At 59.6% G+C, this 243,793-nt stretch overlaps 17 protein-coding genes across 40 annotated transcripts in view; 8 read left to right on the top strand and 9 right to left on the bottom strand.

The window, feature by feature from the left end:
* Nucleotides 1-717: 717 nt before the first annotated feature.
* SPIB (Spi-B transcription factor) lies at nt 718-3,527 on the bottom strand. 2 transcript variants are annotated; one of them, XM_004596952.2, is made up of 6 exons: nt 3,424-3,527; nt 2,787-2,814; nt 1,953-2,025; nt 1,472-1,701; nt 1,193-1,343; nt 718-1,088 (listed from the first exon to the last, which is right to left on the bottom strand). In XM_004596952.2, the coding sequence occupies exons 1-6, from the start codon at nt 3,444-3,446 to the stop codon at nt 790-792; spliced, it is 804 nt and encodes a 267-aa protein (XP_004597009.2). In that variant the 5' UTR covers nt 3,447-3,527; the 3' UTR covers nt 718-789. The 2 variants fall into 2 exon arrangements, with proteins under 2 accessions (XP_004597009.2, XP_058530955.1); XM_058674972.1 differs by lacking the exon at nt 3,424-3,527 and having other exon boundaries at nt 2,787-2,934.
* A 709-nt stretch (nt 3,528-4,236) lies between these two features.
* On the bottom strand, nt 4,237-20,014 carry POLD1 (DNA polymerase delta 1, catalytic subunit). The gene is made up of 27 exons (XM_036492518.2): nt 19,914-20,014; nt 14,687-14,886; nt 14,424-14,537; nt 13,760-13,906; nt 13,531-13,656; nt 13,286-13,454; nt 13,119-13,200; nt 12,916-13,045; nt 12,576-12,742; nt 12,338-12,442; nt 11,577-11,717; nt 11,380-11,490; nt 10,443-10,634; nt 10,267-10,355; nt 10,071-10,187; nt 9,857-9,970; nt 9,586-9,733; nt 7,917-8,012; nt 7,704-7,841; nt 7,129-7,304; nt 6,005-6,157; nt 5,820-5,922; nt 5,287-5,419; nt 5,093-5,206; nt 4,895-4,947; nt 4,714-4,811; nt 4,237-4,395 (listed from the first exon to the last, which is right to left on the bottom strand). The coding sequence occupies exons 2-27, from the start codon at nt 14,883-14,885 to the stop codon at nt 4,290-4,292; spliced, it is 3,321 nt and encodes a 1,106-aa protein (XP_036348411.2). The 5' UTR covers nt 14,886; nt 19,914-20,014; the 3' UTR covers nt 4,237-4,289.
* Nucleotides 20,015-20,649: 635 nt separating this feature from the next.
* On the bottom strand, nt 20,650-41,255 carry NR1H2 (nuclear receptor subfamily 1 group H member 2). Of its 3 annotated transcripts, none has more exons than XM_012930347.2 (10): nt 41,115-41,255; nt 24,915-25,054; nt 24,300-24,361; nt 24,081-24,206; nt 23,521-23,811; nt 23,191-23,450; nt 22,854-23,033; nt 22,002-22,101; nt 21,263-21,471; nt 20,650-21,138 (listed from the first exon to the last, which is right to left on the bottom strand). In XM_012930347.2, the coding sequence occupies exons 3-10, from the start codon at nt 24,340-24,342 to the stop codon at nt 20,992-20,994; spliced, it is 1,356 nt and encodes a 451-aa protein (XP_012785801.2). In that variant the 5' UTR covers nt 24,343-24,361; nt 24,915-25,054; nt 41,115-41,255; the 3' UTR covers nt 20,650-20,991. The 3 variants fall into 3 exon arrangements, with proteins under 3 accessions (XP_012785801.2, XP_058530953.1, XP_058530952.1); XM_058674970.1 differs by lacking the exon at nt 41,115-41,255 and adding an exon at nt 25,208-25,338; XM_058674969.1 differs by lacking the exon at nt 41,115-41,255 and adding an exon at nt 25,160-25,306.
* On the top strand, nt 32,011-38,203 carry NAPSA (napsin A aspartic peptidase). The gene is made up of 9 exons (XM_058674982.1): nt 32,011-32,104; nt 35,462-35,597; nt 35,671-35,794; nt 35,956-36,074; nt 36,310-36,509; nt 37,132-37,254; nt 37,333-37,480; nt 37,740-37,838; nt 37,941-38,203. The coding sequence occupies exons 1-9, from the start codon at nt 32,028-32,030 to the stop codon at nt 38,148-38,150; spliced, it is 1,236 nt and encodes a 411-aa protein (XP_058530965.1). The 5' UTR covers nt 32,011-32,027; the 3' UTR covers nt 38,151-38,203.
* Nucleotides 41,256-41,753: 498 nt separating the features above from the next.
* KCNC3 (potassium voltage-gated channel subfamily C member 3) lies at nt 41,754-52,112 on the top strand. Of its 3 annotated transcripts, XR_009246804.1 has the most exons (6): nt 41,754-42,635; nt 45,665-46,775; nt 47,652-47,843; nt 48,062-48,188; nt 50,172-50,231; nt 50,988-52,112. XR_009246804.1 is itself a non-coding variant. In XM_058674307.1 (5 exons), exons 1-4 carry the CDS (start codon nt 41,754-41,756, stop codon nt 50,186-50,188), a joined length of 2,202 nt encoding a protein of 733 aa, XP_058530290.1. In that variant the 3' UTR covers nt 50,189-50,231; nt 50,988-52,112. The 3 variants fall into 3 exon arrangements, 2 of the variants coding, with proteins under 2 accessions (XP_058530290.1, XP_058530289.1); XM_058674307.1 differs by lacking the exon at nt 48,062-48,188; XM_058674306.1 differs by lacking the exon at nt 50,988-52,112 and having other exon boundaries at nt 50,172-50,369.
* Nucleotides 52,113-54,253: 2,141 nt separating this feature from the next.
* Nucleotides 54,254-120,334, bottom strand: MYH14 (myosin heavy chain 14). Of its 7 annotated transcripts, none has more exons than XM_058674301.1 (42): nt 120,199-120,334; nt 108,789-109,199; nt 104,462-104,618; nt 103,047-103,074; nt 102,825-102,927; nt 102,257-102,280; nt 100,674-100,766; nt 100,183-100,246; nt 98,490-98,588; nt 97,615-97,755; nt 93,112-93,207; nt 92,369-92,487; nt 91,631-91,783; nt 91,232-91,405; nt 90,864-91,037; nt 90,506-90,620; nt 87,632-87,819; nt 86,747-86,868; nt 84,014-84,083; nt 83,587-83,747; nt 83,010-83,118; nt 81,623-81,754; nt 80,937-81,143; nt 79,575-79,712; nt 77,660-77,783; nt 77,222-77,393; nt 75,485-75,697; nt 74,707-74,851; nt 73,586-73,792; nt 71,734-71,838; nt 71,487-71,639; nt 70,190-70,438; nt 66,467-66,679; nt 64,703-64,915; nt 64,022-64,183; nt 62,992-63,120; nt 62,406-62,494; nt 62,186-62,309; nt 57,238-57,446; nt 56,550-56,658; nt 55,110-55,282; nt 54,254-54,788 (listed from the first exon to the last, which is right to left on the bottom strand). In XM_058674301.1, the coding sequence occupies exons 1-42, from the start codon at nt 120,268-120,270 to the stop codon at nt 54,635-54,637; spliced, it is 6,093 nt and encodes a 2,030-aa protein (XP_058530284.1). In that variant the 5' UTR covers nt 120,271-120,334; the 3' UTR covers nt 54,254-54,634. The 7 variants fall into 7 exon arrangements, with proteins under 7 accessions (XP_058530284.1, XP_058530283.1, XP_004597014.2 ...); XM_058674300.1 differs by having other exon boundaries at nt 108,789-109,202; nt 120,199-120,330; XM_004596957.2 differs by lacking the exon at nt 120,199-120,334 and adding an exon at nt 113,312-113,362.
* Nucleotides 120,335-127,617: 7,283 nt separating this feature from the next.
* On the top strand, nt 127,618-132,455 carry IZUMO2 (IZUMO family member 2). Its single transcript, XM_004596959.3, has 7 exons — nt 127,618-127,933; nt 128,042-128,116; nt 129,340-129,426; nt 129,590-129,610; nt 130,336-130,416; nt 131,848-131,974; nt 132,346-132,455. The coding sequence occupies exons 1-7, from the start codon at nt 127,678-127,680 to the stop codon at nt 132,386-132,388; spliced, it is 690 nt and encodes a 229-aa protein (XP_004597016.2). The 5' UTR covers nt 127,618-127,677; the 3' UTR covers nt 132,389-132,455.
* Nucleotides 132,456-135,816: 3,361 nt separating this feature from the next.
* Nucleotides 135,817-138,448, bottom strand: ZNF473 (zinc finger protein 473). Its single transcript, XM_036492596.2, has one exon. It carries the CDS (start codon nt 138,412-138,414, stop codon nt 135,886-135,888), a length of 2,529 nt encoding a protein of 842 aa, XP_036348489.2. The 5' UTR covers nt 138,415-138,448; the 3' UTR covers nt 135,817-135,885.
* An 11,866-nt stretch (nt 138,449-150,314) lies between these two features.
* Nucleotides 150,315-178,752, top strand: VRK3 (VRK serine/threonine kinase 3). Of its 4 annotated transcripts, none has more exons than XM_058674312.1 (13): nt 150,315-150,454; nt 155,258-155,397; nt 157,268-157,417; nt 158,030-158,224; nt 159,920-159,975; nt 161,995-162,061; nt 163,175-163,259; nt 163,529-163,634; nt 164,648-164,740; nt 168,677-168,809; nt 170,382-170,502; nt 174,318-174,376; nt 178,586-178,752. In XM_058674312.1, the coding sequence occupies exons 2-13, from the start codon at nt 155,259-155,261 to the stop codon at nt 178,750-178,752; spliced, it is 1,371 nt and encodes a 456-aa protein (XP_058530295.1). In that variant the 5' UTR covers nt 150,315-150,454; nt 155,258. The 4 variants fall into 4 exon arrangements, with proteins under 4 accessions (XP_058530295.1, XP_058530293.1, XP_058530296.1 ...); XM_058674310.1 differs by having other exon boundaries at nt 174,318-174,430; XM_058674311.1 differs by having other exon boundaries at nt 150,396-150,537; nt 174,318-174,430.
* Nucleotides 178,753-182,274: 3,522 nt separating this feature from the next.
* On the bottom strand, nt 182,275-185,267 carry ATF5 (activating transcription factor 5). The gene is made up of 3 exons (XM_004596960.2): nt 185,163-185,267; nt 183,830-184,135; nt 182,275-183,006 (listed from the first exon to the last, which is right to left on the bottom strand). Exons 2-3 carry the CDS (start codon nt 184,005-184,007, stop codon nt 182,327-182,329), a joined length of 858 nt encoding a protein of 285 aa, XP_004597017.2. The 5' UTR covers nt 184,008-184,135; nt 185,163-185,267; the 3' UTR covers nt 182,275-182,326.
* On the top strand, nt 185,103-209,004 carry IL4I1 (interleukin 4 induced 1). Its single transcript, XM_004597161.4, has 9 exons — nt 185,103-185,241; nt 199,437-199,522; nt 202,174-202,243; nt 204,802-205,040; nt 205,392-205,504; nt 206,071-206,272; nt 206,948-207,016; nt 207,169-207,305; nt 207,616-209,004. The coding sequence occupies exons 3-9, from the start codon at nt 202,207-202,209 to the stop codon at nt 208,985-208,987; spliced, it is 2,169 nt and encodes a 722-aa protein (XP_004597218.2). The 5' UTR covers nt 185,103-185,241; nt 199,437-199,522; nt 202,174-202,206; the 3' UTR covers nt 208,988-209,004.
* NUP62 (nucleoporin 62) lies at nt 185,109-198,403 on the top strand. Of its 2 annotated transcripts, XM_058674309.1 has the most exons (3): nt 185,109-185,241; nt 196,033-197,604; nt 198,162-198,403. In XM_058674309.1, exons 2-3 carry the CDS (start codon nt 196,093-196,095, stop codon nt 198,177-198,179), a joined length of 1,530 nt encoding a protein of 509 aa, XP_058530292.1. In that variant the 5' UTR covers nt 185,109-185,241; nt 196,033-196,092; the 3' UTR covers nt 198,180-198,403. The 2 variants fall into 2 exon arrangements, with proteins under 2 accessions (XP_058530292.1, XP_004597018.2); XM_004596961.2 differs by lacking the exon at nt 198,162-198,403 and having other exon boundaries at nt 196,033-197,780.
* Nucleotides 209,005-209,198: 194 nt separating the features above from the next.
* TBC1D17 (TBC1 domain family member 17) lies at nt 209,199-214,355 on the bottom strand. Of its 3 annotated transcripts, XR_009246805.1 has the most exons (17): nt 214,149-214,353; nt 213,810-213,908; nt 213,667-213,741; nt 213,263-213,386; nt 212,796-213,003; nt 212,428-212,539; nt 212,178-212,339; nt 211,953-212,081; nt 211,755-211,858; nt 211,543-211,637; nt 211,263-211,379; nt 211,060-211,160; nt 210,876-210,975; nt 210,394-210,491; nt 210,183-210,299; nt 209,421-210,050; nt 209,199-209,338 (listed from the first exon to the last, which is right to left on the bottom strand). XR_009246805.1 is itself a non-coding variant. In XM_058674308.1 (16 exons), exons 1-16 carry the CDS (start codon nt 214,167-214,169, stop codon nt 209,745-209,747), a joined length of 1,956 nt encoding a protein of 651 aa, XP_058530291.1. In that variant the 5' UTR covers nt 214,170-214,355; the 3' UTR covers nt 209,378-209,744. The 3 variants fall into 3 exon arrangements, 2 of the variants coding, with proteins under 2 accessions (XP_058530291.1, XP_004597019.2); XM_058674308.1 differs by lacking the exon at nt 209,199-209,338 and having other exon boundaries at nt 209,378-210,050; nt 212,190-212,339; nt 214,149-214,355; XM_004596962.2 differs by lacking the exon at nt 209,199-209,338 and having other exon boundaries at nt 209,378-210,050.
* On the top strand, nt 214,096-218,341 carry AKT1S1 (AKT1 substrate 1). 5 transcript variants are annotated; one of them, XM_058674315.1, is made up of 5 exons: nt 214,096-214,211; nt 216,635-217,014; nt 217,155-217,232; nt 217,311-217,480; nt 217,912-218,341. In XM_058674315.1, exons 2-5 carry the CDS (start codon nt 216,642-216,644, stop codon nt 218,053-218,055), a joined length of 765 nt encoding a protein of 254 aa, XP_058530298.1. In that variant the 5' UTR covers nt 214,096-214,211; nt 216,635-216,641; the 3' UTR covers nt 218,056-218,341. The 5 variants fall into 5 exon arrangements, with proteins under 5 accessions (XP_058530298.1, XP_058530300.1, XP_004597022.2 ...); XM_004596965.2 differs by lacking the exon at nt 214,096-214,211 and adding an exon at nt 214,477-214,627; XM_058674316.1 differs by lacking the exon at nt 214,096-214,211 and adding an exon at nt 215,145-215,212.
* Nucleotides 218,342-218,563: 222 nt separating this feature from the next.
* On the top strand, nt 218,564-221,714 carry PNKP (polynucleotide kinase 3'-phosphatase). The gene is given in 18 exon segments (XM_004596966.2): nt 218,564-218,716; nt 218,793-218,839; nt 219,053-219,346; nt 219,643-219,694; nt 219,697-219,721; nt 219,803-219,860; nt 219,940-220,047; nt 220,134-220,205; nt 220,339-220,387; nt 220,463-220,530; nt 220,602-220,623; nt 220,626-220,693; nt 220,766-220,862; nt 220,936-220,997; nt 221,074-221,183; nt 221,250-221,337; nt 221,421-221,482; nt 221,556-221,714. Coding segments are annotated over 18 exon segments (1,542 nt in total). The 5' UTR covers nt 218,564-218,574; the 3' UTR covers nt 221,674-221,714.
* A 244-nt stretch (nt 221,715-221,958) lies between these two features.
* PTOV1 (PTOV1 extended AT-hook containing adaptor protein) lies at nt 221,959-226,288 on the bottom strand. Its single transcript, XM_058674088.1, is given in 15 exon segments — nt 221,959-222,076; nt 222,183-222,253; nt 222,333-222,527; nt 222,774-222,878; nt 222,989-223,043; nt 223,108-223,184; nt 223,280-223,311; nt 223,314-223,365; nt 223,567-223,722; nt 224,284-224,391; nt 224,479-224,536; nt 224,607-224,689; nt 224,764-224,813; nt 224,816-224,900; nt 226,081-226,288. Coding segments are annotated over 14 exon segments (1,239 nt in total). The 5' UTR covers nt 226,252-226,288; the 3' UTR covers nt 221,959-222,076; nt 222,183-222,241.
* Nucleotides 226,289-231,531: 5,243 nt separating this feature from the next.
* Nucleotides 231,532-243,793, bottom strand: part of MED25 (mediator complex subunit 25) — a 12,346-nt gene continuing 84 nt past the window's right edge. Inside the window, exons 1-18 of one of the 3 annotated variants that reach the window (XM_036492524.2) lie at nt 243,640-243,793; nt 243,460-243,505; nt 243,215-243,339; nt 238,293-238,391; nt 237,985-238,105; nt 237,697-237,859; nt 237,446-237,576; nt 237,234-237,321; nt 236,949-237,142; nt 236,562-236,690; nt 236,260-236,345; nt 236,111-236,168; nt 235,751-235,858; nt 234,629-234,817; nt 234,387-234,458; nt 234,054-234,278; nt 233,716-233,896; nt 231,532-232,087 (exon numbers count right to left, since the gene is read on the bottom strand). The exon at nt 243,640-243,793 is cut by the window's right edge and continues 84 nt beyond it. In XM_036492524.2, the coding sequence (XP_036348417.2) occupies nt 231,843-232,087; nt 233,716-233,896; nt 234,054-234,278; nt 234,387-234,458; nt 234,629-234,817; nt 235,751-235,858; nt 236,111-236,168; nt 236,260-236,345; nt 236,562-236,690; nt 236,949-237,142; nt 237,234-237,321; nt 237,446-237,576; nt 237,697-237,859; nt 237,985-238,105; nt 238,293-238,391; nt 243,215-243,339; nt 243,460-243,505; nt 243,640-243,773 (2,394 nt within the window). In that variant the 5' untranslated portion in view covers nt 243,774-243,793 and the 3' untranslated portion in view covers nt 231,532-231,842. Of the gene's footprint in view, nt 232,088-233,143; nt 233,274-233,715; nt 233,897-234,053; nt 234,279-234,386; nt 234,459-234,628; nt 234,818-235,750; nt 235,859-236,110; nt 236,169-236,259; nt 236,346-236,561; nt 236,691-236,948; nt 237,143-237,233; nt 237,322-237,445; nt 237,577-237,696; nt 237,860-237,984; nt 238,106-238,292; nt 238,392-243,214; nt 243,340-243,459; nt 243,506-243,639 lie in introns of those variants that run through there. The other 2 variants (XM_058674187.1, XM_004596967.2) reach the window with 2 other exon arrangements.

Here is a 243,793-nt window from a genome sequence, read left to right as displayed (position 1 = left end):
CCTGGACTCCACAATTGGATGCCCCGCCTCCCCTCAGGCTGTGTAGGGGTGAGGTTTGTAACTGCTGCCCCTGCAGCCTGTCCCCTGTCCCAGCGCTGACAGGGGAACCAGCAAGGTCTCCCCGCGGGGTGTGGAGGTGTCAGGCCCCTGCCCCTCCCCCCAGGGCCTGCCCGGTCTCCGGGTGGGGGTGGGCTGTAGGGAGGGCACCCCAAGAAGGTTATGATCCCCAGGAGACCTCAGCGCTGCTGAGGGGGGCCCGATGGGGCCTCATTGTTTGGGGTGCTAGGGTGCCTTCCATGTGGCTGTGGGATGCGAGAGAGTACCCCCAAAAGCGCCAATGCAAGTCCCTTCCACTCCCTCCCAGGGCTCAGCCCTGCGACTTCAGACACAAGGAAGGATCTCAGAGGGGCCCTGGGTGTGAGGAGGCTGGGAGACACGGACAAGGGCTGCTGAGCGCGTCCGGAGGAGTGGGGGGCTCTCTGACGTGACCAGGGGGTGTTAGCGGACATGAGCGAGGAGAGCGCCCTCCATAAACCCCGAGAGCCACAGCTCACAGACAGGACTGAGGCCAGGGCGCCCCTGCCGCAGGGCCCCCTCATGGTGCGACCCCATGGAGTCCCCCAACCCCAGAGGAGACTGAGGGGTGCTCCCTGTCTAGCAGCGGGCGGGGGTCTCCGGCCTCACGGGGAAGGGGGTGGTCCTCGAGTTCTTCCACAGGGACCCTGAGCAGGGCGGCGGTCCCCCGCCCCCAATGTGGGGGTGCCAGGGCGCAGCCTTGGGGGGCCGGGCTCAGGCGCGGCGGGCGGCGGGGAGCAGCGCGCTATCGAACTGGTAGGTGAGCTTGCGCTTGACCTTGCGGATCTCGCCGGTCTTGGCGTAGTTGCGCAGCGCGCGCGCCAGCTTCTGGTAGGTCATGCGCTTGCGGTTGCCCTTCTGCTGGCCCCAGCGGCGCGCCAGCAGCTCCTTGTACTTGGACGAGAACTGGAAGACTCCCGCGCCCGGCTCCACCCACCACACACACTCGCGCATGTCCCCGCGCGTCAGCAGCCCCAGCAGGAACTGGTACAGGCGCAGCTTCTTGCGGGCCCCTAAGGTGCAGGAGTGGGGCGTCAGGCCCGTGGAAGGGGGACCCTCGGCAGCCACCCCTGCGCAGCCGGCGGCCCCTCCTGTGCCCCCTCCGCCTCTCTCCTACCTGCCTCGGAGCCCCTCCCCTCCTGGCCAGCCAGCAGGGCCTCGTCCGCCTCGCTGTCCGAGACTTCGAGGGCGGGGCTGTCCAGCAGCAGATCCTCCTCCTCCGACAGCACCGGGCTGGGGTACGGGGCAAACGCCGGGGGGCCCAGAGTCTGGGGAAGGTCAGGGGCGCCTGTCTGAGTGTCCTATGTCAGCTCCCCCTCCACTTCCTCCTCTCCACCCAGCCCCCTGCCACGGGTAGGAATGAGGGGGAGTAAGGAGCCCAGGGCTAGCCCCTCACCGGCCCAGGGAAGTCTTCTGAGGTGGGATAGGCGGGGAGGCCGGGCCCCTCGAGGCTGGGGGTGGGCTCGAGGCTCCCTGCAGGGCTGTAGCTGGCAGGGGAGGGCGCATAGCACAGCTGCACGGCCTGGGGATGGCTGAAGGTGGCGGCTGCCGCTGCCGCTGGGTCGAAGGCTTCGTAGGGCACGGCGGACACAGGCTGCGGGGCCTCAGCCCAGCCCCACAGGGAGTCTAGGGAAGGGGTGGGGGCCCTGGGTCAGACGCCCGCTCTCACCGCAGCCCCCAGCACACAGGGCCATTGTGAGCCGTGCAAATCTCTGACCCCGCGATTTGCATGGGGCAGCAGGCAGGCAAGGAGGCTGGGGGGTTGGGCTGCCCTTTTCCTGCTGTTAGGGGAGCAGCCCCCCCTTGCAGACTGTTTCAGCCTTCCCCACCCCCCAGACTCTGAAGTGGACCCAAGGTCAGGAGCGGGAGCCACTCACCAGGAGCCCCATCTGGGTCGGGGCAGCCGGAATGCTTACAACTGTCCAGGTCATAGAAGACGCCTTCGGGGTACTGTGGGGGGAGGGGAAGGTGTCACTGCTGCCCTACAACCCTTGGGGAGACTCAGTATGGGATGGACAAGCACAGACACACACCACTCAGGAGCAACACACAGTCCCTGCCTCCAAGAGCTTCAGAGAGCTCACCCCAACCTTGTCCACCTGCTAGGCGGGGGTGGGGACACGGGAGGGGACAGGCAGGGCAAGCTCCACTACCCCTCCCCACCAGGGGAACTCTCCTAGCACGGTCCCATGGGAAGAGCACCTCCACAAACACGCCTGGCAGAGAAGCACCCAGGCACCCAACAATAGGAACATGGGGCCCCCAGGGTGGGGCAGCAGTGTGGGCTGGGAAGACACTGGACTGCTCCTGGGCTCAGGTGGAAGCCTAACGGGAAAACTGGGAAAACTTGGAGCGCCACGGTGCAGCCTGAAGTGACTCACGGGTTAAACTTCAATGAAGCGCGTGCGCGCGCGCACACACATGCAGGCGAGGGTTCCTTTCAACCACATCAAAAAGGGTTCCTCTCTCAGGCTGGCTTGTGGGTTCCAGGGGTGGTAGAGAAGTGGGCTGGAGTGGACGCAGACACACACGCACATACACACAGCCCCACAGCTTCAGGCATGAGCAGGTGGGCAGCCAGGGGATGGCTGGGGGAAGACTAGAGTCCAGAAAGACACAGCGTCAGGAAGGGGAAACTGAGGCAGGCAGGAGTAGCTAGCTCCTAGCTCCCTTCACTCCCCCCGGGCCTGCCCACCCTCCTCCAGACTCACCAGACAGCTGAAGTGTGGCCCATCCAGCCTGGCGGGGGAGAGAGACAGCGGCATGTCAAAGCCGGGGAGGGGGACTGGGGGCAGCAAGCTGTGTGGTGCGACCCTGACTGCAAGTCAAGGCCTGCTATGTCCAATCCTCACCGCTCCCCCAATGGGACAGGAAGTGGGGGTCAGGCAAATGTTCCCCCTCCCTGGGATTTGCATAGACAGAGGTTGGGGGGCGGGGGCAGGGAAAGTGAGGGAGAGAAAGTCCCCAGAGAGATGTGGGTACCCAGTGGGGGCGGCGAGTCGGAGCACAGCCTCAGTGAGCCAATTGGTTAAATGGGTCCACTGGGGCGGGAAGAGACAGTGTCCAGGGCAGGGCAGGGAGGAGCTCTGAGGGTGGAGATGGAGGTGCAGGGGCTCTCAGACATGGAGAGACGGGGTGGGGGGGGAAGGAGTGAGAATCGGGGAGACAGAGGCAGAGCGAGGCCCAGCAGGGTGAAGGAGCAGCAGGTGTCGATCCTGGGAGGAAGCAGAGACCACAGCCAGGAGCTGCAGGTGTCCCAGCACTCAGACCCAGAGGGGCAGCCTGTGCAGACCCTCCCCTCCCGCCCACCTGCCTGTGGCTGAGGGGTGGTACGTGGGGGGCACTTACTGTGCAGCCTCCAGGGCGAGCATGGTGCAGGCTGGGCTGGGCTTGCTGCGGGCTGTGGCCGCCACCCCTATATATACCTTGGCCCAGCCCCCGGGGTGCAGAGCGCTGGGCCCTCCCCAAAAATCCCCTCAGGGAGGGGGCTGGATTGCACAACTCCTGGGTCACGTGGTAGGGAGGGCGGAGCCCCAGGGCAGTCTGGATTTGGGGATCCCCATAACTGGGGGGGCATTTGCAGATGGGAGGAGCTGATGTTTTGGGGGGCCCTGCAGAGTGAAGGGCAGGCCAGGGTCGCTGCAGCGGGAGGGGGTGCTGGGGTATGTGTGAGGTGAGGGAGGCCCTAGAGCTAGTGGGCAGGCCCAGGAGAGGCCTGCAGGGACAGCTGGGGGTTGCCGAGTGGCCGTGGGTCAGCAGCTGGTTACCAGGACCCCCTTGTGGAAACTTCTGTGGGTGTGGATGGTGGAGGGGGGGGTTCCCTGGCTATGCCAGGGGATGCCCCGGAGCAAGCAGGTTAGCACCTGGATGGGGGTGGCCACCAGGGACCCTGAGGGCAGGGGAGAGGGCTAGGGCAGGACACCTGGTGTGTGCACTAGCAGTAGTGGGCTGTGGATGAAAGCTATCCACTCAGGACCCCAGAGGGCCACAGGGAAAGCTGAGGTGGACTTGGCCTGTGGGGCCTGGGGGCCCGGGGAGGAGGAGGAGGCTCGCTCTATAGTCCAGCAGAGCCTCACCCACGGCCTGGGTCTGTCTGGGTCTGCGCTCGGTCTGGGCTTGTAACATTGGAACGTGGGCCCCTCCCCCAGGAAAGCACACGGCACAGGCAGCCAAGGGCAGACTTTATTGCTGTCCGGGGGTGGGGTGCAGCGGGGTCACCAGGCCTCGGGGCCTGGGGGGCCGAAGCGACGCAGCAGCTGCTCCTGGTCCTCCAGGTCCTTCCGCACCTTCTTGCGCATGTAGAAGATGGGGCAGTCCCGACTGCGGGGAGGCCAGGTCAGCAGCCTGCCCGGGAGGAGGGGGCCCGGGCTGGCGCTGCTCCCAGGACTTTGGCCCCGCCCGCCGCCCACCTGCCCCCTCCTGCGGCCACCCTGTTTACTCAGCGGGCTGGGGGGAGCCGATAACGGCAAGTGCCAGGCTAAGGCCCAGACCAGGGCCGTATATCACCTGTCACCTGGCGTGGGAACCAGCCCCGCCCACCTGTTCCCTGGGGAAAGCCCAGCCCCACCCTGGGGGAAGGGGGACAGGGTGTGTGTGTCTGTGGGGCCGCCCAGCCAGGAGGGTGGCCTGGGTGCCCACCTGGTGCAGATGACATCTTCATGCAGGCTGCCCTGGCAGCGCTGGCACTGTGTCCAGAGGCGGGAGAAGCGTTCCTCCAGAGCGTTCAGGTGCGACACCTGAAGAGGGAGTGGGGTTCAGCAGGGTGCCCCACCTCCCCACCTCCCCCCGCCAGCCCTGCTCCCGCCCCACGGGCCCTCACCTCCTTCTGATAGAGCTCCGACTCCCGGGACTGACAGAACTCGCACACGGCTCCTGTGCACACAGAGGCGGGAGGGGTCGACAGGGCCAGGCGGTCCTTCCCTGCCCCTCCCGCCTCTGAAAGTCCCCCGCGGACAGAGAACAAGGGAGCAGTGTGCGGGAGAGAACTCCCCGGGGAACTCCCGGGCGGGGGGCTCACCCTGGTGGCTGAGCACTGTGCGGCAGCCAATGCAGCAGCTGCGGCGCTTGGCGAAGGCCAGCAGGCCGCCCACCTTGCCGGTCAGCACCGTCTTGCAGCGTGTGTGGTCTCCCCCTGTGGGAGGGAGGGGGACGATGGGCCCTGCGCCCTGGCCCCGGCCAGCCCCCCGCCCGCCCCTGCCTGGGCCCTCGTACGCAGCAGGACGGCCTCGGCGCGGCCCTCGCCCAGGATGGGCTCGAAGATGCGCAGCAGGGGCTTGGCGAGCTGCTGCTCCAGGTAGTACTGCGTGTCGATGGGCAGGCTGTGCTCCAGCACAAACAGCGGGTCCTGTGGGGGCCACTGGTCACTGCCAGGGCCCACAGGCACCGGCAGTGAGAGGCCAGGGGTCACCAGGGCTCTGGGACCCACCCTGGGGGCAGTGGGTGGAAGCCCTCAGGTCAGGAAGGGCCAGAGTTCATGGGAAAAGCAAGGCTGAAACAGGTCATGGGGTCAGAGGTCACAGGGACCAAGAACTGGGGGGGACATTTGGGTGCAGCAGAGGGAATCATAAATCTAAGACACTTGGCTGTGGGGAGGAGCCAGGGGCCAGGGTCCCCAGGGTGTGCACCTAGGGACAATGTTGTCAGGGCCCCTGGGGCCGCCTGCCCGCCCCTGACCCGCCCACCACGGAAAGCAGAAGTGAGAGCTGCAGGGGCAGGGAGCCGCGGGCGGGCCAGGTGGGCCTGACCTCCGACTTCATGTAGGCGGCGACGCCCTTGGCGGCACCGATGATCACGTAAGGGACGCGGTCGCCCAGGCTGGGCGCACTCCCGGGGTCGCGCTTCCTCATCCTGCATGGACATGGAGGGTGGGTGGTGAGGCAGGTGCGGTGCGGGAGGTGGGGACTCCCTTGGGGCCCTGGCCCACCCGGACCTCTCGGCCAGCTCCACGTGGGCCTGCTTGCCAGCGTAGTCGGCTGCGGCACGGGTCAGCTCCTTGGTGATGACCAGCTGCGAGATGTCGACGCGGTTGCACAGCAGGTCGGAGATGACGTCCTTGGCGTGGGCCACGGCGCCCTCGGGGTCCCTGTGGGTTGGGGTGCACAGGCAGCTGTCAGTGGCAGCCAGCGGTTGGGGACCAGGGCGGGGTCTGTGGGATGAGGGTAACAGCGGGAGGGCTGGCTCAGCTTCAGCTGCAGAGTGATGGGGGCCGGGCGTGAACCCACAGCTCTCCCCCATCTTGCCTGCTTCTTTCCACTCTCTCACCATCCAGCAAGAGTGGGCCTGACACCTGTTCCCAAGGGAGAGGGCTGGGCTGGACCCCTGGGTGTGAGGGAGGAGGGTCTGGGCTGGACCCCTGGGTGTGAGGGAGGAGGGGCTGGGCTGGAGCCCTGGGTGTGAGGGAGGAGGGTCTGGGCTGGACCCCTGGGTGTGAGGGAGGAGGGTCTGGGCTGGACCCCTGGGTGTGAGGGAGGAGGGTCTGGGCTGGACCCCTGGGTATGAGGCAGGAGGGGCTGGGCTGGACCCCTGGGTGTGAGGGAGGAGGGGCTGGGCTGGACCCCTGGGTGTGAGGGAGGAGGGGCTGGGCTGGACCCCTGGGTATGAGGCAGGAGGGGCTGGGCTGGACCCCTGGGTGTGAGGGAGGAGGGGCTGGGCTGGACCCCTGGGTGTGAGGGAGGAGGGGCTGGGCTGGACCCCTGGGTGTGAGGGAGGAGGGGCTGGGCTGGACCCCTGGGTGTGAGGCAGGAGGGGCTGGGCTGGACCCCTGGGTGTGAGGGAGGAGGGGCTGGGCTGGACCCCTGGGTGTGAGGCAGGAGGGGCTGGGCTGGACCCCTGGGTGTGAGGGAGGAGGGGCTGGGCTGGACCCCTGGGTGTGAGGCAGGAGGGGCTGGGCTGGACCCCTGGGTGTGAGGGAGGAGGGGCTGGGCTGGACCCCTGGGTGTGAGGGAGGAGGGGCTGGGCTGGACCCCTGGGTGTGAGGGAGGAGGGGCTGGGCTGGACCCCTGGGTGTGAGGGAGGAGAGGCTGGACCCCTGGTCTGAGGGAGGGCCGCACACACCGGTCAATGAGCAGGCGGCGCAGCGAGGCAGTGATGAGGTTGGCCACCAGGGGGCAGTTGTCCCTGCGCACGGCCTCCAGCCCCTTGCAGTCCATGCGGTCATGGGTGTCCGGACTGCTGGAGAAGAGCAGGCCTGCGTAGCGCTTTTTGCTGATGAGCAGGTAGGGGAAGTACACCTGGGAGGGACCCGCGGCCTTAACCCTGAGCCCGTGGAGGGCAAGCCCTGCCCCACAGGCTGAGGGCGTGGTCCCTGGGACACCTGCAGACTGCTCAGAGCAAAGCCAAATGCCAGGGCAGCCCACAGGTGCATGGCGTGCGGGTTTGAGCCCTTGGGGCACCCTGGCGGACCTCCTGTGCCAAGATCCCCACCACTTGAATGAAGGCTGCCCCAGACCATCCAGTATGACTGAGGACAGTAAGCCTCTGGACATGGGTCTCCTAGATGGAAGCAGGGGACACCCAGGGCACCCTGAGGTGGGCACCCACGTCAGGAGAGGCTGAGCAGTGTCAGGGTCTGCCACATGAGCGCTTTTGGGGCTCTGCAGGCGCCCCAGCACCGGCAGGGCCTCACATACCTTCTCAAACTCCAGCCGGATGGGTGGTGGGAAGTGTCCTGAGACCCAGTCAGCAGCCTCCCGCCCCAGGGCCATTGCTTCGACCACAGAGGAGACACCGAAGCGACACATGACAGAGTCGGTGTCGCCATACACCACCTAGGGAGCAGAGGGGATGCGTGAGAGGGCGGGAGCGGGAGCCCCAGGACGCTATAGGATGGGGCCAGCCGCTACCTTGGCATTGTTGCTGTAGCCATTCTCCACCGTGTACTTGGACTCCACCAGCTGCTTGGTCTTCTCAATCATCTGGCGCCCAAATCCCGTGACGCTCTGTTGGTGGTGGGGAAGAGTCGGGCAGGAGCAGGGTCAGGCCTCTGTGTGGCTCAACTCTGTCCCCTCAACCCCTTCTGTGCCTCGGTCTTCATTTTGCAGAATGGGGCTTGCATCGAAGCCCTGCTGGGGAGTAGTGGGCTCCCTGGGCCAGAGCTCATGGCATGGGCAGGGGCTGCCGGGAAGGGCAAAGTCCCAGGCCCGGAGCTTCCCTGTGGCTGACACTTCAGGGCAGCTGGTACCCTGGCCTCTCCGTGCCAGCCTGCCCACCCCCTCCTGTGCAGCCAGGCGTGGCCTGGGCCACATATTAGCACTTGTGCAGGGACAAATGTGAGAAACCACAGCCCGCTGAGGGTGTTGGCTCACAGACGGGCAAGACAGCTGTGCAGTGGCCTCAGTGGGACAATGTACTTGCTCCACCAGGAAGGCCCTGCCTCTGTCCCCTTCACAGGCAGTGCCCGCCCTGTACTCTGCTCCTCGCCTTTGCTCTTTAACAACTTTATTACTATTCCATGAGCTTGAGGGAGAAGTGAGGCCGAGGCCGAGGGGGCAGGGTCGGCGAGATGCAGCCTGGAGAAAGGGGAGGTTGCATCTGTTGGCCAGCTCAGCTGAGGACTGGGTCCCATCCCCGAGGGAGGCTGAGCAGGCACCCAGGGCAGAAGGCCACAGCAGAGTAGAATGGGCTCAACCTGCGGTATGAGGGTGAGGGAGTCCCCTCGCCCCCTTGCTGGGGAGGGGCCCCTGGTGTCATCTGCTGACCTGAGGCCTTCGGTCATCCAGTTTATAGTGGGAGCTGTGGGCCAGGAGCCAGGGCAGGCTGAGGGCCGAGACTACTCTGTGCCTACGGGACCAATCCCCAATAAAAGGCCTCGGCCAAGATCGCTGGGCAATGCCCCTGGCTGGCAGGTTTACCACCCTTGGGGACTCAGGGGCAGGGCTGACCTGATGGCCGCTGCCCCGCCTGCCTGCGCCCTGCCGCCTGCAAGTCTCATCACATGGTGCAGCTGTCCTATATATTGTGGCTTCTCCACCCCATGGCCTCTCTCGGAGACCACCTTGGCCAACCATTGCCAGACGGTACCCTGTGCCCCCTCCTGTGGTGACCCGGGCCACGGGACCCACCGAGGACCCACAGCAAAGTGTCAGAGCATCGGAGCCTGGCTGTGCTGGTGTCCCCAGCCCCAGCTGGCCTGCCCAGCTCCCCTGCCCGTAGGGGAGGACTCCTGAGGAGGACACGGCCTTGAGCCCAGCCTGTCCGCTCTGTGTGTGTTGGGGGACAGGTGCTGACAGGTGACCTTCCACAAGGGAGTCAAGGAACACAGCCTCCCCCTTCTCAGGCTGCTCTGCACGCCTGTCACCCCCACCCGGTATCTGCAGAGTCCTCAGCGCCCCCCGCACCCCAAGCACATTTCCTGCCATCACTGTCCACACACCCCAGGCCTCAGCTGCCGCTCACCTCTGAATGCCCAGGACCCAGAGTGAGGCCTGACCCCCCCACCCCATGCACACTCAGCAGGCGTTTGAGGAGCAAAGGAAGGAGGCACCCCCCAAAGGCCAGGGGCTTGGGGCTCACCTGTGAGATCTCCAGGCAAGGCAGCTTGCCCACCTGGGCGCCCGTGAAGCCATACACGGAGTTCGCGCTCACCTTCAGCGCCAGCTGCCGCCCGTCCAGGACCTGCCGCCGCAGGGGATCTGTCTCCTGTGCCAACTCCGCCTTGGCCCTGCGCAGGGTCGCAACAAAGCTGCTCAAGCAGTGTCCGGGCTGAGCCCAGGTTGTGGGGTGGGGGAGGCCCCAAGCAGTGTCCCAGGCAGAGCTCGGGGTTGCGGGGTTGGGGGGCGCCTACCTCTTGCGGGCGCTGAGCAGGTTCTCCAGGATCTGTGGCAACAGCCCCTTCCGCACCGACGCCTTCACAAACTCGTCCCCGGTGGGCGTCTTGATGAACTGATCAGCAGCCAGGCTGGGGGGACAGGGCGGCAGCCCCAGGTGGAACGTGAGCCCACCTTCTCCCTTGGGCCCCTGACACTTTGTGGGCCTCGGGGATGTGTGGGAAGGCCTACCCCAGCTTCTGGGTGGCCCCGGGCCGCAGCAGGGTGGTGTAGCACAGGTTGTGGGCCATCATGATGGACGGGTACAGTGAGGAGAAGTCCAGGGTGGCGATGGGGACATCGTAGTACCTGGGGGCCGCGCAGCGGACAGTCAGGGCTAGGGACCCTGCCCGCCAGCCCGCCCGCCTGCCCTGAACCCGGGCCTCACCCTTTGAGGGGCTCAATGACCGTGGCCCCCGTGTAGTCCTCGCCTCCTTCGGTCTTCACCACGGGCATCAGCAGCCCCTGGCGCCTGGCCTGAGGAAGGGCGGCAGTGAGCTCATGGCCCGGAGTGGGAGTTGGGGCAGAGAGGGACCTGGGTCTGAGATGGGCCGGGTCACTGACCTGCCGCAGCAGCTGGGACACAACCTTGACCTGCTGGCCACGGCTGAGCAGGTAGCTGAGGGGCACGCCTGTGACGCGCGCCATTTCCATGCTGTTCACCAGCACCATGAGCCGCTCCAGCAACCGCAGGGGCAGCAGGGCGTCCTTGAGGCAGTAGACGGCCAGCCGGCGGCGCGTCTGGTCGTTGCCGTTCTGGGGACAGGCACCATCAGGGCAGAGATCAGGTGGAAGGGAGGCAGAGCCAAGGGAGGAAAGGGGCTCCAAGGGGGAGGGGTAAGGGTGGGGGTGGGAGGGGAGTTGAGGGAGGGAGCAGTCTGCGGGGCCATGTGGACCAGAGGCCAGGAAGAGGTGAGGGGTGAGAGGGGAGAGGTGAGTCGTGATGGGGTGAGAGGGGAAATGGGGGCTAGAGGGGAAAGGTGAGGAGTAACAGGTGGAGGGGAGAGGTGAGGCGTGATGGGGTGAGAGGGAGAGATGAGGTGTAACGGGTGAGAGGGAGAGGTAAAAGATGATGGAGGTGAGAGGTGAGAGGTGACAGGGTGAGAGGGAGAGGTGAGGCGTGACGGGTGAGATGAGAGGTGACAGGGTGAGGGAAGAGGTGAGGAGTGATGGGTGAGGGAGAGGTGAGGTGTGAGAGGTGACAGGTGACAGGGTGAGGGAAGAGGTGAGGCGTGACGGGTGAGGGAGAGGTGAGGTGTGACGGGTGAGAGGGAGAGGTAAAAGATGATGGAGGTGAGAGGTGAGAGGGTGAGAGGGAGAGGTGAGGCGTGACGGGTGAGATGAGAGGTGACAGGGTGAGGGAAGAGGTGAGGAGTGATGGGTGAGGGAGAGGTGAGGTGTGAGAGGTGACAGGTGACAGGGTGAGAGGGAAGAGGTGAGGTGTGACGGGGGGAGAGGTGAGGCGTGATGAGAGGGAGAGGTGAGGCGTGACGGGCGGCACCTGCAGGTCGGTGATGATGCTGTGTTGCACATCCTCCTTCTGCTCGCCCAGGAAGTGGAAGCTCACGGCATTGAGCGTGTATGAACGCAGCTTGTACTCCCGCAGCAGCACCTGGGGCAGCAGGCCAGGCCGGATGGGCACAGGTGCCAGGGGGCCTCCCAGGTCCCTAGGCACTGGCCAGGGCCCAGCCAGCCTACCTGCAGCATGTCCATCTGCACGCGGCCCACCATGCTGACCACCTTGCTGTCCCGCCGACCTGTCTGCTTGGACTGGAAGGACGAGTCCCGGATGTTGGAGCGGAGGTTGGCGACGCGGCCCAGGAAAGGGAAGGACGGCACCTGGGTGGGGTGACAGCCAGGTGGGCAGGTGAGGCTGTGCCAGGGCCAGCAGACAAGGGGAGAGGCCGGGGAGGAAGTCCCAAGGCCCGAGGAGGACTAACAGGGAGAGGAGCGGACGCTGGGCTGACCCAGGGTGGGCTCTGTTGTGTTCTTCCTGACCTAGCTGGCAGGCAGCGAGGACCATGGGCTCCACGGTGAGCCCTGGAGGACGTGGAGCTCCCAGCCTGACCGCATCCAGAAACATGCCTGCAGTTCGACAGCTGCGACGCCAGAGGTTGCCGTGCCGCTTACACGGGGGCTGCACAAGGTGCCCCGTGGGCCAGTGTCTGACCACCTGCCCAGTCGGCCACGTTCTTGTCTGCACCCCACAGGTGCCTCTGGGGAGTCCGTGTCCTGAGGGCAGCCAGCCGTCCGCTCAGGTACTCTGTGCCATCTTCACCCATGCCTTTATGTCGGCTCGTTAATCCTGTGCCCACCCCTCACCCCAAGCCAAGTCCGGTGCCTGCTGGACTTGACCAGGCCAGGGTCTGGTCCCCCAGCACCTCTGGGATGCCAGGTCTGCGACTGTGGGGACAAGAGAATAGCAAGGTGGCTACAGGAAGACCCTGCCTTGCCCTCACCTTCAGAGTCTGGGCCCGGGAGATGAGGTACGGGAGGTCAAAGTTCTGAATGTTGTAGCCGGTGATCACATCGGGGTCCATGTCGCGGATGAATGTGGACCAGGCCTGGTTCGGGGGCACAGGGTCACTCACCTGGGTGTTGTGGCTGTACCTGTTCCCGTGTGTGGAACATTCTAGAATGACCCCCATCCTGTCCCACCCGAAAATGCCACAGGATGCGGGGTGGGTGGGCTGGCACCTGGAGCAGCTCCTCCTCCTGCTCGTAGCTCTGCACCTGAGCACCCAGGATGGGGGCGCAGGGCCGCAGGGTGAGTGCCAGGCGCAGGAAGGGCTCCGGTTCGCCCCAGCGCAAGCCCAGTGAGCAGATCTGGATCACGGGGTCCCGCTCGGGCTCGGGGAAGATGCCTGCAAGGGAGTGAGGAGGAAGGCGTGCAGGTAGTGCTCTCTGGCCGCTCCCTCCGCCAACACCCAGGGCAGCATTCTCTGCACCCCGACCACTCATCTCCCTTCCTCCGGCAGCTGCCAGGCCTGTGGCCCCCGTCCGGGTCCAGGCTACAGGTGGCGTCCTGAGGACTGACCTTTGCGGCCGGCACACTCGATGTCGAAGCTGAGCACGCGCAGCGGTGCGATGCGCTGCCAAGGACCCTCTGGCGGGTGACTGACCACGTCCGACCACAGCACGTCTGCCTCCAGCTGGCACAGTGTGACCTGCGGAACTGGGCAGCTCAGTGGCTGCCACCAGGTCCGGGATCCCCTGCCCCGGCCCTGGGGAGCCCCACACCTTGCCCTCGGGCCTCAGGACATATTTCCCAGCTGGGAGCTCGAGCCAGTTGCAGCCAACGATGTCGGTGTCCACCATGAACCTGTGGGGTGGAGGGTCAGCGGGCAGAGGCTGGACCAAGGCGGGGGCAGGGGAGGGGCGCATGGAGGGTTGGAGTGGGGCTGTACCGGATCTCAAAGTCCACGTTGGTTTCATAGGGCGCGAAGCTGGGGGTACCCAGGCCTGCCACACGGATACCCTGTTCCAGCAGGCGGCGGGCTGGTGCCATGAGGCGGGGCAGTGCCAGCGTGATGCGTAGGAACGGGGAGGGGCCGTGCCCATGGTACCCGAACATGCCTGCAGACACAGAGGGCTGGGACCGGCCCTGGGATCCTCCATCCTGTCCACCTCCCTGCCACTCCATGATACTCACTCTCACGTGAGCACAGCTCCACGGCCAGCACAGCGGGTCCTGCCAGCTCCTTCCCCCCACGCTGGTCCCGGCTGATGGCCAAGTTCAGCTCCCGCTGGAAGTCGCTCAGGTGCTCGGGCCCAAATCCTGGGGAGACAGCTGGTCAGGGGTGCAGGGGCCGGGGGAAAGAGCGCAAAGGCAGGGCTCCCTGGGTTGGGTCATGATGGAGGGTGAAGGAGTCACCACTCACCGGAGGGTGCGGGGACATAGAAGTAGGGCGAGAAGCCATGGATGTGGCAGCAGACCGAGACTCCCTCGTCGGTGACCCCAAAGGCACGGAGCACAGGCACAGAGGTGCTGGCTGGAGGCGGCCCCCAAGGCAGGGGCTGCGCCGGGCCTGGGGTGGGGGTACAGAGGGAGGCAGAGGGAGGCCCCTCAGGCCCTGAGAAGGTGGTCTCCCCAGACCAAAGCCCTCACCCCCACTTCTCTACAACGCTAAGAAACGAACACTGACTGGGGCCGGTGCTGTGCCACAGCGCCATGGTCGCTAGTCTGAGTCTCAGTGGCTGCATTCCTGATCCAGCTCCCCGCTAATGTTCCTGGGAAAACAGTGGTGGATGGCCCAAGTGCCTGGACCCCTGCACCAACGTGGGAGACTCGAAGACCTGGCCCCACCCTGGCTGTTGTGGCCATCTGGGGAGTGAACCAGCTGACACAAGATCTCTCTGTCTCTCTCTAACTTTCAAATAAATAAATAGAGCCTTCAACTGTATCAGTCTTTCAACTCTGGCATACAGATCTGTGGTGCATGGCTGGACTCTGGTCACTCGCACCCCGGCCCCCACCCATCTGTCCTCTGTCACTGGGTCAGCTGCAGAGATGTCACCCAACCCTGACCCCTTCCCCCAACTTACCCACGTAGTGGTCGATCTCCAGCTGCTGGAAGATGAGGGCTTGGGTCTGGGGGTCCAGCGGGGATGGGGTGGGCCGCCGCCAGCGGGGGTCAATGGGCGACGCTGAGAACGGCCCTAGGGAGGAGGAGGGGCTCCGTGAGGGGGGTACTCTTCACTCCCCCTGCCCCATCCCAGGGGAAGGCCAGGAGAGCCAGGGGTGTGTGTGCCAGGCGGCAGACCAAAGGCTCTCAGGCTGAGGGCACAGGCGCCAGCTCAGGCCTCACCGTCAACAGGCCCCTCCACGGCGGCCCGCAGCTCCTCCTCCTGCTCCTGCAGCCTGCGCTCCAGCTCCAGCTCCTCCATCAAGGCCAGCTCGTCCTCTCCCGGGGAGGCTGGCTGCATCTCTTCATCAGCCCATGGGCCCCTGCGGGCCCGCTTCGGGGGCACCTCAGCCTCCGGGCCTGGCCGCCGCTTGCTGTCCATCCTACCGGGAGAGAGGGGGCTGGATGTGGGCTGTGACCAGGAACACCCCGTCCTCGCCTGCCCCACGCCGCCCATGCACCTGCTGTGACCGTGGGCCATGGGTCCTTGGCAGCAGCTGACAGGGCACAGGGCCGCCCCCCACCCCCCGCGGGCTGATGGAATGCCTGCGGCCAGCTGACACAAGCACACTCCCTCTCTGTACAGGTTTGAGCCCCAGGTCCTTTCCAGCCTGTCTGCCCCCACAGACCTCCCGCGCCCTGTGCCATCTGCCCTGCCCCCAGGGTCCTCATCCACTCCAAATGCAAGTCCCAGTTCCCCAGGTCTGATTGGGTCACCTTGCTGCTTGAAACACCCCAGAGGGCCCCCATCGTGGGAAGAAACCAAGGCCCTCTTCGTTTTGAAACAATGGGGCTGCTGCACACCTGTCCCCAGACAGACCCTCCACTGGCCACCAAACTGTGCCACTTGCCCTTGTCCCCACAGTGCCCACTGCTCTTGCCCTCCTAGACTGTCCCAGAGCGACACAGAGGGACAGCATGGGAAGGAGGAAGGAACGGAGACAGAGAGCTCATTTATCCACTGGTTCTCTCCAAATGGCCACAGTAGCAGGGGCCAGCCCAGGTGAAGCCAGGAGTGTCAGCTGGGTCTCCACGGGCGTTGGCAGGGGCCCTGGGCCGCAGTGCCAGCCTGGAGCCTGTGTCCTCCCTTCACGCTGACACAGCTCGGGTGGACAACGATGTCCCTTTACATAAGCTCAGCGCAGGCTCACAGCAGCATGGCTGACTGAGGAATAGAGGGGACGAGACGGCCTGGGTCCTGTGCCCCCGCCAGCCTGCCAGTGGACCCTCTGCACCAGATCCCGTGGGCAGTGCCCGCACCACCCCAATGCTCCCAGTCTCCCCAGAACCTTGAAATGACTACAAAAGCACAGGAAGCTGGAAGAACAAGCAGCCTGTCCTGAGGGGTCGGGCTGAGGGCAGCCCCAGACCCAGCCGGGCGGGCAGCTGAGCAAAACAAGGGAGCTCAGCTTGGGCCTGCGCCAGGCGCCCGCTGGCATGTCTGCAGTGCACCCACTGGCTGCACTGTGTGCCTGCACGTGGCACGTGCCATGCGCCTTGCCCGGAGCGCTTTCGTGCTCAACTTCCAGGACCATGCGATAAAAAAGCAGTAAATCACCTCTCTCCCACTCCTTATGGCGGAGGGTTGAGGGGGTGGAACACGGGTGCCCGGGGCCAAGGCTTTGGTGTGCAGGGAGGGTGCCACCCTGAGCTGGGCTCTTTGTCATGGCAGAACACAGCCCGGACAGTGCCAGCCGTGGCCAGGGGGAGGCGTCAGCAGGCGAGAGGTACATCTCAGAAGCATGTGGCGGCACAGCAGGAGTCCCACACAAGAAAGCCATGCTGGGGGCGGGGAGTACCTGCTCCGGGTGCAGGGCAGGTTCCTTTTTGGGGTATGAAGAAATTCTAGAACCGGACAGAGGCCTGGGCAGCTTCATACGGCGAATGTTCCGCCCTGGGTCACTAACCATTGCTCTGAGGCAGGCAGTGTAAGTCAAGAAGGCACCACCGTGGCTGAGCGTGGCTGAGCCAGGCGGGGACACCACGGCACTGCGCATGTCATGAAATGTCAGTCACGCCTTGATTAAAAACCCGACCAGTGGGCCTGGCACTTGTGTCCTGTGCAAACAGTGGAGGATGGCCCAAAGCCTTGGGACTCTGCACCCGCATGGGAGACCCAGAAGATGCTCCTGGCTTTGGATTGGCTCAGCTGTAGCCATTGTGACCATTTGGGGAGTAAATGAGCAGACGGAAGATCTTCTGCTCTGTAATTCTGCCTTTCCAATAAAAAATAAATCTTGAAAAAAAAAAAACAAAGACCCACAGCACGGCGGTTTAAGCTGCCAAGTAAGTGTGGTGTTGGCATTCCGTGTAAGTACAGGTTCGAGTCCCGGTTGGTCCACATCCGATCCAGCTCCCTGCTAACACACCTAGGAAAAGCAGCAGAGGATAGCCCAAGTGCTGGGGCTCCCTCTGACTGCCCAGGTGGGAGACCCAGATGGAACTCCAAGCTCCTGGCTTTGGCCCAGCCCAGCCCTGGCACTGTGGACATTTGAGCAGAGGAGGGAACCAGCTGACAGAAGATCTTCTCTCTCTGGAACTCTGTTTTCCAAACAAAAAGCCAAACCAAACCAACCCAGAGTGTAGAAGCCACAGGCCCACCTGCCGGGACGTAGGCACTGGCCTCAGAAAATGGGCATTTACGAGGTTATTTCCGGCAGCATTGTTTGACATCACAAAAGGCTGGAAACCACCTAAATGTCCTCCCTCGGGGGACTCTGTGAACAACTGAACGGTCGCTGGGCTCCTCGGAATACTATGCAGCTGTATACAGAAATGAGGAAGCGCAGCCCGGGCCACTTGGGTGGCTCTGAAAGGAGTATTGTTCCAGAGGTCGGGGGCAGGGCAGTGTGCCTGGGGCTCAGCCCTTCTGTGAGGGAACACCTGCACCCCACTCCAGGTGCCCACACACCAACACAGCACAGGGAATAGGGAGCTGACACTGTCGCCATCAGGAGAAAGGTTGTCATGGCGACCTGACACCAGGTGTGACCCCTGACCGTGCCTAGGATTTAGGGGCCTGAGAAGGGCTGTGCGCAGACAACGGGCCATCTCCCCTGAGTGCATGGACACTCATCCTTATTCTCCACGGAGCCCTGCTCGGGGATTCGGAGGAATCATGACCACAACTTAAAAAGAGAGAGAGAGAGAGAGAGATCTTCCACCTGCTGGCTTGCTCCCAAATGCCCACAGACAAGAGCTGGGAGTGGGTTGGGGGTCCAGGCGCCAGAACTCCATCAGGGTCTCCCATGTAGATGACGGGGGTCCAGGCACCTGAGCCACCACCTGTTGCCTCCTGGGATCCCTGTCAGCAGCGGGAGCTGGAGGTGGGGGGCCCAGGATGCAAGCCGTGTGCTCCCACATCGGACTCACGACTGTCCCATTGCGGCTCTCAATGTCCACAGCCTGCAGGCTGGGCCTCATCACACTGAAACTGGACAAGACACCTGCACAATCGGCACGCTTCCATGAGGTGTGAGGGGACTGTGCACAGGTCTAGGGTAGGAACCAGGCACATGGCAGATGTCCTTAGCCGCAAGGACACACAACCCACTCTCCAAAGGGGACCAGGCCACACTTGAAGGACACCCGGAGCCAGACAGTCTATGCAGCCTGCAGCTGGGATCTGAACAGGAACAGCCCTGCCCTTCTCAAGTCCTCACACCCTCATACACACACACACAGCCTGTCCTCACACACACACAGCCCCCTGCCCTCTCTCTCACACACACAGACCCCTGACCTCACACACTCACACACACACACAGAGGCCCCTGCCCTCATACACACACACACAGGACCCCCTGCCCTCATACACACACACACATCCCCCTGCCCTCTCTCTCACACACACAGGCCCCTGACCTCTCTCACACACACAGGCCCCTGACCTCTCTCACACACACACAGACCCCTGTCCTCACACACTCACAGGTCCCTGCCCTCATACACACACACACACACACTCACAGCCCCCTGACCCCCCCCAGAGGCCCACTCAGGGCTCACAGTCCTATGGATATCACACTTGGTTTTTGCACCTGTGAGCTCACGGCCTGTGTGTCCCCCTGCTGGCGACAAACACAGGCGCCTGCCCAGGTGTGACTATCTCTAGGCGGAGAACCATCCACGGGCCTCACTCTCCCAGCGAGCAGGACACTCAGCTTGGCCACCCCTGGCTTCCCACAGCACCTGAAAGCGGCAGTGCGGAGGGAGCCGGGCATGCACGCTGGGCGGCCATTGCGTGCTCACTCGGCTCAGGCCCCGGGCTCCTGCTGGCCATGTGGGTCCCAGAGCCCTCTGCTGCCAGGGTCAGCTCCTGCTCGCCCCCATCTGCTGCCTGTGCACCCCGGCCCCTACTTACAATAGACAGAGGTTCCCACAGCCACTGGAATCGCCTCACCTCATGCACACGCACTCCAGCTGCAAACCGCAGCAGGGCCACCGCCAGGCCTGCACCAGGGAACAGCAGAGGTATCCACCCCCTGCCTGGCCAAGGGGACACAGACGGCAAGCCCCACTTGCCTTGCTGGGTCGCCACTGTTTCTGCTCACACACCACGCCTGTGGAGCAACGGCTACAGAATAGCAAGTGTAACCTGTGTGGAAGCCCAGGACGGGTGGGCTGATCTCTCTCCTCCATCCCCGTTTCCCAATCTCCCAGACCAGCACCGCCTCCCCCGTGGCTGCTCTCCCGAGGAGCCCCCCGCATGGGCCTGCAGGACTTCTCTTACAACAGCTTCTCTTATGCAAAAGCCTGCAAGGAGGGACAAGGAGGGGTCCAGGGAGTGGACACCACCGGCTCCTCCTGGTGCACCCGCCTAACGCCGTCCACTCCCTTCCTGCCCTGCCTTCACAGTGGTACCGCAAACCTGCTCCTCTCCCACCCTGCAAAACCCAGAGTCCGCTCCCACAGCCAAGCCTGGCGGGCTCCACCTGCCACCCACCCCCAGGCCAGACCAGATGCACGTCGCCCTCCTGCACCCCAACACCTCAGCTCAGGGGCAGCGGCGCCGCACTGCCCCCAATGGCTCCCGGGCGCACCGTCCTAAAGCCCCCTATCCATCACACGCCGAGCGCCTTCCCGCCTCGAGCCCGTGGCAGCTCGGGGCGCTCTGCCACCCCGCCACTGCTGCCGTGAGCACGTCAGCCGCGGATTCCAGGTCACAGCCCGCAAGGGTCTCCACCGCAGTCGGCGGCCGCGTCCCTCTTCCCACCGCCTTCTCCGGGCTGCAGCTCGCGCTCCAGGACCGGGCCTTTCCCCGAGGGCCCCCCGAGCCCAGGGGCTCCCTCGCGCCCCACGTCCTGCGCAGCACCTCACAGCCTTGTCCTCCAGACGGCGCCCCCGGCTACTCAAGCGCCCCTTCCCGGTCGGCCCGACCACCCCCGCTTGCCCCTCTGCTTTGCCTCACCTGCTTCAAACACCGTTTCCCGCCACAGTCTACGCCGCCGCGACCCCTGACCCCGCCGCGCGCAAGCCCAGAGCCGGCGCGCTCGGCACTGGTCACGCCCCTTCCGCCCAGAGACGGGCATGACCACGCCCCAGAGGCACCAAGCCCCTCCCCATCAGGGCGGCAGCGTTACAGACCACGCCCCCAGCCCAGATGCTGGGGCCACGCCCCTTCACGGGCGGCTTTGCCCGCCTCTCGGTGTCTGCGCATGCGCCCGGCATGCTCCCTCCCGTCCTCTGGCGCTGCGCGCGCAGCCCCTCTGCGCCGCCCGGGCCACGTCGGGAGGGCTGGCTGCTTGACACCCGGCGCGGCGTCGGGACTGCGGGAGGCTCGCTCGGCCCCCGGCCCGTCTCGCGATTCAGCAGCACGCCCCTCTAAGCTGCGACCAGGCCCGACCCACCAGCTCCTGCAGCCCTGCAGGGCCGGCTCAGCCTCAACTCGGGCCCCTTCCCTCCGCAACGGCTGGCCGCCACTACCAAATGCCCCACTCCTCGCATTCCCGAAGCTCGGAGGGCGTCCCCAGAACCTCTGTGTTACTCAGACGTGAACAGGAGCCCCCAAACACAGCGCCCACAGAGCACCCCCCCCAGTACCAACTCGTGTTTCTCCTTGGACAACAAACCCTGCAAGAGGAAACCACGCCTACTGGCCACACTCCCTGCTGAGGGCTGGTTCCTGTTGGCATCTTACTGTCTGCTTTCTACTGTGTTTTCAGTTTTATTAAATAAAAGGCGCAGTGGGGGAGGGGGCCCTCCGGTGGGCTCTCCCCTCCCTCTCATTCAAGGTGCACGGCGTGGTGGTCTTGGGGGGGGGTAAGCTGGCAGGGAGGGCACCAGGGGAGGTCAGAGGTGCAGCCCCCAACCCCTGTATCCTCCTGGAAGACTCAGGGGGCAGGGAGCCTCCTGGACCCCCACGGGGCTGGAGCCAGTGCCCAGCCCAGGCCCCGTACCCCCGGGGAAGAGGAAGGACGAGGCGGCCGTCTGCTGGGGTGGCGGCTGGCGGTCAGGCAAGGCAGCAGGGCAGTCAGCGGGCCGGCCTTTCACTCATGCACGTCCCAGATCTCTGACAGCAGAGGCGGCAGCTTCTTGTCCTGGAGTCGCAGAGCGAAGACCTGCTCCGAGTGCACGGAGCTCAGCGTGCGCAGGCTCACCAGCTTCATCAGCATGCGCGGGAAGCGGAGCTGGTCCTGCAGGCAGAGGGCGGGCAGCGGAGATGAGCAGTGGGTGGTGGGCGGCAGGCAGTGGACCGCAGGTGGTTGGCAGCACCAGGCCCTGCCCTGTCAGGCTCATCAGCCCTTGGGGCCGCCGTACCTGTGGCCTCTTGATGCGCGTGTAGGACAGGAGCGCCTCTACATAGGGCTGCTGCAGCGCCTCCACGCGGCCAGGCTCCTGCACGTTGGGCCGGTCAGCTGAGAAGATGTTGATGGCAATGAGCAGGGCGTACTCGGCGTCATCCAGGCCCAGGCGCCGCATGGCCCGCGACAACTCGAAGATGGGGTTGATGAACTCCACCTGCAGGCCTGCGGGGTGGGAGGCCAGCCTGGTCAGCAGCTGGGCACAGCCGGTGCCACACGGGGTGTGGACTGAGGGACTGGGCAGGGGGTCCAGGACAGAGCAGACGAGCGAGTAGTGCTCTTTCCAAGCAAGGCAATGGCCAGCACAAGGGCCCGAGGCTAGGGCACGCCCAATCGACCAAAGGAAGGTGACAGTGAGAGGTTGTAGCCAAGGCCTGGAGGGCTTCGGGACCATACTGTGAGGAGGAAGCTCTGGAAAGTTCCAGACTGAGCAGAGAGGAGTGTCAACCTAGGTGTGCCTGCTGGGCAGGTACATTAGGAGGGGGTAGGCAGGGAGCCTGGTGAGGGGCTTCTAGAATGTTCCATGGAGAAACAAAGGATGCCCTGCAAAGCTGGACAGAGGGTCAGGGCTGCGCTACACAGTGGGTGTGTCCACTGCAGGCCCGCCTCTCTGTGAGCCCAGGCTGGGGGAGAGGGAAGAGGTTGCAGGACCACCCAGCAACAACCCCGCTGCCTGTGTGCAGCGCCGGCCCGACCTGCACGGTGGAAGTCATCCTTGCTGTAGGTGAAGTCCTTCAGGAAGGTGATGCACTCAGTCTCGTGGTTGTAGCGCCGCGCCGTCTCCAGCAGCATGATCTGGGGCGGCAGGACCCGTGACCCCTCTGCGGCTGCCCACCCCTCCTGCCCAGAACGGGGTCTGGCGGGGTCCCCCTCCGCCCTGGGCTCCGGCACCTGCCACACATCCTCCCCCAGGCGGAGACCAGGCAGGTGGGAGGCTGGCTTTGTCTGTGTCGTTCCGAGTCACGCATGAGCACTGGGGGTCCACCCTGCATACAGCAGGAGAACACTTCTTATCCCTGACTTAAGCCAGATGTCAAGGCCACTGAGAAACCTTCCATGCACACGGGAAGACTTCAAAAACTTCACGGGAAGCCCAGCACAATGGCTCAACTAGCTAATATTCCTCCTGGAGGCGCCTGGATCCCATTAGGTACCAGTTTGTGTCCCAGCTGCTCTACTTCCCCTCCAGCTCCCTGCCTGTGGCCTGGGAAGGCAGTGGAGGACGGCCCAAAGCCCTGGGACCCTGCATCTGCATGGGAGACCTGGAAGAAGCTCCTGACTCCTGGCTCTGGCCTGACCCAGTGCTGGCTGTTGTGGCTACGTGGGGGAGTGAGCCAGCAGATGGGGGACTCTAGGGTTCCGTTATTTCTTCTAAAGGTGACCCCACCAGCACCTGGGCTCGTGGGAGGCTCGCTGTTGGTTATGGCTAGACTGATCACCACAGAGGTGGTCGCCCTGTTCCTGGCATCCATTCACGCACTCTCCCCTGGGGCTCCTTGGGAGCAGAGGGGGAAGGGGTCACGCTGAGGGCGAGGCGGGGCCGTTACCTCGATGGTGGACGCCTTCAGCAGCGCGATCTGGTCCTCCCGGCCCAGCTGCAGGAAGCCGGGCACCTGCTTGGCGAAGTCCACGATCTCCTGGACCGAGATGATGGCCAGCTCCGTGAAGTGGGCAAAGCGCTGCTGCCGGGCGTCGCGGGACTGTGGGTCAGCACCTAGGGGCCAGGGCTGCGGCACAGGAGACCGCAGTCACTCCCAGGAACCCTCCCCTAACTCCACCCCTAGCCCGCAAGACCAAGGCCTCCAGGGCTTCTTGAGGCAGGACCCCCTTTCTAAGCCCTTCCCTCCAGCACCCGGGCCCAGCCCCTCCCCCACCACCTGGTACCGTGACTTTAGGCTGGTCTGAGAAGGAGCGCTTGTTGCACTGCAGCTGGGCCGCCACCAGCTGCTGGATCATGAGCTCCTGGGCCGCTGTGAGCTGGATGCCCTCAGCCTCTGCCAGGCCCTGGCCACCGGCCTCAGGACACCCAGGGGACGCGCCTGGTGCAGCGCCTAAGCTGCTTCCCAGCTCCGTGGGTGCCGGAGGCTGCTGTTGCTGCTGCTTCCGGATCTTCTTCTTGCGGATCTGCTCCTCTGAGAGGACGCCTGGTGGGGGGACGGAGCTCAGCAGCGGCTCGGCCTGCCCACCGCCCCTTCCCCTGCCCGGGCCACTCACACTGCTCCCGCATCCCGGCCTCCTTGCACTTGCGCAGCCGGCACAGCTGGCACTTGCGCCTCATGAAGGCATCCATCTGGCAGGTGCCGCCGCCCCGGCAGGCATAGCGCCCAGCCCCGCCATGGACCACACTGCGCCGGAAGAAGCCCTTGCAGCCCTCGCAGCTCAGCACGTTGTAGTGGAAGCCAGAGGCCTTGTCCCCGCACACGCGGCAAAGCTCGTGGCCCAGCATCTTGGGGGCTGGGCCCTTCTTGCGCTTGCGTTCCGGCTCCTCCTCTGGATCCAGGGTGACTGGGGGGCGACAGACAAGGGTTGTGAGCTGGCTGCAGGGGACACATGAGACAGCAGAGGGACGGCAGGGAGAGAGGTCACCTGCACCCACAAACATCGTGCACAACTTGGCAGCGGGAGGGAGGTGCTATACACACTGAATACATCACAGGAAGGACATCCCAGAGACGAGCAGCGGGTCCCCACCCACATCCTCAGTCCCATTTTCCCTTCCTGAGTGTCTCCTGGGGCCCTTCTCCATGCCTGGGCACCTGTCACCGGGTCCTTACCCACGACGCAGGCTGAGGCCGCCTCATCTGGGCCCGGGGCCCCGGGCTCCTGGCCCTCAGGACCCTCTTCCTTTACGGTGGGCGAAGAGGAGCAGGAGGAGGTGCTGGGCTGGGCAGGGCCATTTCCTGCCAGATGGATGCATGAAGGACAGAGGGAAAGAGGGTGGTCACTTTCTCCGGCCACTGTGCGGGGCGCCAGGGAGGCACAGGGTCACTCACCGGGCTGGGAGGTGTCCAGCGAACTCGTGGTGGGGGAAGACATGGTGGGGTCACGGAGCAGCCTGCAGAACACGGGCATGGACGGCCCGGGGTGGGGGGGAAGGGGAACCGGATCAGGCCAGCTGCAGGTCCTGATGGGAGGCGGGGGCGTCTTTCTTCCATCTCCCCTCCACTCTGGCGACTGCTTGGAGACCTCAGCCCCAGGCAACCCCCTTCCTACCCTTCTAACAGCCTGGCCTGCAAACACACCCCTTCCAGGCCCGGCCCACCTGCTTGCCCACGACTGTCTGGTTTTCCTCAGGCGGTGGTCCTACTCTCATTCTGACCATCTGCTTCAGTCACATCCCCATCTTTTCCTCCTAGGCCACGCCCCAGCCCGCCAGGCCCCGCCCCAGCCCATCAGGCCCCGCCCATGCAACGAGGCCCCGCCCCAGCCCACCCAGACACTGCACATCACCTCACTCCTGGTCCCGCCTTTCACCTGACCTCAGGCCACGCCCCGACCCCGCCCCATCACTCACTCCAGGCTCCGCCCACCCCTCCATCCTCTAGCTCATGGCCCCGCCCACCGCCTCGCCCAGGCCCCGCCCATCACCGGCAAGCCCCGCCCATCACCTCGCTCCAGGCCCCGCCCCTCTCCGACCGCCCGTGGGGGGCGGGGCTCATGGCTGCACGGGGGTCTCGCGTCCTCTCGCGGGGAGGGAGGGAGGGGTCTCCTCGCGTTGCCGTGGGAACAGCCGAGGGGGATGCACGAGCTACGGCGGCGGGAAGGAGGGCAGGAGAAGGGAAACGAGCGGAAGCGCTCGGGGACAGCAGGCCGGGCCCGGGGCTGCTCCGCCGCGCCCCGCTCTCGGGGGCACCTGCCGCCGCGCCCCTCCTCGGCTCCCCTTCCTCCTCTGCTTCCGTACTGCCTGACACGCCGCCGCCACTCGAGTCCCCCTCAAAAGTAACTTCGCCACTTCTTCCGGCAACCCCGCCGGGCGTCACGTCCGGAAAGGGTGGAGCGTGAAGGGCGACGGACTTCCGGTCCGCTGGGGAACCGGCCCCCGGGGTGGGGTGGAGCTGCCCCGAGCGGAAGTGTGGGGCTGCCAGCGGAAGTGTGCCCTGCGGCGGCCTCCGGGGAGCTGTGTCCGCCCGCAGCGGCTCGACCCGCGTCCGACCCGTCACTTGGGCGCATCCCACGCCGTTTGTGATACAGTCCCTGCACCTGCGTGGGAGACCCGGAAGAAGCTCCAGGCTCCTGGCTTCGGATCGCTCAGCTCCGGCCATTGTGGCCGCTTGGGGAATGAATCATCGGACAGAAGATCTATATCTGACTTTGAAATAAATCTTAAAAAAAAAAAAAAAGATAATCTTTGGGGCCTGGTGCAGTAGCCTAGTGGGTAAAATCCTTGCCTTTCTTGCTCCTGGATCCCATCTGGGCGCCGATTCAAATTCTCCTACACCTGCAGGACTCCCTGCTCCCGGCTTTTTTTTTTTTTTTTTTTTGGATCAAGTGAGGTGGTCACATCTGAACCAAGACAGCCCCGAGGGAGGAGCACCCCACGTCTGCTGTGTTTGTGGATGTGGGGTTGAGTCATTATAGTTGGCTCCAGCTGCCCTCACCTAGGCAGCGCGTCACCCGACGTAGAGGCGTGCAGTTGGTTCACGGAGAAGTGCCAACCATTGCTGTGACCACTGGCGAAACATTTTTTCCTCACCCAACAAAGAAACCCCACTCTCTCCACTGTGCCACAGCCGCTCCGAGCCTGGATGTTTGCCGGCCGGGCATTTCATGCACACAGCACGCACACACTGAGTGTCCCTTGGATATGGAAGAGATCAAAGTGCACTTGGGCGTCAGGACTCCAGACCCGTGTGTGGCTGCCTACCACCGCACCGTGCGTCCCTGCTCCTGGGCTCCGTCCTCGCGGACCTGGCAGCCTGCACTGCCTGTGCAGCATCCCACCAGCGCCGCCAGGTGGCGCCAGTCTGCACTTCCTGGCCAGCACTTACTACGTTCGTTTGTTAGCCATTCCCCGGGTGTGAACTGACGTTTCGTTGGGGTTTTAATTTTCCCCTTGGCTGTGATGGACAGTTGTATTATATTTTTATCACAAATAATTCCCACGGTGTAATCCTGTGCTTACTACACCTTTTTATTTTTTAAAAAAGCTTAATTGGGCCCGGCGCAGTGGCCTAGTGGCTAAAGTCCTCGCCTTGAACGCCCCGGGATCCCATATGGCCGTTGGTTCTAATCCCGGCAGCTCCACTTCCCATCCAGCTCCCTGCTTGTGGCCTGGGAAAGCAGTTGAGGACGGCCCAAAGCTTTGGGACCCTGCACCCGTGTGGGAGACCTGGAAGAGGTTCCAGGTTCCTGGCATCGGATCAGCGCGTATCGGCCGGTTGCGGCTCACTTGGGGAGTGAATCATCGGACGGAAGATCTTCCTCTCTGTCTCTCCTCCTCTCTCTGTATATCTGACTTTGTAATAAAAATAAATCTTTTAAAAAAAGCTTAATTTTTATTCATTTGCAAGTCATGAGTTGCAGACAGAAAAAACGAGAGAGAGAAAGTCTTCCAGGCACTGCCTCACTCTCCAAATGGCTGCAGTGACGGAAGCTGGGCCAGGCCAAATCCAGGAGCCACAGCCCGTCTCCCTGTGGGGACAGGGTCCCAAGCACTCGAGCCATGCGCTGCTGCTTTCACAGGGCGTTGGTAGGGAGCTGGGTCAGGAATGGAACAGCCAGAGCTCAGACCGGCACTTACACAGGATGTTTACCTGCTGTGCTATGCCACGACGCCCTGCAACTCTGCCTTTCAAATAAATACATTTTTTTTTGAAAAGAGTTATTTATTTTTATTGGAAAGGCAGACTTACAGAGGAAGAAGAGACAGAAAGATCTTCCATCTCCTGGTTTGCTCCCTAAATGGCCACAACAGTCAGAGTTAAGTTGATCTGAAGCCAGGAGCCTGGAGCTGCTTTCGGGTCTCCCATGCAGGTGCAGGGTCCCAAAGACCTGGGCCATCCTTGACTGTTTTCCCAGACCACAGCAGGGAGCTGGATGGGAAATGGAGCATCCAGGGCTTACCTAGAGCCTATGTGGGATGCTGGTGCTTGCAGGCACAGCAGTAGCTACTCCACATTTACTATTCTAAAATGGAATCAGAGGTGACATAACCTATGCCCACAGCAACAGATAAAGTGTGCCTTAACCAATTGTAATTCTTTATAAGTTGATTTTTGATGATGTTTCTGCAGTGCAGAAGGCTGCATGCCCATGTGGACCACCAGTCAGGATGCGGAGGGTTAAGGAGTGGGGGAAGTGGAGCAGACAACTGCCTCCGATCCACTTCTTTCCTCCTGTATCCGGGGAAAGCGGGGATAGAAGGTGAGGCCTGTTCACAGCAACCCAACTGCATCAGTCCCCAGGGATGGGCGACAGCCGCTGGATGTCATCCCAGGGTCCCCGAAGCGGAGCATGCTCCAAAGGTTCTGTTTAAATGGTTCTGATAGTTCGGAGATGCTGTTGACCTCACTGCTCCAAGGGTGAGGAAATCCTTCCACGGTCCACTGGCCGACATAGTCTACCTTAGAGTCTCCATCCATCCAGAGAGTTGCTGTCAATGCTTGGCCAAGAGAGTTGTCCAGTTTGTTCTGCCTTCCATCCTCTGCCATGGTACTGGATGTCCTCTGTAGGTCTCAGTGAGCTGTCATGTCCCCCGTGTGCATCTGGGCATGCTGTCCACTGGCCAGGCTTCAGGAACTGAGGAGACCCAATTCTGACACATGCACTCCACGTCAGACCCCAGAGCCTGTGAATTTCCCCGTGATTAGAATTTCGAGTCTAGCCGTCCAGTTTGGGCTCCCCAAAGAAACCTCACCAGAGGTGACCCCAGCCCTGGTTCCTGTATGTGCCAGCCAGCGCAGGGTCTGGATCCGTTGTCACCCACGTCAGCCCCCCCCACACACACACACTGGTAGTTGCAGTCACCCGGTCAGTTCTGTCCCCAGCCCCATCTCATACGCAAACCATTGGATGCTGCAGCCCAGTCCAACTCTGTCCAACACACACTCAGCCCTCACACACACCAGCGGGAACTGCCTCCCAGTCAGAGTGACCCCGGTAGCTCCCAGCAGGCCTGTCCCCAGCCCTGATTACTAAGCATATCTGTATGTGCAGCAGACTGGATCAATGGGTGCTGCAGCCTATCTCAGTCCAGCCAACCCCACCATCCAGCTCACATTTACCGCCTGTCCAGCCAGGCCTGCCCCCAGCCCTGGTCTCCTGCTCACCGGTGGGAGCTGCAGCCCATCAAAGTGGTGCCCATAGTTTTCCCTACAAGGTCCACTTTCTGCTCCAGATCTTGCATTTTCCAGGTGGTATTGTGGTCTAGCCTGACAGGACCTGCCCCCAGTCCTGGCACTCGCCAGCTGATATGGCGGTGAAGCCCAGCCAGTGGCCACTTAGCCTGGCTCTTGTGTGTGCCAACAGATGCAGTGACCTGACCTAGCCCAGCCCTCCCCGACACCAGCTTGCATGCAAGCCAACAGGCATTCTAGTCCTGCCCAGCCTGGTCCACCCCAAGTCCCAGCTCTTATACACAGCAGTGGGAGCAGTGGCCCAACAGGGGAGCTCCTGCTGCCCCTACCACGTTTACACTGCCCACCCACCTTGGGTCTCATGTATGCTGGTGGGTGCTGTGACCATGTCTGTCATGGCCTGCCTCACCTTGACATTCAGCGGCAGGAGCTGCAGCCTGGCCCAGCCCAATCTGCTAGGCATGGCTGCAGCATCCCTGGGCATGGGTGTGGACTGGGTCTGGGGTTTTACAGTCCCACAGGAATAAGCTCATGAATTCCCCACAGGATCTACCCCGAGAGCTGGTTCTTTTGTGTGCTGGTTAGCGTCATGGCCCAGCCTAACATGGCTCAGCCCCTGCCTTGACACTCACTGGTGAGTACCTGCCAGCAGGCCCCCAGTGGGCACTGATTCATGCCAGCTAGCCCAGCCTAGGTCTCCCACATGGGCAGGTGTCCTGGGCTGACCCAGACACAGTGTCTGGCTTCCCTTGCTGGTTCAACTGTGATCACATTGGCCTGGTCTGTGCAAGTCCCTCACAGGTCATTCCTCACCTGTAATGGGCTTCCTCGGTGGTCCTCCAACCCACACATCTCCAACTCTCCCTCCTAGGACAATTCACAGCCACTGTGTCTGTGGCCAAGGGCGCTGCGGGCCCGGGCTTCTGGCCTTACACTGCACACACTGCCCGGGATCTGCCCCGTCCATCCTGTTCCCAGAACATACAGAAATAACACTGTAACAAAGGGACCCATCCCTTCACCTGTGCACACAGAAGGCAGCAGCTGGCTCCTACTCGCAGTGCAGAGTCCCTGGACTGATGCTTTGCACTGAGAGGTGACCAGTCCTGCCCCACGTCCACACCGGATCAGCGCTGTCAATCACCTCGGCCAGCATGACATTTTTTTTTCTTCAAAATTGCAGCTTTTAATGAAGTTCATAGCAAAGACCAACTATATTGCTTCCCCCTGGGTACAGTTCAGAACATATCCAAATGTGGTCTGAAACTGGGCCTGGAGTGGTAGCCTAGCGGCCAAAGTCCTCGCCTTCCATGTGCCAGGATCCCATATGGGTACCAGTTCATGTCCCGGCTTCTCTACTTCCCATCCAGCTCCCTGCTTGTGGCCTGGGAAAGCAGTGGAGGACGGCCCAGGTCCTTGCTACCCTGCACCCGCGTGGGAGACCCAGAAGAAGCTCCTGGCTCCTGGCTTCAGAGCAGTTCAGTTCTGGCTGTTGCGGTCACTTGGGGAGTGAACCAGTGGATGGAAGATTTTTCTGTCTCTCCTCTCTGTAAATGAGTTCACGATAAAAATAAATCTTAAAAATAAGAGAGGGGCCCGGCGGCGTGGCCTAGCGGCTGGGGTCCTCGCCTTGAACGCCTCAGGATCCCATATGGGCACCGGTTTTAATCCCAGCAGCTCCACTTCCCGTTCAGCTCCCTGCTTGTGGCCTGGGAAAGCAGTCGAGGACGGCCCAAAGCCTTGGGACCCTGCACCTGCGTGGGAGACCTGGAAGAGGTTCCAGGTTCCCGGCTTCGGATCGGCCCGTTGCGGCTCACTTGGGGAGTGAATCATCGGACGGAAGATCTTCCTCTCTGTCTCCTCCTCTGTGTATATCTGGCTGTAATGGAGTGAATAAATCTTTAAAAATAAATAAATAAATAATAAAAGAGAGGCAGCAAGAGACTGAAGAAATGGAGGTTGGAATATCAGATCGTAGGTCGCGCCACCCTCCCGGAGGCCTCATCATGAGCTATACGAACAAAAGTCTGCAGCCCTGGACGCAGCTGGACTACACAGTGACCGGTCCAGGAGCGTGGGTGCGCACCGCCACCCTGTGGCCGTGTGGGGCATTGCCGACGAGAGAGCTGAAGCAGAGATGGGCGTGAGGGAGGCCCGACCTTGCACCTGCATGGGAGACCCGGAGGACGTGGGCTCCTGGTTTTGGATCGGCACAGCACCGGCCATTGTGGTCACTTAGGGAGTGAATCATCAGATGAAAGATCTTCTCTGTCTCTCCTCCTCTCTGTATATCTGATTTTGTAAGAAAAATTTAAAAATCATTAAAAAAAAATTAAAATTTTTAAAATTTATTTTCATTGGAAAGGCAGATTTACAGAGAGAGGGAGAAATGGATCCTCCATCTGCTAGTTCACTCCCCAAATGGCCTCAAACGACCAGAGCTGAGCCGATTCAAAGCCAGCAGCTATAAGGTCTTGCACGTGGGGGCTGGGTCTCAAGGCTTTGGGCCGTCCTGCGCTGCTTTCCCAGGCCACAGGCAGGGAGCTGGATGGGAAGTGGAGAAGCCAGGATACAAACTGGCGCTCATATGGGATTCCAATTCTTGGGCGTGGAGGATTAGCCAGTTGAGCCATTGTGCCAGCCCCAATAAACTATTTTTTTTTTAAGTTGCAAATCAGTCAATAAGCAATAGTCTGTTTTTATTTACCGGGTGGCGGGGGAATAAGTTGAAATAGATGGAGCTTCTCTGAGAACTGTTGAGCCCTGTGAGGTGTGGTGCAACGTGACGTTTTCCTGGCTTGTTCCAGACCTTCTGAGCCTGGGTGTCTGTGGGGTGGGGAGGGGTACCCAGGAATCTGCATTTGTTAAAGTCTAACAAGCATCCTGGGGGGGGGGGATGGCCCAGGGGCACAGCAGGTGGCTGTGAACCTCGCTGGGGCTCTGGGCAGTTTTGCTTGCATGAGGGTTTTTCCGTTGGTGGCCCTCCAAAGTCGGGGTCCTGAGCCCCAGCAGGCAGAGGAAGCATCTGGGGTCACACCCGGCCCCAACCTTCACAAACGCCCTCCTATCCTTCCTCCCTCTGTGGTTCCTGAGCCTCAGAAAAAGGGAAGTGAGAGATAAAAGTAAAAGCCAGAAACTGTGCAGTGAGAGCAAGGTGGTAGGGAGGAGGTGCCAGACAAGAAGACCCCACAACTGTCAGCCCCCAAAGGTGGGAGTCAGGAACAGCAGGGCTTCTGGCAAACCACGCCCCGCAAAAGTACCACATACACATCTTCCAAAACAGCCACGTGAGCCCTTCCCCGTGTCCTGCCAAGGGCCTCCACGTCCTGGTCACCCCTGTGATCCGAGGGGTGGGGCGTGGACCAGGGCGGAGCCTCAGAGTGGGGAACCAACCCCCGGGACGCCTGGGGCACACTGGAGCCCAGCATGCTGTCGCCACTGCTGCTGCTGCTGCTGCTGCCTGCCCTGCTGGACTTGAAGCCAGCGGGAGCCGCGCTGATCCGGTATGGACGTGGGGCAGGACTGGTCACCTCTCAGCCTATAGATCAAGGTCCCATGAAGCCCATGACCCCTGACTTCTCCTTCTTAGGCTCCCAGATCACCAAACCAGGTTTTACTCCTGGGCCCCAAAACTGGAAGGCTCTTGCCCATGTCACTCTGGGCTGGGATGCTTGGGGAGGGATGTCTGGGGTTTAATTCCGAGATCCACCCCCCAATCCTGGGACATTCAGAGTGAGACTGACTGCTTCCACCCACCCAGTTACACCCTGCCAGCCACTGAGTGCCAGGGAGCCGTCTGGGGGCCTCAGCTAAGGTGTGCAACAGCCCCCACCTCCTCTTGCCTGTCCCCTCTCCTCACTCTCTGTCTCCTGGAACTGTTGATTGGCAGGTGTATGTGTGTGTGTGGGGGAGGACTTTTCCAGGAAGGCACTCCCCACTTGACATTCCCCAGCCTCTCAAACCTATTCACCCGGTGGGGGGCCGTGAGGGGGCCCAGGCTTGTGGAGCTGAGAGCAAGGATGCCCACGGTGCGGACCCAGGGGTGTCGGCCAGGACACCCCCAGCCCCCAGCCCCCATGGGCTTCGTACCACACAGAAGGGGCCTGAACCGGAACTGGCTTTTCAGATGCATTGGGGGCTGCGGGACGGGAGGGGGTAAGAGGAGGTGAGGCTTCCAGGCCAAACCTCCAGAGAGGACTGATTTTGTCAGCAGCCATTTACAAGACATCACAGGGATTCAACGACAGCCTTTGGTCTTAGAGGAAGGTTGGCCTGCAGCCCTGGCTTTACGGTCAAGGCCAAGGACCACAGCACAGCCCAGCCTCATCCTGTGACTGGCGGTTTCACGTACGGAAGCCTGTGAAGTGTGTGGCACGGGCTCCCACTTCCCTGTTAAGACGCAGCCTCAAGAACACACCTGCTTGTGCTCATCCAGAGCTGGACCTGCTGGGCCAATTTCTGTGTCGGAGAGGCAGAGTGGGGGAGACACAGGGCCATCTTAAACCTGCTGGTTCAGGCCTGGTGCAGTAGCCTAGTAGCTAAAGTCCTCACCTTTCATCTGTCAAGACCCCATATGGGTGCCACCTTGTGTTTCAGCTACTCCGCTTCCCATCCAGCTCCCTCTCTGTGGCCTGGGAAAGCAGTCAAGGATGGCCCAAAGCCTTGGGACCCTGCACTCTCGTGGGAGACCCAGAGGAAGCGGTGGCTGGCTTCAGATCAGCTCAGCTCTGGCCATTGCAGCCACTTGGAGAGTGAACCAGCAGACAGAAGATCTCTCTCTGTATCTCCTCCTCTCTGTATATCTGCCTTTCATATATATAAATCTGCTGTTTCACTCTCCACAAATGGCTGTAAGAGCCAGGGTTGGGCCACGTTAAAGCCACGAGCCAGTAGCCTCCTCTGGGTCTCCCACGTGGTTGGGCCATTTTCTGCAGCGTTGTCTGAGTGCGCTATCAGGGGGCTGGGCCAGAAGTGGGGCTGGAACTCACAGCGTCGGCCATGCGGGAAGCCAAGAGCGCTGGTGTGGACCGCTCAAGGCTTTCCCAAAGCATCTCTGGTAAAGCGTGTACCGGTCTAGACCTCCTATGCCAGCTGCCAATATTGCAAAATAAGGTTTCTCAAGTCGCCATGGGTGTTCTGTTGAGGTTGTCTGTGGTCAAACATCTTTTCTTGTGGTTAGAAGCCGTTTGCATTTTTTTAAAGATATATTTATTTTTATTGGAAAGGCAGATATAGAGGAGAGACAGAGAGGAAGATCTTCCGTCCATTGATTCACTCCTCAAGTGACCGCAATGGCTGGAGCTGCTCCGATCTGAAGCCAGGAGCCAGGAGCCTCTTCCGGGTCTCCCACGCAGGTGCAGGATCCCAAGGCTTTGGGCTGTCCCCTGCTGTTTTCCCAGGCCACAAGCAGGGAGCTGCATGGGAAGCAGGGCTGCTGGGATTAGGACTGGTGCCCATGCGGGATCCTAGCTCATGTAAAGACTTTAGCCGCTAGGCTACTGCACCTGGCCCCATTTGTACTTTTTTTTTTTTAAATCCTAAGTATCTATTTATGTTCTTTGCTCATTTTGTTACTTAGTGTCAAGAACTGGAAAGTGAGTTTGCCACATTTTGTTTGTAAAGGTTTTCTCTGATTTATTTGACAGGCAGAGTGACGGAGGGAGAGAGTTGTTTCTTCACTGCTCTCCTCCGACCTTCCCAGGCGCAGCAGTGTGACTGGGCACTGGGATGCGGGGTGTCCATGTGGCAAGTGGTGGCTTCACCTGCTGCAACACGGGGTCCCCCCGCCACAATTCTGTGGCTGTGAGAGATGTAACACTCGGGGATCGGTCATCCAGGGCATCTTACCGCTCCCGCTCCCGGCACCCATAACAGCAGGAGGGGCACCAGGTGGGAGCACTTCTCTGACCGCATTTCCTCAGCCGGGAGACACGAGGGGCCAACACACAGGCAGCGAGTGTAGACACTTGGCCCCTCCTGCCCACATGGCAGAGACTCTTCCAACAATGAACTGTTCTATTGTTGTTTACCCATAAGGGCTGTTTGTGTATGAAGGACGTAAGCTCATTAGCATGCAGCTCACCCTTATTTCCTCTATGTTTTCTGCTGTGTGTGTGTGTGTGTGTGTGTGTGTGTATACAGTCATGCTGGAGTGTGTGCCCACGTGCAGTTTTTCAGCCACCCCTGCCACTGTTTCTCCCCCATGGCGTTTCCTCCCAGCCTCATGCTTGGGGAAGCTGCCCCCTTGCTTTGAGCACTCAGTGTCTGGCTTCCTCTGAGCCCTTTGCTCCGCGTGGGACAGTTATGGGGCAGAGCGCAAACAGGAGCTGCTGTGGATTCAGCCATGAACCAGAACCAGGTTCTGGCAGCGCCAGGGTTGGAGACAGGAGGGCACGTGCTCTCCCTCACCCGCAGGGGCGCAGGGGGCAACGGCAGTTAGGATGGCGGGGACGGAGAGGTGGCACGGGGCATTCACGGTGCAGGTGGACAGGAGGGAAGGCTGGCAGGCTCTGCGGCACAGCAGGCGACTGCGGCTCACAGCACCCCAAAGAAGCAGAAGGAGGATCCTGAGCGTTTGCAGTGCGGGGAAACAATGGATGCCTGAGCTGACAGATGGACAGAGGGGCACTCGCCCTCCTCAGCCCGCTCCGTGTGCAGGGACCAGAACGCCCCCACAGCACTCCCCCCATACGATTCCAGAAATATAACAGAATTAACCGCCCCTGGCAGCCTTGCCTCTGCCCTCTGCAGCGGCTGCTGCACTAGCTGGGATCTGGGCAGCCAAGGCGGGAGTCAGGGGCGTGGGGTCTGTTGCAGTGACCCGGGGGCTGCCTGACTGGTCCACCTGTGTCTCCTCCCAGCATTCCTCTGCAGCGTGTCCAGCCAGCACACAGACACCTGAGCCCTCTGGGAGCCTGGGGCGCGGGGTCCCCACAGCCGGGAGCCCCATCACCCAGGGACAAGCCCACCTTTGTGCCTCTCTCCAACTACATGAATGTGAGTCACAGCCCTCCCCCCCGCGCCCCCCTGCTGAGCTCCTCCTGGACGCTGTGTCCGCTCCTGTCCCCAGGCCCAGTACTTCGGGGAGATTGGGCTGGGGTCCCCACCCCAGAACTTCTCTGTGGTCTTCGACACCGGCTCCTCCAACCTCTGGGTGCCCTCCAGGAGATGCCACTTCTTCAGCTTGCCCTGCTGTGAGTGTCGGGGGGGCATGGGGTGGGGCGCGGGGTCAGCTTTCTCAACGAGTCCCAGTCATTATTCTCTTCCGACACCTTACAGGTGAGCAGGTCACAGGGGTGACGGGTACCCAGGAGACTGGACTGCTCCAGTGACCCCTCTCTGACCTTTGGCCCAGGGTTCCACCATCGCTTCAACTCCAAAGCCTCCAGCTCCTTCCGGCCCAACGGGACCAAGTTTGCCATTCAGTACGGAACTGGGCGGCTGGACGGAATCCTGAGTAAGGACAAGCTGACGGTGAGAGACCCACGGCCCTGGATGCCTGAGGTGGGAGAACACCAAGGCCTGAGAGACCAACTGCCCCCGAGGGGCTCCAGGCAGGACTTCCTGGGACAAGGGGTGGGGCTTGCTGGGTGGAAAGGGGGGATTTTATCTCCCAGATCTGGGATTCATGCCTTGCTTTGTGGGGTCTCCTGGAAATGGCGGTAACGCCCTCTAGGCAGTAACCAGACCTGTGCCGCTCCACCCCTAGCTTGGGGGGCTCCACGGTGCATCAGTGACCTTCGGGGAGGCACTGTGGGAGCCCAGCCTGGTCTTCACCATCGCCCACTTCGATGGGATCCTGGGCCTCGGTTTCCCCTCTCTGGCCGTGGAGGGAGTTCAGCCCCCTTTGGACGCCCTGGTGGAGCAGGGGCTGCTGGACAAGCCTGTCTTCTCCTTTTACCTCAACAGGTATGGGGGAGGGCTGCCCCCAGACAGCTGTTCTGTCCTCTGGGAAGCACCCCCACCCGAGGAGAGGAAACAAACCCTGGCCCTCAGAGGAAGCCACTGGCCCAAAGCAGGGTCCCCACCCTCCTCCCGGGGAGTCACCCAGCCCCCAACTACACAGGAACCCTGCTCAGAACACCCATTGCTTAAGCAAGGACGGAAGCTGCTGGAAGGAGCCTCAACGACGTCCATTCACAATGCTCCCCGCTTCCAAATCAAACACGAGATTCCACTCCCCACCTAATTAAACACTCCAAATCACTCGCTTCCAGCATACAACCCTTGGCGACCACTCACCAGGGGTCAAGAACTGCCTCTCCCCCTGGAAGTTCCACCCCAGCCCTATACAAGCCCAGAACTCAAAGGCGCCAACTTGGTGCCCAGCAACACTCAGGGGCTGTCCCCTCCTGCAGCAGCCAAACCCATAGTTGCACCTGCTCCACCGTGTCCCCAGACACCCCGGGGTTCTAACCTACACGCAGAAAGGCTCATGCACACACTACTACCTTGCCTAGAACCTGAGGCACACCCCCATGTCCATTCTCGGTGGACAGGGAGTGCCATTGACCACACTCTGTTGCTGCAGGGACCCCGAGGGATCGGAAGGAGGAGAGCTGGTCCTGGGAGGCTCCGACCCGGCCCACTACATCCCACCCCTCACCTTCCTGCCGGTCACTGCCCCTGCCTACTGGCAGGTCCACATGAAGCGGTGAGCGTCCTGGGGCTTAGGGCCTGGAGTCTAGAGCCGTGCCTACCCCTCGGATGACTGCCCCCTTTCCCCTTGCAGCATGGAGGTGGGCAGGGGGCTGACTCTCTGTGCCCAGGGCTGTGCGGCCATCCTGGACACGGGCACGTCCCTCATCACGGGACCCACGGAGGAGATCCGCGCCCTCCACACAGCCATCGGGGGACTGCCCCTGATGATGACGGGGGAGGTGAGGACCCACTCTGGTGCAGGTGTGGGCCTGAGTGGGCTGAAGGGAGTTTGCTGGCACACGCGTGGCAGGGGCTGAGGCAGCAGGGCAGGCCAGGCTGTCTTCCAGGATAGCAGGCTGCGGGGTGCAAGGCAGTCAGGAAGCTCCAGGTGACTGCTCCGAGGGAGGATGCAAGGTGGTGGGGACTGCAGGATGCCTGCGTGCCAGGAGCACAACGGGTGAGATCCCGCCACCCTCACCTGTTGCTTTTCTACCCTAGTATTTAATCCAGTGCTCGCAAATTCCAAAGCTGCCCCCGGTCTCCCTCCTCCTTGGAGGGGTCTGGTTTAACCTCACGGCCCAGGATTACGTCATCCAGGTAATAACGCCAGAGAAGGGGTGGGCAGGGTGGAGCCGGGAAAAGGGTTTCCCGGAGGTCCGGGACAAGCAGGGACCCCCAACCCCATGCTGTGGCTTGCAGATCTCCCGGGGTGGCGTCCGCCTCTGCCTGTCCGGCTTCCAGGCCTTGGACGTGCCTCCGCCGGCGGGGCCCCTCTGGATCCTCGGCGACGTGTTCCTTGGGCCCTACGTGGCCGTGTTCGACCGTGGGGACTCGGACACCGGCGCCCGCGTGGGCCTGGCCCGTGCTCGTCCCCGCAGACTGGGACCGCAGGTGCAGCGCTCTGGGTGACGCCCTGCCAGGCACCAGAGGCCTTCCCCCCGCCCCCCTACCCCGTCCTCCAGTGAAAAACTGTTGTTTCCATTTAACAAAATACTCGAGTCGCCTTGTTTGTGTTGAGTGGAAAGAAAAGTAGGTGTCCAGCCCTCAGGAGCGGAAGGCAAGGCCTTCATCATCATCATCACCACCCTTGCTCCTCAACTGACTGGCGGGGGCCTGGTACTACAATTCCCATGAGGCCCTCTCCCACGCTGCCTCCGGTCCCAGGAGCCTAGCGCCGCGGAGCATCACGGGCATTGTAGTCCACCTCATGCACATGCTCGGCCGGGGGCGGGCGCAGCCACAACAGGCGTAGGAGGCGACAGGTCGCGACGACAGCGACAGGTGGCAGTGGAGGGGGGTGCTGACTGAACTCGGTGAAAGGCTTTCTAACCCCGCGGCCCGGGGCCCCATCTCCTCTCCCTCCTCTCTGCCCCCCTTGGGATTCCAGGACCCCTGGGCCGCCATAAAGGCGGAGCCTGAAGCCCCCGGGGTTGGGGGGAGCCGTGCTGCCCCTCCTCCGGCGGTGATGTCACTCCCCCCCAGCAGCTTCTAGCTGCCCGGAGCTGCGGGACCTGGGTCACCCCTCCCCCCATCGCCAGCCCCCGGATCCCCCCATCCCCGCCTCGCCTTGGCTTGGGGTGAGTAGGCCCAGGGGCCGGGGGCGGTGAAACAGCCTGCATTCCGGATTTGGAGGTGGGGGACTGCAGACGCGGGGGGGGGGGCGGGTGGAGAACGCCTAGAGATTTTCCCTAGGATCCAAGGTCCTTGCAGGGCCTGGAGGGGAGCTTGGGGCTGGCGAGGAGTGTCCGGGAGCTCCCGGGCCTCTGGGGGTGACCGGCGGAGCAGGGAATTGCAAGCTTTCAGGAACTGTGTGCTGAGAAAGGGTAGGCGGGGAGCAGCAGGCACGGGGGACAGCCTGGAGGCGCCCACACACACCACTTTCTCCGTGGGGTCCTCATCATTGCCCTGAGCACAGCCCAGGCTCACAGCGCGCCCCCTCACCCTGCACCTTCATCCTCTGCTGGCACTACAGGGTGCCAGGCAGCAGTGACAAATCAGTATTGCCCAGGGCCAGAGGGCGTCTGGGCCATCCACTGCTGCACCCCACATCCTCCTCCCTTCAGCCCCCACTTTCCTCCAGTTTCTGACATCTGCAGAACAACAACAAAACAAAACAAAAAGGGCTGCTGCAGGAACTGTCCCGTGCCCGAGGTGTGAGGCTGGGCAGGTGGATGGTGACGGGTCCTGCCCTGCTCCCAGCCCCTATCGCAGACTGCCCCAAGTCTCCCTCCACGCCAGCACAGTCCCCTGCTACAGAGGGCTACACCAGAGGGGGAGGCAGGGTCCCCCCAGAGGCTGCCAGGAGGATCCGGACCCCGGGATGGGGGCAGGACAGAGTCCAGAGTCCTGGGAGTGAAGGGAAAACTACCTCCTGGTCTGCAAGGCAGCCCTGGCTCCTGCGCTCCCCGCAGTGACGCAGTCAGGATGGCTTCCAGAGGGGGAGGGGGACAGAGGGATGGAGGGAACACAGAGACCCAGAGGGAGAGGGGACAGAGACCCAGAGAGAGAGAGAGGGACAGAGACCCGGGGGGGGGGGGGGGACAGACCTACAGAAAGAGGAGACAGAGACCCAGAGAGAGAGGAAAAAGGGGGACAGAGACCCAGAGAGAGAGAGAGGGACAGAGACGCAGAGAGAGAGAGAGAGAGAGAGAGAGAGAGAGAGGACAGAGACCCAGAGTGAAGGGACAGAGACCCAGAGAGAGAGGACAGAGACCAAGAGAGAGAGAGAGAGGGGACAGGGACCCAGAGGTGGGGACAGAGAACCAGAGAGATAGAACAGAGAGGGGAGTCTCAGGAATAGTGGGCAGAGGCTTAGAAGGGGTGCACCCTTCCTAGAGTTGGAGGCCCAGGAACTAACAGGAAAGGACTGGGGTGGTTGGAGGCACAGAGGGGGGTGACAAAATCGAGGGGGAGCGTAGATGCGGAAAGCAGTGGGGACACAGATGGCAGGATAAACACGGAAGCGGCGGAGAGGGACAGCAAGAGACAGACACGGGGTCTGGGGTGGGGGGAGGCGATACGAACCAGCGCAACCCTGCAGTGGGAGGCGGCGGGCCAGGTCTGGGCAGCCCGAGCTGCAGCCCCTGACCCGCCCCCTTCGCTCCCACAGGCGCCTGCACCTGCCGCAGCCCCGCGCCTGCGCTCTGCGACCAGAGGGGCGGGGCTGGCGGTTCCGAGAGGCGGCCCGCTGACCGTGGCCCCGCCCCTGACCCCACCTCCCGTCGGCCACCTGACCACGCCCCGCCTGTGGCCCCGCCCCCAGATCTAGCCTTGTCCCGCCTCTGGCTCCACCTCCCGACAAGATGGCTCCGCCCCTAGCTTAGCCCCGCCTCCGGTTCCACCTCTCCGTGTTCAACTAATCCCGCCCCCTGGCTGTGGCTCCGCCTTAGCCCCACCCCCGGCGGCCACCTGGCTCCGCCCCTGACTGCCCCACCTCCCGGCGTCCGGCTGGCTCCGGCCCCGCCCCGTTGCCCTCCCCGGTCCGGTGCCTCCGGGTCCCGTGCCCTCCGCCCTCTCCCATCACGCAGTTCACGCCCCTTCCTCCCTGTCCATCTGCAGCCGGCCGGTGTCTAGGCTTCCTCCTTCGCACCGCTTGGAAGTTCCTGTCTGGCTCGTTTTAGGGCTTGCTGGCCGTTAGTCAGGGTCCTCTCCCCGGTTCTCCGACGTCCGAGAATCCCTATTCTCTCTGTCCCACGAGGGAGCTTCGTGCTGCTCAGCAAGTCCCTTTGCTCCTGGTGACCGTAGCCCGCCCCGCTGCGGCCGAGCCCCCTGGCTGCGCCTGGCCTTCCCACAGCCCACCCAAGACGCTGTCCACTCCCCCGAGTCCCACCCCGTCCGTCCGCACGCTCATCCTCCCTGCTCAGTCCCGTTTACCCGGCTGTAGCTGGCAGCCTCGCCGCCCTCGGGCTTCCCGGCCTCGCTGCCGTCCTACCGGGTCTCCATCTCCGCTCCCCTCAGTCGGCTCCTGAAGTCCAGGGGAACGTTCCCGCTCTCGCCTCAGCCCCGCCCCCTGCCCCGCAGCCCAATCAGGACGGCCGCTAGTCCCAGGCCCCGCCCCCTCCAAACCCTGATAGGCGCCCCTCCCCTTTTAGCCCCGCCCACTCATGGTGCAGGTCTGCGCGTGCAAGCGCTAGCTGGTTCGCCCCGCCTCCGTCCCTTCTCCTCCCAATCAGAGCAGCTCTTCCCAATGGGGCCCCGCCCCTCCCGGATAGTCCGGGCCTTTTAAATAACCGGTACCGGTGCCGCCCCCTGACTCTCCGCCCCTCCACCGTGCTGTCTCCAATCAGCGCGCCTGAACCCCCGCCCTCTTCCCCCAGCCAATCAGAGACGCTCCTCTCGCACTCCCTTCCCCAGCGAGGCTCCACCTCCTCTCCCTCCCCTCTGCTCCTCCCCGCCCACTCGTGTCTGACCCCGCCCTCGACGGGCACGCCCCCGCCTCCCACCCAATCCCGTCCGCGTCTGTCCTGCGCCACGCCCCTCGAGGCCCCGCCCCGCAGCCCCGCCCCCCGGCCAATGCTGAGCTCAGTCTGCGTCTCGTCGTTCCGCGGGCGCCAGGGGGCCAGCAAGCAGCAGCCGGCGCCGCAGCCGCCCGAGTCCCCGCCGCCGCTGCCCGCGCCGCCTCCGCCGCCCGCTCCGCCGCCGCCGCCGCAGCCTGCGCAGCCCGGCCCCGCCGCGTCCCCGGCGGGCCCCCCGCCACCCCGCGGGCCCGGGGGCCGGCGCGCCGAGCCATGCCCCGGGCTGCCGGCGGCGGCCATGGGGCGGCACGGCGGCGGCGGTGGCGACAGCGGCAAGATCGTGATCAACGTGGGCGGCGTGCGCCATGAGACGTACCGCTCGACGCTGCGCACCCTCCCGGGGACGCGGCTGGCCGGCCTCACGGAGCCCGAAGCGGCGGCGCGCTTCGATTACGACCCGGGAGCCGACGAGTTCTTCTTCGACCGGCACCCGGGCGTCTTCGCCTACGTGCTCAACTACTACCGCACCGGCAAGCTGCACTGCCCGGCCGACGTGTGCGGGCCGCTCTTCGAGGAGGAGCTGGGCTTCTGGGGCATCGACGAGACGGACGTGGAGGCTTGCTGCTGGATGACCTACCGGCAGCACCGCGACGCCGAGGAGGCGCTCGACTCCTTCGAGGCGCCCGACCCCTCGGGCGCCGCCGGTGCAGCCAACGCGGGCGGCGCCCACGACGCAGGCCTGGACGACGAGGCGGGCGCGGGCGGCGGCGGCCTGGACGGTGCGGGCGGCGAGCTCAAGCGCCTCTGCTTCCAGGATGCGGGCGGCGGCGCCGGGGGCCCGCCGGGGGGCGCGGGCGGCGCGGGCGGCACGTGGTGGCGCCGCTGGCAGCCGCGCGTGTGGGCGCTCTTCGAGGACCCCTACTCGTCGCGGGCTGCCAGGGTGAGCCCCCCACACGCTGACCCCACACTGATCTCACCCGCCCCCCCCCCGCCCCAGACACACAACCCCGAGTCTCCTGTCCTCCTCTGAACACGCCCCCACCATCCCCAACCCGCTTCGCTAGGCAGAAACTTCCTTCCTGGCATCTCAAATCTTTCCCAGACTCCACTCCCCCAACACACACACCCCAGAAAACCTTTCCTAGTCCCCAAAGTGCCCTGGGCCTCTGAACACTTGTGTCCTACTCCTGCAGCCCCCTCTTCTGTCCCCAGGTTCTCCCAGCACCTTTCTGGGCCTCCTCACTAAGTTTGGGGTCCCCTGGCAATTTTTGAGTCCCGTCCTCCTTCTGTTCACCCCCACTCTCCGGGATCCCCCAAGGGGAATGTCCAAACCGCTTACTTTAGCCAGGAATCCCACAGCACTGAGTTTCAGGGTGTCCCTCCACCGACCTCCATGTTCCCGCACCCCCCAGTGACTCCCATCGCAGAGTTCCCCAGAGGAGCTACTGTCTCACCAAGACCCAGTTCCAGCTAGTTTCTCGCTCCCACCCGCCCTTCCCGGGACCCTCCCTCAGCCCTCCAGCTCCTTTCCTGGTCTCTGAAGTGACTTCCGCTCTGGTGTCCACCCCCAGTCCAGCCTCAGGCCTTGGGCCCCCTCCTGTCCCAAGCCGTCTGTCCCAAAACTTTCTTCTGGAATTAGCTTCCAAGGCTTTCTACCCTTGGCTACTGCTGCACTGCCTCCCTCCCTCTCTTAGGCGCCCAGCACCCAGGACTGGGCCCCCTCACCCTCTCCTCCACCAAACCCAAGAGCTCCCACCCCAACCTTCTCTCCCCTCCACCCGCAGCTCCCTCCCAACCCCAGAGTTTCCCTGGCTTTCTCTCTGTCTCTCCCAGAAAACTTTTCCCTAAACATCTCTAACTTCCCCGTTAGAGATGTCCCTGGAGACCCCTGAGGGAGAAGGTGTCCTAAGGGGGTGGTGCAGTTCAGGACCCGCTGGAGGGGGAGGAGCCCTCCGAGGGCCCAGTCACCCCAGGAGCCCTGTGGGGCCCCCTCCCCCCCGTAGTGCGCGTCCTGGCCCCAGGAAGGACGCACGGAGCCGCAGTGCCGCATTCGCGTCGGGGGAGGGAGCGAGGGGGGGCCGGAGGCACCGCGTAAAGTTTGGTCCCTGAGAAGCGCTGACTTGGCTAGAATTGGGGTCGGGTGGGGGAAGGAGAGGTGCGCGAGCGACGTGGCCCTAGATGCCCCCCTCGGGCTTCTGAGCGCCTCCCTCCTCCACCCCCCCCCGTGGCCTGGGCGCCCTTCGCTCCGTGACCCCATTGAAGGGTGCTGAGGGAGGAGGAGGAGGGAGGGAGAGTCCTGGCTGTGCGGGCTAGGGGTCTGGGACATACACCGAGGTCACTCTACACTTGATTTTTGAGTCTGCAAGGCGCGCTCAGCACTTGCTAGCCTCCAGGCACAACCAAGAGTTGGGAGCTGGGAGAGTCCAGTCCTACCCGCCTCTTCCTTCTCTCTGCCTCCCTAACCCTTCCGCTCTTTGGCCACCTTGGGGTAAGGGACTGAGTTAGCCTGTGCAGCTGTGCACTGCGGTGGGTGCCCACCATCCCCGCCTTGTCCTGAGGGGCGAGGAGTTCACGTGAAACTCCTGGTGCGTGGCCTCCCGCCGGGTCCCAGCCCGGAAGGGGTTAAGGCGGCTGCCGGCCGCTGCGGCTGCGCACTGCGGCGGGGAGCTGTCCATGGTGCTGGCCGCTGTGCGCCCCGCCCCCCGGCCGGCCGGCCCGCCCCCACTGCGGTGCCGCAGCCTTGGAGGGGGCGGGGAAGCATGGGGCATGCGCTCTGCGGCGGCCTCTGGCCTCTGAAACCACTGCGGAGAATCCAAGGGAGGCGGGCAGTGGGCAGAGAGGACCAGCATCGACCCCCGACCCACTCCTGGGTCCCACTTGCGGCCTGAGCCAGGCTGCCCTCTGTTTTGTGCCTCAGGCTAAATCAAGCTCCCATGCGCACCCTCCCTTCACCCCAACGCCTGCCCCTGTAGCACACACCAATCCACCCGTGGCTGACAATCCAAGCTTCACCCATTGCTTTTTCTCCCCAAGACCTTGGCACACCCTCTCCTCTTCCAGGCTTCCATCAGCACCCCACACCACGAGGGCCAACCCTGGTACCCCACTTCCAGCTCCCTCACCCCTCTGGCCCTGGCCTCTGCCTTTCCCTGCCACTTCCCCTGCAGCAGCCTTCTGTTTAACGACCCTCTCCTGGGGTTCCACCCTGCCCTGTCCTCCCTAAGTGTGGCCTTTACCCAGCTCTACCCTTTCGCCCAGCTTGGACATTAGCACCAAACTCCTTAACCCCTGGGCAAACCCGAGGCCAACCTTGCCTCCCTGGCTAATGGGGGCCCGTGTACCCTCATAGTTCAGAGCTTCCTGTGTTCCAGACCCTGGGCCAAGCACTGCCTTGAGAGCCAAACTCCTTCTACACTCACCTACACCGAACCCTCCCGAGAACCCCCATGGGTATAAGAGGCTTGGAAAGCGTCATCTCCCAGCCTGCACTTGGCAGGGTAAAAACCAGCCAGACCCCAAAATGCGGGCGCTCTGACTCTCGAAGTCCTCTCCCACCTCCTCCCGTTCCCCTTCCCACAGCTCCAAGCTGCAACACTGGAGGTGGTGGGGGAAGGGGGTGTGAGAGCCTGCCCTCCTTTGCCAGTCCCTCTGCAGGGCCCGTGGACCTGCGGGAGACTCAGAACAGGAGGATGGGGGAGGTGATCTGGACAACAGAGCCAGGGGCCAGCAAGGCTGTTCCCACGAAAGGCTCTGCCCATCTGCTCTGCATGCAGGGCCAGCTCCCCTCCCACTGCTGTTCCTTCCTGTCCCCTGTTGTTAGTTTCAGAGGAGTCAGTTGGGCGCTGCAGGGAATGGAGCCACAGGCTCAGAAGGCTGGCTAGCTGGCTGGGGTGGGGGGAGCTGGCAGGGTCAGCCTGCTGCTGCTGCTGCCACCCAATCACCTCTCCCCTCCTGCCTCCCGCCCTGCAGTATGTGGCCTTCGCCTCACTCTTCTTCATCCTCATCTCCATCACCACCTTCTGCCTGGAGACCCACGAGGGCTTCCTCCACATCAGCAACAAGACGGTGACCCAGGCTTCGCCGATCCCGGGGGCCCCGCCGGAGAACATCACCAACGTGGAGGTGGAGACGGAGCCCTTCCTGACGTACGTGGAGGGCGTGTGCGTAGTGTGGTTCACCTTCGAGTTCCTCATGCGCATCACCTTCTGCCCAGACAAGGTGGAGTTCCTCAAGAGCAGCCTCAACATCATCGACTGTGTGGCCATCCTGCCCTTCTACCTGGAGGTCGGGCTCAGCGGCCTCTCATCCAAGGCTGCCAAGGACGTGCTGGGCTTCCTGCGCGTCGTGCGCTTTGTGCGCATTCTACGCATCTTCAAACTTACGCGCCACTTCGTGGGCCTGCGTGTGCTGGGCCACACGCTCCGGGCCAGCACCAACGAGTTCCTACTGCTCATCATCTTCCTGGCCCTGGGCGTGCTCATCTTCGCCACCATGATCTACTACGCCGAGCGCATCGGTGCAGACCCCGATGATATCCTGGGCTCCAACCACACCTACTTCAAGAACATCCCCATCGGCTTCTGGTGGGCTGTGGTCACCATGACCACCCTGGGCTACGGAGACATGTACCCCAAGACCTGGTCAGGGATGCTGGTCGGGGCACTGTGTGCCTTGGCTGGGGTGCTGACCATCGCCATGCCCGTGCCCGTCATCGTCAACAACTTTGGCATGTACTACTCACTGGCCATGGCCAAGCAGAAGCTGCCCAAGAAGAAGAACAAACACATCCCCCGGCCCCCGCAGCCCGGCTCGCCCAACTACTGCAAGCCCGAGCCGCCCCCACCACCCCCGCCCCACCCGCACCACGGCAGCAGCAGTGGCATCAGCCCGCCACCACCCATCACCCCACCCTCTGTGGGGATGACTGTGGCTGGGGCCTACCCACCAGGACCCCACACGCACCCTGGGCTGCTCAGGGGGGGAGCGGGTGGGCTGGGGATCATGGGGCTGCCTCCTCTGCCCGCCCCTGGCGAGCCCTGCCCACTGGCTCAGGAAGAAGTCATTGAGATCAACCGGGCAGGTGAGGTGGGGCTGAGGGCTGGTGGTGGGAGAGGTTTGGGCGAGGGTGAGCAGGTGGGGTGAGCAACAAGAGCAGGAGAGGCATGGTGGGGCTGTGGGCAAGGAGTCCCCATGGTCAGCAAGAGAGGGAAGAGAAAGGAAGAGCTAGAGCCAGGGCCAGAGAGCAGACAGCTGTGGTGACCATGGGCAGAAGGCTCTGTGTACCAGGGGAGAGGCGTGCAGGGAGAGGGACTACCCCCAGGAGACAGAGGCTGAGGCTGGAATACAAATAGTCCCCCAGAGCCAGGAAAACTTGGACAGAGTGGTGGTTCCGGCAGAGGAGGGGTTTTGGCAGCTGAGATCAAAGACACAGGGTTGGGGGCCCCATAGTGAGCTGGGGGTGCCTGGTGCTGGGAGGGAGCTGGCTGCACCCATGTAGGTGTCCGGGAGGAGGGAAAGGCTGGTGTGCACCCCACTTCCCTCCCCCCAGCAGGCCTTAAGTAGGTCAATAAAGGGAGCTGGGCCACCCGGCCCCCATCTTGTTCCCTCAGCCACCGACCCAGTTTCACACCCATTAAAAATAGCTCAAGTCAGAGCCTGGGGGACCCCCGCCTCCCCCACCCTCCTGTCACCTTCCCAGCCCTTCCCCACCTTGTCCTCCCCCCCCGCAGCTTCCAGGCCTGTCACATCTTCCCAAGTCAGTTCAGTGCAGGGCCCCAAAACACCAGGGTGGCACCACCAAAGCCCCTGTACCCATTGCTGACCACCCCTGACCTACCAGGTGCCCCCGTAGTGCCCACCCTGGGAAGGCCATCACCTGTGCCTACCTGCAGCTCTTGGGCTCCTCTGAGGCCATCCTCTCCTAGCCCTCCACTCTCCCCTTTTGTCTCTTGCACAGATCCCCGCCCCAATGGGGACCCAGCGGCAGCCGCGCTGGCCCACGAGGACTGCCCCGCTATCGACCAGCCCGCCATGTCTCCAGAGGACAAGAGCCCCATCACACCTGGAAGCCGGGGCCGCTACAGCCGCGACCGGGCCTGCTTCCTCCTCACTGACTACGCCCCGTCCCCTGATGGCTCCATCCGGAAAGGTGAGGTGACCCCCCATGGGGTCCCTGTGTCCTCCCCTTCTCCCAGGGGAGGGAGGAGTGGGTGATGGGGGTGGAATTGGGCTTCCCTCCCCACCTTCCTCCCAGCCTCCCACCCCTGCCTTAGTCCCTCACATAGACCCTCACCTGTCTCTGTTCCATGTCCATTTCCCCGCCTCCCGCCCTGCCCCCTGGACTCTGGCCTCTTCCCCTGCCCCCAGCCACTGGTGCTGCCCCAGTGCCCCCCCTAGACTGGCGTAAGCCAGGCCCCCCAAGCTTCTTGCCCGACCTCAACGCAAACGCCGCGGCCTGGATATCCCCCTAGTGGACGAACCCCTTTTCCCCGGGGTAAGTAGCCCCCCACCCATCCCCTGACTAACCCCTCCCTCCTGACTAACCCCTCTGAGACCATGCAGACCCCCACTGACAGACTTCCACCCCCACCTTGAACAGCTGCACCCTGTTTATCCCCAAGCCCTGACACTGACCCCCACCTGCCTGCCCACCCCAAGACTCAGCACACCCCTCACTTAACCCCCCAGAACTAATATCACCCCTCCCTGCACACTCAGCACCTGACCCCCCCACCTGCCCTCACAACTGAGCCCCATCCTCATCTCCATCAGCATTGCTTTCCCTGCCTCCATCCTGGACTTGTTAGTTCAATCAGGAAAAAGGGATACATGCCTAGGGTGGCCCCTGTTAGTTGCTGGGCTCAGGGAGACCCCGTGGGCTGGAGTTGGCAGACCCTGGAGATCTGTGCTGATGGGGGTGAGAGAAGTGTCCCCCTGCTCCCCCGCTTCCCCCAGCCCCTGGGACTCTGGCCCCAGCACAGAGGCTCTCTGTGCAGATGCTGATGGGGAGGCCTTGGACATAGACTGGAGGAGGAGGGCGGGGAGGAGGAACAGCAGATCAGGAGGCAGAGGGTCCAGGGGAAGAGGATGTGGCTTGAGCTGGGCCCAGAGAGGAAGGAACAAGGCAGAGAGCTGGGGGCCAAGGGGCAAAGGGGACAGGCAAGAAGGTGAGCTGGGGTGAGCCAGCAAGCAGAGGTCACCCAGCTCTTTTCCTGGCATTTGTTTGTTCAATGTTCTTGAGCACACTTGCACTGAAGAGAACTGGCAGCCAGCCAGGCAAGAAACCTACCTTGCTAATGGGCTAAAAGCTTTTGTCAATAAAGCTTTATTGGAACACAGCCACTGGCCAGACACTGACCAGCCAGCCGTTGATAGAGTTTGCTGACCCCTGATGGGAAGTAGAACATCAACAACTGGGAAAAAGACAAGAATGAGAGAACTGCTCTGGCCACTTCACAGCGGGGAGCTGTGGAGGCCTTTGTCGGGGAGGAAGGATGAGCCCAGGGCCCTGGGTGCTGCTGTGGGTTTGCTTCGTGCCGCTGACAGTCTGGGAGGAAAGTGTGGGGTTTTGTGGTCATGGTGAGGCTACATTCCATCTTAGCAATGATCTTGAACCATCACTTCCTCATTCAACAAACACCCAAAGGGCCTAGAGAATTCCTGCCACAGGGTGGAGGTGGGGGGCCCTTACAGAGCCCCCAGGACAGCCCCACAGCAGTTCCCATGTTTCCCCTAAGTTCAGACAGCCATCTAGGTACAGCCCCAGGTCACAGAGCAGACAGGACAAGCACTGGCTTCCAGGTCCAGAGGGGCCTGTCTGGCTCCTGGTCCCCTCCCCTCTCTTTTCTGCACCCGTTCCCCACCATCATCACCTTCCATTCTCATCTCATCACCCTCCCCCAATTCTCCTCCCAGCAACCCCTCCCTGCCTGCACCCCCCTTCCCACCCTCTTCCAGTTCCTGAGTCTGGAGGGACCCTCATGGGAGGGAGTGGGTGGATGATGGGGAGAGGTGGCAGGGGAGAATTGTGGGGTGTGGGAGCAGTGGGAGTGGGGGGCCACCAAGGAAGGTCCCTGCTTCTCTTGCCTCCAATGCCAAAACCCTTTCATTGAACTCAAATGATGGCTGGAGCCGATGGGGCTGGCTGCACCTGGGCTCCGGGTCCTGGACCCTGCCCTCCCCTCCCCTGTCCTTTTGCCCCCTCCCTTAACTACCCACCCTTCTCCCACTCCGTGCCCTCCCCAGTACCCTCCTGTCCTCAGCCCTGACCCTGACCCCGACCCCTGACCCCTCCAGCCACCCGGAAGCTCCTTCCATATTTGATGTCTCTGACCGCCCCCATTTCACTGCTCCCTTTCACCTTGGAGAACACCAGCGTGGAGATCAGCGTCTCTCCAGCCCCCCAACCAGGAGGCTGTGTTGGGGGTCCCCCTGGCCATCCTCCCCTCGCCTTGACTCTGTGTATTTCTGTCCCCAGCTCTTGTCACCGCCTGAGATCTCGGGAGACCCTCGGTCCCCCCCTGCCCCTTCCCCCCAGGTTAGCAATTGGGAATGGCTGGGAGGGGAGGGCTTTCCAGGACACGGGTTACAGCTCCCCTCTCTCAGGGTCAGGACCCTCTCCTCCACAGCACTCTGCGCTCCCCCAGGCACCGGCAGAGCCGACACCCCTGCCCTGTCCCCAGCCCTGGAGCCCCCAGCGTCCCACACACACACTTGCCAGCACCTGCCCACAGCCTGCCTTGCCCCTCCCACTTTCCACGGAGTCTCATCTGCCTGCCCAAGACCACTGCCGCCAGCTTCTGCTCCCTTCAGCCCCCACCCAGATCTCTGGCCGCTGCCAGGTTCGCCCCAGCCCTGCGCCCCACCCGCTCCACCGGCTGCTCCCCTACATGCATTGTGCAGGCCCTGCCGCCCACCATCCCGCCTCGCTGCCCACCTTCACCTTCTGAGAAGAGGACCAATGGGGTGGGGAGGGGGGAAGAGAGGTGGAGCGGGGAGGGGCCCCCAGGGGGCGGGGGGAGGCTCGGTGGGCGCCTCCTAACCCTGAGTCTCCCCTCCCTGTGTCTGGACCGTGCTGTGGTGTAGACTGACTGCCCTCTGTTCCCCTTCTCTCCGTCTCTGCCCTCGCCGTCCACCCGGCTCCATCTGCCTCCCTCCTGGTCTCTCGGGCTGTCTCTTGCCCCCTTCCCTCCCTCATCTCTGTCTCCCCTCCCATGTCTTGGGGTCTGTCCGCCTCGGCCCCATCCCCACCCGTCCTCCCTCCATGCTCCTCCCGTTCTCTGTCCCTCCCCAGGTTATGAGAAGTCCCGCAGTCTGAGCAGCATCGCGGGCCTCAGTGGGGTGTCCCTGCGCCTTGCGCCTCTGGCCACCCCCCCTGGCTCTCCCAGGGCTGCCCGCCGCGCTCCTCCAACCCTGCCCTCCATCCTTTAGTGCTCCCCTCCCCCCTGTGGGGGGACTCGGGGGTGACTGGGAAGAAGGTCCAAGGAGCTGGGGGTGGGGGTGGGGGAAAGGGTTTTTTTTTAGAAAAAAATCAAAAGTCATTAATAATGTGCAACGGAGATGAAGACGCCAGCAGACACCCCTGGGCCCCTCCCCCCCTTGGGCCCTTCCAGGATGAAAGGGGAGGAACCAAAGCCCATCCCCCAACTCCTCCTCCCTTCCAAAATAAGCCTTCTCAGGTCTCCACAGCCATATGATCCCTCCCATCCACTTGTGTAAATAAGGCCAAATTATGCCAATTACATCTTGAGAAACCTCCACTATTCTGCATGCCCTTCCCCTCCCCACCCGACCCCCTCCTCAGCTCCACCTCAGCAATAAGGCGCCGCCAGCGGCTGCATGCGCGAGTTAGAGGGAAGGGGGCTTGGAGCCAAGGTCTGCAAAACCACCGGAGGGGCTCCCGGCTTCCGGGGCTTCTGGGGAAGAGGGCGCCCTCACCTCGTGGAGTTGCAGGGGAGCTAGCCTGGCCCCAGTAAAGCTGCCTGCTCAGGGCTGAGCCTGAGGGAGGCAGCCACGTGGCTGTGACAGCTGCTCCCAGCCTCTGCCCCCACCCCCACCAGGGATCTGCTCCCCTCGGTTCCTGCTGCTGGGACCCAGTTGCGCCCCACACCCCCAGAGTTCCAGGATGATCTTGTCCCCAGCACACAATCTACCCCACCTTCCCACGGCCCCCATCCCATTCCCAGGACTGGAGAGCTGCACCCAGATCCTTTTACACTGATCCTGGCACTCCACATCCCTCAAATCTGCCTCCCACACACCAGCCTGGGACTTCCCCTCCGCTGCCCTGCCCGCCCCCATTTCCCTGGACTGCATCCCAGCACTTAAACCTCCAAGACTTGACCCAGCTCTGAGCTCAGTTCCAGCCTTTGGGATGCTCCAGCCTCCTTCCCAGCCCTGCCTCTTGCGGGGTCCCCTGACGCTCTGGGGAGCTGTCTACAACTCCAGGGAAACCAGCCTTCCCCGGCCTGGCTCTCCACCCCGCCCAGCCAAAGCCCCCCTTTCTTAGACGGTGCCCAAAAGGCAGCCCCTCTGCGGATAGCTGCTTCCCAGAGGGTAGTGTCCGAGCCACTCACCGCGGTGTGCGCCGAGTTCAGGCCATCCAGGGACACAACACATACTTCCTGTGTGTTTTGCACATCAGCCTGTGGGGCTGCGGGGTAGAGACACGCAGCCAGGACATGGTTCCTTTAAGCTCCACGTGGAGAGGCCCTGAGGCCGGGAGGCGCCACCCCCCACCCCCCTAGCGCGTGGGCCTGGATCCCTTCCTCACCTCCCATCCAGGCTCGAGGCTGCGCTACCTCCCCCAGGCCCAGAGACCACAGCGGTCCGCATCCTTAGCGGACCCTTCTCCCTCCTTTGAGATTTGCAGAGGGGGAGCCATGGAATGGACACCCTCCCCCTTTGCTCCCACGGTCTCAGGAACTCCTTCCCCCCAGGGTGGGCCGGGGCAGGGGGCGTCACTGGGCAGATTCTTGTTGCAACGATTCCTATGCAAGGGGCATTTTGAGTCCCTCCCCAACCTTCCCCCAGTCCCTAAACCCTGGTGAATCAGGGGTGAGGGGTGGGGCGAGTTCTGGCGGGGGCGGGCAAAGGGCTAGGGGCTCCAGATTCCAGGGTATGGGGGGAGGGGTACTGATTATTTTGCCAAAGGGTTCAACTTCTTTCAACGCCCCAGTTTCCCCTGGCCCTCAGGAAAGCCGGAGAGGCGGGGAAAGGGGTGAGGGTCTTTCCCAAAGGATACTGACCTCTTCCCAGTGTCTCCCCTCAACTGCTCGCCATCCCCCAGCTTTTTAGTTCAGCTTTTAAAAAGTAACTACAGTCATAAATGTCCACCACAACGTGAACCCCGACCCCTCCCACATCCTTAAGTCAACCACCAGTGTGGGCTGCGGGGAGGGGAAGAGCGAGCTAAGGGGCCTGCCCCCCGCAACCCGAGTCCCGCTCCCCCTCTTCGCCCCGGCCGCCAGGGTGCCTGCAACCACACGCATGCGCTGCATGCTGCGCCCCCACACGCATGCCGCGCGCCTCCTGCGCTCCGGGAACGCACGGACACGGGGCAGGGGGCGGGCCGGTCGGGGCGGGAGGAGCGGAGCGGTGTGGGGGGTCTTCCTGAGCTCGGCGGCTCCCCTCCCCAACCCACACAGCAATAAGTTTCTCTCACTCCAATGTGGGCGGGGCGGGCCTGACCTGTGGAGGGCGTGGGGGCGGGTGGGGGCGGGAAAGGGGTGCTCTCAGGGATGGGGGCGGGGCCTGGAGTCGGTGGGGAAGGGGAGGCCTGCAAATCGTCCACCTCTGGTGCTAACCGCGGGTCTTCTCGGCCCACCCGCAGGGCGGGGGGCACCCGGCCCTCCCCCAGCCTCCCCCACGCCCACCCTGGGTGCATGACCGCCCAATGCAAAAGCTGCCGCATGTCACCCCCACCTCCCCCCAAAGAACAAGTGTCATGTCCTTGTCCCACCCATCCAGTCAACCCTCTCCAAAATAAAAGTTTCCTTTTCATTTACTAGTGGCTGGTTCTTGACTGCTAAGAGGGTCTCTCCAAGGAGTGCAGGTGGGCTGGAGGTGGGGAGCAAGTGCCTCAGTTTCCCTGGTGGGAAAATCAACACCTGAGGAATATAGGTCTGGTGAGGGGAGGTGAGGCTCGGGAGCAGGGTGGCTCAGTGCCCTGGGGGACGGGAGATGTGGGGGGACCTAGGCCCCAGAGCAGACCCTGATCTAGCTGTGTGCCCTGGGGCTAGTGGCACAGCCTCTCTGAGCCTGTTTCCACACCTTCCATGGCAGCAGGGCAGTGCCTGACTCATCCCATTGGGCACAGGCAGGCGATAGGACCGGCCCACGGTGCAGCACCCAGGATTGCTGGGGCCAAGGCCAAGGCTCAGGAGGGGGCATGCCCGTTGCAGCACCCATGGGCTCGGAGGGCCACTGCTGTTTGGCTCCTCCATCTCCCCCTCTGTGTCCTGGGGAGGAGGGAATGCAGCCCCCCACCCCACCCCTGCACTGTTGTAGCTGGGATGAGAGACATCCGCCCAGGAACACACACACAGGGGGAGCCAAGGGTGGAGACCGGGCTGAGGTTTATTTCTGCCAGAGCCAGGAGGCCCCTCTACCAGCTGTCACATCACGAGCAGCAGCCAGGAAGTAGGGCAAGGGGAGAGGGAGGCTGAGGAAGGGGGAGCCCCAGGCCTGGAGGGCAGGGAGCACCTGACTGCCCTCATTAACACCTGAAGGCAGGGTGGGGTGCACATGGGACCCTCAATTTCCCCTCGAGAGAGTGAACCAGTCCTTGCCTCTTGGAGGCCCCTCTCCTCAGTTTTGGGGTCATTGAAGGCCTCAGGTTGAGTGGACAAATGCCAAAGTGCAGGGCCAGGGTGGGGTGGGAAGGGGCTCAGGAGAGGGGTCAGGCCTGTCCTTTAGTGCATCTGGGTGTATGCAGCTGGGTCACTGGGGCTGGGCTGGTAAGGGCCCCTCAGACTCTGGGCCCGGCTGCCCAGACCCCGGCTCAGCTTCCTCAGCCTCCTCATCAGATACCACACCTTCTTCCAGTCGAAAGACCTGGCGCACTGTGCGGGTGGTGAAGGTGAGGGGGCCACGCCTGTGGGGAGGAGAGACACAGAGATGATATGTTGGGAAGAGAGGTGGGGGGAGGCAAACATGACGTGATGTGTGGGGAAGGAAGACAGAGATGACATGAGCCAAGGAGCCAAGGAGCCAAGGAGAGACAGACATGACAAAGGGAGGTAGAGATGACCTGTGGGGGCAGAGAGCATAGTGGACAGAGTTAGGATGGAGAGCAGAGAGAGCCAGAAATAAGAGAGGAGAGAGAGAAGTCACCATGCCACCATGGGTCCCCTCCTGCTGCCCCTGGCATCCCCAGCATTTCAGATCAGGGCATGTGTGTGTGTGTGTGCCGTACCGCAGCCGGTTCCTCAGCGTGGTAACCTCACGGTTCATGGACTCAGCCGACTCTGTGACGTCCTCCAATTCCCGCTGCAGCCTCCGGCGGCCGGCATGGGCCCGGGATGCCTCCTCCTCAGCTTCCTCCAGCTGCCGTTTCAGCTGCTTCACTCGAAGGTTGCCTTTCTCCAGCTTGGCAGGAGGAAGAAGCAGGGGTGACTCCAGGTGCTGCCCTCAGGCTGGCCTTCCCCTGGCCCCACTCCTCCTGTCTCCTGCCAGTCTCTGTCCCATCCCCATTCTCCGTTGGGTATTCTCTCCCCACCTCGGGTTGGCCTCCACCCTGACCTGTCTTTCCCCTCCAGGCTGCGTCTCACACAGCTTTAGAGGGGTCTTTCTATGTTTATAGGTGATAATCTCTCATGACCCTGAGTCCCTCTTCCTGTCATTCCAAGCCCTGTAGGGTCTTATTCTTTCCACAAACACTGAGCAGACCAGCATCACCAAGATGCTCCCCAGTTCTTGCTGTCTCTCTAGTGGAAGGAAGCAAGGAAGCACATCTCCGGACCTCATGAGCAGTTACTCAGCTGGTTAGTCCATGCCCCTCTTGGCTCTGAACTCACCTTGATTACTGCTGTCCCCTCGACCTGGTCCTCCTCATCCTGCAGGTCTCAGTTCAAGATCCCCTCACAGATACCCTCTTCCTGTGTCTCCCTCTCTTTTAATGCTCCCCTCCACCCCCAGAACCTGGCCTGCAGCAGGTGTCGAGTGAGGGATGACGGTTAAGAAGCACAGCTGAGCTTTTAAGGGCACAGGGATGCTGACCTGGGATTTGATTCAGGTCTTATCATCTATGGACACTGACCTTCTTGTACATGATAGCCTTTCTTAAGGTTTCCTCTTCCTACTAGGAAATGTAAGCATTATTTTGACAGCAGCCATCGTCATGCTCAGGAGAGTCACCGCCCAAATCTTGGAGCTCACAGACACTGGGGCCAGGGTGCTGAGGTTGGAGAACCACTTCCTCCTTATTAGGGAACCCTGAGTAGGCGGCATCATGTGTTGTGCCTCAGTTTCCTCACCAGAATAAGAGGGAGATCATAATCCTCATCCCACAGTTGCTGATAAGAGCTAAACTATACCCCATGTTATAACTATAGTAGTGCCTCGCATACATAAATCACTGACATGACTGATGTTTTCATTCTGCTCTAGTTTATGGGTGTGGCTCAACTTCTATGCTCATCAGGGCTGCCTCAGCTCCCTTCAGACTCCATGGACAGCAGATTATGCCCTTTAGCTCTGTTCTGAGGCTCCAGGTCCCAAGAGGAACCTTTCCAAGGAGCTGTCCAGCAGCAGCTGCACATTACTCTTTAGAGAGGGCTTCCAGAGAGGGCCCATGCTGCACCCCAATCAGTGTCCATCCCCTTCTTCCCATTCCCCAGTGATGCCAATTGCTTACCTGGTCCCGGAGCTGGTCAGCCACCCTCCTCTCCTCCTCCACCTGCAGAACCACTTCCTTGAGCCGCTTCTCGGCCCGGCGCACCAGCTTCCCCGACAGGATGCGCTCCCTGCAGGCAGGGGTTGAGGGGAGGAGGTACTCAGGCGAGTCCAGCGGCTGTCCTGTGTTTGGCCTAGCCTCTCCCCTCTTTCCTATCTCCAGATCCAGACTGTGAAGAGCCTGTAACCCTCTCCTGTGCTCTGAGAACCTCGACCCCTGAGCTGGCCCAACCTGCCAGAGCATAAGTGGTCACTGGAGCAGACCAGCTGGCCTATTGGCCTTAGATCAAGCCAAACTCAGCCAGCACTAGCAAGTGACCCTCACAGCTGGGTGAAGATGATGTGCAAGTGAGCCCCCTTGAGGCCACAGTGGCAGAACCCACCCACTGGCCTAAAGACTCCTGAGTTGTTGTTGGCATCAAGTCCTAACTTCCAGTGTGGCTTGTTATTAGGTTATTGATGAATGCTACACGGTTGCCTTACTCTCCCCAGCACTAGAGTTCCTTGCATCCTAAAACATCCTAAATGATACAGGAAATCAACATTAATATAATGGTGCCTCTTGGATAATAGCAAGCCAGGTGCCTGTCACACAGCTGCCCTCTCTCGGGCCTCAGCTTCCCCACTCAGGCCTCAGCTTCCCCACTTACCTGCTCTCCTGTTCCAGCTGCTCTTCAGCCTGGGCCAGCTTGGATTCGAGGGCAGCGATTACCATCTTCTGGCGTGCCCGGGCCCCTGCGTCCTCTTCACCCAGCCGTCCCCGAAGCTCCTGGATTTGTCTCTCCAGCTGCTGCCGCCCACTCTCAGCCTTGGCCGAGAAGCTGCGTTCAGCTGACAACTCTGTGGTCAGCGTCTCCACCTGTGGTGCGTGGGCAAACAAGAATGACAGTGTGGAGCCTGAGAGGGGATGGGTGGGGAGTCCCAGGCACCCCACCTGCATCCAGAGGGCTGAAGGCTGTTCTGTGAAGAGCACTAAGTACTTACAAGCAAGGATGACAGTGGGAGCCCGAAAGGGGATGGGTGGGGAACCCCAGGCACCCCGCCTGCATCCAGAGGGCTGAAGGCTGTTCTGTGAAGAGAACTAAGTACTCAGCACACACTGTGCTTTCCGGCACTGACTTATCATGAAGCAGTTCTAAATGTTCCTCTTTCTGGACAGCTTTTTTTTTTTTTTTCTATTTTGATTATGTCCACCATGAGGGGCCAGTCAATATTCAACTGGCTAATCCTCCAAGCACCAGCATCCCATATGGGTGCCAGTTTGTGTCTTGACTGCTCCACTTCCCATCCAGCTCCCAGCTTGTGGCCTGGGAAAACAGTGAAGAATGGCTCAAAGTCTTGGGACCCTGCGCCCATGTGGGAGGACCAGAAGAAGGTCCTGGCTCCTGGCTTTGGATTGGCTCAGCTTAAACAGTAGTAGCCATGGAGTGAACCAGCAAATGGAAGATCTTTCTGTCTCTCCTTCTCTCCATAATGCTGCCTTCCCAATAAAAATAAAAATACCACTGTAAAGGCATGGGTTCAGGCAAGCCTGCTGAGATTAAATTAGTTAATATCATGCTGGAGCTCATAGCGCCCCCTTCAGGGCAGCAGAGGAACGCCCCACGTGCCCTTCCTGCTGTGATGAGATGGTCCTAGCTGCCTTTGTTCACCTCCTGCTTTGCATCTAGACACAGCCATTTCTTAACAAGTCGTGGCTGCCATTTCCAGGTCTTCTCTAGGCAGATGTGCCCGTGGTTATGGTTTCGAGATCCTCTTGGGTGGACAGAGGGCGAGCAGATCTGTGTAACACACCAGCATCCATGAGCAAAAGAACTTGGGCTGGGTTTGTGGAATAGTTGGTGAACACGGTGAACATTCACGTGGGTTTCACCTGCACTTCCACACACTGTAGCTTGCAGGTGTATCCATGCAGCATTTGTCACAGTGCCTGCTGTCTGATTATAGCCTGTCCCATGAGGCTGTTTGCACTTGTGGAGTTCCATTGGTGCTCAGAGTTTGGGGCCTTCGATAAGCGATGCTCAGCCTGTATTGTACGTGACACAAAGGGGCACAGAGCCATGAGGGAGCTCATGGTGGCTCACACTCCCAACATGTGACCACTGCCCCTCAGGGGCAGTATCCTGTAGGGTCACAAACCATAGTTCCAGCAGATCCCTCAGGGAGGGTCCAGAACTACCCACAGTGTCTGGGGTCTCCCTGCTAAGGACACGTCTGTGCCCCCATCGGTAAAGTCTTGCTGCAAACAAAATCCTTAGCTTGGGATGTGTGTGATGCTGGCATCCCATATGGGTGCTGGTTCCCTGCTGGGCCTTGGCCTTGGTCTTTTAAGGGAGTACACAAGCTGTCTTCTAGTGTCTTAGAAATATTCCTCCAGGCCCAGTGCAGTGGCCTAGCGGCTAAAGTCCTCGCCTTGAACACACCAGGATCCCATGTGGGCGCCGGTTTTAATCCCGGCAGCTCCACTTCCCATCCAGCTCCCTGCTTGTGGCCTGGGAAAGCAGTCGAGGACGGCCCAAAGCCTTGGGACCCTGCACCCGTGTGGGAGACCTGGAAGAGGTTCCTGCCTCCTGGCCTCGGATCAGCATAGCACCGACCATTGTGGTCACTTGGGGAGTGAATCATCGGACGGAAGAGCTTCCTCTCTGTCTCTCCTCCTCTCTGTATATCTTACTTTCCAATTAAAATAAATAAATATTAAAAAAAAATTCCTCCATTTTCTTCTTGTATCAGGTCTTCTGATGGTCTGCTTCCCTAGGGTGAGTGCCAGGCCCAGCAGTTAAGACACTGGTTGAGATACCCACATTCCCCTACCAGGTTGCTGGGGTTCGAGTCCCCACTCTGCCTCCTACCCCAGCTTCCCTCCTTTGCACTCACTGAGATTAGCAGGTGGCAGTTCAAGAAGCTGGATTCCTACCATCCTCATGGGAGACCTGGACTGAGTCCCTGCTTCCTGGTTTCCTCCCAGCCCTGCCCCAGCGGTTGAGGGCGTTTGGCAAGCAAGTTGAGGGATAGGATCTTGGCCTCTGTGATTCCTAAGACAGATCATTTAGAAGATGTTTTCCACTCCTTGCACCTCATTGCTCACTGGGCTGAAGGACCTATTTTCCCCTTGAAAACCTCACGCCTCAGGCTTACCTAAGATCTGTATTCATCCGGCAGGGGAATAAGGGGTGGTTCCCTTGCTGAACAGCTACTCCCACTGGAGAGTGTGAGCTGGGATGGGGGTAGACCAGACTAGGCAGGGCTACAGCACCTGTGCGTCTCATGTAGAACAGATCAGGAAAAAAACAGGCTGGGCTGATTATTCCTACTGATGCAATCTACAATTAGAGTGGGTGAGGGTTGTTGGGGCTTAGCCACAGCATCAGCTGGCAGAAGCTGGCATTGGGGGCTAGTTCTGTTAAATTAAGCCACAGAACCACCTGGAGAGTGCATAATCTGGGAGTGGGAGTGGTCTGGGAGGGAAATAGTGGGCTCCTCCCTCTTGGGTTACCACCCCCAAGGAAGGGCACGAAAACTAGGACAGGGGCTGGAGTGGTTAGACAGACACCCAACAACATCCGTGAAGGCTGGAGAGTTGAGCTGGTTAGATGGAACAAGGGTTTAATACCCATCGACATGTACGAGAGCAGAAGGGAATGTGGGGCAGACTGGACTAGTCTGCCACACATACTGGCAAACCAGGGTAGGGGCGGGACTGGTTGGGGTTATTGTGGGTCGCTCCGGCTGGGCTGCAGCTCCCACTGGTTTATGTGAGGGTCGAGTATGTGCTGGGCAGAACCAGGCTGGACTGCAAACACCCATTGGTTCCAGTGGAAGACAGGGATGGAAACAGAACCAACCCAGCAACTGCAACCACCAGCTGACCAGGGCGATGGACTGTGCTGGGCCCTGTTCTTGCTAGTACATAAAAGAATCTGATCTGGAAACACCTCAGACAAAGTTTCTTTGGGGATCTCCCCAGTCGAGCTTTCGAACTCAGAATGCTAACTATCAAATGACAGAGGACAGATTCTCCAACGACCGCATCATGCTTGGAGTGGTGAGACTGGCAGCAATTCAGAAGTGTTGAACTATCAAAACCACTTGAGCAAGACCCTCGGAGCATGCCCCACATCTGGGACCTGGGGTGGGTGGGAGACCGGGTCGGGCTTCTCCCTTAAAATCTCCTTTTACATCAGATATATTAAGGAAACAATAAAAAGCTTATATATAAAAAAGAATCTGTGTTCATGCTGGCATTTCTGGGTTGATATTGTCACAGACTCACTGTGCTGCCCCAACTTGTAGCTGCAGACTTCTTTCTCCCAGGGGCGGCTTTGCGAGCTGGTTTGGGGTACTGCTTCGTCCCCTTGCTTTGGTTTCTTCTTCAAGGACTCCTATTACCCATATGTTGGATCTGTTTTGCCCGTCTTCAATATTTGCTGTTTTCGCATGCATTCCTTTTAATATCTTTTTTTTTTTTGCACACACACAAAAAAGCAAACCTGCTCTTTGTCCCCCCAACAGCCAAGGACAGGTCAGGCTGGCTAGGTCCCTGCAGGTGTCAGCAGCATCATAGGTGCCCAGGCTGCCTGAGGGGCTGGGGATGCTGCTGTGAACGAGCTAAGACAAAGCACCTGTCTCCAGGGTGCTCACCCACTGAGGGCAGGCGGGAGATGGGCAAGGCAGTGCTCAGTGTAATGCCGTGGCAGTGGGAAGTGACAGGAAAGGTGTAAATACTGAGAGGAATGACAGGTGGGAAAGTGGCTGTGAGGGACATGGAGGCTCCTGGAGTAGGGGGGCTAGGGTGCAGGAGGAAGTGAGGGTGAGGCCTGAATGGCTGCGGACAGGACTGTGTGCAACAGTGTAGGTGGCTGAGGGCTGACTGTGAGCAGGATGGGTGCTGCAACATCCTGGAACTGATGCCTGAGCTATCCCCAGAGGCGGGGCCTCTCTCCTCTCTGGGTCTTCCACAGGGCCAGAGCATCACCCAGGCCTCAGGGTGTGACACAGTTCCTGTTCTGGGAGGCCCATCCCACTACTGCCTGTGTGGAGAAAGTCTCTCATGGCCTCACTGCTGCCAGGAAGCCTTTCTGGGGACCCCCACCTCCAGGTGAGCTTAGGAGCCTCCCCTAGGTCCCTCCACCTGTGTGTCTGTCCTGGGCTGCTCCGCCTGCTCCATCACACCGGGAAGGTCTCTGAGGGTGGAGACCTGGTCTGATCCATTTCCAGATCCCAGGCATGGCCTATAGCAGGTTCTAGGCTCCAGAAAGTTCAGGAAGTGTTTACAAGCCAACATACACACAGAAGCCTGTGCTTTCCTGCTACTCTGACTTATACTTCTAAAACCCTAGCCAACTGTCTCTCCAATGCACTCTGACCTCTCTCTCTCCAATGCACTTCATTATAGCCGGTGCCATGTGACACACAGCAGAACAGTCTTAGGATTCCCACACAAGACATGTTTGGGTGTAGCCTGTGTGAAGCCTTAAAAACTCAGGTGAGTTGGTGTGTCACGCCTCCCCATCAAGAACTTGTACACAACATTCAGCACCTGACGCGGACAGAACCTCTGGTGTTGCTCCAGAGGTCGGAGGCTGCCCCCGAGCTCACCTGCAGGACCAGCTTGCGGTAGCGGTCGTTGAGCAGCTCCGCACTGCTCTGCTCCTCCTCCAGCTCCTCCTCCAGCTGCCCTAGGCGCCCCTCCAGCTGGCGCTTCTCCTCCAGAATGGCTGCCCTGGGGACAGCAGGACAAGCCAGGGCTGAGTGAGCAGCACAGCCAGACGAGGGGGCCTCCCTCACCCTCCTGCCCTCCGCGCCACATGCTACTCACTTGCTCAGGTTGCCATTGGCTACCTCATCGGCCATCTCATCCCGGTCCTGCTGGGCCTGCCGCCGGGCTCTGTCGGAGGCGGCCAGCTCCTGCAACCACGGACAGGGTGCTCAGCAGGGTTGCGGAGGGAGCTATCTGGCCCTGGGTCCACCCAAGGCTGTTAGCCTTTTTCGCTCTTGCGTGTGAACAGCTCTCCCTGGGCAACCTTGAACTCCAGCCTCTTAAGCTCCTCCCATGTCCCTAGCTTTAGCCCATGTCCACCTCTGGCTGCTTGACCCCAGGCTCCTCATCCTATTCATTTCCATCAAGTTCAGACCTGTTCTTCCTCTGGCTTCTCCCCTCACCGGGACACTCCCAAAGGTGCTTTCTGGTCCCCTTCCCCTCTCTGCTCCCCCACACCTGGAACCCTCTAGGCTCCCAGGTGCCCCAGGACAAGAATTTGGAGACCTTCTGGTCAGTGCTGCCCAATGCCCTGCCCATTGCCCTGTCCTCGCCTCGCCCAGCACCTCCACCCAGCCCATTTTTGAGTCCCGCCCATTCTCAGGGCTCTGCCCAGCACCCCACCCCGCCCCGCCCCGCACCTCACCTCCTGCAGCCGCAGCACCTCCGCCTCCAGCCACTTGAGTCGCTTCTCACTCTCACGGCTCTGAACGAAGATCTCCTCCCTGGAGGTGCGGGTTTCCTCCACCTCGCGCCACAGCTCCTTCATCTGGGTCTGGGCGGGACGGAGCGGCGGACCGGCTCAGCTGTGCGGGGTTCCTCCAGGGGAGCCCACACCTCGCACCAGTCCAAAGACCTTTGGGGCTGCTGCCTGGGCGACCCTGGTCCAGTCCCTACACCTCTTGGGCTCTCAGTTCCCTGGTGTGTAAGGGAAGCAGTTGCCTGGAAGGCAGCTGGGGGCCCACAGGTGGGTCTGGTTTATCAGCTGGACTGGGTTTAGGTGTTACGAACACCAATTTAACCTGGTGTGTTACAACACCTGCCTCTGAACCTTACCTCATATTTAGCCCAAGTGTGCAAAAGGTTATGTTCATTTATCACTAACACAAAAACTTACTGAAATGTCCTATTATTTGGGGGCTGTTTCTGAGAGTCGGCATACAGGCTGGATGTCAGGCCTGCAATGCTGCAGTCTGATGGCTACCTGAGGCTGGTGCCTGCTGCACTGAGAAGGCTAGCCACTCCTCTCAGCAGGGCTTTCAAAACTGGATTGTCACGTCCTGACTGTACATATTCACGGGGCCCTGCATAGTGCTTGTAACATGTGCACACAGTACATAATTTTTTAAAGAAATAGGTCTGTTACCTTCAACACCTTTTTTTTTAAATCCTATAATTTTTTTTAACCAAAATAAAAACAAGGAAAGTGGACTAAAAGTGGACTTTTCGGGGCAGCTGTTTGGGCCTAGCAGTTCAGAGGCGCACATCCCATATTTTAGTGCCAGGGTTTGAGTCCCAGATCCCACGCCCGGCTCCAGCTTCCTGCTAACACAGACCCAGGGCAGATGGTGGCTGAAGGAGCTGGCCTCGGAGCCTGGGTGGAGTTCCCAGCGCCTGGCCTTGGCCAGGTCCTAGCAGTGTGTCCTCGTGCCCCTCCTGCCCTTCCCAACCCTCACCTGCATCTTCCGCAGCTGCTTCACGGCCTCCTCCTTGCCCTGCCCTGCGGACTCCGTCTGAGCCTTCAGCTCCTCCAGCTCAGCCTCTAGCTTCTTGCGGGCGGCCACCGCTAAGGCCCGCTGCTTGCGCTCCTCGTCCCTCTCCACCTCTGCGTCTCGCAGCTGGGGTTGGCGGGAGGCACAGGGTGAGAGGCTCCTATGTGCACTGGTGGTGGCCATGTCCCCCAGGGAGCATAGCCCCAGCTCAGGCTTCCTCCTCCCACACACACCCCTTCCTGACCTTCCATGTCTCCCTTCCCTCCCATCCCTGCGTAGTTCCAGAAAGTTCTCTGTGCTCCCAGAGCTGACCCTGCATGTAGTGCCCCCCCCCCCCCGTGGCTCCCCAGCCCCCTGGTGCATTCCTGGCACTCAGCGTGGCTTAGGACAGGGAACAATGTGGACTCCTCACCACCCCCTCCCACCCACAGGCCCCAGAGGGATCCTTGCAGCCCATGCACCGTGGCATGCAGCGCTTGTCCCCTAGTTGGGTGATGGATGACTGTGGCTGGGTGTTTGGGGTGTCAGCAGGAAGTATGTGGCTCATGGGTCACAGGGGGCTTTGGGGCAAGACCCTCGGGCCCCTCTGCAGCAGGGCACACTCCACTGCTGGCTCTGTAGCACTACCCCCTCAAACCCATGCACCTGCTTGGCTAGTTGTCTCCGTCTCTCCTCGCCAGCCTCATCACGGCCCTGCAGGTCCCGCTCGTGCTGCGCCTTCAGCGCCTGCACCGTCACCTCCAGGCGCAGCTTGGCGTCCTCAGCCGCCGTCAGCTCATCCTCCAGCTCCGTCACCTGAGTTCTTAGGTCGTTGGTTGCCTGTTCTGCCATGCGGCGGGCTCGCTCCAGCTCATGGACCTGTGGGAGGGATGGTGGGCCTGGGTGCCTGTGAAGGGAGGTGGGACCCTGGGGAGGGTGGGAGATGCGTGGATGGCGATAGGGAGTCTGTAGGACAAATTGTCACCCTGGCTCATTCATTCATTCACCTTCCTACAAACTTCTCCTGTATCACTGAGCCATCCTGAGGCTGATCTTAGAAGGAACCTGAGTGCTGATGCTGTTGTCTGAAGCCCAGGGGAGCACTGTGGCAGGACCTGCTGGGTGAACTGCCACTCACGGAAGCCATGTAATTCAGGGTTGGGAGCTCACTCCTGGGCCAGGTCTCTGGGACTCTTACATGAAAATGGGTCAAGGGCGTGCAGCTCCTGGGCCGCCAGCCAGACTCCCCAGGGGCTCAGCAACCCAGTATCTGCCTCTATTTTCTTCTCAGCTTGGGGGTTCCTCGAGCTTCTGGGAGGGCAGTGAAAATGAAAACCCAGGTGCTCTCTTTAATTCTGAGAGCTCCCTGGAGTCCCCTGCCCCCGCAGTGTTCTTGACCTTCCAGGCGTCCCTGCCACCCACCCCTCACGTCCACAACCCTCCCCCTCTTGGCCCTCATCACAACCATCACTTCACAGCAGCTGCCTGCGTTCTCCTTCAACACCTGCCTCTGCGGGTAGACGGGGTGCCACAGTGGGCAGGGCCCACATCCTGGTACCCACCATGTCAGTTAAATTCTGGTCAGTGACAGGGCCTGCCTGAGGTCTGGGAAGGGACCTCCCCTCCTGTCTGCCACCTAATAGTTAATTTTCTTTACAGGAAAGGGTAAGATTTCCTTGTGTCAACATCCCATTTCCCACAAAGGCCTCAGGAGTTACCTTAAGCCAGGGGGTGCATGAGGCGGGGGGAGGGGACATGATATGTATACAGGTGTGCAGGGCGGTCTCTGCAGCTCTGGCTGAACCTGCTGTGGCCAGAAGGCCAGAGGAGTGCGCTGCTTGGCAGTCAGGCAGTACCAGGGTGTCTGCCCTGGGACCCAGCATCACAGAATTCTGCCCGTGCCTCTTGTGGTCCAGGAGGGTGACTGCGACCCTGGGTCAGGCCACAGTGTATGCAGGGGATGGAAGGATGAAGGAGTGAAGGGTGTAGTGGACCTGCTTGGCTGTTCAGAAGCTTGGAAACCAGATGGGTGAACAGGCCTGGGGCACCCTCTACAGGCCTGAGAGAAACTAGGAGCCGGGCAGACAGCAGGAGTTGAGGAATCTGTAAGGGTGGGTTAGGAAGGGCTGGGAACGGTCATACTGTGGGCACGTGAGGTGCACGTGTGCAGGTGTCCATGTAAGTACGTGTGTGGTACATGTGTGCAGGTGTTTGTGTCTGTATGGGTGTGCCTATGTATGTGCACGGCATGTGTGTGCAGGTGCTGGTGTGTGTGGTGTGTGTGTGTGTGGTGCATGTGTGTGTGTGGGGTCACAGGTATTTGCCGGCAGGTTCCCCTCACCTCCTGCACACATGTGTGTTTTGCTCTGGGCCTGTGCAGGCCTGTGCGAGCCCTCGTGCCTGTCCCCCCTCGCAGCCGCGCCTGCTCACGCTCTGGCCGACGTCGTCCTTGCTGCTCAGCAGCGCCTCCAGCTCCGCCCGCAGGGCCCGGTTCTGGCGCTCCAGCTCCTCGCGGGCCTCCTGCTCCTCCTCCAGCGCCCGCGTCAGGGCCAGGGCCCGGGCCTCGCGCTCCCGGCCCTCCGCCTCCACCCTCTCTCGTTCCTCCGCCACGCGCAGCACAGCCGCCTTCTCCTCCGCCAGGAGCTGCAGGATGTGGGGAAGAGATGAGCTGGGAGAAGCAGCCATGCGGAGGGAGATCAGAGGGAAGCGGAAGATTCAGTCACAGCCACATCCCAAACTGGCTCAACTCCCAGGCGGCTCTCACTGGCTAGTCGTTAAAGAGTGGTGGCCCAAAACAAGACATACACGCATTTTACAGAGACTTCAACATTTGCCATTTTCTCAAAAAGATACAGTAACTGGCAAACAAACATAAGGTTTTCAGCAAAGGAGAAGAACAAGATTCATGAGAAGGAAAAAAAAAATAATCAACTGATACAAGACCCATGGACGATTTCCTCAGTGCCATGACCGCACAAGGGGCGGGCGCAGTCAGCACACTTGCAGATGAAGACGGAGATGATGGGGGTGTGGGGGAGGGTGGGGACATGGCTATTTCAAGGAGGGACCCGAGGCTGTCCAACAGAATCAGACAGAAATGCCAGCCCAGATAACTGTCCCATCTAAAATCTAGAAAATCAAGAGCAGATTGGCCATGTGAAAAACATCAATAAAATTGAACTCAGGCCCGTGGACGTTATCCAAGCACGGCCAACAAAGAAACAAGATTGTAAAAGCAACTGACATAGCCTTCATAACTGGTGGGAGAGTATCCAGCAGACAAACACAGGAGCCTCTGTATTCGGAGTCCCACAAGAAAGGTAAAGAACTTCCATCATATATAAACTATAATTGATTGTGTAAGAAAACTAGATAAAAAGTTGTAACAAAGCTACTAGCCACTAATAAGTGATTTTAGCCAAGCTGGCAGGACATGAATGACAGGAGGCAGAAACGGAAATAAAATATCACGGAGACAGCACCGAAACCATCAAACGGGCAGCATATCAAGTTGCTGCCTGCAACACTGGCATCCCACATGGGTACCGGTTTGAGTCCCGGCTACTCCACGTTCAGTCCAGCTCCCTGCTAACATACCTTGGAAGGCAGCAGACGATGGCCTGATTGCTGGAGCCCCCATATAGAAGACCCGAATGGGGGTCCAGGCTCTGGCATCAGTCTGGCTCAACAGTGGCTGTTGCAGACATTTAGGGAATCAATCAGTGGATGAGAGGCCTGTTTCCCCTTCTGTGTTAATTTAGCTTTCACATAAAATCACAAAAGGAAATTTTTTTCCTAAGAAAAACCTAGCCAGACGTTATGGCTCAATTGGCTAACCCCCTCTACCTCCAAGTGCCAGCTTTCCTATGGGCACTGGTTCATTCCCATCCAGCTCCCTGCTTGGGGCCTGGGAAAGCAGCAGAAGTTGAGAAGGGCCCAAAGCCTTGGGACCTGCACCTACATGGGAGATCTGGAGGAAGTTCCTGGCTTGAACTGGCTCTGCTACCACTGTTACAGCCATATGGGAGTGAATCAACAGATGGAAGATCTTTTCCTCTGTGCCTCTCCTTATCTCTGTAAATCTACCTTTCCAATAAAAATGAATAAGTCTTTAAAAAAAAAAGAGAGAGCAAAGAAAAACTATGGCTTCATTTTTAATAGCTCAAAACTGGAAGCAATTCAACTGTTGACAAATAGGATAGCAAACAACATTTTTTTTATATAAAAGAATACTAAAGGGCCACACCATGGCATAGCAGGCTGAGCTTCTGTCTGTGGTGTCAGCAACCCACGTAGTCATCAGTTTAAGCCCTGGCAGCTCCACTTCTTACTCATCTCCCTGGTAATGGCCTGAGAGGCAGCTGAGGTGAGCCCAAGTCCTTGGGTGCCTGGGAGACCTGGAAGAAGCTCCAGGCTCCTGGCTTCAGAACGTCTGAGCTCTGGCTATTATGGTTATTTGGGAAGGGAATCAGTGGATGGAAGATCTCTCACACACACTCTATCTTTTCTTTCTCTGTAAAGGGAAACTGTTTTTTTTTTTTTAAGATTTATTATTATTGGAAAGCCGGATATACAGAGAGGAGGAGAGACAGAGAAGAAGATCTTCCATCTGATGTTTCACTCCCCAAGTGAGCCGCAACGGCCCGGTATGCGCCGATCCAAAGCCGGGAACCTGGAACCTCTTCCAGGTCTCCCAAGTGGGTGCAGGGTCTCAAAGCACTGGGCTGTCCTCAACTGCTTTCCCAGGCCACAAGCAGGGAGCTGGATGGGAAGTGGAGCTGCCGGGATTAGAACCGGCGCCCATATAGGATCCCAGGGCGTTCAAGGCGAGGACTTTAGCCGCTAGGCTACACCGCCGGGCCCCTCTCTCCTCTCTGTTTATCTGACTTTTGCAATAAGAATAAATAAATCTTTTTTTAAAAAAAATAGCTTATATAAAATTTAAAACATTGGGGCCCGACACAGTGGCCTAGCAGCTAAAGTCCTTGTGCTGCAAGCCTGGGATCTAATCCCAGTGGCACTGGTTCTAATCCCAGTGGCCCTACTTCCCACCCAGCTCCCTGCTTGTGGCCTGGGAAAGCAGTCTAGGACGGCCCTAAGCCTTGGGAACCTGCACCCACATGGGAGATGCAGAATAAGCTCTGGGATCCTGGCTTCAGATCAATGCAGCTCCAGCCAGTTGTGGTGATGTGGGGAGTAAATCAGTGGATGGAAGATCTTCCTCTCTGTATATCTGACTTTCTAATTAAAATAAATAAATATTTTAAAAAGATTTAAAACATTAAGATAGCCTCAGTAGCCTGTGATATGGTTAAACAATTATTTACACATGCATTTGTGTATGTATCTCCTCTAAGGAGAGGGGGGACAGAAAAAAAATAATGCTTAAAAGCTCCGATTTTATTTTAAAAAATTGAGTTAGAGCTGCAGGAAGCTCAGTGAATCTGAAGGAGGATAAAGACAGCCAACTGAAACGACTTTAAAACAAGCTAGAAACCCCGTGACCTGAGCCCCTCTGAGAATATGGGCCGGCTGACTGCAGACTCTCAACTTGAGACAATGGAGCCCTGAGACGATGGTACAAGAGCAGCATTTGTCTCTAATTCTGCATCTAGACTGCCTCTCAAACACGAAAACAAACTCATCACACCCTCCTCTTGCATTTTCCAAGTGACCAGAACAAGGTACATGATGCCCCATTCGGCACCCACCCAATGCACAGCCAGGAAAAGCCCAGCCTGGGATGTGGCCTGATCTCAACTCTCTGGGGTTTTCACATTTCTGCCTCATTCTCAGACTGTTGGATGTTTGCTGTCATTCTCATTTTCTGGGTGGGCAGAGCAAGGCCGAGATGGTAAAAGCAGCTTGCTTGAAAAAAAAAAAGAGCCTAATAACTGAACAGCAGTGAGATGCGTTACTTCATTTACTCCCCAGGAGCAGCCCTTGGGGTACCCATAGGTCAACACCCAACCAGCACCCCTCTGAGATAAAACGTGCTGCTGTGGGTGATGGCAGAGAGTGATGCTGGGACAAGAGGCATAAACCAGGCCAGACAAGTGTCCCAGTTCACAGAGGCCCCAAGGGAGCCAACCCTGCCTCTCGCCACCCCTGGTCACAGCAGAGCTGCCCCCAGTGACTAACTGCCAGCCCCACCTGGTCGAATTTGCGTTGCTTCTTCTCCAGTGTGCTCACGAGCTGCCGCTGCTGCTCCAGATCCACAGTGGCATCGTCCAACTCCTGCTGCAGCCGGCGCCGCCCCCGCTCTAGGCGCTCCACAGCCTCTGTCTTCTCCGTCAGGCGCTGGGCCAGGGTCTCTGCCTCACGGGCTGCCTTGCGCCGAGCTTCCTCCCCTGCCTCCAGGGCAGATGCCTCCTCCTCCTGGCGCCGCCGCCAGTCTGAGAGCTGAGGGTACAGGGGAGAAGCCAGAGCCGTGGATGTGAGGGGCCAAGGCATGGGCAAACCAAGCCCCATTTCCCAAAGGAGGATATGGTTGCCTGAACAGGGAAAGGAGTCGCTCCATGGGGCTCTTCTGCCTCAGAGTGTAGTTGAGAGTATGAAGGCCATGGGCCCTATCTTCATTCTCTCACTTGGGAGCACCCAGTGAGGTCAGGGAGATGAACTGTTACAGCCAGGAGCCTATAGGTTAAGGCCTAAGAAGTAGATGTCCCACAGAAGTACATGAGAGGGGTTAGGATCTATTTAGAACATTCAGGATGCTTCCCAGAGGATGGGACATTTGAGACAGGTCTTGAGGCATGTGTAGGAGTTCAGCAACTAAACAGTCCTGGAGCCATCACCCACTCATCCAAAAGGCCCTTCTCATGGCCGACCATGCACAGGCTCTGTGTGGGGACCCAGGCCTAACTCACAAGTCTCCACTCAGAAGGGGCTCACTGTGGGGACACTCAGGGACAGAGACAGCTTCGGTCCTGGGTGACCAGAGTTAGGAGGGAGGAAAGCAAGTAGGCAGGTAAGAGAGACGGTCAGCAGCCGGGGAGGCTAGGGTAAGTCTAGAGGATGGACAGGGTTTTCTCAGCAGAACTGGGGAGCAGGGATGAAGGTGAACACTGAGCACACTGGGCTTTGTCTAGGGGGCACTGGGGAGCTGTGGGGGCACTGTGAGTGCTGCCAGGGCAGGGTTGAGCAGGACAGATCTGGTGTAGAAAGAACCCACAGGGGATGAACTGGATGGAGAAGAGAGGCTGGCCCAGGTGATAGAGGAAGAGGCCAGAGCCAGAGCTGGGCTTGGGGCCGGGTAGATGGACAGTGTAGGGCAGAGCAGAGCAAGGACAGCGGGGCCAGACTGGCACAGTGGCCAGTGAGAAAGGAAGAACATGGGGACAGCATGCAGGTGACAGCCCAGGACCAAATGGTCCTGCTGGGGTCATTGTTGAGCGAAGTACAGCCTAGGGATCTAACCTCCCTACATGGGCTGCTTGGGGTGACTTACCTGGACCTGGGCAGCCTGCAGCTCCCGGGCCACCCGCTCCCTGGCAGCCACCTCCTCCTCCAGCTGCTCCCGCAGCCCGGCTGCCTCGGCCTCCATGGCTCGAACCCGGGAGCCCAGGGCCAGCTTGGCTCTCGTCTCCTCCTGCATCAGCTCCTGTGGATAGAGGAGAGATGATGGAGGCTGGGGGTAGGCAGAAGAAGGACAAGCAGGGAGAGTCATGGTGAGGTCAAGGGCAGGCTGGAGTCACCTGGGCATCATGCAGCTGGGCTTCTGTGCTGCTCAGCTCCTTGCCCAGCCTGATGGCTTTGGATTCAGCCTCGCTCAGGGCGCCGGACATGGTCTCGAGTTCAGCCTGTGGAGAGAAGACAGCTAAGTGAGGCCCTTCATCTGCCACCTCTGCCTACCCTAGCCCAATGGCATCTCAAATCCCTACCCTGCGTGAATGTGAAAAGGCACATCTGTCTCAGAGCTCCCACTTGATCCAGCAGTTCTGCTCTCTGATATACACCCAGGGGAAACGAAAGCATTTGCCTTTGAGGAACATGTGTATGGGGCAGGGTGTTGGCACAGCAGTCAAGATGGTGCCTGGTCAATCCCAAATCCGGGTGCCTGAGTCTTAGCCCTGACTGTTGCCCTGGTTCCAGCTCCCTGCTATTGTGTGCCCTGTGAGTTGGAAGCTGTGGCTCAAGTCTCTCCCATGGTGAGTGCCTGGCTCCTGGCTTTGCCTTGGCCTAGGTCAGGCTCCCTGAATTCACACCGGCCCTAGCAGGTAGATATCCGTATCTTCCTCAGATTAAGCAGAGGGAAGCAGAGAGGTTAGGCGGTGGCCCTGAATCACACAGCTATAAGTAGGGAATTGCAACTGGGGTGGAAGGAAAATGGCTGTAGGGTTGCCGTGTTCAGTGCTGAGGCCACAAGCCACATACAACAACCTGGACCTCAAGTGATTAAAGCAACAGAAGTCACACTTGAGTTCCTCCACTGAAATCATCACCATGCATTTGTTAGGGCCAGATGTGGTGCATGGACAGTGTGAACACAGAGCATTGTGCGGGTAGTTCTGCTGAGAACTCAGGCTATTAACCACATTCAGTTTCACTCCTAACTTTTGTTACAGGTGAAGGGCCCAGTACAGTGGCCAAGAGGTAGCAAGACTCCTTCTGAGGTAGACCCCAGCTGTTCCCGCTCAACCAGTCTGCTCTTCTGGCTCCCCCTGTAACTGACTGCTAGAAACTACATCCCCCAGCCTCCCTTGCAGCTAACTGTGGTCATGTGATGAAGCTAAGCCAATGGAATGTAAGCAAACCAACAGACATCAATTCTGTCATGTATTTGCCTTTGCGAAGCTGCAGCCCAGATGTTTGCACAGTTTAGAGGATGTCCCTGGAGGGGGAACATCAAGTCCAAGGGTCTTGGGGCCTTGAAGGAGCACAGCATCCCATCTCTTGTTGGACAGGGAGAGGCACGGGTCTCATGTCAGCTGATGAATTCTGGTAGTGTCTCTGTCTTTGTCTCGCTCTCTCTCTCTTTTTGTGGGAGTCTCTTTCTTATAGCAGCTTTGCCTTTTCCCTAATATATAACTTATGCTGGAAACTAAAACCAGTGGTGTCTCCTGGTGAGCCAGTGAATTAAAATCTCTGTTCTTGCATTGACTCTCTTTGCTTGTCTGAATTCTCAGACATGAACAGAGGGTAGAGTACGTTCCTGAGTTGAATATGTAATATTCGCTTTTTAAAACCTATGTTTCTTTGACTGGTCACAGCAGCAGAGGGTTCTCTGTTCCAACCGAGGCGCCCTGACTGAAAGGCAGGACAGAAGGGGTGTACAGTGACAAGGCCGAGAGCCAAGGGGGCAGGCACACCTGGGTTTGAGTTCCAGCCTGAGGGACCTTGAGCAAGCTACCTGATTTCCCGGGGCCTCTGTGTCCTCGCATCCAAGATAGGAACAATACTCAGCTATTCCCTATGGATGCCTGCCCAGGCGGACACCAGCCACTCAGGTGTGACTATGTTGTTCACAGTAGATGTGGCTCGAACGGAAGCCTGGAGCTGGCAGGAGCTGGTGGGCACTGCCCCGGGGCTGCCACGGCCCTCGCTCACCTGCGTTCGCTGCAGCTTCTCGGCAGCCTCCAGGCGGGCCCGCTCTCCGTCGCCAGCCCGGCCCTGTGCCTCCTGCAGCTGGGACTCCAGGCGGCGGCGGCGCTGTTCTCCCTCCTGCCGTACATTCTGCAGGTTGCTCAGCTCTGTCCGCAGCTCCGACACCTCGGCCTCCAGGGCCAGCCGTGTCTTCTCCCAGGCCCCTTTGCCCTGGCAAGGAGGGCAACAAGCAGAGCGCTGAGTCCTCCCCTTCACCAGCCAGGCACACTCTTTGCCCATGGCCTCAGTCCCACGGCTTGCCCAGCCTGGTACATAACTCCCGATGCCAGACTGCTCAGCCCTCACCTCCCCCAGTTCTGCTTAGAGTCACCTTCTCCCAGAACCTCTCCAGGCCTGGTTAACATCACAGTGCCCTCCTCAGCACTTGGGTCCCCCTGTCCTGTTCCTCATCTTCCCATGGCACCTGCTACCCCATGCTAGGGTGTGGCCTGAGTGCAGGCATCCTCTCCTGGAGGGAGGGCAGGAGCCGGCTCTGTCCACAACTCCCGTCCTGAAGCATAGTACACACTCCATAACCATGGATGAGGGCACGCATAGGAGAGGAAAGAGCCCCAGGAAGATGTGCTGCCTGCAGTCACCCAGAAGCCCCAGTCCTGGTCCCGCCCCATGACCCCACCTCCTTCAGAGGCCCCCCAGATCCCCCTAAGTCCACCCCCTACAGAGCATCCTCCCTGGCCCCGCCTCCTGCATAGGCCCCACCCACAGACCCACCCCATTCAGAGGCCCCGCCTCCTGCAGAGGCCCACCCACAGCCCCACCCTCCAGAGGCCCCTCCTCCTGCATAGGCCCCACCCACAGCCCCACCCTCTAGAGGCCCTCCCTGGCCCCGCCTCCTGCAGAGGCCCACCCACAGCCCCACCCCCTCCAGAGGCCTCTCCTCCTGCATAGGCCCCACCCACAGTCCCACCCCATTCAGAGGCCCCTCCTCCTGCATAGGCCCTACCCACAGCCCCACCCTCCAGAGGCCCCACCCACAGCCCCACCCCCTCCAGAGGACCCACCCACAGCCTCACCCGCTTCAGAGGCCCTCCCTGGCCCCGCCCCACGGACATCCCCACACTCACTCTGCGGGCTTGCTCCAGCTGCTCTGTCAGCTCCCCCAGCGCCTGGCCATGCCGCTGCCTCAGCTCCTGCACCGCCACCTCGTGAACCCGCGTCTCCTCCTCCAGCGCCTTCTTGAGCTCTGTAACCTCCTGCTCCCTCTTGGTCCTTTTATGGAAGGAGGAAAGGAATTCCAGAGAGGGGAAGGTAGGGATTCAGGACTCTGGGGGTCCCCCCGCAGCTGGCTGTCCTCTGCGGACTGTCCCTCTCCCCTCCTCCAGGGACCTGGGCAGTGTTGGGGGAAGGGTGTGGCTTTCAGGGTGGGCCAGTGCTCAGCTCTTTATCTACGGGGCCCCTCCTCAGGGAAGTCCTTCCGGATCACCACCCACACTCCCTTCAGCTCTGGATTGGACCTGTGTGTCTCCCCTGAGACTAGAAGCTCCTGGCTGTAACGCCCAGGTCTGACTCTGTTCCCAGCATGGCCCACCTGGGGCCCAGAGCTGATGTTTAGCCTTGGTGAGCAAGCAGCCTCGCCCCGGCCTTATTCCCGGCTCCGCTCCATCCCTCTCCAGGTCTGCTCCACCCCTCTTACGGCAGCCCCACAGACCACTGCTTTTGCCTGTGCCCCGTATCTCCTAGGTCCTACCCAACTCTCTTCAGGCCCTACCCCTTCCCAGCCGTACCCCAACCAGCTCCAGGTCTCACCTCTGGCTCCGCCCCATTCTCCCCCAGGTCCCACCCATCCCCTGCCTGCACCCAGTCCTGGCGTTGGCCCTGTCCTGCCAGGGGCACCAGTCTCACCGGAGCTCCTGCTGTGCGTTGGTAGAGTCCAGCGTGTCCTCCAACTCCCCCCGCAGCGCCTCCAGCTCCTCGCCTAGGTCCCGGCGCTGCTTCTCTGCCTTGGCCCTGGCCGCCCGTTCAGCCTCCAGGTCCTCCTGGGCCTCGGCCAGGCCGGCCTGGGCCTCCCGCAGGGATTTGAGCAGCTGGGCCCGGGCCCCACCCTCGTCCTCGGCCCTGAGGTGGTGACAAGTACCATGGAGTTGATTCAGGGCTGGCAGGGATTGGGGTAATCTCTGGGGATGGAGGAGCAGATGCAGGCTCGACTGGGGACACACATACTCCTGGGTTCCGATGCCGGTTCTGCCCTGGGGCCCATGACTTCAGCTGCCTTAGCTGTAACAGTGCTGAGTCCCCCAGCAGTGCTGATCCCTGCCCCCTCGCAAGCGCCTGACTGTGCTGTCTCTTTTCATGCTCATGCCAGATGAGGAAACTGAGGCATGGTGTGTGTGGGAAAGGCCCCTGCAAGGATTGCTCAGGTGGGCAGAGCCTGCGCCATCCCCTTTTCCAGTGCAAATGGAAGCTGAACTGTGAACCTCTGGCCTAGGCTGTGTCCTCTCTGTCCCCTGCCCTGGCCTGAGAGAGACTGTCACTGAGCCCAGCCCAGAGCCCAGGCAGTGTGGCTTTGTGATGGCTGGGGACAGCGAGTGGCAGCTGGGTGGGCACAGGGGCTCCTCTGGGGGCCCTAGGATGGTTAACACCAGAGATGAGGGTCCCCCGGCACTGTGAGTGGCAGAATGGACCCCACTGTACACCGAGAGGGATGTTTGTGAGTTGTATCTTAATGCAAGGGCCAAGGCGGGAACAAGAAGAGGACAAGTAGTCGTAACAAAACCCCTAACGCTGGCACAGGCATTGGCCACGGGGTGGGATGCCGGCGCCCTGCCACAGGGAGCTGGGCCTCCCGTTCTGGCTCCCCTCCCAGTCCCAGCTTCCTGGGAAGCACTAGGTGCCGGCTCAAGCAGCAGTCCCTGCCACCTGTGTGGGGATCTGGGCTGAGTTCCTGGCTTCGCCCAGCCCCAGCTGGGCAACTGAGGAATCAGCTGGCACATGGGATGTCTTTCTCCCCTTGACAAACAAAAAAAATCAGTATAAATTCTAAATATATGTATATGTATAATTTATTGTGGGGCTTAGTACTTTGCACTCTCGATGGCCCCTCCTTGTACTAACGCTAGGAGCAGCTTCTGGAATCATCCCCATTTTACAGATGAAGAAACTGAGGCTAAAGAGATGATGTCACCTCAGGGAGGAGCCAGCACCTGATCCCACAGGCGGACTCCAGTTTGCTCATTCCTACCTCCACCCACCCTACACACAGCACAGGCTGTGTCACACGGATACATGCACTTTCTCCCACCCTGACCCAGAACTGTTCCTGCAGCCAAGGGTTTCTTAGGGTGCAGGATGCCCCAAACATAAAAAGCCCTGGAAATGCCCTGAGCACCATGTCCAGTATGCAGGGTGCCCAGTCATCGTGGGCGACAGTGATTGCAACAGCACAGACTCCTCACACGAGGGTGGAGTGTAGAGGAACGTGGTCACTTCCCTCCTTCTTGCCCCAAGCGCTCTGCTGACTGCTGGGCACATGAGGTCTTGGCTCTCTCCCCGGGACCTGGTGGCCTCCAGGGACACGGGGACTCAGGAGGCTCTGCCCGCAGCACCCTGGCTGCCCACCGCCCGCGTGCCTGCCCAGCGCACCTGGCCAGCGCTGCCTGCAGCTCCTCTTCCTTGCGGCCCAGCTGGATGCGCAGCTCCTCCGCCCGCTGCTGCTGCTCCAGCACCTGCTCCTGCAGCTCCGAGCTCTCTCCGTCCAGCCGCCTCTTCAGCTTCTCCAGCTCCTGGCGGCCCTTCTCCTCCTTCCGCAGGCGGTCTGCAGGGGCCCCGGAGCTCAGCTGTCCCATCGTGAGGACACACACACACACACACACACACACACACACGCTGCCTTCCTCTTGCCTCCTGCCTCTACCCTGTGGCCGGCTTCTTCCTCCGCCCCTTCCAAGCCCACAGTAAAAGATGGAAACACAGACTGTGGGACTGGGAGGGCACTCAGTGCATCCCGCCGCCCCTCCTGTCCCCTTGCGGCCCCCCAGCCTGCAGCAGGCCTGCCCCGCATCGCTGCCCCACAGCACTCACCTTCCATGTCGGCGATGGTGGCCTCATACTTGAGCCTCAGCTTCGTGAGGCTCTTGATCTTCTCCTCCTCCTCGGCCGCCTGGGACGAGAACTCGGCCAGCCGCTCTTCCAGCAGCTTCCGCTCCTGCGGGGTGGTAGAGGCAGTCAGGGGCCGGCCCAGGTGCCTCCACTCCATACCCTCCACGTGGGTGAAGGGTCCCAAGGCTTTGGGCTGTACTCGACTGCTTTCCCAGGCCATTAGCAGGGAGCAGGATGGGAAGTGGAGCAGCCAGGATGCGAACTGGTGCCCATATGGGATGCTGGCGCTTGAAAGGTGAGGATTTAGCCACTGAGCTATCACACTGACCCCCCGGCCCCTAATCTTAACTCCTTATCCTTAGCCCTTAACCCTTAACACTGACATTAATTCTCATCCTAACCCTAGCCCTAATCCTAACTCTAATCTTTTATCCCCAACCCTAACCCTAATGCCTCATTCCCAACCCTAACCTGACTGCCAACCCTATTCTTAAGTCCTGATCCCTAGCCCTAATACTGACTATAACACGAATCTAATCCCAACCCTAGCTCCCACCCTGACGCTAACCCTATTCCTAACACTAATCCATCACTTTTATCCTACCCCTACCACAGTGGACTGGGCACAGCCTTTCAGCAGGCAGGCACAAGGCAGAGTGGACGAGGCCAGGAGACACCACCCATGTTCTATCTGCCACACACATCTACCCCTTGGAGGGTATCCAGCTGCAGTCAACAGAAAACAGGTGGCTGTGATAGGCATGGAGGAGGTGACAGGGGTGGGCTGCAGCCTCTGTACTTGCACTGGACACAGGAAGACCTGGCCAAGGGTTGCTGCCACCACAAGGTGCGTCTCAGCCGGGCCCGAACCTAGCTAGCTGGCAGCTCCAGGCAGCAGGCAGCCACCGAGACTCCGGGGTGTCTGTCAACATCATTGCAGCAACAATCCAATAGACACAGCCAGAAAGAAGATGGATTTAGGCATTCCAGCCAAGAGAGCGTTCTGATTAACGCCAGCGTTCCACCTCCACACTGTCCACAGATGCTACTGAGCATCTGACGTATGTACGGGACTGAGGTGGGACTTGAGTGAGCTTATGTCCACACAAACACACATGGCTGGGGCGGCCATTCCGGATGCCGTGGTTACTGGTCACACACCTGCGAGGGGGATTCTGGGACCCCTTGCCAACACCAGCATCCCTGGAGGGCCCATGCTCCCTCCCCTGCAGAACGGCCCACAGTGCCTGATGCAAGCTCAACGTGGGGTCAGCAGCCGGGACACCGCGTTGCTTACACGTTCCAACTACACATGTCCAGCCCTGCTTTAAACAGATGCTTCGATCCGCACTAGACTGAGCCCACAGATGCCAAGCCCTGGCTGCAGAGGGCTGGCCTGGGGAAGGAACGGGCTGCACCGTCACGGGTGCCTATGTCCCCACAGCACGTCTGCAGTTGCTAAGCTGTGAGCGAGAAAAACATGGCTCTCAAGCTCCCTTTCCTGGCTTGGTGCCCGGGCCTCAATCTCCTGCTCTTTTTTTCTCTTTGCTCTTTTTTTTTTTTTCTCTTTGCTGCTTGCTCAATCGTGGACGGCCTGGCCAGAGACTGCCCAGTTCTCAGCAGCGTTGAGCTCGGAATTGTTGCTCTCTGGACACCCCTTGCCCTCCATGGACACTCTCAACCCAGCAGGCTTGAGCTCGCCATGGGGAGGCGCCCCACCCCACTGCAGCCTTGTACACAGCCCCGCCCCTATTGACACAGCCACGCCCCCATCACTTACAGCCACGCCCCACCACCCACACGCCCCTCATGCTTCCCACTGCTCATGACCACGCCCCGCCTCTAAGCCACGCCCCGCTGCCCTCGCGGCCACACCCACACTCAGGCCCCGCCCCACCTTGCTCAGCTTGGTGTTCTGGTCCTCCAGGAGCACCAGGTCCTCCTCGAACTTCTTCAGCCTCGCCTCGGTCGTCACCTTCTCCAGCTGCAGCTTCTGCCGCGCCCCCTCCTCGGCCTCCAAATGGGTCTCCAGCTCCTGGAGGGGGAGAGCAACAGGGAGTGAAACGGACGGACGGTCCTCCGCCCCCTGGAGCCAGTGACTCAGGCACCTGCACACCCTCAGAGGTCCTTCCCTCCAGCCTGGCCTAAGCGGCGGTGGATCCCCTGGGTGGAGGAACAGGCTAGGATTCAAGCCTCACGGAACCGTTGAAATGCAGTTGGCCTAACTGGAGAACTGAATTTTCTGATTTGATTTTGTGTATTTTAAATTAAACATCTTTTCATCGCAGGAAGACTTTTTGATGTAGGTTTGGAACCGTTGGGCCATCAACTTTCTGTAAAAGCTCCAGCAGGGAAGCAGAGAGCCAGGGTTCTTGGTGACAACCTAGCATCTAAACTATAGCGTACCCGAGTATCAGACACACACTAGATCTCTATGGGGAGCAAGAACCCTGGGAATGGAAGGGCACAGGGGCCGTTGGAGCCAGGAGGCAAAGCAGGCAGAACACGAAGGGCCTCCCACAAACGAACACCTGGATCCAGCCATACCTGAGGCTCATGCCCAGTACGGCCTCCCATTATCTGAACCTAAGGTTGCTCAGAGTTCAGTTATTTGCAAGGGAACTGCCAAAAGGAGGGCTTGTGGAAGCAGAGGAGGGAAGGGCAGGCAGACGGAGGGTGTGCATGTGTGCGCGGGGGGTCTGGTGGGCACGCGGCCCCACTGGATGTGTGTGTGTGGGGTCTGGCGGGCACACGCCCCCACTGGATGTGTGTGTGTGGGGTCTGGCGGGCACACGACCCCACTGGATGTGTGTGTGTGGGGTCTGGCGGGCACACGCCCCCACTGGATGTGTGTGTGTGGGGTCTGGCTGGCACACGACCCCACTGGATGTGTGTGTGTGGGGTCTGGCTGGCATGCGGCCTCACCTGGATGTGTGTGTGTGTGGGGTCTGGCGGGCACACGCCCCCACTGGATGTGTGTGTGTGGGGTCTGGCGGGCACACGCCCCCACTGGATGTGTGTGGGGGGGGTCTGGCTGGCACACGACCCCACTGGATGTGTGTGTGGGGGGGTCTGGCTGGCACACGACCCCAGTGGATGTGTGTGTGTGGGGTCTGGCTGGCACACGACCCCACTGGATGTGTGTGTGTGGGGTCTGGCTGGCACACGACCCCACTGGATGTGGGTGTGGGGGGTCTGGCTGGCACACGACCCCACTGGATGTGTGTGGGGGGGGGGTCTGGCTGGCACGCGGCCTCACCTGGATGTGCTGCTGCAGCCGCCTCTTCTCCGTCTGCAACTGGCGGCTGCACTCCTCCTCCTCGCCCACACGGGCCTCCAGCTCCGCCACCACCAGCTCCAGCTCCTGCTTGCGGGTTGCCAGCCGCCCCCGTGTCTCCTCCGCCTCCGCGCACAGCTCTGCCTCTGCTCGCAGTTGTTCCGCCAGGCGGGTGCGCTCCTCCTCCAGCTGGGAACCCCGGGGAAGGCCAGGAGTCAGCGGCAGTGCCCCCGGGACAGCCCTCCACTGCCTGCCCCCAGCAGCCATCTCTGCCTGGTCCCTCAGCTCCGTCCCCATAGCCCTGGAGGCCAGGAGCACCTCCCTGCCCCGAGGACTCACCCCTGCCCAGTTCTCCCAGCCCTCCTCCTGCCTGGCTTACCCTCCATTTCACATTTCACTTGCTACTCCCATGCAGCGAAATATAGCCAAAGGAAATCATTGGGAAAGTACAAACATAAAAGGCTTAAGAAGAGTGCTAACCAAGCATTCTTATGGGACAGCAATGATACTGCAAATACAAGGTGCATCATGGTTTAACCCTCTGTTACACCTCCCCATACACACCTGCCAGCTTCCACCCTACCCATTCCACTCAGCCAGAAGCCCCGCCCCTCCAGCAAAGCCCCGCCCACTCAGCTCCGCCCCACCTCACGGCCCTCGTTCCTCACCTGAGCCACGCGGACCTGGAGCTCGCCCACCTCGCGGGCACTCTGTTGCTGCAGCTCCTGCACCTTCTGCAGCTCCTGGGCCCGCGCCTGCAGCACCTCGTCCTGCCGCGTCACCTGCAGCAGCGGCTTCACCTAGAAAAGGCCCAGGGAGGCTGAGCTCTCGGCGTCAAAGCCTGGCTGCTCTGCAGGGCCAGCGGCGTCCTTCCGGCGCTCACAGCAAGGATGAAGTGAGGTACCCCTGCCCAAGAGCCTGTAGCAGGGAAGGGTGCCCGCCTGCACTCTGCACCCCCAGTGTGTGTGTGTGTTTAAGATTTATTTATTTTTATTGCAAAGTCAGATATACAGAGAGGAGGAGAGACAGAGATCTTGCATCTGTTGATTCACTCCCCAAGTGACCACAATGGTCGGTGCTGCGCCAATCCGAAGCCAGGAGCCCAGAACTTCCTCCAGGTCTCCTACATGGGTGCAGGGTGCCAAGGCTTTGGGCCGTCCTTGACTGCTTTCCCAGGCCACAAGCAGGGAGCTGGATGGGAAGTGGAGCTGCCGGGATTAGAACCGGCGTCCATATGGGATCCCAGTGTGTTCAAGGCGAGGGCGCTAACCGCTAGGCCACCGTGCTGGGCCTCCCAGTGTGGTTTTGTTTCCTTTTTGCTAAAGGAATCCCCTACCCTCCACATCCGAGAGGCACTGTGGCTGGTGTGCTGGGGTGTGGGAGAGCGTCTCTGAAGGCCTGTGCCCAGAGTCTACAGCGACCTGCACCTCACACAGTGACCCAGGGAGGTGGGAGCACCCACTTACGTGCACACATGCTCACACACAGCCTGCCCTCCCTTTCGCTAAGTGGGACCTACTCTGATGGGTTCTGTTCCATTGTTTCCCACGTCATTCTCTCCAATCTTGCTTTCTCTTCCTGCATTCACACTGACTCTAGTACCTTCCTTCTTGCCCTAAGTCATGGTGTTCACCACCACAGGAGGGAAAGGGCCAGTCCCCTAAGCGTCCTGGTTTGCAGGGGGCTCTGGGTGGAGCCCACAGTGTTGTCTCTGCCGGTGACATGCTAGATCCAGGAGCCTCGGGCCATATGGGTCCTGAGTGACCCCTGCAGCGGCTGCAGCGGGAGTAGGACAGTCGTGTGGCTAAGTGGGCACGTGGGATCTCTAGGAAATCCCTGCCCACGAGGCTGCGGGGAGCTTCCCAGGCAGGCGGAGCCCAAGATGTGCCATCACACGCGTTCTCCGTGCGCCATCAGTGCCCCATGTACAGTGCCATGTGCTGCATATCATTACTGTGTGTGTCACACGTGTTGAGAGGCTGTCACATGTGTGTGTGTGTGTGTCATCATTCCAGCCGCTGAAAGGAGGCTGGCTGAGCCCCAGAAACCCCTCACCTTGATGAAGAGCCGCCACCACTGCCAGTGCCGCAGCTTGAGGTAGGCGGCACAGTTACGCTGCATCACCCGCAAGGCGCTCTGCTGCTGCTGTCGCTTCTGAAAGGCCCTGGGACGGGGTGAGGGGGAGACACAGGTGTGAGGTGCTTGGGCTGCCAGGCCCTGTCCCCCGGCCAGGGAGTCCCGTTGGCAACTGTGCACAGGTGCCATCTCCGCTTCACCCCCAGCTCCAGCCCGCCTGGTCCATCCCCACCCACCTCCCCAGGGTGTCTCTACACCCAGAGCAGACCTGCCCTGCCCGCCAGCTCTCACAGCCCCTCAGTGTCCCTGGCCAAAGCTCCTCTCTATACTGAGCTTCCTCTCCCACAAGCCCTTGCATCCCTGCAACAGGCCAGGCACCTGTCCCAGGGCCCTGGCACAAGCTCTCCCTGCTGGAACACGGGTCCCCAACCCCTTTGTTGACCTGGCCACATGCAACAGGGGGAGGCAGAGGGCATGGACAACCACCAAAGACCATCACACCTGGACCTCGGTTCCCTGGCACCAGGGGCCATCTGGGTGAGAACATGGTCCCCACCTGCGAGCCAGATATCCCCGGGCAGCTGCCTGGAAGGACACGATGATATCTGTGACCTTTAGGTCCCGCTCCTCTTCCAGCTGCGCCAGCACCCCCGCCCGGAAGAAGATCTTGCTCTGTCCCACGCGGTACAGGTTGGGGTCCAGTTCCAGGGCCTGGATCTGTGGTCAGCAGAGGGGAGGGGTGGTGATGAGGGGGGCAGGAGTGATGGGGGAGGGGCAACAAGGAAGGAGGGAGAGTCCTAGCTTCCCTCCTCCGACCTCCCCTACCTGGGCATGTACACACACATGCACACAAACACACACACACACTGGGTCCCCAGGCACACACATACAAACAGATACACACACACACTTGGTCTGACCCCTAGGCACGTGCAAACACACACATGTACACACATACACCCCAGGCCCCCAGGCACACTCACCATCTTCTCACAGGCCTGCTTCCCATCCATGAAGCCCTTGGGGATGGCATTGGGAGTCAGGATCTCGTACCTGCAACAGGTGGGAGGGTTGGGAGACAGATGTCATACCATATCAAGATGTCCCTGAGCACCTGTCATGGCCAGCACTGGACTCAGGGGGACAGACAGAGAAGTGATGGTGACAAGGACAAGAACAGTAACACCAAGCCAGTGCCACACACCAGCCAAGCACACTGACCCCACCACCCAGGAGGCAGCAGCAGAAACCTGGTTCTGCCCCGCAGCCCTCTCTCTGGACCCTGACTGTGATCCCCATGACACACAGCTGGTCTGGATCGCCAGGTTCTAGCCCCACACATTCAACCACAGGTGCTCCCCCAGATTACAGCAGCACATCACCTGCTTAGCGTTCCCATGTGTTGGGTCCCATTACGGGGTAGAAAGGACTGAGGAATGTGGGGGCGTAGGGGTCTTGGCTCAGCAGTTATAATACCTCTTGGGCACCCCTGTCTGTATCAGGGTATCAGGGTACCAGGGTTCAAGGTCTGGCTCGGCCTCAAATTCTAGCTCCCTGCTGATGCCAGGAGGTAGCAGCCAGAGGTGGCTCAAGGACTTGAGTGTCTGCCACCCACATGGGAGACCCAGAGTGAGTTCCTGGCTCTGGGCTTCAGATTCGCCCAGCTCTGGCCATTGTGGCCATTTAGGGGGTGAACCAGTGAATGGAAGATCTCTATTTCTTCTTGTCTCTCCACAAATCTGCCTTTCAAATAAAAGCAAAAATAACTCTTAAAAAAAAAAAAAACAATCAAGTCCGAGCTGGCACTATGGCTTAAACGGTTAAGTTTCCACCTATAGTGCTGGCATCTGATATGGGCACCAGTTCGAGTCCCGGCTGCTCCACTTCCAATCCAGCTCCCTGTTTGTGGCCTGGGGAAGCGGTGGTAGACAGGGCCCCTGCACTGACATGGGAGACCTGGAAGATGCTCCAGGTTCCTGGCTTGGAACTGGCCCATCCCTGGCTATCATGGCCATTTGGGGAGTGAACCCCCAAACAGAAGATCGCTCTCTGATTCCCCTTCTCTCACTATAAATCTTCCTTTCAAACAGAAATAAAACTTTCTTTAGAAAGTAAAATAAAAATAAATGAATAAAGCATACAGGAGAATGTGCGTAGATTGCAAATACTGCTAGACCATTTTAGACAGAGGATTTTTGGTCCGAAGCAGAACAGCCTGCAAATGCTGTGAACGTGAAGGGAAGACTGCACACACGTCATGGGTGTGCTATCATAGCACAACTGGAGAGCCCAAAACTTTCCCGTGTGTACTTATGAAAATGCTAACAGAAGGTAAAAAGTAAGCTTATCTTAGTGTGAAGAATGTTTGAAATTCATATGGCTTTTTGGAACCTGCATTTCTGCAAACCTCTCACGCACCCTGGCATAGCAGCGGGTGTACACATGTACATGATCCTGTCTCCCACCACCTGGGACCTATTCAAAACGCAGATCCTGGCTCAGTGGGTCTGGGGTGGCCCCAGGGTGTGGCTGACCCAGGGACACCCTCTGGGACGCTGCAGACCTGAAGCCTGAAGCCAGAAGCCAGCACTCCATCTGGGTCTCCCGTGTGGGCGGCAGGGCCCCAGGTACTCGGGCCATCACCAGCTATCCCCGGCGTGCATTTTAGCAGGGAGCTAAGTTGAAAGCAGAGTGAAATTTAAATTTAAAAACAAAAAAAGCTGAAGAAGATGGGGCCGTTACTATGGCATGGTAGGTTTAGCCTCCATTAGTGGTGCCAGCATACCATATGGGCACCAGTTTACGTCCAGGCTGCAGCACTTCCAATCCTTCTCCCTGTTAATGTGCCTGGGAAAGTAGTAAAAGATGGCCCAAGTGCCTGGGCTCCTGAACCCACGGGAGACCGGGAGAAAGCTCCAGGCTCCTGGCTTCAGATTGGCTCAGTTCCGACCACTTGAGTGAAGCAGTGGATGGAAGAGCTTTCTCTCTCTCCTTTTTTCTCTGTAACTCCACTTTCCAATAAATAACTAAATCCTAAAAATATTTTAGATGAAATGGGTTAAATAACTTGTTAAGAACTGGTTTAGCCTTTTTTCTTTACTTTTTCTTTCTTGTTTTTTTTTTTTTTAAGATTTATTTATTTTTATTGAAAGGTGGATATACAGAGAGGAAGATCTTCTGTCCGATGGTTCAATCCCCAAGTGACCGCAATGGCTAAAGCTGAGCTGATCCGAAGCCAGAAGCCAGGAGCTCTTCCAGGTCTCCCACACGGGTGCAGGGTCCCAGGGCTTTGGGCCTTCCTTGACTGCTTTCCCAGGCCACAAGCAGGGAGCTGGATGGGAAGCAAAGCTGCCGGGATTAGAACCGGCGCCCATATGGGATCCCGGGTGTGCAAGGCGAGGACATTAATCACTACGCTATCATGCCGGACCCTCAAAGCTGTTTTCTAATGTAACTCCATTAGCCCCATCTGGCTCATGTGTCACACCCCACCTGTGTGAGACCTGGGTTTCTTCCATATTTGCCTCGCCGTCTGTTATTGGGTTTCTTTCCCAGTCCTACCCTGTTCTCAACAAATGTGAACTGCAGCTCGCTGACCTCAGTCCACGTGCACCCTAAAAGAGGCCGTGGTTCCCCAAACCGCCAGCCTGGAAAGCACAGCGCGGAAGCAGCCGGGTGTCCTACGCATGTCCCTTGGCCCAGCGGGCCGCGCTCACCGCTGCCGGAACTCCTGGAAGAGGATGCGGTTGGGGAAGCCCTGGCGGCAGATGCGGATGCCCTCCAGGACACCGTTACAGCGCAGCTGGTCCAGCACCAGCTTCGGCTCCAGCTTCCCGGACTGCAGAGAAAGGCAGGGATGTGGGGGTCAGCGGGGTCAGCAGGAGGGACGCGGGGTCAGTTGGGGGGTCAGCAGAAGGGACACAAGGTCAGCAGGCCGAGGTCAACAGGAGGGATGTGGGGTCAGAGGGAGGGACGCCAAGGTGAGTGGGAGGGAGATAAGGTCAGCGGGAAGGATGAGTGGGTCAGTGGCTGCCAGGTGGGGTGCCCACAGCACCCTGGGCATCAGGCAGCCGCAGCAGAGCGCTGACCACTGACTCTCATGAGACCCAAGGGCAAAACGAGGCCAACGCTCAGGAACCTGAGCAGGAGGCTGTCATTCCCCCGCTCCCAGGGTCCTGAACCTGGCAATCCAAGGTGCTCAGACTGCCAGAAGCCAGGGCTCACCCAGCCCCAAGCCCCCGGCACCCCAAGGCCCACCTCCCGCCGTCTGAGGACAGGGAGGCCCCGGGTGCCAGGGCCTGTGGCCTAGGTTCCCACCCACAAAGACCCTCCCTTGATTTTCCCAACAAGATACAGCATCACTGTGTCCTCTAAGGCCAGGAGCGGTCTCACTGACCCCTTGGCTTTCATCCGCCCCATGGCCTTTGCAGCAGCTCCCTTCAGAGTCCAGTCATCACCTCCTCCAAGGAGCCTCTCCTGATTTTCCCTACCAGATCAACACTGAAGGCACCTTCCATCTGTACACAGGAACTGGACACTTGGTGATCAGCCTGTAGCCCAGGGCCTTTACCCACAGCCCTGCCCTGGCTGGGGTCACTCACCCTCTTCTCGTGGTTAGGGACGATGCAGCGGACGAAGCTGGGGTTGGTGTTGCTGAGCGTGGCCATGAGGCGGCTCAGGGACTCCTTGTAGAGCTGGCCCACGGTCCGGAACATGCCACGGCGGGGGCGGCCCCCGGGGGGGCCATCACCCAGGCTGCTCACCTGCTCTAGCCCCACGATGCCTTCCACTGCAGAGAGTGGACAGCAGGGTCAGTGTGACGGAGCCGGGGGGTTCAAAGGTCAAGGATATCACTGTCTACAAGACCAACCCTCTGCCCAAGAAACACCTCAGTCTGCATGGGAAGGTGGGGCAGGCAGTCCCGTGGGACAGAAAGGCCAACTGAGGCTTGGAAGGTGGGAGACCGTGCTCGGGGCCATGCTGTTGAGCAGGGGATGGTTACCTAATGGCCCTCTGAGTACCCACAGATGTCACAGATGTGGTGGCAGAAATTCTCTTGGACTCAGCCTTGGCCGTGACCTCCCCTCAAGAAGGGGACGTGCAAGATACGGGCTCTGCCAGGCTGCACACACAACAAGCTACACACAGCAGCCTCGGGGTCCCGTGAGGATGGCTCCACTTTGCAGACAGGGACACTGGGGCACAGCGGGGGTGAGGTGACCAGCGAGTGCCTCCATTAAAAACACCAAGTCCTGCTTGCTTGCATGTTTCACTCCCCACCCCCACCCCATCCGCCCTGCTAACACCATTCCCTCCACGGCCGCCAGGGGCGCCGCCTCAACAGCTGGTGCCCAGCTGGCCCAGGTAGAGCAGGACCTGGACCTCTTCCTCCTCGGGCTCAACCCCTCTGCCCCCTTTGAATGAAAGCGTGCACTGGCTAACGCACAAGGAAGGTTCTGAGGCCTGAGCCCATTTCCCAGCTGGCTGTGTGACCTCAGGCCGGCTGCTTAACCCCTCTGTGCTTCTGCTTCCGCCTAGATAGAATGGGAACACTGGGCTAATGTCAGGAAGCACGCAGGGACACTGGCTGTCAGTGATTCCACAGAGCCTCCTTAGAAGAGCTTTGGCTGACAGGGAGCCGAGGGTAGGGGAGGAAGAGGCAGAGAGAGGGGGCCGAGAGCAGTTCCCGGCCCCACAAGGCACCCTCCCCGCCGGCCAGCCTCACCGTCCTCGCAGATCCGCCCACCCCCTGCCGGAGCGGCTCCTGGGGGCGCCGGCGGGAAGGCGCCAAGCAAGGAGAGCGGCTGGAAGGCCCCATGTGCTGGGGATGGGGACAGGCGTGAGGTGGGGGAGATGGTGGAGGGGGATGGCAGAGAGAAGCATGAGGGGACAGGAGGGAGGGTGGGCAGCAGGAAGAGAGAGAGGAGAGCAGCGTTAGTCAGCAGCACAGGGCAAAGCCGGAGCGAAGCCCGGACACTGGCCATGAGCATGTCAATCCTGCCCGCCTCCCATCCACGCCCTCAGAGTGGGAAAAAACCCTCCCCCAGCAGTGGCGGCTGCGTCTGCTATGTGCTTTCCCTGTGCTGGGTGCCTGTGGCCTTGCATGCAGGACATGGGCGGCCCACGCTGAGCAAGGTGGCTGCAGGGGACACTGACAGGGAGCCGGCGCCAGCTCCAGCCCTGCCACACTCCAACAAGGAGCTGGCCTTGCTTGGAGGATGGTGGATGAGGTGGCTCCAGGCCAGCTCTGAGCCCACGCCTTGGTCCGCAGTCTCCAGGAAGCTTCCAGAGCCAGGACCCCACAGAGCAGTGGGACGGCTGAGGGACGCTTGGGGCCCGTGAAAGGGCCGAAGTTTCCAGAAAGGGGATGTGTTTTGGGGGTGGGGAGATGACGCTCAGGGCAGAACCCAGGTCTGGTCCTGCACAGCTAACTGTCACAAGCTACTCTGTAATGCCTGGGGTGAACTCTGCCCCTCTCTGCAGCACCGGCTCCCGAGAGAGGGCCTGATACCCCCAGCCCCAGGGCTGTCGTCCTGGGACCCTCTTGTCCTGCACGATCAAACACAGGCCCCTCTCCAGCCATGCCTTTGAAGACCCCAGGAAAGCTCAGGGCAGGCCAGCACACTGGCTAAGATGCCCATGAACTCTGTACTGGGGTTCCACTCTGGGGCCTGGTGCTTGACTCCACCTTCCCACAGCACACCCTGGGGGCAGCAGTGTTAGCTCATACGGCTGGGCCTGCTGGGCCTGCCACCCACAGGGGGACCTGGACCTTCGGTCGCAGCCCGGGGCTGCAGTGGACAGGGGGCTCTCTTTGTGTCTCTGTCCTTCAAATTAAAAAAAAAAAAACTAATTCAAAAACTTTGAAGATGAGGGGAAAACAGATAAACATGGAGGACACTGCGATGCTGGTCCTGCTAGCCGTGATGCCATTGCTTGAGCCACTTCTAGGACGGGGGTGGCACTAGAGCCAGAGGGGTCAGGCCCTACTCCAGCTACCTTCTCGAAGGGTCTATCTGTGCCCACCCATGCCTGCGGCCTGTCTCCGTTAGCCTGGGACTAACGTTGTCAGCAGACACCCTTAATTATTTTAGAGACCCAGCCTCAGAGCACATGTGCAAACACCAGGTGTCCCTCAACCACAACATCCCCACCCAGCCGGCCCCCCATTGACCCCGGTCGGCACTGGCATCACATCTGGTATTGCAAGTAACCCTCATGGGCAAGTGCCTAACTCTACGCCAATGCTGGGCTGAGCACCTACACACGTCAGATTCCATGCAGGGTCCTAAACAGATCCCCCTCGGATTGCACAGAGCAGCTTTGTCGGGTCTGATGGCACAGGCGAGCAGAGCTTAAGGCAGAGTTGGCGACAGCGTCTGCGTCCAGTCCGGGCTCTGGCCTTAATCCAAACCCAACCCGCCCTGGGAACGGCCTGGCTCTTCCGTCTGAAGGGGCGGGAGCTGCGTCCTCACCGTCCTTCCAGATCTCAGCAGTCATCCGGTCCGTGCTCTGGTGAAGCAGGCCCGCCACGTTGTCGTTCAGGGGGTCCATGTTCTTCATCAGCCACTCGTTGGCCTTGTAGTCCACCTATGGGCGTGGGAGACTGTCGTGGGGAGCTTACAGCCTCCTCATGGCTCGAGAAAGCTGTGCCACTAGTATCCCCAGCTGCATCCTGGTGAGTGTGACCCCGTCCACAACATCTCTTCCTATCTGCTGCCGCCAGGTATGGGTGGACACCAGGTGGACCCCACTTGCCCCCACCCTCCTCACCTAACCTAGCTCCCTGGCCCTGCTCCCACCCACATTTCCCCAGGCCGGCCCAGCTTCCACCTTGCCCGCGTAGTGCAGGACGCTGAAGTCTGCCTGATCCCGCAGCTGCCGTGGCCGCTGGAACTTGGGGTGGCTGCCCTGCTCCTGGGCCACCTTCTCCACGAAGGACTTGTCCGTGGCTTTGGGGAACCAGCACTCCTCGTCCAGCAGGGCCAGGAGCCCAGGGGGGTTGGCCTGACCAGTGATAGGAGGGGAGGGTGGGTCAGACCTCCCAGGACCAGGGTGATGGCTGGGGGTGCCATCAGTGACAGATCGGCCTGCGGATGGCAGCCAGGCCCCACAGCTGCCTGATTATCACACAGGTCAAGCAGATGGCCGCCCTCCTTGCCCCTCTTCCCTCCCCGGAGGCGGGAGCAGGGTGGGCGCACCGGACGCTCTATGAGGTCGATGCAGGGCTGCAGGTCGAGGCCGAAGTCGAGGAAAGTCCAGGGGATGCCCTCGCGCTGGTACTCCTCCTGCTCCAGCACGAACATGGTGTGGTTGAAGAGCTGCTGCAGCTTCTCGTTGGTGTAGTTGATGCAGAGCTGCTCGAAGGAGTTCAGCTGCGGGCGGCAGGGCAGTGAGTGGATGGGAGGACAGAGACCTGGGGTGGCACACAGACCCAGAGAGGGAACAGATACCCAGAGAGGGGGAACACAGACCCAGAAAAGAGAGAGGGACAGAGACCAAGAAGGGCAGGAGGACAGAGGCTAGGGAGGGAGGCCAGAGACCCAGCGGAGGGGGACGGGGACCCAGCTTCCCGCCAAGCCAGCGACTGGAGGACAGACCTGGAAGATCTCAAAGCCGGCGATGTCCAGGATGCCCAGGAAGGAGGCGCCCTGGCGGGGACTGCGATCCAGGGCCCGGTTGAGGCGCAGGACCAGCCAGCGGAAGAGGCGCTCATAGGTGGCCTTGGCCAAAGCCTCCAGGGCGAAGTCAGCCTGCAGGGCCGGGCACAGTGTGAGGGCCGAAGCATCCCCAGGAACTGGCCCCAAGCAAACGCCGGGCCTTCCTGCAGCCCCTCTGGGTGGCACTGGGAACACAGGCTCAGGAGAATACAGCCCGTCCCCATCCCTACTGCATCCACCCTGGGCCCTTAGGGTCCCCTCAGCCCCCTTACAGCAGCAGGGGAGGGGACAGCTCCCCTACAGAAGCCTACAGAAGACGGACCAATCCAGCTGCTCTCCGCCAGCCTCCCGCCAAGCCGCCTCTGTTCTGTGGCTCCTTAGATCTCACAGTACCCAGGCCATGCTGATCTCTCCCCACACTGCTGCCTTTGCTTCATGCCTGGTGATCCTCAATGTCCCCAAACCCCCAAACGGCTACCGCACAGGCTGCCCTCCTGTGCCTTGCGCCTTCCGGGTCTCTCCTCAGAGAGGACGCTCCTGGCCACCCATGGCTCGGCCACCAGGGAGCCTCGCCTGTTGGGCTATTCTCTCGCTTGCGTTCCCAGCACCCGCACTGAAGCAGGTGCAATGGACCGACGCAGGGCCCCGCCCCCGACTCACCCCACAGCACCTCCCTACCTGCTCCTTGGTCTGGGCCTTCTGCACATAGTCCCGGCCCACCTTGATGCGGGGTGTGAGCAGCGCCCGGGAGAAGTCAGTCACGCCCAGTCCCAGCAGGCGGCACAGCTTCTGAGCAGCTGCAGCAGACATCAGCCTTGGCCAGGGAGCGGGGGCAGGGGACCCCACCCTCCTTCCCTAAGTCCCCACCCCCAGTCTTAAGCCTGTGTGGAGCAGGGAGCATTCTTGAACGTCTGATTCTTTATGGTGAAGCAATGTAGGAACAACCGTGTTGTTAGGTTGGTGCTGTGGCACAGCACGTTAAGCCAATGCCTGTGATGTGGGCACCCAGTGTGAGCACTGGCTGGAATCCCAGCTGCTTCGCTTCTCCATCCAGCCCCCTGCTGATGTGTCTGGCAAGGCAGTGGATGATGGACACTTGTGGGAGAGTTGAATGGAGACTGGCTCCCACTTGGCCTGGCCCCAGTCATTACAGCTGTGTGGGACGTGAACCAGTGGACGGAAGATCTGTGTGTGTGTGTGTGTGTGTGTGAGAGAGAGAGAAACTCTGCTACTCAGACAAAATATTTCATAAAAATGAAAAAAGCACGCGCTGCGTGATGAATGTTGTACCCTAAAGTGTGTCCCAGGGGATGCCCAAGAGGGGTCGTGTCTTGTAGAATTGTGCGGGAGCCCTGCAGCAGGGCCGGGAGCACAGGGCTGAGGGCCGGGGTGGGCCGGAGGGTGCGGCCAGCAGGCTGTACCTGTGTTGTCAGGCATGGTGGCCTGGTCGGTGTTTCGCTCCTGCTTCAGGACGACATTGCCGAACTGGAGGACAGCCGAGACCATCCGCAGCATGGCTGAGGGCAAGGGCGGGAAGGTGAGAGGTCACAGGATAGGGTGGGGGCCAGTATTGAAGCATAGCAGGTTAAGCCACCACGTACAACACCAGCATCCCACACTGTATTTGAAAAAATACAACTTAGGGCCCAGTTAAGATGGTCACACTCGGTGTCAGAAGTTCTGGTCATGAGCCCCAGCTTCATCCCTAATCCCAACTTCCTTTTAAGGCACCCTGGGTTACAACAGGTGAGTACTTGAGTCCCTGCCAGGAGTTCCAGACGCCCGGCTGTGGCTTTGCCCAGCGGCTCACTTGATGGGTGAACCAATTTGGGGATTGCAAGAGCAGGGGAAGCCGCGAATGCACAGCCTGCCAGCAAGGAGTGTGGCCTGCTGGGCCTACAGCCCTCAGAGTTCTGGAAAGGAGGCAGTGCTGCCCTCTAGCGTTCGTCTCGGGAACCTGCAGGGGTGAAGGATGCTCGGGAGATTTGGGGATGAGAACGGGAAGGACCAGTCCCAGGCTGCGTGGCCTTGCTGGTGTCCCCTTAGACAGTGGGTCTGTGAGCTGCTGGCCCGCAGCTCTGCAGGAATTCGCTGGTGTTTTACGTCTGCATGAGCGCTCTGCTCGGTTCTGACGCACAGTGAGCCTCCCCGGAGGGAAGACGGTCACCGGCTTCGCACAGAGCTTTATCAAGATACCGTCACTGCTGCAAAACACCCTCTCCCCCGACAGCAGGCTCTGTTTGTCTGCTGCTCTCATGGTTACGCCACGCGTCAGAGAGCACTCAGCCACCCCGTCCAGTGTTTATTTTAGAAGTTTCTACAACTGCAATGGAAATTGTTTAACTGTCACTTCCTCTGTGCCACCCCCAGTCACAAACACTAACAATGACCTCAGGTAACCTTCATTCAATGAGACAGATCCCGCTCGGATGCCCGTGTGGCAGACAGGGAAACCGAGGCATAATCATGATCGCCTCGCCTGGGAGGGCTGGGCACACACACTGGCAGTGCTGGAACGTGTGCAGGGCGGGCAGAGCCTGGGGGTGAAGAGTCCCCTGTTCCCTCCTTTGTGACATGAACTCCAAACACGGACACAAGCAGGCAGCACACACAGCAGGACCCCCACCACATGCCCCACACGTGCCTGCTACGTGAGTGCGACTCCTTGGACCACATTCAAGTGCAGACAGAGCAGCTCCTGGCTGCTGGCAGCTGCACTTACAGGGTGCTGGTGGCAGGAAGGGGCAGGAGTGGGCTCCGGACACTGGTGAGCGTGCCCCTGGCCACCCACCTCCGACCGTTCCACGTCCCCGGGGCATGAGGTGTGTGTCTCCTTTCCAAGTGAAGTGGATCTGGCAAAGAGCTCGGGGCCAGGCAAGCAGGGAGCTATCCCTTCTGCCAAGAGCTCAGACTGAAATCTCATGGTAAGGAAACAAAAGCACTGGAAAAGGTCAAGGTCATGAAGACCACAGGAAAACTCAGGAGCAGGTCTAGGCTGTGGGAAGAGTGGAGGGCGTGAGTATCAAACACCACGTGGCACTGGAGGGGAGAGAGAAGGAGGGGGAGGAGGAAGAGTGAGGGAGCAACCGAGGCCGCAGGGCTCCGGGCTCAGCCAGCTGAGCAGCACCGGTGGCGGCGAGACGAAAATGACTGTGAGAGGAGGGGCCTGGCACTCGGTGGGGAATTGACAACTGATGTCACAGTGCCTGTTGGACTGTGCCCATCTCTGCCCCCAGCAGGGCCCAGGGTCCAGCAGAGCCACCCGGTGACAGGTGTAGAAGGAAGGAATCAGGGTTTCTGGCCTAGCAGTGAAGACAGGTTAGGACACCACGTCCCACAGCTGGCTCCCAGGCAACGCAGACCCTGGGAGGACGCTGTGACCGCTCAAGCAGTCAGTCCCTACCATGTGTGTAGGTGACCCACACTGAGCTGCTGGCCCCCAGCCCCCATGTGTGTCACCTCCCTGACAACACACCATCTCCCAGTCAGCAGCCCTCTCTTCTGCCTCCCCCGTCAGACTGGAGGCTCCTCCGAGGCAAGATCCACACATGTGCCCGGGATGGGACTGTTTCTGAAAGTGCATTCCCAGGAACCCCAACCATGACAAAGGAGCCCATGGCCTCCTGCCTCCCCTGAGTGTCCCTGCAGGCAGCTGCTGACCCCAACATCTCCCCAACGTGTAGCTGAGTTGGAACTGCTCTCACAGCAACACCTGCTCACGTGCCAGGAGCTTGCCTCAGGGCCTGCAGATGTGGGGTTATTATAACTGTGACCGGGCTGGTGCTGTGGTGTCATGGGTTAAGCGGCCATCTGTGACACCAGCATCCCATACGGGCACTGGTCAAAGTCCCTGCTGACCCATTCCCAATCTAGCTCGCTGCTAATGTAGCGATAGATGGTCCAAGTACTTGGGTCCCTGTCCCCCGCTGGGAGACCCAGACGAAGTGTCCGTTTTCCGTCTAGCCCAGCTCTGGCTGCTGCAGCCACCCGGGGGAGTGAGCCAGTGCACACAAGATAACTCTTCTTCTCTTCTTACATTTCCCTCTCTGTTGCTCTTTCAAACAAATAAATAAGTTAATTAAAATAAAATAAACCAGACCTGGACCAGAGCTGTGGTGGATCAGGTTAAACCTTTGCCTGCAATATCAGAATCCTGAATGGTCACTGTTTTGTGTCCTGGCTCAGTTTTTGATCCAGCTCTCAGCTCAGGAAAGCAGCAGAGCATGGCCCATGCGCTTAGCTTTCTGCACCCCTGGAACACCCGGAAGGAGCACCGGGCTCCTGGCGTTGGCCTGGTCCAGCCCCAGCCAGTGCAGCCATCTGGGTAGTGAACCCTTCAAAGGAAGGTTCTCATTCATTCTCATTCTCTCTCTCTCTCTCTCTCTCTCTCTCTCTCTCTCTCTCTCTCTCTCCCTCCTCTCTAACTCAGCCTTTCCAATAAAAATAAAAAATCTTTAAAACAAACACTTGCGAGGGTCTTGGTGCAGTGAGGCTGTTGTCTCCAACATGGGCACCTGTTCGAGCCTCAGCTGCCCCACATCTGATCCAGGGTCCTGTTCATGCACTTGAGAAAGCAGTGACACACGGCCCAGGTGTGTGGGGGGACCTGGCTGGAACTCCTGGTGCCCGGCTTTGGCCTGGCCCAGCCCCAGCCAGTGCAGCCATCCGGGAGTAAACAAGTGAGCAGGAGATCTCTACCTGTCTCACGCTCTGACTCTGTCTTCTAAATGAATAAATCAGTCTTTTTTTTTTTTTTTTTTTAAAAAAAAGATGTAACGTCTACCAGAGGAGATTCTGTACTAACAATGACATGCACAGCTTTGTTGGGAGACTTGAGCACTGGAGGGCCTGGGGATCAGTGGGGAGTCCTGGAACCAGCCCTCATGCACACTGAGGCATGACTATGGACATAAGGGCCAGGGCTTCGGCGAGACCTGGGCCATTCTCCTGTCAGGTCCCTCCACACAAAGCTGTACAGTGTTCACTTCCGGACTGCAAACGTCAGGGCAGCTGTTCATGCTCACTGCACTACCGGGCGGCTGCCAGCAGGACCATGTGAGCTGGCAGCTGTCGCTAAGCCCAGCGGGACCTCCAGGGATGGGCTGGGAGGCCCAGGCCCCCGCCATCAACACCCTCTGTGTTTGCCACCTGACTAGCTGCAGAGACGGAATTGTGCAAGCCCGACTAGGAAACAGGACTGGGCTGGGTAAACCATGTTGGCCCACGGAAGCCACCAACAGCCCCAGGAAGCCACCAGGCTGGCATCCACGTCCAGCCTTCCCAGTTCAGCCGGGAGCCAGTCAAGGGACCAGCACAGGGACCTGGCGGCCTGGCAGAGACATCTACGCAGCCACCCACCAGGAGGTGCCAGAGGTGCTGCGACAGGACAGGGTTTTCAGGGGAACAGAGTGAGGCAGAGTGCAGGGTGCTCAGCACTGGGGCTGCCCGGCTCTGGCCCTCAGAAAACACCGCGGCGTCCCGAGACCCCCATCCTGACTCCCACTGGCCTCACCCCTTCCACTGCAGTGTATCTCAGAGCCGCCCTTGTAATGTCCCTACTCCCCCGTCCCTGCCATGGCTGCCCAGTGCCCCGGGCCCAGGGCCTTGCCCACTTTGGCAGCTCCAGTTCCTTGGTCTCCCATCACACTCCACATGGAACACACTAGAAGTCCCAACGCCCCAAACGTGCCACAGCCCTTCCTGCCCCAGGGCCTCACTCTCCAGGTTGAGCTCAAACGCAGCACCCCTCTCTGACCCCTGAACCCCTGCAGCATACACAGGGCGTCCTTCCTTCCAGATCTGCCCCGTGGTTCTCTAACATTCCCCTTACTGTAAGGGCAGTGCCTGCACATAACCAACAGCAGCCACTCAATAAACTCGTGACAGAGTGAGCAGAGGCCTGAAGGCCTGGGGGGCTAACTCACAGGTGATCTCCTCGTGGCTGAACCCCAGCACCCGCAGCGACTCCAGCGTCTCCTGGAAGAGCTCCCGCTCCTGGCCGGGGGAGGACGACGGCCCGTTGGTCAGGAAGCGGTAGTGGGAGTAGGGCTCCAGGAGGAGGTCAGCTGCAGCAGGGAGGGGTGGGAGTCAAGGTCAGCTGTGGGCTTGCCAGCATTGCAGGTGACCCTGCATGAGCCACCACCCCTCCACCAATAGCTGAGGTCCTCTCCTCCCGGCCGTGTGGCAGCGCTGTCACTGTCAGCACGTGGTACTCCTCCTTGCTCCTTCCAGACTCTCGAATCAGGCAACTGCCCTAAGCAAGCAGGGCAGGGGCGACAGGGCCAGCGACAGGACACGTGGCCTCAGCAGCCACAGTGAGAAGGGACCACATGGCAGCAGCGGGAGTTGAGGGAGGCACAAGGTATGGGGCAGAAGAAGGCAGAACAAGAGGGCGGTGCGGGGCAGACGGGAGAGCCCAGGACCCAGACGCGATGGGAGCTGCACGGGAAGCCGTAGCCACTACAGGGTCCAGGGTCATCAGGAACCACTAGGCAGCAGCAGCCACAGGAACACAGCAGGAGCCATGCAAAGCTGGTTACAACAGGACCCCTGCGGGGTGGGCAGAAGCCTCGGGAAGGGCACCGATGGGGCCGGCACAGCTGAACAGGAGAGAGATTCAGTGAGACCCGGAGGCACAGGTGGAATCTGCCATGCAGAGCCAGAACCAGGGGCAGGGTTGCAGACCCCTCACGGGACGTAGGCACGGGCAGCAGTGCCTCCCACCTCGTCCCTCTCCAGGGTCTCGCCCGACCCCAACTCCCGGCCTGTTGAGCTGGGCAGGAGGGCAGGGGACACCAACCTTTGAGCTGCTCCCCGGCGCCCCCGAGCAGCTGGTAGAAGATGTGGAAGCTGCACTCATCCTTGGCCTGGCGGATGGCGCGTGACTTCTCCAGCAGGTCTGGGCAGAGGCCAGTCAAGGTGTGCGGTGGAGGTGGGCAGAGAAGGGCAGGAGAGGAGAGGGACACCCACCAACCCACCTCTCTCTGCCTCCCAAAGCTGTGGAGTCCTTCACAGCCCGGGCTGACGAATTGGTAAGTGACTGATTTGGGGCAGTGGGCCTGTCACTCGAGCCCTTGCCCCCCAGTTTTCTCATCTGTTCCCCCTGCTCCCTAGGGTAATTAACCCACTCATCGTGCAGTGCCCGGCTCACCACCAGCCACACCCAAGTGCATGGCCCATCAGCTTCGCTCTCCCAGTCTCAGATTTCCCCACACAGATGTCGCTGACAACAGATCTCGCCTCCCATGACTCGGTGCTCCTGCTAGCTGCTCCCTTCTGAGAAGTCACATGACATGTGGGGAGCCCGTGACCCACGCTCACGAACCACAGAGCCCGGGTTATGCCCAAGATCAGCCGTGAGGCCGAGAACCAGCACCTTCCGACGCTGGGAGAGGACAGCCACTAATGGGCTTAGCGTGGACAGGGGACACGGAATGAAGGGGTGGGGAGCAGGGGATGTGTGCACGTGCCGGACAGCCCTGGGTCAGGCTGGTCCCAGCGTCGCCCTCCCCCTCCATTAGTGAGGCAATGGCAGTGGTTGTGTCTCGGTGTTGAGGGCAGACTGAGATGATATGGTAGAGCCCAGAGTGGTGGGGCTCAGTCAGCACTCAAGCCAGAATGGGGTGTCACGGCTGACCTGAGCCCGCGGCACAGACCCGAGTTCCCCACTAACCTGAGATCCCAGGCAGCCAGGGGCCACCTGACCCCAAGTACCCTCCCCCACATGCTGGTCCTTGCCGCCACCTGGTCCAGCCAAGTGTGAGCTCAGGAGGTTGTGGGAACCCCGGAGCGGGACAGGCCGAGGATGGGAGGGCTGACCAGCCAGGAAGAGCTCCCAGAGGAGCGAGGGGCACACTCAGATGGCAGAGGAGCCGTGTGGCAGAAGCCGTGAAGCCACCAAGTGGAGAGGAGCCATGAAGCCAGGACAGCGGCCTGGCAGCTGCAGGAGGCAGCAGCTGTGCAGCTTAGGGGACCAGAGGCTGTGGGAGCCTGAGCAGAGGTGCCAGGGTCAGCAGCCGGGACCCCGCTGCTCGTGCCCTGAGCAGCCTCTCTGTCACCCTAGGCCTTGGCTTTTCCCCCTCATCTGTGATTTGGGGACCTGAAGGGAGGGCCTGACCAGCGCCAGGCTTCTGCTGGGCTCCTGGGGTCCCACCTCGTCCTCTTGGCTGGGGCAGTTCAGTACCATGGGACACTGGGCCAGTCTGGAGACGCCATGCCTGCCTCACCAGGCCTTGCCCCTGGCGATCTGCCACTTGCTCACTGCTCTGTCCATGCGTTGCTGGCGAATCGCTGAACCAGGGTGGTCCTGCAGCCCCCTAACCTTCAACTCCGCACCGCACCAGAAAAGCTGCCAGGAGCAGCTGGCTGCCACAGCGCTTCAGGGCTGGGGACCCTGAACACCTGGTCTCCCATTTCCTGGGAGTGGGGAGACCCACAGGGCCCCTCTCCCCAGCCCAGCCAGGCCTACAGCGCCCCTAGAGCTTGGAGGATACAGGTCTCGATGTTGGCGCCCACAATGTAGCCGGCCACGTCGAAGTTGATGCGGATGAATTTGCCCTGGGAAGGGAAGGTGGTCACGGCTGAGATCTGCTCTCATGCAGACCTGAAAATAGACATGCCCTCCCCGCATGTCCCTTCCTCACCAGCCCAGAACTGGCCTGATTCCCTACTTCTTTCCTTCCTTATCTGAGCCCCACTCACATTGGGGACTCCCTGGGGAACTTTGGTCCAGACTCTTGCTCCTCCTATCTCAGGACCCCTATCTCCTCCCTCAGACCCAGAACTTCCAGGCACCCCAACTTCCAGGCCCCACGTTCAGGCCCCACTCCTGCAAACCCTCCCAGGCCCCACCTGCCGCATAGCTAAGTCCCGCCCTCACATCCAAACCCCACCCCATAATCAGGCCCCGCCCCGTGGTCAGGCTCCGCCCCCGTGATCAGGCCCCGCCTCCCGCACGCAGACTCCTCCCCAGCCCGGTACTCACAAATCGGGAGGAATTGTCATTCTTAACTGTCTTGGCGTTGCCGAAGGCTTCCAGGATGGGGTTGGCCTGCAACAGCTGCCGCTCCAGCTCCCCCTGTGGGCACCGAGACGTCATCAGAGGGGCCCCGGAAGGAGCAGAGGGCCCAGCCCACCAGGAGATGGGTCTCCGGGAAAGGTTATTGAACGAAAACCAAACCAAACACAGACGAGCCACAGGACAACTGCTCCAGGGGGCCAGTGTTAAAAACAGCTCAGGGCGGGCCCAGCGCTGTGGCCTAGTGGCTAAAGTCCTCGCCTTGAACGCACCAAGATCCCATATGGGCGCAGGTTCTAATCCTGTCAGCTCCACTTCCCATCCAGCTCCCTGCTTGTGGCCTGGGAAAGCAGTCGAGGATGACCCAAAGCTTTGGGATCCTGCACCGTGTGGGAGACCCGGAAGAGGTTCCTGGTTCCTGACATTCGGATCGGCACAGCACCGGCTGTTACGGCTCACTTGGGGAGTGAATCATCGGACGGAAGATCTTCCTCTCTGTCTCTCCTCCTCTCTGTATATCTGACTTTGTAATGAAAATAAATAAATCTTAAAAAAAGAAAAACTCAGGGAGTAGCACAGGTGGGGCTGGGGCAGCCCTGTGTGTGCACGGGGGGGCTTTGGAGAGGTTGGAGGTGCCCCCTGACCTTGGCTGCCACCGGCTGCCGAGGAAACGAGTTCACCGCATGTAAGATGCTCCACACGCAGGGACATGGTAGGTGGCCAAGACACGGAGCTGGCCCCTGGGGTGGACACGTCACTCAACTTCCCTTCAGCCCAAGGGTCAGTTAGGCATGAGGCAGGCATTCGGCAAATGCCAGTCTGCATGGCCCAGCCAGGCTGGTGGCTTTGCTGAGGGAAGTGGTGGACGTGGCACACCTGCAGACACTGCCAAAGGTTTGTGAAAAACGGATTTGAAAGGCAAGCTTAAAAAACAACAACAACAACAAAATGAAAGGCAAGCTTAGGGGTCAGTGTTGTGGCATAGCGAATAAAGCCACCACCTCCAATGTTGACCCCTGGGCATGGGGTTAGGTCCCAATGGCTCCCTTTCCCTCCGCAACTCCAGCTTTCAAATAAGTAAGTCTTTTAAAAATGTGAAATCTAGGCAAACGCAGTCTTCCAAAGTCAACAGAAAACACATCCTGATGAAGAACCAAGTAGAACTAGCATTTGAGTTTGTCTCCCTAGCTCTCCTGCCAACTTTCCACGTGCTGAGATTGCGCAGGGACCCTGCCTGGACATACCCAGCCCATCGGCCACGCTCTAGTCCCTGGGGTGTTGCTGTGGCTGTCCATGGCCCAGCTGTGTGCACACAGTAGGGCTGCTGTGACTGGCGCAGGGGCTCTGATTGCACACACACACAGTAGGCCTGCACTGGTTGGGGACATGGCCTGTGTGTACACAGTGGGGGTACCCCAGAGGGCAGCATGGGCCCTGGAAGGTTTGACCACTGGTGCCTTGGGTCGTGTCTACCAGGGAAAGCCACAGCCAAGGTGACCAGAGTGGTACGAGGTGGGGCAGCCAGATTGGAGGAGATTCCTGTTACTCACATAGGACACGGTGCTGGTGGAGGCCTGAGGAGGTCACAGGACACGAGACACAGCCAAGGACACGGGACATGCAACATGGACAGACATGGTGGTGAACCGGCAGCCTCGGGTCAGGAAGGGGGGGAGCAGAGGGGCTGGGGAGGGGAAACCAGGTGTGGGGAGAGGTGGCCTCAGGGGACTGGCTGCCTGGCCTTGAATCTCTCTTGCCCCCTACCTAGGGCTATGGCCAACAGTGGTGATAACAGCACCCACTGTGCCACAGGGCTCAGCCCAGGGAAGCAAGGGGCACCACACAGCAGCCACTCAGACAAGCAGCAGAGGCACAGAGTAGGTGCTGAGAGAACCAAGCGCCTACTAAGTGCCAGGTTCCGTTCTGGGGTTAAGGGGGCCCGGGACTTTGGATCTGTCCTGCCTCTGCCCCAACAGGTGCCATGTGGGGTAGCAAGCTGAGAGCAGGCCCCAACCCAACCGTGGCGTTCTGTGAATGCAGCACACAGCTGTGGAGGGACACACAGGGCTGGGACGCTGCTGGGCACAGGGCCGGGGCACCCCGAGACTGCTCTCGTACCGGGACCCCGGGCTCCTTCCTGCCCTTCGGGGACGAAGCCACGTGGGCCAGGTACTGGATGACCTTCTTGGTGTTCTCCGTCTTCCCGGCTCCAGACTCCCCACTGCGGGGGGAATGACACGATGCCGAGAGGGTGGGTGGCATGGCCAGGAATGGCCTGCCCAGTCCAGAAGAGCCTCTCCCAGACCCACCTCCTGCAGGAAGACCTCCACGATTACTCACGTGCAGAGAATGGACTGGTCCTCACGATCTGTAGGGGACAGAGAGGGACGTATGTCACTGGGGAGGGTGCGTGGGGGGGCCCTCTGCCCGTTATGCTGGCCACTCCCTGTTCAAAACTGTCCTGAGGGGCAAGGGACAGGGGGTTGATGCCTGCCATTTCCAGATCTTAAGATCCCACCGGCTCGCCCTCTCTCTCTGCTGTGTGGCCTTGACCAGGTCCCTGAGTGGCTCTGACTGTTTCCACACCTGGAAAGTGGGGCTGAAAACAGTGAGCCAGTGGTCAGCACTCTGAGGGCCACCCAGCATGCCTCAGCACGCTCTCCGCGAGGGACAGACACAGTGCACGGAGGTCATGCCAGGCCCTGGGTCCCAGTTCCACCTCCGCCCCACACCCACCAGTGTGACTGTGGGCGACCACCTGGTTGCTCTAACTTGGAAATCAGACACCAGGAAAGTAGCGAGGAATGAGCGAGCCTTGAGGCAACCGCACCAGGAGCCAGGAACGGGCTGCGGCTCGAGGGCCCTCTGTGAGGAGCGGACAGGTGGAGCGGCAGGGCTGGTAGGGACAGAGTGGGCTCAGCAGCACACACGCGGCGGCTCCACACAGTGCCCGTTCTCCCTTCTCAAGCCCACAGCCGAGTTCACCCGAGCAGAGCAGCCTCCTCGCCTTTGCCAGTGTCACAGGACACAGTGGCGTTAGACTGGAAATGGGCACTGGAAGGATAGCCAGGGACTCCTCAGTGCATGGAGACTGAGCAGTTCACTGTTAAAGACCAAAGAGCAGCTCACAGGACCCGTAGATAGCACGACATTCCTGCACTACTGCAAGGACGGACAAAGGGCAGTAGCTCAGAGTTGTCATGGAAACATTCACACAATAAGTAACTTTACGTAGCCAGATGCCCAGCTCCCTCTGACTGCGTAAAGGCATGACGTGGGAGTAGCACACAGCACACTACATCCAGAATAAACAAACTGCTGTCTTCTGTGACCTGTCATACGATGGAAACAGAGACAGTCAGAAATGCACATGAAGTGCATCCTGACCCCACAGCGGGGGCAGAACGTGTGGCGCGTGCGGCAGTCACCTGACTTGGTCATCCTGTGCCTCACTCTCACGTTGTCTCAGATCACACAGCCCTGGTCCAGTGCACGACCTGGGCAGCTGTCCACAGCTGCCATCTGCCTTAAGGTGCCGTGATGACGCAGAGCGTGTCTACATGCCCGCAAGGTGGACCGGATGAGCGGGAGCTGCAGGCTTCCCTGCCCCTGGGGAAATTCCTTTAGAAGTCACAGTGAAGGGTGAGCAGAGACTCGGGGGCTTGGGTGCTCAGAGCTCGTCCCTTTGTCACCTGACCTGAAGCCCCCTCCACTACCCCAGGGAGCATCCAGTCCAGCCCCAGGCCAGCACTCACCCTGCAGCATGCTTCGATAGGCCCCCTCGGTCACAGCGTACACGTGGGGTGGCACCTCGTGGCGCTTCTTGCCCCGATACATCTCCACGATGGCCTCCGTGTAGATGGGGAGCTGCTTGTACGGGTTGATGACCACACAGAAAAGACCGGAGTACGTCTACAATGGGCGAGAGGGGAGAGGACGTCAGGGGCGAGCCTGCATCCCCGGGCGCAGCTGGGCAGGCCGTGCGCTGCCTGAGAGTGTGTGGCACAGTGCTGGGCACAGGTGATGCACACTTGCAGGCTGCTGAAGGGAATGACCCTTTCCAAATCACACAAAAGGCGCTGGGGGGACAGAGACCGAGACCGTGAGAACACGAGGGCTTTGCCGTCAGCCATGCCGGGCTGCCTGGAGTGAAGTGACCACGTGCAGGGTCATCCCTTGAGGCATGCTCTGGAGTGCAGGGGAAAACAGTCCCTGCACAGGACAGGCCACTATGGAGCTCTGGGCACACTGATGTGGGGAGGGACCAGAAGGAAGGACAGCAATGACAAGGTTCTGAAAGGGTGCCTTCTGGGACACCTCCGGAAGGATGCCCAGGGCACCTGCCGCTACTGGGATGTGGAAGGACCAGTGCGTGGTTGGACCCGTCCTGTGATATCTGTGTGCTTAGGGGCGCTGCACTACAAGAGATGCTCAACCTCCGACTCAAGGTGTGGGGAGATAAGAGTCTGTCATCCAAGTTCACAGACATCTCCTGCACCTGAGTTCCAGCCACATCCTCCTGGGGCCACAGTCAGGACTCCACAGCAGCTTAACAACTGGTCTGGCTCCCAGGATGGCAGGTGGACGAGAGGTTGCTTGGCAGACAGGGAGAGCCAGCTGGCCGCTGAGTTAGCCCAGCCCCGGGGCTCGCCAGCTGTGCAGGCACCTGAGCCAGCTGGAGTCAGCTGCTTGGTGGCTCACCTAGTTAAATATTTAGCTCCTTGACCAGCGAGTCACCAGCTTGCCTAGTCCACAGGCAGCTGTTCACAAGCTGGTGAGGAGTAAGGCTGGTGGGAGCTCCTGAGAGCCTGGACTGTGGGATGCAGGGCGTGGTCACCGCCGGCTCCAGGTGCCACACTTGTAATGGAGGGGAGGGTGGTGGGTGGCCAGCCTGGAGCCGAACAACCGGTTTGCTGGGTGCCTGCCCAGAGCTCTCAGAGGGTGCGGCGGCTGGACTACATTCCCCGGGAGGGTATCTCATGGCTGCTGGCGCCCCGGCCCCCACTTCTGGCTGGCGGAGGACCCCACTCCCTATGCCACCTCCCCATGCCAGCACCCTACCCTCGCCCCGGCCAGCCATGCCTTGCTCCCTGGGTGACACCTGAGCTGACCATGAGTGGCCACCAGTGCCACCAGCAAGGGTCGGGAGCAGCCAGGGTGGGCCAGGGACGCATCCCCCGCCCTCGGGGCTGTGCAGACAGGGCCGCCCCACCTCTTGGGTTTCCTCCTGGAGAAAGCAGAGGAGACACTCCCTGCCTCATTACAAAGGCCGCAGGGATTAAGGGAGATAATGAATAAAAACCCAGCCAGGCCAAGGTGGGGGCCCTGCGCAGCCACGCACTCCAAATAAGGCCTGGCGACTCAGGTTACGTCCCACCTGGCTCCCACTTCTCAGCCACGCTGCCACGCCACCCCAGGCTGGGATTCAGATGTGGCCTTCCCTGGCTGTGCAGAGCCTGGCAAAAAGGAAGGGCCTCTTGTGAGCTCCAGTTTCCTGCTCTGAAAAACTGGGGGGAGGACAGGTTAACCCCTGCCTCCCGGGAGGGTTCTGTGGACGATGCTGTCACAGGGTCCTCCAGGGCTGCTGCAGTGCCTTCCTGCTACAAGTGCCCCAACAAGGGCACAGGGACCTCGGCAGCCTCTGGTGGAAACACACCTCAGTCAGTCAACAAACACCCCCAGCGCAGTCCCTCAGACAGACAGGAGGGACCCACATGTCCTAGCTGCTCTGGCCCTTCGCACAGGGTGGCCAGGAGCTGTGCACCGTGGGAAAGAGGTGCACCACCTGTCGCTGCACCCTAGAGAAACAGGCACCCACTATCTCCTGACAATCACCAGTAAGCTCCAAGTCGTGTTCTCTTTGGGCTTCCAAAATCTTCTATCTCACTGTCATCTTTGGGACCCCAGTTCTCCTTTCCAGTCACCACCTCAGCCCAGCCCCCACTACGTTTTCCTCTGAATGTTCTGAATCATCCTCCAGTGCAGTGGTAAGGAACTGAGTCTGGAGCCAGACCAAACTGGGTTCAAATCGCAGCTGAGCCAACGCCCAGCTCTGGGTTTTGGATCCAAGACCCACCACGGGGGCCCAGCGTTCTCCACGCCCCATGTACATATGCTTCACAAGGCAGCCGTGAGGGCTCAGGGTATTTAGCAAAGACAAAGAATGCCTCAATGTTGTGGGTGTGGACGGCCTCCAGGGGTCTTAGGTTGTGGGGGAAGAGGGTCAGGCCCTGCCCTTTATGAGGAATCTAAGAAGCTGGTGCAGCTGAGAGAAGGCACCTCCCCCCACCCCAAGGCCACGCAGGCCTGGTTCAGATTCTACCTCTGCCTCCCAGGGCCCAGTTTTCCATATGGAGTTGAACTTGCTGACCTGGGCTCTGTGAGACCCCAGTCACCGGAGCTGGGGCTTGGGGCTGTGCTCTGGGCTGGCTGCCTGGCTTCCACTCCCAGCCTGAGTCCATCACAGGCTCTAAGAACTGAGCCCAGGATACTGAACATTCCAGGAGAGCTCCAGGGTCATGCCCTGTCCTCCAAGGCAGCGGGCCAACTCCTGGGCAGCACTCAGGGCAGTGCTGGGTAAGTGTTCCATCAATATTTGCAGGCCGGCCTTCCATTAGTGTCGTATTTTCACAACTCCTGTTGACATTCCTGTCGCTCTCTCTAACCCTGTTGGCTGTCACCTTTAACAGAATTAACCAGCTGTCGGTTGGCCACTAGGGTCCTCCAACCAGCTGGGTGGCCACGTCACACAAGATGGCTTGACATCAGAGGTCCTCGGTGCTCTTAGGAACCCCCGAGACAGTTCCAACAGGAAGTCAGGGGGACACATCACTGCCCTCCCACACCCCATGTGTACCCTGAAAACAACAGAGAATGGGGCACACAGCATAGCACATGCCTCTAGAGACCAACAGAGCCAACCTCACTCTCACCAGTCCCATCCTGAACTTGCACAGAGACTCCCCGGTCTGCCAGGTCCAACGGCGGCCCCGGTCAAGGGCCCGAGCGCCTTCCTGCTACAGGCATCCCAACAAGGGCACAGTAAACTGCCTCAGTTTATTTATCTGTTGAATCGGGACCAAGCGCTTTCTAAGTGTAACACTTTTTAAGGGGGAGACAACATATTATAGGAGGCTTAAAGGAGTACTTAGTCCATGTTCAATAAATGTTCCTTTTGATGGTTATTGGCGCTGATGGCCTAAACGGTCTGCCATGTAAAACAGAAAGAACAGAAGCTACAGTTTGGAAATTGTCATTTAGAGGCCAATGGCTCAACTGGTTCATCCTCCACCTGCAAGTGCCACCATCCCATACAGGCACCAGTTCATGTCCCAGCGGTTCCACTTCCCATCCAGCAACTTGCTTACGACCTGAGCAGGTAACAGAGGACGGCCGAAGTCCTTGGATTCTGCACCAGCATGGCAGACCTGGAAGAGGCTTCTGGCTCCTGGTTTTAGAAGAGTTTTGGGCTCAGCTCTGGCTGTTGTGGCCATTTGGGGAGTGAACAAGCAGATGGATGATCTTTCTCTTTCTTTTTCCCTTCCAATGCAAGTAAATTAATCTTTTAAATAATAAATACAACATGGCATCATAAAACAACACTTGCCACAGATACTTTTGCACACATGACCGTGTCCCCACTGGGGTCTGAGGCTGACCTGGTCATTGGATACTTTTTTTTTAAATTTATTTATATTTATTGGAAAGTCAGACATACAGAAAGGAAGAAAGAGGAGGAAGATCTTCCGTCCACTGATTCACTCCCCAAGTGGCTGCAACTGAGATCAGAAGCCAGGAGCCTCTACTGGGTCTCCCATGCGGGTGCAGGGTCCCAAGGCTTCGGGCCGTCCTCGACTGCTTTCCCAGGCTACAAGCAGGGGGTTAGATCAGAAGCCGGGACACAAACCAGTGCCCATATGGTCTCCCAGCACATGCAAGGCGAGGACTTTAGCCATTAGGCTACCCTGCCAGGTTCCACCAGAAAATTTCTAACCTGGCCACCACAGGAGTGTCCTGCGGGTTTGGGAGAGCCCACTGCCCCCTACCCCGCACCTCCCCACCGAAAGACCCAAGGCTACTCACATAGATGAGGCCCGAGTAGTAGCGCTCACGGAGGTTGTGCAGCACCGAGGCCTCGTTCAGGCAAGTCAGCTCGGCCATGTCCTCCGCCTTGCTGAACTTTGGCGGGTTCATGCGCTGGATCTGGTCCCGCGGCAGCCGCAGACGCCGGCCACTCTCCGCCAGCTCCACCTCAGCCTCCTCCTCACCCTCATCCCGCAGTGCCGCGGCCTCAAACCCATGCAGCTCCGAGGGCACCCACACCAGGCGCCTGGCCGTCCACTCTACTTGCGGGGAGGCGCCAGAGCCTCCGGGGCCGCCACCTACACCCGGTGTGTTGGGTGCAAACAGGTATGGCTGGGCTGCCTCGGGCACTGGTCCGGGCCTAGAGGCTGTCTTCCTCCCAGGCACCGACAATGTCACTGTCGCCATGCTCTGCTGGGGACAGAGAAACAGGTGGATGTCAGGTGAGATTCATCCCTGGTGAGCCCATGCATACCCCAGACCCTGTCCCCAGGGAGTCTTCTCTTGTTTTCCTCCACCAGGTCTCAGTTGGCCCTTCTGCCAAATGGCTACACAGATCTTAGTTCCACTCCTTGAAATTGTTCAATAAGTCGTTAACAAGCAAACGTGGGCAATACAGTAACAAATGAGCCAGCGAGGTTCCCTTCCTCGGGAAGCCATTCACATTGCAGTCCCAGGCTGACCAAGGCTAATGCCATGGCAAGACACCTGCCACTGGGCACTTGAAATGTGGCAAGTACAGTTGAGCAAGTAGACTTAAGTTCAAATAGACCCATTTGACTGGGGCCGGTGTTGTACTTCTGATCTAGCTCTCTGCCAACACACCTAGGACAATGGCTCAAGGGCTCGGGCCCTGTCACCCTATGGAGGCCTGGCTGGAGCCCCACGCTCCTGGCTTCCATCCGTGCAGCCCCTGCCACTGAAGTCACCTGGATAGTGAGCAGCACACGGAAAATTCATCTGCTCTCAATTGCTAACTCTGCCTTGCAAATAAAAATACATAAATCTTTTCTTTTTAATAGATCCACTTGGCAACTGCACACTTGCAAAGGAGTGCATGAACATGACGAGGCTGCGGAGTCAGCAACACACCAGACTTTAAACAGAAAGATGGCCCATTGAGGTTTTTAGGATTTTCTGGCATGTTGAGATAGCCACACTTCAGATACGCTGGGTTAAATAAAATATCATTAGCATCCATGCCAGCTGCTCCTTTGTGTTCTGCCCTATTTCATGTGGCTACTGTGAGAATCTGAGGTGATATGCTTGCCCCTCTTTCTACGGCACAGAGGCACTCTGGGACAGAGAGATACATGAGCGAATTACAGTGTGGCAGGGCCAGGGTGGGGGTGTCAGGAGTGAGGACGGCCTGGGCGTGTGAAGGGAGCAGGCGGGGGGAGGGGCAGAACTGTTCCAGATGGCTGGTGCAAAAGCCCTGAGGCAGGACAGGGCTGGGCAGCTAGAGTGGCTGGGGCTGCGTGATCCAGAGGCAGAGGGCGTTGAGGCAAGATAAAATCGGGCACCACAGATGCTATTTAGTGCCTGTGTCTGAGATGTGGGTCCAGAAAGAAGGTCATCGGATTTGTTCCTCAGGTGCCCCAACCACCTCTGGTCATACCTGCCCCATACCTACAGGACAGTCTAGGCACTCACTGCCTGCCTACCCCTACACCTCTTCCTCCCTGCCCCAGTTTGGCTCTCCTGCATTCAGCAGAGACCTTTCCAGGCCTACCCTCTGATGCATGGGCTGAGAGGCCCTGGCTTGTGGGCGCAGCCTGCCCTCGTCCCAGACAATCAAAAATAGCTGTGGCTGTTGCCGTCACAGAGGCAACGGGGGCCTTGCAGGTGCCAGCACTGTCTGGCCCCACCCTGCCTTCCAGGGGGCATGGGCAGAGGTGGGGCGGGACATGGGAGGCAGTGCCCAGGCAGGGTCAAGACAATGCCCTCCTGGACAGTTTGGGCTGCTTCAGTGCCTGTGTCATGACTCCAGACACTACGACCTCCTCGCCCCAGCGCCTCCACCTCTGCTCGCCCCCCTCAGCCCTGGGGAGAACCCTTTCTAGACAGCCAGCTCCCAAGCCATCTGGGCCCTGGTCCCAAGACACCCCTCTCCCCTGAGGAAACTTACCCTCCCAGCCCCTCTCCTCATACCCTGAGCCCCAGCAGTGAGATAGCAAACGCTGGTCCCCGGCCTCTGTGGGAAGCCAGCATCTATTCCACAGGCCCCAGCCCAGACCCACCCAGAGCCAAGCTCCATCCACAGGACTTTACCCCCCACTCCCGCCCCACTTCCTCTCCAGCCTGGTGGCCTTTGACCAGGAAGTGTCGGGGACCTGTTGCAATCACTCAGCCGGGAGCCTCCTCTCTACAGAGCCAGGAGCTCAGGCCCCCAGCCTTCTCTGTCCCCAGCAGGCTCAGGAGGTCGTGTCCCCTAGGTCCTTCATCTGCCAGGGCACATGAGTTGGAGTACCAGACCTTCCTCCTGTGGGACGTAAGTGGGGACCCTGTACCTCGCCATGGAGGGTCTACAGGTGAAGCGGCTGGGTTCCCAGGACTCGCCGCAGACTAGAATGGGTGACTTTGTGCTGCCCATCCCCTGGCTTCCAGGCTGAGCTCCTGCAGCAGCCCCACCTTGCCTCAGCCAGCAGGAAAGCGCTGCCAGGGCTCATTACTGTCGCCTGGGCAGCTGAAAGCACCTGCCCTGGGCGGGGCGGCCACTGCTGGGCTGGAAAAGGAAAAGCAGCCAGGGAGCCACCCCTGAAGCCAGGGTGGCCCCCACCTTGGCATCCAGACCTCTGACCTCAACCTGGTGCCACAGTACAGAGGCAGGCACTCCTCCCTCAGACCTGGGATCCAGCCCCTCCTCCCTCACACCCAGGGGTCCAGACCCTCCTCCCTCATACCCAGGGGTCCAGCCCCTCCTCCCTCACACCCAGGGGTCCAGCCCCTCCTCCCTCACACCCGGGGGTCCAGTCCCTCCTCCCTCACACCCAGGGGTCCAGCCCAGCCCTCCTCCCTCACACCCAGGGCTCCAGCCCTCCTCCCTCACACCCAGGGGCCCAGCCCATCCCATCCTCCCTCACACCCAGGGGTCCAACCCATCCCCTACTCCCTTCACACCCAGGGGTCCAGCCCAGCCCTCCTCCCTCACACCCAGGAGCCCAAACACTCTGCCTGGGACTGTCCTTTTCTTCTCTCCTAACCCAGGAGTCTCAGCTCCGGCGTCTTCCTCAGGCCTGAGACACCAGGCGGGTAACGCCAGGAGTCAGGGCGCGTGGGATCCTAATCTCCGCCAGACTCACGCCAGTGTCGCCCCCCTCCCGGAACTCAGGCCAGGGACCCGCGAGGTTACCTGGGGACGCCAGCCGGCGGGGCAGCAGGGAGACGGGGAGGGGGCACGGGGATCCCGGGCGCTTCAGAGCCCTCAGGTGAGTCTACCCGGCGGTCCAGCGCGGGGCGGGGCGGGGCGGGGCCGGACCCTGACGTCACCCTGCACCTGCCGGGCTGGGAGGGGCGGGGCCTGAGCCCGCGGCCAGGTGGGCGGTGGGGCCAGGGGCTCCTCCTCTCCTCCTCTTCTCCTCTACTGCTCCTCTCCTCTTCTGCTCTCCTCCTCTTCTCCTTTTCTCCTCTCCTCCTTTCTCCTCGGGGTTTAGAAAGGTCAGGAACCCACACGTGCACTCACACCAAGAGCCCTGAGGACCCCGGGGATTAAAATCTCGCTGCTGTTTTTCTTGGCTGAAGGGTGGCCAAGGAAACAAATAAGACCACGCGAAGCAAAGGTCCCCCCAGGCGACTGCTTCCTCACTTAGCCTGTCTGGGTCTCTGTTTTGCCACCCCTGGAATGGGATACCGCAAGAACAAGACAGCAGTGTGCTCGGGCCCCTGGGTGGGTGACAGGTGCAGGGTTTTCTTGAGTTTGACTCCTACATTCACCTCAGCCATCAGGGAAGCTCTCCATTCATTCCCGAGGCACTGAGTCGGGGAGCTGGTGCCCCAAGCTCGCAGGGCGCTGGGTTTCCTGCTGCTCCAGAGGCAGGCAGGAGTGGAGCCCCACTCTGAATCCTCACTTCCCATTCCTGGGGGCTAACGTGGCCCCCGAGGTAGCGGGCTAGGCCACTGCGCGACCACCGGGCTGCCCCAACTCGGCAGGAGACCCCCGGGGTGCCCTCCCAGAGCCTGCAGGCGAGGGCATGACTCAGGTATTGAAGTCTCCGAGGTGCCAACTGGAGCCTCGTCGTCCTCCCTTCTGCGGCCCTGACCCCGGAGCGGGGCGACAAGGACCCCGACCGAGGACCCCGAAACCCGGCAGGAAGCCAAGCGTCCCCGGGGGGCCGCGGGGTGGGCGTGTGTGGCCGGCCCGCCCGCGCCCCGCAGCGCGCCCGAGGTGCGGGTCGGCGTCCCCGCCTGGCCCCCCACCGCCCGCGCCGGGTCCCCGTCTGGCCCCCAGCCTCTCGGCTGGCCGTGGCCTGGCTCGCTCCGCCACCTCAGCAGGCCCGGCCGGCCCCCCGGGCGGGGAGACTCACCGGCTTCCAGAAGCCGTCCCGAGGCTTCGGCCTGAGGAGAAAGAGGGGCGGTCCCACCCAGACAGCCCCGCCCCCACGAGCACACGAGGGTCCAATCGGCGTCCGCTGCGGCAAGAGGCGGCTCCGCCCATGGGGGCCGGCGACCGCCAATCATGACGAGCGGCTGGTGGGAAGAGCCAATGAGAAGTTACCGAAGGGTGCCAGGCGTGGGAAAAGATCCCGGCCGGAGCGCCGAGCCTGGCGGCGCGGTGGTGGGTGGGACCCGAGCCCTGACTGGCAGGGGGCGCGACCAATGACGAGTGCGCGGGGGGCGGCAGGGGCAGGAGGCCCCAGGAGTCGGGGTGAATGGGCTGCTTTGTGCACAGGGCTTCAATGGGGACCTTTGTGAGCGCCGGCGTGGGGTGGAAGCCGGGTGGTGGTGGTGGCTGGAGACCGGAATGCCTCGGTTCCCCCTGCCAGGAGCCGGAGGGCAGGACGATCAGGAGAGAGAATTGTCCTATGCTGATCGCTGACTGCGGAGCTGGTGGCCTCCAGGACTGTCACCCGCCACGCAGAAGTGGATGGTGACAGCAGAAATAAAGATGGCTCGTACATACAGGGTCTGGTGTTCGCCAGGAGCTGGGTGGGTGTCAAGCGTGTTACCTTCATGAGCTCATCGGAGCCTGACAAGCCAGCCCTGGAAAATGGGTGCTATTAAAAGCATCACACTCCAGATGAGATCAACCCAAGCTGGGAAGTGGGCTGGATAATTGCAGGCAGTGGGGCTGGCCCCAGCGGTGGGAGTCCAGAACCTATGCTTGGGGCCCAATGTGCCCAACCTACGGGTGGGAAAACAGGCTCTGCCAAAAGAGGAGAGGCTGCCCAAGTTCCCAGGCCTCAGGGATAGCCAGGCCTGGTTGTTCATTCAGCTCCTGTGTGGGTTGACCCTATGGCTGGGCTTTTTTAAAATTTCTGCTTGGGCACCTGCACCCAGAGAAGCTCCTGCCTTCCAATGGGCCCAGCTCCAATCCTTCCTTGCAGCCACTCTGGGAGGACTGGCAAATTCAGCCTTTCTATTCAGAACTTTGCACTTCGCTCAGGAAAAGTCCAAGTCCTCTAGAGCTGGCCTTGATCTGTGGCAACTGGCACCTACGGGAGCTGGTTTGAATCCTGGCTGCTCCAGGTTCCTGGCTTCAGATCAGCTCAGCTCTGACCATTGCAGCCACTTGGGGAGTGAACCAGTGGATTGAAGATCTTTCTGTCTCCCCTTCTCCCTGTAAATCTGACTTTCCAATAAAAATAAGTCTATAGGCCCGGCATGGAGGCCTAGCGGCTAAGGTCCTCGCCTTGAAAGCCCCGGGATCCCATATGGGCGCCGGTTCTAATCCCGGCAGTTCCACTTCCCATCCAGCTCCCTGCTTGTGGCCTGGGAAAGCAGTCGAGGACGGCCCAATGCATTGGGATCCTGCACCCTCGTGGGAGACCCAGAAGAGGTTCCTGGTTCCCGGCTTTGGATTGGCGCGCATCGGCCCGTTGCGGCTCACTTGGGGAGTGAATCATCGGACGGAAGATCTTCCTCTCTGTCTCTCCTCCTCTGTGTATATCTGGCTGTAATAAAAAATGAATAGGGGGCTCGGCAGCGTAGCCTAGTGGCTAAGGTCCTCACCTTGATCCCATATGGCCGCTGGTTCTAATCCCGGCAGCTCCACTTCCTCTCTATCTCTCCTCCTCTCAGTATATCTGACTTTGTAATAAAAATAAAACAAATCTTTAAAAAAAATTTTTAAAAATGAATAAATCTTTTAAAAAAATAAGTCTACAAAATATTTTTTAAAAGACATGTTTGTTGGATGGATAGTAACAAGCCCTTGTGTTGTGTCAATTAAATGAATTAATGCATACAAGAGTCGTAGTATGGCCCTGGTACTGGGAAAAGGCTAAATAAGCGAAGCTTGATGAAGATGATTTGTTGTTCTACCAAAAGTACAAAGGAAAGGACTTCCACATGCATAGAGTCAAGTTTAGAACCGGGGAAGAAGCAGAGAGCAGGAAAGGGGAAAGCTTGCCATGAGCTGGAGACACAGAGACCAGAGAGAGATGGGGCTGGACATTGACGGCAGAAGGGTTAGACTGTCCAGCCCCCCACGCATCAGTTCAGCAGTGGCCCAGGCTGACACAGGGCTTCCTTTTATTGTGACCAGAAAAAAAAGGTTGGCAAGTCATTACAGGCTAGTGACACACCCAGAGGCTCCTGGCCTCAGCTGGGGCCAGAGCTGGGAGTCTGTGCTCTCAACCCAGGCAGGGCTGGGGCTCCTGGCACATTCTCCGTGGAAGCACGCCACAGTGAGGCGCACAGACGGGGCGCTGAGGACAGCCAGAGCTGTGCATGCAGTGTGGATTGTGTGTTGGACATTGTGCCCTGGGAATGCATCAACTCATCACATCCTCTTAACAACCCCATAACGGTGGTACTTTATTTTCCCCGTTTGATGGATAGAAAACACGGGCTACCAGACAGGAGTAATCTGTGGGTGAGCGCAAGGACAGGGAATGCAGCAGAATTTAAAACAGGGAACAGGACTCTGGTACCCACATTCCAACCATCATCTGCCTGGCAACTAGTGATGTCATCGTTCTCATCCAAGTTCTAAATCTGCCCAAATCCCGCTCAGTCTGCAGAGGTAATTGATAACATTGTGAATGAGGCTCATGATAATACACTTCCCCTGGCTCAGGGCATTCTGTGTGCCCTGCTGAGAACCACCACAGTTGCCGATATTTGCCATACTTCCTGAACACTTACTCTGTGCCAAACAAAGCAATAGCCTTTTGTGAAAACCCTCCCCACAGCTCTTCATGAGGCATGAACATTAAAAAAAAGATTTGGGCCCGGCGGCGTGGCCTAGTGGCTAAAGTCCTCGCCTTGAACGCCCCGGGATCCCATATGGGCGCCGGTTCTAATCCCAGCAGCTCCACTTCCCATCCAGCTCCCTGCTTGTGGCCTGGGAAAGCAGTTGAGGACGGCCCAAAGCCTTGGGACCCTGCACCCGTGTGGGAGACCCGGAAGAGGTTCCAGGTTCCCGGCTTCGGATCGGCGCAGAACCGGCCATTGCGTTCACTTGGGGAGTGAATCATTGGACAGAAGATCTTCCTCTCTGTCTCTCCTTCTCTCTGTATATCTGACTTTCCAATACAAATTTCGACAGAGAGGAAGATCCTCTATCCACTGATTCACTCCCCAAGTGGCTGTAATGGCCTGAGCTGAGCTGATCTGAAATCAGGAGCCAGGAGCCTCTTCTGGGTCTCCCAAGTGGGTGCAAGATCCCAAGGCTTTGGGCCATCCTCGACTTTGTTCCCAGGCCACAAGCAGGGAATTGGATGGGAAGTAGGGCTGCCAGGATTAGAACTGGCACCCACGTGGAATCCCGGTGCGCACAAGGCAAGGACTCTAGCCACGAGGTGAGGGCTAGTGTGAGCCTTATTGCAGCTGTCTTACATATCCGGACCCTGAGGCATGTTCACAGAAAACAATAGAACCTTGGACCAGTTCGGTGCTGTAGCCAATTAAGCTGTTGCCTGCTGTGCTGGCGACCCACATGGGTGCTAGTTGGAGTCCTGGCTGCTCCACTTCCCATCCAGCTCCCTGCAAATGCACCTGGGAAAGCAGCAGAAGATGGCCCAAGTGCTTGGGTCTCTGCACCTATGGCCACAGGCTAGCCCTGGCTGTTGTGTTCATTTGGAGAGTGAACCAGTAGATGGGAAATCTCTCCCTTTCTCTCTCTCTCCAACTCTGCTTTTCAAATAAGTAAGACTTAAAAAAAAAAAAAAGGCAGCAGAGCCAGGGTCAAACCCCCATAGGTGTCGGTCACTCCAGGAGGCCGCGACCCAAAAGCCGTCCCTGGAGGAGACACCTGGCACCTCGGAGCCTCCCATTCATCTCACACAGCACCATCTCTGAGCCCCAGGACCTGCAGTCTTCCCCACTAAGCTATGAGATGTTGGCTGCTGGAGATTTGGTCCAATCCTTCTGGGGTCCCAGTGGTGCGTACAGAGGGGGGCTAGAAGGGGGGCTGGGATGCCAGGATGGAATGGGCTGGGGAAAACAAGGCAGGGATCATGTGGAATCTGAGTAACAGGCTAGCCAGACGGGCAGGGTAGGGGGATCCAGCCAAGAGCCGAGCGGAGCTGATGGACAGAAGTGAAAGGATGAGACCCAAAGAGAAGGATCCAGGAACACCCAAAAATGGGCTGCTTTGTGCATAACGAGTTTGGGGGAGAATTTGAAAAAGAGTGATGGTATCAGCTTCCATACCTGGGGTGTGGCAGGGAGAGAGAGGCTGCCGAGTCCCACCTGCCAGGGCACTTGGCGGCTGGCAAAGCCTCATGTGGCTCCGTGTTTATTTTCAGCCACTGGGCTGTTGTTTTCCTGCATGTGATTTGGAACTGGAAGTGGCCAGGGACAAGAGCACGTTGGCAGCCTTGTGAGGGTCACAGAGGAGTGACAGTCTCTTCTCCACGACCATGGATGTTCATGGAGTGCCTAGTGCATGGCTGTCGTTGTTCTAGAGCTCTTGTGTGAAAAGCTGCATAGCGAGCGCCATCAGCTTCCCGGCTGGTCTCAGCTCTGAAAGTCCCCTTTGCCCTTGCATAAATAGGGGAGGTGTGCACCAATAAAACTTTATTCACACACCTGCAAAGTCCAGGAAAGCAGCCAGAGCCCATGGCTAAATGAATGGGGGAAAGTGTATACCAATAAAACTTTATTCATACACCCAGGGAGCTCTGGGAAAGCCGCCAAGGTCATGGGTACATGAATGGGGGAGGTGTGTGCCAATACGTCTTTATTGAGACACAGGCCTGGGCTTTTGCGGTACTATTTGCAGAACGCTGGCTTAGGCACGAGTGACAACAAGGTGTAAAGACAAGTGCCAGCTCTCTAGAAAACTCGAATGCTCATCTGCTGCTTTCCAGCTCCCATCATGGCCACAGTTACAGTGGCATTTTTAGTGTGCTCCACAGCACACCACTGCCTTCACTTCACATCTTCCCACCCTCCCTCACTGCACGCTGGATGCCCTGGTCTCCATCCATGCTCTGCAAACACACCAGGCTCAGCCCTGTCCCAGGATCTTGGCAGCTGCCATTCTCTCTCTTTGGAGTCCTCTTCCCCCAGCTGCACATTCAGCCTCCTCACCTCTTTGCAGGCATTGCTCAACCACGGCCATTGCAGCGAGGCATGCTTGTAGGCCCTGGTGCCCCAATGCCCTCACACCAGCTCTGTGTATTCTTTGTGCCGCACAGTAGAGAGGCCAGGGGAGGTGCGGGTCTTTTATTAAGGGTATCAGGTGAGGTTCTCTAAGGAAGTGATGTTGGGGAAGGATGAAAGTGAATGGATGAGCATATGACAGAGGAGTGGATAACAGGATGAATGAGGGAACAGATGGCCGTTGAATGGATGGATAAATAGATGGATGGATGGAAAAGAACAGGGAGAGGTGACTGTGCAGGTGGATATACAGACACACAGGTTGGGTGGATGATGGCTGGGTTAATGGATGACAGATACATAGATGGATGAGTGGATGGATGACAGGTGGATGGGCTAATGTATGTAGGTTGCAGGATGGACAGATGGACAGATGGACAGATAGTTTGATAAACAGTTGAGAGAAAGCATCCATCCACTCAGGCATTCCATAAAATTCCAACAATGAGCAGAGTTGGACCAGGTCAAAACTAGGAATCTAGAATACAGTCCATGTCTCCCACATGGGTAGGGCAGTGACCGCGTCCTGGAGCCATCCATCACTCCCTGGTGCCTACGAGGGTCTGATCAGCAGGAAGCTGGTGTCAGCACCCTGAGCCGGGAACTGAATCCAGGTACCAGGATGTGGAACACGGGACATCTTACTCTCTAGGTACACCTCTAGCCTTTGAGTTTCATCCTCCAGGCACTATGTGGACCCTCTGGTCCCTTTGGATGGGTGGATGGGGGGACATCTTTCACAGGGGACAGTGCAGCCATACTCTCCCTCCCCTGCCCAGCCAGGGCAAGGCCAGGCGGAGCACACCCAAGGGCAGTGAAAGCTTTGGTATGTGTTGCCAGGCTGCGGCCACAACAGCACTGTTTACGGTTTGGATGGGGGAGTGGGGAAAGGAGAGAGGATCCAGTGCCTTACTTATCACGTGGGCAGTTCCAGCATGCTGTCAGTGGGGAGGTTCCTGACCGGGCCACCCTGTTCCCTGGGACTGGGTGACCGCACCTTCCCAGGAATCAGGAAGAATGCTCCTCATACCATGAACCTGAATCTCCCACAATTACACACAGCAAACGCAAGCCACAGCACAGGTCCGCAGAGCATGGTGGATGCTACCTTGACGCCAAACAATGCAGGTGATGCTAACTACCGACTCACGGGTGCACCCCGCAACCCTGAGGGTGTGGCCACAGTATGCACCGCCGATAAGCACACAAAAGCCTGGCAGATTAGCGGAAGGGATAATTCACAGAGGAGCACGCTGGAATAATGGACAGAACAGAATGTGCCTCCAGCCCCGTCCACTCCCCCCACGACACTCTCAGCCCCCAACCACGCCTTTCCCAGCCAAGCTCAGTCTCTCTCCTCTCCTGTCCCACTAGTGTCTGCCACCAGCACGGATAAAGCACACGGGTCCAACTTACGCAGGGACTGCCAGGGTTGGGTGTGCCTCGACTTCCCTGCTGTTAGCATCAGCAATAGGGAGCAGTCGTCATCCCTGCGACTGCTGGGGTTGGCTTTGGCACATTGGGGAAGGACTTCCATGATTGTTCCCTAAGGAAGTTGGCCAGACTCGCCTCTGTGGCAACTCCACTGGCTTCTTCTCCCGCGCCCCCACGCCCCTCCCCCAAACCAGCCCCACTGGCTCACCTGTCTCTCTCTCCCACTCCCCAAGGACTGGGCCCAGGATCGGCTTATCTCAGGTTCCCCGGAGCCTGGCATGGTGGCAGCTGTCCCTTGGACCTCCAGAACTTTCTGCACACCTGAGTGGAACTCAGATCAGGAGAGCAATAAGTCAGGTATATAATTAACCAATATATGGCAGGCTGTATCCATAACAGCTTGGCTACCTGGGCAGGAGCCCCACACTGTGAGTCTCTGTCAGGCTGCAACTCATCCTGCCTCCTCCCTGCCACTCCCCAGCTTGCTCCTGGAGGGCTCACCTGACCCAGGTGCTACTCCAGAGCCAGGCGGGGCGCCGCCCTTGGGCGGCCGTCCGCTCTTTCCATTCTCACTGCTGCAGGTGAGCACAGGCCACCTCTGCGTCCACCCATCCCCAGCACGGAAAGTCTGCACCCTCCCTGGGTCACATCCTGATTGCCAGCAAAAAAAAATGCTAACCCCAGGGGCTGTTGTGTGTTAGAGGGACAGAACTTCTTTGTGCTGGTTCAATGTCCCCTGGAAGCCTGAAATGGCCAGAAATAGGATGGGCTGGGCTGGGCTGGGAGCGCCATACAGGTCTCCCACATTTTGCTGGAAGGAACCCAGTGACTTGAGCCATCACTACTGCCTCCTAGGGTCTGCATTACCAGGAAGCAGGAGACAGAAGCAGAGCTGAGGGCCCAGCGTGATGGCTCAGTTGGCTAATCCTCCCCCTTGCAAGCACCAGGATCCCTTATGGGTGTTGGTTCATGTCCTGGCTGCTCCACTTCCCATCCAGCTCCCTGCTTGTGGCCTGGGAAAGCAGTGGAGGATGATCCAAGCCTTGGAACCCTGCACTCGCATAGGAGACCCAGAAGAAGCTCCTGGCTTCAGATTGGCTCAGCTCCGGCTGGTGTGGCCATTTGGGGAGTAACCAGCAAATGAAAGATCTCTCTGTAACTGCCTTTCAAGCAAATCAACAAATCTTCTTTTAATCAAAATGAAAAAAAGAAGAAGAAGAAGAAGAAGGAGAAAGAAGAGGGAGACGCATGGGGTGGACACACACCATCTCACTGGATGCTCCTCTCTGCATCACAATGTAGCCAGGAGCCCTTGCCAGACACTGTGCAGAGGCCAGCACCACATCTCACCCAGCCCCGGGAATCAGATAAACTCCTCCTCTGTAAACACGCAGGTGTCAGGACTTTGTCATAGCAACAGCAGCCGGACCAAAACAGACAGGCAGAGTTTAGCAAGGAGACCCACTGTTACAGGAGGGTATGGCTGCACAGTGGTGGGGTGGGGTGCAGCAGTGTTAACCCTCGGGACTCCAGCTGTTTCACCTCTCACCAATGCCGGAATGAATCCAAGTTTCTCTTGACTCAGGGCCGTCTTCACCAATACTGGTCACTGGGCACTGCCCTCTGGACCAAGGACGATTGTAGTTTCATGGTGCTCAGTAAATGGGTGTGTGTGTGTCATGGAAAAAAGAAAAAACAATTCCTAATCACTCACGCCCAGCAAGCCCCTTGTGGTAAAACAGCAGCTTGAGCAGAGGAGTGAGGCCCATCTCACCACTCATGAAACCTCTGGGGTCACACACAGGAGAGGACACGGCCTTCCTTCCCCGAGGAAAGGCCCAGCGACTCGCCGGTGGGGAGGCAAGCTTGTTCAGACCTCCACTGCTGCTCCCCGGGTTCGGCTCCAGTCCAGCAAGCCTCCCTGTGCAGACCCGAGTTGCTCAGGCCTTCTGTGTGGCCAGTGCCCTGCAGAGGCTTTTGCCCATCTGGCCACACCCAGAGACACATGTGTGTCACTGAGCAGGGGCCAGTGACCTTCAAGGGCCGGCAGCATCGTCAGCTCCATGGTCACAGGCCCTCCCACCCCCCAAACCTGAACCTTATCTTCCCCCCAAGAGCAGCTCAGGGGGTTCTTGCTGCTCACCTTTGCTCGGGTTCTGGCCTCCACCTTCCGTGGCCCTTCCCACCCTGCCCTTTGGCCCTTACATTGGCTTGGTGGCAAAGCCATAAATGCATACCACAAGCTGGGTGGCTTCAGTGACAGATACTGACTCACCCTAATGACAGCCAGCAACGTGTGGGCTGCTTCCTTCTACAGGGCCCAGAGGGAGACCCCGGCCCAAGCCTCTCCACGTGTCTACCATGCCTTCCCCCTTCTGCACACAGCTGTCTGTGCCCAGGTTTCCCCTTCCTGAGAGGAGGAGAGACGGAGAGCAAGATCTTCCGTCCGATGATTCACTCCCCAAGTGGCCGCAACAGCCAGAGTTGCGCTGATCCCAAGGCAGGAGCCAGGAACTTCGTCCAGATCTCCCACACGGGTGCAGGGTCCCAAGGAACTGGGCCGTCCTCGACTGCTTTCCCAGGCCACAGGCAGGGAGCTGGATGGGAAGCGGGGCCGCTGGGATTAGAATTGGCACCCATATGGGATCTTGGTGCATTCAAGGCAAGGACTTAAGCAGCTAGGCCACCGCACTGGGCCAAAAATCGGTTTCCCCTTCTTAAAAGGGCACAAGTTCATGTTGGGTGGGGGGTCTACACCATAATCTTCTGATCAGTGCAGAGACCCCAGAGGTACAGGTGCTGGTGGCCCTGCAGCATCTCTTAAGGCACCACAACTCAACCCAGTATATCAGCTGCCAGGGCTCAACTCAAATTCTAATTCCTCCTTAAAGGGCTCCTTAATTTCTCAACCCAAACTAAGCTCTTGGTGGACTTTCCTCCCCCAGATGGGAGGAACACACAGAATGATCTAGGTATTTTTGTCTATATTTTGTAATCATCCTGTTGGGATGTGAGCTGATCAAGAGAGCCTCCTTGTCTTGGACACTCACTCTGCTCACTTAGTGCAGTGGTACAGAAAATGTGCTCACGTTCTGCTTTTGGAATTTCAATGAACTAATTGAATAAACATCTGTTGAGCATCCACAGGAACAAGCCCTGTCTAGTCCCCAGGCACACAGCTTGGAATACCACAGACTTCCCGGCCCACATGCATTGTTATCTCCCACAGGAGAGAGGAGGACAAAACAACGAGATCAATACGTCAGACAAGTGGCACACCCTGCAGTGTGGTCCTGGGCTGCCAGGAAAGGCATTGCAAACAGGCCAGTTTAGGAAAACAGAAATCAGGGGTCAGCGTTGGGGCATAGTGGATTAAACTGCTGCCTATGACACTAGAATACTGCATGAGTGCCCAGTTCAAGCCCCAGTTTCTCCCCTTGCTGTGTAGCTCCCTGCTGATGCACCTGGAAAGGTAGCAGAGGTGACCAAGTGCCTGGACCCCTGCCACCCACGTGGGAGACTCAGAGCTCTAGGTTCCCGGCTTCGGCCTGACTGAAACAGTCATTTGGGGAGTGAACCATTGAATGGAAGATGGCTCTTGCTCTTTCTCTCTGTAACTACATTTCAAAAAATACATCTTAAAAATTTTTTTTCAGGACCCAGTGTGTTAGCCTAGCACCTAAGGTCCTCCCTCACCTCGTACGCACCGGGACCCCATATGGGTGCTGGTTCGTGTCCCAGCAGACCTGCTTGCGATCCAGCTCCCTGCTTGTGGGACAGCAGTCGAGGATGGTCCAAAGTCTTGGGACCCTGCCCCTGCGTGGGAGACCCGGAAGATGCTCCGGGCTCTTGGCTTCGGATCAGCTCAGCTCCAGTCCTTGAGGCCACTTGGGGTGGGAATCATCGAACAGAAGATCTTCCTCTCTATCTCTCCTCTTCATATCTGACTTTCAAATAAAAATAAATAAGTTTTTCAAAAAGCGAAAAAGACAAACAGATCTGTATTGTCTCACTATGACTGAGGAGACAGTCTGCACTTAGGACTGGGCCGTCGGCAGGGCCAGCATGCGTACTATCCCTCAATCCTTCACCCGCAGGCTGTCTGCCAGCAATTCCGGACTCTTCTGGGCTTGTGGCTGCTCCGGTCCAACAGTTCTGCCTCCATGTGCACAGGGACCCAACCCTGGTCTTCGTGTGTCTTCCCAGCAGTGTATGGGGTTTGAGGCGTGCCTTGACTCTAAGATGGCCTCATCTGACCTGATGTGCCACAGAGGACGTGAAAGGTAATGGAGCAGCTAAGCACAAAGTTCTCATGAGGTCAGCAATTGGAAGGGTGCAGCAGGTGCACATGCCAAGGGCCCAATAGATGAGAAAACCCCCTCACATCAGCACCTGCCCCAGTGTCTCCAAGCCAGAGCCCCTCTAACAAACTAACGCAGTTACCATGTCCACCCTGCCCTTATGAGCCGCCTCTGAAAATACTTTTTGGTGGAAATACCCTATATATTAAAAAAAAAATCTTGCTTTATAGAATGATACTCGGGGCTCAATTTGCAAATCTTCATTGGCCAAGTGAGTACCAGTTCCTTTAGTCACCAGCTTTTCAGTTCCCGAGGGTCACGTGGTGAGGAACGGGCTGGGAGGGCAATCCTCCTGGGAGAAGACCAGTTTCCTCTGTAACCCAGAGCAGAGCCGGGGCAGGGAGTGACCGCTCCCTTCAGCTGGGCGCCGGGGACAGGCTCTGTGCCCATGGGCTGGAAGCTGTTATGCCCTGGGAGTGAACAGCTCCGTAACTGAGAGGTCAAGGCCCTCGGGCATCGCAGAGGAATTTAAATTGTTTTTCTGCGGCTCATTTCCTGGTTTCTAAGTACAGCGATTAACAGGGAGGAGCCTGAGGTGTGGTCCTCCTGGGAAGCCAGGAATCTTTCCGCTGCATCCAGTGTGTGCTGCCCGCTGGGCACCACTGTGGCGCTGACCCAACAAAACTCATGGGAAAACGAGGAGTTAAAATTTACTTTGGGGGAGGCTGGTGTTGTGGATTGCCAAGTAAAGCCACCAGCTGCAGCACCGGCATCTTCTATGGGTGCCAGTTCCAGTCCTGGCTGCTCTATTTCCAACCCAGCCCCCTGCTAATGCACCCGGGAAAGCACAGGCTAGGGCCTGGCACAATGGCTTACTGGCTAAATCCTCACCTTGCAAGTGCTGGGATCCCGTATAGGTGCCAGTTCATGTCCCAGCTGCTCCACTTCCCATCCAGCTCCCTGCTTGTGGCCTGGGTAAGCAGTGGAGGACGGCCCAAAGCCTCGGGACCCTGCACCTGCATGGAACAGGCTCCGGGCTCCTGGCTCTGTATCAGCTCAACTCCAGCTGCTGCAGCCGCTTGGGGAGTGAATCAACGGAAGGAAGATCTTCCTCTCTGTCTTTCCTCCTTTCTGTATGTCTGACTCCAATAAGATAAAATCTTAAAAAAAAAAATAGTTGAAGAGTCCTGCTTAGCCTCAGGCCACACCAGAGGCAGACTGCAGAGGTGGTGTTGTGCCAGGGCCTGATTCCGGGTGCAGCTCTTGGCGGAGTTCCTCAGCACTGGCATTGAGTGTCCCAGCAGCCCCATTGAGTTTTAATTTTATTATTATTATTATCATTATTATGAGTGAAAGAGAGACCTTCTGTTTGCTGGTTCATGCAGTCAGATGCCACAAGAGCTGGGACTGGACGGGGAACCAGAGCCCCAAGCAGGTCTCCCACGCAGGCAGGCCCTCAGCCAGCCTGCCAGCCTCTGCTCAGTGAGCCTCTGGGGGCTCAGCACGGTCACCAACGCTTGCACCTGTTAGCCACTCAGAGGGGCAGCAGATGATCAATGCTATTTCACCAGTTCCGCACGAGCCGTGTGTGTGCCACCAGCACCCCTCGTGAAACCTGGCCAACTTCCTGGGGATCATCCCAGCTCCACGCCGAGTGCAGGTGTGAGTCTTATCTGAAGGGTGAATTCCTAGAGGTGGAATTGCTGAGTCACAGGGCATAAGCCAGGCTGTGACCCCGGAACGAAGGTGAAGGGGTTGGTGGGGAAGAGGAGAAAGATGTCCCAGGTAGAGGAACCTGCACAGACCAGGGTGCAGGGGCTGTGAAAGGCACTGTCCCCAGGTGCTGGGCACTCACCCAGTAACGGTGACAGCAGGTGTGCAAGGGAGGGCGGTGAGGGGATGTGGCCAGGTGTTTGCATGGGTAGGCTGGGGACGCTGGGAGCCACAGAAGGGAGGGTCAGGTCAGCTCAGAGCAGTGTGTGGGAACAGCCAGGGCGGGGAGACTGGATGCGGGGAGGAGACTGGGGCTGAAGGGCCCGAGGGAGGGGCTTCTGAGTGCGGGGTGCTCAGTGTGGCCAGGTGTCTGCTCGCGGTACACAGAGGGGATGAAGAGTGGTGACGCCACACACGCCGCTCAGCTTGCGCCTACCGCGTCCACGACGCCTGCCAGGCGCACAGTGCAGCCCTTCCGCCCAGCCGTGCCCACCCTGCTGTCTGCCTGTCCCTCGCCAGCACCTCCCTGTCCCCTGGAATAGCCTCCCAGGTTGCCTTTGAACTCTCACGGCCACCACCCCACCCCCGCCGAGATGCGCACCGCAGTAGGCAGGCGTGGGAGCGGCCCCAGCCACCTGGCCGCAGGGTCGCGAGGACCGGATGGGACAGAATCTCACCACCCAAACGCAAAACCGGTTCTGCGCCCTGCTGCTTCTTGCCGCACACCTGGGCCTCACAGCTCCTTCCAGGCGGCAAATACCAGCCCCTGGCCGGCGGCCCGACGGGAAATGGCCACGGGGAAAAGACTCGCAGGTGCACGCCGCAAAGGACAGGCGCCTGGGCAGCTTGCCTGGCCACGGTGGACGGCGTGGGCGGCTGGGGCGTGACCGCACTCTAGCGGTCGAGCGGCCCCATTACACCCTGAGGGATCTTCGCCCCCAGTAACTCCCACTCAAGTCAGGTCTAATGAAGCACTGAATACCTTCTATACGCTGGGCCAGCGAAGCGATGGTCAATCAAAAGACAAAGGGGGGCTCAGGCGGAATTTCAAGTTTTCTGTGAGCCACATTAGAACAGTAAAATAGGGGTCCCACATTGAGGTGCAGCAGATTAGTTTGAGTCCCGGCTGCTCCCACCTGGCTCCCTGCCCATGTGCCTGGGAGAGCAATGGAGGATGGCCCAAGTGCTGGGTCCCCTGACACCCACGTGTGAGACCCTGATAGAGGGCCAAGCGGCTGTTATAGACATTTGGGAAGTGAACCAGCAGGTGGAAGATTCTCTCTATATCTAATTCTGCCTTTCAAATCAATGAAATTTTTTGTCTGTTTAGAAAAGGCATGGCAAGGGTTGGCACGGTGGCCTACTGACTAATCCTCTGTCTGCAAGTGCCGGTATCCCATTTGGGCGCAAGTTCGTATCCACGCTGCTCCAGCTCTGTATTCACAGCCTAGAGCTGGGGTCCTGTACCCAGTAGGTGCTCCCTGAGTTGTGGCATAAGCGAGTGCCAATGCGAGTGTCTATTGGAGAACTGCAGCAGCACCTGGCGCAGACTGAGTATGCAAAAAAGTAGGTGCCCACTAAATATCTCCCATTCCGGACTTCCTGCCAGGTTCCTGGGCCTCGAGGCCCCGCCCCGTGCCTGGGGGCGTGCCCAACCGGGTGGGCTCTCTGTGATGTCACAAGGGGCCCCCTTCGCCATGCCTCTGGCCTGGACTCTCCTGCTGCTGTGGGGCCTGGGCGGCCCCGGCGGCTGGGGCTGCCTGCAGTGTGACCCCTCGGTGGTGGATGCCCTGAGTCAGCTGCGCCGGGTTCTCATCCCCACGCACTTCCACCAGCAGCAGCTGCGGGACCGCGCTCAGGCCCTGCTGCTGGGCATGGAGGGGCCTTTCTTCCGGGACTATGCACTCAATGCGTTCGTGGGGAATGTGGGTGCGTACTGGAGGTGGGGGGGCAGAGACATGGGGGCCACGCCCCCTCCAGGCGTGGAGGGCGGGGTCCCTGGGCGGACCTCACTCTGGCTCCCTGCGAACCTTCCAGGGATACAGCAGCTGAAGGAAGTGGCCAGCTTCGTCAAGAATCAAATGCAACACTTGATGGTGACTGCCCTGGAAGGTAGCAGCGTGGCCTGCCCCTCCCCATACCCACCTCCGCGCCTGCCAGGGCTCTGAGGTCAGGAGAGAGAGGGAGAGAGAAAGAGCACCACCTTGCTATCTGCTGTTTCTCGGCGTGCCCACCAGAGTCGGGACTGGGCCTGGCGCTCGGACCCCCATCCAGGTCTCCCACAGGAATGGCCACAACCGCGGGGAATGGGCCAGGACTCCTCAGGGCAGAGTCCAAAGGAGGGGCCAGGCCCCTGGGTGGCAGGGACCCAGCTGGGGAGCCATCAGCTGCGCTGGCAGGAAGCCGGGACTTGCATCGGGCTACTCTGAGACCCAAGCATTGACTTAACTGCCACATCGAATGCCCAACAAAGTACACCTGGCACCTCCGCCCATCCCAAGTGCCCAGGGCCATGGAAGGCTGCCTTGAGGCCACCCAGACAGAGAGTGCCAAGGCCTGGAGGCCCAGTGGAAGTCAGGAAGCAGCCAGCACGGACAGTAAAAAGGAGACCACAGCCGAGGCTGTCGGGTGAGGGAGGAGGGAGCTGAGGTGGAGAGCGGTCAGGCATTCCTCGAGACCCACCCAAGCTCAGCGCATCCACTGGGGGCAAGAAGTGTCTCCGGGGTCAGAGTTGGTCCCAGGTCAGCATAATTTCTGTAGACTTGTTCAGTCTCCCTGAACTGAAAACCTGAACTCCAAATGGTGTGGGATTAAGCGTTCCAGGGCCCAGTGCGATGGCTCAACTGTCTAACCCTCACCTTGCAAGTGCTGGGATCGTGTCCCAGCAGCTCCACTTCCCATCCAGCTCCCTGCCTGTGGCCTGGGAAAGCAGCAGAGGACGGCCCAAAGCCTTGGGACCCTGCACCCGCATGGGAGACCTGGAAGAAGCTCCTAGCGTGGATCGGTTCAACTCTGGCTGTTGTGGCCACTTGGGGAGTGAGCCAGCGGATGGAGGATATTTGTCTCTCCTGCTCTCTATAAATCTGCCTTTCCAATAATAAATAAATCTTTGAAAAAAAAAGAATTACAGATGAGGGATGTTCCACCCGGGTTTGTCCCAGAGTGGGTCTGGGGAGGGATGCTGAGCCCTGGGTGTGTGTCTGTCCCCCGGTCCCAGACAGGAATGGGGGAAGCACTGAGCAGGCCCTGGGTGTTGCTACCCCCTAGGCAGGGGGACTGCGGACAGGGCGGGGCTTTTCTGGGTGTCCCCACAGCCCGAGGCCTCTCTCCTTCAGGAGAGCTGCTTCTCGATGAGCTGGTGAAGCTGAGAGAGATCATGCTGAAGGAACTCAAGACGGCCTTGCGCTCCTATGAACTGAAAGGTGCGGCTGTCCCCACTGATGTGCCCGAGCCCGTCACCCCAATATTCTTTCCTCCCCTTTCTCCCCTAATTTTACGTGCTCTTGCCCCTCTCTCGGGCCCCTCCCACTGCAGTGTCCAGTGGGTACTCCCAACCTGCCTCACTCCGGCTCTGTTCTCTTACAGCCTGTGATCACATAGTCTGCCGTGAGTCTTCAGGGTCTTGCCTGCTCCTTGTCTTCCGTCACGGGTGACCCGCCTCTCCTCCATCGCCAGCCCAGCTGCAGCTGTCCAGAGCTGCAGCTCCCAGGGCGGGGCTTTGGCCTGTAACAACTTCTTCAAGCGGTTGTGACTTGCAAAACGTTGTGTTGGGGAGGATTCAGAGTTGGGCTAGAATAGACTGCGTTACATTAACAAAATACCTCCAAGTCCCGCAAAATGGAATTCTCTCGCATGCATGCATGTTTCGTTGAATATCTAGCAGCTTTTCCAAGCGGTGACCTGGGCATCCAGGTCAGACCCAAATCACTGCTTGTGAACTTGGGAAAGAATGTTGGGAGTGACCCTAAGCCTCTGATGCCCAGGCCAAGAAGTGATGAGTATCACTGTCCACGCTTTCCATGGGCTTGTAGGTCACATGGTCAGCATCCTGTTGTAAGGGAGCCTGGGAAATGTAGTATTTCTGTGGATGCAGGAAGTGGCAGAGACGGACGGTGGCTTGACCATCGCTGCCTTGGGGAGCTCCAAATTCGGAAAAGAGAACTCAGAATTAACCAGTATTTCAGGGAATACATCAAAAGTTACATCATGGGAGTCGCTGCTGCATTTTGTTCAATTTGCTCCCCAGTTCAGGAGGGCCCCCAAGTGATCTCAGGTCCTCTTTGCTCATGTTCTGTCCCCGGCATCTTACTTCTTGCTCTCCCTTTGGCCAGGCCTGCTAAAAGAAGAGGTCATGGACTGTTTGCATTGTCAGAAAACCATTACCAAATGTATCAAGAGAAAACAATGCTTCGGTAAGCCTGTTGGGGGTGGGGGTGGGTGGCACGGCATGGCACCGGGGTGAGAGGAAGGCACACAGCTGTGACCCTGTGGGTCTGCATCCCTCCGCTAACCACTCGAGTCTTGAATTCTTTACATCCATGCACCGTGTGGCCTGGGAGCTCCGTAATCTACTCGATGGCTGACTGTGAATGACCGTGCCCTGTGCTGTGTCCCACGCTGGGCCCTCTCACAGCCACGCGGTTCCCCTCACTCCCTCATGTCCTGCCTCAGAGACCACCTGCTCTGCAAGGCCTCCCCGATCACACGCTCTTGTTGTCTGCCGAGCAAGGTGAACAAGGGTCATTAGTTTCGCTTCATTCATTCTTGACCATTGTGTTTGCAGAAAAACTGTAGGGTTTTTCTGTCCCAAGATGGCCACAGCGCAAACCTCACACCCAGAGACCCTAATAACGACTCCTCAATATTAAATCATGCCACGTCCCCCTGGCAAGTTCCCACATTGTTCCTAGAACTTGTTTCATGGGTGATGTGTTCAAATCAGATTTTTTTTTTTTAAAAAAAGACAAACTTCTCATACCCTTTCACTGTTAGATGATTTTCACTTGGGTGACAGGAAGAAAGTTGCCCTTAGCTGAGAACAACTAACTGGGTTCCAAAACATTAAGAGGGGAGAGCAATCGAATACAGTGTCATGTGGGGCGGTGGAGGGGCACCGTGCTAGCTCAGTGAGTGACCATCAAGACTGGAAGGGATGGAGGGGGTGCCGGGAATGGTGTGATAGGTGCAGAGATCCCACATGAGTAAACAGCGAGGAGGAGGAGGATGGTGGGTGAAGTAGGAGAGCAGGGACACTGGGCACTCTGGAACCAGAAAAACTGGGGAGCAGTGGGAGGACTTGAGGAGGAACCTCAAGAACCAGGTGCTCCAGTGCCATCTGGAGGTCGCGTGAGGAACTGCAGCATGCCACTTGGGCAGCCCAGGAAGTTACCCCGGAGGTAACTTGAGGGTGGGACCTTGCAGTGTTCCTGACCAAATGCAGGAGCTGGGGCCACAAGAAAGATCAAAAATGGATCGTGCAAAGCCAACTTCAGGGTTGGCAGCTGAGGTGCAGCTCATCGTTTTCCCGTCCCTCCCCCTTCCCCCGTCACCCACCAGATAAGATGCTGCTGGCACTGGCTCTTGGCTGCCCCCCACTCCCCTCCCCAAGGACGTGTCGCGGACACACTGTCTCCACCAGGAAGCAAGTGTGTTTATCAGCTGGGTTCATGGCTATACTCTGAAGCCCTGAGGTCAGAGACCCAGTGCTGAGGGACAGGCAAACGGGCAGACAGACCCCAAGGGGAGTCAGAGAAGAATCCGGCCCTGCCCCAGGTTGCTGCAGGAAGAGTCAGGGGCAGGTGCAGAGCAGAGGCTGGGAGCTTAGAGCTGTCTCTCCCTGCCAGTCGATGGGCAGCCCCGCATGACCCTGCAGTATGAGACGGACACGGGGTACCCGTGGAGCCAGGCCCTGGTGGGCATCATCGTTTCAGTGTCGCTCGCAGTCTTGGTCTTCTTGGTCATCCTCATTTCGTAAGTTTTCCCCACCCCTCCCCCATGTCACGCCTCCCTGAGACTTCTCCCCAAAACAACCCCTCTCTGGGTGGGGGGGTGCCCCTTTGTCCTGGAATGCATAAATGGAAGAGCAAAGGCAGCTTCATCACTCCCTTATAGTCATGATCTGCAGTGGCCCCTCCTTTCCTCTGAGCCTCAGCCGCACCCTCTCTGCTCTTGCTGTGGCTCCCTGCGCCCCTTTCCCCTGATGCCAGGGTTTCCATCTTCTCAAAAGCGGGGCAGTACCAGCGTCACCCTCTCAGTCTGCCCACTTCCCTCCTGGGTCAACTCTGATGGGCTTGAGAACCCCACCCGCCCTCTAACCTCTCGGCTTTTTCCTCTTGGACCAGGGCTTGCACGTACAGGCGGAACCGAAAAACGCTGCTGCGTTAGGCCTGCGGTCTGCCGGCTTTGTAAGGGGAAAGGAAATGTCTAATAAAGTCTGTGACTAGTTCCTCAGGTTGTCAGGCTCCTGGGTTGTCAGGCTCTTGGCCCAGGCTGAAGCCAGGAGTTTCCTGCGGGTCTCCCACGCGGGTGCAGGGTGCCAAGGCTTTGGGTTATCCGCTGCTGCTTTCCCAGGCTACAGGCAGGGAGCTGGATGGGAATTTGAGCAGCCGGGATTCGAACTAATGTCCCTATCGCATGCTGGCGCCGCCCATCGAGTGCTTCAGCCTCCGCTTCCTGCGCATGCGTGTTGCCACAGATACGGTCTTGCAAGTCAGATGATAAAGCACAACTGTCGGTTGGTTGAAACGTTTTAAAACGACCAGCCCTAGTGCATGCGCAGTCGAGCATGCTTGGGAGCCGAAGCTTCAACCTCTGACGTTGAAGTGGCTTCCTGCCCAAGCGGTTCTGGGAATTGTAGTTTCCTGACTCAGCCTGTGCAGCCGCATCTTTCTACTGTCTCCGAAGGCGCCGTTCCTTCCCGCGGTCTCAGAAAGTTCAGCGGGAAACAGGCGTCCATTTCTGAATTTTCTCATTTGCTCCTTCTCTTTCCGTCACTTCGAGCGTCCCTCTGCGAAGAGGAAACTCCAGTCTGTCAGGGACGTGGCCCAGCGACAGGGACGCTGGTCGCCACGGCGACGGGCCTTCTGGCGTGACGTCATCGCAGTGCGCGGGCCGGGGGCGTGGCCACTGGCAGCAACCTGCGCGCCGGCCGCTCGCCGGGGAGTTTAGGATTCTGAAATTAATGGCCCTAAAATGCTTTTACTTGAACGGCAGAGAGCAGCGATGTGTTTGCATTTCGGGAGACTTTTTTTTTAAATCTTTTTGTTTGTTTCAATCTCTTGGCTCCAGAGGTTCAGACACTGCCTTAACTTGTTGAGACTTTCTGGGAAGAAACGTACTATAAATGGATAATGAAAGCTGTGCATCCTGATAGTATGAAGTGCGCTCAGCCTGGGCGGGGGAGACAGTTATTAGCCATGGGAGACTCCCGAGCAAGGCGTTGTGAAATCTGGCTGAGCCCTGAAAAGGGGGTGTTTTCCGAAGGAAATAGTGGAGCAGAAGGCAGAGGGAGCAGGCAAGAAAAGGCTGAACGGCGGGAACTCTGAGCTGGCGCTCACTGGTTAGCTCTGCTCTGCAGCAGTGACCCCGGGACACCCGGTCTTGGTCCTCAGCGCTCGGGGAGATACCCGGGGTCATTGTCCGGGGCTGGACCTGCGGTCACCCTTTGCCTCTGGCCTGGGGCAGGTGACCTAACGCCCTAAGCTGAACTCACAGGGTGTCTTTGGCTATATGCCCTTGTTCACTGGTGCTTTAGTGGAGTTTGTAAAGTGCTTGTTTGGGGCCCGGCGGCGTGGCCTAGCAGCTTAAGTCCTCGCCATGAACACCCCGGGATCCCATATGGGCGCCGGTTCTAATCCCGGCAGCCCCACTTCCCATCCAGCTCCCTGCTTGTGGCCTGGGAAAGCAGTTGAGGACTGCCCAAGGCTTTAGGACCCTGCACCCGCGTGGGAGACCGGAGGAAGTTCCTGGATCCTGGCTTCGGATTGGCACAGCACCGGCCATTGGACTACTCTCCTTCTGTTTGTATATCTTCATTAAAATCTTTATTAAAAAAAATTTAGTTTATCTCGCCCCACACTGAATGCCCAGACTCCATCTCCCAGCATGCACCCTTACCCAGAGGCCTCTGCTTCAAGAGGGTGAGAACCACAAATGGCTTCTGGCGGATACGGTCCAGCTGTGGTGTCCTGACACAGCGATCGCACAGGTGCATTCCCCAGGCAGCCAGAGTGGAATCCACCTGGGATTGAGTCCAGAGCCGGTGGTCTGACCTGGAGCAGGTGGATGTGGACCGGGCTAGGCAGGCCCCAAAACAGACGCTCAACTTGGACATACCCACTGAGTCTTTGCACCATTGCCGGTCAGGCCCTCACTCACTCTCACTATCTCCCACGACTGTCATGTGGATGCCCTGAGCTGACCATCCAGCTGATTTGGGGTGGACACCTCAGAACCCTATAGAAGACCAAGTCGCCTCTGTCACCGGGTGTCTGACTGGAACCACATGGCTCCTTCCCTCTGCTCCAGTCCCCTGGCCTGGCCCCTTCTAGCAGCGTATGCCTGAGAGCCAGCAATAGCCACCAGCGCCCTCAGAGGTTTGCCGTGCCTCTCTGTCCGTGACCATGGACCATGCTGGGAGACGGGCTCTGAGTACGGGCTGGGATTCACAGATAGAATACTCTCGATTTTTGAGAAAATGCTGGAAAACTGCCCTTGACCAAAAACACTGGGGGCACTACAGTGGCTCTCCAACAGAGCACATGGAGTCACATGGACTGGGCTGTGGGCGCCCCGCCTGCTGGGGTGGGACTGACCTGGGGCTTCCCTCCTCATCTGGTCTTCAGGGTGTGTTCCAGTTGTCCCACACAAACAGACAGAATGTCCGAGCCCACCAGACCTGACAGAGCTCCGGAGAGCAGGGGCCACGGGCAGAGCTACACAGTTCAGCCAGCGGGCTGCAGGTGTTGGGGTTCAGTTAGCCCTATCACCAGGACCCCAGCCCCTCCATTCACTCACACTGGGGCACGGGCCCGGCAGCCAGCAAAAGGGTCAGCCCTGCTGATGGCACAGGCCTGGCTGGGCGGGCGGGGCCAAGGCTGCACTCTTCAGCCCTGCTTGGAGTGACTTGAGTGACGATGATGGCATTTCCCAGGACGTCTCGTCAACAGCCTCATGGTGAAAACCTGGCCTTGAGTTTATCTGTGACCCCACAACCCTGAGGAAGTGGCAGGGGTCTCTGCATGGGGAGATAAGGGAGGAGGGGGCCAGGCATGGACTAAGCGCAGGACGCCAGAGGAAAACTTAGAGAAGTGCAGGTCTCATGTGAAATTAGCAGGACGGGAACTGCAGGTAACAGGAGGACATGACTCACTTCTTCCTTTGGAAAAAGGAGTGGGGCTGTCTATGTATGTGTCTGTGTGTACGGGGTATGTATGTGTGTGTGGGGGGGTGTGTATGTGTGTCTGTTTCTGTGTGTTGTGTCTGTTTCTGTGTGTAGGGGGTGTGTTGTGTGTATGTATGTATGTGTGTATGTGTGTGGGATGTGTGTGTCCTTGTGTCTGTGTGTGTTAGCCCTAATGTGTGTTTGTACTTTTGTTCTATGCAAGCATCTCTACTTCTCACCAGTCCTTTGAAGCTGTGATCGTGCCCATTTCACAGCCAAAACACCAAGGCCGCCCACCCAGGAGACACAGACTGGCGCTGGAGTTGCCCGTGACCCCGAGGGCCGTGGCTTCCTGCGGTTGCTGCAGTGAGGCTCACATGCCAACTTAGGGTCCATCTTTACTCCCACAAGCACAGATTTATTTGGAGACAAGGGATACTTACAATGAGGGGGCCCCAGGATGAGGCCACCGAGAGGCACCGGCCAGTGCCACGGTCTCTTACTGCCCCTGTAGGGACGGCAGACGGTCCAGCCGAGGCCCAGCCTTGTGCGTCCGCTGGTGGCGGCTGAGTCCTGAGCAGCAGGTGAAGGCCCTGGGACAGAGGCGACACTGGTAGGGCCGCTCCTGGGTGTGTGTCCTCTGGTGCTGGCTGAGATGGGCGTGCAGGGCGAAGGCTCTGCCACACTCCACACAGGAGTGTGGCTTCTCCCCGCTGTGCGTCCGTGCATGCTGCCCCAGCTGCGCCTTCTGAGCGAAGGCCTTCCCACACTGCTCACACGTGAAGGGCTTCTCCCCAGTGTGCACGCGCTGGTGGGTGGTGAGGCACGAGCTCTGGCTGAAGGCCTTCCCACATCGTGGGCACACGTATGGCTTCTCCCCAGTGTGGACCCTCTCGTGCCGGAGCAGCTGGGCGCGCTGGGCAAAGGCCTTCCCGCAGACCGCACACACGTGTGCTTTCTCCCTGCTGTGAACGCTCCTCTGGTGCTTGGTGAGGCTGGTGCTCCGGTCGAACGTCTTCCCGCACTCGTGGCACTCCACTGGCCGCTGCCCAGCGTGCGTTCCCTGGTGCCGGGCCAGGGAACGCCTATGCGTGAAGACTCGGTCACACTGGTCGCAGGGCCAAGCCCTCTCGCCCAGGTGCTCTGACTGGTGGCCCGCGGTGCCCTGGCTGAAGGTGGCATCGCTGCTCTCTGTGCTCTGCAAGGGACGCTCGGTCAACAGCCAGGGCTGCTGCTCCAGGCTGGAGGCCCCCTGGGGCACAGTACTCCCTGGTTCGCTGCCCTTCGGCCCCGAGTGGCAGCTCTGGTGGCGGGCCAGCTGTGCCTTGTGGCCAAAGGCTTTCCCACACGGAGCACACACGAAGGGCTTCACAGAGGCATGGGTCCTTTCGTGCTGGGCCAGATACTTGCTGCAGCCAAAGTCTTTGTCACACTTGTCACACTTGAAGCGCTTCACGGCCAGACATTGAGGCTCCCTGGAGACCGCACTCTCGCTGGCGTGGGCCCTAAGGTGGCAGCTCAGGGTGGAGGTGCAGACAAAGCGCTCCCCACACTGCTGACACATGTTGGGCGCCTCTGTGCTGTGGGCCACCTGGTGCTGTGCCAGTAGCTCTTGGTGGCTGAAGGTGGCTGGGCACTGTGGGCAGTGGTAGGGTGCCTCACCCATGTGCGTGGACAGGTGGTGCTGCAGGTGGGAAGGTCGGTTGAAGCTCTTGATGCAATGACGACACTGGTAGGGTCGGTAGCCTGTGTGGACGCGCTGATGTTCAGAGAGGTGGGTGCTGCGACCAAAGGCCTTCCCGCACTCCTTACAGGCAAACTGCTTCCCGAAGCTGTGCACCCGCTGGTGGATCTGCAGGGAGGCCACGTGGCTGAAGGCTTTCTTGCACTCGGTGCATCTATAAGGCTTCTCTCCAGTGTGAATGGCCTGGTGCGTCACGAGCAACACGCTCCGTCTGAAGGTCTTCCCACACTGTTGGCACATGGCTGCAGCTGTGGCCTTGGCCTTGGTGGCCATGTGCTTCCTCTGATGCCGAGTGAAGAGCCTGCTCAGGCTGAAGATCTCTGGGCACTCGGAGCACTGGTAGCATTTACGGACATGGCTCCTGCGGTCCTGAGTGACGAGGGGCTGGCTGCAGCTGTGGGCCGTGGGCTGTGTGGCAGGGGCTGTGGGGCCGCCAGCCTCCTGGCTTGGGCTTGTCTCATCCTGGGCCTGGGTCACATGGTGCTGAACGAGTGGCTGGCTGCAGCTGTGGGCCGTGGGCTGCGTGTCAGGGCCCGTGGGGCTGTTGGCCTCCCGGATGAGGCTCGGCTCAGCCCAGGCATGGGTTTGCTGGTACCATAGCAGCTGTGTATCCTGACTGAAAGTCTCTTTGTGCTTGTCATACATGTGGGGCACAGAAGGAGCAGGCTGCACAGCCAGGCCCAGAGTGTGAAGGAACACTCTCCCGTTGGGGTCCTCGCATGGCCTTGGAGGCTCGGCCTGGGCATGGGCAGCCCAGTGCTGGATGAGACAGTAGATCTTGCTGAAGCATGCACCACACTCGCTGCATTGGAAGGGCTGCTCGTCGCCCCACACGCAATCTGGCTGCCTCTGGCCTAACTCGCTGTGGCAGCCCTGGGACAGGGCTGGCGTGAGGCTCCCCACAGGTGGCTCCTGCTCCACAGAGGCCCCTGTGGTGGGTGGCAGGGAGCAGGAAGTGGGGCCTCGTTTGAGTTCCTGAGCCAGGCGCTCCACTGGGTCATCTGTCCGGGGGACATGAGTGCTTGGAGGACTTTTGGGATGTCTCAGAGAGCTTCCGGAATCTCTTGGAGGACTTCTGCTATCACTACAAGGACTTCCAGGAGCACTTGAAGGACTTATGGGATCACTCAGAGGACTTCCAGAATCTCCCAGAGGACTTCTGGGATCACTCAGGGGACTTCTGGAATCATCTAACAATCCGTCTAGCCAGCTCTGGCTTATCCATGTGTCTCCACAACTGAAGCTTCCCATGTCATCCTTGGCAAGTGCCTCCAGAAGCTCCATGGAGAACCTCTCTTCCAAGAAGGCCTGTGGCAGGGGGGAGCTCTTGCCACTTGTTCCTAAAAGACAAAAGAGACACGCAGTGCTGCCTATTCTCCAGCTGCAGGGTGACAGCTCGATAGAGGGGCCGCAGGGGCAGGCCTTGTCCTGCGGAACCAGGGCACAGCCCCAGCCTCTGTGGTCTCTGGTCCAGGGGCCCCTGTTTTGTGTTAGTCAAGTAATGCTGAAATGCCTGCCATGCCTGGGCCAAGGCTGGCTTCTGCTCTCTTCCACTCCCCTACCACACCCAGGTGTACTGGGAGCCAGGCCTGGAGATGCTCGGGGCTACCCTCAGGCTGTGCCCTGGGCCTGTAAGAGGGTCTGGAGACAACAGCTCAGAGGGTAAAGGGCCACCTGTGGTGAGGCCATGTGGATGCAGACATAGCCTGAACTGAAGGGTCTGCCCATATGTTATGGTCACCAGGACAGAGGGAGAAGGCCAGAGAGGCCCAGAGGCCAGGCATGTGGGTGTCTGTGTCAACCCCCAGGGACCATCCACAGCTTCTATGGGAGGATCTGAGGAGAAGGGGACTGAGGGCCACTCACTGGGGCCCATTGCTTTTGGGCTGCTTCCGGCCTGGGCTTCCAGCTTTTCCACATCATCAGTACATTGACAGGGGAGCTGGGCGGATCTCAGGGGGTCTGTCGGGGAAAGAACAACACTGTAAAGATTGTCAAAAAAAAAAAAAAAAAAAAAAGAAGTAGGGGTCTGGCAGACAACCCAGTGAGGCAGCCAAAAGCTACCCTGCATGGCTGTGGCACTGCCTGCCCCAGAGGTTCCCGGTCAGGCAGGGAATGGGACCCAGATGGTCCCCAGCCAGAGCAAGCAGCCCTGCTGGCTTGGGGTGGCTCTTGAGGGACAAGCAGAGTTGACCAGCTTTTGAGGCACACACACTTCCTCCTCTGCACAGGTTTACACATGCTCAGGTGAAGGACCCCATTACCCAGGCCTTGTGGTGGGGTGCAGGCCAGGGCCAGGTCCTGGGATGGACAAGGCCAACCTGTGCCCTGCCTTCGGCAAGCTACCCAGTGGAAAAGAGCAGGGTCATGATCCAGGGGGCAAGTGCGGCAGCAGAGGAAGATCCGTCCCTGACTTCCAGAAGGAAGTGAGACCAGGAGCCAAGCAGCATGGGGGCCTCCGGGAGCTGAGAAGGGGCTCCGACAGAGGGTCCACAGAGCCTGCCACTGCTGAACATTAGCTGGCAGAGCCAGCCAAACCTGACCCCCAGGACGGCCGAGACAGCGACGCATGTGGTATTAGTGGCAGCAGGCTTGGGGACCCCTTGTACTACCACACTCACAGACCTCAGCAGGGGCTCACTGGACGGGTGGGTTCAGAAACAAAACGATAGAAACAAAACGCGACTGCTGCTGCCATAGCACTCACGGCCGTGCAATTAAATTCCCTCACAGGAGCCTTCCCACAGCTGGGGGCTCCCACAACCCCTGCCCCTCAGAGCCCAAAGAATGCAGCACCCCGAGAATGGGCACTGGGGGTATGTGGAGGAGGAGCTGGCCGCGATGGGATGCTGAGGTCATTGGAGTCACACAGACACAATGGCCCATGACCGTGCTGATGTGGGAAGGGCCAGCGGGCTCTGCTGCTCTCCTGGGAAGGTCCTGCTGGCCATGTTATGTTGTGAAGGGCCCTGGCACCCCCCAAAACTGGTGAGGCAGCCCTGGGCCTAGCCTATTTGCCACTTGTGGTCTACTCTAAACCCCACTTCCGGGAAGCTGGGACTCTGTCAGGTACCAGGTAAAGGGTGCCTGCATAACCAGCACTCATCATCAGCCCGACCCCGTCTCCAATGAGCTTCCTGCAATGACGTCATAGGGACTGCCATACCTGCTGGCTGGCGGAATCTCCGTGATTCCTCTGTGAGAACATTTTGGAAGCCTGCTGGGCCTCACTGTGTGCCCTCCCTTTCCTAACTGTGCTCTGTGTCTTCACGGCAGTGAAGTCACCGCTGTGAGTCTCCTAAGAATCACGGAAGCTGGAAGGTGACCCTGGGGACCTCAACAAGGTCCCCAGGAAAGGGCTGCCCCTCTTCACACCTGTCGAGGGCACCAGGCAAAACAACGGGCTCAACTACTGGGGAGGGACTGGGGCATAAGCAGGGCCTAGCTCCCAACATGGTATCCACTTATTTATTCAGTAACGAGTCCCTAAGCCTAAGGCAGGTACAAAAACTTGGGGTGCCCACGACAAAGCTCCTGACTGCACCACGCCCCTATTCCAAACGAGCAGGAAGCAGTGTCAAGAGGAACAGGACAGCAAGACAGAGAACTCCAAGGGTCATGGCTTAGTCTTCAGAAATGGAATCCCAAGAGCCATCTGGGCAGGGCGGAGGGCCTGCACAATGGAAAGCAGGTGGGCAGAAGCGGGAGACAGTTGGCAGATGGGGGCCACTCCAGGGCATCCTCCACCCCCAGCATGACCATCAGAGCCAGACACTCTCAGGGTGCCCCACGTTGTCCTGATGGTCAGGCCCTCAGGGGCCTGGAGGTTCACTCTTGCAGCATCAGGGTACAGGGGACTCTGGGGACAGGCCACTTACTCAGCAGAAAGAGGTCTGGGTAATTGTCCAGCGCCGTGTCCCAGAACAGGTCTCCTGGGTCCAGCCCCAGCTGCTCCCAATTTTCCAAGGTGAAGTCCATGGCTACACTGTTAGACTCGCAGACAGCTGAAATGCAAATGCCGGGGGTCACTCCAATTGGGCAGGGATATCCCCTCTCCCCAGCCTTCAGCACACGAGGCCTGCGGCAACATATCTGTCTTGCCAACCTCATAAGAATCTCCAAGTTCAGCCGAGCACAATGGTTCACTGGCTGAAATCCTCGCCTTGCATAAGCCAAGACCCCACATAGGCACTGGTTCATGTCCCGGCTGCTCCACTTCCCATCCAGCTCCCTGCTTGTGGCCTGGGAAAGCAGTCGAGGATGGCCAAAGCCTTGGGACCCTGCACCTGCATGGGAGACACAGAAGAAGCTACTGGCTCCTGGCTTTGAATTGGTTCAATTCAAGCCATTTTGGCCGCTTGCAGGGAGAACCAGCAGATGGAAGATCTTTCTGTCTCTTCTCCCCTTGTATCTGCCTTTTCAATCAAAATAAGTAAATCCTAAAAAAAAAAAAAAAGGGCCCGGCGGCGTGGCCTAGCGGCTAAAGTCCTCGCCTTGAAAGCCCCGGGATCCCATATGGGCGCCGGTTCTAATCCCGGCAGCTCCACTTCCCATCCAGCTCCCTGCCTGTGGCCTGGGAAAGCAGTTGAGGACGGCCCAATGCATTGGGACACTGCACCCGCGTGGGAGACCCTGAAGAGGTTCCAGGTTCCCGGCTTCGGATCGGCGCGCATCGGCCCATTGCGGCTCACTTGGGGAGTGAATCATCGGACGGAAGATCTTCCTCTCTGTCTCTCCTCTGTATATATCTGGCTGTAATAAAATGAATAAATCTTTAAAAAAAAAAAAAAAAAAAAAAAAGAATAAGAACTTCCATGTTGCACAGGCAAGATCAAATTAACAGGCATAGCATCACACAGATTTTTAAAAATATATATTTATTTTATTTTTTATTGGAAAGTCAGATATGCACAGAGGAGGAGAGACAGAAACGAAGATCTTCCAACCACTGGTTCACTCCCCAAGTGGCCACAATGGCTGGAGCTGAGCCAATCAGAATGCAGGAGCCAGGAGTTTCTTCCAGGTCTCCCACACAGGTGCAGGGTCCCAAGGCTTTGGGCCGTCCTCCACTGCTTTCCCAGGCCACAGGCAGGGAGCTGGATGGGAAGCGGGGCTGCCAGGATTGAAACCAGCGCCTATATGAGATCCTGGTACATGTGAGGTGAGGACTTCAGGTGCTAGACTACTGTGCCGGGCCGCACACAGGCAGATCTTACACTTAAGTCAACCATTTCCTTCTTGTTTTTTTGTTTTGTTTTGTTTTTTAATGTTTAGTGTATGCTCACAATTTTTTAAAATACAAATTTTTAAAGATTTATTATTTTTATTGGCCAGTCAGACATACAGAGAGGAGGAGAGACAAGAGAGGAAGATCTCTGTCCATTGACTCACTTCCCAAATGGCCACAACAGCCAGAGCTACACCGATCCGAAGCCAGGAGCCCGAAGCCTCCTCTGGGTCTCCCACATGGGTGCAGGGTCCCAAGACTTTGGGCTGTCCTCCATTGCTTTCCCAGGCCACAAGCAGGGAGCTGGATGGGAAGCGGGGCCACCGGGATTGGAACTGGCGCCCATATGGGATCCTGGGACATGCAAGGCAAGGACTTTAGCTGCTGGGCTACCATGCTGGGCCCACATTCAAGATTGATTGTTTATTTATTTATTTATTACTTGAAAGTCAGTTACAAAGAGGAGGAGAGGTCTTCCATCTGCTGGTTTACTTCCCAAATGGCCACAATAATCAGAGGTGAACTGATCTGAAGTCAGGATCCAGCAGCTTCTGGGACTTCGATGTGAGTACAGGGTCCCAAGGCTTTGAGCCATCCCCTACTTCTTTCACAGCCCGTGAGCACGTCTGTATTGGAAGTGAAATATGGGCATGTATATGGGATGCCAGCCCCACAGAGTAGAAGATTAGCCAGTTGAGCCACAGTACTGGCCCTTTTATGTTTCTTTATGGTTTTTTTTTAAATTTATCTTGGGTCCAGCGCTGCAGCCTAGTACCTGAAGTCCTTGCCTTGCATGCTCCAGGATCCCAAACAGGTGCCAGTTCATATCCAGGCTGCTCCACTTCCCTTCCAGCTCCCTGTTTGTGGTCTGGGAAAGCAGTTGGGGATGGACCAAAACCTTGAGACCCTGCACCCAGGTGGGAGACTCAGAAGAAGCTCCTGACTTCGGATCAGCTCAGCTCCAGATGTTGCAGCCATTTGGGGAGTGAACCAGTGGTTGGAAGATCTTTCTCTTGAATCATCCATCCACTGTTTCACTCTCCAAATGGCCACAATAATCAAACCTGAGCTCGCCTGAAGTCAAAAGCCAGTTTACTTGAGTCTCCCACATGAATACAGGATCCCAAGGCTTTGGGCCGTCCTCTACGGCTTTCCCAGGCCACAAGCAGGGAGCTGGATGGGAAATGCAGCAGCTGGGACATGAATTTGTGCCTAATGGGATCCTAGTGCTTGTAAGGCGAGGATTAGCCAATTGAGCTAATGTGGCGGGCCCTCTTCATGATTCTTTTTGTTCTGTTAATATATATTTAATTGCAAAGGCCGAGTTGCAGAGAGACAGCTCTTCAATCCTCTGGTCCAGTGCCTAGTGGCCGCAATGGCCACAACTGAGCTGATTCGAAGCCAGGGTCCAGGAGCCCCTTCCAGGTCTCCCACATGGATGCAGGATCCCCAGGCTTTGGGCTGTCCTCTACTGCTTTCCCAGGCCACAAACAGGACACTGGATGGGAAGCAGGGCTGCTGGGACACAAACTAGCACCCATATGATATCCTGGTGTGTGCAAGGTGAGGACTTTAGCCACTAGGATACAATGCCAGGCCCCCTCTTTATGATTTTTAAAGTGTAGATTCCTCTTTGCACTTCAAAGAAACAGATAAAATGATTTTTTGACGGAAGGGAGGGGGTGTGCAACAGAGATATTTATTTGGGCACCATCATCACCACACTAGAACAATCAGTGATCACCCCAGAGGTCTTCGCTGACAGGGAAGGCTTTCATTGTGAGCAGGTATCAGAGTCTGTGCCTCATGTCACGGCAAAACGATATTTTTTTATTTCTTAGACTGTTTCTTTTATTTATTTTTATTGCAAAGTCAGATATACAGAGAGGAGGAGAGACAGAGAGCAAGATCTTCCATCCGATTGCTCACTCCCCAAGTGAGCGCAGCAGCTGGTGCTGTGCCAATCCGAAGCCAGGAGCCTCTTCTGGGTTTCCCACATGCGGATGCAGGGTTCCAAAGCTTTGGGCCATCCTCAATTGCTTTCTCAGGCCACAAATAGGGAGCTGGATGGGAAGTGGAGCAGCCTGGATTAGAACCGGTGACCATGAGATTCTGGCATATGCAAGGAAAGACTTGAGCTGCTAGGCTATCGTGCTAGGCAAACTGTGACAGGTTTTTTAAAAACCTGTGCGACTAACCAGGGTCTCCTCCAGTGCCTGCTGCTGCATGGGAAAGAAGAGTCTGGGGCGGGGTGAGGTTGAGTGGGGTTGGGTTGGGGAGAGGGCAAGAACGCACAGAGCACCTGGCAGGTGCATTGGGGGTGGGGCTTCCCCTGGGCAGAACAGCTCGAGTGTGTTTGGGAGAACTGCTTCCCACACTGTCATGTGCTGTGTGTGCCCTACCCCTGTAGCCAGTCACTCCACTCCCCAGGATAACTTCACTGTGGAGAGAGGGCTTGGCAGGCGTGGCCAAGCATCCTGGGACAGGGAGAGGCCCCTCAGTTACCTTGGCGCTCTAACCATCATTCCAAGCCTCCTCCCACGAGGAGGAGGAGGAGGACAATGCAAGCAGAGGCAGATGCAGGAAGTCGGAGGCCCCAGCTTCTCCGGCCTCCAGGGTTGCCAGACAGCAAGCACATGTGCTCTTAAGCTAGTGTGGTTGTGGGGTGTCACTGTCACAGCATTGAGACACTCCAACGGGGATGCCCAGCTGGAGGGGGAGGGCAGGTTTGGTGAGAGGGGGTGCCGTCACCTCTGCTCCATCGGCCCCCTCACACAGCACCTTCTGCCCCCTGGTCCTCACCTCCTGCTCTCCCAGAACCACATGGGCTGCCTGCTGCCCGCCTGGGCCGGAGTCGCCTCCATGTGTGGCTCAGTGGCCAGGGCCTCTGCTCTGCGAGGCTCCAGCCCCAGCCTTCCCTGCCCGTCCCTGCTTTCTTCTCGCCAGTTCTTCCTGTTTTTTCTTGACTTGAGGGGCACAGAGATAGGGGGAGAGAGCTGCCATCCTCTAGTTCATTCCCCAGCTATCCACAGTGGCCAGGGCAGGGCCTGGCTGGAGCCAGGAGCCAGATCCGGGAACTGGCCCAGGTACTCGGGTACGTGGTGTCCTAACCACTGGGCCACGTGCTTGCTCCATCCAGTTTTTCTTCAAGATTTACTTACTTGAAAGGCAAAGTTAACAAGGAGGTACACACAGGGAGACAGAGTACCTGAGGGCTGCAATAACTGAGGGTGGCTCAGGCTGAAGCAGGGAGCCTGCAACTGGCTTCAGGTCTCCTGCATGCGTGGCCGAGGCCCAAGCCCTTGGGCCATCTTCTCGTTGCCTTCCCGGGCACATTGTAGGGCAAGCAGAGTAGCACCCTGACACAGGATGGTGACCTCCTGCAAGCAGCGCAGCCGCCGCACAGCACTCCCCCCAGCTGCTGACAGGACTGCACCCTGTGCCATCTGCTTGCACATCCCACTTCCTGGGCTGAACTGTCACCCTCCTCCCCACCAAAACAGATGAAAGCCCGACTCCCAGAGCAGCTGGATGGGACTTTATTTGGAAAAAGCCTTCACAGAGCTAACCAAGGTAAGATAGGCTCACTAGGGTGAGCCGTCACCCTGGATGATTAGTCTCATTACAAGGGCACAGGCACGTGCTGAGGGAACACGGCTGAGGACACGGGAGGGCAGCCATGGAGGGGTGAGGCAGAGACTGGGGCTGTGTGTCTGCAGGGAACACAGATCCCCAGCAAAGCAGACAGGGGCCTGGGTGCCTCGCCCTGCCGACCTGCAGGAGCCAGCCCACTGGCTGCCTGGCACGCGCACACCCCAGTCACACCCCAAGACGGCCGTCACCAAGGGGGCTGGTGAGTGGGGGCGACCCCCCCCACTGGCAGAGCACGTTCCGCCCCTCGGGATGCGTCTGCAGGAGGCAGCAGAACTAGGGTGCCTGATCCTGGGGGCCTCCGGACTAGGCTGCACACGGCCCCAGCGAGGCAGGGGTGGGGCAGGAAGGTGGGAGCTGGGACTGGTCCCTGGGGAATGGCGGGACAGGGGTGGATCACGGAAAGGATGGGGTGAGCACACTTCAACACCACTTTCTCCCGTGGATGCCTGACGTGCTCCGGTCTGGCAGAGCGGCCGCAGGGGCTGTGTGCTGGGGTAGAAAGGGAGGCCGGTGCCTGGAGAACAGACGGGCATGTCACTGACAAGCAGATACTTACCATGCAAAGGCTTTAATTCACGCACTTGCTCATTCACACACCACTGAGGCCAGGCCTGCGTAAACCCGGGAGCACCTGATGTGTGGATCAACAGGACTGAGGCCTGGGCAGAGAAGAGCTGGCTCTGCCCTGGAAGCAAGGGCCAGGACGGAACATCCTGGTAGGGGCCAGCGCCCGAGCCAAGGCCATGGAAACGAAGGCGCGTGTAACACCTCACAGCCAGGCCAGGGGAAGGTGCCAGGGAGGCATGCCGAGCACCGAGCACACAGCCCTGAGGAGCAACCAGGGGTCCTTCCAAGGCGGCCGTCAGACCCCCAAACTGAGAATGACTCACCTCAGCGTGGGCCTCGGTGCCCGCGGGCCAGTCAGTCCCACCCGCCTTCCCCTCCCAGATCCCGGCGGGCGGGCTGGCAGCAGGAGAGTGAGGAGGTGTCCAGCCTCGGTGTCCACAGCGGCTCGGCGACTATGGCCGTGGGGTCCCTGCAGGAGTCAACACCAGACACATTCACAATGGCCCGGCCCCACGGGGCCATCCTGGGACACACAGGCATGATGGGGGAACCAGCGGTGACACCAGTGGTCTCAAGCGTCCCTCCCCCTCGCTCTCTGCTGCCTGCTGACGGACAGCTGTGCTGCCTGCAGCCCACGACAAGAATGCAGGGACGCCCGACGTCACCCTCAGGGTTTGGGATGGGGTAACTTGGTCTCCGCGCCTTCAGCCATCTTTTCCTACTGTGACACACACGTGAAGACGATGTGCAGTCAGCCCATGGTCAACTGCCTGTGGGTCAAAGGCATTCTCCCCAAAAATGGCAAGCGAAAGCTTTCCCTCGTCAGTCGTTCTAGCAATGCAGCGACGATGTCCACCACAGCATCTGCACTGAGTTCATACGTAGCACTAGTGCAGACCGGACCCGCTGTGTCACAGGGCACGCTGCAGCAGCTGGGGACGCGGGGGGATTCTGGGAGCTGGCGGGCCCCTGTGCAGCAGGCGTGGAACCTAACCACACAGGCGATATCTGTCTGTTCTCCATTCCAGCCTTTTTTTACAATACTTCGTTTTTTTTAAAGACTGGTTTTATTTACATTACAAAGTCAGATATACAGAGACGAGCAGAGACAGAGAGGAAGATCTTCTGTCCGATGATTCACTCCCCAAGTGAGCCGCAACAGCCGGTGCGCGCCGATCCGAAGCCAGGAACCTGGAACCTCTTCCGGGTCTCCCGCGCGGGTGCAGTGTCCCAATGCATTGGGCCATCCTCGACTGCTTTCCCAGGCCACAAGCAGGGAGCTGGATGGGAAGTGGAGCTACCGGGATTAGAACCGGCGCCCATATAAGATCTCAGGGCATTCAAGGCGAGGACGTTAGCTGCTAAGCCATGCCACCGGGCCCATGGGCGCTGGTTCTAATCCCGGCAGCTCCACTTCCCATCCAGCCCCTGCTTGTGGCCTGGGAAAGCAGTCGAGGATGGCCCAAAGCTTTGTGACCCTGCACCCGTGTGGGAGACCCAGAAGAAATCCTGGCTCCTGGCTTTGGATTGGTGCAACACTGGCTATTGTGGCCACTTGGGGAGTGAATCATTGGACGGAAGATCTTCCTCTCTGTCTCTCCTCCTCTCTGTATATCTGACTTTGTAATAAAATGAATAAATCTTAAAAAAAAAAAAAAAAAAGAACCAGCGCCCATATGGGATCCCAGCGCGTTTGGGGTGAGGACTTTAGCTGCTAGGCCACGACGCTGGGCTCTACAGTACTTCATTTTTTAAAACATGACCACTGCATGCTGAGTTATGTTTATGACCCACAAGAGGAAAGACACTGTGCCACGCGGGCTTGACACATTTGAGCCGTGTTTTAGCAGCAGCTCACCCCCCAGCTGGGGGAAGCACCCCACCCCACAGGGCAGCGGGTGCCTTCCAGAAGGCATGGGCCACCGCAGGCATAGGACTTCGGGACCAGACAGCAAAGACATCGGTTGGCAGATTTCATGTAGCGGGCATGGGGCCAGCCGAGATGCGGGGTCTTGCACCCATGCAGCCAGTGGCCAGCTCAGAACCCGCTCCTGGCCAGCGCAGACGGCCCACAGCACTGCCTGCCCCCCAGGCAGGAGACTCGGGGTGAGGGCGGGTTCAGCCCGGCCCTGCCCTGGCCGCTGAGGGCATTCTGGAGCATTGAACCACCAGCCCAGAGCTCTCCAGGCACCTCTCCACTTTTTTTTTTTTAAATTTAAAAGTTTTAGACCCTAGTGTGGTAGGGCACAGAAAGAATCTAATTGAATACCTTACTCCACATGGGCTAATAAAAGGTCACTAACCCCACAGCACCACAGGGCAGGTGAGGACTTCAAATTCATGAAAAATCGGTCTTAGGCCAGTCAGCTGCTGCCAGAAGTGCCGGGACCCCATATGGGCGCCGGTTCATGTCCCAGCTGCTCCACTTCCCATCCAGCTCCCTGCCTGTGGCCTGGGAAAGCAGTCGAGGACGGCCCAAAGCCTTGGGACCCTGCACCCACATGGGAGACCCAGAAGACGCTCCTGGCTTCTGGTTTAGGATCCGCACAGCTCTGGCCATTGCGGCCGCGTGAGAAGTAAATAATCAGACGGAAGAGCTTCCTCTCTGTATACCTGACTTTGCAATAAAAATAAATAAATCTTAAAAAAAAAAAATCTTTTACCAAGACTAGATTTGACTTTGCGGCAGGCGGGGAAGAGCAGCGGTCTCCCTTCCAGGAGTGATTACCACGTCCACGCCTCCCTCCTCCCCGACAGGCACCCTGCCAAAACTCCGGAAAAGTCTGGATCATTCCAACTGCCAGATGACCCTGGGGCCCCGCGCCCGTTGGACACGACCAAGCGCTTCCTGAGGAAACGTGACCACAACACAAGAGGAAGTGAAACAGCTTCTCCCGGGCCGCCGGCGAGGGCTGGCAACACGAGGAACAACCAGCCCCCACGAAACACGCCGGGAACCAGGGGTTCAACCACGACGACGCCCCATGGAAGACTCCGTCGTCACCCCTCAGGAAAAAAAAAAAAAAAAAACAAGCCGCCAGATTCCCAGCCCCTACGTCTGTGTACCTCCACACTGCGGGCTGGCGAGGTGGCAGGCCCGACTCCACCCGAACCCCACCGTCCGGGCCCCTCACACCGCCTTCCGGGACCACGCGAAGTGTCTCGAACTTTCCGCCTCGAAGCGCCTCGAACTTTCCCACGCGCACGCCTCCGCGCATGCGCGAGCTCCATTTCCCAGAAGGCCGTGCGGGCACCTTCTCCTGGCTTCCATCTGCCCTCGCTTTTTCGTCCTGTGGGGAGAGGGGCGGGGACGCTCGCGTTGCACATTTCGGGGAAGTCAGAATCAGGATCCAGTGACACCGGGATGTAGAGCATGACTTAGGCCCAACTGAAGGACCGTCTAATCAGCTGCTTGCCTCTCCTAGAAAATTAGAAGCTTCTACTTGTGAAAGCGGCAACAAACGGTTGCCATGGAAACCCGTCGAGGAAGAAGTTGAGAGCCCCGAGCCAACGCGCGGAGGTAGGGGGCGGGGAAAATTGTCCTCTGATGATTGGTGGAGAGGTGCCCGGAGGCCGTTTCGATTGGTTCCAAGTTGACACAGGCGCAGTAGCACAGGAGGCAGTCCAAAGAGGATACAATGGGAAAGGCGGGCTCTGAGCGAGTTAGTTCCGCCCCTTGGCTTGGAGTCAGGGGGCGGGGATGTCGCAAAGGCGCCTGGGGAATGGAGTTCCCAGCTAGGGACTGCCGGAGGGCGGGGCTGCGCGCGCAGCGCCCGTGGCCTCTAGGCGGAGGTTTCCACGGTTCCCCGGCGGCGGTGACCTAAAGGTGTCCCCGCAGAACCCAGGACCCCACCGGGCCTCTCCTCGAGCACAGAGGTGAGGAGAAGGCGAGGCGGAGCGGCGGGCACGCTCGGCCGGGAGGCCTCCTGCCGTGGCGTGGACACGACCCTCGGTGGCGGGTGGAGCCGCCTGGGACACGGGTCGGGAGGACAGGCTCTCCGGTGGCCAGGTCACCGGCCCTTGCCCGGCGGGATACGAGCCCTTTTCGGATATTTTTGGGGCGGGTGAGAAGGGGGCGGCGGAGGTGGGCGGAGTCTGTGGGGAGTTGGACAGACAGCCGGGGCGGCTGCCATGTCACCTGAGCTCCGGAGCTTGTCATGGTGGTCAGCGCTGGGGTGAAGCCTCGCCTGTAGCCCTTCATGTTGTGCCCAGTCTCAGAACCTTCTGGAAGGAACAGAGTTGCCATTTAGCAGGTGCTGGCTCAGTGACGTAAATGGGTGAATGCAAGGGAAGGTTTGGAGCCCTGAGCTGTGGTCTTCCATCTTGAGACCGCAGGCTGCCTCGCTGCTGCTGGGCTGTGTGGAGGGCTTACCCTGGTAGGCACGGTCTTGAAACAGAAATCCTGAGCAGTTGCAAGACACCAACAAAACGAACAAAAAGATGAATTCATTTTGAAAGGCAAAGAGAGGGAGGCAGATGTTTCCTCTGCCGTTTTCACTCCCAGGAAGGCTGCGGCAGTTGGGGCTGGGGCCAGGCCGAAGGCAGGAGCTTGGAGTTCCATCCGTGCCTCCCGCGTGGGTGCACGGGGCCCAACAACCGGGGTCGTCCTCTGCTGCCTTCCGGGGCGTTAGCAGGAAGCCAACACACCACGGTGGTGGCCCCCCGCAGGTTTTGTGTGTTTGCTTTTTGCTGTTTAGCACCTTTTGTGACTCGACCTGACAGCTGGCTCTGAACACACTTGCTGGCGACACAGTTGTAAATAAAAGTGCATTGGTTGCTAATCCCTTAGAAAGACCTCGGCGAGCACTTTGTCCAGCTCTGACCATTGGTGTGACTTGGTGTTAAAGTCGCCCGGAAAACCACTGTGTTTTGCTTTCAAGACAGCATTCAGGAGAAGCTCTTCCAGACTTCTCTGTAGTATGGGCGTTAGGGTCCGTGAGCTGGCCTAGCTGTAGGCCCATGGTAAGCTGCGATGTTGCTGGTTCAGGGGAATTAAATGCATGTTCAACTTGGGATATTTTCTTTCTTTCTTTCTTTCTTGGGATATTTTCTTTCTTTCTTTCTTTCTTTCTTTCTTTCTTTCTTTCTTTCTTTCTTTTCTTTCTTTCCTTTCTTTCTTTTCTTTCTTCTTTCTACTACAAGATTTATTTTTATTGGAAAGACAGAATGATCTTCCGTCTGCTGGTTAACTCCCCACATGGCCACAACGACCAAAGCTGAACTGATTCGAAGCCAGGCACCAGGAGCTTGTTCTGTGTCTCCCATGCGAGTGCAGAATCCCAATTCTTTGGGCCATCCACACTGCTTTCCAACACTACAAGCAGGGAGCTGGATGGGAAGTGGAGCAGCCAGGACAGGAACCAGCTCCCATGTGGAATCTGGGCATTTGTAGGGCAGGACTAGCTAACTGAGCCATAGCACCAAGGCCAGGGAAAGAATTTTTTTTTTAACGATTTATTTTATTTTTATTGAAAAAGCCAAGTGACAGAAAGATCTTTCTGTGGGTTCACTCCACAAGTGGCCTCAACGGCCAGAACTGGGCCCGTCCAAAGCCAGGAGTTTCCTCTGGGTCTCCCACATGGGTGCAGGAGTCCAAACGCTTGGTCCATCCTACGCTGTTTTCCCAGGCCTGAAACGGGGAGCTGGATGAGAAGTGGAACAGCTGGAATAGAAACCAGTGTCCGTATGGGATCCTGGCACATGTAAGGCGAGGATTTAGCTACTGTGCCATCGCACCAAGCCCTCAAGGGAAGAATTCTTAAGAGCTTGAGACTTGGGCCCGGTGTGGTGGCCTGGTGGCTAAAGTTCTCACAAATAACAATAGAAACACCTTTCTACTTTGTATTGTTTTGATCAGAGGTGGCACAGGGGCTGAGTTAGATTTTTTATTTTAAAAGTATGTACTTGCATGCCTGGCGCGGTAACCTGCTGGCTCTTGCTGGCTGAAGTCCTTGCCTTGCATATACCAGGATCCTGTATGGGCGCTGGTTCATATCCCAGCTGCTCCACTTCCCTTCCGCCTCCCTGCTTGTGGCTGTTGCAGCCACTTGGGGAGTGAACCAGCAGATGGAAGATCTTTCTGTTTCTTCTTCTCTCTGTAAATCTGCCTTTCCAGTAAAAATAAATTTAAAAAAATTATTTAAATGAAAGTGTTTACTTGGGCCCAGTGCAATGTAATAAAAAAAAAATGCAGTGTTACCGCCAGGACAATATATCCCTAAGTGACACAGAATAAGGAACCCTTGACAACAGTCTTGCAACCCGGACGCCTCCAAAACTCCTGCATTTGGAAACAGAGATTTAGAATGTATGGAATGAGAAAAGGGAAGGGCGGACTTTTTTTAAAAGATGATTTTTTTTTTTTATTATTGGAAAGGCAGATATACAGAGAGGAGGGGAGACAGAGAGGAAGATCTTCCGTCCGATGATTCACTCCCCAAGTGAGCCGCAGCAGCCAGAGCTGCGCCGATCCAAAACCAGGAGCCTCTTTTGCCTCTCCCATGCGAGCACAGGGCCCCAAGGCTTTGGGCCGTCCTCGACTGCTTTCCCCGGCCACAGGCAGGAAGCTGGATGGGAAGTGGGGCCGCCAGGATTAGAACCTGCGCCATATGGGATCCCGGCACTTGCTAGGCAAGAACTTTTAACCACTAGGCCACCACGCTGGGCCCTTTCCACAGCAGTTATCCCCAAGGACTGTTAGTGTGAGCGCTGCACAAGGCTGACAGACAAATCCATTATGCATCCCATGGTTTTCTACAAAACTGTGGGTCAAATGAACAAGAAACAGATTTCATCATATGTCCATGTGGTATAGGGTTCAGTACCCTCCAGTCTGGGACATGGAGCGTCCCAGGAGAGTCCCTCACAGACAGTGCTGATGGTTCATTTAGGCCTTAGCATCTGTTCGTCCCACTGACGCTGAGAGAAGACCCCTTTTACAGTCAGGAAGACCCAGGACGGGGGGCTAAGGAACGTGTGTGCAGCAAACAGCCGGTCCCAGCCTGTGCTCTTAAGAAATCCGCTGCTGCGGCTGTGTGAGAGACCGCGCCTTCCATTGGAGGAAGGTGGACGGCTTGGAGCTCTGTCCAAGAAGGTGACACGCTGTCAGGCGTGAGGAGGACTGCCACTGCAGAGTGAGTACGCCAGCTGAAAGCTGCTCAGCTGTAGGATATAAGAACAAATGTCTTTTTTTTTCTATTGAAAAAGTGTGGGTTTGGCACGATGGCTCAGTGGCTAAATCCTCACTTTGCAAGTGCCAGGATCCCATATGAGCACTGATTCATGTCCAGGCTGCTCCACTTTCTATCCACTTCTCCACCTATGGCTTGGGAAAGAACGGCCCAAAGCCTTGGGACCCTGCACCCACATGGGAGACCTGGAAGAAGCTCCTGGCTCCTGGCTTCAGATCAGCTCAGCTTCAGCCAGCGATTATGGCCATTTGGGGAGTAGACCAGAGATGAAAGAGCTTTCTCTCTGTCTCTTTCCATTAATTTGATATGCCTTTCCGATAAAAATATACAAATTTTAAAAAAGAAGAAGACAAAAATGTGTTTCTCAGCTATCTCTGCAAGTGACAGGATCCCATATGGGCAGTGGTTCATATCCCGGCTGCTCCACTTCCCATCCAGCTCTCTGTGGCCTGGGAAAGCAGTCAGGGACGGCCCAAAGCCTTAGGACCCTGCACCCATGTGGGAGATCCAAAAGAAGCTCCTGGCTCCTGGCTTTGGATCGGCTCAGCTCAGGCCATTGCAGTCACTTGTCTCTCCTTCTTCTGTAAATATGCCTTTATAATAAACATAAATCAATCTTTAGAAAAAAGAAAATGAAAGAGAAAAGTGTTCCTTGGAAGTGCCTTGTTGATTTTCCTTTTTGTCACTGACCCTGCCATCTCCTCATTTGTCAGACTCGGTATGTTCTGTTGACTTGGACTTTCAAGGAGTAGTAGGAAATCTTCCAGTGATGTACAAGGCCTAGAGAATAATGTAATCCATGGCCTGGCACCCACTAATTCATCGTGGCAGGAAAGGCTATGCAGCAGTAACGGAGAAGCCCTGGACTCCTGGTGGCTCTGTGTGGCTCTGTGGGATTCCAGCCTCCTGTGCTCCCGTTGTGGCATTTCCTGCGATCCTTGGTGTAGGAGACAGGGTACATGGCGGGTGAGGGCACTCTGACTCTTCCTTACCACACGCTATTGACCAGAACTGATCATGTGGCCCCAACCTAGCTGCAAGGGAGTCTGGGAAACATGGCAGGAGGCTGTTTAAAATGGGAGCACTCATTGCCTGACATCTCCATCATGCAGTTCATGGAGATGCCTCCGAGTCTTAGCTCTGCTTCCGATGCCAGGCTCCTACTAGCATGCATCCTGGGAGGCAGCAGAGGGCCCAGCTGTTTGGGCACCCGTTACCCACGTGGGAGACCTGGGTTGAGTTCTGGGCTGCTGACTGGCCTGGCTGTCATAGGCCTTTGGGGCAAAAGGATGGGCAAGCTCGCTGCATTCGTCTGTCTCTTTCTCTTTGCCCTTCAAAAAAAAAAAAAAAAAAGCAAGTGGAGAGCATATTTGAGCTGTGCCAAACACAGCCGCGTCAGCGTGGGCTCTCGGCTGACTGCCCGTCAGTGGCGAGTGGGGTGTTCTCTCAGTGTCCTGTCCAACCCCCTCCCCCAACCCCTGTCTTGCAGCATGATCTGCTTCTGCCCAGAATGTGGCAAGAGCATTGAAGCCTCGTTCAAATTCTGCCCTTACTGTGGGAAGCCCGTGCCTACAGAGGAGCATGTGGAGCCCCAGAACCGTGTCAGGGCACGCGTGCAGCCCTGCCGAGGTGAGGGCTGGGGTGCGGGTACGTGTGCGGGGCGGAGGACAGACAGGTCCAGGGCCCAGGCAGCTCTGTCTGCACTCGGCCCCTGGGCGTTTCATCGGCCTCATGGCATTGAACACAGTTCCCACGGTTCTCTCTCCTGCTGGGACCTGTGCCCTGAGCTCCATACCCAGAGGGCCAGCTGCCTGTCCTACAAGCGTTAGCTGTCCTATGCCCTTCTCAATCTGAGCACGTTCAAAACTGAACATCCCCCTTCCCTGCTATTCCTGCAACCTTCGACCTGCTGCTCAGGGCCACTCCCCTCGATGCTTCCTGTCCTCGGGAACAGTAGCTCCACTTCTGTTTGGAAAAGGCCATGGCAGGCAGAGGTTTGAAGGTGTGAAAAGAGAGGGGAATGGGTGGTGCACGCACTGGGATGTTGGGGGATTGGGGGCTCAGGGAAGGCTCTCCAAGTGTGCAATGAGGCTCTGGGAAGAGGGCGGCAAGGAAAAAATGGAGGCGGGATCAAGCGGTACAGGCAGTCTTTGTGGGTACGGGGCAGTACTAGGATCAGGGACAGGCTCTCAGGGCCTCGTAGGCCTTGGGTCAAGAGTGTGGCCTTAACTGTTGGTGGAGAGCTGCAGGGGAATCCCTGCCTGGTGAGTGAGAGACCTGGGGACTGGGCAGGTGGCCAGGAGGTAATGAGATCCATCCTCACAGGATATTTCACAGGATAGGAGGTTCTTGTTTAACTATTTAAGTCAGGAAATTCCATGGAAATGACAAACATTGAAACCAAACAAAAGGAACTTGGGTCTTGGGGCTGAGTGAGTGCTGTGGGCGCAGTGCCAGTCAGTGATGGCCTTGAGCCTTGGCTTTTCATGGTCCAGGAGACAAAGCTTCGTGCCCAAGCAGCACCGGGGTGAGAGTGTGAGTCCCGGACTCCTGGCTGGATGAGCCGGAACAAACCCCTGTTGTCCGTCTCAGCCTGGGTGATGGGCACAGAAAGGAAGGGTGTCTTCCGTGAGAACTCCCAGCCAAAAGCTCACAGTCTCACCAGATCGGGGCCAGAATCCTTACCAGCCTGAGTTCGATTTTAAAGTGGGGGAGGTGTGAGTGCCCCCTCCACCCCTGGCGTAAACAAGTCTGCTCTTGAGAAACACCCTTCCAAGACAAATCTCCGAGAACTCCCCTAGGGATACAGCAGGAGAAGCCCTCGCGCTAGTCTGTGGGGCTGCAGAGATGCCTGGACGGCGCTCAGGACGCCTGCGGAAGTGACGAGCTGCAGAGGCAGAGCTGCAGGGACCGCCGACTTTAGAGTTGGTGGGGGCGGAGGGCGCTTGCAAAGGGTGATGGGTACGGTTAAAGAGGTGACAGTGAATGGAAAGCGTGGGAAAGGGGCCGAAGACAGTCAGGACTGATGAGGCAGGTTTGTGGGGAAGCTAGAGAAAAATGTCTAGGCGAGAGGTGGGGGGAAGTGGGGTGTATTAAAGCTCCTAAATCCGTATTGCAATCTATGTGAAAATTTTCCACTTTTTCTAAGTAAATAAATTTTCTCCAACTACTAATGATCACATATACATAAATTTACTATTTATTGTTTTCAGAATCTCAATGTAGGGATTAAATGGCAGAGTAGACATAACTGAAGGGAGAAGTAGTGACCCGGATGGTAGAGTTGAAGAAGTTATGTGCAAGACAAATTGACGGAGGTCTTAAAGAGAGGCTAAGACCCATCTAGTGGAGAACAACTTGCTCAGACATTAAGGTGACAGAAGAGAAGGAGCTACGAGGGCGGAGGAGGAGAGCAGTGCTGACGTGACCTCGGGGTGTCTGGGCTGACAGCCCCAGGAGAGGGCGGTGTGACCCCAGCCTGACTCTGCTGTGCCTCCAGGGTCCAGGACCGAGTCGAGCTCCAGTTCCCACCTCTCTCCCAAGAAAGTGAAGTGGTCCAGCCCTGGTACCTCGCCCCACGCCTCCCTCCTATCAGACGGGGGCAAATCCGTGTCTGAAGATACTGATGGCTCCTCAGAGAAACCCAAAGGTGAGTGGGCCCCTGCTCAGCATGCTGCATCCCTGCCAGGCCCCCAGCCGCCTCCTCCCGTCCACTTCGAGACTGGAGGACCCTTGCTCCTCTCCTTCCCGCGGCCTCGGGGGCCTGAAGTCACAGCCCCAAAGTCCTCCTTGTTGCCCTCCAGGGCTTGAGCTGCCTCATCACATGTCTCGTTCTGTTGTCCCCACCATGCCCTTGGCTGTCAGCCTGGAACCCTGCAGGGGTGGGGCCTAACCTTGCCCATGTATGAGCCCTCCCAGTGCAGGGCAGAGGGCGAAGCCCTGGTGCAGACTGTTCATGGGGGTGTGTCTGGAATGGCCTCTCTGTGCCTGACCAGCTCCCCCCATCCAGCAGAAGCTGGCCCCAGGAGCCTTCCCTGACGTGTGCTGGCACAGCCTTCTGTGGTCCCCTTCTGTCCTGCCCATCTCATACTCTGCTTGCGGCAGCCATGTCTGGGTCAGGCTTCTCCGCCTGCCGGGTGCTCCAGGGGAAGGCTCCAGGTCCAACCCGTGTCTGACACGTGCTGGATCCCGAAGTGTTTGTTGCGGGAATAAGTACACAGCATTATGAGTATTGTTCTTTATCAGGACCATTCTCCCACAGGGTCCCGGAGCAAATCCCTGACTCCCAAGAGCAGCCCACAGGCGACTAGGCAGAGCCCTCAGACGGTGAAGCGGAGCCGGGTGACCGCATCACTCAAGGCTTTGCCTGCGGGGACAGTGCTGACGGACAAGAATGGGCAGCACTGGAAGCTAGGCGCCCTCCAGACCAAGGATGACCAGGGCATCCTCTATGAAGGTGTGCTCAGGGCGGCAGGGGTAGTGGTGAGGCCAGGCAGCACCAGGGCGGGGAGGGAGAGCAGAAGCCAGCTTCCACACAAGTTTCTCTCGGCCCTGGGATTGTATTTTCACCCATCCCCAGAAGCCAGGCAGGTCATGGAAATAAATACTACAGGACAAGAGTGGTGGGGACTGTGCCCGGTTGGAAAGCATGTGTCCCCTGGAAGGGCGTGTATCCTGTGGAGACCGTGTGTTGCCCCTCAGTGCCACCTGTTGTCATGGGAACTCGTGGTGAGGCCACTTGCCATGGCCACCTGGGATATGGTCCGTTGTAGTGACGGACACCGTTACATGCACAAGGACAGGAAAAGTGTCTTGCTTGTGGAGATGGGATCGTCACAGCAAGCAGGAGGGGCCGCCACACGTGTCCAAGAAGCTTAGAAAGTGAGGGAGACTGGCCTGGGGTTTCCCTGTGGCTGGGGCTGCCTGGGATGAGGGTCCCACATATGTGCCTCTGTTTCATGGGGTGTGACTCTTCCTTTGGCACCAGTGAGGGGTGCCCAGGCCTTCCCAGGGGGCGGTGGGAAGAGGGGCAGGGAGGAGTGCCCAGGCCTTCCCGGGGGGACAGTGGGAAGAGGGGCAGGGAGGAGTGCCCAGGCCTTCCCGGGGGGACAGTGGGAAGAGGGGCAGGGAGGAGTGCCCAGGCCTTCCCAGGGGGACGGTGGGAAGAGGGGCAGGGAGGAGTGCCCAGGCCTTCCCAGGGGGACGGTGGGAGGAGGGGCAGGGAGGAGTGCCCAGGCCTTCCCAAGGGGGGATGGTGGGAGGGGGCAGGGAGAGGATGGCTTCAAATCAGAAGTCAGATCTCAAATAATGGAAACAGTATGTTTAAAGATGTGTTTATTTCAAAGACAGAAAACGAGAGAGATCTTTCATTCCCTCGTCCACTCCCTAAGCACCCACAACAGCCAGCGCTGAGGCAAGCCGGAGTCAGTGGTCAGGGGCTCCATCAGGGTCTCCCACTCAGTGGCTGAGATCCCCGAAAGCCAGAGAGACAAAGCTCTTGTTAAAAAGGCCAGGATATACAAGCCTTTGTTTATCACTGTCTTGGGTGGAACTAAGAGTCTCCAGAGATGGTTTTTCTGTTAATGAAACTTGAAGAAAGCCAAAAGAAGAGCAACATAGCCAGCCTGAACGAAGGGAGAAAGGAGGAGACAGCCTTGGGGTTAAGGAGGCCTGCTTCCATTTCTTAGGACCAGAGAGAGACGTGAGGGAGAGGTAGCATTAGCACTTGGTGGCTCCAAGATCAGTGAACACACCAGGTGTTCTTGGTTTATGATAAGCCTCTAGTCCACAGACACTCGGCTCCTTCCCTTGGGAAGTCACGTGCTAAGCATCAGCCGTGCGTGTGCAGAGTTGAGATCCCTGGAACCACTTGTGTGACTCCGGCATTGCTCCTGACCCCGAGCTGCAGGCTGCCCAGGCTGCCCAGGCTGACCTCATAGGCAGAGCCATGTCAGAGCTGCCCTGCCCTGCCCTGTCCTGCCCTGCCCTGTGCTGCCCTGCCAGATGTCAACAGAGAACCCATCAGAAACAGGAAGGAGTGGGTTGTAGCAACGAGGTCCCAAAAGCTGCCGCTGCTTGCTGGGAAGTTGGAAGAGCGAGACCATGACCTTCACAGGTGGGACATAGCCATGTTTTCTCTGTCCCTCTGCAGCTGAGCCCACCTCTGGCCTCAAGAATACCCAGCAACATGGATTCTCACTCAAACTGGTAAGTGGTCCCCAGTGGAGACAGACTGAGCCTCTCCCGTGGACTGGGAGAGCTCAGCCTGGCACCTGAGGGCAGTGGGACCCAGGCCGGGCTGGCTGCCCAGGTCTTTCTCACCGGAGCTGACAGCTGCACCCTGAATTGGCTCTGCTGCCTCCTGGCTAAGGTGACCTGGGTAGGGACATCCCTCAGAGTGCTGAATTCCCACATCTGTGAATGGAGCCAGGAACATCCCGTTGTGGGACTCACTGGCTCACTATTGCATGCAACTATGGCCCACCTATTTATACAGCAAGCACTTAGCTGATCACCGACCTTGTATCGCCATGCTGGGTGTCGGGGCCTCTGCTGTGCAAATGAAATGAGGCCCCACACACAGTTGGTCCATAGTGCACGGCTCAGCAGGCCAGATACCTGCACTAGGGGAGCCCAGAAGGAAGAGGGCAGCAGAGCAGGCTGGAGAGGCTGTGTGGGCAGGAGAGGCCATTGGCAGAGGACATGAATGGCGAGAGGGTAGCATCGTGGTCTGCAGCCCTGCCATGGGTGCTGGGATTATGAATGACTTTATTTTCCCCCCATTTGTCTCATGTTCTTGAGAACCATGGGTATCCCCAGTGGGCACCCCTTCTCAGCCTTGGACAGAGGCCACAGGAATGGTTTATGAGCATGGACTCAGAGCCAGGCCCCGAGCGCTGGGTTGCACCTGCCACTGCAGGCCGGTTCTATGCCTGCCAGCAGGCCGAGCATTTCACAAGCACAGCTTTGGGGTTTTACAAATGATTTATTTATTGTTTATGTGAGAGACACAAAGTCAGGAAGAGAGTATGCTCCTATCTGCTGATTTACTCGCCCAAATAACTAACAGCCAGGACTGGGCCAGGCCAACTCCAGGAGGCAGGAGTTCAGCCTCGATTTCCCATGTGATTGGCAGGGACTCGAGGACATGAGCTGTCACTGCTGACTCCCATGGTCCACATTAGCAGGAAGATAGAATCGCAGGTGGAGCCAGGCCTTAAGAACACAGCTGCAGGGCCCGGTTGCGATGGCACAGTGGCTAAATCCTCACCTTGCATGTGCTAAGATCCCATATGGGCACCAGTTTGTGTCCTGGATTCTCCAATTCCAATCCAACCCACTGCTTGTGGCCTGGGGAAGCAGTGGAGGACAATCTAAAACCTTGGACCCTGCACCTGCATAGGAGACCCGGAAGAAGCTCCTGGCTCCTGGCTTTGGATTGGCTCAGCTCTGGCCACTGTGGCCACTTGGGGGGTGAAGCAGTGGATGGAAGATCTTTTCTCTCTCTCTTTCCTTCTCTCTGTAGATCTACCATGGCAATAAAAAATAAATAAAGCTTAAAAAAAAAAGACAGCTGCATCAGCTGTGTTCAGCATAAGTGGTTTGCCATTTTTTATAAAAAAAAAGATCCCGTATTAACAGTGGTTTCTGCAATGTGGCACTTTATTGCTTCTTCATTTTCAATTGTAAGGCAGTGGCCCAGGGCTAAGATGGTTCCTTCTTCATGGAGCCCAGTTTTCTTCTTTCTTGTTACTCTGTCTCCCTTAATTCGGTTACCTCCATCTCAGGCAGGAATGGCTGTTTTAGCTCCTGCTGTCACCCTGGGTTCCAGCTTACAGAAACAGGAGAAGAGGAAGGGCCTGCCCCAGCCTTTTAAGGATCAAAGCTGGAAGCTGACCCTCATTTCTCCAGCTTGCATCTCATTGGCCAGAATTTGGTCATGGGGTCAGCCTTTAATGCAAAGGGGGCTGGGCAACATAGGTTTTAACTGAAGGCTGTGTGTCTAGGGAAGCTGTGGATCCTAACATACAATAACAAAGGGGTGTAGGTGCTGAGAGCCTGTGGTCCCAGTTGTGTGCCCAGGCCGCTCCCCAAAAATTGGGTTCAGGTCCAGGGGACTTGGTAAAGATCCAGTTGCTGCTGCCTTAGTTGGGGTACTAACTGCCTGTGGTGAGCCGGAACCACCTGCCCAAGTCCAGTGTGACAGCTCTGTGCCCTTCCCACCAGGATGCCAAGGACGGACGCCTGTTCAACGAGCAGAACTTCTTCCAGCGGGCCGCCAAGCCTCTGCAAGGTACTCTGTGGGGAGTGGGCCACGGCTCCATCAGTCCTGTCTGCACCCCGAGTGTCGTCCCTGACTCTCATCACTCATGGGACAGACGGTGATGTCACACCTGGCTCAGGCCATCTCCTCGGGCAAACATGCCATTCTTAGGCATTCTGCAAGCTGATTGATTTTATCAAAAGATGTATTTATTTGAAAGAAAGAATAACAGAGAAGGGGAAGAGAAACAAAACAAAAAAAAAGGATCTTCCACTTGCTGGTTGACTCCCCAAATGGCAGCAAGAGGTGGGGCTGGGCCAGGCCAAAGCCGGAAGCCTGAAACTGTCTAGATCTCGAACTTGGGTGGCAGGGCGTCCAAGGACTCAGTCTGCTGCTGCCTTCCCAGCTGCATTTGCAGGGAGCCAGAGCAGAAGCAGTGCAGCTGAGACTTGAAGCAGCTTCCACTACTGTGCGCCAGTGCTGGCCCCTGCAGTCTGGTTGTCACACACAGCCGTTATACAAAATCATAAGGCTTGCAGCCAGGCATGTTACATGTAAAGCACAAGTAAATGCCCAGCAGGTTGTCGTGTCCCCCACCATCTCTTCCCTGTCCCCGGGCTGTTGATGGCTGCAGCTGTGCAGGGAGGGCAGGGCCCAGAGTGAGGCTGACATGCCTCTGGCCCCTGCCACCTTCAGTCAGGTCCCTGGGGGGCTCGGGATTGGATATGGTGGGATATATTGACATCAAAGAATTGGCAGTCACCCCGGCATTGGTTCTGTTCCCCCAGTCAGCCGGCCGACAGTCCCAGCGCACTGAGGTCCTATAGGAAAGACAGAGGTGTAGTCCAGTGACCCGTGGCTGTATTGGGCACCTGTTGACCGGGCCAGCTGTCCTCTACCATTCCAATTCCCTCCACTCACCAGAGATTTATGTACAAGAAGTCACCACCTGTCACCCATGGACATGCATGTCAGACCTGCACAGGCCGCCTGCACCACCCTGACCCCACACACCTCCCGCCATCACCCTCCTCCAAAGGTGTTGCCTCTAGCCGGGAGACTCTGGGTCCGTGTGAGATGGGCTGTTATCCCCAGGGGTCTGAACCAAGTGATCTCTGACCTCGAGCCTCTGCCTCCCCACAGTGAACAAGTGGAAGAAGTTGAGATCAAACCCCCTCCTGGCAGTCCCCACCTGTGTGGGTTTTGGCATTCACCAGGACAAGTACAGGTGAGCCCCCTCCCATGCCACCCTGTCTTACCTTCTCCCATGGCCACATGCAGGTCTGCTGGGACTCAGGAGCCACGGGCCACTCACTTGCTTGCCTGCTCCCTGCAGTGTTGAGCCTGGCTCATGCCGGGCCCATGGGAACCCTGTTGTCCACTGGGGCCAGGCCCTGCAGCCCTCAGCCACAGTTGCTCCGTCTCTGCCCCTGGCGTGCCTGCATCCCTGACGTCCCTGGGTTCCCCACCTGCTGGGATGCTGGTGTCTTCTTCCAGGTTCTTGGTGTTTCCCAGCCTGGGGAGGAGCCTCCAGGCGGCCCTAGAAGATGCCCCACAGCATGTGGTGTCGGACAGGTGTGTGCTGCAGGTGGCCTGCCGGCTGGTACGTACCTGAGATTGCTGCATCTGGGTGGGTGCTGCCGTGTGCCACAGGCCCCCACCGCTCTGTGCCCTGATGCAGGCAGACAGGACTGGGGCACAGGCATTGTTCCTGGGGAGTCCTCGGTGTGAACGAAGGGCCCTGGCCTCCAGATGAGCACTGGGGTGGGCTTCCTGGCAGAGGTGATCTCTAAGCCAGTACATACCTGGGGAGTGGGAACAAGGGGACAGAAAATGCCAAGGGCACAGCTGCTTTGCAGAAGCTGATATGGGAAAGAGCATATGGCTTCTGTCGTTGGTTCACCCGTTTATCCTTTCCAGGAGCCAGGGTAGAGCAGCGAGTTGTCCAGTCCTGGTTTTCATGGCTTGGCACTCACAGTGTGGCCAGGGCAGCGCTATCGAGCAGTGGTTCCGAGAGGAACCACCTCACACGCTGGTGTGAACAGGAAGGTCCTCTGTACATCAGGGGCAGTGACATGCCAAGTCAGAGTGGAGTGATCAGCAGCAACCAGGCCACACAGCCTGAACCCCAGTCTGAGGAGCTGAGGGTTCTGTTAGGAGGGTGCCAGGAGAATGGGGAGCAGAAGGGCAGGGTCAGCTTCTGATACTGCAGGTCTCAGGGACACTGTGGGGGTGGACTGGAGCAGATGTGGGCTGCGTGAGGCTCTGCCTGAGGAACCCCACCAGGCTGTTTGTTGAAGTAGAGCAGGTGGAATCTGGTGCCTGGTGTGGCCTGGGGTACAGGAGGGAGTGACACAGTCAGGACAAGACAGACCCCTAGGAAGTGCAGTGGGCACACTGGAGCTGCAGATGGAAGCTGCTTGCCTGTGCTCTGGAGGGATGAGGCTGTTGGTGCAGAGGAACACCAGATAACTCGCTGCTCCCCGGCCTGTGACTGCCCTCACCTCCCAGACAGCCACAGGCATCTTTGACCGGCTGCAGCCAGCAGCGTGAGCTCGCTCAGCCGACAGCATTTGTGCGAGCTGTGTCACTCAGAGATGCCCCGTCCCCTCCCAGCTGGATGCCCTGGAGTTCCTCCATGAGAACGAGTACGTCCATGGCAACGTGACGGCTGCGAGCGTCTTTGTGAGCCCACATGACCTGAGCCAGGTGAGAACCAGATTCTCTCGCCTGGCAGGGATCCGGCCCAGGGTCCCTTCCGTTCCCCACTGCCACGGACAGTGCTTATTTCACACAAAGGGTGGTTGCCCGTCAGAAAGAGGTCCTGTGGACTAAGGAAAGTTAGGCAACGTGCTAGCCAACGGGCAAAGGATGAGAAGAACAGCTCATTGAAAAAGCAGTCCACAGGTTCCTGGAATGTTTGGAAAGATGCTGCCCATCTAATTTGTTGTACAAATTAGAACAGTCTATTATTTTTCACCCCCTGGGTGGTCAAAATGAAAAGCACTAATGTCATTTACTGGAAATGCAGTTACCTTCTTAAAAGGTAATTTGAAAATAGCAATTGGGCCTGGCACAATAGCCTCATGGCTAAAGTCCTCACCTTGCATGCGCCGGAATCCCATATGGGCGCTAGTTATAATCCTAACTGCTCCACATCCCATGCAGCTCCCTGCTTGTGACCTGGGAAAGCAGTCGAGGACAGCCCAAAGCCTTGGGAACCTGTACCCACATGGGAGACCCAGAAGAGGCTCCTGGTTCCTGGTTTTGTATTGGCTCAGCCCCAGCAGGAGCAGAGGCTCCTGGTTTCATATTGGCTCAGCTCCAGCTTACTACTTGGGGAGTGAGCCAGCGGATGGATGATCTTTCTGTGTATCTGCCTTTCCAGTAAATAAAAAAGTAAATAAACCTTTCCAGTAAAAAAATTAGCTATCTACTTAAACTTAATGTGACTTCAATTTTTTTTTTTTTGATTGGAAAGTCAGATATACAGAGAGGAGGAGAGACAGAGAGGAAGATCTTCTGTCCGATGATTGACTTCCCAAGCGTCCACAATGGCTGGAGCTGAGTCAGTCTGAAGCCAAGAACCAGGAGCTTCTTCTGGGTCTCCCATGTGAGTGCAGGGTCACAAGGACTTGGGCCGTGCTCGACTGCTTTCCCCGGCCACAGGCAGGGAGCTGGATGGGAAGTGGGGCAGCCTGGATATGAACTGGTGCCCCTATGGGATCCTGGTGTGTGCAAGGCGAGGACATTAGCTACTAGGCTAGCACACCAGGACCAGTTCCTCTCTTTTTTTTTTTTTCTTTTTAAATATTTATTTGCATTATAGAGTGAGCCCGAGGGCACTTGCAGCTGCTGATTCACTCCTCAAATGGCCACAACAGCCAAGCCTGGGCCAGGCTAAAGCCAGGAGCCTGGAGCTCCATCTTGACCTTCCAAGTGGGTCGCAGAGGCCCAAGAAGTTGAACTGTCTGCTGCTTTTCCAGACACACCAGCCAGCAGGGAACTGGTTTGGAAGTGGAGCAGCCAGGACTCCAGTCGGCACCTCTACGAGTGACAGCTTAACGTGCTGTGCCCCGCTGGCCTCCCAGCTGCTCTTCGAAGAAACTCTGCTACCCACCCAGTTACAGACTGTTTGAAGACACATGTAGGAGATGTTCTGACAATGCCAATTGTAATAGTTAAAACAAGAAACACCTGCCGCACACCCCCAGCCAGGGTGCTGATTCCAGAGAATTTTAAAATAAACTTTAAGTACTCTTTCAGTTATAAATGAAAGAACCCCAATTTAGCACACAGGGGTGGGTGTGCAACTTACCGCTCCTTAGGATGGAAAAGCCCAGGCCTCCACAGCCTTCAGGCCTGGCTGGATCTGGGCGTGTGAGCCTTGTCTTTGGGAAGCTGGCTCTTCCATCACTGGGCTCATCTGGCTTGTGCGTTGCTTATGGTCAGGCAGGCTTTCCTTCCGGTGAGCGATTGCAGCCGAAGCTGACCACGTGAGCACCAGAGCCACTGCAGAAAACCCCGGAACTGTGCGCTCCTTTTCCAGACACAGCCACAGGGACAGTGTGTGTGTGTCTCGTGTAGGTGCACGCCTCCGTGCACAGATATGTGTGTGAGTGCATCTGTGTGTTGGGTGGCATATGTAAATGTGTGTGTCTGTGTATAGGTGTGTGTTACATGCGTGTGTGAGGCATGTGTGAGACAACTGTGTGGCTGGAGACTGATACTCCGCTCACCAGCTGGGCCCCAGCAGGGCTGGCGGTGTGTGTTCCGGTCCGCGGGCCAGCCAGCAGGCATGAGGCCGGGAAGGAGCCAGCGTGTCAGTGTGCGGACACTGCTCCTGGCAGACAGGAGTCCCTCTCAGCTGCCTGCTCTGCTTCAGTCTCCAGCAGAGGGGTGAGACCCACCCCAGCATGGAGTGCAGTTGGCTCTACTTGTTCCACTCAAACACCCCCTTACCAGAAACAGCCAGCAGACACACGGGTGATGTCCAACGGCAGGTCTCAATGCCCAGGCCCAGTCGGCTTGCTGCATCAAGAGGACCAGCCCAGCATTGGAAGTGAGCAGGAGTGAGGGGAGCGCGGGGTGCGAGGCCCTCAGGCAGGGCCGACAGTTGTCTGCTGCTTGTCTGACGGATTGCATGCAGTTTTGTGCACCTGCCCTGGGAGCGCCTTGCAGCTCGGCCTCCCTGAGCCTCCGAGCAACCGTTTGTGGAGGGATGTAAGTGGAGCAGCCAAAGCAGAGACACCCTAACCCACCCATGTTTGCACAGGTAGCCAAGGGCTAAACTGAAATCAGAGCAGGCTCCCGGGCTCCAGAGTCCCTGTCCAGAGGGGCGCATGTTTGTCCGGCTGGTCAAGCTACCAGCTGGGATGCCCACACCACTCCTTATCTGACTGTCTAGGTTTGAGTCCCAGCCACTCTGTCCAGCTGCAGCTTCCTGCTGAGGCAGATCCTGGGAGGTAGTGTAGGTGATTGTTCAGGGGTTTGGTCCCTGCCGGCCATGTGGGAGACTATGAGGGCTGACTCACAGCTTCAGCCTGGGCCCAACCACAGCCGTTGTGGGCATTTGAAAGAATGAACCAGTCATGGAAACTTTATCTTTCAAATAAATGGAAATGAATGCTAATTGTTTAAAATTGCAAAAACTAGGGCTGGCATGATGGCATAGCAGACCAATCCTCCACCTCCAGTGCTGGCGTCCTATGTATGCAGCAGTTAATATCCTAGACTCTCCACTTTAATCCAGCTCACTGCTTATGGCCTGAGAGAGCAGCAAAAGGTGGTCCAAGTTTTTGGGCCCCTATGTCCATGTGGGAGACTTAGAAGCTTCTGGCTCCTAGCTTTGGATCAGCTCAGTTCTGGCCGTTTTGGCCATTTGGGAAATGAACCAGTGGGTGGAAGACCTCTCTCCCTGTGTCTGTCTCTCTGTAAACCTGCCTTTCAAATAAAGAGAAATTTTTTTTGTTGTTTAAAGATTTATTTATTTTTATTGGAAAGACAGATATACAGAGAGGAGGAGAGACAGGAAGATCTTCCGTCCGATGGTTCACTCCCCAAGCAGATGCAACGGCCAGTGCTGTGCCAATCCGAAGCCAGGAGCTCTTCCAGTTCTCCCACACGGGTGCAGGGTCCCAAGGCTTTGGGCCGTCCTCAGCTGCTTTCCCAGGCCACAAGCAGGGAGCTGGATGGGAAGCAGGGCTGCTGGGATTAGAACCGGCACCCATATGGGATCCCAGAGTGTTCAAGGTGAGGACTTTAACCACTATGCTATCATGCCGGACCCAAGAAATCTTTTTAACAAATGCAAAATGTTGAGTGTAAAATAACGGAGTGTATGCTTCCTCTATAAAAATCCAGAGCCCTGCCCCCTCACAGCATTCATCTGGCTGCGTGAAACGTGGACATGTGGAATGGGTAGAGTTACTCATGGTTCCTTTGGGGCAGTGGGCTTGGGGTGGGATGATACAAATAGTTTGTTTGGCCTCTTTTCACTTCTCACCTTTGCAACCATTTGGCTTTCTTTTTTTTTTTCCAAGAACAGGCCTTGGCCGTGTTAGGTGAGTGCACCTTGTACATGGATTGGTTGACTCGAACCTGCACTCCTGACTCCAAGTTGGTATGCTCTTCCCTCGTGCACAGGTGACCCTGGGGGGCTACGGCTTCACCTACCGCTACTGCCCAGAGGGCAGGCACGTGGCCTACGTGGAAGGCAGCAGGAGTCCACATGAGGGGGACCTCGAGTTCATTAGCATGGATCTGCACAAGGGCTGCGGTAAGGGGCCAGCGGGGAGGCTTGGGACCGTGGGGACAGGTCTGTCCTGCGGATGGCAGACATATGGACAGAGAGGCACCCCAAGGACAGAAGAGGGTTGATACTAGAGCCTGGAGTTCAACACCACCACAGCAGGGCACAGGGCAGCTTGAGTAACAGAAGATGGGGTTCATGGCGTGGTGTGGCGTTGGGAGGTGACAGCTGCCCTAGAGTTGTCCAGAGAGTCTGAGGGGGCAGTGATGGGCACATCTGGAGTGTGGGCGTAAGTCCAGGCGAAGGCCCAGGTCACTGCAGTGTCTCGGGTAGCACCAGCTGGAGCCTCGGGTGAGCCTGAGATGATCCAGGAGTCACGCACGGAGTAGGAGGGTGATCCAGGGCAGCTTCCTTGAACTGTACTATTTTATTTTAAGATTTTTTTGTCTGTTTTTGTTTTTTAAGATTTATTTTATTTTTATTGGAAAGTCGTATATACAGAGCGGAGGAGAGACAGAAAGGAAGATCCTCTGTCTATTGATTCACTCCCTAAGTCGTTGCAAAGGCCAGAGCTGTGCCAATCTGAAGCCAGGAGCCAGGAGCTTCCCCCAGGTCTCCTGCGTGAGTGCAGGATCCCAAGGCTTTGGGCCAGGCCATCCTCAACTGCTCTCCCAGCCCACAGGCAGGGAGCTGGATGGGAAGCGGGGCTGCTGAGATTAGAACTGGCACCCATATGGTGTATGCAAGGCGGTAGGGTTTAGCCACTAGACTACTGCACCAGTCCCAAACTGTATTTCTTTTTAAAAGATTTATTTATTTTTTTATAAAAGAGTTGCAGAGCTAGAGAGAGAAAAAGATCTTCCATCTTCTGGTTCAATCCCCAAGTGGCCAAAGTCAATAAATACCCAGGAACTTCAGCTGGGTCTCGTGCAGTTGGCAGGGGCCCAGGCTCTTGGGGCAATGCTGCACTGTCTTCCCAGGTGCACAAGCAGGGAACTGGCTCAGAAGCAGAGCGGCTAGGACATGCGCACAGCCGTGTGAGGTGCTAGTGTTGCAGGCACAGTGTAACCCGCTTGCTGCCCACGTGCTCCTCCCGCGCTGGATTCCAGGGCGGGGAGAGAAACCGCACGCCGTCCCAGGCAGCAGAGGTTGGCGCAGTTGGTACCCAGTGGTTACCGAGGGTTTGCACAGATGGTCCTCTAAGCCCACAGCAAGGGGTAGAAGGAGGGGTCCACCTCAGTCTCCTCCATGCTCCACGTGGGGTCGGGGTCCTGTCTCTCTGCTCCCCAGGACCTGGCCTGTCTTGCCTGTAGCTCAGACTGTGTCCCCTGACTACCAAGGGCTGGGACCCAGGCCAACTCTTGTCCGGGCTCTCCGAATGTGTGATGGGGCCTGGCATGGGCATTCGTCGACTGCATGAGTGAAAGCAGAGCAGGCGAGGAGTGAGTGTGGATGAGCCAGTGAGTGAGGGGCTGCAGGGTGAGCGCGCGCACGAAGGGCCAGCTGATGAGACGTGTGCATAGCTGAGTTGAGAGAGCAACAGAAGGTGTGGACACATCAGAGAGGAGTGTCAGGACTGAGCTGCCCCTCCCCCTCCAGGGCCCTCCCGCCGCAGTGACCTGCAGGCCCTAGGCTACTGCATGCTGAAGTGGCTGTACGGGGTCCTGCCGTGGACAAGCTGCCTGCCCAACACCGAGGATATCATGAAGCAGAAACAGAAGTGAGTTGGGGGGGTGGGGGGTCAGGAGGATCCAGCACCAGCTTGGCACCCTACAGGCGGGCAAGAGCTCAGGACCCAGCCGGGGCCAGGAAGGGAGGGGAAGCAGCATCTGACAGAGCCGGAGGCCCCTGCCGTCTCCAGCGCGTGCTCCACTGCCCGTCCCAGCAGGCAGCAGTGTGGGCTGCGGGGCCACACCCGTACTGCTGTGGAGCATTGTGTAAGAAGCGTCACCCTTCTCGTGTCTCGGTGCCTGCCTCTTTGAGGTGGCACTGGTTTACACCCACCCTGAGCTGTGCAAGGACTTGGAGTCAGACTCGTAGAGCTCTGAGCGTCCAGGGCATCTCAAGTCATCACTTATGCCACGTGCTCAGCCTGAGCAGGTTAGGCCCAGGCCCTGCCCAGCATATCCTACCACTAGCTGCCTAATGTTTTCACCTCCACAAAGATAACCACCAGGTCCTGCCAAGTCTGGTTTAGGCGTTCAGCACCACGGACAGCACACAGTAGGAGGCCATGGTGGGAGGTGCTGAGTGTGTGGGTTTCAGTACCACGGACAGCAGGCAGCCCTGTGTGGCTTGGCACCACACACTGGGAGAGGACCTGCCGAGGATCTGGGCTCAGTACCAGAGACAGCAGGCAGCTGGGTGCAGAGTGCTGGAGCTTGTGTGACAATACCCTGTGTGACAGCGGAGGGTCCTGCAGGTACAGAGCTTGTGGTCCCGATGCAGTGTGGCTTTGGAGGCCCAGTGTTACCCATGCATGGGTCATTCACAGCGGTCACTGCCACCTCTGAAGTAGAGGTGTAGAGTGAGCTGACTTGGGTCTCAGTAATATGGTAGGAGCTGCCCTCAGAAACCCAGGAAAGGGTGAGGTTAGCTGAAAGGGTGGTGTGGGAAGGCAGGGGAGTGCCTCAGCAGAGCATGTGACATGCATTGCACTTCCTGGTTCTGAGTGCCGCGTCATTCGGGCACATGGCCTCTTGCTCTCGTGTGACTTCGCCTGCTTTGCACCTGCTGTCTCCCCCCATCGACTGTGGGCAGGCACTTGAAGGCTCTGATGTATTCACTTAGGTGTGTTCAGTTGCTCTTTTGCGGTGGGCCCCTGTCTTCCTGGCTCTCTTTATGCTCTGCACTGTATTTCAGCATCAACCAGCCCTAGCTCTCCTTCATGCACTGTTTCTGGCTCCTGCTTTGAAACCACCTATGTGAGGTTGTAGGCAAATGGAGTCATGTACTCACACACCTACCACTGGCCCTCAGTGTACATCCCAGGCTGCCGTTTGTATGGAGCCCCATAACCGCTGTGTTTTCTTATCCTCACCTGTGGACAAGCGGAGTTGCTAAACTAGTCCCACTGAGAGATTTAACAGCAAGAGGTAAATAATGAAATAAGAAAATGACAGTCCATTGGGATACAAGTTCTGTGACTCCATCTCTCCCTGTCTCTCTGTAACGCATTGGGCTGTCCTGCCATTACTGAGCACGGATGGCAGACCACAAGGACCTCTGCAGCTCCAGATCGCGCTGTTCCTTGCTGTCTGTCACGTGGCCTGTGATTCCATCCATGGCGCTGCCTGGCCTCCCCCAGGGACTGCTGCACCTGTCTGCTTAGGTGTTACCCAGGACCGTATCCCTGGGAGACAAGAAGTATTGGGTGTGGATGATTGGCTTACAGGGCATCGTTCCCTGCATTGCACCCTCAAGTTCATTGTCCTTCCCCCAGGGAGCCCCGCCTTCACCACCCCCACACTGGTCCAGGCCTCCCACTCACACACACCCAGGAAGGGCTGTGTCACCTCATGTGGGCCTGCTTCTAGCGACATGTACAAGGCCAACATTTGCCATACACTTGTCTGTGGCAGGCACTGTGCGGGTGCCACTCTGCTCAGGTAACTCCACAGTGAGTACCCTTAGGGTCTGAGGGCATCTGTCCAGGTCACCGAGCAGCTATGAAGTCCTCGGACCTCAGGCTGCCCGACTGCAGAGAAGGCCGCTCTGACCTCATGCCCACACACTGTGGGAGGCTCATCTGGCTGCATCAGGGAAGGCTTCTTTCAGCCAGCTGGTGCTCGCCAAGCACTGCCCTGGGCTGCAGTGAGGTGATATTTTGCCCACAAGGGAACCAGAGGCCGACCTGACAGGGTCACTGCTGGGCCACCACCCCAGGAGTGTTACTCCTCCAGGGAGTACCAGGATGCCCATAAGGGGACAGTACTGTGCCATGCATCTGAGACCAGGATTTTTTTTGTTAAAATGTGTTTACCTTGGGCCCAGTGCAGTAGCCTAGGGGCTAATCCTAGCGCGTTGCACGCACCAGGATTTCATGTAGGCGCCAGTTCTAACCCCAGCAGCCCATCTAGCTCCTTACTTGTGGCCTGGGAAAGCAGTCAAGGACGGCCCAAAGCCTTAGGACCCTGCACCCACATGGGAGACCCAGGAGAGGCTCCTGGCTCCTGCCTTCAGATTGGTGCAGCTGTGGGTTCTGCAGCCATTTGGGGATTGAATTAGCAGATGGAAGATCTTTCTCTCTGTCTCTCCTCTCTGTATGTACAACTTTCCAATAAAAAATAAAATCTTTTTTTTTTAAAATTTATTTACTGTAATTGGAGAGGCAGATTTTTATAGAGAGGAGGGGCAGACTCTAGAGAAAAAGATTCCATCCAGTGAGTTCACTCCCCACGTTGCCGCAAGGGCCAGAGCTGTACCAATCCGAAGCCAGGAGCCAGGAGTTTTCTTCTGGGTCTCCCATGCAATTGCAAGGTTCCAAGGCTAATCCTCCACTGCTTTCCCAGGCCATAAGCAGTATGCTGGTTGGGAAGTAGAGCAGCAAGGATATGAACTGGCGCCCATATGGGATACTGGCGCTTGAAGGTTGAGGGTTAGCCAACTGAGCCATTGCACAGGACCCAAGGATGTTTTTGCTGGTGTAGGAGAAGCATTAACCATGGGGCACTGGAGAGTCAGGGCAGGGCCGTGACTGGAGGGACAGGGTTCTGTCAGGGTGCATGGAGGGGGGCTTGCAAGAGGCCCAGAGTGTGGAAGGATGGAGTGGGGAGGAGAGTGGGAGAGCAGGAGGATGGAGCTTTGGGACTTTGCCTTTGGGGAGACAAAGGCAAGGGCAGCAGCCAGGGACTGGATGGACACAGTGAGCAGAGAAAACGATGGGGCCTAAGGCAGAGCATAGGCAGTAATGGGCTCCGTGTGTGTCTTTGAACTTGTATGTTCACATGCTGTGTGCATGGGTGTGTATATGTACAGTTGCTTTTTAATCACACATTGCCTGTTTGTGAATTTGCCTGCTTGCTAGAGATGCTTGTATCCCCCCAAATCCACACCCACTGCGCTCTGTGGCCACCTGGGGACACAGCGCGGAGGAAATGGAGAAGACCGGCTGCTCTTGGAGGGCGGAGCCAGGCAAAGCCCCACCTCCCTGCCTCAGTGCTTTGTGAACTAGCACCTATGCACTGGTCACTTCCTGCGGGGTGTTTCTGCGGCTTTGCTTCCTGTCCACGGTGGCATATTGGAGGCAGCCACCTGAGGAGGTGGGGGTGGCACAGGGGTTCAGGCAGGTCTCAGGGTTACTCCTGGAGAGGCCCAGGCTAATGAGCCAGCTGGATGTGCCGAGTGCTGGAAGCACACACCGAGACCCTGTGTGGTCAGGTGGTGGGAACAGGTGCCTCCAGCAGCAGGGGGCTCTGCGGGCACAGCAGCTGTAGGGGTGTAACAGCCACGGACAGCACAGCAAATGTGCGCACAGCGTGACAGGGCTGCTCTCCTTCTCCGAGTGACCTTTCCCATGACCTTGTATACCTTCAGGTTTCTTGACAACCCGGAGAGCCTGGCAGGACTGCGTGGTCCCTTGATCCGGCCCTCAGGTACATCAGGAAGAGGGGTGCGCATGGGACAGCGACCTGGTCCTCCTTCCTCAGGTTGGCCTCTATTTGTGCCCTTTTCTGAGTTTTTCCAGCTGTGTGTGAGGTGCACACTCACTGTGGGAAAACAAATCTTCAAATCTCATGGAGGGCTGTGAGCAGGACACCATGCAGACACACACCCTCCCCAACAGGACCCTACCCTGCACGCTGGCTTCCACCTGCCGCTGCTTTTCCTTTGTTGTTTTTAGTATTATTTTATTATTACTACTTATTGGAAAGACAGATTTACAGAGAGAAGGAGAGACAGAAAGAAATATCTTCCATCTGCTGGTTCACTCCCCAAATGACCGCAACAGCCAGAGCTGAGCCAATCCAAAGCCAGGAGCCAGGAGCTTCTGAGTCTCCCACATAGGTGTAGAGTCCTAAGGCTTTGGACCATCCATCCTCTGCTGCTTTCCCAGGCCACAGACAAGGAGCTGAATGGGATATGGAGCAGCCAGGACATGAGCCTGGGCCCAATATGGGATCTCGGTGCTTAGAAGGGGAGGATTAGCCAACTGAGCTATCGGGCTGGGCCCTGGTTTTCCTTTAAGAGGAATATTTCCTAGAGGTGTTGGGTGTCCATATCTGAGGAATCCTGTATGAGAAGACATACACAATGGCAGAGTTGTAGAAGCTGTAGCCTTGAGCGAGTTGTGAAATCAGTGTAGTCAGGCAGTGAGTCAGACACAGGGCTTTATTTATTTTTTGGAAGTCAGAGCGACAGAGAGGAGCAGACGGAGTGCCGTCTGCAGGGCCGTCCAGCTCTGTTTTCCCAGGTGCAATTCTCAGCCAGGGAAGCCAAGCAGCTGGGACTGTAGTTGGTGCCCTGATACAGGCTGAGGGGGTCCCAGCTGTGGCTTAACCCGCAGAACACCATCAGTCACCCAGACAGCTATCTTTTTAGACAATTATTAGGACAGATTGGGCCTTGGAATGATGGCTAAGTGGCTAAACCCTCGCCTTGTACATGCCAGGATCCCGTACCAGCACCAGTTCATGTCCCAGCTGCTCCACCTCCCATCTACTTCCATGCTTGTGGCCTGGGATAGCAGTTGAGGACGGTCCAAAACCTTGGGACCCTGCACTTATACAGGAGACCTGGAAGAAGCTCGTGGCTTCAGATTGGCTCAGCTCTGGCTGTTGCAGCCATCTGGGGAATGAGCCATTTTGCACTAAAAAAACTGCAGGGCCCAGCACAGAAGCCTAGTGGCTAAAATCTTCACCTTGCACTTGCTGCAGCGGAATCCCATACGGGCTCTGGTTTGTGTCCTGGCAGCCCCACTTCCTTTCCAGCTCCCTGCTTGTGGCCTGGGAAAGCAGTGGAGGATGACCCAGAGCCTTGGGAGCCTGTACCCACATGGGAGACCCGGAAGAGGCTCCTGGCTCTTGGCTTTGTATCGGCACACCTCCAGCCGTTGTGGTCACTTGGGAAGTGGATCAATGGATGGAAGACCTTCCTCTCTGTCTCTCCTCTCTGTATATCTTACTTTCCAATAAAAATAAAAATAAATAAATTAACTAACTAACTAAACTGCAGTGTGCAACGTAAAAAAAGTGTCTCTTCCCAGACCCCTCTGCAGTCTTTTGGGATGCAACCCCCTGGACGTCATAGCATTGACACGCGTGGGCAGAACCAGTGAGTAATGCAGATGGCAGGTGTACATGCCAGTTCTGCCCCCTAAACACAGGATCCCTCAAAGAACCTCCCTCTCGGGCACTTGGGGATTCCTGAACTGCGTCCAGCCAGGTGGCCCCTCTGGCCTTAGAGAGGGTGGAGGAGGGGGCACTTGAGGCCAGTGCAGGGGGTGCTGGCCACCATCCCACGTGCAGGTGGCACTGGCTTGTCAGGGCCGCTCTGGGAGGCTCGGTTGGGCTGCATGACCACAGCTCTATGGGGTCACACAACCCCCCACAGGGCAGTCTCATGTTGGCTTCCTGGCAGGGCACAGGAGCCCCAGGACACCCCTGGAGGTGGGCTGGGGAGTGCAGCAGCAAAGCCACACAGCGGGGCCCAGCCACTCGGGAATGGGAGGCCCTCATGCCACCCTCCTGTGGGCAGCTGCACCCTCGGCTGCCTCGGGCAGCAAGGACAGTGGCTAAGTGAGTACAGGTTCTGTAAAACCATTAGGATTTTGTTTATGTCTTGTATTCTACTTCCTTTGTCCTTAGGGCTGCTTCAAACCTAGGTGCTTGATGAGTAAAATTATTTCTTTTTTAAAGATTTATTTATTTTGGAAGTAATTATTAAATAGAGAGGGGGCGATAGAGAGTGATCTTTCATTCACTAGTTCACTTGACAGATGACTCCAGTGGCCAAGCCTGGGCCAGGTCACAGCCAGGAGCTTCAGCCTGGTCTCCCCTGTGGCCGAAGGAGTCCAGACACTTGGACCACCTAGCAATGCTTTCCCCAAGACATTAGCAGGGAGTTGGATTGCAAGTGGAATGTTTGGAACACGAACCAGCGCCCATTTGAGATGCCAGTTATTGCAGGCCATAACTTTCCTCACTACACCACAGCACCAGGCCCAAGCTGTTGTGCTTTACAGAGGTTTTTCTGTTTTTTTGTGTACCAGAACAGGCTCCCCATACACACACCTCGTTCTATATCTTGCTTTTGTCCGCACCCCAGCGGGACTGGTCTTGGCGTCCCTGTGCCCGCATCCACCATGGCTCTTTCCCACAGCTGCGCAGTCACCGTTCGCCTGAGCTGCAGCCTGTGGAGCTGTCCCCAGGACTGGACGTGAACACTTCTGTGTCGGGGGTGTCTGTGGTTGTTTGCAGGAGGCTCCCTCAGAACTCAGCTCTGAATCGCCCTGTGCCTCTCCTGCCCTCGCTCAAGGGCAGAGGACACCCACAGCTGCCGACTACGGCCTGAAGGCTGTCAGCCGCGCAGCCAGGGGCTGGCCCGGGGGAGCAGGCAGCTCTTGTGGTGTCTGGCAGTGCCCCAGCATTTGGCATAGACTCCTCTCACCGAGCAGGACACAGGCAGCTGGTCCTGCAGTACCTGTGTCCTGTCCCTTGACACCTCTAAGAAGCATAAGGGTGCTGCGGTTGGGGAGCTCCCGCCTTGGAGAGCTAGGATCCGCGTGCCCCCACCCCACCCAGGTCCCCTGAGGAGCTGCGACATATTTGGTGAAAAGCATGGAAGAGCAGCCCTTGGCGAGGCTCGCTGGAAATCCCAGCCACGCAGCACCTGTGGGTTGTGGGGCAGCCACGCCCACTCGTCTGCTGCCGCTTTCCTGTGAGGCCAGTGGCCCCGTGGCAAGTGCTTTTCACAAGACACAGCCTCACCTCAGAGCCACCCATCTCACCGTGACAGGCTTCATGTGGAAGTTTGCTAGCCCATTGATTTACTTATTTAGTTAAGTGTTTGTTTATTTGAAAGCCAGAGTTAGACAAAGAGATCTTGTATCGACTGGTTTACTCCCCAGAGGACTGCAGTGGCCGAAGCTGAGCCATTCTCAAGCCAGGAGCCAGAACCTGAGCGGCCAGGTCTCCCACCAGGGGTGGCAGGGACCCCAGCACTTGGGCCATCCTCTGCTGCTTTCCCGGGTGCATTAGCAGAGACCTGGATCACAAGTGGAACAGCCAGGACTTAAATGGGTGCTCACATGGGTTGCTAGTGTTGGCAAGGACCAGCTTAGCGCACTGCGCTACAACAGCAGCCAGCCTATGTTAGAGACAGGCACACTGAGTCCGTACCCACGGTGAGAGGACAGCAACTGCACTGTGCTTTTTCTTTTTCTAAATGTTTGTTTGTTTAGATGATTTTTACATAGTTAATTAGGGTGATAAGGATCAAGGGCTACATTCTCTTTTTTTTTCTTGCTGTATCTGTGAGGAGGGGGAGGTAAGGGGAGAAGCCATACCAACCCTGAACACACCCGATCTCCACTGTGCTGTGCTTTTAAATGGGACCTGGAGGCGGCCAGGGCCTCCAGATAAAGCAACGTCACTGTTCCGCTGGTGCCCACCAGATACTCAAAGAAACAAATGATTGTGCCTCAGGCTTGGAGCAGGGAGCCTCTGGGCCCATGGGCACCACTGCTGAGACCCTCTTTCCACCCTCGTGCCCCCGCCCAACCGCCTCCGGGAGCAGCCTCTGGGAGCAGCCTTCCAGGCCCTGCCTTGGGGACTCCTCTCAGGCCTGTCTCCCCCAACCCCCAGGGATCATGTCAACCACAGAGGCCCTGCAGGAGTACCTAAAGGTGGTCATGGCCCTCAAGTACGAGGAGAAGCCGCCCTATGCCTCGCTGAGGAAGCATCTGGAAGCTCCGCTGAAGGACCTGTGTGTGTCGCCCTATGACCCCCTGGACCTCCCGATGGTGCCATAGGGACCAGGTAGGAAGGGTGTGGAGCCTTCATCCCCCTCGCCCCATCCCTGCCCAGGCTCCTAGGCACTCATCCATGTGGGCACCGGGGCCGGTTCTCCGTGAGGCACTTGTTTATCCACAGCCTTCCAGAACTTTCTCAGAAACAGAAACCCAATTGACTCAGCCATTAGGAAAGGGGGCTCTTCTAGCCCCAGGATTGTGGGCCCCAGGAACCGTGTCAGGACACAGTCCTTTCCCTCCTCCATCCTCATGCACCCACTCCCCCCTTCCTCTTGGTGCTACCACTCGTCCATGTGCAGGGTCCGCTTTCCTCAGAGCAGTCCCTCGTCCACTCTTGCATGGAAGCTCAGCCTCGGCCATGCTCACTCTTCTGCACTTGGCTGTTCCGCTGCGGCTCCCTCTGCTCGGCATAGGGCACACACCATGGCAACACTGGAGGCCGGGTGGAGTGCAAGGTGCTGTTTATGCCCGGTGCCTGACGTGACCATTTCCTGGGGTTTTGTTCTGAGCCCAGTCCTGCTGCTGCTCTCAGCACACTGACAGCGACCGCGACACCACCCTCCACAGCCCTGTTTCCCTTCCTGAAAGGAAAGTCCAGCAGGTGCAGGGCAGGGGCCTGACAGGGCAGTGATGTCCCCCAGGCCGCTTTTGAGTGGCACTGACAGCCATTTCTTTTGTCTCCCAGAATTTCAACATAAACACTTGGAAATAGATCTTTGGAAGAAGAAATAATGTGACTCATGGCCTGAAGTCTACTTACAGATGAACTTCTAGAGAAATCCCTGGAATGCGCATTTGCTTCTTGGAGCACTGGCCGTCCATCCCAGTGCATCAAGAAGCGAGACAGGCAGCTGCGGCCGTGTGGTGTCCGCCATCCAGCCCCCTAGGGGCTGCCAGCGGGGCCCGCCTGCTGGTACACTGCTACACTGTGGTAATAAATTGTTTTATCAGAACTTGGAGCACCGGTGTCTGGAAAGGGAGTTCTTATCAGAAACATGGAGCCCCTTTTGTCCCTTTCGCCACCACCTGCCGTCATCTCAGACTGTCACCGTGCAGGATGCACCCTTGTGTCCAGCTACCAACCCACTGCTCCAGCGTGCCTGCCGTGCAAGTGAAAACTCCCAGTGTCGCACAGCAGCACAGCAACAAGGGCATCCAGACACGAGGGCTACCGCCGAAGGCTGTGCGGCCATGTCCGCCCAGGCAGCGAGTGCTGGGGAGGCTGCAGCCCTTCCCCAGGTCTTTACTCCTTAGCTAGGGGGAATGGGGCGTGGCTTCTCGCTGCAGCCTCATTGGCTGAAGCTTGGACTCAGCCTACTTTGAATGAGGAAGTTGTGGCTGCCAGCTGGCACCCACACAGAAGTGGAGCAATTCAGAATCCTTCAGAGTCTGTAGGACTGGCACTTTTTCCTACAAAACTTAACTTCTCCCACACTGTGACCCACTTGCAGATCACTGCCAGGAACCTCCTGAGCAGGTGCTGTGGGAAGCTGAAGAGAGTAGGGGCGGGAGATGGCTCATAGCAAGCTGACCAGACTGAAAGGAGTCCTGGGGGGGGGGGTACACTTTGGGGATGACCTGGTCTCCCTTCTGTGCCTTTCAAATGTTAATTTTTTGTAAAATTTGTTTAAAAAGATTGATGGGTTTATTTGAAAGCGAAGCTTCCAACCCCAGCACAATAGCCTATGCTGAGACCCCTTATGGACACCTGTTCAAGTCCTGGCTGTTTCATTTCCGAACATCCAGCTCCCTGCTTGTGGCCTGGGAGGGCAGTAGAGGATGGACCAAAGCCTTGGGACCCTGCACCCATTTGACAAACCCGGAAGAAGTTCCTGGCTCCTGGCTTTGGATCAGTTCAGCTCCAGCCATTGCAGTCACTTGGGGAGTAAATCATCGGATGGAAGATATTTCTCTTGGTCTATACTTCTCTCTGTAAATCTACCATTCCAATAAAAATAAAATCTTCAAGAAAAGAGAGAGAAGCTTCCATCTGCTGGCTTACACTTCAGATGGCTCAATGGCCATGGCTGGGCCAGGCTGAAGCTAGGTTCCCCTGGGTGTGTGACAGAGGCCCAGATATTTGAGCCATCTTCAGCTCAAATTCAGCAGGGAGCTGAATCAAAACTGGAGCAGCTGAGCCTAGCACGGTAGCCTAGTGGCTGAAGTCCTCACTTTGCATGTGCCAGGATCCCATGTGGGCACCAGTAGGTGTCCCGGTTGCCCCACTTCCCATCCAGCTCCCTGCCTGTGACCTAGGAAAGCAGTGGAGAACGGCCCAAAGCCTTGGGGTCCTGCACCCTCGTGGGAGACCTGAAAGAGCTCCTGGCTCCTGGTTTCAGCTTGGCTCAGCTCTGGCCGAGATACAAAGAAGGAGATGCAGAAAGAAAGATCTTCTATCTGCACGTGGCCGCAACAGCCAGAGTCCAGCTGCTTGGCCTCTCACCCAGCTCCCTACTAAAGCATCTGGGAAAGGGCAGTGGATGGCCAACGCGTCTGGGCCCCTGCACCTATGGGGGAGACCGTGGGTCTTTTTTTTTTTTTTTTAAAGATTTTATTCATTTTTATTACAGCCAGATATACACAGAGGAGGAGAGACAGAGAGGAAGATCTTCCGTCCGATGATTCACTCCCCAAGTGAGCCGCAACGGGCCGATGCGCGCCGATCCAAAGCCGGGAACCTGGAACCTCTTCCAGGTCTCCCACGCCGGTGCAGGGTCCCAATGCATTGGGCCGTCCTCAACTGCTTTCCCAGGCCACAAGCAGGGAGCTGGATGGGAAGTGGAGCTGCCGGGATTAGAACCGGCGCCCGTATGAAACCGTGGGTCTTGGCTGCACTTGGCTGTCAGTCTGAGGGATTCTGTCAGCACTCAAGGTGAACCAGCAGGTGGAAGCTCCCCCTCTCTCCCTGCCTTCCATCACCCAAGCAACAAAGTAAATAAATCTCTAGAAACATTACTAAAATGTTTTTTTCAGATAAGCATGAGTTTTTTAATCTTTTATTTTTTAATAAAATGTTTGGACAGGCAAGTTTGCTTTAAGAAAAGACAACACACAAGCCACAGGAAATTCCACATTTTATTTTTGCTTACATCCCTGGGGATTGGCCCCCACCCTACCCTCAGTCCACCCTCACCTAGATGCCGCCCTTGCCCCAACACCTTCACAAAACACTGATTTTTCTCTCAGAGCTAAAACTGACACCCAGCCACCACCTAGGGCCGTCCCCCTGGCCCGTCCTCCCCCCTTTCCCCCACTCCCACCTGCTCTGGGAACCTGGTCACCTGTGTGTAGCTGCCTGCCTAAGCTGGGCTGGATTCTCAGTCTGGAGTTCCCTTCTTGAAGCAGCCACCGCCCCCCCCCAACCCTGGTCTTTCTCTGCCTGGCCTCAACTTCCCAGCTCTTAGGGCTGCTCCCCACCCCACCAGCCCCCTGTGCAGGAAACCACTGGGGCCTGGCTGGAGCTGGAGGGGTGAGTGCTGCTATGGACCGGAGGGGCAGAGGAAGAAAGGGGGACAAGGGGAGGGGAGAAGCTGGAGGCAGAGGCCAGCTCCCCATCCCTGCAGTGACCGCCCGCCTAGCTACGGCTCCTCTGGCTCCGGGCCTTGTACACCTCGATGAGCAGGTCCTTGACGTACTGGATCTCCCGCTCCACTGACTCGGCCCGCTCCCTCAGCTCCCGGTTCCTGGCTTCCAGCCCCTGACACTCGCCCTCCAAGGCCTCACCCTCCGCCCGCTTCCTCTGGCGGTACCTCAAAGCTGCCGACTTGTTCTGGTCTCTCTTCTTTTGCTTGCGGTCCCCTCGGGTGGCAGCAGGATTGGGGTAGGGGGCCAGGCGAGAGGGTAGAGATGGAGGAGGAGGAGGAGGAGGAAGGGATGGAGGAGGAGGAGGGGGTTGCTGGGATGGAGGTGGGGGTGGGGCCAGGGGTGCCAGGCCCGAATCCCCCTGCCCAGCCTCTCCCCGGCAGTAGATGGCAAGCAAGTCGAGGGTGTCCAGGGCCGGGGGCTGCGGGAGGTCAAAGCTGGGGAGGGGGAGAGGAAAGGGGGGCGGCGGCGGGGAGGGGGGCGGGAGGAGCGGGGCCTCCAGGAAGAAGTCTTCCATCTGCTCCAGCTCCTTCTTGAGGAGTGAGGCCATGGCTTCCAGGTCCGGTGGGGCAGGGGAGGGTGGGGGGAGGGTGCCTGGGGGCAGGGCAGGCTCCAGAGGCAGGAGGGCCGTGACGTCCACTCGGTCAGTCATCCAGTCTGAGAAGCCGTCACCTGGGAACGGGCCAGAGGGGAAGCGAAGCTCCCTGAGTCCCTGGTCCCCCACCCAGTCCAGTGCTCACTCAGGTATGTTCCTTGCTGACCTAGCCTGATAATGAGTCAGCCAGTCAACTCACTAACCCGTTACGTACCAGTTCACCAGTCACTCCGACACCCATGGCTTCTCTGGTTACTCTTAAAAGGTAAGTTAGGGTCCGACAGTGTGGCCTAGCGGCTAAAGTCCTCGCCTTGAACGCGCCAGGATCCCATATGGGCACCGGTTCTAATCCCGGCAGCTCCACTTCCCATCCAGCTCCCTGCTTGTGGTCTGGGAAAGCAGTCGAGGACGGGCCAATGCTTTGGGACCCTGCACCGGCGTGGGAGACCCGGAAGAGGTTCCTGGTTCCCGGCTTTGGATCAGCACAGCACCGGCAGCTACGCTCACTTGGGGAGTGAATCATCAGACGGAAGATCTTCCTCTCTGTCTCTCCTCCTCTCTGTATATCTGACTTTGTAATGAAAATAAATAAATCTTTAAAAAAAAAAAAAGTAAACTAAACACACACACTGTATTTCATTCTTCTTCATCTATTTTTGGCAATCCATGATATGCCAAACACTTGGATACAGCAGTGTTTTCTGCCTCCCTCAGGGCTCTCAATGCTGCCCTCTGCCCCTCAATGGGCTTCTCCATCATCCCTGCTTCCCCACTGTGGTGCTGCCTCCTGGGTGTTGGGCCCCCAGCACGCCCGGGGCCTGCCATCCACCCGCAGAACAAGCAGGTGGACACTTCCTGCTTCTCCTTTCTTCCCCCAACTCCACTGCCAGCTGCCCTTACCTGCCAGGGGCTCTCCTCCCCCTGGCAGCCCGCCCTCCAGGGCTCCCCCGAGGACCTCATAGGGGCCCAGGGGGGCAGGGGCCAGGGGGAGCTTGCCATAGTCTACGAGCCAGCCCAGCCCGCTAGCTGGGACCAGGGTCCTGTCCAGCTCCAGCCCCAGGGTCGCCAGGAGTGACATGGCTGCGGCACAGGCGCTGGCCTCTGGGGACGTCGACGGCAGCAGACGAGGTTGTGGCAATGGCTGGGAGGCCGCTCAGCAGGCTGATCAGCAGAGTGGACACAGGCACCAGGGTGACAGCGGAGGACCTGCGGATGCAAGACCAGAGCCGGCCCGCGGGGTCACCCCATCGTCCCAGCCAACGCTCCAGGTCGATGTGGCTCGGCTCAGAATTCCCAATCTGCCCCTCACCCCCTCCAAAGGACCCATGCCCACTTATTCCCAAGGGAATTCTCTTCTGAGCCAAACCTAACCTTTTCTTTTCCTCAGAATCCCCAAGCCCCTCCGTCTCCAGCCCCTCCCAATCCCAGGGGAATTTTCATCCAGGCACATCGCATTTTCTACAATATCCCCTCGGGGTTCTATCCTTCCTACACGCCATCCCAAATGAGTTCCCAGTGGGATTCCTCCCCAGGCCTGCTCCCCATTCAGGCCCCGCCCTCTTTAAACTCGGCGGTGACGTCACTGTCCAGCCGCCCCGCCCCTCACGAGAAGGCCAAAGCCCCGCCTCTTTGCCTCGTTGAAACCCCGCCCCTCAGGTAACGGCCGCCTTGGCCACGCCCCTCCTCTCAAGAGCACCTCAAGTCCCTCCCTTCGCCGACGGCTGGGGTCCAGTCGTAATAAGTGGCACCTAAGCCCCACCTCCTTTCCCTGTCCAATTAAGCCAGGCCCCGCCCCCAGCGAATGCCCAACAGGAAAGGAGGGAAGCAGTAGCACCGCACATGCTCTGTCGTCGCGGGTCATAGCGCATGCTCTGTCGTCACCGGAGCAGCTCAATTGTTCGCGCACGGCCCTGCCCTCCTGGGATTGGCCCGCACACGCTGTCGCTCACAGCCGGCCCCGCAATAACGTCCAACGAGGCTCTGGGTGGGTCAGTGCGCATGAGCAACCGCAGGCGGAGAGCCCGCTACGCTCAGGAGAGCTCCCGTCCCCCACCTCGGGCCCCAGTGCGCATGCTCCGTCGCCTGCCACCCACCCAGCGAACCTCTTCTGCGCCTGCGCAACCACGATTCCACGCTGACCCTCCCCCCGTAACTCCCAACCTGGTCGTGAGGGCCGCGAGCCGCGAAAGGGCGGGAAGGGCGGTTGGCGAGGGAGGGGCGAGCGGTTACTCACTCCATGGCTCCGGCTAGAAGAGTCGGCGGCGGCGGCCTCGGTTGAAGAGGAAAGGTGGGGAGCGGAGAGCGCAGGCGCGGTAAGCGAGGACACGAGGACCCAGGGAGGCGGGGTGGCGGCTACAGAGCCATGGTCGAGGCCGGGCGGGCAGCAGCGGCGTCGCGGGCAGCGTGAACAGAGATGCTGATCGGGAGGCCGGGGAATGAGGCGGCCCGGGGGGCACCTGGGGCAGATATAGCAGCGGCGGCGCGGCCCTCCCGGATCCCTCCGCGCCCCGCCCCTGCGCGGCCCCGGGGGGCAGGTGGCCCGGCCTCTCCGGGGGATCGGGGACCGGGGATGGGGTTCCTGAGCGTCCCCGCTTTTCCGAGTCCGGGATCTGACTCCCGAGAGTGGCCGGTTCCCTGTCCCCCTCAGACGCCCTGCTTTCCCCCTCTGATTTTGGGGTCCCCCGCCACCACCACCACCACCACCCTCCGGTTTCACGTCGTTTGGGTTCCCTGCTTTAATTTCCCGCCGGCCACACTTGGCTCTCTGATTTGGCCCCCCAACCGCCGTCCCTCCCCGAGAACCCTCGAGGCTTGGGAGTCACCACCGGACGGCTCGTTCCGTTCAAGTCGCTGACCGACCGGCCGGGCCAGGGGTGGAGAGTGCCTGAGGCCAAGGAAAAAAAAGCTAAAATGTTTCTTTTTTTCCAAAGTTTGCCGGCCTCATTTCTCTGTTAAGATGGGGATGGGGAGGAAACGGGCTTTCCCGAGCGCGGGGCCGCGTGTGCAGAACCCGAGCACATGGCCGGCTCCCGGTGCGGGATCCCGGACCCCTGGGTGCCATTTCCTAGTGAAAGCGAACCTGAGAGCCAACCCCATCCTTCACTCCTTTTCGGGGAAGACCCCTCGGTTCCCCCCTCAGGACATCTCATCCCGAAGTCAGCCGGTCAGTCGAGGCAGCTGCCCGGGTCGCGGAGGCTGCGAGGCCGTTGATACCATGCACTCTAGCCCCAGCGGCCCCCAGCCTCAGTTTCCCCTTAAGCCCGGTGGAGGGTGAAGATGGGGAGCCGGGTGCAGTGCTAGGTGCTGCCCCCTGGGTCCTTAACTGAGATGGAGGTGTCCCAGCTCCCTCACTCAGCAGGAACTGCCTTCAACCCCGGGGGTGCCTGGGCCTCCACCCTGTAGGGGACACACACACACACACAGACACACACACGTTGGGGCCTAGCAGCGGCCTTAGGACAAAGGTTAGCCCGGGGCCTCGGCTCCTGCAGATGTAGGCAGGGCAGGGAGTGGGGTGTTTGTGTTTGAGAATAAACTATTTGGGAATGTTTTCCCTTCACAGTGAAGTTGCTGAGGTACCGGGTGTGTCCCTCATGCACACCCCACCGTGGTGCGGGTGCTGCTCACACTGGGGAGCCTGCTCAGGGGCACAGCTCCCGGCCTGGGCTGTTTCCAGACTCTCCTTGCTTGGCTCCAAGAGCCCTGCTTGAGTGTTTCACAGACTGTGCTTCAGGTGTTTAATTTTATTTAATTTTTACTTATTTGTTTGGAAGGCAAAGTTACAGAGAAACATCCACTGGTTCATTTTCCAGTCACAGGGGCCAGACCAGGCTGAAGCCAGGAGCCTGGAACTCGCTCCAGGTTTCCTTGGGTGGGTGGCGGGAGCCAAGGTGCGCAGGCCACCTCCTGCCCCCTTCCCAAGCGCATTAGCAGGGAGCTGGATCAGAAGTGGAGCAGCCGGGACTTGAACTACGCACTCATGGGATGTTTATGCTGCAGTGGTAGCTTAGCTTGCTATGCCACGTGCCGCCATGCCAGCCTCTTCAGTTTGGTTTTGTCTCCTACTTAGATTGTGGCTTTTTGAGAGGCTGGCCCAATGGGGCACTGCGAGTGAACAGAGATGAGCTTGCTGAGAATCACCTTGCTGACTGACCGCAGTGCGTGCTGGCAGAAGGCACTGCAGCAGGGACATAGTCCCCGCAACCTGGCCGCTTCCAGCCGTCTCCCTCCCAAGCCAGCCCTGCTCTGCCCCACCTGAACAGCTTGGCTCGGTCATGCCAACTGGGTGCTAGTTGGCACACTTAGCCTTCCAACAGCACCTGGCACCTTCTGGTTTGCAGGTGGTGGGTCATCTTGGCACTCTGCCACTCAGATGCCCTTGCTCCCCCCAGCCTTGCCTAGCTAGGCATGTGGGGGGTTGAGGTCCTTGGGGAGGGGGCTGCAAGCAAGGGTGGAGCTGCTGGGGACTCCTTTTTTGGTGCGGAGGAGCCTGCCTTTGAGGGGAGTGAGATGGCCTTGATTGCAGGCAGGTTGCGTCAGCTGTAGCTCTGCCTGGGAGGAGACTCCAGGGAATTCTCTGGGGGCCCAGGAGAACCTGGCAACTGCCGGCACCTGCTCAGCCCTGGGTCGGGGCAGGGCACCAGCCACCCGCGTTAGGCCCGAAGGATCCAGCTGTCCAGCGCCTGCCAGGGCCTCCTGGCCCAGGAAGACCAAGCTGAGGTGCCAGGAGGCCGAGGAGGTTGTGCAGCTGCTTAGCTAGAGCCGGGACATTGGAACTGGGAGGCCTCCAAGTCAAGGCCTTCACCTCAGCTTGGCTGCTGCTTGCACTTGCCACATCCTATTGATTGCGCCCTGTGCTGTGGCAGCAACCCTTCAGTGTTTGCCCACCAAGGTAGGGCTCAGTGTGATGGGAAAGGCCCCAAGGTTTGTGCCAGATAGTCCAGGCCGAGCACACGCATGTCCCACCTGCCCCACTACTGGGACACTCGTCCAGTGTTACTGTATCCTCAGCCTTCAGACGGACGCAGGGGAGATGGGTGATGCCCAGCACAACCTGGGGTGCAGGGTCTGTGTGTGCTGACCCTTCCTGTGCCCCCTTTGCATCCCCCCAAGCACTTAGAGGGCAAGATCAGGACCCTTCTCTGTTGCATAGCCATTGCTGCCCCCCAGGCAGGCAAAGAGCTGTTCTTGTGCAGAAGTTGGGGGGTTCTGGGGAAGGTGACTGGGTCACACAGAGCAGAGGGCAGGGCTTGAAGGTGGGCCTCCCAGCAAACAGTGCAGGGAGTGGGCAGGCTGCCATGTGGCCCAGCAGCTCGGAGTCCTACAGAGCCCCTGCCGCTTCCACGGGGTCGCTTGGTTTGTTTCCTGTTGCCACTGGCACGCCATGGCTCAAAGCACGCAGTTACTGCTTTAGAGCCCTGGGAGTGGGCAGACGAAGAAGGGTGCAGGGGATAGGCCTCTGCTTCCTAGCTGGCACAGGCCACCTGTGTGTCCCTCAGCATCCTGGGAGGCTGTTACCTCGTATCCTTGTTTGGGAAGAAAGACAGGACAGTTCTCCGGTACCTCCAGCCATGCGTGCCTGCTATCCACTCAGTGCCACCGGTGACCGGGCTGCCAGCCCCTCCCCAGGGCAACGGGGACAGTGATAGAGCAAGCCAGAGTGAAGTGTGCGACAGGCCCTGGGCAGCACCTGGCTCAGCAAGTGTGAGTTGTCACCACACATCTGTAGTCCTAGACAGGGACACAGGGGGCCGCTGGCTCCCTGCAAAAGCTGGAGCTCAAGGTGTTTTTGTGTGAGGTCCCGGTTTTCCAAGGATAGCAACTAATTCAGAAGAAACTTGAGACCCTGTCCCTGTAACCTTCCGGAGGTAGAGGATTCTCCACCCAGGACGGGGGGTGGGTGGGCTGCCTGCCGAGAGGGGCTCCCGCAGAAGGAGGGGGCTCTCCCCAGGCCTTCTGTAAGGGAGACTGTGAGGGCTTGGGAGCTGGGGCAGCTGAGCTGGACAGGAGGGAGGAGTGAAGCCGGTGGTGCAAGGTGCATTTCTGTGGTTCGCATGGGGTCAGGAGGAGACGTGATGGGAAGGCCACATAGGCCTCCCACCTCAAGCTCGCTGGTGTCCCCTCAGTAGGCAGGTGAGGGTTGCTTTGTGCCCACCCCTGCCACCGCAGGAAGGCTGGAAGCAGGGACCCTTCCTCACTGCAGCCTCTGGGGCCACGGGGAGTTCCAGTGAATTCAGGGTGTGTCACAGGCAGTAGGATGGGGATCTGGGACGTGCTGGTGGTGGCAGGGAGTGGAGGCCAGTGGCTGGGGACTCCGAGTCCTAACGCAAGATGCTCGGGTCCTTTAAGCTTTCATGTGCTTATCTGCGAAGTGGGTGTGAAAATGGTTCCCACCAGTGCCAATAAAGTCCTGAGCACAGACTGTGCCCACAGATGTTACTTGGGGCATGGGACCAATGCTAGCTAGGCTAGTTCCAGAGTCAAAGCCACCCTGCCCCCATGCTGGTGGGGGCGGGGGGAGGTAGAGGGGTCTGATCCCCACAGGGCACCTGCTGCTGTCTTCAAGCCCCTCTCTAGGTTTCATTGGGGCCTGTGGTGGTTAAACTCCCCCTACCCCTAGAGAGCAGGGTCCTGGGGTGAGGGCAGGATTGAGCCTGATCCCAGCTCACTCTGCAACCTCAACCTCCCTCTGGCTGCTTGCCTGGCATCCCTTGCACCTGTGCGGCCTTAGGGTCTGCTGACCCCAGATGGTGGTCTGTCACCTGGATACTGGATGATTTGCTTTTTCATCCATTTGGGGTTTTATTATTGATTTCTATGAAGTAAACAAGTGTTTGTATTATGCAGAGCATAGAGTTACTTCCCACCTCACCCTCCTGTCCTCCCATGTTCACACACTCCCTTCTTCCGTATTTTTTAAGATTTATTTATTTTTATTGGAAAGTCAGATATACAGAGAGGAGGAGAGACAGAGAGGAAGATCTTCCATCCGATGATTCACTCCCCAAGTGAGCACAACGGCCAGTGCTGTGCCGATCAAAGCCAGGAGCCAGAAACCTCCAGGTCTCTCATGTGGGTACAGGGTCCCGAAGCATTGGGCCATCATCAACTGCTTTCCCAGGCCACAAGCAGGGAGCTGGATGGGAAGTGGAGCTGCCGGGATTAGAACCATCGGGCCAAAGATTTATTTATTTTTGTTGGAAACATTTACATGGAAAAGGAAAGACAAAGAGAAAGATCTTCTGTCCACTGGTTTACTCCCCGTATGGCCACAAGGACCAGAGCTGAGCTGATCTGAAGGCCAGGAGCCAGAAACTTCTTCCTGGTCTTCCATGTGGGTGCACTGACCCAAGCACTGGGACCATCTACTATGTCCCAGGCACATTAGCAGAGAGCTGAATGAGGGGCAGGTGGAACTCAAGCCAGCGTCCAAAAATTGCTTAAAAGTTAAGAGTTACTGAGAGGACAATCAGAGAGAAAGATGGCATCTACTTATCCCCTCCCTAAATGGATGCAGCGGCCGGAGCTGAGCCAGTGAAGCCAGGGAGCTGGATGGAAAGTGGAACATTGGGTCATGTCCTGGCTGCTCCACTTCCCATTCAGCTCACTGCTAACACCCTTGGAAAATCAGCAAAAGATGGCCCTTGTACTGGGGCTGCTGCCACCCATGTGGGACCCAGTGCAAACCCAGGGTCCTGGGAAACCCGCCCAGTGCTGGCTATTGTGACCATCCAGAGAGTGAGCCAACTGGCGAAAGATCTCTTTCTCTCGTATGTTTCAAACAAGATCAATATTTTCTTTTAAAAATGTGTTTAGTGCATCATGTTAGTGAAAGTTTTTTGGTCTGAGATGTAGGCAGGCAGTCTGAGGGCAGGGGGCATCCGGATGGCCCCTAGCCAGGCCCAAGGAGGCGTGGAGGCTCATTGCCTGTATCATAAAGAAAAGTTAGACTGGTCCTGGATGTTGGGCAGTGGCTGAACAGGGTCAAGTGTGTGTGTCCGCTATGGTCTGGGGCATGGCAGCCAGAAGGAGTGGATCAGCTACAGAGCCTTGCCAGGGGTGACGGCCCTGAGTGTGGCATTGGGGCACTCACGCACCGTGAACACAGCCGAGTGGCACCTTGAGGGACTGGCCTTGCAGGGGCTTGCGCCACGGGAAGATGGTGTTCAGTTGAGGCAGGCTTTGCTTTCCTTGCTGATGTACAAACATTTGTTTAAGGGAAGCTGCTGATGTACAAACATTTGTTTAAGGGAAGCGTGTAGCCACACCTGAAGCTGAAAGTTAGGTTGAGGAGGGGACGTGAATGGTTCTTAGGCAGCGTGCCTATCAGAGCCCTTCCTGTTGGGGGTTTCACGGTGGTGCCTCTGGCAGCCCCCCCACACACACACTGTATGTTGCAGCTGCCTGACTTTCCTGTGGGTATCTAAGCTGCTTTCTCCCTGGGGAAGCTGCTGCCTGCTCACCACCTGAGCCCCTCCCCAGGAGTGGGAAGAAGTCACCACCAAAGCGGTTCTAGAAAGGGAAGGAAGAAGGAAACTTGAGAAGCCATGAATCCAAGAGCCCTCCTGGGGTCCCCTTTGAAGACTGGGGGGCAGGGCAGGAGTATGGCCGCCTCCACTCTCCTGGAGAGAATAGCCATGCTTGCAGGAGTTGCTCAGGAGCCTCAACCAGGAGGGCCTCTGGGGTGGAGGCCCTAACCACCGGTCCCCAGGGGCGTGAGCTGGGTGGCTGTGAAGCGCAGGGAAGGTGGGGGCCACAGTGTGCCTCTGCACCCTGTAAACATAGGACCATGAGAACCCCGGGGGAATTTGTATTTTGAAATGCCCCAGAGTGTCATTGGGTGGGCTGTGAAGTGGGCCTTATACACAAGGATATCGAGAACATGTGTGTCACACCCTGCTGGTGACAGCCAAGGTCTCCCACACACACACACACACACCACTGCTCTGCCAACCACAGCTCCACGCCCTGCAGAACTGGCACAGCTACGTTCTTGCTGGTCTAGGTCTCGAGTCCTTCCTGCAAGTCTTCTAGGCTTGGGAGAGGGAGGCTGGCTGGAAAAGCAGCATACCCCAGGAAGCGGCGGATGGGAGCAGTCGTCTTGGGCCACCCTGCCTCCCTCTGTTGGCATGAGCCCCAACGGGCATGGCAGAAACTGCAGGTCGGGTTCAGGAAAGCAGCTGGGGGAGTCCGTCCAGCCCTAAACCGGGCCTTGCCTTTCTGCACTGCTGTGTCTTCATTGCAGGTTTGCCACCCCACAGTGCTCATAGCTGCCAGGACCGCGGCCGATGCTGGGAGCCAGGAATTCCCGGCAGGAGCCACAGTCCCAGGAGCTGGGCATGGGGAGACCCAGGTGTAGTTTGTGTGTGTTTTTTTTTGTTTTTTTGTTTTTTTTGTTTTTACAGATTTATTTATTTGAAATGAAGAGTCATAGAGAGGAAATTATCTTCCACTTGCTGGTTCACTCCCCAAATGGCTACAGTGGTCAGGGCTGAGCCAGGCCAAAGCCAGGAGCCCGGAGCTCCCTCTGAGTCCCCCACATGGGTGCAGGGCCCCAAGCACCTGGGACATCCTCTGCTGCTGTCCCAGGCCATTAGCAGGCAGCTGGATAGCAAGTGGAGTAGCCAGAACTCAAGCCAGTGCTCACTCAGACGCTGGCATCGTGCATGGCTGCCCACCTTGCTGCGCCCTGACACACTGGTCAGGTGGATGCACCCACAGCTGCTGGGCGAAACACCTCGGATTCAGGGTCGCCCTAAGGAAGAGTTAATGGGTTTAGAGGGAGCAGATGTTGACAGGTTGAGTTTACTGTGCTGGTGACAAAGGCCAGTGAAGGTGGTCAAGTGGGCAGGGGTGGGGTGCCTGCACACACCCAGAGCGTAGCTGTAGGTCAGACACCCAGGGAGGGAAGGGGGCCTGTGGGGTCAGGTGGGTTCCCTGGATTGGCCTCATGAGGTTGTCCTTCCCCACCCTTTTCCCCTGGACTCTGTGGAGGGCAGGGTTGCAGCACCACCAGGTGGTGGTGAGCCAAATGGCAGTAGTGTTTGCTCTGACTCCAGAGCCTGACAGGCCAGGAGTGGGGCGCCAAACTTCAGACTGGTGGCCAGGAAGGATGTGGGACAGGCCACCAGCCTGCCACTGAGGGCGATGGCAGGTGCCCACAGTACTGGCCCCGCAGCTGCTCGGCCATCACCATCAAGGAGTAAATGCTTCGCCTGGCTCGTTGCCCACCCCACTCCCACCCATGGCAGTAAAGTTTGTTAGGAAGGAAGGAGGGGGAGTGGGTGTAGCTGTGGATCAGAACCTTGTGGCTAGAGGGTCACTTGGGTGCAGAGGGGAGAAGTGAAGGGCAGCGGTGCTTTGTCTCCAGCACCCAGGGAGCATCCTGTCCCAGGCGGATCGCCAGCCTTCGCCATGGAAGGGAGTGGGTCCCATTCTGGGACTGCAACTGGGCGTGGGGGTCTGATTCCTTCTTGAGTGTCTGATGAGGGAGCCAGCAGCATTACTGTCTTAGCTTTCCAGGTGGCACGGTGGCCCTTCCCCTCCCAGCCGGGGTGGCTGGGGTTGTAGAATCATACCTCCTTGTTCATGCCACGCCTGGCCCTGTCACCCATGGCTCCTTCCCCTTTCTCGGCCAGTGCCCCTTCATTAGATCTAGGCTGCTGCGACCAGCAAGACATAGTGACTAAAAGCCATGCATGAGGCCGGCGCCTGGGGCAGGTGCACAGGGCTTCCGGAGAGAATCCATCCCTGGCCCCAAAAGCTCCCAGTTCTCGGCCTGTGGCCTCCCTCCTCCTGCTCATGTCTCTCACTGCTCTTCCATGGTCACACCCCAGCAGACTCCTCTCCTGTGCCCTTCTCTGCTCGGAGCCGGAACCCTCTGCCATGCCAGGTCACGTCTGCACAGCTGGGTAACACTCTGTCCCACTGTTTCCCTCACCTAGTCACCCAAGGACGCCACACATCTGCTGGCTGGTGGTGGCTGACTCTCAGACCCTGAGGTGCCAGGCTTCGCTCTGCTTGAAAGGGTTCATTGTAAAGCTGGAATCTCCAAAGAGACACCTGCAACCTCTTAGGAGCAAAGCTCTTGTTTCCTGAAAGAGCAGGAGGCAGACAGGAATAGGAGTAATTTTGGAGTTTTTGGATTTACAGGAAAGACAGCTACCTTCAAGGCATGCTGTTTTATTACATCTGCATTGAAGTGGTATGATCAGGACCCCTAAGCCTGTACTGTAAATTCCTGTCGCATGCTTTCTGTTTTGTGTCACTGTTAGCCCCTAATCATGTACTTGCTGTCACGTAGCTTTTGATTCTTTTACTATAAAAACCCCACAGTTGCTTCATTCGGGGCGCTTCTTGCTTATGGCAAGAGGTTGCCCCTTGGACTAGACATTAAAGTCATCTCGCTCGCCTTGGAGTCTCACTCAGATTCTTTGAACCCCAGCACCTGCTCTATGTTTTCTTTTCCCATAGTGGTTAGCTTAGCTTAATCTGAGGTGCGCTTGGCTTTCCTGGCTGGGATTTCGGCACCTCGGGAACATTGGTGTGTGAACACACACTGAGTAAGGCCAGAGCTGTGGCACCGCAGGTGAGGCTGCAGGTGAACGCTGCCAGCATCCTGGCCAGCTCCCTGCCCATGTGGGAAGCCCGGATGGAGTTTTGAACTTCTTGCTTTGACCAGGAAGTGGAAGGTGTCCATTTCACTCTCCCTCCCTCTTTTTTGCAATTCTCTTAGCCCTGGGATGTCCTCTGTGTCTCTCTGCTGTCAGTTCCTCAGTGTAGGCCCGAATGACCACTAGAGAAAATGATGTAGAGTGGGGTCATGAAGTTGGAGGAAGCGAATGAAGATTGTGGGTGACTAGAGAGCGTGGTGGTTCCCAGAGCTGAGGGTGGGCGGGGGACGGACTGGGGAGGGGGACTTCCGCAGTGACGCGGGCGGCAGCCATTTATCCCACACAGATGCACTACAGGGAACTGGGCTGTGGCCGGGACACCAGGCCTGCCCTCCTCTGCTAACCAGCTTCCTCCCTCATCTGCTCACTCAACCTTTTCTGCCGTGGTGTTGGGGTGCCTACAGTTACCCCAGTTCTCCAACCGTGCTTTCTCGTGAATCTGTTGGGGATTTCAGCCATCGATATTAGTAGCAGCACCCTCTTGAGCCGAGGTCTTGAGATCCGAGGCGTAGGTGTGGCTGTTGGGCTGCTTTTAGCTCCTAAGGATAGTGGGGCCACACTGCTGGCTGCCCAAGAAGGAGGGGTTCTGTGGCAGGAAGTAGTTGTGGCACTTAACAAAGACCTTTCCCAGGAGCACCCCAGAAAGCTCTCGGGTCAGACAGTGCCACACTTCTGTTTTTCTCCTTTGACAGTAGTGAAAAGCAGCACCCTCCACTTATCCGCAGGTTGAATTCCTGCCCCGAAGCTGGTTCCGCATTGGTTCATTTCCCCACCCTGTAGAGAAGGCCTGGACACCGAGGGAGAAGGCAGCCCAGCACTGCCCCCACCCTTGCCTCTTGTCTCAGTCCTTCTGCCTCAGTCTGTCTCCCCGCCCGCTGGATGGCCTTGTGGTTGGTCTTCCATGCCAGGTGGGGGTTAGGAGTCAGGCAGCTGTCCCGCTCTGAGTCCCCGTCTGGCCTCTCACATGAGGATGAGCCCTCCCTGGGGCAGGGGCAGTGCCCAGGCCCCTCGTGGCCAGTGGCCAGTGTGTGGCTGTCTACATCGGGACGCCGCTTGCACGCAGGTCTCACACTCGCCCCTTCCTCACCAGTACTGTTCCCTTTGCACCTGGCACATAGCACTGGTGACTGCTTTTAGGGGTGGGGCTGGTGGGCCAGTGGCAATCTGGTGCTCTGCTGGGCACCCCAAGTTACATGTGACCTCGGTGTTGTCTGGAAGCACCTCGATTCTGACTGTAGGGCAGAAGGCCGCCTCCACGCAGAGCGTATCCAGTGGGGGCTTCTGGGTGGGCCCTTGTGCCTGGTGAGAGGCAGCGGTGCTGCGTGTCGAGGTGACGCAGCCCGGCCCCCCTCCCGCCCTGTGCGTCCTGGCCTGGTCTGTCCAGATTGCCATCTGACCTTTTCGCTTCCTCTGCTCTGAACACCTTCCCAGTTTGCAGATCCTGCCAGAACTGCTGGAGCCGGAGCGGCTGTGGCCACCAGAACGGGAACCATGAGCGGGTTTAATTTTGGAGGCACCGGGGCCAGCACAGGCGGGTTCATGTTCGGCACTGCCAAGGCAGCGACCACCACCACCACACCCTCCACGGGCTTTTCTTTCTCTGCATCCGGCACTGGAGGCTTTAACTTCGGGACTTCCTCCCAGCCAGCTGCCAGCACCCCCTCCACCGGGCTGTTTTCTCTGACGACGCAGACGCCGGGATTCAGTTTTGGCACAAGCACACCTGCTACCAGCAGCACTGGCTTTTCATTAGGTCTCAGCACCCCAAAGCTGAGCCTGGGCAACACGGCAGCCACCCCAGCCACAGCAAACCCCACTGGCTTCGGCCTGGGCAGCAGCACCCTCACCAATGCCATCTCAAGCACCACCACCTCCAGCCAGGGCACAGCGCCCAGCGGTTTTGTGTTTGGCTCCAGCACAGCCTCCACCTCCGCAGCTCCAGCCACCACCTCTGGGGGCTTCTCGTTCACGGGCGGAAGCACGTCCCAGACGGGGGCCTCTGGTTTTAACATTGGCTCTGTGGGGAATTCAGCCACCCAGCCCGCCACCCTTACCAGCTTACCCTTCGCCCCGACCCCAGCCACACCGGCAGCCACTGCGGCGGGAACCTCTCAGCCAGCTGCACCCACTCCTGCTGTCGCCACCTCCGTTGCCGGGCCCTCCCTCTTTTCCTCAATAGCAGCAGCTCCCACCTCGTCCACCACCGCGGGGCTCTCCCTCAGCACCCCAGCAACCACCTCTGGGGCTCTGGGCACTGGAACGTTGAGCTTCAGCTTGAAGCCCCCCGGAGCAGCTGCTGGTACCTCCTCAGCAACTTCCACCACCGCCACCAGCACCAGCAGCGCCGCCAACACCGGCTTTGCCTTGAATCTGAAGCCTCTGGCACCCATCGGCATTGCCAGCAGCACAGCTGCCACAGGGAGCACCCCGGCTGCCCCCGGGGCAGGTGGCGGGGCTGCCAGCAGCTCCACCATGACCTACGCCCAGCTGGAGAGCCTCATCAACAAGTGGAGCCTGGAGCTGGAGGACCAGGAGCGGCACTTCCTGCAGCAGGCCACGCAGGTCAACGCCTGGGACCGCACCCTGATCGAGAACGGCGAGCGCATCACTAGCCTGCACCGCCAGGTGGAGAAGGTGAAGCTGGACCAGAAGAGGCTGGACCAGGAGCTCGACTTCATCCTGTCGCAGCAGAAGGAGCTGGAGGAGCTGCTGAGCCCTCTGGAGGAGGCAGTCAAGGAGCAGAGTGGCAGCATCTACCTGCAGCACGCCGACGAGGAGCGCGAGAAGACCTACAAGCTGGCCGAGAACATCGACGCACAGCTCAAGCGCATGGCCCAGGACCTCAAGGACATCATTGAGCACCTGAACACGGCCGGGGGCCCCGCCGACAGCAGCGACCCCCTCCAGCAGATCTGCAAGATCCTCAACGCCCACATGGACTCGCTGCAGTGGATCGACCAGAACTCGGCCCTGCTGCAGCGCAAGGTGGAGGAAGTGACCAAGGTGTGCGAGGGCCGGCGCAAGGAGCAGGAGCGCAGCTTCCGCATCACGTTTGACTGAGCCTGCCGGGGCTGGTGGGTGGGGGCGCTGAGGGGCCGGGCCAGCCTGTGCCTTCCCAATGATTATGCTGTTGACAGTTGTTCTGCATTGGCCTTGCCCCAGGAGCAGATGTGTAGGGAGTGACCTCCTGCGATTCAGGCAGCAGCCGTGTCTTGGGTGTATGTGTGGCCCTTTCCCTCACTGCAGCCCACCTCATCCTTGGGCCGGCCAGGGACCAGGGTTGTGCTGCAACTGGAGCAAAGGCTGTTGCCAGCACCTCTGCCCAATCGCAGTGCAGTGAGGAAACTGTGAGACGGGTGTGTGCCCAGAGCCGTGGCAGCTCGGTTGCAATACTCAGACCGCATCATGTGCAGGCTCACCTGGTAGCGAGACGAGTGGAGCTGGCAGCACACTGAGCCTGTGCCCAGGGGGCACACCCATGCTGTCTGGTTGCTTCGCCTCGCTGGTCCAGCGTGAGCCCTTGTGGGCAGGGACTGACTGCTACTTCCCTTTGTCTCCAGCACAATCCCTATCAGTGAAGACACGATGAAGGTGAGACCTGGCCTGACGCTAACCCGCAGAACACCTGCCAGTGACCCCAAGCTTGCCTTTGCCAAAGTTAACTTAGGCTCCGTGAGACTCTCACGTGCAGCAGGAGCCAGCTGCTCATGGCCCGGATAACTTCTGTGTTTGTACTTGGCTGCTTTCTCTGAAATATCCATGGCTGTATATTGCTTTCCTGAATAAACGTGAAATAAACACAGGTGCTGTGAACGTGTGAGTGGGAGAATCTTCTAGAAGGTTGTGCCATGTTAACCACCACTGGGCTGACACGAGTGGTGTGCGGGGAGCTTGGCTTTGCCGGACGAGAGGGCACAGGACAACCACAAAGCATGATGCCCTGTGGGAGCCGTGTCCAAGAGCCACCCCAGTCCCCACCTTGGCACTCCCCTGCTCACCCTCCTCCGGGAGTGATACTCCAGGGCCCATTTTCCAGAAGCTTCCCAAGCAGAGCTCATTTGAGTTCTGGGGTCATTGTTAGGTTCTTCAGCCAAAGGACAGGGAGGAAGAAGATGCAACCACCTCTGGCTTCTTACCAAGTTTCTCTGACCTTGACGCCACGACCCTGCTCAAAGGGAGGCTCCTGGAAAGCAGACAAGGGCTAACCTGCCTGCGGGTTCTCACTCAGTACCCATCCCCAGAGCACCTGCTGTGGAGCGACCCCTCCAGGCCCACAAGCTTGGGTCGGCGTGGTGCAGCCTGCACAAGAGAAAAACAGTTGTGGACATTTAGATTTATTTCAAAGGCAGAGTGCTAGTGAGACTATCCAGTGGGTGACTTCCTGCATGACCGCGGCAGGCGAGGGCAAAGGCGGAAGCTCCATGTGGGTCGGCCCAGTGCTTGGGCCTTCAGCAGCAGGGGGCTCGATTGGAGGCCGAGCAGCCTGGGCTACAAATGCAGTGCTCTCCTAGGTATGGGATGGTCCAGCCCACTCTGCCATGCCACAGCCCCGGCCTCTGAGCACACTTCTGTATTCCTGTTTTACATATTAAACCATTCAGAAAACTCAGTTGCCTTTGTGTATTTTAAAATTAAACAAAATTATAGTGTCTGTTCTCACCCTCTGAGAGATCTCAAGGTGTCCCAGTTTGAACAACAGGACAGTTAAGATGATGATGGTGGGGCGGGGGAACCAGCCCCTTGCTTCCTGGGGACAGGGTGGGAGGGACCAGGGTGGGCTTGGGTGCGGACCTATGGGTGCCGGGCTTCCTGCTAACTGCACTTTCCCTTTCCAGGAAGAAAACAGGTGTGCTTAGTTTCTGCTTGTCTTTAGTGTGAAGACCACAAATGTGACTGGATTTGGAGTCAGAGGTTTTTAAAGGTGAATTTCTTCCTCAGTAAGCACTTTGTGCATGGTCCCCCATTTCAGGGGACAAAGAGAGGCCATTGGATTTAAGGTGGTGGCTTTCAGCTATGTTTATTTCGAAGGCAAGGTTACACACACTCACCCAGCCCCGTTGGTTCACTCCCCAAATGACTGCAGCGCCTGGGTCAGGGCCAGATTGGAGCCAGGAACTTCTTTTCAGCCTCCACTTGCATGGCAGGGACTCTCATACTTGAGCCAGCATGTTGCACCTCTTGGGTGCACCAGCAGGAGCTGGCTCAGGAGTGAGGCTGCTGGCACTGGAGGCATCAGGGATGTGGACCCGGTGAGCTGGTGCAGGACTCACGGCGCCCAGCAGGGGGAGCAGGGGCTGGCCAGCAGCGGCCACCAGTGGTATGAAGACAGACCAGGAATTGAGAAATTTACTGTGTCAGGAGAGTCAATTCACTTGAGAGCTTGTCTGCGAAGCAGGCAGGTCGTTGGGAAGTGATGAGTTCCGTGTTAAATCCATCTTTGTTAGTAAGTAATATGAAGTATAAATTCTATTAAATAATTAATAATAGCTTAACTAAGCAAAAAACAAAGAATCCTGAGAGTTGAAGTCAGCTCTTGTGAACAAGTGTGAGCCTGCTCCAGCTCGCCACTGCTTCCAGGTTCTCGGGGAGCCCCGAAAATCAGGTATACCCACTAATCCCAAGCCAGGGTTAAGTGACCCCCAGCTGTCTCCATGCCTCCCCAGTGCCTGGCCACACAGGACCCTCCCATAAAGTCCCGCACAAGCACAGATGGCAATGATAAGCACTCCAGTGTGGGTTGTGGTTCTGATGGGAATCTTGGTTCAAACAAACCAGCTGTTAAAGATTTTGTAAGATAAGCCAGGAAACATGCACGCTGACTTCAAGTGAAGGAATTGCCGTTTTAAAAATGAGACTGATGGCATTGTTTCTATTTTAAAAGCTGGGAAGTCCTCTGGCTGGCTGTAGTTCTTTCCTTTATTTGGAAGGCAGAGTTATGTCCTCGATCTGTTGGTCCACTCTCCTGATGGCCACAGCAGGCAAGCAGGACTGGGCCAGCCGGAAACTGCGAACCTGAAACTGTCCAGGTCCCCCAGGTAGCAGGGACCCATCCACTCGAGCCATCTTAATGCTGCTTCCCTAGGCACGTTAGCAGAGAACTGAATTGAAATTGGAGCAGCCAGGTCTTGAACGGATGCTCACATGGGATGCCAGTGTTGCAGGCAGCAGCTTTAACCTACTGTGCCACACACCAGCTACCTCAGTGCAGAAAGGAAGCTTACCTGGCATGCAACCACCAGTGCCTGCAGAGCCTTAGACGTTGACCTGTGTTTAAGAACACCCCAGAGTGGGTGCCCAGCCAAATGCCTGCACCCTGCTTTAAGTAATTGGGTGAGATAAGAAAGAGAAAAAAAAAGTAATTGGATGAGGGCCTGGCGCAGTGGCTTAGTGGACAAATCCTCAACGTTGCCTTGCGTGCGCCAGAATCCCACATGGGCATTGGTTCGTGTCCTGGCTGCTCCACTATCCATCCAGCTCCCTGCTTGTGTTCTAGGAAAGCAGTCAAGGATGGCCCAAAGCCTTGGGACCCTGCACCCACGTGGGAGACCCGGAAGAAGCTTCTGGCTCCTGGCTGTGGATTGGCTCAGCTCTGGCAGGGACCCATGCACTCAAGCCATGTGGAGATGGAAGCAGTGGGTGGGAAATCTTTGCATCTCCATTTCTCCATAAATCTGATCTGCCTTTCCAACAATGATCAAATAACTTTCTGAATAAATGGATGAACACCACAGGGCTATAAAGGTACAGCCTCCTCATTCCTGGTTTTTTGTTTATAATTTATTGAAAAGATGAGGAGGTCACAGACATGTGTGGGCCCATGTTCAGGGATGGAGTGGAAAGGTTGGAGACCTGTCCTGTGTCCATGGGAAGAGAGACCTCCCTTCATGTTGCCAGATCACCTATGGGCCTGGGAAGGGAAGTGGGTACATGATGCCACCTCTAGGTCCGCGGTTCGGGGAGTAGGTCCTACATAGATTTGGGGGAGGGATGTCATTTGAAGATAGGCACATGGGATTTACATGTAGCTACCTGCCTGTCCCATTTCATTCCCTCCTCAGAGGTTTCCAGCCCTTAATCGCCAGGGTTGCTAAAGGGATACATATTCCTCTTCTGTAGTTATTTCCTGTTGACTTGGGGTGTGGGGCCTGCTTATTCAGGGTTTAGGAACCTCTGTTATCTAACGGGTTCCTCTCACCAGCCGAAGAATTCCCACTTGGTGCCGCTGGCTCCCTGCTGCCTTCGTTGCACAGGAGCCGGCACCAGCAGTGTCCTAATCATGGAGCCCATGTGCCAAGGCAGGCCACCTGCCCATGGGCTTGGGGTTCTGACGTGTCTGAGATTAAGACGAGATGAGTGTGACCCCCCCACCGCACAGATGGCGCAGTGGCCTGGCCCAGGGGTCCCCAGTCTGTGGGTCTCAGCCCTGTCTGTATCTGCAAGCTGCATGTGAAGCGCTTTGCGAGCAGGCAGGCCAGCCCTCCCAAGCCTGCTCATCTCTCCAGCCCCACCCCAGGACCCAAGGGCAGCAGGACACAGTCTTCACCCTTCACCCCACTTCGGCGTCTACCCCAGGATGACTTCTGTCCCAGGCTAACCAGCAAGGCCATGGGTGCTGAGAGAGCCCCCCCGAGGCAGCTATGCAGTGAGTGCCGCCCAACCGATCCCCATGGGGGGGGCCCAAGTGGCGGGGAGTAGAGGGAGGAGTCTGGAAATCAGGAGGGGGGTCCTGTGAGGAGGGGGCCCTTGTCCTGCAGTCAGACTGAGGGCTGTCTGCTCTGCCAGGGTTCCTGGGCAGATCCTGTGCCTGTCTGGAGGCTCTGGTTTTAACACTGGCCACTCAGGATCTGTGGACAGCCTCAGAATTCCTGTGCAGGTGACAGCAGCCATCCCCAGTGTGCTGGGTGGCCTGTCAGATCTGCCAGAGGACCAGATCTCTGGTGCAGGGAACGTAACCATTGGAGATGTTGTAGTTCTATAGAAGTCAACAAAATAAGGAAGGATTTTTTTTTTCCTGTTAAGGCTATTTTTGCCCGGAATGATTAACATTTTCTAGAAACCACTAGATCAGAAAGCTGCATGAAGGTGACAGGAAGCTTAAGAAAAGTCCCCAAAGGAGAAAGGCAATCCCCTGAATACCCAGAATCTTCTGGCTCCAGAGCAGCCTGCAGTTTCTGATCCTCAGCACCGGGAGGGGCACTGCCCACAGCTGCACGCAGTGTCTGCCGTTGCTGGGCACATGCGACTGGGGTAGACCCCACCCAAGGGTGAGCCTGCCCCAACCGTCCTCCCCAAGCCCAGAGTGAAGCCAAGGCCGCCTCCACAGGTTGGCCTTTGGCCAGCTGGAGACTCCCCTTGGTGCCAGTGTTCGCTGTGAATGGGGACACTGTGCACCTGTCAGAGTTGTTCCTGGAGCACCTGCTGCTGGCGGTTAAAGAGCCACGGTCACTGTCAATTAGGCCATGTCCCCTGCCCGCCTCACCTCCTCGGAGGGCTACAGTGTGGGGTGCACTATCGCCAGCAGCCTGCTGTGGCAAACACAGGAGTTCCGCAGGGCCCAGCCCCGCTCCATGGGCCCTGGGAGTCCACTGCCTTTGCCCAGCCTGGGCCTGGATGCCTGCCTGAGCCCATCGGAGTCAGAGGGCCCCCAGCACCCAGGACAGGCCCTGCCTCCCCGCCTACTCGCCATCTCCCTGCCTATTTCCTCATCTCTGAACACTGTGGGTCATGAAGAACATAGCTCCTGGCCACAGGACCATTCTGGGCAAATGCTAGCATGAACCCCTGTTCTGGTGTTGGGCTCCAACTCTGCCCCTCACCAGGCCTGGGTAATGTGTGTCTGACTCGGTGGAACCCTACTCTGCTCCTTCAAGACTGAGTCTTCCCCCACAGAGCAGAGAGCCTGTCCCTCCAGCTCCCCACTCGCCCCTCATCCTGCCCACTCCAGGACTCCTTGGAGCTGGGTCATCAGGTTCACCACTGCCCAACCCTTGGAGCGAAGCACCCTGGGATGGCTTTGGGGAGGGGGGCATCCCATGAAGGGTCCCCCACCATGCCCTGCCCTGTGCCAGGGCTGGAGGAAGAGGCCGTAGGCATGTCCTTAGCCCATCCTTGCACCCCAGCACTCCAGCAGCCGGCAGTTCTCAGCCAGGGCTGTGTGCGGGACCTGGCCTGGATTCCCTCCAGGCTACCTTGCAACAGTGGGCTCATCCAACAGCCACAGACAGGGCGAGGCCTAGCCCAAGGCCCCGACCAGCATGTGTTGGGTCAAAACCCACGCCCTGACCAGTGTGCTGTGCCCAAGTCTCAGGGTGGGAAACTGAGGCTAAGTGACACGTGGGAGGTGAGTGGATCCCACCCGCTTGCTGTGTGTGGCAATGTCCAACCAAGAGGGACCCACTGCGAAAGGCAAGCAGGCTGGAACCAGGGTTGCAGCCCAAAGCCAGCGAGAGTGCCACGGAGGCTAGAAGTGAGATTGACGATGAGAGATGGGGCAGCCCCCGCCCTCACAGGCTTACCTGAGCCTTTATTTCTGGCCTCCCAAGCTGCCCTAGAATTATTTGGGGTGAGAGGAAGAAAATAGGGTGCACTTCCTCCAGGCCAGCCCCCTCTCTCCCTCTGCTGCCCCTCCAGCGCCCACGACCTTCAACTCCAGGAAAGCGGTTTCATTTCCCCCGCAGCCCGATTTAACAAGGGGGAGGGGAGGGGAGGGGAGGGGAGGGCAGGGCCCGGCCCTGCCGTTTAAGGGGAGTCGAAGGGTGAGGGGGCCCAGCTGCAGACTCCCGGTGGAGAGTGAACAGCATGTCCTGTCCTGCCAGCCGACAGCAGAGGTAGAAGGGTGGCCAGCACCAGGGAGAGATGTGGAGGGAACCACAGGGGCAGGTCCTGGGGCAGCCAGCAGTAGACCCCCAGGCTGGGAGAAGGTGGGAGCAGAGGGTGGAGGAGGCAGAGAGGGCTGAGCCCAGACAGGTGACAGATGGGTGGAGGAAGGACGACCCAGAGGCAGCTCAGAGATGGAGCAGAGCTAGGGGAAACTGGCCCCAGTCACAGTGATCGTGGCTTCTCCCCCCTCAGACGCACCCCTCACCTGCCAGCCATGGCCCCGCAGGGTAAGTGAGCAGGCAAAGGGGACAAGGGAGGCCCTGGGACAGGTGTAGCAGCATGCCCCAGCCTGTCCTCTGACCCTAGCCTCCTGTTCCCCAGCCCTGCGCCTCCTGGTCCTCCTCCCCACCCTCCTCAGCTTGGCAGCCTCCCTGGACTGGAAGGCAGCCCCCAGCCCGGACCCCTTCGCCAAGTGCATGCATGACCCAGACTACGAGCAGCTGCTCAAGGTGGTGACCCTGGGCCTCAACCGCACGCTGAAGCCCCAGAAGGTGATCGTGGTTGGTGCGGGCGTGGCTGGGCTGGTGGCCGCCAAGGTGCTCAGCGATGCCGGCCACAAGGTAAGGAGCACCGGGGCCCCCACCGATGGCCCCAGGGAAATCCCAGTCTGAGTCAACTCTGGATGTGGGCTGGAGAGCAGGCAGATGTGTCCCTAGACAGATGGGGGAGTGCCTGTTGCCCCCTCAGGTGATCCAGGGCCCTCTGCCCGCGGGAGGCGGCCTGCTCCTGTCCTGAGCTGCAGGTGCCCCTGCAGTCCGGCTGGCCACCTTGTCCCTGCATACTGGGATCGCCCACTCAGTGCTCACCCACTGTGCTGCTGTGGGCCTGGCCAGGGGCACAGGGGCATTGGGGGGTCTATGGGTGCTACGGAAGGGCCCCATGGGGGCTCCTTATCCATCCAACCCCCTCAGGTCACCATCCTGGAGGCAGATAACAGGATCGGGGGCCGCATCTTCACCTTCCGGGACCGGAAGACAGGCTGGATTGGGGAGCTGGGAGCCATGCGCATGCCCAGCTCTCACAGGTGAGGCCCACTGCCCTGACCGCACCCTAGAGCACATGGTGCATGGCCCATGGTTCCAGATCCAGCTTCCAGCTCATCCTCATCCAGTCCCAGTCCCTTGGCTGCTCTGGCTTCAGCCCCGCCCTGAGCCTCCCACCAGCCTCCCCCACCCCAGCCTCTTCCACAAAAGCCCCAGCTACTACCCCAGCCAGCCCCTCTGCCGGCCCTGGCTCCTGCATGCCTCATGCCTACCTCCCTATGGGCCCAGACACCTCAGGATGTGTGAATCACTGGGTGTGGCCCTCCCTGACCCCGACCCCATGCAGCCTAAACCCTATTCCTGTTCCCACCTCCCGCCTCTCCCCAGTGAGAGCCAGTTTCCTCACCCTGGCCCCAGCCCCCACCCTCCCCCGTCTCCCAATCTCACCTGACCCTCACCAGACCTTCCCTGCACCCAGCCCTGTCCCCCAGCACTACCTGCCCCCCCGAGCCTGGCCTCCACCCAGCCTCTCCCACACCCAGCCCTGCCCCTCAGCACCACCCCCTCCCTCCAGCCTGACCCTCACTGGCCTCTACCGTGCCCTCAGGATCCTCCACGAACTCTGTAAGAGCCTGGGCCTTAACCTGACCAAATTTACCCAGTACGACGAGAACACGTGGACAGAAGTGAGCGAGGTGAAACTGCGCAACTACGTGGTAGAGAAGATGCCTGAGAAGCTGGGCTACAACCTGCGGCCCCGAGAGCGGGGCCGCGCGCCCGAGGAGATCTACCAGATGGCCCTCAACAAGGTGGGCGCCCCACGGCCCCCAAGCTCTGGCACTGTCTCCTGACACCCCCAGCCCCGGGCGAGCAGCCAAGAGCCCTGGCCACTCCCTGGGCCTATTTGCCCCTCTCTGCCCAGCCTAGGTCTTGTACTCTGTGCCTACCCTCAGCCCCCCAGCACCTCCAGGGCAGCCTGCTGCTGGGGCTGCAGCCCTGAGGGTCACACTGCACCCCTCCCCAGCCTCACCCGCTTCTCTCACAGAAATACTTTCATCACCCCACAGTCCTTCCCACCCAGCCCTGGGGAACAGCTCATGGCCCCCTCCAGGAGGCCCTCCCTGATGCCCCAGGGCCACACTCAGCTCCTTTCCTGCACAGGGGGCCTGGCACCCACCAGTGCAGGGAGTCTGGGGAAGAAGCCAGCAGGGACTGGGGTGCTGGAGCAGAGGGAAGGACTGGGGTGCATGGGGCTCCTGGAGCAGAGTGGAAATGGGCACAGGTATGCCAGGCACACGTGTGAAGGTGGGACAAGGATGGCCAGGCAGCACCAGGAAACCAGGTGGCTCTAGCATTTTGGGAGACTTCCTGCATGAGGGAAGAGGGATATGGGGCACGGCAAAGCCCGGAAGTGGGTCTGGAGGGAGAGTGGTGCTCGTGGCACACTGGGCAGCGCTCAGCGCCCTCTGCTCACTCTGCCACAGGCCCTCAAAGATCTCAAGGAGCTGGGCTGCAAGAAGGCCATGAGAAAGTTCGAGAAGAGCACGCTCCTGGTGAGTGGCCCGAGGCAGAGGGCCCCACCCATGCCAGCACCTCCCTGCCGCCGCCCCAGACCTGGCTGTTCTTCTGTCACAAGAGACGGGAAAGCCTGGCAGGAAAGGGCCCTGGACCCTGGGGAGCTGACTGACGTGTGTGCTGCCCACAGGAATACCTGCTCGAGGAGGGCAACCTGAGCCAGCCGGCCGCGCGGCTCCTGGGCGACGTGCTGTCCAAGGACGGCTTCTTCTACCTCAGCTTCGCCGAGGCCCTGCGCGCCCACAGCTGCCTCAGCGACCGGCTCCGGTGAGGCGCGGGGCCAAGGGGACCAGGGGCTGGAAGGCGGCGGGGTGTGCGGGGTGGGTCCCGCAGCCTGGCCACGCCCGCCAGGGCATCTGGGGAGGGTGTCTCCTGGAGGAACCGGGAGAAGACGAGGTTCCTGAGTCGGCCTCTCAAGCCCCTACTCGGTGGGCCTCGGCAAGGCAGGGCCCGGCAGAGGGGACGGGAGGCGGGGAAGATGGATGCGAAGCATTAGCGGAGCAGGCGTGCAGGGCGAGGTCACAGGCGCCGGCGGCGCCCAGTGCCTGATGGACGCCCCGGCCCGCCCGGCCCGCAGGTACAGCCGCATCGTGGGCGGCTGGGACCTGCTGCCGCGAGCGCTGCTCAGCTCGCTCTCCGGCCCGGTGCTGCTGAACGCGCCCGTGGTGGGCATGACCCAGGGCCCGCACGACGTGCACGTGCACATCGCCACCTCGCGCCGGGCGCGCAACCTGAAGGCCCTGACGGCCGACGTGGTGCTGGTGACGGCCAGCGGCCCGGCCCTGCAGCGCATCGCCTTCACGCCGCCGCTGTCACGCAAGCGGCAGGAAGCGCTGCGCGGGCTGCACTACGTGCCGGCCACCAAAGTGTTCCTGAGCTTCCGCCGGCCCTTCTGGCACGACGAGCACATCGAGGGAGGCCACTCGAACACCGACCGCCCCTCGCGCGTCATCTACTACCCACCGCCGGGCGAGGGCGCGCTGCTGCTGGCCTCGTACACGTGGTCGGACGCAGCGGCCCCGTTCGCCGGCCTGAGCCTGCAGCAGGCGCTGCGCTTGGCCCTCGACGACGTGGCCGCACTGCACGGGCCGCTCGTGTACCGGCTGTGGGACGGCAGCGGGATGATCAAGCGCTGGGCGGAGGACCCGCACAGCCAGGGTGGCTTCGTGGTGCAGCCACCGCTGCTCTGGCAGGCCGACCTGGAGAGCGGGCCGGAGTACGATTGGGCGGTGCCCTATGGCCGCATCTACTTCGCGGGCGAGCACACGGCGCTCCCGCACGGCTGGGTGGAGACAGCCGTCAAGTCGGCGCTGCGGGCAGCTATGAGGATCAACAACCGAGAAAGGCACGTGCACCCCATGGCCAGCTCGGAGGAGCCGAAGCCTCCGCACACCGGGGCCGCGACCGGGCTGGAGGAGCAAGGCCACGCAGCCGTGGAGGCCAGCCCGGACGAGCAGGTCCACACGCCAGCAGAGGCCATTCCGGAGGAGCCGACGCACGCACATACGGAGGCCAGCACGGAGGAGCAGGGCCACGGCCACGCAGACACCATGCCTGAAGAGCAGGTGCACTCACAAGCAGAGGTCAACCCGGAAAGCCCAGCACACCTGCTCTCCGATGCCAACCTGGAGGGGCAGGGCCACTCCCTCCCAGAGGCCAGCGTGGAGGGGCAGAACCAGCTGCTCCCCAGTACCAGCTCTGAGGGGCAAAGCCATTCCTTCCCAGAGGCCAGCACGGAGGGGCAGGGCCATTCAATCCCCGAGGCCATCCCGGAAGGCCAGGGGAATGAGATCCAGGAGACAAATTCCGAGCCCGTGGCAGAGGTGCCCATGCAGATGTACCCGGCCAGCAGCCCCCCGTGCAAAGGGTCCAAGGGAGGGGCTACGGCATCCTCATCCCAACATATACTATCTCCCCAGCACACTACGCACAAGAGGGCTTCACATTAAAGTATTTTTTGGAGAAAGCCGTGTGACGTCTGCTCTTTCAGGCGTGGCTGCTCACCTGGATAAGCAGTTCAGTCCTAGTTAGGATGGACTGCACCCCAGGAGGGGGAGGAAAAGGCCCCAGCCTAGCCCAGTGTCACAGTGACCATCCCCGGCTATCAGGAGGCCAAGATATGACTGGGTCCCCACTGGAGCCACAGAAAAGCAACCAACAGTGGTTAAATAAGGCCAGTTTATTCGGTTACAGAAGCAGCAGCTGCAGGCAGGGTCCCAGCACCAGGACACGGCATCCTGCACATGTACCCACACCTGTTTGGGTGTACCATGGGGTCCAAGGGTCCTGGGTACCCATACCTGTTAGTGAGGGTGTACCACGGGGTCCCTGACACCCACACCTGTTAGTGAGGGTGTACCACGGGGTCCCTGACACCCACACCTGTTAGTGAGGGTGTACCACCTGGTAGTAAAGGTGTACCACAGGGTCCCGGCCACCCACACCTTTTTTTTTCACACCTGTTAGTGAAGGTGTGCTATGGGGTCCCGGGCACCCACATTTGCTAGTGAAGGAGCTCCCCTAGTGGCCCACTGGCCAGGCCAGGGTCATGTGGTCAGCTTTGACTCAGTCATCCCCGTTCCGCCCCAGCTGGTTCCGGGCCCAGCATCTGGCCTGCTGAGCCTGGCAGGTATCAGGTGGATGATGCCACAGGACCCAGGTAGCCGCTGATGGCATAAAGTGCTTGTGCAGGGCCGGAAGGCTGGCCTAGCAGGCTGAGGAGCCCGCTGCATCCTCGTCGTCCTCGGGCAGAATCTCCAGGCTGCTGTCGGGCTGCTGGGCTGGGTCCACGGGAGGCGGCGGCTGCGGCGGGGCAGGTGGGGCCCGCATGGGCGACAGTGGCAGCGGGCAGGCGGAGGGCGAGGGGCTGCGTGGCTCTGCAGGCGTTGCCATGCCCAGCACCTCCTGGACGTTGTAGGGCAGTTCCCTGCAGGCCGTCAGCTGCCGGTAGAGGCTCTCAGCCCGCGTCAGCACGTCTTCGACGCTCAGCTTCATGGTCAGCTCGTTGATGTGCTGTGGGAAGGGGCGGGTAAGGCCTGCTGGGGCCCAGACACCCCACTGGGAACGTGACATGGGTGCGGGGCCCACGGGGAGGCGCAGGGTCAGCAGCAAGGGGCGGGGCCAGCAGGGAGGGGCTTCCCTCACCTTGAGGATCTCATTGGAGCCAAATCCGGAGAGCGTGAGGGTGTCCCGCTCCATGTCCAGGATGGCACAGGCCACCAACAGGTGCAGGTTGGGGCCAGGAAGCCCTGTCCACAGCACCTGGGGGTGCATGGGAAGAGGGGTGGCTGTGGCCTGCCTCTACAGGAGTGCCCCCTCTGGCCAGTCCCGCTCCTGCCCCCTGCCCCCTGCCCACCTCCCACAGCCGAAGGACATCCGGGAAGGGGAACTCCCGCTTGAACCAGATGAGCAGCCACCGGAAGCAGAAGCAGAGAGAAGCAGAGTCCTGCGAGTCTGGGAAGACGGAGCGCCCGCTCAGCCTGCCTGCCCGACCCTCGGCTGGACTGAGGCTGCGCTGGGTGCAGCCTTGCAGGTGGGTGCACCCAGGGTGGCGCAGGTGCACAGTGAAGAAAGGAAGAGCCACCCACATCACGCCTGTGGTCAAGACAACACCCAAGGACACGTGGGCGGAGACCACAGCCGACACACGTGTCCGACTGGGCATCATGCAGACATCAGGGTCTGGGTCAGCCTAAGGGACCACGAGGGGCGGCCCGCACCACCACCTGCCCCTGGAACGCGGAGGCCCTGAGGCAGCGCTGGACGGGGTCTCAGTGAGCAGGAGCCTCGCCAGGGCCTTCGTTCAGAAGGGGGCCAGCACCCCTGCCACACACGCACCCAGGAAGTCACAGAGCGGCGGGTCCAGCACCCTCAGGAGCAGCAGGAGTTGCCCGAGCTGCCGCTTCATGGTCTCCTGACTCTCTTCGAAGTTCCCCTGCTGTGGGGCAGGGAGGTGGGCGTGAGGGCCGGAGCCCCGTACCTGGCAGGGGAGCGGCCGGGCTCCCCCTTCACCACAGCTTACCACCAGCTCCATGAAGCCACAGAAACACCAGAAGGCGTCCACCTCATTCTGCACCACGTAGAGGATTGGGGAGAGGAGGTCACTCATGCCCTGGACATAGCCTGTGGGGTCAGGGTCGGGAGTCAGGGGCCAGCTGGGGTGCTAGACAGGCATCCCCTGCGGCCAGCCGCCTGTAGAGCCCATGCCGCCCGCGCCCAGCGCACCCAGGTCGAAGTGGTACATGCAGTAGGTGAGCAGGATGTCGTTGAGCAGGCCCAGCCCCGGGTTCTCGGGACCCTCATAGAACTTGTTGGTCCTGTCGGTGCGACTCACGTCTCTCTCTGAGAAAATGGGGACGGGGTGCGAGGCGGACACTGAGGGCTCCCATGCCTCCCCTTCCCTCCTGCGCTGGGAGGGGAAGCCACCTGAGCCCCGCACATGTGCCTCGCCCAGTCCCACCTCAGCTCCCAGATGGCCCAGGCCTGGTACTGTCCTCTGACCCACCAATGAGGCTGCGGTAGCCATGCAGCAGCGAGTTCCGGCGCTCCTGCTCGGGGCTCACCGACTTCCACTGCAGCTTCATGCGGAAATACTCGTCCCTGAGGGGTGGGCGAGCGGGTGGGCACCTGAGGGTGAGCCACTCCCCAACTTGGGCCCCAGGTCCAAACAGGTGCCCCTCACCCCGACCCGCGCCCACCGTGGGGTTTCCTGCTCACGTCTTCTGGCGCACGTGGGCCTTGTGCTCCTCGGCTGAGCCCTCCCAGCTAAAGTAGCCCAGGAGAAACTTCCAGGCATCACGCCGCACGCCGGGACTTAGACCCTGGAGCAAAGGGAGGTGACTTGGAGGAGCGCCCCCTCCTGGTGGCACCCCACCCCTGCCCTGGCTCCCTCCCCGGTCCTCAAATGGCACTCACCCCAGAAAAGATGCGCTGTTTCAGCTCAGGCACCTGCTGCAGGCGGCCCTCAGGACCCACATGGCAGGCCCACTCCTCCTCGGTGACTGGCAGGGCCCGCTCCACGGCCGGCCGCGGCCCCAGTTCTACCTGCAGGACGCAGGGCAAGGAAGACCCTGGCTGGCCCCAGTCCTGCCCTGCGTTCCCCCACCGCCCAGTCCTCCCATGCAGGGTCGGGAAGCTCACACAGGAGATGACCTCGAAGCCGGGTTCAGGCTCATCCTCAGGGGGCAGAGGCAGATCTGGCGAGGAAGCCCCCTCGGGGTGTGGCTGCAGGGCGCCCCGGAAGAAGTTGGTCACTCGGGAGAAACTGCTGAAGGTGGTCGAGTAGGGGTCCTGGAAGAAGCGCTGGGGGCGGGGCCAGAGGAGGTCACCGTGGTACCGGTGTCCCGGGCCCTGACCCCGCACCTGCCAGCGCAGTGCAGCGGACACTCACGGACACCACGCTGGAGTTGTCCTGATCGAAGAGCTGCAGGTGGTGAAAAGAGCTGGAGAGGGCCGAGGAGTCATGCGGGAAGACCAGGTAGAGGCGGGAGTCCTGCGGGGAGCTGGGCACAGAGGGGACACCGCCTGGTGACACACAGGGATGGGAGCAGCACCTGGGGCCGTTTCTCATCACCCAAGACCCTCCACGGCCTCCCGGCTGCCTGGCCAGGGTGGGTGACCCAGAGCGGAGCTGCACTGTGGGGACAGACACCAGGGCTGCTGGGGCCGCACGTGGAGGCCCGTGTCCTGTGCAGTCAGCTTCCTGCCATCCCTGCTTGGCCAGCTTGACAGTCCTCTCCCAGCCCGGCTGGCACTCACCTGGCCAAAAGCAGGTAGCGGCTGAGGACGCGGAGCAGGGCACGGGTGCCCCCACGGTGGAAGTGCAGGGCGGGCAGGGAGCCCCCAGCCTGCGTCACCAGCACCAGGTAGGCCCAGCTGAGGCCCGGCTTGGAACGACGGATGGACTTGAGTTCTCCGAGGCTGACGGAGAAGGCCCAGGAGCCCAGGGTGGAGCCGGGCTCTGTCCCTAGGGGACAGCACTGTGTTGGTGCAGGTCTGGAGCGCAGAAGGGTCCCTGGCCCCTGCCTCCTCACCCCAGGCCACCTCCCCCTGCCTGCCCAACGGAACTGAGTGAGGCAGGCACGGGTCCCAGCGGCCGTGGTCTGTTCTGGAATCTTCCCAGGCTCCCTGTGAGGCTGGAAGTCCACCAGCCTTGTTAGCCATGGGCTGGCACAGGCCTGTCCTACCCCCCTGCCGCTGGCCCCAGGACCACAAGCTCGGCCTACCTCTCGGGAGCTCTGAAGGACGGGGTCGCGGCCGCACCGTGCTGATGACGGCCCAATCGGGTTCATAGCCAGGGTCGAAGGTTGGCTCCTCCTCCGAGGTGCAGGAGTCACCCCCACTGGTGTCCTGGGAGACAGGAGGAGACCCCGAGTCACAGTGTCTAGAGCCAGCAGGCAGCCCCGCAGGACGCAGAGGGGTTGGCAGTGGCTGCCCACGAGGTCTCCTTCTGGGAGGGCAGTGTCCTGGAGTTGCTGGTGGTGGCAGCGGAGGAAGGAACCCTCTTGGAGCAAGCTGTTCACTACCAAGCTCCCTGAATCGTCCCGGCAGGTGGGCTCCCGGAGGGGCAGAGCCCGGAAATGGGGTGCAGGACGGCCAACACGGGGCAGGAGCCCGCCAGGTGACCCACCTTCTTGGAGAAGAGGATCTGGGTGCAATCTCCGGCCTCCTCCACAGGAGCCCAGTGCAGGAACACGTCGTTGTCCTGAGGAAGGGGAGCGGTCAGAGGGGTCTCCCCGCCAGCTCCCTCCCCGGGGCCGCCCCGCGAGTCACCTTCTCCACCACCCGGATGACGCCAGCGATGAGCGAGTCCGGGTCCTGGTGCTTCTTGGCGCTGGTGTGCAGGTACACGCCTCCCTTCTCGAACACTACCTGTGGGGGCGTGGCCCGGTGAGGGGGCGGGGCGGTGTGGGCGGGGTCTGGAGGGCGGGGCCGGGGCCGGGTCCTCCCACAGCCAGGAGGGGACAGGGATGACCAGGCGTTTAAGGGGCAACGGCGTCGCCTCCGGTCCGGCGGCTATCCGCGGCTGCCCGGCGCGGCCCGAGCGCAAGCAGGCCACCGGACAGAGTCGCTTCGCACACAGAAGCCAAGGAGCGCGTTTTCCGGGCTTACCCTGTAGCCGGATCCCTCCATAGCCGCCGTCCAGACCCCTGTCCCGGCCTCCTCCTTTTCCGGGTACGCGTGTTGTCACATCCAGAAAGGACACTGTTCCCCCTGCTCCAGCAGCGGTTGGTAGCGCTCTTACTCAGTCTAGAGCAGGAGTGGGGGAGACCATCTTCACGAAACAGGGTGGATGGGCCGTCAGGTTTTCTAATCCCAAGGCGGAGAGTGTGCGCAGACGCAGTGTCACCGCGCTCGCCACGAAGTAAACAAGTGGGCGGACCCGGCAGTTCCGCCCTGGCTCTTCCGGAAGCCGCCCACTTCTTCCTTCGCTCTCTGTCCTGGCATCGAAGCCAAAGAGCCTCCATTTTGCTCGAGGGCAAGGCCGTCCCAGGTTGGCTCCCAGGCCATGTTCATGCGGGTCAGTCCCAGCTCTCTGCGGGGCGAGCTGTCGAGGTGCTGGAAAAGGGGGCCGGAGAAAGGAGAGGAAGGTGAGAGGAGCCGTGCAGCGCGCAAGAGCCGAGGGACTCGGGAGAGCGGGGCGAAGGAATGAAGCCGTCGCAGGCCAATTCCTGAGTCACCCTCGAAATTGGGCTGGACCGCCATTTTGGAGCTGGGCAAAGCGAAGCAAGAAATGCTGCCATGTTGTCTCTTTGCCAGCTTTGGCTGGGAGGGGGGATGTAGGAGGGAGGGAGAGCGCATAGATCTTATGAGCAAGTGCAGGCAGGCTGATTGCCACGTCGTGAACGGGCACCACTTTTGTAGAACTAAGACGATGAACGTCATGTGGTCTGCTTTGAGTTGTGATCACGTGTTTGCGCGTGTGAGCGACCATATTTTTTGAGGGCAAATCAAAATAGGTTAGTCACTGGCAAACTAAGCTGTTTCCACCATCTTCCTTATGGGCTTAGTACTGCTGGCCTTCTCGCCACGGGTCAGCCTGGAAGCGCTGTTGTGACCATTTTTGTCTCGGGTTGGGGGCGGGCGGAGGCAGTGTCACGGAAGTGACGCAAGGGCGCCGCCATGCCATTTGAGGGCGGCGCCGGTGCCGGCGTGGCCATGCTGGCTACGGGCACGTGAGTGGCGGTGGCGTTGTGGCCCGCGCTGTCGGGGAAGATCTGGCCATCCTGAGGCGGAGGGGCAGCGGGAGGAAGGCGCCCGACTTGCGCGGGAGGGGTATGGCCTGCCTAGGTCAGCGGGCAGGGGTGGCCGAGCGACACTGCCGAGCGCCGGGACGGGGGCGCCCGCGGGGCCCACTGTGTGTGAGACTCCGGGCAGATCCTAGAGCTTCATTTCCTGGCGTTGGGGCGGCGGGGAGCCTGGCCGTGGCGCTGACCGCTGACCGCGGGGCCGAGAGGCGTGCTCGGGGCTCCTGGCGCCCCGAGGCGGGACTTCCGGGGCGGGACTTCCTGTTTTCTTCCTGGGAAAGCGGGTCCTGCCAGGGTCCCCGGGTGTTGGGGTTTGGCGGAGCCCCCCGACGTCCACCCTGCAGCACGCGGCTGCGGCGTGTGCGAGAGGCCCCCCGAGAGGAACGGGCCACGTCCACTTTGACAGGTGCGGGGGCTCGGCCTGCACCGCCGTGTCCCCCAGGGCAGCCGGGCTGGAAGGCTCTCGCTGTTGGGGCCCCTCGCCCCAGTTGGTGTTGTTGGGAGCCCTGGCCCAGCGCCGTGTCCTCCATCACTCGGGCACCTCCTGCCTGTGCCAGGCGCCCCCCAGCACCTCACTGTTCACTCCAGGATGAGCAGCTCCCGGGTTGGGGCTCACACGGCCCGCAGGATCCGGAGGGACATGGGGTCCCCGTGGCGTGGTGCTGGGCAGTCTGGGGATGACAGGCCTCAGCACCTTGGCTATGCAGCCTGGGGAGGGAGGACACAGAAGAAGCAGGGTCAGCTGTCGGGTCTCTGTGGAGCTGTGACGCCCCCAGTGCAGGCCGGGCCTGGGTGGCCGTGGTGCAGCTGGCTCGCGTCCAGGCCAAGCCCTGGGTGTCCGTGGTGCAGCTGACTCGTGTCCGGCCGGGGCCTGGGTGGCCGTGGTGCAGCTGCCTCGTGTCCGGCCGGGCCCTCGGTGGCCGTGGTGCAGCTGACTCGCGTCCAGGCCAGGCCCTGGGTGGCCGTGGTGCAGTTGCCTCGTGTCCGGCCGGGGCCTGGGTGTCCGTGGTGCAGCTGACTCGCGTCCAGGTCAGGCCCTGGGTGGCCGTGGTGCAGTTGCCTCGTGTCCAACCGGGCCCTCGGTGGCCGTGGTGCAGCTGACTCGTGTCCGGCCAGGGCCTGGGTGGCCGTGGTGCAGCTGACTCGCGTCCAGGCCAGGCCCTGGGTGTCCGTGGTGCAGTTGCCTCGTGTCCGGCCGGGGCCTGGGTGGCCGTGGTGCAGCTGACTTGTGTCCGGCCGGGGCCTGGGTGGCCGTGGTGCAGCTGACTCGTGTGCAGGCTGGGACCTGGGTGGGAGTCGGGGCATCAGGGTGCCAGGCTTCAGCGCCCTGTGTCCTGTTCTGGCCCACAGGGCGCCGATGGCGTTGGGGCGCCCGGAGGAGCTGTGGGAGGCCGTGGTGGGGGCCGCCGAGCGCTTCCGGGCCCGCACCGGCACTGAGCTGGTGCTGCTGACTGCTGCCCCGCCACCACCCCCGCGCCCGGGGCCCTGCGCCTACGCTGCCCACGGCCGGGGCGCGCTGGCCGAAGCTGCCCGCCGCTGCCTGCACGACATTGCCCTGGCCCATAGGGCCGCCGCCGCTGCCGCCCGCTCCCCCGCATCCCCACCGGCCCCGCAGCAGCGACCGCCCAGCCCTCCCCAGCCCACCCCTGCCCAGCAGGACAATGAAGATGAAGATGAACGGACAGAAACCGAGAGCTCCAGGGAGCGGCTAGGTGTCAGCGACAGTGGAGGTGAGAGGGCGAGCGACAGTGGCCAATGTCCCTGCAAACCACAGTGTGGGCCTGGCGCCTGCCCAATGAGCTGTGGGGCCGGGGCTGGGGTCCAGGCCGCGGGGACCTCCCAGCTCAGGCCCCTGATGACGTCTCCACAGGGCTCTTCGTGATGGACGAGGACGCCACCCTGCAGGACCTGCCCCCGTTCTGTGAGTCGGACCCCGAGAGCACAGACGGTGAGTGGCCGGGCTGGCCTCTCCCCAGCAGGGCCGACTGGGACCCCAGCACAGGCTGAAGCCCACCCTCTCTCCCAGATGGCAGCCTGAGCGAAGAGACCCCCGCTGGGCCCCCAGCCTCCTCAGTGCCCCCTGCCGCAGCCCTGCCCACCCAGCAGTACGCCAAGTCCCTGCCTGTGTCCGTGCCCGTGTGGGCCTTCAAAGAGAAGAGGACGGAGGCGCGGTCCTCGGACGAGGAGAACGGGCCGGTGAGGGGCGTGGGCAGAGGGGAGACTGAGGCAGGGTGTGGGGTGCCCTGTGTCCCCCGCAGGCGCGTGCTGCCTTCGCCCACCTGGCCAGGGGCCATGGCTGTGTGCTATCTCCCTTCATTCTTTCTTTTTTAAGATTTATGTTTATTTGAAGTGAGAGTCAGAGAGAGAAGGAGAGAGAGAGTTCTTCTATCTGCTGGCTTCCTTCCCACAAATGGCCGCAAGCGCAGGGTTGGGCCGGAGCTGGTGCAGCCGCCCAGGGACCTGCACCCTCCCCTGTCCATGGGCTGCAGGTCCTCGGCCGGAGCTGGCCTTTCGTGCAGAGCGGGGACCGAGCCCAGAGGGGGACGGACGGACAGGGCAGGGAGAGAAAGGACCCGGGGACGGACGGCCGGGCCGGGCCCCGCGCTCAGCCCCGCCGCCCTCCGCAGCCGTCCTCCCCGGACCTGGACCGCATCGCGGCCAGCATGCGCGCGCTCGTGCTGCGCGAGGCCGAGGACAGCCGGCTCTTCGGGGACCTGCCGCGGCCGCGCCTCAACACCAGCGACTTCCAGAAGCTCAAGCGGAAATACTGACTCCGGGGCAGCGCCACGCCTCCCGAGGCTGGCCAATCCCAGCCCCCGCCGGGCCCGCCCCTCCCGGCGATTGGATGGGTGGGCCCCGGTTCCCTGCCAGGATTGGTCGGAGCCACGTCGGGGCGTGGCCTGCCCGCCTTGACACTACCGAAGCCCGGGCCGCTCCAGGCTCGCGGCCTCCGCCCCGCAGGTGCCTTACTGGGCCCCGTCCGCCCCGGTGGGGGACACGCCCCGCTCTCCGGCCGGCTGTGGGCGAGAGACTCGGACATTAAAGAGTGGAATCCGGCCTGAGTCCGTGTGTTGCGCGTGTGCGGGGACAGGGGTGTGTGTGTGTCGCCAAGCTCCCCTTGCTCCGCATCCTGCGCTTCCGTGCCGCGTCATTTCCGGCCGCCTGCCCGCCGGTTGCGCGGGACGCCGGCGTCGTTGCCAAGAAAACGGGGAGGGCAGGACTTCCGCGTTTAAAGGCGCTCCCTGAGGACGGGGAGGGACTTCCTGCAGCCCGCGGCCCGGCGCGGAGCGATGGAGTCCTGCGGCCGCCTGTGGCTGGAGAGCCCCGCCGGGGGCCCGGCGCCCATCCTTCTGCCCGCCGACGGCAGCGCCCTGATCCTCGGCCGGGGCCCCCTGACGCAGGTGACGGACCGGAAATGCTCCAGGAACCAAGGTGGGCGGGAGGGCACGGCTGCGCCGGGGCGGGCGGACGGGGCCGGGCGCGCTCTGACCGCTCCCGCCGCCCGCAGTGGCGCTGACCGCCGACCCCGGGACGCGGACCGTGACGGTGAAGCAGGTAGGGGACCTCCTGCCGGAGGCGGAACGGCCCGCGGACGGGCCGGTTTCCTCTGGGTGGCCCTTCTTCGAAGGCCTGGCAGCGCGCGCAGCCCTGATTGGCGGCGTGCAGGGAGGGGGTGGGGCCTGGCGCGTGGTTGGTGCAGAGCAAGAGCTTTTAATTGGCGGATGTTGGCGGTGGGGCGGAGCCAGCGCATGTTCCCTGTCGCTGCAGCTGGGCGTTAACCCCTCCACTGCCGGCGCCCGGGAGCTGCGGCGGGGCCTGGAGGGGGCCCTGGCGGTCGGGGAGACGCTGTACCTGGTCAACGGGCTCCACCCGCTGACCCTGCGCTGGGAGGAGCCGAGCGCGGCTGGCCCGGAGCCACGGCCCGACACGCCCCCCGAGAGCCCCGGGGAGGCCCGGGACCCCGAGCCGGAGAAGAAGCGGCGGCGGAAGTCCTCCCCGGGCTGGGAGCACCCGGAGAAGCTGCTGGTGTTCACCGCGGCCGGTGTGCAGGCGCGGGGCAAGGTGGGGGTCACCGGGGGGCAAGGTGGGTGTCACTGGGGGCAAGGTGGGTGTCAGTGGTGGTCAGCGGGGGCAAGGTGGGTGTCAGTGGTGGTCAGCGGGGGTAAGGTGGGGGTCGGGGGGCAAGGTGGGGGTAAGGTGGGGTCAGCGGGGGTAAGGTGGGTGTCAGCGGGGGCAAGGTGGGGGTCAGTGGTGGTCAGCAGGGGCAAGGTGGGGGTCAGCGGGGGGTAGGTGGGGGCGCTGCAGCCCCTGGCCCTGCTGCCCTGGCCACAGCGCTCACTGCCTGCGCACCACACCAGGTGGCCAGCTTTGATCTGGACGGGACCCTCATCACCACCCGCTCAGGGAAAGTCTTCCTACAGGCCCAAATGACTGGAGGTAAGGGTCGTGAGGGCAGCGAGGGGATACGCCTGGGGCCGCCTCCATCCCTGGTCAGACCTGCCATGCCCACCCGCCCAGGATCCTGTACCCCGAGGTCCCCCGGAGGCTGCGGGAGCTGGAGGCTGACGGCTACAAGGTGGGTTGGTGTGCATGTGTGCCCATTATCTGCACGCGCATGGACAAGCCTGGCCTGCTGACGCCCTCTTGTCCCCCAGCTGGTGATCTTCACCAACCAGATGGGCATCGGGCGTGGGAAGCTGCGAGCAGAGGAGTTCCAGGCCAAGGTGGAGGCCGTGCTGGAGAAGCTGGGGGTGCCCTTCCAGGTAGGGTCTGGGCTGTGGCAGGACAGAGGCCCCAGTGTGGCTGGTGAATCCATCATCAGGCCTCGGCAGACCTTCCTTGCCCCCAGGTGCTGGTGGCCACTCATGCGGGCTTGTACCGGAAGCCAGTGACGGGCATGTGGGACTTCCTGCAGGAGCAGGTGAGTCCCCAGGGCTCCCCTGTCCTGGGACGCAGGCACCCTGTGGTGGCATCAAGAAGTACGGCAGACCCAGGGGCTGGGGTGGTGAGGAAGGCAGGGGCTGCAGGACAGGCCTCCGCTGCCCCTTTTCCAGGCCAACGAGGGCGTGCCCATTTCCAAGGAGGACAGCATCTTCGTGGGAGGTAGCCCGCGGTGCTGGGGGGCAGAGACCCCAGCCGGGGACCCACAGGTGCACAGCGAGTTTCCTTTGGTTGCAGATGCAGCTGGGCGCCCAGTCAGCTGGGCCCCGGGCCGGAAGAAGGACTTCTCCTGTGCTGACCGCCTGGTAAGGCCCAGGCCCCTGCCCGCTGCCTCGCGGACCCCTGCCAGCCTGAGCTAACTTCTCCTTCCTGCCAGTTTGCTCTCAACCTGGGCTTGCCTTCGCCACACCCGAGGAGTTCTTTCTCAAGTGGCCAGCGGCCAGCTTCCAGCTCCCGGCCTTCGACCCAGTGAGTCAGGGGGCAGCGATGGGGGTGCTGGTGGAGTTGGGCTGGGGGCTCATCTTCCACCCCACTTCCCAGAGGACCGTGTCACCCTCAGGGCCGCTCTGCCTGCCCGAGTCCAGTGCCCTCCTGAGCTCCAGCCCCGAGGTGGTGGTCGCTGTGGGGTTCCCTGGAGGTGAGAGGCCCTGACCCTGGGTGTCCCTTGTCCCATTGCGAGGGGCTTCCACTGAACCCACCTTGCCCCACAGCTGGAAAGTCCACCTTCCTTACAGAGCACCTTGTATCCGCCGGCTACGTCCACGTGAACAGGGTAGGCCGGGGCCTGCACCCCTGCCCCACCTGCTCCCCCCCGACCCCAGTGCCCCCCTGACCCTGGTGTCCCCCAGGACACACTGGGCTCCTGGCAGCGCTGTGTGAGCGCCTGCACAGCCGCACTGAAGCAGGGCAAGCGGGTTGTGATTGACAACACGAACCCTGATGCCGCCAGCCGGGCCAGGTAATTGTGGGGCAAATGTTGGGGATGGGGTGCGGTGGGCAGCTGCCCACTGACCCCCTCCCGCAGGTACCTGCAGTGCGCCCGGGACGCAGGCGTGCCCTGCCGCTGCTTCCTCTTCACGGCCACACTGGAGCATGCACGCCACAACAACCGGGTGAGCCAGTGAGCCCCGTCCACTCCCACCACCCCAGCCTGGCCCTGGCCGCCTGACTCCCGCCCGGCCCTGTGTCCCCATAGTTCCGCGAGATGACCGGTTCCTCTCATGCCCCCGTGTCCGACATGGTCATGTACAGCTACAGGTATGGCTTCAGGTGTGGGGGCCCAGGGGAGGGGTGGGCACTTGGCCGCCCCCTCACCACTGCCCGGCTGCAGGAAGCAGTTCGAGGAGCCAAAGCCAGACGAGGGCTTCGCCACCATCCTGCAGATCCCCTTCCGGCTGCAGCTGGAGCCACGGCTCGAGCGCCTGTACCGCCAGTTCTCCGAGGGCTGAGCCCGCCGGGCGCCCCCCCCAATAAATGTGCTTTCTCCGTATGCCTGGCCCCTGGCCCATGTCTTGTTGAGAGGGGGACCTTTCCCCAGGTGGGTTGGGGTGGAACGGCCCTCCCACAGCCTACCTAGGACAGTTCCAGGTAAGCCAGGAGGGTCTGGGACTCTGGTCCCTGGGCGCCAAACCTGGCCATGCCCACACTGCCATCATCCCCCCCGGAGCAAATGAGGCCTGGGCAGACTGACTTGGACACTGGCCAAGCGCCTGTGCAGTGACCGATGCCACAGGTATGGCTGTTCAAGGCTTTATTGGGGACACACACAGGGTGGGGGGGCATCCTGGAAGGCAGGACACCGTCCTCGTGCTGGGCAGTGCCATCCCTGGGCCCCGCTCAGAAGCATCTGACCTGGAGGCAGGGGGCAGAGTGGGAGGAGCTGGGGGTGCAGGGGCGGCACCTGCACCCCCAGTCCCTCGCGGCTCCCTCCCCTATACCCCACAGAGCCCCCACTCACCAGTCTCTGCCGGGCCTCGTCTCCGACTCCTGGAGGGGGCCCTCCTGACGGGGTGGTCTCTACCCCCCCATCTAGGGGGGAGGGGGAGATGAGCCTCAGGCACTGCGTGTCCTGGCCCCCGCCCCCCACCCTGTCTGCTCCCAGCCTCACCCCACGCTGCTGCTGCTCCTGCTCCAGGCTGCGCTGCAGCACCTGCTGCTGGTTGGCAATGACACGCCGGAGGCCGTTGACAAAGCTGCCCTGGTCGTGCGGGATGAGGCCGATGAAGATCTTCTTCTCCGAGGAGTACAGCAGCATGAGCACGCGCACCTCACACGAGGCCTTGTAGAAGTGCACGCAGCCCGCCTGCGGGGCGCAGCCCGTCACCGCGTGGCCCCAGTCAGCTTGCCACCCATGCGGGGAGAGGGGGCCAGGGCGTGGGGGGCTGAGGACTGCAGGGTCGGCCTTTGAGGAGACCCTGGGGGCAGTGCCCATCGAGCCTGGGAGACCACAGCCGTGAGGCAGTCAGTGGGCAGTGCCGAGTGTGGGTGTCATGCCCCATCCCAGGGGTTCCCAGGCAGTGGCCCTCGGGGACCCTGGGCGACCACTCACAAAGCCGTTGTCCATAACCCGGCAGAGGCTCTTCAGCGTCTCCAGGTCCTTGGTGAAGTGGAACTGCACCAGGCGCGAGTTCCGGAAGAGCGGCACCAGGGTGGTCTGTGGGGGCCAGGGTGCACCTCAGCCCCGGAGCTCGGCTGGTCCTGGGGGCTCTGGGCCATGGCCACCCGCACACCCCGACGGGGGCAGCCCCCACCCGCCCTGCTCACCAGCAGCTGCTGCGGGATGAGCCGCATGTGCAGCCTCCTGGGCCACTGCTCGGTCCTCCTGCGGAGCCAGGACTGCGTCAGCAGGCGCCGTGCCCGCCCTGTCCCGCCCCCCGCCCCACTCACAGGATCTCGCCTGGTTCACGTAGATGTGCGCGGGCAGCCACCGCCTGGACCGACTGTTGGGCTCCGGCCTGGGCTTTGGGGAGGGAGAGGCAGAGAGCCGACCTCAGGGCTGGGCCAGGCCCGGTCAGCCTCGCGGGTGACCTGGTCCCTGGCCCGCACCAGGCTCACCTCCTGCCACTCCATGATTCCGCTCCAGGCCAGAATTTGTTGTTGACGATCTGGACAGGGCCTGCGACGCCCCCTGGGCCCACCACCTGTGGGGAGGGGCAGCATGGGCCACACGCCACCGCTCCCAGGCCGCAACAAGTCCTGCCCCTTCACTGAGCCCACGCACGTGCACACACACTACACTGTATCTAACAGAAGCCAGGCCACCCCTGCTTGGGCACTGCCAGGCTGACCCCCTGCAATGTGACCCCATCAAGCCTTGCCCCAGTGCCCGCGACTGGACCCACCTGCTTGCGTGTGGTGATGACCTGCCGGATGGCGTTGACGAAGCCACTCTGGTCGTAGGGGATGAGGCCCATGAAGATCTTCTTCTTGGACGAGTAGAGCAGCATGAGCACGCGCACCTCACATGGGGAGATGTGGGGGAACAGCATGCAGCCCGCCTGCAGGGGACAAGGCAGTCAGGGAGCCCGGCCCCTGGGGAGGCTGCAGCCCTCGGTGCCAGGTGGGGCCTGGTGTGACACCTCCCCTCACTGTGCGGAACTTCCGTTCCCCTTCGGTAACATGGCAACAGCCTGTATACATTAAGCACTGCATAAACGCTCATATCCTGGGGTGCTGGCAGCTCTTCAGTGGGCCTGGGGGAATGGGAACCGACGGCACGTGGCACACCCAACCCAAATGCGCTTGCCCCATCCACCCTGCCTCAACCCTGACCTATGAGGGGCTGCGGGGGCACAGCAGAGACTTGCTGTCTGGTGAGGGGCAACCACCCACTGGGCACACAGCCGACACCAGGGGCCACAACAGAGCAGCCCTGGAGGCAGTGACGAGCTTAGAGGACCCCAAGAGGCAGCAGCACGCAGCACCCAAAGCTCCTGCCAGCCAAGCTTACTAACGCGCACTCCCAGCGACCCCAGATGCCAGTGGGGGGTACTGCCCTCCATCCTGCCCCAGAAGGGAAGCGCTGCCCGAGCCCCTCCATGGGAGCCCTCCGCACTCACAAAGCCGTTGCCCATGACGCGGCAGAGCCCTTTGAGCGAGTCGCAGTCTCGGTTGGTGAAGTGGAACTGTGCTAGCTGCGAGTTGCGGAACAGGGGGCCCAGTGTGGTCTGGGGGCAACAAGGGTGCCCGCTCAGTGACCGCCAGGGGTGGGGGCAAGGAGGGCCCAGTAGGGGAAGCAGGGCCGTGAGGCTCACCAGCAGCTGCTGCGGGATGAGCTGCATGATGAGCTTCTGCGGCCACTGGTCTGTCTCCCTGCGGGAAGTGGGGTCAGCAGGGCCAGGTGCACCCACCCAGCCCGCACCCAGCTCGCCTGCACACTCACAGGTTCTCCCCCCGGTTCACATAGGCCTGGCAGGGCAGGGCTCGCTTCAGCTTGGCCGTGGAGTCAGAGAAGGGCCGGCGCTTCTGTGAGCAGAGGAATGTCACCAAGGCTGGATGCCCCAGCCTGCCTCCCACCGCCATCCGGCACAGCCCCTCACCTCCTGCCACTCGAGGACCCCGCTCCAGGCCAGCAGCTTGTTGCTCAGCCGTGCTCATTGACGGCCAGGCCCCCGAGGGTCAGCCCTGGGGAGGAGGGCCCAATGGGACCCAGCGCCCCGAACACTCGGGCGCCTTCCTGCAGGGGGATGGGTATGAGGTGAGGCCCAGTGGCTGTGCCCACCCCGGGACCACTGGCGCCAGCAGCCAGGCGTAGGAGAGATTCCATCTGTGCCCTTCCTGCCGGCCGGGACCGACCCAGCACGCCACTGAGTGGCCACCACCTTGAGCTATGAGCCAGCTGGGGCAACAGGCGTATCAGCCAGGCCGCGGCTCCCAGCTAACAAACACCAGGGACTCAGCCGCCAGCGCTCAGAACGCTGGGAAGGTTTGCCTTCAAGGGAAAGTTCCGGTTCTCTGCCGTCTCCTTCCCTCAGCCACCATGGGCTGGTGGAGCCAGTTGGGGGGCTGGACGGGGCTCACGGTCCAAGATGGGGCCCAGTATCTAACCACAAAGGGGGTGGCCAGAAGATGCCGCCTCAGGGCTGGGCGCCCCAGGGTGGCCCAAAACCACAGCCCGAGGGGGCGTACCTGCCCCGGGGCTGCTGGAGCACAGCCACAGCTTAGGGTCACACAGGTGACCACGAGTGTCCAAAGACCCGGGTGGAAGACCACCAGGGAAGCAGCTTGCCTGGCTTGCTCGGATCTGGGGGAGGGAGCGCGCCTACCCATCCGGGATGCCTGCCCAACACCCGAGCACCCGGAGATGGGGTCAGTACACCGCTCCAGGTGCGTGCAGGGACAGGGCACGCGTGCGTCCTGCAAGTCCAGGCGCACTTGCAGGAACTTAGGGGAAAGCCCGGTTCCCATTCCCAAAAACTCCCTGCGTCCCGGGGAGCTGCCCCAGTGCAAGTGGCCGTTGCAAGGGGCTGCGCGCCCGGCGCTCCCAGGCGCGGGAGGCCGGTGGGGTGCGCACGCCCCCACACCCTCAGAATAGCCTGGACACACCGGGGCCACAGGCGGCACCCTCTCCCATTTCCTCCTTTCCTCCCCAGACACAAACCAACTTTGCAACGGGAAAAACAAGCGCCGCCCGCCGCCCACCCCGCGTTCCGCACCGGCAGAGCAGTCAGCAGTAATTTGAGCCCGGACCCCACCCCCACACACACCCTAACCCAAGGGTAAGCCTGATCCCGGCCGGGGACCCCCACCCTGCCCGAATCCAGAGCGCGGACAAAGGCGGCGGAGCCCCGGGCACGAGGGGCGCGGGGGGCGGGGCTCTGGAAGGCTCTGGAAGAGGAAAGGGGCGCGGGGCTCACCATGGGAGGGGCGGAGCGGGCGCGGATCCGCGGCGGCTGCGGGCCCCGGGCGCTGGCGGGCCAGGAGCGCGAGCGGCCGGCGCGCACCACGAGCGGCCGAGGGGGCCGGCCGCGCCCCCCGAGGGGCCCCCCGGCGCCCGAGCGGTGCGGGGCGCGGCGCGGACGGACCATGTCGGACGCTGCGGGGCCGGACGGGGCGGGAGCGGGGCAGGAGCGGGGCAGGAGCGCCGCACGAGAGGGCCTGGACGGGGCGCGCACCGGACCAGGCGCGGGGAGCAGCGGCCCAACCACTGCGGCTGCGCGCGGGGGAGCCGGGCCTGGGGGCGTGGCCGGGACCAACCACTGCAGGCCGGGGGGCGAGGGGCGTGGCCAGGGCGAGCCACTGCAGGCCGGGGGGTGGCAAGGAATGCGACCACCACACGGGGAACTAAGGCGGGGGCGTGGCCGGGGCGAACCACTTTGGGCTCCGGGAGCGAGGGCGTGGCCGCGCCCGGAGCAAGGCGGGCCGGGGGCGTGACCGGAGCGAACCACTGCGGGTCAAGGGGGCGATGAACACGGCCACTCCAAGGCGCAGGGGCCGTACCAAATTCTAGCGCGAGGGGAGAGGGAGAGGTAGAGGAATCCAAAGAAGGACGAAGCTAAAATGGCTCTGTGCTGGGTAGGAGTCGGGGACAGCGGGAAGCCCTCCCAGTCTGAAGAATATACCAAAGGATCTCAAGAGGGGAGGACGAATAACGGACCTGGGCGGCCAGGGAGCCTATCAGAGCGTGCTGGGGGGCAGGCTGCACCATCTGCGAGGGGGAGCGCTTAAGGCTTTCCTTCCAAGGTGGTGACGCGATGTAACGAAAGAAGACTACAACTCCCAGGAGGCCTCGGGTGACGCCCCGCCCCCTGTTAGCGGAAGATGCGTGCCCATTGGCCCCGCGTCCAGGCTCCGCCCCCACCCAGTGCCAGAGAGTTGATGGAGGGAAGGGGCAGCAAGCCATAGGTCAGGTTTGGACCCTGTTTCCATGGACGAGCGCTGCCTACAGAAGGTAACACTGGAAGGGACCTGATGAGAAGCAGCAAACTACGGGGCTGCAGAAGGCGCTTTCCCAGGCCACAAGCAGGGAGCTGGATGGGAAGATGGAAATGAGACCGCTGCGAGTAGAACCAGCGACCATATGGGATCCCCATATGTGCAAGTTGTCCACTAGGCTATGGCACTGGGCACCAACAAATAAATCTCTTTAAAAAAATCTCTTGCTTGAATGAAAACTTCAAGAGATATTAAAAACTCCATGGGAAGTGTGTATTATGAAAAAATATATATATACCTGATTTAAACTTTTTTTTTGCATAAAAGTAAACATTTTAAAACTCCAACTTTTGGGCCAGGCACGGTGGCCTAGCGGCTAAAGTTCTCACCTTGAATGCTCCAGGATCTCATATGGGCGTCAGTTCTATTCCTGGCAGCCCCGCTTCCCATCCAGCTCCCTGCCTGTGGCCTGGGAAAGCAGTCGAGGACGGCCCAAAGCCTTGGGACCCTGCACCTGTGTGGGAGACCTGGAGGAGGTTCCTGGCTTCGGATTGGTGCAGCACCAGTCGATGTGGTCACTTGGGGAATGAATCATTGGATGGAAGATCTTCCACTCTGTATATCTGACTTTGCAATGAAAAATAATAAATCTTTAAATAAAATAAATCAGAGATCAGTCATTGTGGTTTGTGGGTACAGTTCTTAGCATTCGATGTTGCGGGCCAAATGGGAGATCTGTCTCTGCCCTGTCGTACAGTGTGGAGAAAGCTGTAAGCTCCCGAGTGAGACGACTGGAAACGTGTGTCAGAACTTGAAACGGCGTGACAGGACTCAGGGACGCTCGCTGAAGCCATCTCCCATGGCCATCTGGACACCAGGCTGCCCAAGCCAGCCCGTGCTCCCATCTGTCACACTGCTTACCTCCTGAGTAGCTGTTCCCAAACCCTGCTACGCCGACGCTCAGACCGTGCGAGCCAGGCTGCTTGCCCTGGACAGCCAGGACAAGCTCGGCGTCCTAGGGGAGGCCCTCGCTGCTTTGCAATCTTTAGTCCTCAAGCCATATAAAGGAAGAAAAAGCTCACACGCTGTGGCTGTGGGTGCAGCTGACAGAAAGACTCTGGCTGGGAGGAACTGTGGTCCTACCCGGAGGAGACACATGTGCTAGTTAGTCAAATGGCTACATTTACAAACATGGTTATTAGCTTTGTCCAGCTCATCATGGGCCCAGTGCTGACCCCATTATGGTGAGGTGGGGGCATGTGACAAATTCTGGCCAATGAGATAGCAGCAAACATGCCAGTGCTCAGCCTGGTACACTTTGGGGCTGGGGAGGGAACAGACCGGCCCAGGCATCGACTGTCGCTGGGTAAGAAGCAAGCTCTGAATAGCACCATGAAAACTGGCTGTCACCCTGAAGGTTGCTGCAGTGGGTGGGGGCTGGGGGCTGGGGGTGCTGCTATATAACCCAGCCTCCGCCCACAGTAAGGCCCGCTCTCCTTACCCACCCACTGCTGTGCCAACTGGCTCAGTCACAGGGCATGCGGCACGCACAAGTGAACTCAGGACACTTAGAGACACAGGCAGAGACAATGGGAACTTGGTCTGGCTTTTTTCCTTTTTGCAAACACGGCTAGCTACCCTGGCAGGCAGGGTCTGTCTGACCCTCGTGCTTCACCGAGGAACCCCGGGAACACTGCCAGGACAGCCATGGCTGCTGCTGCACACCCGCAGCCCATATCCAGCTAGGTGGCCTTCACAGGGGAGACCCTGTAATGGCACCTTGCACACAGCCTCAGGGCTGGGACCCCTCACCCTGGCTACCTCCGGCTTCCTCAGCTGCCCCGCCCCCAGGCCCAGGGACCCACTTGACCTCTGGGGCCGCCAGTTGTGTAACCCAGGCCCCAGAAACTGGTAAGCAATGAGCTGGAGCTGGAACAACTGTTGGTGGACCCATGCTTTACAGTAAAGATGGTAGCTGCAGGGGGTCCATGTGGTGGTATAGTATGCTAATTCTCTACCCTGTGATGCTGGCATCCCATTTGGGTGAGAATTTGTGTCCCAGCTGCTTCACTTCCCATTCTGTCCCCTGCTTAGGATCTGGGAAAGCAATGGAGGATGGCTCAAGTCCTTAAGGACCCTGCAGCCATGTGGGAGACCCAGAGAAAGCTCCTGGCTCCTGGCTTCAGATCAGCTCAGTTCCAACCACTGCACCCACTTTGGGGAGTGAATAAGTGGATGGCAGATCTTTTTGTCTCTCCTTTTCTTTGTAAATCTGATTTTCCAATAAAAATAAAGCTTAAAAAAAAATGACAGCCACCAAAACCAGGAAGCTCCCAGGAAGGAGTTAGGAGATGGCTGGCCCCAAGGGCTGTCACAGGAGGAGACCGCTGGCTCAAGTCAGGAACCTGGGACTCCATCCAGGTCTCCCGTAGCTGAGCATCCTTCTCGGCTTTCCCAGGCACATCAGCAGGGAGTTGGTGGGGAGAAGCGCAGCCAAGACTAGAACTGGAGCTTGTACTGGATGCTGGCAGTGCAGACAGTAGCTTAACATGCAATACCACAACACTGGCCCCATCCCTCTTACATAAATAAAGCTTTTAATAAAGGCAATCTCTTAATCCCATCTCCCACAGACGTTTTGAGATCCCTGGGACAACAGCAGGGTGCCTGCAACCAGGACACAGAGCCACCCACAACGAGGGACTGGTACAGACAGCTACTGCTGAAGTGGGAGAGCAGCCAAGTTCAATAACAGCCTTGGACCGAGTTCTGTGAACAAACAACACAGGAAGTGTGTGGCACCCACGAGCAGGTGGAAACGCATCGGAACCCCAAGCCAGCCTGCTGGCCTCTGTGTTGGGAAGTGGTTTGCTGGGCACGGGCCAGGACAGCGGGTGGGAAAGGGCTTTGGTATTGAATCCCAAACACTGCAGGGCCTCCGCCCTCAGGACTCTCCTCAGGTGGGGGGCCTCAGCAGGCTGGGTCAGGGCGTCCTGACCACCGTCCTGCAGCACACACTGCACAGGGAAGGGCTCCGGTCCTGGTGGACATGGGAATGAGACACAGAGGAGGCAGGTCGGGTTCAGGGTCACACAATGGGGGGGGGGGCCCGGGGCTGAAGCTGGAACAGGACCCCGTTGGCCGGAGACCCTCCTCAGCTCTGAGCCAGGGCAGTCACATACCCCACACACAGCACTGATCCCCGTGGGTGTCCCCGGCTCCCTCCAGGCTTGGTCAAGGCCACTGGGACTGTGAGCCCCCGTTTCCCACTGTTGGAAGCCCAGCAGCTGGGGCCTAGAAACTTCTCAAACCTGTTTACTTTGGGACCAGATGGTTTTCCTGCAGGGGTGGGTCAGGTGGCAGGGGTTGCCATCCATGGGGCTCCCGATCACCCCAGGCCCCACCCCCCAGCCACCTGGGCCTCAGCGCCAGCCCACCTGCCCGCTTCTCCTGGCTGTGGCTCCCTGCCCAGCCCCGCAGAAGGGGGTCTCTCTCTCAGGGGCTCAGTCCTTTCCCTGAATCACCTACCAGAGGTCGCGCAATGGCAGCCCAGTGGCCTCCTTAGCCCTGTGGGCCAGTAGATTTTGTTTGGTCCTCACAGTGTTTTGCGTTTCAATTTGAATGCCAGGAGGCGGGGCAAGCACCCGCCAAGTTCGCCACAGTCCCCATCAAGCCCTCACCCATCTGTCACCTGTCTCCGAAGGCTGCCTGGGGGCCTGCCCCGTCGCCCCTTCCTTTGCTGCCCCCACAAGCCCTCCTCTGCCCAGAGAAGGGTGTCCCCAGCATCCCGGCCCTCTCCCCAGCTCTGAAACCACAGCTCCAGGGACAGCCCAGGGATGGGGTGGCCAGCTCCGAAGGTTGCAGGGGCCAGGCGAGTCACAGAAGTGAGCGAGCCAGCTGAGGTTAAGGAGAGGCCACGGCCAGAGGTAAAAGCAAGTGGTTTTTTTTACTGAGCTACGGTGAAGGCATGGAACAGAATACAAACAGGGAGGAAACCGGAGCTTATATTTTCAGTTCAAGATTGAAAAAATACAAATTGAAAAATAGAAATATTTAATTATTAAAACTCTCTTTCATAATTCTCTTGTTCCTCTGAGCTGAAGCTGGGAGGCTGACCTTCGCTGTGGCACCAAGGGCATGAGTTTCAGATTTGACCTTAGGCCCTCGTGCTGGGAACGGCATGTGGCACGGGGCTCCTGACGGACAATGGCTGGCACCCAGGACTGCCCAGGCAGGCCACAGCACCTTGCGTCTGCAGGAGCTGGCGCTCAGCAGCTGCTCATTCAGTCTGGGCAGGGTGGGCCACAGGGCACCTGCTCCCCAACCTGGCCATGAACTCGGCAGGTTAAGGGCATCGCCCACCCCTCTGGCTTCCCACAGGATCACACATTCAAGTCTGTTGGTGAGGCCCCGGCAGGGGATCCAGGCTGGAGCCTGGCTCAGGGCAGAGCTCAGGAGCAGTGTCCAGGGAGTCCCAGGATCTGTCCCTTCAACGTCTCAGTGGATCTGGGGGTTCCCGGTGTCCTCACCAAATGCTGCCACCTGCGGCTGAAGGGGGCCTGACGGGTCGCCAGGGCCACAGCCATGGCCACGAGCACTGTGCTTCGGAATTCTGGCTGGTCTGTGGAAACAGTACGTCTTCCTCAAGTCATCTCCTGCAGGTGCCACCGAGCTCGTGGAAGCTCTCTGTCCACACCTTGAATAAATAAAGCCCTGGGCGGGCATGGGCTGGCTGCAGAGCGCCCTACTGGCAGGCGAGCCCCTTCTTTAGCTCCCGGAGGACAGCGTCGCGCGTCTGCTCCGTGTACTGGTCGTAGCTCTTGCTGTGCTTGGACTCGTAGTGCCGCTTCAGGTTGTACTCCTTGAGCACGGACACGATTTTTCTGCAGATTAAACACGTGGGCAGGCTCTTCACCTCCACAAAGAAATAGTCTCGCTCCCATTTCTCTCGAAACACGCGGCCCTCTCCTTCTCTCTTTCGTTTTGCCGCTTTTGATAGAGACATGGGTACAAGAAATGATTTCACTCTCCTCTGCACGCTACCACAGCGACCACCACAGTGCCAGCCCTGGGACAAAGGCCGGGCCTCTGCCTCGCGGTGGGGGAGCAGGAGGGGGTGGTGGGGACTGTGGCGAACCGGGGAGCCCGCGCCCCGCTGACACGGGCAGCTCCGGCCCGCTGCTGCCAGACAGAAGGGTGGGCCCGGGGTGCCAGCGCTTGCGACTCAGCAAGAGAAGCCAAGACTAGTGACCGTGTGTGTGTCTGTGGTGTCCCACGTGGACGACTAGCTTGTAAGGAAAGTGCCAAGTATGCTAACACAGGGAAGGCCAAACAAAACCCATCTGAGAGGGCCCGGGCCGCCAGACTGCGGCCTCTGCACGGCAGGTCCCGGAACCCTGCACCTCCGGGGCAGACCAGCCCCGTTTGCTCCAGACCCTGCAGCACCAGCCACCCCCGGGGCCTCTCAGAGCATCCTCCCTGCAACAGCCCAAGCCTGTGCCCCGCCAGGCCTGCTGCCTCAACTGGCCACACCGTGTACCCTGTCCCAAGCCCAAGGGGCTATGCTGCTGGCCCCGGGCTGCCCTTTCCACATCCAGCCCCACACACCCAGACCCCCATGAGCACCACCTGCACTCCCATGGGGCACCTTGCCCCAGACATCCCAGGACACTGGCTGGCACCCGCCACCACCAGCACGCAGCCTGCCCCCAGCCCTGGCCTGGCTCCTCCTGGCTCCCCGCCTGGCCCCGTCACCCTCCACAGCCCAGCTGGTTGTTGTGACACAGGTGCAGAGGTGCTCCCTGCCTCCAGCCCCCTGGGGCCCCGGGACCAGCCCGCACAGTTCATTGCAGTGAGCCCCCTGCAGCTCCTCTCCGGGCTCATTCCCGAAGCATCCATCAGCTCACACCTCCTGCCCCGGGCCCCCTCCTTGCCCCCCTGGCTGCGGTTTGGCTTTGGAGGCCCCGCGGGGCACTCCGCCACCTGCAGGGCTCCCGCTGCAGCAGGGCCAGGGCCGGGGAGGGACGTCAGCGACCGAGCCGGGCGTGTGGTAAAAGGAACTTTATTGGGGGCGTGGTTCAGATGAGGTCCATGAGGATGTCGTCCTCCATGCCGCTGGGCTGCAGGCCCGGCTGGGGGACCGGGCCCCGGGGACCCCCGCTCAGCAGCATCTGACCTGGGGGGCAGTGGGGAAGGGACTGCATCTCCCAGTAGTCCCTGGGGCCCTGCAGGGCCCTGGGCCTGCCTCTTCCCTCTACCTGGGCGCCCGAGGCACCCGGCTCTCCAGCAGTCCAGGGGCAAGCGGCCCACCAGACACCTCACGCCCCACCTGGCTGCAGACACGCGGTTTCCCATGAGCCTCTGCTCACCTTCCCGACCATTTCTCTGGTCCAAGACCTCATTTCCCAGTGACCCCCAGGACATGTGGGCGACCAGAGCGAGAAGCCCCACCCCACCAGCCTCCTGCCCATGCCTGTGCATCCCGGTGGCCCACGAGCCCCCGAGGGCCATGGGGCACCCCCTTGTTCTTAGGTCCAAAGGCCCCCCTCAAGAGCCTGTGGTGTCAGTGGGTGCTCTGGCCCAGGGCAGACCCTCTCCCTCCTCCGGGGCCCGCTTACCTGGCAGCGGGGCCCGCGGGGGAAGCTGTGCAGGCCAGGACTGTGTGGGTGGTGGGTGTAGCAGTGGGGGCCCCAGCTGGGGCTGCCCCAGGCCCTGGTGTGGTGGAGGCAGCAGCGCGGGAGCCCCTGGTGGTTGGAGGTGGTGGAGGGAGGCCTGTGGTGGGGGCACCCCGCTCTGGGGCTGGGGGACAAAGCATGGCTCAGAGGCCTCTTCTGAGGGCCCTGGACAGTGGGGAAGGTTGGGGTGGGGAGGGAGAAACTGGGCCCAGTCCCTGGCGGAGCTCCGCCTCCCTTCCCGTGACCAACCCATCAGCAGGCTCCACAGGGCCCCAGCTCACCGGGGGCGGGTTGAGGAGCAGGCTTCGCAGCTGTGGGTTGGCCCCAGGGTTCTGGGGTCGGAGGATGGGGCCTGGAGGGGCTGGACCTGGGCCTGGGGCTGCTCCAGGAGGTCCCTGGGTGGCTCCAGGTGGGGTCTGGGCAGCTCCCTGGGGCTGTGGCTGCCCCGCTGTAGCAGTAGTGCCCACAGTACCCTGAGGCTGGGGCTGAGGCGGGCGGAGCTGGAGCTGGTAGGGAGAGAGGAGAATAAGCGAGTGAACAGAGCCCCCACCCAGCTCCACAACCCCACAGGCCACCCTGACCAGCCTGCTCCTTCCCGCCAGCTCTGTCCTTACCAGATTCTGCGAGGGCCGTGTCTGGTCCTCCAGAAGGGGGCCCAGCCCTGGGGGCGCCTGCTGCCCCCCCATCTGCAAGGGAGAGAGGCAGGTCAGTGACCACGGGGGGTGGGGGGACACACTGTCTGCAGGGTGACAGATGACAAGCTTGGGAAGATAGCCCAACACCCCAGGGATGTGAGGGGACAAAGGCTGCAGGCACCCACGGTGGGGGACAGAAAAGGGCCCAGGGCGCCGCTCACCCCTCGCTGCTGCTCCAGCTTCTGCTGCTGCACCAGTTTGTGGTTGGTGATGACCTGCCGGATGCCGTTGACGAAGCCGCTCTGGTCGTAGGGGATGAGGCCCATGAAGATCTTCTTCTTGGACGAGTAGAGCAGCATGAGCACGCGCACCTCGCACGGAGCCGTGTGGGGGAAGTGCACGCAGCCCGCCTGCGAGGCAGAGGCACCGAGACCCATTCAGCCTCTCCAAAGACAGCAGCCCTTTTCCCTTCCCTTCTAGAAGGGAGCCCAGGCACCTTAGGGGGTGGGGCAAGGCAGGGGTTCTGCCAGCTGCCAAGACCCCAGCTTCACAACTCTGAACCCTGGCTACTGCCTCACGGGCCACCCCCTGCCCACAGCCACGGTGGGTCACAAGAGGCTCAAAAGGCGCATGAGCAAAAGGATTGGCAGATGCAGGATCGAGGTGACTGATCCGCCATGACAAGCCATGGGCCACATCATTCCATGAAGATAAGACGACCAGGACCAAGCTGGCACCTGGCCCAAGGTTCAGTCTGGGACCACACCCCGGCCATGGTCCCGAGGGGAGGCACAGCCTGCCAGCCCCATGGGGGCTGCTGTGTCTGTCCCAATCCCATGCTTAGACAACCAGAGCTGCCACCATCACCCGCCAGCACCCTGTGCCTGCAGCCGCCTCGACTCAGCCTTGCTCCAGGAGCCTGGCCTTGGGGACACCATGTGTAACTGGCAGCCTGGGTAAATCCTCTGGAAAGACCCCTGGTGCCCACAAGCTTGCCCCAGCGCCCCCAGCCCTTCCTGGGAGGGAGGAGGGTCACTCAGGAGCCGAGCTGGGTCTGTCCCCCAGGCTGGGGCCTTCCTGGGTGGCGTGCCCTGTGCCAACGCAACAGGGCCAGACCAGGCCCTGGGGTGCCCCACGACAGCCGACAAGAGCCAAGGAGATGACACCAACACTGGGGCAACATGGCCCTGAGGGCGCAGGCACAGAATGGCACTGCCAACAGCCAAGGGCTACCATGTGAGAGGGCTCCCTGATCCTCCTACCCCCAGTGGGGGGCAGCGTCACCCCCCAGCAGCCCCATACCCAGGGCACCCTGGGCCAAAGGTTGGGGAAGGCAGACTCACGAAGCCACTGCCCATGATGCGGTAGAGGCCTTTGAGGGACTCGAGGTCCTTGTTGGTGAAGTGGAACTGTACCATCCTCGAATTCCGGAACAGCGGGCCCAGCGTGGTCTGCGGACACAGGGACACCTCAGGATACATGAGGCAAGCCAGGAGGGGCGGCAGGGGAGAGAAGGGGAGGGGAGGGAAGAGGAGGGGAGGAGAGGTGGGAGGGAGGGAAGGGAAGGCACAGGAGGGGCAACAGAGAGTGGGGGAAGAGGAAGAAGAGGTGGGGGAGTGGAGCAGAGGCTCAGAAGAGGAGGCAGGGGAGGGGAAGGAAGGTCCAGGAGGGGTGGCGGGGGGGGGGGGGAGAGCCACACTCACCAGTAGCTGCTGGGGGATGAGCTGCATGATGAGCTTCTGAGGCCACTGCTCCGTCTTCCTGGGGGGGAGGCCAGCAGGTGTTGGTGGGACTTGGTCCCCCTCGCCATCCCCTGCTGCCCACCACCCTTCACCCCTGCCCTCCCACTTACAGGTTCTCTCCATGGTTCACATAGACCTGGCAGGGCAAGGAGCGTGTCAGCTTGGTGTTGGCATCCACTGAGGCAGGCTTGGGTTTCTAAGAGGAAGGAGAGGGTATGATGGGGTCCTGGAGCCCGGGGCCCATGCTCCAGGCCACCTCCCCCGACAACACGCCTCACACCTTCCAATTCCACAGATGCCAGGGCCTCTGCCGCTCCTCAGGCCTACTGCCCCGGCCCCTCTCACACAATGTTCTGGCACCTTCCCCCTGGTGCACTGACACCACAGCCCCTGGGGGCCACACACCGCTCACCTCCTGCCACTCAAGGACCCCACTCCAGGCAAGGAGCTTGTTGGAGACCGACTGCTGCCCACCCAGGGCTGGAGCCCCCAGCTGGCCTGGGGGAGGGGCACTGATCGAACCAGGGGCCACTGCAGCTGCCTACAACAGAGAGACGGGGAGGGTGGGCTTATACCAGCTCCTAGGCGGGGCAGTCTGGCAGGAAGAGCTGCTCCTGGTTCTTCCTCTCTTCCCCATGCCTGGAACAGCACCTACCATTCCCAGTGTCTCAGCACCAACAGTCCTCCAAGCGGCTCTGACCACCCGGAACCACAAGCCTCGCACCCTGGGACACAGATCCCTGTCACCCCTCAGGATGCGGCCACGGGAGGAGGGAGCAGATGCAGAGTGCTAACCTACCATGGCCGAGGCCCCAGGCTGCGAGGAGGGCGCCAGGCCCGAGCCAGGGGCCACTGTTGATACCAGGCTGGGCTGGGAAGCAGGAGGTGCCTTGGGGGCCCCAGAAGCTCCTGGAGGTAGTGCAGGTGCAGTGGCCTGGCTGAAGGGGGGCCCCACGCCTGAGGCAGCTTGTTGGAGAGGGTTGATGGGAGAGACTGCAGGGAGAGCAAGGGAGGTGGTTGGGATGGGACCAAGCGGCGCGTGGCAGGGCCTGCCCAGGTGGTCTAGCCCACCCACCCGACTCACATCGGGGGCCCAGCCCGGCCTTCTGGTTCTTGGCAGCCTCCACAGCATTCTGGGCAGCTACTTGGGCTGCACTCAAGTTCCCGGGGACCTGGGGTGGAGGAAGGAGCCGGTGGGGAAGGTGAGCCTCGTGGCCACACACCCGCAGTCCCATGGGGCAGCATAGCCACCAGCCTCGAGTCCTGGGAGCTGTCCCCCTCCCCCAACACCCATACCTGGTACTGTGGGGGCACGGGCGGCAGAGGCTGCTGAGGAGCAGCTGACAGTGAGGCGCCTGACGGAGCTGCAGCGGGCAGAGGCACCTGCTGCTTCGGCTGCAGGGGGCCTGGGGCTGAGCCACCCCCGACTGAGAGCCAGGAAGGATTGAGGGTGAAGAGAAGGGGAGAAAAAATCCATGCCCAGGTCAAAGGGACCAACAGACACACCGACCAAGCACCTTTGCCCACCCCCTGGCACCCGGCCTCACCAGGCAGCACAAGGCCCCGCACCAGCACCATGTGCCTGGGGTCCTGGCTCACGTCCGCAGGCGGCTGCAGCGGCTCCAACAGTGACGGGGGAGCCGCCTTCTCAAACAGAAGGCGCAGGGCAGGCAGCTTGCGGGGTGACACCACGGAGAAGTGGATTCCCTGCTGCAGGGCGAGGTGGGCAGGGCGCTGAGGTGGGGCTCCTGCCCCAGGACAGTGGACTCCGCCCACCCCACTGTGCTCCTTTCTGAGCCCCGGCTCAGCACATACACGCCACCCTGGCCCCTCACCTCCCCGATCTTCTGAACAAGGCTGTCGGTGGTGCAGCCCGAGTATGTGGTGCTCTCCACGGCGGGCAGCAGGTACGGGGGCGAGTTGCAGATCAGCAGGCAGACCCGGTGCGTCTGGCCACTGCGGGGCCAAGGTGAGGCTTGGAGCAGGGGAAGTCCAGGGTCCCAGACCCAACCCTGGCTGAGCCTGCCCCACACCCCGCGCTGCAGCTGAACACCCCACTGCATCCGGGCCTGCGGTCAGCGGGCAGGAGGGTTAGGACAAGCGGAGGGCTCCCCACCAGGCGGAGAGCGCGGGGCTCACTCACATCTGCTCCCGCATCTTCTTGAAGTCGTCGAACAGCTGCAGGGCAGTGCTGAGGCCTTCGGCAATGAGGCTGCAGCTCTCCCCACCCCCGCCCATGAACCTGCGGAGGCCGGAGGCCGAGAGTCAGCCCTCAGACGCCCGTGTCCCTGCGGAGGACAGTGACGCTACGCAGTTCCCTGCACTGTCCCCACAGGGCCACGGCACCAGGCCAAGGGCAGGGACATCTGTCACTTTACTTGGGAGGTCTGGGCACCTAAGCTGTGGCCTGGTAAGCCAGCCCTAGTCTCACCTCACCTCCTAGGGGGCAGGGAACCTGCGTCCCACCAAACTGGGGGTTCAACTGTGCCTCCCCTTCAACTAAGCAAGTTGAGGCCCTTCCCCTCCTTCCCAAGCACCTCAGAATTTATGAACAGGGTCATTTCCATTTTATTTGAAAGACACACACAGATTGACACCAGAAGAGATACTCTCTACTCGCTGGTTCATTTCCCAAATGCAACAACTGTCAGGGATGGAAGCCACAAGCTGCACGCAGTTGAACCCAAGTACCTGAGGTACCACCTGTGGCCTCCCAGAGTGCACATTAGCAGGGAGCTGGACAGGGAGTGGAAGAGTTGGGACTTGAACCAGGTCCTCTGGTATGGAAAGCAGCGTCCCAGTCTGGCAAGTGTACCTGTGCCACTCGCGGGCCCCGAGGTCACCAGGGGACCAGTGTCACCGTCCAGAGCAGACAGCAGGCAACACACACACAGAGGGGAGAAGCTGCGTGAGGCCCAGGACAGCGCCAGCCCAAGTCCAGGGACCCCTGGGCCTGCTAGACTCCGGAAGGGGAACAGGCAGAGTCCCCAGCAGCATGCCAACTCGCAGCCCCACCCAATGGCGTGTCCACTGGGGCCGAGGACACCAGCACAGCTCACACCCCTCATGGAGGGGGCTGGGCAGCCTGCCCGGTGGTGGGGCCTGCTGTGGCAGCACAGTCCAAGCCCTCACCTCCAGCCTGCTCGCTTGCCTGGCTGCTAGCTCTGTCTACCTCTCTCTGTGAAGACCCAAGCTCCGTGTCACTGCCCTCTGTGCCCTCCCCCAAGAAGCCTTCCCTGACTGCTGCCCAAGGCACCCTGGCAGCCTACCCTCTTGTCCAAGCAGCCTCAGGAAGGTCACGGCTCAGGGCCATCTTGGTGACGCCCCACAAACAGGGCCTGGGGAACCCCACCAGCTCCATTCCCAGCCCTCCTTATCCTCACACAGACTGCTGCAAGGCTGGTCAAAGTCAGACAGCGTGGACCCCACCAGACACAGCCAACCCCAGAACCAGCCTGCTGCCCAGCTTCCTGCTGCGGCAGAAAACAAACTGCTCCCTCTGGAGCCTTCTCGGGACAAAAGCCACTGTGCCCTGGCTGGGTTGGGGCCATGGAAAACACCTGCTTGGAAAGACATGGCCTTGAAAGCTAACACAGAAGGCCTGGATCGAGGCAGGAGATGGGGCGGCAGGGGACACCATGACAAGGGCCACTGCGAAAGGCTCAGGACACCAAGACCCTGCAACCTTCCTCAAAGCAGCCCCAGGGGCCAACGAAATGCTTGAAACTGTGGGACAGAAATACAAAACAGTTCACCTCCCCAGCTGGGCCTGGCACTGTGGCCCAGTGAAAGTGCCAGCTACGACACCAGCGTCCCAGCGTCCCTGCTGCTATGCATTTGGCCCAGTGCCCCGCTGATGCACCCGGAAAAGCAGCAGCGGAGGGGGCCGGCGCTCAGCCCCTACACCCCCGTGGGAGACCTGGGAGATCTGGGCACCTGGCTCTGGCCAGCTGTGGCTATTATGGCCGCCTGAGGAGCAAACCAGCAGATGGAAGATCTCTCAAACTCTGCCTTTCAACCAAGCCAATCCTTCAAAAAGATTTAATAAAAGCACCTTGGATCACAGGCATGTCACACCCCCAGGTGTGCCCCACCCACTTGCCTGAGTCACGGGCATGCTCAGCGGGCAGCCTGATGAGGGGCTCCCACGGGCCAGCCACAGCCCCAAGGCCCAGGGCCGCCGTGTCCTGCTCTCCGGGCACTGGTGGCACAGGTGAATGTGCAGACAGCAGGGCTGAACAAACAAGAAGCCCCAGGGTCTCCCTGTGCCCCCAACCGTGTCAGGGACTCTAGCTGCCTGGCTAGGGGAAGCCCCCACCCCGACCACCCACAGATGGAGAGCGGAACGGCTCACGTGCAGCTGCCCAGGGTCACATGGCAGGCCTTGTTCCTTCAGTAACTGACATCCGGGGAGAAGATAAGGACTCTCCAGGCGGGAACAATACTCGCCTTCTTGTGACCGTCACAGGCACTTAGCTCAGAGCGACCTGCCCGCTGCACAATGACTACTGGGAGCAGTAACCAGCGGTGCCCTGGGCTTATCAGCTGATCGGGAGTGAGCAAAGCAGGCCTGTGTGGCGCCAGCACAGCACACTCCAAGCCACACAGAGGTGGCGGCATGGGCAGCTGGGGGCCAGGCAGCACCGTGGAATCTGCCCAAGGGGCTGACGGCGCTTCCAACACCTACGAGGCCAGGGCCCCGGAGACGGGCTCCCTGCAGCTCTCCCTCCCCATTTCTTCAGCCAGGATCTCCTGAGGGCCCCAGGGGGCCTGGGTGGCGGGCAGAGGAAGGAGAATGCCCTCAGGGAAGGCTCCCACCAGGGAGACGCAGGCCTGGAGTCGCTGGGTCACTGCCTCACTCACCACCTTCCCTCAGGATGCTCAGGATCTGGGGACGTGATGTGGACCAGGCCTCTAGCACAGGACACAACTCTGCCCACAACTTACCCTCCTACAGTGGCAGGGCAGGCACTCAGGGAGCAGAGGTGAGCAAGGTCCTTCAACTCCCCGCAATCTGGGTGTCCCCCACTAAAACCCAAACGCACAGCAGGGACAGGAACCCACAGCCCCTCATCTGCCAACGATCCGTACAAGCAGCCGGCAACAGAGCAGTGCCCAGGCACGAGTGAGTCCCAACCCCAGGCCGGACCCTCAGCCGGGCAGGATGGGAACCCGCTCCAGGATCCTTGCACAACACTAAGATGCAACCGCCGTGGGACCCAGGAGACAGAAATACCAAACAATAGGACACCGGCCTCTTTTCCAGCCACCTGCAACACTGGCACCCATGCCAGGGCGCTGGTTCGATTCCCATTCGTTCTGCTCCCAGTCCAACTCCCTGCTAGCGTTCTTGGGAAGGCAAGTTCTGGGATCACCCATGGGAGACTCAAATGGTCCCTGGCTTTCAGTCTGAGCACAGGCTACTAGTTTGAGGAGTTAGCAGACAGAACACACACACACACACACACAAGCACGTGCCTTCTGCTATCTCCCCACCATCATTCTGCTTTTCAAACAAATATACTTAAAAAAAAGTCTATCGGGGGCCTGGCAGCGTGGCCTAGTGGGTAAAGTCCTCGCCCTGAACGCCCCGGGATCCCATATGGGCGCCAGTTCTAATCCCGGCAGCTCCACTTCTCATCCAGCTCCCTGCTTGTGGCCTGGAAAAGCAGTCGAGGACAGCCCAAAGCCTTGGGACCTTGCACCCACATAGGAGACCCAGAAGAGGTTCCTGATTCCCGGCTTCGGATCGGCCATTGTGCTCACTTGGGGAGTGAATCATCGGACGGAAGATCTTCCTCTCTGTCTCTCCTCCTCTCTGTATATCTGACTTTGCAATAAAAATAAATAATCCTTTAAAAAAAACCTTTTTTTTATTAAATAAATCTTTAAAAAAAAAATCTATCTCGGTGCAAACTACTTTCTGCAGCCCGTGCAGTTTCTCCATTACTATCCTCTCCGCTCTCACACTGCGTGGGTTTCAACACTACCCTGCGTCACCATCAACAGCTTGGAACCCCACGTCCCCTGGGCATTCCGCGGTATCCCTGCTCACAGAGGTGCTGTTTAAACAGATATCGGCTCACTTAACCCTCCAGTACCCGGCCCCAAGGGCCCCCTCAATCATCCTACTTCCCCCGAGGACTTCATGTGGGTACCTCCACACCCTACATGGGGTAACGCACTCCCAAGCACACTGCCACACTGAGCCTGCAGTGTGACGGCTAGGACCCTAGCAGCCGTGTGATTTCCTCCACTGGGAGGAAGCCAGTGGCTTGAGCACGGCCACTTGGGCAGGCCTGTGGGGCAGCCTCTGGGTGTCCAGCCGGCCAGGAACCAGGGGCCCACCGCCAGCGGCCAGGGTGCACCTTGTGGGAGGCGGATCTTCCAGCCTCCAGCCCTGGGCGAGTTGTGGCCTCCTCACAGGCTCCAGGGCTGAGCCGCCCGACCAGCCTGCTCCCCGTTTCACGATCCCAGAAAGTGCAGCTGTTTTAAGCCACTAGGTGCAGAACTGAACCTGTGTGGTGCAACAAAGGAGACAGCTCAGCGGCCGAGAGAGAGGTGGCAGTTAAGACACCTGCACTCCACCCACATTGGGGAGCCTGGGTCCCACCCCTAAGCTCGGTCTCCTGCCTCCCAAGAGGCGTGGGAATACCCAAGGAACAAGGGCCTGGTGTACCCCTATCCCTCCCCGACACACAGGATCTCCATCCCCATACCTTGTTCCCTCTCTTAAAACACAAACACACACAGAAATAAAACTCAAGGGACCGACTTTGGGAAACAAGCTAGCCAAGGGAGACAGGTTCCCTGCAGAAAAGAACCTAACCCTCCCATTCAACCCAGGGAAGTGGGGTCAGCGGTGTCTCGCCTGGCCTGGCACCCACTCCTTCTCGGCCCTGGCACTTCCAAATGCAAAGAGGAAACCAGACAGGGAAGTTGGTGCTGGCGGCGGGCCAGGCTGCCACACCCGGGAGTTTTTCTCCACTTCTCAAGCACGAAGGAACCCTTTGGCCCAGGCACCCCCTCCAACCCCTCCGACCCCTCGCAGGGGGAAAGGCTCACTTAATGCCATCGAGCCAGGTGACAAACTCGTAGGCGCTGCTGGTAGGCGCGTGGCACTGGACGTAGGACTCCGGGGCGCAATCCACGGTGTTGAACACCACCAGGCTGTACTGGGTCCCTCCATACTGTGATGGGAGGGAGGACACGGCGACCTGGCATCTCAGGCAGCCCCTGTCCCCCAAAACACCCGGCAGTCACCCCCCGACCTCCCCCAGGCCCCGCGGGAGACCCCCACCCAGACTCACGTCCCCACCGAAGTCCGTCTCAGCCGGGGGGCCACCGTTGAAATACCTACGAGAATCGGAGGCGAAAGATTGGGGTTCGGGTCCTGACATATAGAGGACTAAAAAGTATATATATATATATACATCGTAAATAATAGCAGGAGGGCGGGGCCGCAGTGGCGTGGCGGAACCCGCACTCACTCGATGGCCGGGAGCAGGTAGTGCTTGCGGAGCCCCTCGAAGTAGGGCCCCAGGTTGGCCGTCCCCTCAATGACGAACACCACGTCGGCCACGAGGCCCCCGGCTCGGGCCGGGCCCTCCGACCCGGGGACCATGCCCCGCGCGGAAGAGGCGG

Source organism: Ochotona princeps, chromosome 16, assembly GCF_030435755.1.
Source record: "Ochotona princeps isolate mOchPri1 chromosome 16, mOchPri1.hap1, whole genome shotgun sequence".
Lineage (NCBI taxonomy): Eukaryota > Metazoa > Chordata > Mammalia > Lagomorpha > Ochotonidae > Ochotona > Ochotona princeps.
This window is presented reverse-complemented; position numbering and strand designations above follow the sequence as displayed.

What these genes read in the sequence shown, in the direction of transcription:
- ZNF473 (XM_036492596.2), bottom strand. Translation starts at nt 138,414, where the DNA reads ATGGAGCTTCTGGAGGCACTTGCCAAGGATGACATGGGAAGCTTCAGT.
- AKT1S1 (XM_058674316.1), top strand. Translation starts at nt 215,160, where the DNA reads ATGCCATTTGAGGGCGGCGCCGGTGCCGGCGTGGCCATGCTGGCTACG. An exon ending in AGGTGTCAGCGACAGTGGAG is followed by an intron (nt 217,015 to 217,154) that starts GTGAGAGGGCGA and finishes ACGTCTCCACAG; the next exon opens with GGCTCTTCGTGATGGACGAG. An exon ending in GGACCCCGAGAGCACAGACG is followed by an intron (nt 217,233 to 217,310) that starts GTGAGTGGCCGG and finishes CCTCTCTCCCAG; the next exon opens with ATGGCAGCCTGAGCGAAGAG.
- NAPSA (XM_058674982.1), top strand. Translation starts at nt 32,028, where the DNA reads ATGCTGTCGCCACTGCTGCTGCTGCTGCTGCTGCCTGCCCTGCTGGAC. An exon ending in CTTCTTCAGCTTGCCCTGCT is followed by an intron (nt 35,795 to 35,955) that starts GTGAGTGTCGGG and finishes CCTTTGGCCCAG; the next exon opens with GGTTCCACCATCGCTTCAAC. An exon ending in CCCAGGATTACGTCATCCAG is followed by an intron (nt 37,839 to 37,940) that starts GTAATAACGCCA and finishes TGTGGCTTGCAG; the next exon opens with ATCTCCCGGGGTGGCGTCCG.
- VRK3 (XM_058674310.1), top strand. Translation starts at nt 155,259, where the DNA reads ATGATCTGCTTCTGCCCAGAATGTGGCAAGAGCATTGAAGCCTCGTTC. An exon ending in ATTCACCAGGACAAGTACAG is followed by an intron (nt 163,260 to 163,528) that starts GTGAGCCCCCTC and finishes GTCTTCTTCCAG; the next exon opens with GTTCTTGGTGTTTCCCAGCC. An exon ending in TGCAGGTGGCCTGCCGGCTG is followed by an intron (nt 163,635 to 164,647) that starts GTACGTACCTGA and finishes GTCCCCTCCCAG; the next exon opens with CTGGATGCCCTGGAGTTCCT.
- NR1H2 (XM_012930347.2), bottom strand. Translation starts at nt 24,342, where the DNA reads ATGTCTTCCCCCACCACGAGTTCGCTGGACACCTCCCAGCCCG. An exon ending in GGCCGGGATGCGGGAGCAGT is followed by an intron (nt 23,451 to 23,520) that starts GTGAGTGGCCCG and finishes TCCCCCCACCAG; the next exon opens with GCGTCCTCTCAGAGGAGCAG. An exon ending in CAGACCAGCCTAAAGTCACG is followed by an intron (nt 23,034 to 23,190) that starts GTACCAGGTGGT and finishes CCTGTGCCGCAG; the next exon opens with CCCTGGCCCCTAGGTGCTGA.
- IZUMO2 (XM_004596959.3), top strand. Translation starts at nt 127,678, where the DNA reads ATGTCACAAGGGGCCCCCTTCGCCATGCCTCTGGCCTGGACTCTCCTG. An exon ending in GATGGTGACTGCCCTGGAAG is followed by an intron (nt 128,117 to 129,339) that starts GTAGCAGCGTGG and finishes TCTCTCCTTCAG; the next exon opens with GAGAGCTGCTTCTCGATGAG. An exon ending in CAAGAGAAAACAATGCTTCG is followed by an intron (nt 130,417 to 131,847) that starts GTAAGCCTGTTG and finishes TCTCCCTGCCAG; the next exon opens with TCGATGGGCAGCCCCGCATG.
- SPIB (XM_058674972.1), bottom strand. Translation starts at nt 2,840, where the DNA reads ATGCCGCTGTCTCTCTCCCCCGCCAGGCTGGATGGGCCACACTTCAGC. An exon ending in GGCCACACTTCAGCTGTCTG is followed by an intron (nt 2,026 to 2,786) that starts GTGAGTCTGGAG and finishes CTCCCCCCACAG; the next exon opens with TACCCCGAAGGCGTCTTCTA. An exon ending in CGACCCAGATGGGGCTCCTG is followed by an intron (nt 1,702 to 1,952) that starts GTGAGTGGCTCC and finishes CCCCTTCCCTAG; the next exon opens with ACTCCCTGTGGGGCTGGGCT.
- NUP62 (XM_004596961.2), top strand. Translation starts at nt 196,093, where the DNA reads ATGAGCGGGTTTAATTTTGGAGGCACCGGGGCCAGCACAGGCGGGTTC.
- ATF5 (XM_004596960.2), bottom strand. Translation starts at nt 184,007, where the DNA reads ATGTCACTCCTGGCGACCCTGGGGCTGGAGCTGGACAGGACCCTGGTC. An exon ending in GGGAGGAGAGCCCCTGGCAG is followed by an intron (nt 183,007 to 183,829) that starts GTAAGGGCAGCT and finishes GCCCGTTCCCAG; the next exon opens with GTGACGGCTTCTCAGACTGG.
- POLD1 (XM_036492518.2), bottom strand. Translation starts at nt 14,885, where the DNA reads ATGGACAGCAAGCGGCGGCCAGGCCCGGAGGCTGAGGTGCCCCCGAAG. An exon ending in TGCAGATGGACATGCTGCAG is followed by an intron (nt 11,491 to 11,576) that starts GTAGGCTGGCTG and finishes CTGCTGCCCCAG; the next exon opens with GTGCTGCTGCGGGAGTACAA. An exon ending in CGCCGCCTGCTCATTGACCG is followed by an intron (nt 6,158 to 7,128) that starts GTGTGTGCGGCC and finishes CCCAACCCACAG; the next exon opens with GGACCCCGAGGGCGCCGTGG.
- TBC1D17 (XM_004596962.2), bottom strand. Translation starts at nt 214,169, where the DNA reads ATGGAGGGATCCGGCTACAGG. An exon ending in ACAACTCCAGCGTGGTGTCC is followed by an intron (nt 212,340 to 212,427) that starts GTGAGTGTCCGC and finishes CCCCGCCCCCAG; the next exon opens with CGCTTCTTCCAGGACCCCTA. An exon ending in GCTTCGAGGTCATCTCCTGT is followed by an intron (nt 212,082 to 212,177) that starts GTGAGCTTCCCG and finishes TGCGTCCTGCAG; the next exon opens with GTAGAACTGGGGCCGCGGCC.
- IL4I1 (XM_004597161.4), top strand. Translation starts at nt 202,207, where the DNA reads ATGGGTGCTGAGAGAGCCCCCCCGAGGCAGCTATGCA. An exon ending in CCCCCCGAGGCAGCTATGCA is followed by an intron (nt 202,244 to 204,801) that starts GTGAGTGCCGCC and finishes CCTGTTCCCCAG; the next exon opens with CCCTGCGCCTCCTGGTCCTC. An exon ending in TGCCTCAGCGACCGGCTCCG is followed by an intron (nt 207,306 to 207,615) that starts GTGAGGCGCGGG and finishes CCCGGCCCGCAG; the next exon opens with GTACAGCCGCATCGTGGGCG.
- KCNC3 (XM_058674306.1), top strand. Translation starts at nt 41,754, where the DNA reads ATGCTGAGCTCAGTCTGCGTCTCGTCGTTCCGCGGGCGCCAGGGGGCC. An exon ending in ACTCGTCGCGGGCTGCCAGG is followed by an intron (nt 42,636 to 45,664) that starts GTGAGCCCCCCA and finishes CCCGCCCTGCAG; the next exon opens with TATGTGGCCTTCGCCTCACT. An exon ending in TGATGGCTCCATCCGGAAAG is followed by an intron (nt 47,844 to 48,061) that starts GTGAGGTGACCC and finishes CCCTGCCCCCAG; the next exon opens with CCACTGGTGCTGCCCCAGTG.
- MYH14 (XM_058674300.1), bottom strand. Translation starts at nt 120,270, where the DNA reads ATGCCAGGCTCCGGGGAACCTGAGATAAGCCGATCCTGGGCCCAGTCC. An exon ending in GGTGGCGGCTCTTCATCAAG is followed by an intron (nt 81,755 to 83,009) that starts GTGAGGGGTTTC and finishes GGCCTTTTCTAG; the next exon opens with GTGAAGCCGCTGCTGCAGGT. An exon ending in ACGCTGAGGAACCGGCTGCG is followed by an intron (nt 54,789 to 55,109) that starts GTACGGCACACA and finishes TCCTCCCCACAG; the next exon opens with GCGTGGCCCCCTCACCTTCA.